The 282,507-nt window shown below is 48.9% G+C and overlaps 6 protein-coding genes, 7 long non-coding RNA genes, 2 other non-coding genes and 1 pseudogene across 32 annotated transcripts; 7 read left to right on the top strand and 9 right to left on the bottom strand.

Annotated features, from left to right (window-relative positions):
* Positions 1-21,503: 21,503 nt before the first annotated feature.
* LOC111770206 (uncharacterized) lies at positions 21,504-25,339 on the bottom strand. The gene is made up of 2 exons (XR_002803320.2): positions 23,856-25,339; positions 21,504-21,827 (listed from the first exon to the last, which is right to left on the bottom strand). It is a non-coding gene; the product is annotated as an uncharacterized lncRNA (long non-coding RNA).
* Positions 24,565-41,424, top strand: AQP7 (aquaporin 7). 13 transcript variants are annotated; one of them, XM_001498177.5, is made up of 8 exons: positions 24,565-25,638; positions 26,927-26,977; positions 31,010-31,127; positions 37,624-37,747; positions 38,146-38,283; positions 38,470-38,588; positions 38,798-39,015; positions 39,357-41,424. In XM_001498177.5, the coding sequence occupies exons 2-8, from the start codon at positions 26,952-26,954 to the stop codon at positions 39,637-39,639; spliced, it is 1,026 nt and encodes a 341-aa protein (XP_001498227.1). In that variant the 5' UTR covers positions 24,565-25,638; positions 26,927-26,951; the 3' UTR covers positions 39,640-41,424. The 13 variants fall into 13 exon arrangements, with proteins under 13 accessions (XP_001498227.1, XP_014590994.1, XP_070104855.1 ...); XM_014735508.3 differs by having other exon boundaries at positions 25,326-25,638; positions 38,849-39,015; XM_070248754.1 differs by having other exon boundaries at positions 25,333-25,638; positions 39,447-41,424.
* Positions 41,425-49,688: 8,264 nt separating this feature from the next.
* Positions 49,689-111,170, bottom strand: NFX1 (nuclear transcription factor, X-box binding 1). Of its 5 annotated transcripts, none has more exons than XR_011431595.1 (24): positions 110,976-111,164; positions 106,322-107,323; positions 97,610-97,768; positions 96,572-96,649; positions 93,157-93,262; positions 90,165-90,236; positions 88,475-88,614; positions 82,539-82,638; positions 82,243-82,460; positions 76,666-76,763; positions 74,659-74,689; positions 71,250-71,329; positions 70,193-70,301; positions 67,334-67,453; positions 65,418-65,497; positions 62,106-62,336; positions 61,179-61,252; positions 60,297-60,398; positions 59,717-59,758; positions 55,473-55,571; positions 54,898-54,964; positions 53,060-53,720; positions 52,766-52,870; positions 49,689-51,564 (listed from the first exon to the last, which is right to left on the bottom strand). XR_011431595.1 is itself a non-coding variant. In XM_001499262.6 (24 exons), exons 1-24 carry the CDS (start codon positions 110,998-111,000, stop codon positions 51,492-51,494), a joined length of 3,357 nt encoding a protein of 1,118 aa, XP_001499312.2. In that variant the 5' UTR covers positions 111,001-111,170; the 3' UTR covers positions 49,689-51,491. The 5 variants fall into 5 exon arrangements, 3 of the variants coding, with proteins under 3 accessions (XP_001499312.2, XP_070104852.1, XP_005605113.2); XM_001499262.6 differs by having other exon boundaries at positions 53,575-53,720; positions 110,976-111,170; XM_070248751.1 differs by lacking the exon at positions 110,976-111,164 and adding an exon at positions 110,728-110,884 and having other exon boundaries at positions 53,575-53,720.
* Positions 101,763-104,824, top strand: LOC138920435 (uncharacterized). Its single transcript, XR_011431598.1, has 2 exons — positions 101,763-102,139; positions 103,323-104,824. It is a non-coding gene; the product is annotated as an uncharacterized lncRNA (long non-coding RNA).
* Positions 111,171-119,273: 8,103 nt separating the features above from the next.
* On the bottom strand, positions 119,274-131,271 carry CHMP5 (charged multivesicular body protein 5). The gene is made up of 8 exons (XM_023627469.2): positions 130,937-131,271; positions 129,996-130,100; positions 128,559-128,605; positions 126,871-126,964; positions 126,667-126,738; positions 123,314-123,422; positions 121,720-121,832; positions 119,274-119,973 (listed from the first exon to the last, which is right to left on the bottom strand). The coding sequence occupies exons 1-8, from the start codon at positions 131,003-131,005 to the stop codon at positions 119,923-119,925; spliced, it is 660 nt and encodes a 219-aa protein (XP_023483237.1). The 5' UTR covers positions 131,006-131,271; the 3' UTR covers positions 119,274-119,922.
* A 95-nt stretch (positions 131,272-131,366) lies between these two features.
* On the top strand, positions 131,367-142,144 carry BAG1 (BAG cochaperone 1). Its single transcript, XM_070248762.1, has 7 exons — positions 131,367-131,793; positions 133,173-133,301; positions 135,092-135,174; positions 136,702-136,815; positions 138,511-138,618; positions 139,690-139,752; positions 140,292-142,144. Exons 1-7 carry the CDS (start codon positions 131,757-131,759, stop codon positions 140,379-140,381), a joined length of 624 nt encoding a protein of 207 aa, XP_070104863.1. The 5' UTR covers positions 131,367-131,756; the 3' UTR covers positions 140,382-142,144.
* Positions 140,633-140,777, top strand: MIR8950 (microRNA mir-8950). Its single transcript, NR_127947.1, is given in 1 exon segment — positions 140,633-140,777. It is a non-coding gene; the product is annotated as a microRNA mir-8950 (primary transcript).
* A 3,979-nt stretch (positions 142,145-146,123) lies between the features above and the next one.
* On the bottom strand, positions 146,124-152,256 carry SPINK4 (serine peptidase inhibitor Kazal type 4). Its single transcript, XM_070248617.1, has 4 exons — positions 152,196-152,256; positions 147,725-147,765; positions 147,065-147,150; positions 146,124-146,311 (listed from the first exon to the last, which is right to left on the bottom strand). The coding sequence occupies exons 1-4, from the start codon at positions 152,254-152,256 to the stop codon at positions 146,197-146,199; spliced, it is 303 nt and encodes a 100-aa protein (XP_070104718.1). The 3' UTR covers positions 146,124-146,196.
* On the top strand, positions 148,579-149,893 carry LOC138920436 (uncharacterized). The gene is made up of 2 exons (XR_011431599.1): positions 148,579-148,691; positions 149,104-149,893. It is a non-coding gene; the product is annotated as an uncharacterized lncRNA (long non-coding RNA).
* A 615-nt stretch (positions 152,257-152,871) lies between the features above and the next one.
* On the bottom strand, positions 152,872-161,448 carry LOC138920437 (uncharacterized). The gene is made up of 3 exons (XR_011431600.1): positions 160,768-161,448; positions 160,506-160,650; positions 152,872-153,569 (listed from the first exon to the last, which is right to left on the bottom strand). It is a non-coding gene; the product is annotated as an uncharacterized lncRNA (long non-coding RNA).
* A 3,742-nt stretch (positions 161,449-165,190) lies between these two features.
* On the bottom strand, positions 165,191-170,378 carry LOC111770205 (uncharacterized). The gene is made up of 2 exons (XR_002803319.2): positions 169,944-170,378; positions 165,191-168,405 (listed from the first exon to the last, which is right to left on the bottom strand). It is a non-coding gene; the product is annotated as an uncharacterized lncRNA (long non-coding RNA).
* A 7,152-nt stretch (positions 170,379-177,530) lies between these two features.
* Positions 177,531-177,633, top strand: LOC111770251 (U6 spliceosomal RNA). Its single transcript, XR_002803412.1, has one exon. It is a non-coding gene; the product is annotated as a U6 spliceosomal RNA (small nuclear RNA).
* An 818-nt stretch (positions 177,634-178,451) lies between these two features.
* LOC106782501 (large ribosomal subunit protein uL11-like) lies at positions 178,452-182,006 on the bottom strand (annotated as a pseudogene).
* Positions 182,007-204,171: 22,165 nt separating this feature from the next.
* Positions 204,172-207,735, bottom strand: LOC102150060 (uncharacterized). Of its 2 annotated transcripts, none has more exons than XR_289387.4 (3): positions 207,600-207,735; positions 204,872-204,981; positions 204,172-204,433 (listed from the first exon to the last, which is right to left on the bottom strand). It is a non-coding gene; the product is annotated as an uncharacterized lncRNA (long non-coding RNA). The 2 variants fall into 2 exon arrangements; XR_289386.4 differs by having other exon boundaries at positions 204,172-204,422; positions 207,600-207,724.
* A 941-nt stretch (positions 207,736-208,676) lies between these two features.
* LOC138920433 (uncharacterized) lies at positions 208,677-211,222 on the bottom strand. Its single transcript, XR_011431594.1, has 2 exons — positions 210,545-211,222; positions 208,677-210,420 (listed from the first exon to the last, which is right to left on the bottom strand). It is a non-coding gene; the product is annotated as an uncharacterized lncRNA (long non-coding RNA).
* Positions 211,223-211,605: 383 nt separating this feature from the next.
* B4GALT1 (beta-1,4-galactosyltransferase 1) lies at positions 211,606-259,585 on the top strand. Its single transcript, XM_023627468.2, has 6 exons — positions 211,606-212,260; positions 237,594-237,829; positions 251,909-252,096; positions 254,781-254,903; positions 256,319-256,423; positions 256,657-259,585. The coding sequence occupies exons 1-6, from the start codon at positions 211,849-211,851 to the stop codon at positions 256,787-256,789; spliced, it is 1,197 nt and encodes a 398-aa protein (XP_023483236.2). The 5' UTR covers positions 211,606-211,848; the 3' UTR covers positions 256,790-259,585.
* The last annotated feature ends 22,922 nt before the right edge of the window (positions 259,586-282,507 follow it).

The raw sequence follows: 282,507 nt of genomic DNA, 5'->3' as shown, positions 1-282,507 counted from the left end.
GCCACGGCTCCTTTCCCACCCAGGCTCTCCTCTAGGGAGCTCGAGCTCCTGAGAAAGGGAGAGGTGGGTGCCCCCCTTTTGTGGGGCTCCGGAGCTCTGGTAGGGGTTGAGAGTGGCAGTGGGGATGAATCAGGGGTTCAGAGGGGAGTATATGTGGGGTCAGGGGAGAGAGTCAATCCTGGGGAGGTTGAAGGCAGGAGCAACATCCCAATCTGCGTTTCCTACTCTTGTTTCACAGCCTTATCAGGAAGTCCTTCCTCAGGTCTCACTGCCATCCTGCTTCAGCTCCTCAAGAACGGGGCAGAAACCAGGACAATTCCTGTGACTCTGGGGGCCTTTTCCAGCTCTCACCAATGTACTGGGAGCTCCAGCAGCTTCGGGAGCAGGAAGAGGGTCTGTGTCCCGCCCCCCTGCCATCCCTGCATGTGGCCAAAGCACGGGAGGCCTGGGGGGCACTGATGGGGGGGTCTTAAGGGACAGCCAAGGTTGCCAGCAGGAGGAGGTTATGAGTGGGCTGAACACTGACTAAGCTGACCCCTCTCGGGGCCACTCCCTTGACGCCTGGTCACACCCTCGGGTCAGGGTGGGATATGATGTGTGGAGAAGCATGGGCGAGACCGTCCTGTCTCTGGCACACTCTGGGGATGAAGCCTTAAACCAGACTCAGTCACCTCGACCAGCTGCTCCCATCTCCTGCTCTGCGCAGTTGTTTTGGATACTCCCTCCGTCCTCTAGCCTCCACCTTTTTTCTGGAAGCCTCTGCAAGGAGTGACGGGCTCTTGCCAGGCTCCTCACTGCACTCAGAGCCAAGGAGGCCTGGAAGGGAGAGGCTGGGAGAGGAGGAGAGCACTGTAGGAGCCCGGATAATCATCTGGACATGGTCCACCACTCGTCTCCATGGAGATGCCCCCTATAGCCGAGGAGGCCTCTGGAATGTCCTGCCCACCACCCTCATCCTTTGCCTCTCCTCTCAGGGTCACTGCCAGGGCCTGGCCGGAAACAGGCCGAGGGAGGGGAGCAGGTGGCGTCGCCTGAGTGGGGAGGCTGGCTGCAGGCCCCCGTCTGACGGAGCTCTTTCCTGTCTTTAGCTGAGGGATCCCCTGTTCCACATCAGGGGTGGAGAGGGGAGAGGGACCCTGGCCTGCGGACGAAGTCTTGCCTTTATCGGACTGAGGGTCTATAGCTCGAGCCACCTTCAGCCCCTGGAGGTGCATGTGTGCCCACTCGCACATAAGGGTGTGTCTGCTGTCACTGGTAAAGGACGGAGGGGTGTGCATGCTCCCACAAGCATGCCTACACTCTCACTCACTCACTCAGTGACACACTCATTCACTCCATGCTCAACCCACCTATACTCACACATGCACACTCACTCTGACATTGACACACTCAGATACTCACACTCAGATAGACTCACGTGCACTCAGGAACTTCCACATTCACACTCTGGCGCACACACCTACAGTCCATGTCCTTACGCTCACACACTCTCACAGTCATGCACGCTTAAACATGTCTACACGTCTTAAGTGCACTCACACTTGAATACACACTCAGCACTCACAGTGGAATTCACTCCTGCTGGCGGGTCGCCAGAAGCCACCCATCTGTGCAATGAGTCCGTCAGGCTGGAAGTGTGTGTGGGGTGAGCGCAAAGAGAAGGATAAAGAAATGGGGGTCACAGGGGTCAGGACGCGGGGTTGGGAAGCCTTTAGGTTTTGAGGTCACAAGCCAGATTTTCAGAGCACAGAGTCAAGAAGCAGGAGGTTTAAAGAATGTCACCGTGAGTCCCAGTGTCTGGGCTGCCGACAAATATTTGCTGAATGAGGGAACGGCGGGATTGACTCAAACTCCCCAGTTCCAGCTGGCCGAACTGCCTGTCTGTCTCACAGAAGTTTCTAATCCCAGGGCCGTCTCCGCCTCTGCAGTCAAAGGGTGCACAACCTCACTGCCACTCTACAGAGCAGGGGGCTGAGTCTCAAATACAGGTGACTTGCACGAAGGCACGGGGAAGGCAGTGGCCAGTCCAGGCCTGGGTCCCCCGTCTCAGGGTACAGCTTCTAAGGCCAGGGACTCCCAACTGTAGAGAGAAGCCACAGTGGGCCCAGCTGCCTGGGGACAAACAGAAAGTGACTAAGCTCTGGGCTGTCCCAGGGATTTGAGTCCTAGCCAGGAAAAGGGGGAATGAGTGGGGGTCCCTTGAGGTAGGCAGCATGGAGGAGACCAGCAGAAAGTCTGCAGAAAGCCTCCTGGAAGCGTCTCGTGTAAAGTAGTGCGTCTGGTCTTGCTTGAGTTTAATTCATTTATTTGTTTATTATTTCATCAAATATTTATTGAGGATCTTTTTATGCCAGGTTGTGGTAGGTACCAGGGATATTATAATGAGCAAGATATATACAATATCAGGCATGAAGCATCTGGATGCAAAAAAGAGGAAATCTGACTCAAAGTGGCTTGGGCAGCAACAGTAATTCATTGGCTCACATAACTGAAAAATCAGAGGAAAACTTCAGGTGAGGCTTGATCCAGCACCCATGCCCTTTCTGTTTTTCCTCTCTTCCTTCCATGGTGTCAGCCTCATCCTAAGCTTGGATCCTCTTGTGGTTCCAAGACCCTGGGCAGTATCTCCAGGCTACATGCTTCTTGTTAATATCTAGTAGGGAAGAGGAAGCATCTTCATCACAGCAGGGCCAGCAAATGCCCAGAGGTGCACTTTGATTGGACCAGCTTGGTCACATGCCCAGCCCTGAGTATGAGGATGGCCTGACCCCATTGGATTAGCCTATGTCACACGTTCCACCTCTGGCCCAGAGAGAGATGTCAGCTCCATCTGAACAAAATAGATTCCCAAATGGAAAGAGGGCTATTAGGAAATGAGAAAGCAGAGCTTACCAAATGGCTCCTGCCATTTGTCAGATGGGAAGGGTTTTTTTATTTTTTATTTTTGATTGGCACCTGAGCTAACAACTCTTGCCAATCTTTTTTCTTTTTTCTTCTTTTTCTCCCCAAATCCCCCCAGTACATAGTTGTATATTTTAGTTGTGGGTCCTTCTAGTTGAGGCAAGTGGAATGATGCTTCAGCACGGCCTGACGAGTGCTGCCATGTCCGTGCCCAGGATCCGAAACAGCGAAACCCTGGGCCACCGAAGCGGAGCATGTGAACTTAACCACTCAGCCACGGGACTGGCCTCAGGATTTTTTTTTTAAGATAAGTTTATTTTGATTATTTCATTGCTTCCAACTATAAACTTAAAGTTTGGAACTTAAAGTCTAATTACTGGAGGAGACTACAAATGCAAGCAAGCAAAGGGAACTGGGAATTAGGACATTTTACCAGAACAAAATACCTCTACGAGACCGGCTACATAATTTGTAGGGCCCAGTGAAAAATGAAAATGCAGGCCTTTTATTCAAAAATTATTTAGAATTTCAAGATAGCAACAGTATTAAAGCAAGAGTGGGGCTCTTTTAAGGTTCTGATCACTTGCCTATAAAGCCAGCCCTGAATCTCTATATTGAAACCTGAGAGATGAGAAAGAACTAGCCAGGTGGGGTGCTCCAGGTAACAGCGTGTGCAAAGGCCTGGCGGCAGGAGATCAGGTGCCCTGGGAAAGCTGGAGGGAGTTCAGTGTGGATGCAGCTTAGGAAGGGCGGCGGGGATGGGGGACAGGTCAGGCAGAATCTGGGTCACGGAGGATCTGGGAAACTAAAGCCTCCTAGGGCTCTTGCTTAGTGGCCCCTGTAAGCTTGTCCATCATCAAGCTAGGGAGGCAGGGAGGGGTCAGCCGGGGCCAGAAGCTGCCTTAGATGGAGACCAGGTAGATACACAGTGTACAGATCAGGGTGGTGTGGCAAGAGGCCCAGGTGTCAAGAGCTCCAGGTTACTCTGAGACCCAGAACAAGTTTCAGCACAAGCCTGCCTCAGTTTCCCCCTCAGGACCACAGCGGTGTTGCATGAGATGATTTGATCCTTAACTTCCTCTTCTGGGGTTCCTATCAGTCTTAGATTCAGATGATAGAAGCAAGGAAGGAAAGAAAGGAGAGAGAGAAAGAGAGGGAGAGAGAAAGAAAGAAAGAAAAAAGAAAAAGGGCGAGCAATCCCCTTTCCATGGCAGGTCTTCATGTTGATCACAAACTGCTGAATGCTAGGGGAGATAGAGGGAGTTTCCTTTGAAACCCAACCTGCTCAAGCTGAATATCAGACATCCCTGCCCTTGCAGGTCATTCTGGCTTCTGCACAGTGGCCACTTCCCACTGGCACCTTTCTCCATCCTATTTTGCAGCCTAACCTCTGGCCACATCGCTGCTGCTCTTTCCCTCTTGTCTCCCCTCCTCACTTGCTCCCTCCTGATTGCTCACCATACTCTAAAGTTTTCTGTAAAGCGTTGAGCCTAGGGAAAGGTGGAAGGGTCCCTAGCATGGGTCCCGAGACATCCTTGATGGGACCCTCTCTCTTCAGGTTTAAAAGGCAGCTCTCCCCTCTATTACAAGGGAATAGCACTCTCTCCCCACGGCGCCTGCCATTTACGTGTCTGTCCCCCAGACGGAGCTTCCTGGAGACAGGAGACATGCGTCTGGAAGTAAAAGCCAGCTCCTAGGATGTTGCAAGGGGCTCAGTAAATATCTGTGGGATGAATGGATGGGATTATTCAGAGTCCCCTCACCCCCGTGAGGCCCACCTTCTTTTCTCTCTCCTGCCAGGGAATGGTTGTGACAAAGCATTAGACTGCCCAGAAATTGCTAATGAGGTCAGCCGTGGAAGAAGCTGGTGGAATAGACAAACCTAGGATGGTTGTGTTCAGCAAGGAGAGGGAGGTTAAGGGCTCTTGGTGGACCTCAGATTGGGGTGGACGTGGAGCCAGGAGGGAGGAGGCAGAGAGGACACTGAGGCTTCATGCCTGGGTCCCTTGTTGGGCCTGGGCACAGCCAGGAGAGGCAGCCAGCCAGCCCCCCTGGCACTGGCTCCACCTGGCGATCTTATCTGGGACCTGGCTGATGCATGGTAGTGAGTCATGGGACCTGCATCCTAGGAACATCAGTGTTGAAACAGGCCCAGGGGAGAGGGCAGGGTGGGTGTCTCTAGTTTGCCATCAGCACAGATATCATCACCACCCACGTTTCTTGTCACTCCTAGATCACCTTCATTATCACTGCTCATCTCTGACCTTGTCACTCACTTGTCACCCTCACCGTCATCCTGGCATCACAACAACTGCCCCTCTCTTAAACATGTGTCACTTGACCCAAGTCACATCACCACGTTACCTTCTCCAGCATTGTCACCATCCCTGTCCCAGCCCCAACCCTGTCACTAGCTAGTTCCATACCCATCTCCCCTGTCACCTTGACTGTCACCACGTACCCCAGTCCCTGTCGCCTCCGGACGTCATCTCCTTTCCCCATCCCCTCTGTGAGTTCACCAGCACTGCCCATCTCTGCCTCCTCCACGTCACTATGACCCACATCCTCATCCAGGGCCGGAAGTGGGCTCTCCCCTCTGGTGTAGACGTTCTCAACGTGTGCCCACCTCTGAGCCTTTGCCCCTGCCTTTCCAGCCTCTGGCATCCTCTGGGATTCTGAACTGGAATTCCTGACCTGGCATTGCCCTGGCCAGGGAGGCTTCTGTCATGCCTACGTTGGCTGGATCCTGAGGCCAGGCACTATTTCGCAGGGTATTGAAAGAGTACTGGGTGGAGGCCCTTGCCAGGAAGCCCTGAATCTTCTCTGCTTGTCCCTATGACGTCTGGCAGTTGCTTCCACCCAGCCTGGACCAATATCTCTATTAAATAAGTTCACTATTATTCCCTTTCTAGAATTCCCCGATGTCCCCTCAGACCACCTATCCTCTTATGACACACTCTCAGAGCCCCCCAGGACCTCAACACTTAACCCTCATGACCAACCACTCATTCGCGTGACCACGGGTTGAAGGCCATCTTGCCCACCAGACAGGATGCTCTGGGAGGGCAGTAACTGTGTCTGTCTCTGTCACAGCCAGGCCCTCAGAGCCCAGCATGGTGCCTGGCTTCTGGTAGGGGCTCAGTAAACGTCTGTTGAGTGAATCAATCCTACTTATTGAGCACTCAGTGCCAGGCACTGTGTCAGTGCCGTACACATATGAACTTGTTCATTCCCTGTCGTATTTTTGGTGTCCCTTCTTATTTTATCTACTTTTGAGCATTTCATGGGCTTTTTAACTGATGTGGCACAGCATTTCTGACAAAGTTCAAGCAGAGGAGCACATTTTCAATTACTCATCAAAAAATGAGGACACAGAAAGTCAGTTACTCACAGAACAAGGAAAAACACTTTCAGTAATTAGGGCAGGGAGAGTCGCAGCTCGTAACATCACCTCTTGAGTTCATCCTTCTGCTCTTCAAGGGAAGTAGAAGAAGCTGGGGGCCAAGCGTGAGAGGGGAGAGGGTACCGAAGAAGATCCCTTCTTCTAATCTCTAGAAAGCAAAAACTCGAGCTTTACCTCGCACTGTAAAACTGAGGGTTTTAAGAGGGATATAGATAAAGGATTAAAATAAACCTGGATATTTCTTTCTTTTTCTTTTTTTGGGGAAGATTAGCCCTGAGCTAACATCTGCCGTCACTCCTCCTGTTTTTGCTGAGGAAGACTGGCCCTGAGCTAACATCCATGCCCATCTTCCTCTATTTTATATGTGGGATGCCTAACACAGCATGGCTCGTCACACGGTGCCATGTCCGCACCTGGGATCCAAACCAGCGAACCCCGGGCCGCCGAGAAGTAGAATGTGTGAACTTAACTGCTGCGCCACCTGGCCGGCCCCTGGATATTTCTTATATTCTTTGTCCTAGTTATTTTATTTCTGGGAATTTATCCTTGAGGAAATAATTGGAGATGTAGACAAAGCCTTTGCCCAAAGATCTTCATTGCAATGTTGTTTACAACATTGAAACATTGAAATACAAATGTATGTTTACAACTGAAAAAAGATATGGAATTTAAAAGTTGGAAACAAGCTAAATAACAATGATACAGGGTAGATTAAATAAAGTATAGTTTGTCTCTTAGTTATGAAAATCATGGTTCTGAAGAGTTGATAATTATTCTATAGTCATGGCATTAGTGAAAAGGACATTATACAAATAGGCTTATACAGAATGATGCTCAATTATGTCAACAGAGTTCTCAGAAAGATTAAAGGATGAAGAGAAGTGAAAGGATTAATAGGCATTGTGTTGTTTATGAATTGTGAGCAATTTATTTTTATTTCTTGTAGTTTTCACATATTCTTTGACAGGCATTAAGGCTTTTATAATAAAAGCTACATATTTGTATAACAACAACAACAAAGCACAAATAATATTTTATGTGAAAGAGTCAGTGTTTTATAATCCTAGACTACTTTTTGATTTACTAGACTGTAAATTCTATGAGGCCAGGCTGCTTGTCTATCTCCCAGCACCAGGTCTGAATGAAAAGGGCTCAGTAAAGTGTGATGGAGTTAATTAAAGGAGCTTTTTTCTGCTGCATCTGTCACTAATTTTCACTTCAATTCTTTTCTTTTTTGCTGAGGAAGATTCGCTCTGAGCTAACATCTGTGCCAATCTTCCTCTAGTTTATGTGTAGGTTGCCACCAATCTTTGTCTACTTTACACATGGGTTGCTGCCACAGCATGGCTCGGTGAGAGGTGTATGTCCAGGACCAGGATCTGAACCTGGGAACCCCGGGCCGCTGAAGTGGAATGCTTCAAACTTAACCACTACACCGCTGGGGCAGCCCTCACTTCAATTCTTTAGAGTTGCCCCTCTTGATACAGAAAGAGTGTTTGGGGGGCCGCCTTGATCTGCAAAACCAAAAACCCCTGCACACGTGATGGCACATTTAAGGAGTGACGTGAGGGGCCGGCCAGGTCGCAGAGCAAAGTTCCCGCGTTCCGCTTCGGCAGCCTGGGGTTCACTAGTTCGGATCCTGGGTGTGGACACGGCACAGCTTGGCTAAACCATGCTGTGGCAGGCGTCCCACATATAAAATAGAGGAAGATGGGCACGGATGTTAGCTCAGGGCCTGTCTTCCTTAGCAAAAAGAGGAGGATTGGCAGCAGATGTTAGCTCAGGGCTAATCTTCCATGAAAAAAAGGAGTGACGTGAATTCGAAAAAGTCTTATCATTAATATGAAGATAAGGCCTGATTATGCACTTGGCCTCCTCCTTCTCCTCTGTGCTCATCTCAGAGAGGGTACCACCCCAGCCGGAAAACCGGGAGTCACCCACGCTTCCCACTCCTGCGCCTCCAGAGTCAGTCATCTCCCTGCATGCGCTCCAGCCCAACCCCTTCTCCCATCCCTCGCTGCTATGTCTGTTCCAGCCACCACCATCTTTTCCCTTCATTACGCAGCTGCCTCCCAACCAGTTTCTCCACTCCTCTCTTGCTCTTCCCACCCCGAACTCGTGCCTTCAGAGCTACAGCCACGCCGAGCTGTCTCGTGCGCTCATCTGCCCCTGCCACTCTCCGGTCAAGAACCCTTCCGGGGCTCCCCGTCACTGTTAGGAGCGCACACAAGAGAGCTCATGGTCTGGTCCGGGCTGACCTCCTGTCTTCACTGCCCTCCCACTCACCTCCAGCTGCACCGAATCTTGCTGTTGGCATTTCCCAGGCTCCCTCTGGGCATTCACAGGAGTTGTCTCTTCTCCAGGGGAAACTGTCCTTTCTGTCCCACACCCGTTTGCCTGGCTAACTCCTCACCTCTCAACTGTTAAGGTGGATGTCCCTTCCTCCAGGAAGACTTCCCTGATGCACATACCTCCAAGCTTCGTGCCTCTCTTTTGAACTCCCACAGGCCCCTGTGCTTATCATCTCGAATATCTCCATTGAAACTTCTGGTTTCCTCGCCAGCTTCCCTACTCACTTTGTGAGCACCCCAGCGCTGGCTCTCCATGGCACGTCAGCACCCAGCGCTTAGTAGGGCTTCCACGGCTGTGGAATGAATGGATGCATGAGTAATGAATAGATGAATATCCTTGTAGGAACTGATTAATACTTCCTAAGGTGCTCAGAAGTAGACATTCAGACAAAGACATCTTAAAAGGATCAATACATTCTCCAAAGGAGGTGAAATTGTCTTATGATCTAAGAAATGACGTGGCTTTGATAGGTAGGAGATTGGGGGTGAACACGTAGTTAGGAACAGTGGTGCACCACGTGGGGGCGTGGGAGTGGCCCACGCCATCTGGGAGAAGCCATCTATTACTGACACCGTCTAGAATTGATGCTGATAGTGATAACAAGAAGCAGACCGACTTTTCGTCAGTTTTATTGTTTCTAAGTTCTCTGCCCACAACGTGCCCCTATTGCCTCTCCCCAGGGAGGACTGCTCCCACTCCCACCCCCATTTAGTATGTCACCAGTAAGGAGCCCTGATTACTGGGTGAGCTGGTCTGCTCTCCTCTCCTCAGCACTGAGCTGGGAGTGATTTCAGAGGCGTCCAACCTCTCAAAACTCTGCAGGGCGAGGTTGTCGTCTGTCAGAGCTGGGACCTGCCTGGGACCCGCATGGGACTCCTCTGCACCCCCAGCTTCCTCAGGGGGACCCTCTGAGTCTCTGTGCTTGTGGCTGTCTGTGACAAGGGGGCCCTCCTGTGTGAGGATGGGAGCCCACGCAGAGGATCCAGCCCAGGATCTTGTGTGGTCCCTGCCACTAAGCCCTGAGGCCCTGGGCTATCTCTCAGGGCCACACTCAAGTCTCTCTAGGGGCCTCCCCTTGCCCACCCATAAAACTTGGGCATTTGGTGGCCTGTGCCCTGGGGTCCTTCATGGAACTTCCCAAGCTGGAGAAGGGATGTCTGTCATGGGCACAATGAGAAGTTGCCCCCTCAGGCTCCCTCTCCTCACTCCTCTCTCTGACCTGAGTGAGACATTCTACCACAGGGGACCGGCTGAGTTGGGTGTGTCAGCCAGTAGGACAGAAGGCGAGTCTGGACAGGTAGACGGTGGAGCCTGGGCCCCAGGATGGGGTGTGTGTATATGTGTCTTGGAGGGGGTAGATGAGGGTGGATCCCATGCAAAGGTCAAGGATGGGAGAGGTGGCTCCAGCAGGCTGGCTGTCCTTGCTTGGCGACAGCCTTCAGGAACTACAGAGCCAGACGCTGGGCTGGGCTAGATCCTGGCTCTGCCACGGGGCTGGGGAGGGGCTGGGGGATGGAGAACAGCCCCTTGGTGAGGTCACTTCTAGGGCAGGAGCCAAGGTCCCTTTCTGGGAAGAAAAGGCGGTGTCATGAAAGCAAGAGGGATTCAGGTTAGACAACAGGAGGAGCAGGCGTTGATGGATCAAGGAGGATGAGGTGCCTCTTTATTTGGGCTGCTTCCGAGGAGGGAGAGGAAAAGCCATACCACCCATCCCCTCCGTGGGAGAGAAGGCTGTCTTGTTTGAAGGGAGGGGGGACGGACAGGATGACCTGGGGGACAAAGTAGCCTGTAGCCCTCGGCCAGGCTTTGGGGATTTGGCAGCTGAAGATGAAGCCCTGGGACATCTAAGGCTTGGGACAGGCATCTGCCGGCCCTGGACCTCAGTTGTTCCTCTGTGAAATGGGGAGACTCTCCTTGATCCTTGCCTGCCAAAGACAGAGTGCCCCCTGACATGGTCACTGAAGACCAGGGAGTCTCCCTTATGAGTTTCTTCTGAGTCCTGGGAAGCTAAGAGACAACGTGGCAGAAATTTGGGCTGAGTGGGGTGGAGAGGGGAGGCCTGGGCCTGTGGTGGGTGGAGTGGTGCTGTCGGCTGCAAGTAGTCTGATCAGACACCCCACCTGCAGGCTCCCATGATAAATAGGGAACATTCTGACCCTTTTCTCCGAGCCCCACTTCCCCTAATCCTGCCTCTTGGCCCCAGGGTCCCTCCCTATGTCCTCACAATTTTCCACAAATATTTATCGGGTGACTTCCACCTGCCAGACATTTTCCTTCTTTTTGGGGGTCGAGGGGGAGAAGACGGTTCCTGAGCTAACATCTGTGCCAGTCTTCCTCTGTTTTATGTGGGATGCCACCACACCATGGCTTGACGAGCAGTGCTAGGTCCACACACACACAGGATCCAGACTGGCAAACCCTGGGCTGCTGAAGCAGAGCATGCGAACTTAACCAGTACACCACCAGGCTGGCCCCTCCAAATTATTTTTAAAACAAAGGTAATAAATAATTAAACTCATCACTTCCTAATTGTTATTACATTAAACTATTATCTGTGCTCTTGAGGTGACTGACATTTATTGAATCTTTAAGGTGGAGAAACAATATAATGGTGTGCTGTTGCTCATCTCTTCCCAACTCCTTGTTCGGCGACTTCCTGTTGGTGGTTTGAAATCAGCCACAGTGGCAGGATGTGCATGGCTAAAATTGACTAACACTACGAATCAGGGCTTAATTGATAATTTTTTTGCTTGAGGAAGATTTGCTGTGAACTAACTATCCATTGCCAACCTTCCTTTATTTTGTGTGTGGCTCACCAGCACAGCATGGCTGCCAACTAGTAGTGTAGGTCCACACCCGGGAACCAAACCTGGGCTGCCAAAGCAGAGCGCGGTGGACTTAGCCACCAGGCCACGGGGCTGGCCCCTGATCCTTTTGTTGATTGCACGGATCAGGGGTTGACAGACTAGAGCCGACAGGACAAATCCAGCCTGTGAGCTAAGAATGGTTTTCATATTTTTTAATAGTTTGGAAAAAAAATCATAAGAAGAATATTTTGTGACACATGGAAATTATATGAAATTCAAATTTCAGTGTCCACGAATAAAGTTGCCCTGGAACACAGCCACGTTCCTGTGTTTGCATATTGTCTGTGGCTGCTTTCCTGCTACCGTGGCCGAGCTGAGTAGCTGAACAGAGACTGTGTGCCCTGCAAAAGCCTAAAATATTCACTATTTGACCCTTTACAAAGCAGTTGAGTGAGCCCTGGTCTAGACTTAAGAAAGTGATGGAGAGGGCCAGCCTGGTGGCTCAGCGGTTGGGTTCGCACATTCCGTTTCGGTGGCCCAGGGTTCGAGGGTTCGGATCCCGGGTGCGGACATGGAACCACTCATCAAGCCATGCTATGGCAGGCGTCCCACATATAAAGTAGAGGAAGATGGGCACGGATGTTAGCTCAGGGCCAGTCTTCCTCAGCAAAAAGAGGAGGATTGGTGGTAGATGTTAGCTCAGGGCTAATCTTCTTCAAAAAAAAAAACCAAAGAAAGTGATGGAGAAAATGTTAATAATGCAGGTTAAACTTAAAAGTTCGTCACATCTGTGCTGTCACACTGTGAACGGCACAGAAGCTTGAGGAACAGTCTTCCAACATTGGAAAACTATCATCCAACTTGGCAAACGAGGTGGTTTAGATCGTTGGCAGATGACCGAAGTTTCACCATGTGCTTCACTCTTCTCCTTTTGTCTCACTCTTTATTGTAAATGAAAATATCAACCAACGTTTATGTCGAAACTACACTGGGGAGTCAGAGATGGGATGACTTTTTGCAGAATCTGACAGTAATCAACCATTTGTTCCCGGTCTGATTTTCTCAAATCCTGGATGAATTGTAACCACACCTTGGCTGCAGATGTCAGGGCTGGCAAAAACCAAAGAAAGCATTCTAGAGAGCAATTGGCGCTGCAGAATTCACAAGAAAGAGCACTGCATATTTTAGTATTATTTGTAAATTGTATGCTATTTTACAGTTTCATACCAATAAAATGTATAATAAACTTGTGTACATAATCGATGCACGTTTTTTTCCTGGAGAGCCAGTTGTTAGGCATTTACCGGCACATCCTGGAACAGAAAGGGTCCAGGGGAGTCCGGGTGTTCAAGGCAAAGTGAGAGGGGAGATGGTGAAGCTGGAGCCCTGGGACAGATATGAGTGGCCTTGTGAGCAGGGCTGGGGAGCCAGACACCATCCTGAGGGCTGTGGGGAGCCACAGAAGGATTTCGAGTACAGGAGAGGCCCCATCAGAGTTGTGTTTAGATCACGTTGACAACTGAGTGAAGACTAGATTGTTAGGGACAGATTATAAGGTGCTGAATTAGTGGAAGGAGGGAGGATAATAGTGGCAAACTCTTAGCACGTTACTATAGGCCGGGCTCTCTCCTAAGTACTTCCCATGCACTATTAACTCATTTAATATTCACAACGACTTCATGAGGTAGATACTATTATCTCCTTTTTTACAGATAAAGAAACTGAGGCACAGAGAGATTAAATAACTAGCAAGCAGCAGAGCTGGGATTTGAACCCAGGAGTCTGAACCCCAGAGAGGCCACACTCTTAACCACTACATGTTATATTTTCAGACTAGAAAGATGGCGAGACTTAGAGCGATGTTTCTTAATTTCGGGGCGTGCACCAAGTTGACGGTGTGTTACAGATATGCCTGGCAGATAGGAGGTTGAGGGTATTCTTCAGACCCAGCAGGACTCGATTCAGTGACACTGGGGCATGAAGAGCAGGGGAGGTGGGCTTCCCCATCTTCCTGCGTGGTGGACAATACTCTCACCTGGGCTACTGGGTCTGTAGACACCCCTCCATCCTCAGGGACAGACTCCTGAGCAGGAATCCATAGGTGGGAGAGGGCAACAGCGGACAGCGCCTGTCTGGGCCCGGGGTGGGGCCCTTGGCTCACCTGTGCGCAAGCTGGGAAGAGCGAGAGGTGTGACTCAACGGCCACAGGAAGGGCCCCCACAGACGGGGCATGGATAGAAGGCTCAGGGCTTGGACAGCGGAGAGGAGAGAGGATGGGTCCTGCCGCCATCCTGGCTTGTCCCCAGGGTATCTGTGTTTAACAGCAGGAGTTTGATGGTGGCCCTTGAGGCACCGTGACAGATATATATATCTCACATGTAGATATGAAAGGAGTAGAGGTACTTTTCTGGCACGTGTTCTGCCTGAGGGTGTGTGCAGGAAGTAATAAGGGTTGGGGGTGCTGGAGGCTGGTGGCAGGGCGCGCCCCACGCGGGGTGTTGGTCCCCTAAGGCCATGGCTGTCAGCTTGGGGCTTCCCATCCTGCTGGCTCAGCAAGTCCCATGGGTTGGCAGGTGACTCACCCCTCACCCTCGTATGGCCCTGGTCCCAGAAGGGTAGGGGGTGGGAGGACCTGTGTGTTCATCTGTATGGGGTACATGCTGTGTTACATGCCTGAGTCTGAGATGTGTGCCCATGTCCAACCATGCATACAGGCCGGGAGGTCCCTGGGCACACAGCCCATGTGGGCTGTGCAAAGATATGGGCCGGAGGTGTGGAGGGCGTATGCACTATGAGGTGGCGGTGGAGAGGGTAAATACACAGCTCTTCCCAGAGCACACATGCATGGGTGGAGGTGTCTCCCTGACAGCGGGATGCGGCTTTAGATCCTGGTGAGCCATCAGATGAGGAGGCCTGGGTGGGTGGCAGGTGAGGAGGGCTCCCTGATGACAGCTCATCCTACCCAAGGAGGGCTCGGCTGGCCCAGCTGGTGGAGCCGGGCACTCTAAGCTCACGGTGACGGCAGTGGCTTCCCTGAGCTTATCCCTTAAGTCCCTGGCTGCAGGCCAGGGTGGCTCTAGCATCCTAACCCTGAGAGGGCATGCACAGCCCCCAAGCCACACAGGTGGGCCAGGAGCAGCGAGTGGCAGGTGGGCACTGAGCCAGAGCTTCCTCTCCCCCCTCTGCAGCCGGGAAGGACATGAGGGTCTGAGCAGTGTCTGGGCTGCCGGGATATGAGGAGAACACGTCAGCCCCAGGTTGTGCATGCCCCTCGTTTGTGTGGTGCTGTGAGCACTGGCATGTGGCGCGAGTGTATGTCCATGTCTGGGTGTGCTGGCCCCTGCCCCAGTGTCCAGGGCCTGGTGCCACCTTCCTATCATGCTCCATGGTCTGAAAGATGCTTGAAGTGGGGCAAAGAGCCTGGGCTAGGAGCCAGGAAGCCTGGGTTCTCCTCCAAGCTGTCTCTTAGTGACTTTGGAGAGATCCTTTTCCCCTCTCTGGGGCTCAACCTCCCCACTGTAAACTGTGAAGGGTCAATAATCCCTGCCGGGCCGCCTCCCAAGACTGTGGGGAGACATATTCTCATGGAGGTGTCTGCAAAGTCAGGCAGGCTTGATCCTGGGCGCTTCACATAGGGCCTGGTGGTGCTCTCCCTGCAGCTCAGTTGAGGGACTTGGGGGCTGGAAAGCAGAGAACAATCTCCCGAGAATGTGCACTCTGCCCTACAAGGGCTGTTCAACCCTCCTCGGAAGGGAGGCGGTTAGAGTTCTGGGGCTGAACTTCAAAACAAATGAGCGGTACAGGCCGAGACCTGCCTGCAGGAAGCCGGGAAGCTCTGTCCACCAACCCTGCCCCCGTGCCCGCCCGCGGGGGCAAACAGCAGGGACCCCAGCCCAGCTTGGGCCCCGTCACAGCTCTCCCTCTCTCTCATCGCCCCTGCCCCCAGGGGTGCGCGCTGTCTTTCAGGCCCACACTTTCCAGGTTCAGAGTTTTCCTCCTGGGGCTGTAGGCTTAGCCAGAGCAAAAAGACAACGCTAAAGTCAACAAATCACGAAAGCAAGGAGCACAGGTGACCTGGAAAAGAAACCCTGGAAGCCACAATGCAGGCATGTGGGCTGGGCTGGATGGAGCCAGGTGCCTCGCTCAGAGCAGGACCCTGGGGCTAAGGCTGGCCCTGCCAGTTGCCTGAGGGGAGTCCTGGACTCGGTTGGTGCCTCCAGCGGACTCAGGTTAAAGGAGTCAGGCTAGACTGCCGGCAGGGAGCGCTGGTGCCCATCTCCTGATGCTGTGAAGGGTGCGCTTGGGGGGGGGGGGGGGCGGCGCTCGGACCCGCCCCCCGAAGCTGCAGGTTAAATTGCCCCAGCAGCTGAGGGAAGCGAGTGAGAGGCTAACCTGGGGCCAGGGTTGTGGGTGGGGGCAGGCGGGCGGGAGTAAACAGGCTGGAACAGGAGCAGGAGAGAGGAGCTCTGGCTCCCTGCCCCGCCCTGGCTGCTTGCTCCAGGGCGCAGGGTCTTGCAGCCACGAATTACCGCGAATGTCCCAAAAGCTTCCCATCCCACCTGCGGGGATGGTCGCCCTCTCTGACAACCTGTTTCTCTCCCACTTACGGCAGGGGGAGCTCGGTTCTCTCAAGATACATTTATGATGCACCTGCTGTGCACAATATGTCACGCAGGCCAGGGGATCCCCAGGAGGCTGCCTGCCCAAGGCCCTGCCACACCTGGATCCCCCACCCACTTGGGGAGCCTGCAGCTCGTTGATTGAGCTGGCCATTGCAGGGTGCCGAGGGCAGTCTGGTCCCCAGACCAGAGAGGGTGACCAGGGAGTCAAGTCTAGAGAACTGTGTGGCCTGGCTGCAGTGGGAAAAGCTGGGAGACCAGATGTCCCTGCTGGAGCAGCTTGAAATCTGGGTGGAAGACCTCGGGCTTAAGTCTTGCTATCTGTGGGATGAGCACAATAAACTCCATCCCCAGCCCTTGTAGTTTGGCTCTGGCATCAGGCAAGAGGCAGTCAGGGCAGAGAGGTGGGGTGCAGGGTCCCTTTCCTCAAACAGGCATCCTCTCCACCACACAGTGTTTACTCTCCACCGGGCATGTGCCACCCGCCGCACCAATTCCATCTATCCTCCCAACAACCCTGAGAGGTAAGGCTTAGGATCTCCATGGTCCAGACAAAGGCACCCAATTAAATAGCTTGCTCGAAGTCACCCAGCACCAGTTAAGAAGCTGAATGGGATTCAAGCTCGGGTCTGCCTGGCTGTAAGGCCGGAGCTATGAACCACAGCTCACCTCCTGGATGGGGGAGCACTCCCTGAATAGCCAAACCCCAAACCAGCCCCACACTCAGCCTGCCAGGAGGTCCCCAGGTTTTCCGCTGCTCCTTTCTGCCACCACCTCCTGTTTCATCCTTCTCATGCAGCCTCGCTGATCCTGACTCCCCTCATTGCTCTGATTAACTCAGAACCTGAGACGCCGCCATTATTAGACCTTGCTTTCCTGTGGGTTAAGAAACTGCTGCTCAGGGCCGGCCCGGTGAGGTGCGGGTAAGTTCGCACGTTCCGCTTCTCGGAGGCCCAGGGTTCACTGGTTCGGATCCTGGGTGCGGACATGGCACCGCTTGGCAAAAGCCATGCTGCGGTAGGCGTCCCACATATAAAGTAGAGGAAGATGGGCATGGATGTTAGCTCAGGGCCAGTCTTCCTCAGCAAAAAGAGGAGGATTGGCAATAGTTAGCTCAGGGTTACTCTTCAAAAAAAAAAAAAAAGAAACTGCTGCTCAGAGCTTCTCCTTTAAAATGCTTTAGTGTGGAAGGATTTTGAAATTGATTTAGGTAGCGATCAGAGGATGAAACCAGAAAGTGGATGGCAGATGGGGAACTTGACAAGGGAGGGATGAGGATGCCACCCTCTGAACCCACTGGTCAGCGTCACTAAGTGTGGGGCCACCAGACATTATGGGCCTCCGGACGGGATGAACCGGAAGCTCACAGCACCGTCCACAGAGGTTCCCCCTCTCGAGCAAACAGAACCTGAGTAAAATCACAACATTAGAACTGACTTCCTATATATTCTAAGAAATAAAGGGGATGGACGGCAACTTAAATGACACCACAGGGAAGCAAACCCAAGTCCAGAACATGGATGCCCTATAGAACCACATTTACTCAAGTCAGTGACATGAACAAGAGGCAGAAGGAGGACGTGCCCCTGTGTAAGACAGCATTTAACCCAATGTATCGTGTGACCTCGTTTGGATCCTGACTCAAACCAACCAACAAATTAAGACATTTGGATGCAATTGTGGGCACTTGACAGTTTCGTGGAACTGTTCATTTTGTTAGTCATGGTGTTGATTATGTAAGAAAATGTTCATATATTTTCGAGCTGAATACCGAAGAATGCAGGAGCGGCAAAATGACATAATGGCTGGAGTTTGTTTTAAAATACCTCATAAAAAATTAAAAAACACCAATGAAACTAAAGTGCCAAAAGTTTGATGATTTTGTTGGGTGATGATTATATGAGGGTTCATATTCTGCTTTTGTACATGCTTGAAAGTTTCATTTTAAAACTCTCTAAAGGGATATGTAGCCTGTCTCCAGGTATTGGGGTTGGGCATCTCCTGAGCTCATCTGACCGCTGGGAACTCATCTCTGCCCACTCCACTCGCACTGTCCCAGCTCCTCTGGCATCCACGTAGCTGGTGGGAAGCTTTGTTTGGGACTGAAGCATAATGTGTTGTCCCTAAGACGAAGGCGAGGCCCTCTGGGTTAGACTACCCTGGCACAGGCGGCACCACTTCCAACTCCATTCACTCTCTCTGTGGCCAGTCAAGTCTTCCTGCCCTCTGTCCTGGCAAACCTGGCCTAAGATGCCCAGTCTTGGGGATGAGGGACATCAACAGGAGGGCTGAGAGTCATGGGTGGAGGAGGGACCATGGCCCTGTTACAGTGGGGCAGGAAGATGAGAACTGAGCTCGTGCCCCCAGTCAGCAGCGTCTGGACCCATCCTCAGCCAGCCGAGCCGGCAAGGGGCACAGATGGTGAGATCAGCTCTGATGCCCTCCTGGGACAGGCAATGGAGGCACCCAGACCATCACCCAGAGCTGAGCAAGCTGTAGTCTGTCTTGGGTCTCTCCCGCAACCCTCACTGACTCTTCTAAATTCATTCACCCACATGTCCTCATTCCCTCCCTGTGATTCCATCGATCACAATGTCAACCACCTCCTCCGATCAGTGATTTGTTCGCATGTTCTCTCAACCGATGTCAGTCCAGTGCCCATGTTCTGGGGATCCCGAGTGGTAGGATGAGGGGCTTGTTTGGATAACCTTGGTGAGCAGGCAGACAAGAAACCTTGTCTCAAGGGTCGGAAGAGCTACCGACAGGTGCCATGGAAGCTAGGAGGAACTGGCACGCTCAGCCTGAGGTGGGAGGGAAGGCTCGGGGGCAGCTCAGCGTGCTGGGGACTGCCAGGCGGCAAGGCCTGCACCTTTCCTGTGCGTCAGCAAGGGAGGTTCAGGGGACTTCAAGCAGGGGGCAGACCCCACAACTTAGGGGTTAGGAATGTTGCAGTGGAGAATGAATGAGACAGGTTGCCGACTAGGAGACCCGAGATAAAACTCCTAGAGATGGGACAGATTTGGGGTCTGGAGAAAGGGCAGAAGTGGGGCCGGAGCAGCAGGGATGGGGGTATGAAGAGGACCTCAGGGGGCTGCCAAAGAGGGGCGCTCCAGAGATGTGGCAGTGCGGGGCGTTCCTCGAGGTGAGCCCCCGGAAAGTGGACAGATTTGGGGGAAGTGTAGACGAGGCTGGGTTGGGGCAGGTGTAGACGTGTCCATTACATGTATAAGAGACAGAACAAGAGAAGGACGGTGGGTCATCTGCTCTGGAGCAGTGGGTGAGGTGTGGGCTGGCGTGGGACTGGGGCATTTGTGTGGTGGGAGAGGACATGGGACATGCAGGGCTGACTTCTCCATTGGACACGGCAGGCACAGAGCCCTTAAGGGCCCACAAAAAATGTTTTGTTTTAAAATAAGAAAAAAATGAACTTGTAAGTTGAAGAAATTTTTTTAATATGCAACATTAAATGTATTCGTCTTTATACCAACACAGTCGTAAAATATGATTTTTATTTAATTTTTTTTTAATGGAGGAAGGGGCCCACAAAGGGCTATAAAAATCAGTATGTGGCCATAGGGTGGGGAGGAGGCTGCCCAGGGATGGAGCACGAGGGAGGCGAGAAGTCGCAAAGTCTGTGCCCGTGGGGAACAACCCACTGGGGCCGTCATCCTCCCTCCATGCTCCATCCTTGTCTCTCCCATACAGAGATGCACTCGTGTATCCTCAAGCTGGGCTAGGAGCCAGGACACCTGGGTTTGACTCACCCTAGGCCTTGGGCTGTGCTCAGAGCCAAAGAGACTGTCTCTGCCCGCCCAGCCCAGTCTGGCCCAGCCTGCACCCCAGCGACTGGTGCGGGCATGGGAGGACCCTCCGTCAACACTGGGAGAGGCCCGGGAACCAGGAAGACCCCAACCTGCTGGGGGTCTCTGTGTTGCACCAAGCCTTCCCGGCTGAGGCTCCATGCCCGCGGGTGCCTGGGCCGCGGTCCCGGCCTACACAGCACTCTGCACGGGCCCCTAGTACGATCGCTGTGTTCCTGGAAAGCTGGGAATCAAATGCCTCCTTCCTACAGGCTAGCCCGGTCCTTTCAAAGCTGCTTTCCTGCTGAAGGGGGACACCCTGGGAGCCCTTCCTCAGAGTCTCTACTCCCTGTTTGTCCTCAGTGGAACATCTGTGGGTGGAGAGGCCTCAGGATTTGGGCAAAGATGAGGGAAGCGGGAGGTGTGTCAGGAGCTGGGGCCTCTGGGCCTGCCTCCTTGCTCAGCTTGAGCAGGCGAGTGGAGAGAGAGTAGCCTGCCCTGGGGAGCTGAGACGGGCTCCCTGCCCACCCCCAGCCCCCGTTCTGGGCCCACAGTCCCTGACCGGATCAGATAGGGCACGTTCCTGCAGTGAGCTGCCGGCTGACTGGGACCGTGCTGACGCAGGCAGGAAAATATTAACCCAGAGGAATGGGCGCATGCTCATGTGCACATGACTCATGTGTGTGTGTGTCAGTGTGTATGTATGAGCACCCACAGAGAGGTTTTCACAAGCAGGGCCGGACACAGAGACGCACGTGCACACACACACCTGCCCATTCCCACATACACGTATTCATATACAAAGACATAAGTGCTTCTCACAAGTGCAAATTCCCTCAGTGTCATCTCTCAGCTTCTGTCAATGGGACTGCCCCTCCTCCAAGAAGCCTTCTCTGATAGCTCCCGCTCAAACTAGAAAGTGACAGGTCTGAGCTGTATGCCTGGTTTCTCGTGCCAAATTAGGCAGCCTGATGTGGGCTGTAGAATCGAGCAGGCCTGGGCTTGAATTCTGGTTCCTTGACTGACACGATGTTTGCCTTTGGGCAAGTGTTGTGCCTCCTGACTGTGTCTGCCCCAGTCTCTGTCCACTCTGCCTGGGGGCCCACAGAGGACTCTGAGGAAGGTGAGAGGCTGGGCTGGGGGCAGGGGGTCTGGTCATTGGAGAGTGACCGGTTAAAGACCATCCTGGAGCCTGCCTGTGACCCCACCCCTCCCCAGCCTGGCCGCCCAGCCCCCAGTTCTCTTAGCTGGGGGACTCTGGTCTCCTGGGGCCCAGGATGGAGACCTGACCTGGATGTGCTGGGTGATCTTGAGCAAGTTGCTGCCTTGCTCTGAATCTCAGCTTCCCTACCTGCAAAATGAGTTGGGAAGGGGACATCACCTGCGTGACGCTTGAGGGTCTTTTCTTTCTTGAGCAGTCTGAGAATCTTCATGGTTTCAGGCCATTTCAGAGAGGCCGGGGTTCCTCCAGGGACTGCCCTGCTCCACCCCCGTCTCTGCCCCTTCGCCACAGCCACTCCTCCCTTGTGCTCCTTTCTTACAGATTGACCCCACGGACTCCTGAGTTATACAAAGGATTCCAGGACTCAAAACGGTCTGAAAGACCCCAAGTGTGAAACAATTTGATTGAAAGCAGTTTATGTGATAAGTTAATCAAACAGTTGACATAAATTGGTTGGTTGAAATAAATAATTAGCTGAAATGATTAGTTATTTACACATTAACACTTTGGGGGGCATCTGGGGGAAAATTGAGAGAAGCTGTAACATCTTAGGGCATTTTTCTTTCTTCATCCTGATCTTTAAAAACTTCTATTTGTATTTTTACTCCTGAGCGGGTTTCAGCCAATTGTGTCTGTTCCATGCTGTTCGTAATGGAGAAGAGTCTGTTTAAAATCGGAGACAGTCTGGGGCTGTACAGCCGCATACAGGATGTAGAGGTGAACCTATTGGCATAGAAAGATGTTCTCAACAAATGTTTGGGTGAAAAAAGTACTTTATAAAACTTTAAATAAGTTTCATTCCACTTATTGTTGAGAAAGTCGGGAGGAGATGTATATGACTATACACAAAGAAATAAGATTAGAAAGAACCCTTCCAAATGTTAGCGGTAGTTGTCAAGGAGGGAAAATGGGTCTTTTAAGGTTTGCTTGTATTTTAGGTAATGAAAGAATAAAAGAAAAGGATCTGAGATTTATTTATTTATTTATTTATTTTTGAGGAAGATTAGCCCTGAGCTAACAACATCTGCCACCAATCCTTCTCTTTTTGCTGAGGAAGACTGGCCCTGAGCTGACATCCGTGCCCATCTTCCTCCACTTTATATGTGGGACGCCTACCACAGCATGGCTTGCCAAGCGGTGCCATGTCCACCGGGATCCGAACCGGTGAACCCCAGGCCACCGAAGTGGAACATGCAAACTTAACTGCTATGCCACTGGGTCGGCCCCAGGATCTGAGGTTTTTAATTTTTTTTCTATTAAAAAAAAATGTCCACTGCAATGATAGACAATTACATCTGCCTGCCTTGTTTGGCTATGTGTTCATGATATTTATATATTCGGTTAGGTTGCATGTTAATGTCCCCACTCACCAGTTCGCAGGTAAGATTTTTAGTGCTGCAAGTGAGAAACAGAGGCTGACGAGCGCTGGGTTATTTCCCATCTTTCTCTAGCAAAAATGGCATATTGCAGGCAAAATTAGAATAAGAAAACTGAACAATTTCTGAAAGAGGGTCTAAATGCCTAAAGATACATCAACGTTTGCAAAAATTGCTCTGTAGCACACTCATATTACCAATTCCTTTTCAACTGACTTATCATTTCAACCAAATTCGTTTTTGACTTAAGGGTCTGCTGCTGCCTTCACAAGGCATCTCCCGGGCCCTGTCTGGATGCCAAAAGCAGCTGAGTGGGAGACCTCATATCGTCCAAGGTCGTCTCGCGGATGAGGACGAGGAAACAGAGGCCCAGGGGCAAGACTGAGTCAAGGTCGTGCAGTGAATTTGATACTGAGCTAGCACTCAACCCAGGTCAGTGTGCAGAGCATCTGAGGGGGTCTTGGCTGCAGCTCAGAGCTGGAACACCCGGTTAAATTTGAGCTTCGGAGAACGATGGATAATTTTTTAGTATAAGTATGTCTAAAATATTGTGAATATTGTTTCTCTGAAATTCAAATTTAACTGAGAGTCTTGCATTTTATCTAGTAGCTCTACTCAGAGCCCACGCAGTGAAGACAGGACCCCAGGTGTCCCCTCTCTGCGCCCCCATCCCCATTGGCCCTGGAGAGGCCCCCAGGCTCTGTCTAGACCCAACTCTGACCCAAACACGCAACCTTGCGACCCTGCTAGCTGCCTCTCTTCTCTCCACAGCGGAACTGTCTGCCTCCTCGGCCTCCACTGCTTCAGTGCTGTGGCCACCCTCCCTCCCAGCTCTTCAAGGCTGGCCCCTCCTCCGCACCCAACTCTGCGGCCACAGCCCCTCCGAGCTCCCGATGGGCCCCTGCAGCCTAGTGTCTGGTTTCCATCTCCTCTCCACCTGCTCCTTCTCAGTCACCCTCTTGTGCCCCAGAATCCTGCCCCTACCCCTTGCCCCACTCCCTCGTGCCTCCTGGCAATCCCGTCGATGCCCATGGTGGATGCCCAGGTGCTAGTATCTTCTTCTCCAGCTGGACCCCTCTCCCGAGCCCAGGCCCCATTATGCCCCTGCCTGCAGGACGCTCTGGGGCCTCCGGGACCCCAGATTGCCTACTTTACTCTTCTCTTTGCTTAGAACGCTTTGAGGGCTCCTGAGGCCCTCGGGAGAAAGTCTGACTCCTCGTCTTGGCAGACAAAGGCCCTCATGGTCTGCCCCTGCCTGCTTCTCCAGCTCTCTACAAGCCACCCACAGATCCCAGAATAACTTAGATTTTCTCACCATCCCATTGGGATCAAATGGCTTCAAATCACCACCACCACCCCACCCTCTCCCACTCACCTTGGAGGACTCAGCTCCCATCTTATCTCTGCTGGATGATTCTTTTCTCCCTCCAGGCTGGCTTAGCTGCTGCCTGTATTCCCTCCACCTTACTGCATATTTCCTAAGTCACCTGCCTTTCAGCTGTCTCTTCCACGAGACAGAGGGCACTGTGTCTTCTCCACCTCTGGTTCCCCAGCACCCAGCGCAGTCAATGAGCTCAGGGCTTGGTCCCTGACCCCAACACGGATCCCAGTTCCCTCCCTCACGAGGCTGATCCCAGCCCAACCCAACTCTGCCCGCGCTCTGACCTCATACAAGACCTCACTCCACTCTCGACACTTACCTCCCCCTGACCCCAACAGCTCACCCAGGAAGGGAATAATGGCAGGGTCCCCCATGTCCAGAGGTGTACCTCCCCCTTTCTGAGGGAAGGGCGCAGCTTCCTGAGCCCTTCCAGTCTGCGGAGAGGAGAGAGGGGCAGAGCCGCAGCCCGGGGGGCTGCCGTGGGAGAGTTCCTTCCTTATGGAAGGCTTCTGATGGGGAAACCCTCTGCTGCAGCTGCCCCTGCCTCTCCTGCTGAGTGACCTCAGGACAATGGGGGTGGGCACTTGGGCAACTCAGGATCCAGACCTGGCCTGGTCTGTTGGCACCCTCTAGAGGACAGTTCTGTTACCAGAGCTGGCTTTGGGCAATCAAAGCTGATCCTGCCTCCCCACAACGAGGAGCCGCCCCTGCTCCCTGGACTCGAGGCCACCTTCCACCACTCCACCTGGTAGGCCTCCTTAGTCTGCAGACCAGCAACCCCTCACTCCCTTGTGTCTCAGCGCGAGGTCGCCTGCTCAAATCCCAAACTGCCCCATCTTTGGTGGCCCAGCCATGCCCTGACTCCAGAAGTCCTCTCAGAGGGCAGCTGGTGCCCCCACTTGCCCCTGACCTCAGCTCGGTCACTGAGCTCCCGAAGCCCTGGGCCAGAGTCCCCCCTCTGGTCCAGCTTTGGCTCCTTCACAGAGGCCTCGCTTGCCGTTCATTCCCAAGGAAGAACGTTTTCCTGAGGGCAGGGCCTTGGTGTCCCCTTCCTCAGCTCAGATGAGGTTCCCAGAGGACAAGGTCCAGGCTTCTTCTCTGGCACCCCCTCCAGACTAGGGACCCACAGAGGGCCAAGCTTGGCTCTCCACCTCCCCTCTCAGACTGGGGGGCCCTGCGCCCAGGGCCTGAGTCTCCGCTTCCTCCTTCAGCATGGGGGCTCCCTGAGGACTGACTCAGGGCCTGCTCCTTGACCCCTCCACCTGGCTGTTGCTCTCCAGAACTTTGTCACCTCCAGTCCCCATTCTGGGCAGTTCTACCCACTCCCTTGGGTCTGGGGCCCTGGGAGGGCTTCCTCTGGTTCTGGGCTGGACACCTGGCTTGGAGGAGAGGCCCTTCCTCTGGGACCATGAGGCCCAGGGCGCCCGCCCGGAGCTCCAGCACTGACCTCACAAGAGCTGCCTCAGAACCCGGTCTCCGTGGCGCCGCTGGCCGGAGCAGGGATGCTATTTTGGGCCATGTGTCTGGTCTTGGCTCAAATAGTCCAGGCCAAACCCCTGCCCCACTGACCTCTCTGCAGAGGAGCAGAGCAGAGTAGCGCGTGGACTGCCCCGAGGAGGCTGAGAGGAGGGCTCTAGACCAAGGACACAGGGGCAGTGGAGCCCCAGCTGGGAGTGTAGTTGGAGCCTGGGACAGTCATGGAGGAACAGGACCAAGATCGGCAGTAACTGAGAGGCCCCCGAGGCAGACGCTGGGAACCAGAAGGCACTTTAGCAGAGTGAGTCAGCTCCAGGCAGGGCCGGGACAGGGGACCTCCCCTGCGGCCCAGGCCTGGGAGTGCCACTCCCTGGGGACTGTATGGGGGGAGGAGGTGACCATGGGACTGTCTAGGGAAGGAGCCCCAGCTGGGAGTTGAAGGCCAGGATGTCTGTTCTGGTTTAGTCCCAAGTTGTGGGCATGTCACACTCTCTCTGGGCTTCAGTTTCCTTATCTGTAGATTGATGTTGGGAGGACCAGCACTGGAGCAGAAACTGGGAGGATGCGTTGGGTTGGGCTGTCAGCAGAGCGTGGCGGTGGGATGAGGAGAGAGTAGAGACCAGAGACACTGGACCAAGGCAGAGGGATGCAGAGCAGAGATGAACTGATGGCTGGCTTGCTGGAGTCCCCCCCTGAGGGGCTGGGGCTGGAGGGTTCCCACAGTCAGGGCTGGGGATGTGAATTATGCTGCAGCTAGAGGGACTCAGGCCAGAGAACAAGGGGGACTTACAGGACTGGGAAACTCAAGGGTTAGCTTCATACTGTCATTTGTGAGGAGAGTGGGAATATAAGGGGGAATTTTGAGGGAAGGTGAGAGGGTAGACTTTGTTCTGAGGTGTGGACTAAATGAATTTTTAGGACCTCATCCTCTGAGTGTGTGTGCGTGTGTGTGTGCGTGGATGCGCATGCAAGGAAGAGGCTCTGGAAAGTCATGGTTTAAGTCAGCAACAAGAGGGCTTGAGGTTGGGGGCCGGGCCGGCCCCGTGGCCGAGTGGTTAAGTTCGCGCGCTCTGCTGCAGGCGGCCCAGTGTTTCGTTGGTTTGAATCCTGGGCGCGGACACGGCACTGCTCGTCAAACCACGCTGAGGTGGCGTCCCACATGCCACAACTAGAAGGACCCACAACTAAAAATATACAACTATGTACTGGGGGGCTTTGGGAGAGAAAAAGGAAAAAAATAAAATCTTTAAAAAAAAAAAAAAAGAGGGCTTGAGGTTAGACTAAAGGCAGTAATACTTGCATATGTGAGGGTGAAACCACTGAGGTTGATTGGATTGCAGACTTGGGAAGGGAAGGAGGACCCCTGAAGGGCCTGGTGCAGGGGTTAGGGGTCCTGAGGCCAGCACGGGTACAGGGGGTGGGGCCCCAGGGCCTCTCTCCATTGGCTGAAGCATATCCACCCCTCCTCCCTCCCGGCCAGCTTGGCTGGATGGAGGGGTTGGAGCTGGCAGGAGCTGTCCCTGTCTGATGAGAATGTGGGGCCAAGTTCTGTGTCCCTCAGCCCTAGTGACCTCTCTCTGGCTCCACAGCATCTAAAAATCTCGAAGACAAAATATGAGTGAAGCAGACAGGAGGAGGCGGTAAGCACCCCAACCATCCTGCACCCCAGCCTCCTGCCCCCGCCCAGCAGCCCAGCACCCTCCCTGCCCCACTCTCAGCCTCTCCCTCATGGCAGCTGACTCCTGCAGACCCCCTCCTTCCCACCCCCACTAGCCCAGGAGCCCCAGGAGAAGGGCTCTCCCACCTGCCCCTGAGCCAAGGATGGGCTGGGCCCTGGCACGAGGGGAGGCTCCGAAAGACCTGGATGAGGGTCAAGGGGTTGGTGAGTGGGTTCCAACTGCTCCCACGTAGGCAGTGCTCAACTGAACAGAACTCACCCCCTCTCACCCGCTCAGGTCTCTTTGGGGTGAAATAAAAGCCAGCATCCTTGCAATGGCCAAGGCCCCATTGCCCCTCTCACCTCCCCTCCCCCCAACCCTGCTGTCCCGACTCGTCACCCTGACTGCCTTTCTTTTCCTTCAAACATGCTCAGTCCTTCGACCACTGCTCCCTCTGCCCGAAATGCTCTTCCCGCAGTTATCCACGAGGCCCACTCCTTCACCTCCTTCATGTCTGACCGCCCCATTTAAAAGCATAGCCCAGCCCCTCTTCTTGCTCCATCTGTCCTCATAGGACATATTACCTTGTAACACACAAACATGCCCGCTGATTATGTTTCGTTGCTGCCCATCAGCTCCACGTGAGCGGGGGCATTTGTCCGTCTGTGCGCTCTTAGAGAGAGAAGGAGCGGCTCCCTCAGTGCCGATGGCATCACCGTCTCCAGACCAGCACTCTCTCCTGGGCCCTAGACCCTGTTTCCAGAGACCCACTGGTGTCCCACAGGGAACTCAGTCCCAGCTGAAAGCAGCCACGTCCACTGCCCCGGCCCGCTGCTCCTCCGTGGTCTCAGCTCCGTCAAGGCTCCCCTTCTTGTCCGTCGCTCAAGCCAGAAGTCAAGACCTTGGCCTTGACGCCTCTGTCTCCCCCGTGCCTCACATCCAGTCACCAATCTCCTAAAACATCTAGGATGTGCCCATCCCACTGTCCTTTCTACCACCACCCGACCCCCCACGGCCACTTTGGGCCACCACGTGCCCGTTCTTCTGAAGTCTCTTCAGGCCTCACCTCCCACCCTGGGGCTTCTTGCCTCTGATGCTGTTGTCCTTATCCATGTCCCCACTAGATGGAGCCAGCCAAGGGTGGCGGCTGGGTTTTCACTTGTGTCCCTGGTGCCTGACTCCTAAGTAGATGCTCAACGAATGTTTGTTGAATGGATAAATGTCAGTGAGCAGGTTAAACGGTTGGCTTGAGGTTAGTTGGATAGTTTACAGTTGGTTGGTTGATTGGATAATTAAGTGAGCTGGTTAACAGGAGAGTGAGTTAGTTGGTTAAGTTGCTAGATTGATCAGCTGGCCAAAGGATAGGTTGGTGAGTTGTTAGCTATTTAGTTCCTTGGTTAGCAGACATTACTTAGGTAATTAGCTGGTTGGCTGTTGGTTCCTTGGTTTGTAGGCCAGTTTTCTTGGATGCTCTTTTCTCATTCTATATCCTCTCCTTGAGCTATCTCATCTGTGCCCATGGATCAAGTGACCCCTATGATTCGGTGACCTCCACATGTGATCTCTAAAGGAGCCCACACGACCAGCTGTCTCCTTACTGGTCACCTCCACCTAGGCGTCTGGTGGCTTCTCAAACTCGACACACCAGACGGTGACTCCTCACGCGCCTGCCTCCGGCTGCAGCTTCTCTCCTGGGCCTCACGTGTCATTCTGCTGTTCTGGCCAGAACCTGGGGCCACGACTGACCCTCCCTCTCCATTCTCCTCTCTAATCAAACACCACATCTGTCAGTCTGACTGTTTCTAGCCATCTCCATGGCACTTCCTGGCTCAGGCTGCCACCCGCCACCCCCCCCCCCCAAGCCTGTCTGTGGTAGAAGCTTCTGGATTGCTCACCTACTTCTGTCCTGTTTCCTCATCCTAGCCCCCATGGAGGAGACAGTGCCCCTGCTTCACTTCTCCATGTGGCCCCATGGCCATCAGGGTTGAGTTCAGACTCCCTAACGAGCGCCACGCAGCTTTCTGCCATGTGACACTGTGCCCCTCTCTGTCCACCTCATGCCACTCCCACTCCATCTGGCTAGTCCACCCTTGAAGAATTCCTCTGCACGGCACACACTGTCTTAGTTGCCAGCCTTTGCCCATGCCATTACGATGCCCAGATTTTTCCCTGCCTCCCCGATGCTCCTTCATCCAGCCAGCCTTTTATTCTCGAACTAAATTTCCCTTTCTTTCGGAGTGCCTACTACCCCCTCCTCTAGGTCATTTGCTTCCTCCCTGAAACCCCCTAGTGCCTACTCTTCACCTGTGGCACCCTCCTCACACTTTATAGTAGTTGCTTAATTAATTGTTTTTCTTCTGAAGAGCAGGGGTCACACCAATGTTACTCACCCCTGTGCCTGAAGGTCGTAGCACGGCAGGCGTTCAATAAATCTTCGGTTCGGTGGCTGGTTGGTGGTTCTTTGTTGCTCACTGTGTCCTGCCTGCTTGTGGTGAGGAGGCAGGGGCCAGAGTTCCAGACTTTCTTGGTGTCCTTGTCTTCCTGCTCTGTCCGCCTCTCCTCGGCTTCTGTGGCACCTTCCTGCGACTGTTCTTGGGTCCCTGCCTGCCTCAGGCTGCTCACAGGCTCTTCTTCCTGGCTGAGGAGGCCAGTCATATGGGCAAGGGACCCCTACATGATGCCGCCTGGGAGCTGGAGTTGGACGGGAGCCAGTGGATGGCCCAGGCAACTCTACACCCTTCTCCATGTACTCAGTTCTGGTTTGTTTCCCGGGGTTAGGACAGAGCGAGGACTGGGGTGGGTGAGGTATGAACATGGGGTCTCAGCCAGAAAGATGGGAGGTGTTTTACCCATGCCTGGTTTCCATTCCTCCCCACTGTGCCTGCTCTTGGCTGCTGGAGGCCAGGGGAATTTAGGAAGCCTGGGGGTGTCATGTTGCAATTCCTGGCAGGTGAGGTGGTTGAAGGGCTGGTGTCGGCTTCGGGCATTGGGCAGGGGAGGAGAGTGAGGGTCACTAGCCTGACCAAGCACTGAGGCCCCGCTTAGAGGTACCGTACCCCTCCTCCTCCTCTCTGGCGTCCAGACTCCACCCATCTCCTTCCCAAACTAAAGCCCCAGACACCCCCACAGACGATGGAGCCCGGAACTCAGTTTTCTATCTGTCCGTTCACCCAATAATACATTTGTTAAATACACAATCATCGCGCATCTGCCGCCTGCCGGGCACTGTAGGAAGTTCTGGGGGTCTCGTGGAGAGGGAGGCAGGTGGATACTCCTGTCTTCGTCCATTTGACAATATATATGCACACCTACTATGTGCATGGCACAGCGCTAGGTGCTGAGAATATACCAGGGAGTAAGATCTAGCCCCTCCTTCCCTCTCTCCCATTCATTCACTCATTCATTCATTCATTCAAGCACTCACAAACATCGTCTGTGTTGACCTGGTTGCAGAGCCTGGTGTGCTCTGTAGCCCGCTTCATCTTTGGCAGAACCCTGTGCATGTTTCAGGCCTCAGTGCTGTTTATAGAGCTGGGAGCAGACTTTGCCACACCCTGTGCTGTCTGCAGAGTCCCTCACTGTGGCCAGGTCCTGCCTAATGCCTTGTCTGTGTCCCCAGAGCTCTGGTCCCTGCAGACAGACAGGCAGAGAACTGAGATCCTCTTTCCTGCCTGCCCTCTCCCTCTGCTTCTCCTCTGATGCTCATTAGCACCATGGATGGTACTTATTGGCTCCCCAACTGCCCCCTCTGCAATATGGCCTTGTTGGTGCCCCTTTCCCACTGGTCCAGTCCCCCCCAGGAGGAGGAAGGGGTATGGCCTAGCTGTCTACCCCCAGTCTCTCTCCACGTCCCTGTGTCTCTGATCCCAGCTGCCCCAGCTGCCCTGGGCAAGAGGAGGTGTGTGTGGAGAAGCCACTGGGTTATCCATTAACTCCGCCATGAGTGGAAGGGCCGATGGGCAGCAAGTGCACTTGAGTGTCATTTCTGCCCACGGCCTTGGGCTGCTGCTCCAGGTCCACCCGCAAGTCCAAGACGATCTCGACACCCATGACAACAAGGATACACGCCATCCTGGAGAAGGAGATGGTGCGAGAGTTCCTGGCCGAGTTCCTGAGCACATATGTCATGATGGTGAGTGGGTGGGTGGCACAGAGTGGGTGGGCTCTGAAGAAGGGGCCTGAACCCCACGAAGGTGGGGCTCATTAAAGGCAATCCATGACCTCCTCCCCACCATGACCCCCTGGGTTACATTGTGCACTCCCGGGCTCTGAGCTGGGAGTCCGAGGGAGAAGCATGGGAAAGTAAGGAGACAGCGCCGTCTTTCTCACAAGTCTTTTTGGGAGAGAAAGGGCTCATAATACATGGGGGCAGAACAAAACCATGGGCAGGGGGGTGTCAGGCGGCATGGCTGGAAGTGGGGAGAAGGGAGACGAACAGTAGAGAGATTGGAGAGAAGGTTGAGCATTGGGCTTTGAGAGTTAATCCCAAGGGCAATGGGGACATTGATGGTTTTCAAGCAGGGGAAAGATGTGGTCAGATTCGGATTTGAGAAGGAAATTCTGGGTGCAGTGTGGAGCCTAAGCAGAATGGGCAGGGCTGGAGGGAGTGGGAGCAGTTAAGAGGCTGTTGCCATGACCTAGGATAGAGAGAAGGTGGTGACTGGCCCAGGGATGGAGAAGAAGGTGCTTGTTAGGGGGAGTTGTAGAAGATTGAATCAAGGAGACTTTGCAAGCAACAGACGTGGGGGAAGTGCCGAGGAGGCCATTCTGGAGCCCGGGGCCTGGCACAGGGCGAGAGGTGAGGTCAGTCTGGATGTGATGAGGTGAGGCGCCAGGGGAGAAATTTGGGGGGTGGGTTGGATATAGAGGTCTGGAGCTCAAGCGAGTGGTTGTAGTTGGAAGTAAAGAGTTGAAGTTGATCAGAATATGGATGGGGCTTATAAAAACTGTGCAGTGAGAGTGTATAAAAAGAGAGGAAAAACAAAGTTGAGGACAGAGCCCTGAAGAATGAAGAGGAGCACACAAAGGGGCCTGAGAAGGAGTGGCTGGAGAGGTGAGGGAGAAGGTGGAGGGAGACCACGGCTCAGAAGCGGGGGGTTCCAGAAGGAGGGCGTGGTCAGCAGTGGGTGCTGCAGACAGGCCAGAGAAGGGGGCACTGACAAGGGTCTGTCGGGTCAGCAACACGGAGGTCATGGGACCTCAGCAAGGGCTCTTTTAGTGGCTGATCGGACAGAAACCAGACGGCAAGCAGGATGGGTGGTTTCTGGGAATCTCCCTCCCTCTCCACCTGCTTCAGTCCTGCCCCTGAGCCCAGCCTGCCTTCGCCCTTAAGCTGTAGCCATGCACCCCCTGGAGGGCCCAGGTCCCTGAGAAGAAGGGGCAGCCTCTGGGCAGGGACGCAAAGGCAGTCAGGAGCACGCCAGAGGACGTGGGGGTGAGAAAGACAGTGTGTGTGAGAGTGTGAGTGTGTGTGAGTGTGGGTGTGTGTGCACTGAGCCACGGTGTAGAAGACGGTGGGGCCACGGAGCCCAGGGGACTGCGGACACCTGGGTTCCTTCCTGATGCTGCCACTGAGTCACCAGCTGGCCTTGGGCGGGTCTCTCGGTGGCTCAGAGGCTGACTTCACAGTTATGAAGTGCGTGCGTAGAGTCAGGCCTTCGTGGGGCCTTGGAGCTGGGTTCGAATTCCAGCTCTGCTGTCTTCTAGCTGTGTGATCTTTCACAAGTATCTTAACTGTTCTGAACTTTCGCTTCGTCGTGGGTAAAGGTGACACTAACATCGAACTGGCAGACTTGCGTGAAGAAGGCCAAGAGCCCAGCACACATGTAGGACACACGTGTTGGCTGCCTCGTGTCATTATGACAAGTGATCTCCCCTCTCTGCCTCCCCTTGTCCTGCATTACCCGCCCTCCTGCTTCAGCTGCTGAGCTGGGAGCCCAGAAGTTCGATCCTGTCCCGCCTTAATCCAGGGCAAAGTAATTCATTTATGACAAGACATTCCAGCCCCATGAAGGCTGTTAAACCTTGGAACCGTGGAGGCAGGAGGGGGCCTCCTCTGAGAACTCTCAGGGAAAGCAGGCACCGCCCACATAAAACGACGCCTGCCCATGTCTGTGTGTCTCTTGCTCTTATTGAGATAATTATTGAGCACCGACAGCATACCAGGCACTGTGATGCTAAGCCCCTTATGTGCAGCATCTCCCCCAATCCTCACGACAGCCCTGCCACGGAGGTTCTGTTATGATCCCCATTTCACAGATGGGAACACTGAGGTTGCATGAGACTAAGTCATTAGGCCAAGGTCACATCTTAAGTTAAGATTAGGTCCAGTCCAGTCCAATCTAACATTACAGTCTCCACCCTTAATCTCTCCATGCTGTCCCTTAGCTTACTACGGCAGGATTTCTAACCCCCTGGCTTGTTAGCTCTCCCCCAGCTGAGGGAAGCCCCTCACTCTCAGGTTTTGGGTAGTTCAAGAGCCCTCTCTGGGCCTCAGTTTCCCCATCTGAAGGGTGGGAGCAGAAACGCGTGCCGTGTGGATGTGCTGTGAGGACTGAACAGAAGTAACACTTGCGACAGCACTTTGTGAGGTTGGAGCTCCTACAGCACATTGTGGTGTTGTTATTCTTAGTTGTCCGCCTGTGCCAAGAAGCGGGGCCTTTTCAGCTCACAGGCAGCTCAGTGAGTCATCGGGGTGAAGCTTTTGCCAGAAAAGCTAGTGTGACCTTGGGCCCCATTTATTGCAGCCAGCATGAGGGAAGTGGACTGTTCCACTCGGTTCCACTCTGCAACCTCTGGGGGTGTCGTGCCTGGGGCTGGCCTTGGGGCTGCTGGAGAGACTGGGATGGGCTGGGCCACCCTCCATGCCTGCCCCAGTTCCTGTACCTCCTGACCCTCCCAAGCCTGTCAGCCTGTCCTGGCCTCACTCCCACCCCCAAGTCCCATCTGTTTCTGTCCTCTCCTGCCTCATCCTACCCTTGGCCCTAAGCCGGCCCGCCTCTGGGCTCCCTTGCACCTGTCCGGGGGCTCATGAGGGACCCAGCGGGTCCTGCTCAACGGCCTCTCCCCTCCCCTATCCAGGCTATTGCACTTTTTCTCAGACTTCCTTAAAGCTGCTTTGTACTAGGCCTGTCCTTTTTATCAGCAAATGGCTTGATCTCCAGCTTGACAGAGAAAACCATCAGGTGGGCTTCCTATGTCTGGCTGCTCACCCCTGTCCCTCTCACACCAGGCCTCCCCTACCTGTGCATCTACCTATCTCCCCCTTGGCTGGGGCGGGCCCCTCCTTCATGCAGGACCCTCCCCTCCTGCACCCGTCCCAGCGTCTAGACGCCTCAGGTCCTTTGCTCATCCTTTCTCTGCAGCCTCTCCCTCTCTCACCCTGAACATACTGAGGTCTCTCTACTCAAAACAGCATGACACAAGACAAGCATCTCTCCTTCACCTGTGAGCCCTTGCGTTCATCATGCACTCTCCCTTCCTCCTCAGGCAGCTTCTCAAAGAGATGTCTGTCTACACTGGTACCTTCAACTCTTCCTCACCACCTCCTCACCTCTCAGGCTCTGGGAGCTGGCTCCGGTCCCCAAGGCCTGATGATACGGTGCTCACCATGCTACTAGTGGCTGCTGGATTGTCACATCCAAAGGGATGTTTTCCAGGCCTTCATGCACTTGACCCAGAGGCGGCATGGGACCATGTGGACCACACTCTCCTTGGGAAACTGCTTCTCCCTGGAGTGCAGGGCACATTCTCTCTTTGCTCTTCTCTCGTTTGGACACCTCCTCCAGCTGGGGTTTCTTTTTCCTTTTTTGAGGAAGATTAGCCCTGAGCTATCTACTGCCAATCCTCCTCTTTTTGCTGAGGAAGACTGGCCCTGAGCTAACATCCATGCCCATCTTCCTCTACTTTACACGTGGGATGCCTGCCACAGCATGGCTTTTGCCAAGCGGTGCCATGTCCGTACCTGGGAACCGAACCAGCGAACCCTGGGCCTCCAAGAAGTGGAACGTGCAAACTTAACTGCTGCACCATGGGGCTGCCCCCAGCTGGGGTTTCTAACGCCCACCTGTGAGGGCTGATGGGCGGCTCCAGGCTCCGCCTCGGTTGCTCCCTCACCCTGCGCCCTCTCCCAGGAGCCTTCATCCTCCTTGATGGCTCCAGTTGCAGCCCTGAGGTCCACAGTATCCAGCTTCTCTTTTTCAAAAGCTCTAGAACAGAACTATCCAAGGGAAATTCAATTTGAGCCACATATGTAATTTAAAATTTTCTAGGAGCCACATTAAAAAGGTAAAAAATGACATTAACTTTAATAATTATTGTATTTAACCCATATATCCAAAATATTACCAGTTCAACACGTGATCAATATAAAGTTATTAATAAGAGATTCCACTGTCTCCTTTTCCTCCTAAGTCTTGGAATGTGGAGTGTCCTTTACAGTTACAGCACATCTCAATTTGGACTAGCCACATGTGGCTAGTGGCCATCCTGTTGGATGACACAGACTTGGACTCTGATTTCCAGCAGCCTAGACATCTAGAGGTCCCTCAGAGACAACAGGTTCAAGACACATTTCAAAGGAGCTGCCATCTGAGTGTGGCCTTAAAGTAGAGCATCATGTTTAAGGATCTAGCATCAGGTATTCCAGACAGAGGGAACAGCATATGCAAAAACAGAGGCACGAGAAAGCAAGACAGGCAGGGAGCAGCGTGCTTGTTCGGTTTGAGGCTGTCTGGCATAATGACTGCCTAGATTCAACTCCTGGCTTACTCTGTGTAAGCTGTGTACTTCGGACAAGCCAGTCAACTTCTCTAAGCCTTGGGTTGCCCATCTGTCAAGTGGGGAGAATAATGGTACTTAATACATCAGTGGTGTCAGGGTTGAAGGAGGTGATAGATAGAACTTAGCACATAGTAAGTGCTCAGTAAACAGTTATTATTTAGTAGTAATACTATTGCTGAACACAGAGAACACCGGAGCAGATATGAAACTGAGAGGCAGAAGGGGTGAAATTATAAAGGGTCTTAAATGGTGGCCTACTGAGTTTGGACTTTATCCTAGAAACGGAGGGGAGAGAGTGAACATTTGAACAAGGGGCAGACACGATTAGATTTTTGTGTTAGGAAGGTCACGGCTTCCTTCTGGCTGCAGGGAAGAGGCTGGGTAAGAGCTGGGGAGAATGCAGCTCAGCTGATTGGCTGTGGGGGGAAAGGGAGAGGAGGGTCTCGTCTGTGAGACCCACGTTTCCGGCTGGGCCAACTGGGATGGGGAACAGAGGATGAGTATCACATTTTCCAAGAGACGGCGAGCTTTCAACACAGAGCCTGAGATGCTTATGGGAAACCAAGACTTCTGGCTGGTATTTGGAAATAGGGATGGGGCTCCCAGGTGGAGGTTTTAGGAATTTTAGTGCATCAGGCATAACTGAAGCTGTAGACCCAGTGAGAAGACCCAGGAGAGTGACTGGGGTGAGATGTGAAAGGGGCCAGGGAGGATCCCTGGGGTCATCTGTTCAGGAGGCAGATGAAGGAAGAAGAATGTGGGAAGAAACTGTAGAGAGGGAGAGGCTGCGGAGCAAAGAGGAAAACCAGGAGCGAGAGGTGCCAGGAAGACCAACGAGGAGGGACCTTCCAGAAGCACAGGGTGGTTAAGAGAGTCAAAGTGAGCAAAGACCAGTACGACAATGTCCGAAGGGACCTTGGGAAGTCAGGAGGCCGGAGGCCTTGAGAGAGCTTCAGTGTCTGTGACACGTGGGAGCAGAAGCCTGACTGAGGAGGGAGAGGGAGGGAAGAGACATCAGGGCCAGCCAGTGGGTTCTTTCCCGGAGGCTGACTGACACAGGGAGGGGGCGTCTAGGAGTCCACAGCTGGACAGGACGGCTGTGCTGAGGCAGGGAGCTTTCCTTTTAAGAAGGAAGAGACCCAGTCTGTGGGAGCCAGTCAAGGGGAGGGTGGGAGATACAGGCAAGAGGAAGGCAGCGGAGTGGCTGGGTGTGGGAGCCAGAGCAGCAGGGGAAGGCTGCAGTCACGCAGGTGGGTATGGGGGTGGGGGTGGTGAGGCTGCAGGAAGGAGATGGAGTGAGGGCCCAGTTTCAGGCCTCTCATCTCCCTTTGAAGGGAGTCGGTGGGGGGTGTCACCTGAGGAGAGCAGCAGTTAGGGGTGAGCAAGAGCAAGAAGTCTAGGAATGACACCAAAGGGCAATAGGAATGGTGCTGAGGGCAAGAGAGAGAGAGAGAGACCCCCACCAGCTGCAGGGCTGCTGTGTGGGTTGAGGAACCTGGCAGAGTCCAGGAGTGACCTTTGGAGACCCCCTGCAGAAACTTCCTTCAGGCTGGGCTGCAGTGTGAGATGCTCCAAGGGGCTCAGTCCACCCCAGCCGCGCCCCGTCCCCTGAGCCTCAGGAGGGCTTGGGGTCCAGAAGAGCCCCTGACACCCCTCCAGCACCCCCAGCTCTCAGCGGCCGGGGCAGAGGTGCCTCGGTGGGGCCAGGTGGAGAGGTCCCGAGGAGGGAGGTCTCCAGAGGAAGAGCCCGCAGCAGAGGGGCTCCGAGGGAGGGCCACTCGGGAGGCCCAGGGTGGGGGCCAGGAGGCCTCAGATCCCTCCCTCCCGCCCCACTTCCCACCTTGTAGATGTTTGGCCTTGGCTCCGTGGCCCACATGGTTGTAGGAGATAAATTCGGGAGCTTCCTCGGTGTCAACTTGGGCTTTGGTTTCGGAGTCACCATGGGCGTGCACGTGGCAGGGAACATCTCCGGTGAGTGAGGGGGTCCCTGCAGGCTCCTCCCGCCTGCCTCCAGCTGCCGCCCTCCCCTCCCTGGCTGCCGGCACCTCGGCCATGCTGGCCACCTGGAGGGGGACACCCTGACCCATGCCCTCGGGCCGTCTCTGCCCCCAATCTTCCTGAGCCCCCTTGATGCACCGCTTTTACTAGCTGGGTCAACTTGGGCAGGCTGTTCCGCCTCTCTGTCCCCCACTCTCCTGAACGGTGAGATGGAGACGGGGATGCCTGCCGTGTGGGGTCCTTGCGAGGATTAAATGGGGCAGGGCCCTCCATCAGTGCCAGCGGCGTGATGACGGTGGCCGTCACTCTCCAGATGGTTGATCAGGGTTTCTTCCTGCTCCCACCCCGCTGCCGCCCCGCGCTCCCCGCAGGGGCCCACATGAATGCCGCCTTGACCTTCACCAACTGCGCGCTCGGCCGCATGTCCTGGAAGAAGTTCCCCGTGTACGTGCTGGGTCAGTTCATGGGTTCCTTCCTGGCTGCTGCCACCATCTACTGTCTCTTCTACCGTGAGTATCCTGGTCTCAGCCTCCTCCTCTGAAGGACTCGCTCTGACCTGAGGGTCTCGCCCTGTGAAAATGTCTGGGAGGGAAAAGCCTTGGAGGAGCCCCCACGCCCCCTCCTGCAACCTTATTTCTGAGACTCCAGTGGGGGATTTAGCTGGGGGCAAGTTCCTCCTCAATCTCTCTCCACAGAAGCCATCATGGACTACTCGGGTGGATATCTGACAGTGACCGGTCCCACAGCCACCGCTAACATTTTTGCCACCTACCTTCCTGATCACATGACATTGTGGAGGGGCTTCCTGGACGAGGTGAGCGGTCCAAGGTGGGTGGCTCTCCTCAAGCCCTTCCCCCTCAGGAAGGGGCCATCTGGCAGCCCCTCACGATAGAGAGGACAAGAACTCTGGATGGGGACCGTACTGCGACGCGTCTCTGCCAGCGGGTTTGGGCTGGGGGCACTGTTGAGGGCCTGTGGCTTAGCTTGGGGCCCGGGGTGGCTGCCACGGCGTCTGCTCCCCAGGTGTTAGTGACTGGGATGCTCCAGCTGTGTCTCTTTGCCATCACGGACAAGAGGAACAACCCAGCTCTGCAGGGGACACAGGCCCTGGTGATCGGCATCCTTGTTGTCGTCATTGGAGTGTCCCTGGGCATGAACACGGGATATGCCATCAACCCATCCCGGGACCTGCCTCCGCGCTTCTTCACCTTCCTGGCTGGCTGGGGCATACAGGTCTTCAGGTACTGCCCTGCCCAGCCCGTTCCTGCAGGTCTTCTGTGGTTCCCGGCATGTGGAGGGGTAGGGATGACGTGAGGACCAGCACAAGAGAGTCCTGCAGTGCCCCCAGGTGGCCTGAGAGGCAGGAGTGGATCCTGACCAGCACTGATGCGGACCCTGGACTGAACGTCAGTCCTGCCCCACGTCAGTCCCTGTCCCTGAATCAAGCTGAAGCTGACCACTCCTGGGCTAGGATGGGGGGTCACGCTCTACTCTCAGGCCTACTCCCTGTCTTGGCCCGAGGTGGCTGCAGGCACCGTCCTGGCATCTGCCCCCTCAGCAGGCCTCTGCCTCTTGCCTGCAGGGCCAAGGACTGGTGGTGGGTGCCAGTGGTGGCGCCGCCTCTGGGTGCCTACTTAGGTGGCATCATCTACTTGGTCTTCATTGGCTCCAGCAACCCATGGGAGGCCCAGATGTTGGAGAACCCCGGGGCGTATGAAGACCGCAGGATATCCGTGTTGCCCAAGACCTCATCTTACCCACCCAACTCCTCTTCCCTCACCCCTGTCTCTGTGTCCCCCACCAGCAGACCTTCAATCCGGCCTGTCCCACCCTTAGGTGACTCTGTCAACCTAGAGCAATTCTAAGTAAGATGATTTGTGACCCCTCCCCACCCCAATAAAGCAAGCCTTGTCCCACAGCGGCACCCCCGCTTCCTGGGGGCCTCCTGTGGTTGGGCTTCTCTCCTGGATGCTTCTGGGAGCTCCAGGGCTGTGCCCTGGCCCCGGGGCTGGAGCACCGAGCAGAGAGGCCTCCACCTCCTTCCAGCCCTGGGAGCTGGGGAGCCCCCTGGGGGAGGATGGGGACGGGCCCACCCACAGCCCAGTAGGAACAAGATGAGATTAAAGGATGCTGGACACAGAAGCATGGACTTTTGAGCACAGGATAGGGAGGGAGGTTCTGGGAAAAGGACAGCAGCTCGCTGGTGGGGGCTGAGCTCTGGGCATGCCTTGAAATGTCACAGAATAGGACTCTGGACTGTCCCTCGGTTCTGGCCAGTCCCTGGACCAGACAGGGCAAGGCCCAAGCATGTAGATCAGCGTTTCTCAACCTATTTTTCATTCCTGATCCCTCAGGAGCCTTTTAGATGTTTTTTTCTTGATCACATGATATTTTAATACCACTGATATAGTGTATATATATTTACGTACTGTACATATATCTGTGCTTTATACAAAAAAGAGTAAGATTTTTTCATCTCCCAAGAATCAATTTTCTCTCCCTTGGGGGCCAAATCACCCCCCACCCTTGCAAATGCCCAGTGTCGACTGAAGGCAGTGAGGGGCTGGACTCTTCTTCCTTCTCCCTGGTGCCAGAGTCTCCCACATTAAGGAATCTCAGAGTTAGAGAGGCTGCTGCAGAGAGGGGAGTCCTTCCCAAAGGTGCAGACAGAAAGGGGCTTCCCGGGGTTCAGGGGGACAGGCGCAGAGGTTGGTGGAGGTGGGGCAGCCAGGATCCACCAACCCCGGGCCAGGCTGGAAACATCCTGCATCACCCATGGCTCCTGTCACTGCGTGTGCGTTCAGCCTGTCAACAATCATTGGCACCTCCTGGGTGCAGGCCCTGTCTGGGCACTAGAGATGCCACATTGGATGAGGCTGGGTCTCTGCCTTCGAGGAGCACAGTCTAACGGGGACAGGTCACCATGAGGAGGGAGCTAAGCAAGGGAGAGAAGAGGGATGCATGGAGGCTGTGGGGCTCAGAGAGGGCTCACAGCCCAGCCTCGGGCCAAGGCCAGGGATGGCTTCCCAGAGGAGGAGGCAGCAAATGGGGGGATGGTGGGGTGTCCTTTCTGGGGCTGGTTGCCACACTTTACAGTTTGAGGGGACAGAGGGCAGAGGAGATGGGCTTTCCCTGGAGGTGGGGACATGCTGAGATTTAGAAAGCCCACCTGAGCGGCAGGTGCAGGATGCTGGAAAAGGCAAAGATTGGGGCCTGCAAGGGAGTGTGGGGAGAGGTAATAAGCCGGGAGGAGCAGTGGGGCGCGAACAGGTCAGTGCTGTGTGTGTGGAGAGGAGTGAGGATTCGCTGAACACGAGGGAGGTCACACTGCAGGACCTGGGCTCGGACTGGAGGAAGGAGCGGGTGAGGCTGTGCCAGGAGTCAGGGCTCATTTCCAGGGTCCAGCTCTGGCCTGAGCATTGGAGATGTCCACATTGAGAGCAGAGTCTGGGAGAGGAACTGGTTTGGAGAGGAAGATGATAAGTTATATTGTGGATGTGCTGATTCTGAGTAGTCTGTGGGACTCAGGGGGCAAGGGGTGTGTTGTCTTGGGTGTTACTCAACCTCTCTGGGCCTCGGTGTTCTCCCATTACCTACCATTTGTGTCTCTGCGAATATTCAATGAAATAAAACGTGTACAATGCTGAGAATGGTGCTTGACACTGAGTGAGCGCCCCACAACAATTCTGCCTTCTCTGTGCTCTGGAGCTCAGAAGAGAGATGAAGACAGAGACTGGGGAAGCCCTGGTCATGCGGTTCTTGCTGGGCCGTGGGACAGGGAAGGGAGGGTCAGTGAGCAGGGTCCTGGGGGCGCGGCAGGGGAGGAGCCTTAGGAGGTTTGGCTGAGCAGGGGGGCCAGGTGGGTGGTCATGTGGCGCTGGAGCCAACCTGAATGTCCATCAATGGGGACAGACTTACATGGCAGTACAGTCACACACAACAGAATGTGACACATCCCTGACGACTGAGGCATAGCAGCCCCCTGCAGCAACATGGACAAAGTCTGGAGGCATGAAAAGTGATGCAGTGGTCTGTACACACTGTGACACCAGCTATATCGCGCAAAAACAGCCCAAAAGTCCTCTATTCTTTGGGCATACATATGCCAAAAAAACTACTTTAAAAAAAAGGGATGGTTCCTGCAGGGAAATGGGGATGGCGACAGGGGGGTGCGTGGGAGGAGCATGCGGTAGGGCGAGCTGTTAACCATGTTCTCGTCCTGGAGTTGGGGGTAAACTTACGGGTTTGTTGTAGGATTGAGCTTTATAACATAGAACTGTGAAATACGTTGGCAGGCATCATACAGTCTAAAAGACGAAGAAGCAGCTACAGCGTGAGAACAGGTGGTGGGAAGAGAGAGGTAGGGGGCCTGACGAGGTGATGGGGCTCCAGGGAGGAAGGGCAGGGGCTTGAGCATGTCTGACGGCCCACGGTGGGAGGAGCCGGGCCAGGGGAACCGGGCCTGGGAGTGACCAGGAAGGGCCGACAGCTGGCAGTCCCAGCCAGAGGGCCCTCTGTGGCCCTAGAGAGGCTCTACCCCTCGCTCAGCCTCAGTGGCCCTGTGAACACCAGGAGGGTGGCCTCTCCCATTCCTAGTGATCTACTGCGGTGTGACCATAGGCCTCAGCCACAGGTGGAGAGGCACATGGGATCCCCAGGTTCCAGGTCCTGCCCTCCTCTGCCCCTCACTGACACTTCAGCCTTCTGGTATCCTCAAGTCCCTGGGAGGTGGCCTCAGAGGCAGGGCAGCCAGTGGGTCCGCCCAGAAGCCCTGCCTGCTGTCCACCGCTTGCCACAGAGCTGCACTAGGCCCAGGGCCATTGACATCCTGCAGATTCTGATCCCAGTGTCAGCCCAGATGAGTCTGGCCACAGAGCATCTCTATGCACAGAGCAGACCCCTTCCATTCTCTTGGCAGATGTTGGTCGAAAACCCACAATGTCCAGATACCATTCTAGTCCCAAGGAGACAGGTACAAAGAAGATAAACAAGGTCCCTGTGCTCACAGAGCTGACAAAACAGGGTGTGTTAGTGACACACGCCAAGGAGGAGAAGCAGGAAAGGGGGACAGGAAGTGAGCAGGGGTGTGAGGACTGGAGGCCTCACTGAGGAGGTGACTTTGAGTAAAGACCTGAAGGGGGTGAGGCAGTGAGCCGTGTGGACACTTGGGGAAAGTGTATGCCAGGCTGAGGGAACAGCCAGTGCAAAGGCCCAGAGGTGGGAGCAGCGGGGAGCCATTGCTGGCTTGGAGGGGAGAGTGGAAGAGGACGAGGTCAGAGAAGTAAGGTGGTAGGGTGAACTGAGGCCAGGTCCAGGGCAGAGGTGAGGCCAAGGCCTGCGGCAGAGGTGAAGGAGGTCCCTGGAGGAGAGAGGCAGGTCCGGCTGCAGAAGGAAGGAAGGATGGAAGTAGGCAGGATGGGGTGGGTGGGCAGGATTAACCGCTCCCTGGCTGGACCCAGGAGACACCTCCGTGCAGCTCTGGGAGCCAGGCTGGGATGTGAGCCATGGGAGGCCTTGCTCCTCTCCCATTCTCCCAGTCCCAGGTCCAGCAGGGACTGGCTGTGTGACCTGGACAGGACCCCTCCCCTCTCTGGGCCTGTTTCCCTATCTGTACAATGAGGATTGGATCTGTTGGTGCCTGGGGTACCCCCAGCTCTGACTTCTTCCAGCACTTCGAAGCCTCATGTCATGACCCCAGTCCCCCCGACTTCCCACCCGAGCTGAGGCTGTGGTTGGGACAATGGTGGGGCAGGAACGACTCCCAGCCCCAGGCCTGGCCCCTCCTGGGCTCTGCACTTCAGGTTTGGTCCTCAGCCTAGTGGTTCTGGCTTTGGGAAAGCCCCTTGCTCCCCATCCTGCCTGCTCTCCCACCCCCACTCAGGGCCTCAGAGGGCCAGGCACCCACAGACAGTGCCCCTGGCTGGCCTCACTGTCTCCTCCCTCAGAGCGGGTCCTGCAGACCAGGAAGAGGTGGGAGCAGCCATCACAGGCCAGGCTGGGGTGCTGATGCCCTGGGTGGCCCCTCAGAGCTGAGCAGCCCGACCTTGGCTCCCACTCGCCTCTGTGCTGAACCTGAAGTGGGAACAGGTGACCCCAGTCCCCTGCGTGCCGCAGGGCCCCTACTGTGCCATCCAAGAGCACAGGCGAGGCCAGCCCGCCTGGATCCAAATACCGGCTCTGCCACCTCCTAGCTGTATGACCTTAGGTAAGACAGGACAGTAAGAGCTGCCACCTCACCGGGCTGCCGGGTGACGACATGAGCTATGCCTGGCACGGGGGGGCGTGGGCTTGCTGTTATCACTCGACATTCTCTCATATGACCACGGCCAACTTACATCCAAGGAAACTGAGGCCTGGGGAGACTGGCGCAGAAGGGGGAGAGGGTAGGGATTCTTGTGCTTATTGATAGGATCTTGGCTAGTTTTTGTTTGATTTTTAAATTGTGAAATATATTCTGTCAACGTGTGTGTATAACATACACATACAGTTAAACTAACAATAAAACACTCAAAAAACAAAACGGCCCCCAAATAAACAAAAAACACTCAAGCGCCCCCCTCCCCACTGAGATTTGGCATGTTCTTAAACCTCTCTGGGCCTCAGTTTCTTCATCTGTAAGATGGGGACGAGGCTTGCAGTGGTGAGGGGCTTCAGGTCTCGGCTTGGCCATCAGCGTGGTGCTGTGGTGGAGCGAGGCCGGGGAGGGTTTGCCAGAGCTCACGGTCTCCCTTGCGTCTGTGATCAGGAGCCAAGGGGCAAGGGGCTGGAGGGGCTGTGCAGGGGCTCCTGGAGGGGATGCTCTGGGCCTAGTGGGGGCCTGGGTGAGTAGGGGCTGGAGGCTCAGAGGCCAGGTCAGGGGCTGAGAGAGAAGATACACAGCTCAGAGCCAGGCACACCCAAGCACACAGATAAGGCCATAAATGCAGGGCTGAGCATCCAGGGACCCAACCAAACTCCGATGGCTGATAAGGAGGATTCCTCAGATTGGAGTCACAGCAGGCCCCAGGAACAGCCCTGCCAGGCCAGCAAGAATGAGCTCCTGCCCTCCCCACCCCCACATTCCCCACCTTGGCTCTGGCCTCTGGCCCCAGTCAGGAGGCATCAGAGAGAAGATGAACTCCTAAGGGGGAGGCTGGCGAGGTGGTGGAGACACCAGGAGACAGTCTAGAGGTCAGGCGCACAGATCCGACGTGCTTGTGGCATATCCAGGGAGAAACGCAGGCCTGGGCTAGAGACGGAGCTTATAAGCCCAGGGTGGCATTTCAAGACTTGCGGAGGGATGAGGTGGCTCAGGGAGAGAGGATGGAGCCCTGGGGGGCACCCCTGTTTAAGAGATGCTAAAGAGGAGGTGGTGGCCAAGGCCCGTGATCTCCCCTGGCCCTGGGAACCCGAATACTTTGGGACCTTAACTGACTTGTGCCCTGGGCCCGGCCCTGTCCCTCAGGAGGTGCAGACAGGTCAGGGAAAGCAAGAGAAGCCCACTCTCCACCTCAGCCATAAGAAATGATGACATCCGGCCATTTATGACAACCTGGATGGACGTTGAGGGTATTACGTTAAGTGAAATAAGTCAGAGGGAGAAAGTCAACTACCGTATGATCTCACTCCTAAGTAGAAGATAAAAACAAAAACAAACAAACACATAGCAACAGAGATTGGACTGGTGGTTACCAGAGGGGAAGGGGGCAGGGAGGAGGGCGAAAGGGGTGATTAGCCCTTTGTGTGGTGTGAGTGTGTGTGGTGATGGATTGTAATTAGTCTTTGGGTGGTAAACATGATGCAATCTACACAGAATTCGAAACATATTATGATGTACACCTGAAAGTTCTATAATGTTAGAATCCAATGTTACTGCTATAAAAATTAAAATGAAAATTAAAAAGAAAAAAGCAGTCCACTCTCCCCTGGGCAACCTGGAGGAAACCCCAGAGACCCCACGCCACAGGACTTCCTGTAGCACTGCGTCCTGCGGCGCCAGCCCCAGGCTCCGCCCCTTCCTCAGCTCCCCGCCCTCCAGATGACGGTGGGCAGGGCACAGTCCTAGGACCTCTTCTCTCTCACCCTATTTCCCAACATGGTCTCACCAGCCTTTCAATACCGTCATGTGCCAACAGCTCCCCAAATTAGATCTCCAGCCCGATCCTGTTTCCAGACTTCAGACTCCCATGTACGGTCGCCTACTGGAGAGATTTCCATCCCCCAAGCCTGCTCCTCACACTCTTCCTGAGCTCAGTAATGGCACACTCAGTCTTCCCTTGCTCAGGCCAAAAAGTGAAGTCCCCCCGACTCTCGCCTCTCACCCCCCACATCCCAGCTGTCAGCAAATCCCACAGGCGCCATCTGCAAAATGGATCTAGAACCCAACCACTTCTCACCACCCCACCACCGTCACCCAGGTTGGAGCCGCTGTCGCCTCCCTCGGAGATGGTGTGGCCTCTTACGGCTCTCCCAGCCCCTCCCCTTGCTTGGACTCACCCTACAGTCTAGTCTCAACACGGCAGCTGGAGTGATCTTTCCAAGAGATGAGCCAGATCTGATCGTTCCCTCCTCTGCCCTAAGCCTTCCATGGTCTCAAGGCCCCGGCCACCCTCTCCCTTATTCCTTCCCCTGCAGCTGACACTTTGCTGTTCCTCCAGGGTGCACAGCACGCTGCCACCACCAGCCTTCGCAATGGCTGTTCCCTTGGCCTGGCACGGTCTTCCTCCAGACAGCTGCATGGCTTGTTTCTCCCACCCATGCCTATAATGTGTCTATCAACAAGCAGAGAGAAAACAGTATTAAAAAAAAGAAGAGAAAAGGTAGTAAATTTAAAAGATATTGGTTGTAAACCCTACTAAAAAGTTTCAATTAGCTTTCCTGAGCTCTCTCCTGGGTGTAAGCCCTGCCCCAGCCCATCTCCAGGCTCCTGGTTGGGGGTTCACACTTCCCCCTAGTGGCCTTTGGAGGAAAGAGCCCCATCTTCAGCGGCTTGCTGCTGTTCTCTATGTTGTGATGAACATAGTGCCAACTTCCCTCCCACTTGTCCTGATTTGCCGGCCACGTGGTCCCAGGGGCTCCATGACAAGCTCTCTGCCCGTGCAGCGGAGAACACAGGTGTTGGAGTCAGGCCTAGTAGGAATTTCAGATCCCCAGTTGTTCACTGGGTGATCTTGGGCAAGCAACCTAACTCTCCAACCTTCGGGGTTGAACGGGGTAATGATACATGTTTCCCGGGGCCTTGAGTAGAGGAGTGAGCACAGAGCCAGGCAACACTAAGTGCTCATAGCTGTCGTCTACCCTGAGGAGAGGTTCTTGGGGAAGTGTGGGAACAAGAGGACCCTGACTTGCTCGCCCATGGTCAGGCTTGGGTGGGTGGGTGGCACAGTTTAAGCGGGGTGACTGAAAGCCCCTGCCCTTGCTGGGCAGCTTCCCAACTGCTCTGTTTCTTCCCCCCAAATGAGCTCCTCCTGAGAGACAGACAGTCCTGGGACAGCAGGCTCCAGAGGCTGGACCGTGTGGAGATGCTGCATGACTTGGGGAGACTCTCCCAACCTCCCAGGCCCTCTCTGTTTGCCCACTTACCCTCCCAATGGCTCGGGGCGCCCACGGGCAGGAACTACTCCTGCCTGACAGATGGGGAAACCAGTGTTCAGACACCGCGAGCAAACTGCCCAGGGTCAGAGAGAGCTGAGGCAGCCACCCCGGCATGCTAGTTCAGCGGGGCTCTCTGCAGCCAGGTCTCCCAGGAGGCTGGGCCTTAGGAAGAGCGACCACATGAAGCCTGGGGCCGAGGGCAGCCTGCGCCACTGCGAAGGATTCCAAGGGAATTCTGTGTAGGGAAGACAGCTCCCTTTTCCTGAGGACTCAGCCCCTCCTGGCCTCGGGCGGTTCTAGGCTGGGAAACCCAAGGCCTGGATTCCAGTCCTGGCCTGGCACTCACTGTGTGACCCAATGGAGCCTTGCCCCTCCTGGGCTGGGCCCTTTTTTTTTTTGAGGAAGATCAGCCTTGAGCTAACATCTGCCCATCCTCCTCTTTTTGCTGAGGAAGACTGGCCCTGAGCTAACATCTGTGCCCATCTTCCTCTACTTTGTATGTGGGACGCCTACCACAGCATAGCTTGACAAGTGGTGCTATGTCCACACCCGGGATCTGAACTGATGAACCCCAGGCTGCTGAAGAGGAACGTGCAAACTTAACCACTGCACCACCGAGCCGGCCCCTTTGCCTGGGCCTTTGTAGCCTGAGAGGTTGGACTGGCTTAGAGAATGCCCTGAGGACTTGTGAGCTTTAAAAGGCCATGAGAGATGGTATGGGACATTCACGCCGAGGCCACGTGGGGAGTCTGGGAGGCAGAACTTTCCCGATGGGTATAGCAGGGTGTGTGGGGGGACTGACGAGGAAGGCAGGTCTGTGACAGTGAAGGAGCCTGGCCTGGCCTGGCCCTGCCTCCCCAGTTTTGGAAGAGGAGGCACAGTGGCAGGTTCTCCCTGGAGAACCAGGTCTCCAGGCTTTCAGGCACGAAGCGAGAGGCCGGCACCACATGGGAAGGACTCCCCCAAACCTAAATCTCAGGACCTGCTGTTTGAGATCTGTACCTCCCCCATGAGACCGACATTCCTTCTTCCCCAGCCCTGGTCCGCTCTCTGGCCTGGCTGGGACAGGATCCAGAGCTGCTCCACACAGACCCTGCCGTCAGCACGGCTGCTTTCATCTCCACAGTCCTGCACACAAGCCCCCTGCACGCCAGGCGGGCACCACCGGTGAAAGGAGCCAGCCCTCCAGACGAGCCAGAGGGGATTCCAGAGATAAGCACTTGGTCTCTGGAAGGCTCTGGCCTCATAAAGAAGCTCCTGCTGAAGAAGAGCGTGGGGCCAGAGGGGGAGGGAAAATACCACCTGATTCTCAGGGAGCAATAGCGTGGGGTCCTGGTGCCCACAGGCTCCCACCACGTGGGTGTGGACGGGTGGGAGCGTCTCTCCCTTTAGTCCAAGCTCATGGAAAGTCTTGTCTAAGGCCACTGCTCAGTGCAGAATCCGCCGAGCCCGAGCAGCAGCTTCCCCTTGCTGGGGGGCTGTGGTCCCTCCGGTGATGGAGGAGGGCTGGCCCCTGCCGACCCATGGCACCCTCTCCTACCTCCCGGGTCTCCTGAATCTCTCCCCTCTTCACAGCACCAGCTCCCATCACCTCATCCTCTCACTTGGATCACTCCTGCAACCCTTGGCCGGGCCTCTTGCCTCAAAGTTAGCCCCCCGTCCCTTCTACACACTCGGCCTGAGAGACTGCTCTAGAACAGCGGGGCAAACCAAGGGTCCATGGCCGAGGCCAGCCTGCTGCCTGTTTTTGTAAACCCACGAGCTAAGAATGGTTTCTATATTTTTAAGTATTTGGGAAAAAATAAAAATAGTTAGTGACGTACAAATTACAAGAAATTCTGGTTTCAGCATCTATAAAAGAAAGTGTTATCAGAACAGTCGTGCTCACTTGCTTACGCATTGCCCGTGGCTGCCTTCACACCACAACACAGAGCTGGGTAGCTGCGACAGGAACTCGAAGGCTCATGAAGCCTAAAACATGTCCTGGCCGGCCCTTTACAGAAAACACAACTCCTGCTCTGGATCGTAAACCAGAGGCGCCGCTCGCTGCTTAGGACCCTTCAGTGACTCTTTGTGGCTCTCCACAGCTGACCCCTGTCCACCTCCAGCCTCATCACTGGTCCCTCCAATTGTCTGCCCACTCTGGACAACTAACCCTTCCTCGAACCTGCCACGAACCACACCCCAGGGCTCGTCCCACACCATCTGCCGTCACTTGGCTGCCTCCCTCCTTCTCCAAATGGCGGTCTGCCACCTCAAGACTCAGCTCAGATGCTTCCTCCTGCTTCCCTCCCCCAACCACGGTGGCCAACTCCTACCACAACGTCACAGAAAACGCCTCTGACGGCTCCTCAGCTTTTAATAACAGACTAATGACCTACTTGGGCCAGACCAACCAATTCCATTACAAATATTTGCTCAGGTGTGCGTCCCTCCCTGGACTACGAACGATAAAAGAACAGGTCACTCTGCCGCGCACATGCTCGTGCGGGCTGGCGCGGGACAGGTGGGCGGGCACGCACCAGCAGAGGCGTGGGCAGCGCTCTAGCAATGTGGGGGAAGAAGACATTTACGTATTTTCCACGTCTCAAGTATCATTTTTATAAAGTTTCAGCACCCAGGATCAGGCCCCTCCACGTGCGTTCTCATTTAGTCCTCACCACGACTCTGGTGAGGAACGTGACACCTCCATTCCACCAGGCAGCAAGCTGGGTGGCAGAGCTGGGATCTGAGATCAGACATCCCACCTCCTGCTGCTCCTGAGATGCTCTCAGGGTACAGCTCACCCACTGAGCTCACCGCCTCAAAGACGTAACGGATGCTCATGGGCTGCCCGCTGTGTCTGGGGCCGCTGACCCTTGCTGAAAGGGCCCAGACAAAGGTGGTTTTGCATTCTGTCTCTTCCCTCCGGTTGCCTCTTCTCCCTGCTGTACCCGATGCCTTTCAAGGCAGATTGTCTAGGTCAGGACCAAACGGCTGCCCTGCTCTTCCTATGAATGTTAAGTGCTGGTTTTGTGACGTCACTTCTCAAGTCTCCTTCTGTTGCTCTGGGCTTGTGGCTTGTTCTGGAGCAGCGGCAGCTGCTGGCAGTCTGGCCCCCGTGCTGGAGATGCCAATGCAAAGAGGGCCAACTCATGTAACTGTCGCTGCACCTGCCTTGAAGGAGCCTGTGGGATGCTCCCAGCAGGCTGCTGAGATAAGCCATGACTGTCCACCTTTTTTGGGAACATTCAAACAGAAGTCCAGAGCTCAGAGACAGGGAGAGCCAACACGGCTGCTGCAGGCCTGGGAGAGAGCAACAGAGGAAGGGCAAGTCTACCTGAGACCCTCTCCAACACAGAGGAGTTAGGGCTACCCTGCTCAGCACACAGAGGCCACCGTGTGACCCTGTGTAGGAGGTGCAGCTGCCTTACGTCCTCCACCATCATGGTGGACAGCTCATGTCTGTGACCAGACAGGCTCAGTGATGTGGTATGAGGCAGCCCCCGGACTCTGGAAAACAGAACTCTGTAAAGCAACCTGGCCCCTCTCCTAGGTTAGAACTGATGGTACTGAGAACCACTAAAACAGTTCAGCTAGACAAACCTGTGAGAGGTTTTGGCCACAGACTCAGACGAGACAGCCGGGTCTAACACAACCTGGGTGCTTCGGGATATAGTGTGCCAATTCAGTGTTTGCTTTAAGGACTGAGAAGTTCGCTTGTGTCTTTCTAAAGACCGCGATGAATCTGGATGAAGGCGGCGAGGTGCACCAGGCGTTGCAGGCATTTTCAGGAGGAGGATGCATGACTGGGACAACTGGGCTCTAAGTGCCATTTTCAGGCTAAAATTCTGGTCTGTCCAGATCAAGCCCAAGGTTGCCCCAACCCTCCGAGCAATCAGTGATGACGTGAGAAGCCTCTGCAAAAACATGATGGCATCGCCAGTGACTGTCCAGTCAGACATCTGGCCACACGGAAATACTTTATACAGAGGGAACAGAGGAGCAGGGGACTCCGACACACTCAGGCTCTGGACGTATTTGTCTGAGACAGGAGGCAAGGCTGTCAGTCTCCCAGGCAGCTGGAACGAGCATGCCTTATCTGCCAGCAGGCGAGTCTGCCCCACACCTCATTACTCTTTCATGTGAGGGGATCCTGATCCTCTTAGTCCTGGACATCAAAGTAGTCAATTACTGGCTCCTTGGCTATTTTCTGTAAATTACTGCTCCCAGGATTCCTGCAAAGCAAACAAAGAATGATCAGTATTTTCTTGTTTGGGGGAACAGACGCAGGTCTCCAGAATGTTCAGGATCAGCCGCTTCACATGTTGTGAAGCTCTGATAAGACAGCGGGGCCCGCCTGTGCTGGGAGCCGCGGAATCTGGTGATGGGCACACAAGGGTTCACTATATTAATACTGTTCTCTTTCCTCTAAAAAGTTTCACAATAAAGGTTTGTACAAAAATAAAGCAAGCAAAGGAAAAAAAGACAGCACGGCATAAACAGGCCAAAGACGCCACGTGGTTAGGTACAGGTGGACTGGACGTGGCTGTGGAATTGCCCTTACGTTTCCAAAACACTGCCCACGTGGGTTCACAGCTGTGCTGACCAGATCCAGGCTGCCTGCTTCCCAGGGGTGGAGTGGGCCTGGTCCTGGGGAGCTACGTGGCCCCAGGTACTCCTGGCTGAGGCTGTGCCCAATGGGCAACACCCAGCTGTCTTGTCTAGTCCTAGGAGAAGACTGATTGCTGTGACCCTCATGGTGATCTTGTAAACTGTCCTACCCACCCTCCCAGAGGTTTTGTGTAGGACATACTGCTTGGGCTTCTGTGCAGAAGGCCAGAACAGGAGGAGGGACCCCTCTGGGTCCCAGAGCAACTTTCAGCAACACTGCCTCGGTCACGGTAGGGTGGCTGGTTCTCTCCCGGCAGGGAGAGGACGGGAAGGAGGGAAGGCGCTCCTGCCCTGCTTCTGTCTGGGAAAACACCTGGCAGACGTGCTGCCTGCCAACGCGGTTTCCTGTTCTCTTTAAATCATGAATACGTGTTTTTGTTGTAAAAATGAAGTCAAACTGCACAGAAGTAGACAGAACAAAACACCAAAGTCCCCCCTTTCACTGCCAAGTCCCCCCATCTCACTTCCATCTCCAGAGTCACTGCTGTGAACCACGTGATGTTCCTAAGTCATCTGGTGGGACAAACTGAATCCACTTCCCAGTGTCACCATCTACACTGCGGGACTTACGTCCAGTGACCTCTTCCTGGAGGGAAATGGGCATTACAAACACCACATCCCAGTCCAATCGTACATATTTGAACACAGGACCCCAAGGACAGGCCGGAGGAGGCCGCCAGCGGCTGGTGCAACCCAGGACAGTTCCACCCCTGCTGGCTTCTCTGAACAGACAGGGCCTTCTGGAAGCAGCTTAAGAATTCTTACTTGTCTGTCTGCTGTCTGTGGTGAGGAATCGGTGGTGGAGGCCGGGCCTGCACTTCCCTTTCAAGTACACCTGTCAGCGTGGTAGCAGGACAAATGGACTTCCCTCTGATAAAAGACAGAACACAAAGTATTGAAAAGCGAGAACAGTCTGTGGAGACTGGCAGACAGCAGGAAATCCAGTCCGTGACACTGGGATATCCCTGATACGACCAGTCTCCTCAGGCACCGTCACCCCCATGTCACCCTTGCCCCTTCCACCCACCTCTGCTGGGCCTGTGACCTGCTTCCTCTCACCTCAGCTTGAGCTTCCTTCATTGGGAAGTTCTTCTACCCCCTCAGGTTCTGAGAGTGACCCTAGGTCCTCCCTGTCCTCTCCTGTCTCACATCACTGCCTCAGTTTCCTCTGATGGCAAACAGTGTTTACAGGGCATGCCTTGAGTACAGTCCAGCATCCTTTCTGTTTCCTTCAGGCCAGGAGGTCAAAAGGGGAAAGGGGCAGATGTGATGGGCAGGCAGCCACCCCAGGCCCCTGGGGTCTGTTCCCTCTGCCTGACATGCTGCCCCCAGTGACAGCCGTGGGTCTGGGCAGACGTGAGGCTGGCATATTTCAGGGCTGCCTGCGCTGTGGCCTGGGGCCTGGCCTTTGCTCCCTGGGCCAGACTTTAGGTCACCTCAGAATGGTTGTCCCAGAAGCAGACCTTCCATCTATTGGTCCAGGAGAGGAAGAAAGGAAAGCAAATGCCGACAGACTCTGCTTCCCAGGTCCAGGGCCCCCAGCAGGTCCTCCTGCGAGGGCAGGATCAGCCCACCTGACTGCCGTGACCACGACGTTGCGCTTCGGCTCACTGTCGTAGCTCACGCTCTCCAGGCCATACACTTGGGCCAGGTCGTGGATGATTCGGCGGTGGTCTCTGTTCATGGGAGGGAAGGAGTGGCTCTTCTTACTATTCTTCCCCTGTGTTGAGGGAAAAGACGACCAATTGATAAAATCATCCTGAAAACAGAATATGCTTACAAAGGTCCTTCTAGCCTCACCAGAACAGCCGGGGTCAACCAAGTTGGGGCTGAGTCTTGGAGGCCCACAGCCACAGCATCTCACTGACCGCCAATCAAGCTGCGGGGTTTGGGAGGACGAGGGCTGACATACTTCCTTCACCCACTCTGGCCACACGGGAGCAGTTGGCCATGTTAGGGACAAGGGGTAAGTGAGCTGAGACTCACATGGGTGCTGTGACGGTTCCTCCTCAGGGCCCGTAGCCAGCGAGTGAGTGACACTCCCAAGAAATGACTAAATAGACCGAAGACTTACAAAATACGGAAATCTCACTTCCTATAAAAGTGCATTCTACACTAATAATCATGAGTGTGCAGATAGAGACACACAGCAGAGAAAAAGGTTTGCTCAGGTTTCCTAATTCGGAGAGGAACAATGATCCCATTTTGTCCTTCGAGTTAGTATCCTGCTGGGAAGTGGGAACAGAAAGGAGGAAGGGAGGAGGGGCAGGGGCTAAGAGAAATGCTGGGAAGGAAACTCGCCATCAGACATGGAGCTGAAGCGGCCGTCCCATCCTGACCCATGGCCCCCACGAATGAAGACGGAGCCACCGTGGGGCCGGCTACTCTGACCACAAGACTTTCTTGCTCAAAGCTACCTCCAGGACAGGGGAGTCACTCTCCTGAGACCCTTGAAGGGTCTTCACACCACACTGCTCTTCAGCTCTAGGCATCCAACTTCTTTTGTGGACCCAATGTGTCTTTACTGCCTTCAGGGAAATGAACCCGTGTGTCCTACCACATAACAGCCTGTCAGAGATCTGAGGGCCCAGCGTGTCTTCCCAAGCATCCCATACAGCCAGCAACTCTCACTGCGGGACCCCCTCATCCAGTTTCTTCACCTATTCCAGGCACTGAGCTCGGATCTTTTGACATTCTATTTGACTGCACATGTCTCTTCTGGACCAGGACAGGGCTTCCCTGGATGTTATAATGGCTGGGCTTTTGGGGAAGATAAGGATCCTCAAGGAAGTTGTGGCTTTTCCCCACAACTACTCTACACTGACAGTGTTTCTGGGACTCGAGTTTCTATCAAGCTGGCCTTAGAGACACATCCAGTTGTATGTTTTGACTTTAACCTTGTTCACGGCCTCCACAAGCGCTTCCATTTCCTTCTCAACGTCGCTGACAAACTTTAAGTCCTTCCTGAAACGAGAAATCACCACAGTTAATTCATCTGTTCCTGCTCTTCTGAGAATCCCTTCCACTCGCCCTCTCTGCCTGCAAAGTGCAGACAATGGACAACGTGGGCAGAAGAACTACAGAAGTCAGGAACTGCCAGACAACAGAAGGTCGACTGCAATCAAAGGGAAAGGGAAAGGGAAAACAAATACGAGAAAGGAGAGGACGGAAGGAGAAACAGCCACTGGAGGGCCAGGGGACAGAATAGGAGCTGTTTCTGCCCAAGTGAGGACCCACGGGGGGCCCAAACTTCTACCACAGGGAACACACAACACCTCATATTCAGTTCCTCAAGGGCACAGTTCTGAGAAACCAAGAGAAGGATTTTTATTAAACGTCATATAATCTCTTATAATAGATATATAACCTTCAACTGACTCAGTCACAGAGGAGTACATACTAGTGACTACATCCTAAAAGACCAAACACTCTTGTAGGCCACAATTAAGAAAGCAGGTAACAAGCAACATACCTGGCATCTTCTTTCAAACTGTCACTGAATTTTGACCCTGAAGAACGTACATTGAAAGGATCAGAATCTTCGCTGATATGAAACGCCTCTGCTAACCGTCTGAAAGGAAGAGAGAAGCATGTAAATAAAAGGAAAGGAGCGGGGCAAACTTCTTGTAGTAAGAGAGTTCCCGCCACATCCTCAGTTCTCTAGACGTTAATGATCTTATTTCAGGAAGCCTGATTATATCCTGGGACAAGATATGGTACTGTCTTCATGGAAGAAAATAAACACGATGCTCTATGTGGGTCTGAGTGCACCACAGGCTGACGCTGGGCCCTGGGTTATGTGGTGGAGAGGAGGCTGGGGGTTGAGAGCTCTGGGAACGGTCAACAGGGATGGCATTCTCTGAGGTTTCACCGAAACATCAGATACACAAAGTAGACACATAACTATTAAAATTAATATCACCTCACAGAAAGTCTGGAATACAAAGGAAAGAATTCCATTAACAACAGAAACACTGCATTTTAATACATTTCCTTTCAGATTTTTTTCCCTTTAAGTATTTGCAGTCGGTGTATGTAAAATTTTACATCTTTTTTCCCCACATCATTATATGATAGGCATTTCTCATACTACTATTTGGTTTTCATACTTACTCTTTTAATAGCTGCATAATCTTCTAATTATGTATATCCTACAATTTACTTAAACATTCCCCATTTAGATTTCTGTCACAGTTCCCCAGTTTCTCAACTTTAAAAGTCACACAATTAATATCTCTGAGCAAAAAGCTTTTAAGATTATTTCTTGGGAAAATGTTTCCAGGTGTGGGATTACCAAGTTAAATGGGATGGACACCAGACCCTTTGGTCACTGCAGTCTGAGTGGTCTCCACGACCCCTTGGCTGTGTTCTGACCTGTGGCATCTCATCGACACCCAGCTATGCCTTTTTTCTTTAAAGACAGGTAAAATTCAGCTTAGCTCTTAGTACAATTTCCACTTACACAGACAGGGGTCTCTTGCAAGTTTAATGCCCATAAGAATCTGGTTTAAGCTCAATTTTCTTTTTCTTTCTTTTTTTTTTTTAAGATTTTATTTTTTTCCTTTTTCTCCCCAAAGTCCCCCGGTTCATAGTTGTATATTCTTTGTTGTGGGTCCTTCTAGTTGTGGCATGTGGGACGCTGCCTCAGCGTGGTCTGATGAGCAGTGCCACGTCCGCGCCCAGGATTCGAACCAATGAAACACTGGGCCGCCTGCAGCTGAGCGCGCGAACTCAACCACTTGGCCACGGGGCCAGCCCCTAAGCTCAATTTTCAAAATTTCAAGAGAATTCCTAGGGGGAGATCTTCCAATTTTCTGATTCGTCAGCCACTCACTCAAATTTAAACACCAATAAAACACGTCTGTGGGCTGCAGTTGGCCTGCCAGCGCCTCATCTCTGCAACGGAGTATACATTTGCAACCTTAGGTGGTGGTTTCCTTTTTAACTTTGCTTTTCTTTTTTTTCTTAGGTCAGTGGGTATTTCAGAAGGAATCTCCATACAGTGCGGGTCATTACATCATCACTGTAAGATTGAGGAGAAATTCAAAAGGCTTTCAAAACAGAGAGCCAGCTCTAATCAATACGAATATTTCTGAGCACCTACTAATGTGCCAGGCTCGAGCGAGAGCTTTATATGCACCATCCTTAGTTTTAATCTATTAATCCTCACAATAACTCTGGGAGGCAGATACTATTATTGTCACCATTTCCACAGATTTTTAAGACAATTCAAGCTTAGAGCGAATGTGTGACTTGCCCAAGGTCACACAGCTAAGTGATCTGTGAGGCTGGGACTCAATCCAGGCAGGCTGAGTGGGGAGCCCTGGCTCTGACCTCTATGACGCTGCCTCTCGATCACACGGAGGTGCAGCTCCACCTCTGGAGGCCTTGTGCGATCTCGCTACAGCATTTCTGAACACTCAGGACTCCTGGTTCACATTCTGCAGCTGAGAACACTGAGATGAACGGTTCTTAAAGGGCGAGTTTCCAGCAGCAGTTATTACAAAGTTACCCTAAGGTCAAACCCAGGGAAATTCGGGCAGTGTCATTAGTCACCACATCACCTTCTACACATTCAGCTGCTGAAAGAGGTCCTGGTATCAAGTGTGCAAAGTCAAACTTGAAGGGACAACAGGACTATACTTAGTCTGCATTTGTCTGTTTCTGTTTGACTTTTTACCTTGAAACATTTTCAAAGAAAGACAAGTTAAAAGAATATTACAATGAATTCCTATATGCCCTTCACTTAAATTCTACAATCATTAACATTTTTACAGGGCTATACCTTTTAATCAGTCTTTGTTGGAACCAGAAAGCTTGCCAGTCATTGAATAAATGTCCCTTAATTTGATGAAGAGTATCCTCAAATAGCTCACAGGAAACATCATAGTTAGTGGTGAAATATTTAAAGCTTTCCGACAAGTCAGGAATATCACCACCTTCTATTCAACACTGTACTGGAGGCCCTAGCCAGTGCAATAAGGCAAGAAAAAGAAAAAAGTTAAGAATTGGAAAGAAAGAAAGCTACTATTATTAAAAGAGGACATGACTGTGTACATGCAAAATCCAAAAGAAGCTACAGATAAACTATCAGAAATAAGTGAATTTAGCAAGGTTGTGAATATAAGTCAACACACATGAATTGTATTTCTATATACCAGCAACAAGCAATTAAAAAATTAAATTTTAAAAGTGATACAAGAATAAAATATCATTTATAATAGCATCAAAAAACATCAAAGAACAAGGAGCAAGTCTACCAAAAGATGTACAAAATCAATGCACAGAAAAGGATAAAATATCATTGAGAGAAATCAAAGAAGACATGAGTAAATGGAAGGATGCACCTTGCTTAAGGATTAGAACACTCAATGTTACAAAGATGTCAAAAATCTCCCCACATTGATCCATAAATTAAATACCAGCTCAATCAAAATCCCAGTAGGTTTTCTGGGTAGATATTGATAAGCTAATTCTAAAACTTAGATGGAAATGCAAACAGCCAAGGACAGCCAAGACGATCCTGAAGAACCAGGTTTGAAGAGATACACTACCAGACATTAAGACTGGTTATACAGGTACAATAATTAAGACAGTGTGATACTAGTACAATAGGATACAGCTAGAAATAGACCCACACATAATATGAATAGTTGACTTAAGACAAAGGTGGTACTGCGGAGCACTGGGAAAAGGACATCTTGATAAACAGTACTGGTCAAATGAATATTCACATGGAAAAAAACTGAATCACGAACCCTCCTTATACCCTGCTCAAAAAAATCAGTCCAGGTCAACTGTAGATCTAAACGTAAAATAAAACAGCTCCCAGACAATAACACAGAAAACCATCATGACCTCAGGATAGACTAAATATTTCTTAAATACGGCAAAGAAAGTACTACTCACTAAGGAAAAGACTGATAAACTCAACTACGTTAGAATTAGAAACATCTGTTTATCAAAAAGACACCATTAAGAGTGAAAAGTGAAGGGGGCTGGCCCCGTGGCCGAGTGGTTAAGTTCACGCGCTCCACTGCAGGCGGCCCAGTGTTTCGTTGGTTCAAATCCTGGGCGCGGACATGGCACTGCTCATCAAACCACGCTGAGGCAGCGTCCCACATGCCACAACTAGAAGGACCACAATGAAGAATATACAACTATGTACCAGGGGGCTTTGGGGAGAAAAAGGAAAAATAAAATCTTAAAAAAAACCAAAACTAATCTAAAGTGCTAGAAGTCAGGAGAGAGAGAGATCTTTGTGGAGTACAAGAGAGGGTTCTGGTAATTTTCTGTTTCTTGACCTGGGTGCTGATTACACCACTGTATTTACTCTGTGATGACTCACTGATCTGTACACTTCTCATCTTCTATACGTATGTTATACTTCAACATAAAAGTTCATTAAAGAAAATTTTAAGCCTCTTATGCCCACTGGAATCAGGAAGTCTACAGGTCACTGAATAAGTACACTGTGGCAAGTGATGTTTACACCACGCCCAGAATCACACATGCTCACGTTTCAGAAATATGCTGAAATCACTTAAGTGGCTAATCCTTAAACCCTTCAATTCTTGACGATCGAATTTCTCTTGCTCTCCAATAGCAACAAAAGACTCAGAGCAGGTGTTGAGTGAATGCTTGAAGGGTGGCTCCCTCCCACGAATTTCACAGAGCCCAGAGACAAGTAGATAAACAGCAGCTGAAACTACTTACTTCTTCCTTTCCAAGGCTGAACACTCCTCATCGCACTCCAGCCTTGAGAAGCAAATGAAAAAAATAAGGTCAGGGCACAGGTTTCACAGCTCCTATCCAGTAATAACTTCTCAGATGGTCAACCTGGAAACAGAGCAGATGCTGGCCCAAGGATGGCTGGATGAGGTCCCTCTCAAGGACAGGGGGGCAGGCCTCTGGGCATGCAAGTTCAGAAGTCCTCAGAAGCGCCTCAGTGTCCCGTGGCTGCTCAGCCCCCAAAATGCTCCCAGCGCCCCTCTGACTGCCCCACCCCCTCTTGACACAGTCACCACCCTGGTTCTCTTTCTCACGAGGGCTGGGCTGGACACATCTAGGTCCCGGCTTTCTCTGGCCACTGTTTGGAGTGAGGCCTGGAAGTCTCCTTTGGTCTCAGCTATCACCTGAGCAGGAGTCGCTGGACTGGAGTGGGTGTGGTCTCAACATCAAATGTCTATTGAACACCTACTGGGTGTGCAAGGCTTTGCTGTGCGGGACTGAGATAAATAAATGGTTGCTGACCTCTGGAAATTAAGGAAGGCATGGCCACACATTTAAAATCTACCTGGCTTGGTGAATTTCCTTCTTCGTAATTAACTTGCCGATCTCCACTGAGTCTCCAAGCTGCATGTCTGTTATTTTAGAGGCCATGGAAATAGCAGCTATTCTGAAGTATAAAAAAGGAGGGGAAGAAAAGGCGATGCAGTTTCACAAGAACTTCCCCATCCTAGGCATGCAGAGGATTTCTTTCAGGTGAATCTACCACTCGACAATTTGTGCGACCTTGGAAGCCTGGCTATTATGAACTACTCATACATTTGTGTCTTATCTCAATTAGAGGCTAAGCGGCTCCAGAGGAAGTAATGAGGTAATTCACTCCTCAGTACCCCTTCTCAAGCATCCAGGCCAACGCATGGCCCTCGGTGGGTATCCAAACACAGCCACTCCAGCGTCTGCATACTCCTAAAACCCTACCTCCATGGTACATCTCTGCAGCTAACCAGAGATACACATGGCCATCCACCCCACACACCTCCACCTCTGCACTCAGATTCTGTGACCAAACAAGTCCAAAGATTTCAGGAGGCTGGAAAGACACCTCACAGGTATTCAGAAACCCCCACCCAGGGGAGGAGCACAGGAGTTGGTCCCAAAAGCATTGGCATGGTAAAGCAATTCACACAACTTCAGGACATCTTCCCTTCTGATCTCATGATGTAATAAGACCAAAAGGGAGAGAGGAAGGAGGAGGAAGAGAAATAAAAAGGTTACTTTAGAAATTAAAGTCAGGGAAGGAAAGGTACATACAGCAATACTTTGAACTAGAAAAACTAGATTCAAGAAAATTTATTTAAAAAACTTTCCAACCTTTACCAAAGTTGTAAGGATCCTACAGTAAACACACGAATCCTGGATCCACCAATTGCTAACATCAAGTAGCACTAACCTTTGATAAGTACTGGATGCTTCACAGCAAATCATCATCTCTTTCCTTCGTCCACATTCGCACTGCAGCTCTACCTGAAACGAGATGAATGGGGAGCGACTTTTAGCACAGGGAAACCATGTGAACAGGCAGGTTTCACTTCTAAAGCCTCTCTCAGATCAAACCACAGCAGAGAACAGGCAGTGAGTGGACACCCTCCAGGACAGAGGAAGCTAACCGCACACGCACACTGACAACGCTGTAGTTGACATCCTTGGAGGGAAGTGTCCAGTCTACAGTGCCCCTTTCTGTCCTCAATCCCGCCCCAAGGGGCAGGCCTAATGAAACTTCCACCACTGAACTGGAGATGGACACGTGACCCAGGACCAGCCAAGGCCTAATCAACTCCACCTCGCCCTCTGCTTCTACCTCCTCTGGGGGGCCTAGCTCAATCCCTTGGACCAGGTTAAGTCCCCACTCACATGCTCTCATAGCACCCTCTATGTGGGTGTACCCGCTCTTCACGACACTTACCACGGCCATAACTGATTAACTGAGTAATTAGTAAGTGAGTATCTGCCCCACTTAACTGAAGGGACCGTGTGCCTCCCGTTTGCTGGCGTAGCCCCAACACCTAGTGCAACACCTTGCACAAAACAGACACTATTATATTCGTTGAATAAATGGAGTGGGCAGAATCTCTCTTGAGAATCTGATCTACGGGAGACAGGGACCGTGGTCACCTTCTGCACTAAAAGGCCATGTCGAGCTGGGCAGACAGCAATCTGTACAATTTACTCCAGCTTTCTCTTGCTAACTTAACCTGCAGTTGCTGGCAACCAAGGACCCTGATTAGGATGTGTGCCCAGGGCCGCCGCAGGCAGTTCTGCACTCACTAGCGGCCCCAGAACCACAGCCAATGCCCCACCTGGAGCCAGGAATACGCACCTCAGCTTTACAAGCAGTCACGGGGCAGGGTAAGCTGGGGTGGCAGGGCGCCATACAGGGGTGGCCACAGTCAGCTCTGGGGGTGCTGCAGGGCTGTTTGCAGGCCTCATCCACAAGACACTCTCCTTTGTGACAGAGTCTCTGACACTTGTGCATCCCACACGGTAGTGTGGCACTGCAGGGTAATCCGCAAGAGATATCAACCAGGTGACAGGGGATGTTGCTTCGTAACTAGGAGAGACAGAAGTAGCCAGATTCACATCTCCGTGTGGGATTTAGGGTGAGTCTTAATTTCCTATTTAAAAACTTCTCAACTTTCATGGGGCTGGCGCAGTGGTGTAGTAGTTAAGTTCACACGTTCTGCTTTGGAGGCCTGGGATTCGCTAGTTTGGATCCTGGGTGCAGACCTACATACTGCTGCTCAAGCCATGCTGTGACTGGCTTCCCACATATAAAATACAGGAAGATGGGCACGGATGTTAGCTCAGGGCCAATCTTCCTCAGCAAAAAAGAGGAGGATTGATGGCAGATGTTAGCTCAGGGCTAATCTTCCTCAAAAAAAAAAAACAAAAAAAAACACTCCTCAGGGGCCAGCCCCATGGCCAAGTAGCTAAGTTCATGCACTCCACTCCGGCGGCCCAGGGTTTCACTGCTTCACATCCTGGGCACAGACATGGTACCGCTCATCAGGCTATGCTGAGGTGGCATCCCACATGCCACAACTGGAAGGACCCACAACTAAAAATACAGAGCTATGTACTTGGGGGCTTTGGGGAGAAAAAGGAAAAAAAAAAAAAACTTTAAAAAAAAGAAAGACAAAAAAAACCCCCTCAACTTTCAAAAAGTTCTTTTGTAAAAAGTTCTTTTTATCTGAAAAAAATTAGGCTGATTTTCAAAGTCTGAAAGGTTAGTTTGAAAAGAAAAACAAATCTGAACCTTATTTAATAACGCTTGTTCTGATCTAAAAGGATTTGTGTTAGCAGCCAAGTTTGACCTGAGACCTCAAACTTCCCAAGGTGGGGAAGGAGCATGTGAAACTCAATCACGAGGAGAATGTGAAAATGCGGTGGCCAGCTGGGAGGAGCAGCCGACTTTCTGCCTCCTTTGCAAACAGCTGGGGCACTGAGTCAACAGACAAACCCTGAGGGCGGAGGGCACCCTCAGCCCACGGTTTCAAGGCTGCTAGTGGGGCTGTTTTATGTAATTAAATACTCAACTCTCCTGGCAGGTCCCAACTCCGCACGGTCTCCACAGCTTTAGGCAGCTCTGTCATTTAAAAAATTAAGAAGCAATAGCCCATTGAACCCCAAACTCATTTTTTCCTTGAGAAATCACCTCCTTCCAGGATTTCTCACTTCAGGAAAAAAATGCTGGAATCTTATTCCTGTAGGACCAAAGGTTACTTATATACTCACATTTTCAAATTCTTTCAAGAACCCTCAAAATGAGGAATATACTTCGACGCTAGTGACACAGAACTTCTACTCTTGGAGAGGCCTCCAAAGTCTAGGATGTACATGCGTCTAATTGCTTTGGCATCAGTATTTTGGTAGAAAGCAGTTCCCAATCATTGAACACTTACTTACTCTACCACCAGGACGCTGGCGGTAATTTCTGCACAAGCAGTGCCCTCTGTTGCCCCCCCATCACTTGCCTATCTTCTCATCATCCTTTAGGATGTTACTTCCTCTGGAAACGCCTTCCCTCCCTGGGTAGGGGTCCCTTCTATCCCTCAGTCCTCTGCGCCTCCCACATTACTGCCTTTACAATCGCCTATTTATACGTCGGCCTCCTGCCTCACAGGGAAGGCTCCACAGGAGAGAGGCCACACTTGTCGCTTGTGAATCACCCAACCTAGCCGGTTACCAGCACATAGTAGGTATGCAAGAAATGTTTGTTGACTAAGTCTGAATAAGCCATCAACACAAAGATGACACACCCATGTCTCAGAATGGCTGCTCTCAGAGGAAGTGAGATTTATAGAGGAAGAGTAAGTAGTAAGGACTGTAACTTGAGAAGCACTCACAGGAAATAAGTGGAGAAAAATATGCCTGTCAAGATAAGAATGCTGAAAGCATGTTGCCACAGATGTCAAGAGTTTCAAGAAATGTTGGGCAACATGTTATGAAGCCAAAAGAACCGGTTACAAAACAGTATAATCTTTAGAGGACGGGAAGGTGTGTATCACACATGCCCAGCAGTCTACAGACCAGAATGTTGACAGCATTTTTTTCTGAGTAGCTGAACTGTATTTTAATTGTCTACAACAAATGTGCATATTTTATTTTATTTATTTATTTTTTTTTAAAGATTTTTATTATTTCCTTTTTCTCCCCAAAGCCCCCCGGTACATAGTTGTATATTCTTCGTTGTGGGTCCTAGTTGTGGCATGTGGGACGCTGCCTCAGCGTGGTCTGATGAGCAGTGCCATGTCTGCGCGCAGGATTCGAACCAATGAAACACTGGGCCGCCTGCAGCGGAGCACGCGAACTTAACCACTCGGCCACGGGGCCAGCCCAAATGTGCATATTTTAAAACAAAAAAGTTTTTAAGTGTTTCAAAGGGTCTACAGTCAACAGTCCAAATATAGCTCAGAGGCTAAGAATGAGGGTGAAAGTCTTCACGGAAGTGGCAATGCGGAGGCGTGGGTGAGCCCGGAGGAAAGCGTTTTGGCCCAGCAGTCAGGACAGGAAGCTGCATAGGGCACAGAGAGGGCAGCGGCAGTTGCTGGAGAGCCCACCTCTGTTCTTGGGATGCCCTCACTGTGACACCTCTGCCCAGGCCAGCAGCCTCTCCCCATGCTGGTTAACCCGGAAAAGTTTGCTCTGAACACAGCCCACGTTCTCAAGGCCAACTGGCTGAGCTTAACTTGACTGTAGCCAGATTAAAAATGATAGCAGAAGAGACTTAAAATGCTACCTATTGTATGTTTCCGTGTATGTGAAATTCTGGAAAAGGCAAAACCATTGGTACAGACAACATATCATTGGTTGCCGGGGTCTGGAGGTCGGGGGAGGAACTATAGAGGGGCACGGAGGAGTGGGTGTGGGGAATGAATGTTCTCCATCTTGACCGTGGTGGTGCGTACACTACTCTATCAATGCTTTTGCCAGAATTCGTAGACCTGTACACTGAAAAGAGTAAATTTTATTCTATGTAAACTATACCTTAATGGAAAAAAAAAGAAAAAAAGTGGCAATAGCAGACCTCTGCTTCTTGGCGTATACCTGCCTTGAGAAACAATGAGACCAACAACTCAAAGTAGCTCAGCCATGAGTCTCGGGCTGGAACTAGGAACCCCGAGAGACTTACCTCGTGTCTGCCCATGCACCACTTCTGAGTCAGGAAGGTACAAGGGGGGCACTTCTCCTCACTGTGACAGGAATGATACACTGAAGGGAGAGAAAGGCGAAACTGGGAACACGCTTAAATAAAGCCACACAAACTACCAAACATATTATAACGCATATGACATGGGACTTTTACATTTAGGAGCTGGGAATACTTTTTAAAATGATCACAAGAGAGTAAAAAGTAGCTGGTTTTATACCAAAGTACCGAAGGGTGAGCATGAGTGAGAAAGAGAAACCGTGTGAGCGGACAGACACGCCAACGCAGCAGAGAGAGCGAGGCAGCTTTCTGCTCTCCTCAGCCATCCTTCGGCCCTTCCTGACACAGCAGCCACTCACTTCTGCTCAGACGTCGTTGCTACTCATTCCACCTGACATGCTTCCCCTGAGTCCTTTCACTTTCCTTACTGCCTGTAAGAGGCAGCGCATCCAAACTCATCTCCTAGAACGAAGCCTTCCCTCTCTGGCCATAGCCTGCCCTGAGCTCTCCTCCACTCCCTGAGGTCTCAGTTCTCATGCAGATGCCTTGCCACCACGCTATGTGGCCCATCTTCATGTAACGGTTGGTGGTGTCATGTGCACTTAACTACCATCCTCTTTCTCTCAGAGACAACATAAAAACTTCAAGGTCATGAGCAATTTCTTCTTCCTCTGATCCTTCCTGTGTCTGACGCCATGCTGGATATACAACTAACATTCAAGAAAAGTTAAATGAATGCTGAACAAAAGCAGGCTAAAACAATACAGCTCACAAATGGCTATGTTCTTACTCTGGACATTAACCCCAGGATTGGACTTCATCTGTACCCTCTGCAGGTGAGCGTGAAGGAGGGAGGGGTGAGCACTGGCTTGGGCATTTACCTCATGCTGATGCAAACACCACAGAAGGGGCTTGCAAACTACGCTGGGAGGGCCATCCTAAGGTCCCCAGGAAAGGAGGGACTTTTCACTTCAAGAGGAATTTACTTAATTCTATTTTACCCTATTAACTTAAAAAATTGAGACATGATTGTCCATTTGTCAGTCTGAATCATATGGCCAGACTTACTGTAACTATCAAATCTGGTGACCTGAGTTATTTCAGGTTTGTCTCTGCAATCTGGTAAAATGAAATGATGGGCCCAGTATGACCCATGACCTCCTAGACTAGACTAGAAGAACATGGGTGCTGTCAGGTAGCTATTAGTCTGGTGTCTACAGCAATCTGTTAGAGAAACTGTCAACAACTTAAATGGCCAGCAACATGGGACTGACTGAAGAAGTTATGACCCGTCCATGTAACAGGACACTCCACTACCACTGCAAATCTATACTGTAGAAAAATACTCATTAATAAGGAGAGAGATTAAAATGACAATAATAAGAGGGAAAAAAATGCAAATATATATATTTGCCCGTGGAAAAGAGCCCTGAAAAATATACACCAAAATATAATTCCTAGAAGGTGACATGATTTAATTTCAATCTTCTAACTTTCTATTGTCTTTCTTTCTTTTCATATAATCAACATATATTGTTTCTACAATCACAACAAAAAACCCAACTTACTTTTAATTTTGCAAAAAGATGCTCAACTTTGAAATATGCACCAAAAGTGGAGGCCATAAGAAAGAAAAAAATTCCCTGAAAGACAAGACCAGCTGGGGATGCTCCCAACCTTTCAGGTGTGTCTGACATCCAGAGTAAAGCAATGGAGGGCACTGCGGTTCCCAGCTGTGGCCCAGATCACGGATCCACCTTCGCAGAGGCAGCTCCTGAGCACAGGCAGCAGGGGCGGCCATCACAGCATGACCTCAGAGTGGTGAAGACCATCACACAACATCCTAAATGAACAGTGTGAGCGGGCTGTGAGCGTGGAGGCAAGCAGATGGGACCCACCTGGATGGTCGCACTCATGGATTCTGGCGCAGGTCTGGGTACACTCGGGGGGTCTGGTACCACAGGGCACTGGAGGGTAGATCACTGATGCGCCACAGTGGCAGGTTAATTCATCAAAACCTGGTGGAGCAGCAGGCAGAACAAAACAACCCTTTGTGAGTTTGGGGTGTGCATGCACATATTTACACACACACGCACAGCTTTCTTTTGGCTTGTATTTCTAGGGGAGAATTTTAAGGGGATTTTTTTTTTTTAAAAAAAGTGTTTCCTCCAGGACTCTCGCCCACAGCTCTTCTCCAGTCAGCACTCTCCAGCAAACCCTTCAGAGGCTACACGATGCAGCAGAAAGAGCACTGCAAATAGTCAGGAGACTCAGGCGTCTAGTCCTGGACCTTCTCCTAACTTCTCAGTGGCTGTGGGCAGGTAATTTAATCCCTCTGAGCTTTCTTTCTTTGGGTCAAATGGGGATACCAAACTTTGACCTATTCACTCAACAAGCTTATTGTGAAGATGAGCTACATATGTCAAACAGCGAGGTAAAGGGTAAGGGGCCCTGCGCGTGTTTTTATGGAACTCTGTGTGATTTATCCCAAAGCACTGACTCAATCCCTTTTTGAAATGACGAAGGCCTCATATTCCAGAGAAAACACTTTGGGAAACCCTGATGTAGGTGAATCTTCTAACGTAGCAGTTCTCAAAGTGTGCTCTGTTGACCCCTAGTGGTCCCTAAGATCCTTTCAGGGAGTCCGTAAGGTCAAAATTATTTTCATAATACTACTAAGCTATTACTTGCTTTTTTTTTTTTTTTAAAGACTTAATTTTTTCCTTTTTCTCCCCAAAGCCGCCCAGTACATAGTTGTATATTCTTTGTTGTGGGTCCTTCTAGTTGTGGCATGTGGGACGCTGCCTCAGCGTGGTTTGATGAGCAGTGTCATCTCCGCGCCCAGGATTCGAACCAACGAAACACTGGGCCGCCTGCAGCGAAGCGCGCGAACTTAACTGCTCAGCCACGGGGCCAGCCCCTATTACTTGCTTTTTTTACCCACTGTGTTGACACTTGCACTGATAGTGTGAAGCAATGGTCGGTAACACTGCCAGGGCCTTAGTGAAAATCAAAGCAGTAGCACTAAACTCTAATCATTGTATTTTTCACTGCCAAGCACTCAGAGTAAATAAAAAAATGCCAATTTCACTGGAGAAAGTCCTTGATGAAGCAGCAGAAAAAATCCAGACCCTTGAATACATATGTTTTTAATATTCTGTGGAACAAAATGGAAAATCTGCATAGAGCACTTCTGCACATGAAGATACCCTAGTTGTTTTAAAGAATTGCGCTTCTTTGAGCTGTGAGCTGAATTAACCTCTTTTTTTAATAAAACACTGTTTTTACTTAAAAGAATGACTGACAAAGCCATGGTTATTCAGACTGGGGTATTTGGCAGACATTTTACCAAAAATTAACAAAGTGAGGGGGCCAGCCCGGTGGCACAGCAGTTAAATTCTCATGTTCTGCTTCAGCAGCCCAGGGTTTGCTGGTTCGGATCCCGGGTGTGGACATGGTATCACTTGGCAAGCCATGCTGTGGCAGGCATCCCACATATAAAGTAGAAGAAGATGGGCACAGATGTGAGCTCAGGGCCAGTCTTCCTCAGCAAAAAGAGGAGGATTGGCAGCAGATGTTAGCTCAGGGCTAATCTTCCTCAAAAAAATAAAAATAAAAAAATAACAAAGTGAGCCTGTCACTTCAAGAAAACTGCCTTTGCTGTCAATGATAAAATTCAAGCTATCAAGTGAAAATACAATTTTGGAAAATATGTATTAAGCACTATGAGCTTGACAACTTCCTAATACTTTTCCCAAGACTTTTCTGACGAGTTTGGTAGCTATAGTATTGAATATGATTTTTTAATATTATAACAGAAAATCTGTCAACATTTGAAAGATCTGCATAACCCAGCAAACAATTATTTTCCAAATGATCAATGCATGATGTTATAAAATCACGCATGGGTAAAAGATCCATTCAAAGTACAAGAAAAACCAATGAATTTTAATGTGATAGAGAAGAAAAACAAAAACAAAAGCACTGACTCAAGTCCTTTCTAAAACGAGGCTGACTTTTGATGTAATATCAACGAAGAATATCCACAATTATTTGAAAAAGTATTAAAAATATTCTTCCCTTTTCCAACTAGCTAACAGTGTGAGGTCATGCCTCGACTGCACCGCAACAGACTGATGCAGAAGCAGACACGGGACTCCAACTGCCTCCTGCTAAATCAGGCGGCTACTCTTCTCACTAATTTTTTTCCAAAATGTAGTGTTTTTTTTAAAAAAATGATGTTATTCATGTTAACATGCAATGGATATATTTCTGTTTTTAAAAAATGAACTAATAAATCAATATTTTAAAAATTTCTCTGTTGAAATTCCTAATATGGTAAATATAGATAGATATAACTCACATAAAAAGAGCTCTTTGGGATCCTTAATAATTTTTAAGAATGTAAATGAGTCCTAAGACCAAAAAGTTAGCAAACTGCTGCTTATAATATATAGAGAGAAGACTGCTGAGGACAGAACCTGGGGCACTAATATTTAAGAGGCGGGCAGCAAAAGAGGACTCCATTACTGAACCAGACCCATCTCGGGACTGCTGCCCACACCCCAAGTTCTGTGCATTCAGGGACAACAAAGGAGCACTAGCAAGAACTGTTTTGTAAGTCTCCTCACATCTGAAATACTAAGGCTTATTAGTTCAGTAATCCATATCAATCTAAGCACACCCATCTCTCAAAATATATTATGCCTGAAATTCTAGAAAATTCTTCTAACAAGGTATGCACTGGGGACACTCACTGGCTTGCCAGCACGTCTGGCAGTTCCCGCGATGACACGGTTCTTCACACCTATGAAGGCCACAACGGAGTTTCCTCCCACAAATCAAAGGACACTTGTGCTCCTTATCCTAGGAAGAGAGATTTATACTCGTTCAAAAAAGTATCTCCATTTTATATTTTCCGTAAATGACAAGATTAACAAAAACGAAGCTCTCCACATTTATGGATGAAATGATGTCTGGGATTAACTTCAAAATAATTGGGGAGGTGGGTAGGTGGGGATGTGGATGAAACAAGATTAGTCACGAGCTGATCACGACTGAAGCTGGAAGCTGGGCAAATGGGACTCACACTGGTCTCTCCGCTTTTGTATACATTTGAAATTTTCAATAATAAGAAGCCTTCAAACACTGGTTTATAAATAAATCTTGATATACAGTACAACTTCATCACTTCGACTTGTCAATATATAAATTTAAAAATAACAATTGCGTATTATATATATACATATACACATATAAGTGCGTGTGTATAGATGTACTACCTTGCTATTGGTACTGTGTTATCTACACACACACACACACACACACACACACACACACAAGGTAACACAGTACCAATTGCTAGTAAATGACTGCCAGTAAGTAAACACTTCCTTCATTTAGTTCCATAGGAGTGAATATTTCAGATAACTGAAACTGGATCCTTTAAAAAACACCACTCTCACTTTGCCTAATGACCTGCCCCAAGGAGAATATAAAATCTGAAGCATCAGGCCAGTCTGTGTGTGGAACAGCACACAGTCTCCTGCGGACGACTGAATGCTCATCAGTGGTCTTGGGCTCTGGGGCCTGTGGCCTTCTGTCTTTCTTCTTCCCCTTCCTCCATGTTGCCACTGGCTGACCTGGCTGAGGCCTAAAAAGGCCCCGCCTGTTTCTCTGGGCAGCACTCTGACTGTTGCTGGGGGCCTCCCAATGATTTCTAACTCTGGGCTGCATGCCAGATGGCTGAGGCTTCCAGAAAGCCAGCCCCTGGATGAACGCAGTCCGACTGTGTCTAATGATAACTCCACTTACCACACAGCATATCTCGTTACATTTATGCCGTCCACATAACCGTTTCTTGTTACACCGCTTGTCACACATAAATGTAGCATCTGCCATGGCCAATTCAAAAGAAAAAAAAAAAAGGCAAAGGATATGAACATTCGTTCAACAAACACAGGCTTAAGAAATACAAATTTAACAAGATAAATAAATTAGTTATGGTGAAAATGTATATTAAAATCATTTTTCACTTGTCAGATTGTCAAAAAATAGAAAGTAGGAAGAGTGATTAATACACGGTATGGGTGAAGGTGTGGAGAAAAAGGCACACTGATACTTAGTGGATGGGACTATAAACTTTTGGAGTACAGATGTATCTATCAAAAATTTAAGTGGTAATTCCATTTTAAGGATTCCTTCCTACAGATACACTTTCAAAAGTAGGTAGGACACGAAAAGCACAAGCAACAAAAGAAAACACATAAACTGGACTTCATCAAAATTAAAAGCTTTTGTGCATCAAAGGATACTATCAAGAAAGTGAAAACACAACCCACCTCGCAAGAAAATATTTGCAAATCATATATCTCATAGGAGTCGAGGATCCAAAATATATAAAGAACTCTTGCAACTCAACAACAAAATGACAAACAACTCAATTAAAAAATAGACAAAGGACTTGAACAGGCTCTGTTCCAAAGAAGACATACAGATAGCTAAGCACATGAAAAAATGTTCAACATCATTAGTCACTAGGGAAATGCAAATTAAAACCACAATAACATATCATTTCATACCCAATCAGGATGGCCATAATAATAATAATAACACAGAGAATAACAAGTGTTGGAGAATATATGGAGAAATCGGAACCCTTACATTGCTAGTGGGAATGTAAAATGGTGTAGCTACTACAGAAAATAGTATGGCAGTTCTTCAAAAAACTACACCCAGAATTGACATATGATCCATCAGTTCCATTCCTAGGTATATACCCTAAAGAATTTAAAACAAGTATTCAAACAAAAACTTGTGTACAAATGCTCATTGCAGCACAATTCACAATAGCCAATAGATGGAAAAAAAAAACTCCCAAATGTCCACCAACAGATAAGTGGATAAACAAACTGTGGCATATCCATACAGTGGCATATTATTCAGTCATAAAGAGGAATACAGTACTGGCTATGTGCTACAATGTGGATGAACCTTGCAAACACACTAAGTAAAAGAAGCCAGGCACAAAAGGTCACATACTGTACGATTCCATTTATATGAAATACTCAGTATAGGTAAATCCAGAGAGACAGGAAACAGATTAGCAGTTGCCAGAGGCTGGGGGCATGGGGTGAGCAGGGAGTGAAAACTTAATAAAGGATTTCCTTTTGAGACGATAAACATGTTTTAGAACTAGATAGAAGTGATGGTTGCACAACACTGTGAAGGTACTAAATGCCAATGAACCGGATAATTTAAAATGATTCATATGTTTTGTGAATTTTATCACAATAAAAAGTGGGCTAGGTGCTGAAGTATTTATGGGTGAAATGATGTTCGAGATTTGTTTTCAAAGTACTTTCTTGAAAAGTCAGAAAGGGAGGGATGGAAGAAACAAGACAGGCAAAATGTGGATAACTGCTGATGACAGGTGATAGGCACACAGGGAGCCATTAGGCTAGCCTCCCTACTTTCACATATGTTTGAAGTTTTTTATCATAAAGTTTTAAAAGGTGGGACAAGACGGTTACTGCATTATTTGCAATGGGAAAAACTGGAGACAATGTAACTGACCACCAAAAGGGCAACGGTGAACTACATTATAGTATATCCACATACAGAATACTCTGCAAGAATGAGAGCTATACACACTGACACAGAAACATGTCTTTGACATATTAGTGAGGAAAAAAACCCAAGTTGCAGACAGCATGTTTACTGTGAACCTAAGTTTAGGGGAGAAACAAAACTACACTGGAATGTGTATACATCTGTAGGAACACAGAAGAAGATTGGGACCCATGCCCAACAAACCAATGACAGTGGTTTCATGGGGGGGTGAAACCAGGAGGGGAACAGGGGGGAGGGTGTATTTTCACTTTTTACTTTATATTGTTTTACTAATTTTTTTTACTTTAAAAGTTTATTAATGTAAGGTTTTCAAATTATGTTTTTAATAGCACTAAAATTTTGACCATGGGCTTGAGGTAGAAATTTCTGGTTACCTCAAATATTCAGCTGTTTGAGGCAGTTATTCAGCCACTCTCCACCTTCTTCAGGCCACCAGATCCTTATTTTGTTCAGAAATTGGGCACCCGGGTGCTCCTCAGTTCTAGGGGCGAATGGTGAACAGCCCAGCCTGTCACGGTTATTCCATCCTCCTTGTTAGCGAAGGGTGTAGGCAGGAGCACGTGACACAAAACGTACTAAGGGCCTTTCGGACTGTTTTCCTTGCTCTTAAGAAGGAAGACAGTTAAGGACCTTCCTTTCCTTCCTCTAGCTGTTGTCTGAGGACTCAATGTGTGGAACCGCTGTAGCTAACTTATACCCAGGAGGGGAAAACCGAAGAAATCACAGAGAAGCTGACCTGGAGTCCTAGTATCACTGTTTGGCATCAACCAAACTTAGACTTGTTCTGCCTCCAGACTTCCTGTTATGACAGACAGTGAATCCCCCTGTGACTGAAGTCACTTTTCCCTGGGTTTCCAATCCCTGCAGCCAAAAGCATCCTAACCAATACAGTTTTCTTCCTGATCAGAGGAGAGCTTTTATTTTGTACACACTTATCTTCTATCACTTTTCCAAAAATGTTTTAAGGTGGTTTAAACAAAGGCTATGTGATGGTTAGCAAAACAAGGACAGAACCAGAATGGAGTGAGATATCAGGATCAAGGACAAAGGAAGAAACAATATTCTAGGCCTCAGGTTAAGAAGGCTGCTGGCCAGCCCCTGTTCCAGGTATCCGACAGGGTATCAAGCCTTAAGGGCAGCAAGCAGCAGTCAGTGCGTAAAAAGTTTGCTTCATTAGTTATTACTTACCTTCACCTCCCCCACCATTTTATCATGAAAATTTTCAAACATATAAAAAAGTCAAAACAAACGTTCGGTGAACACCTATATGCCCACTATCTAGATTCCACCCTTAGTTACTTTTTCACATACCTATCTATTCTTCTATCCACCCAACAACTGATCTTATTTTTTGACACATTTCAAAGTAAGCTGCATACATAATACACTTTCCCCATATTTTTCAGCATTTCACTAACAATTCAACTTACAGTTCTTTTTTTCTTTTGAGGTAAAAGTTACAAACAATGAAATGCACAAATCTTACGTGTACCTTCGCTGAATTCTGACAAACACAAAACCCAAACCTGTCAAAGATAGAGAACGTTACCTTCACCCCAGAAAGTTCCCTCACGCCCCTTCCCAGGCATACCTTCACTTTTGAGACTGGTACATGGGAGCTCCTACAGAAAGAAAAAGGAACAGTAACCACTTGAGGAATCAACGAAACAACACAACTACAGTGCAATGCTAACTGTGACGTGCACATCCCGATACCCTGCCCGTCTCGGGCACGCACTCACCAACTCACCTATCTGGAGCAGGGTTCGCCCGGTCCCTACACTCAAATGCTGGACTCCCAATAGGGCCCCAGGTTTACTGACTTTTCATGCAAATATAATTGTGACAACCTTTGTGGTCTGGGCTCCAAACTCCCAGCAGCTTAGGTATCATAAAATCTGAATAGAAAGAGGAGCTGCTAAAGGTATGCAGGGCAAAGAGAAATAACTGCCAGCCAAGAGTACTGACAGAAAAAGCCATTAAAAGCAGACGTAAGAATTGAAAATGTGCAACAATCTGGTACCATTCAACGCAGGGGCAAAGAGCTCTACATCCTGACAACACTGGTGAAGGGCAGCAAAGCGGAATACAGCAGCCCTTCTGCACTCGGAGTTTTATTATTGTGGTTTCAATTACGTATGCATGGCTCCAAAAGTCTAGCACACGTAACTCTGCTGAGGCGTGATCCTGAATGACACGCGTGGCAAGGCTGCTGTGTGGCAGCGAGTCAGGCACTCACAGGAGAGTGAACCCAGCTGGCTGCCCAGTATCTGCCTCTGAATTTGGCTTTGATGTTATTTACAGGTTGCCGTGTACTCAGCAATAAACAAACTGATAAAAAACACTCCTTCTCAATGAAAACGACTGTGAAAAAAAAAGGCAGCTATTGAGTTGATAACAGAAGTGAAGAGGTCTAGGAAATTGAAGCTTCATGGCTAGTAGGAGGTTTTAGATAAATTGACCTGGCTGGGTTCGATGATATGAAAAAGTTCCCCATATGCTCTCTAGAGATATAAAGCAAAGGTGACTCAGGAAAGCGCCTGAGTGAGTGCTCCAGTTAATGTAAACACTGGATTGTACGGAAGAAACAACACACTGGAGTGGTATCTACACTGTAGGGAAAGGCAGAGCCCCCATAAGTCCCCAATAAACCAATAAATATGAACTACCCAAAAAACTTACACAGTATTCTTTGTTAAGAGGTAGTAAGATAGAGCATATGATTCTCAAAGACTCCCACCAAAGTGATTAAAAGAAAACCACGTTTAAGAAATGTTTTATTTATCTAAAAGACTCACTTCCATGGGAAAGCCCACTCCATTACAAAAGATATCATGAAAAATATGGCTGAATAATGAGTTGATTATCAGCATTTCAGAGATTTTCACTTTGTCAAAAGGTTTAGTAGAACTCATATTGATGGAGAACTCCTCCAGCAATTTTATTTATTTTTAATTTTTTTTAGATTGGCACCTGAGCTAACAATTTTGCCAATCTTCTTTTTCCTTTTTCCTGCTTTTTTCTCCCCAAATCCCCCCAGTACATAATTGTATATTTTAGTTGTGGGTCCTTCTAGTTGTGGCATGTGGGATGCTGCCTCAGCGTGGCCTGACGAGCAGTGCCACATCTGCAGCCGGGATCTGATCCGGTGAAACCCTGGGCCGCTGGAGTGGAGCATGCGAACTTAGCCACTTGGCCACGGGGCAGGCCCCCTTCGTGGACTCTTCTAATTCAGCAACTGTCTAAACTCTTGCTGTGGGTGTCAGAAGTGTGTTCCCCCTAACTTCTTAGCTAACTCCTTGCAACAATGTTATTGCTCTTCTCTCCTGGCATCTAGCATTATCACATTTGTACTAGGTAGAGCTATTTGTATACCTGCCTTATCCCCATTATGGGCCTCTGAGCCTTGAGTGCAGGACCCCACCATACCTATCCCACAACTGGACCATAGCAGGTGTCAGTATACATTGGCTAGATTGAATGAATCATACCATAGTATGAGAGCAGTAAGACTGAGGTTATTTTGATTACTCCCCTCCCATAATCACCAATTTAAAAGGTATTGGTGGCAACAACTCTAGCATTGTTTGAAATTTACCTTTGTTCTGAAAGAGCATCTGCAGGAAATGACTGATGTGCGAGAGCATGGTCCACAGTCTCCTTCATGGCAGAGCTTTTCACAGGTATGAATGAAATCTTTAATAAAAATGAAAAAAGCCAGGAATGAATATCGCAACTCCTCATTTTCAGACTCCCAAATTCACTAGTCAGTCTTCCACCTCTGTCCCCCGCAAGCCCAGAATCAGAGTTAAGGAAGAAGGATGCCATCAACGCCTCCTCCCTCCTCTTCCCTGCATCCGGCAGGCTGGGCCTTTTCCGGCAAGGACAGGCCCCAACCTCAGTCACTGGAATATACTTGGCAGCGCATACGCTTTGCCTAAGTCAAAGAACAGATCTTCCGACTCTTTATTTAGGCCCCAAGTCTCCAGGCTAGTCTTGGATCTCCTTAAAATTGTAGCCATGGGTGATTTATTGAAGTGCTCTTGATTCTAAAAATCATCCAGGGATCATAAATAATCAGAAACCGTGATCCATAATCTCACTGACGCAAGCTCTGTGAATGCCTGTTGATAGGTGGCCTGCCATTCATTCTGCTAGACTAGGTTTAGGACAAGCCCTGTTTCAAGGACCCCTCAGGGATCATCCATAGTCCCTTTTGATGGCTGCTGTTTACATGATGCATTTTTTCCATCCTTTTACTTTCGGCCTAATTGCATCTTTGACTCTAAAGTCCGTTTCCTGAACACAGCTTATAGTTGGATCTTGTTTTTTTCATTCACTTTGACATCTGCTTTTTGTTTAATCGTTTAATCCATTCAGATTAACGTTATTACTGATACAGCTGGATTTACGCCTGCCATTTTACTTTCAGTTTTCTATATGTCTTTTTTGTTAATCTAATCCTCTTTTACAACTGTCTTTTTCATTAAGTGAATATTTTGTAGTGTAACATTTTTTCCTTTAATGGTATTTTTTGAGTTATTTTCTTAATGGGTGCTCTAGGGTTTACCATATACATCTTATCAGAATCTACTTCAGATCTCCACTAACCTCGTTCCAGTGAGATACGGAAGCCTGCCTCCTATGTAGCTCCATTCCCTCTTCTCCTCCTTTGTGCTATTATTACACATATTACATCTACAGTCTTGTGCCACATATGACATTCCAGTCAACGACGGACCGCATATGAGACTTGGTCCCATAAGATTAGTACCATAGAGCCTAGGTGTGTAGCAGGCTATACCATCTAGACGTGTGTAAGTGCACTCTATGATGTTCACACAACAATGAAATTGCCTAATGACGCATTTCTGAGAATGTATCCCCATTGTTAAGCGACGCACGACTGTATATATGTTACAAACTCAACAATACATGGTTATAATTATTGCTTTATGTACTGTTCTGTCTATTAAAGAAGCTGGAAAAAGAAAGGAGAGCATGCATGCACAGTTTGTTATGCTCACCTTCTTATTCACCATTTCTGGTTTTCATTTGTTCCTGTGGACCTGAGTTTCTATCTGGCATCACTTTCTAACTCCAATACCACTTTGATCTCATCCGCCTCCTCTGTGCTCCTGTTGTCAGCTATATTTCTATACATTATAGGCCTAACGATACAATTACATACACACTATTTTATACAATTGCTTCCCAAATCAGTGGAGAAAAGAATAAATATGTATTCATACTGTCTTTTTATAATTATGTAATTCTCTTTATAATTACATAATTACCTTTCCTCTTTAATTTTTCATGTGGATTTGAATTTACATCTGGGTTTACTTGCTTTCAGCTTGAAGAACTTCCTTTAGTATTTACTGTAAAGTAGACCTGCTAGTGGTGTTTTTATCTTCATTTTGGATATAAATTCCTGGTTGGCAGTTTTTTCCTTCAGCACTCTGAGTGGGTCATTTCACTGCCTTGTGGTTGTGATGTAGCGTCCCCCATTGTTTCTGATGGGAAGCGTGCTGCTAATCTGACAGGGGTTCCCTCGTATATGATGTGTCATTTTTCTCTTGCTGCTTTCCAGATTTTCTCCTCGTCCTTAGCTTTCAGCACTTTTCCTACGTGTCTAGGTGTGGGTCTCTTCACATTTATCCCATTGGAGTTTGTTGAACTTCCTGGATGTGCAGATTAACGTTTTTCAATAAATTTGAAAAGTCTTCAGCTATTATTTCTTCAGATATTTTTCTGTTCCTTTTTCATCTCTGGTATTCCCAGTGTACATATATATTTGTGTGTTTAAAGGTGTCCCACGTTTCTCTGAAGCACTGTTCATTTTTCTTCATTATATCTTCTCTCTGTTATTTGGATTATACAATCTCTGCCATTCTATCTTCACGTTCACCGATCCTGACTTCTGCCAGCTCAAATCTACTGTTGAGCCCCTTTAACGAAGTTTTCATTTTAATTATTGGACGTTTCAACTCCAGATTTTCCATTTTGGTCCTTTTTCACAATTTCCAGTTCTTTATTGATATGCTCTGTTTGATGAGACACTGTCTGTAAACCTTCCTGTACGTAAGTATGCTTACTTCTAGTGCTGTGAACATATTTATGATGGCTACCTTGAAGTCTTTGTTAAATCTGACATGAGTCATTCTCATAGAAAACAGAAACAGGACACAGAAAGGTTCTACTGCGTGTGTTTTTTCTTTTTCCCCTGCGTCTTCACATACCTCATAATTTTTTGTTGGAAACTGGACATTTTTGGTAATAAATTGTAGCAACTGTGGGTACTATTCCTTTCCCCACTGCTTGTTTTTGTTGTTGTTTGCTTATTTGGTTTGTGACTTGGCTGGGACACCTTGGTGAAGTCTATTTCCTCTATGACATGAAGCTGTTGGTGTCATTCTTCGGATGGCACAGCCTTGGGGGTGTGCACGGTCACCCCAGGATGAGAATGGTTTCAGCAGGGCTCTCTGTGACTGTCTCTTTCCCTGGCTTTTCTCTTAAGCTGTCTGCCTCATTTGGTATTACAATCAGCTCTAAGTCTCCACTAATTGCTAGCTGATTGCTCCACTGTTTTCAACAATGCCCAAGAGTATAAATGGCTCAGCAGGCTGATCCAATGACATGTGGGCAGGGGCAGGCTTTGGGGCAAGTCTGTGAGGTTTGTTCTGACCCCAGGAGGGCTCCTCTTAGCTATCTCTTTCCCTGGTCCTCTTTGGTGACCAGCTGGCCTATAGTTTAGCTTGTTGCCCTTAATTAAGAAGAACTATTGTTTTCTAACAGGCCCTGAGGCCTGAATTTCCCCACACTCTGTTTCAAAGTAAGTCAGTTCCTTTGGGGAGTACTTTGGTGGTCTCTTTTCTTATAGACTGACTCTCACTCTGGATAAAGTCTCAGCTACTACTCTGGGTGCCAGGTGGGACAGGAGCCCCTGGTTTTCTTTGGCTGGCTTCTCCCAGCGTGGTGCCTCGGCCCTCTAAGTGAGCTGGGGTGAGGTGATGGGGGCCCCAGTATTCTCGCCTGTTGTGACTAGGGTAGAGCCTCTGTTCTATGGATGGAGCTGTGTGGAGGAAGGGACCTCTTAGCTGCTCCTACCAGAAATGTGGCCCCTTCAACTTGGAGTTGGAGGGGATGAGAAATGCTGGGAGTCGGCTCCTCCCACTAAGATGCGGTAACCCCTGACTGGGAGCTGTCTTCTTGGGCACACCCATCCTGAGCCGCGCTTTTGTTAAGCAGCTGGAGGAGAGGGGGTAGGTCATGACTCAAATGATACAGACTCTTGCTGTTCTTACTGAGTTTTAGTAGATTTTTTCCAATAAATATTTCATTCGATGTATGCCCCTAGGACAATTCCAGAGACTTCAAATGGTTGCTTTTTTAGAGTTTTCCCCAGCTTTGCTTGTTTTGCTGGAAAGTGGGCCCACACGGCTCCTTACGGCAGCATCCTGAAAGCAGAACCCCACCCAGTCTCTGGCACTAAAGCTGGATGTGTAGGATGGAAATTTCCTACAGGGCGAGAGACTGAAAGCCTAAACAAGCTTTCTACAGATCAGCCAGGCCTGAATACACTTGAGAACCACCGGCTTGTCTTCGAGCTTCTCAATCCAACTCAGCCTGGTCGCCCTCGAATTCCTTGACCTGGTCTTGTCCCACCCCCGGGTCTGTTCACCCTGACAGTTACTATCCTTCTCTTGCTCAAGTCCCCTGGCATTACCCATTTCACATTTCCTCTTTCTCTCATTGCCAAGAAGGCATCCTGGCCTCAGGGTAGGATTTCTGGCCACTATATACAAAATTCTTACAAAACTGACCCATGTGCTTCTGAAAAGGGATGATCTTTACCATCCTTCCTGATTTAGCAGTCATTTGATCTCTATTTCGCAGGGCTTATCTGAAGATACATTTTCACAGTAGACACAGAGAACCAACAGACAATCTTCCTAATGCAGTTGGAACACGTATTAAAATACGATAAGAGAGCATTTCTCCTCTGTACATAAACTCAGATTGAAAAAAAAACAACTAGGTAGGGTGCTCCTACTGGTTCCTGCTGGTACTTGGAAGACACATGAAACCTCTCTTTTCGACAAAAACGGAAAGCAAACTTCAAGATTCTAGCTTTAGCACATTAGTTATAGGGGCACCTGTCTTACACAGACGCAGTTGCTCACTTTCATTGTCCCAAGCACGCAGCCTTTGAACCCTCACTCAGGACAGAAGCTGCCATGTCCCTGCAGAACCGTCCACGTGCGTTTCCCAAGGACCGTCTCAGGAAGCTCCCGTTAGAACCCAGACTACCACTTTACAGCTAATTCCAAAGAAATTTTTCTGGTTTCTATACCCAAGAAATCAGAGGCCGCAAGTCAGAAGAAAGGGAGAGTTACTAAAGGTAGGCACATAGGCATACTGAAAGCACTGACAATAAACCACAAAAAGCTTTGACAAGTAAATAACACAACTCAAACTGCACACTGGTATGGGGAAACCACCTGAGAAACCCCAGCAGATCCTGAGGGCATCACTGTATTCAGCATAATACAATCGCTGAGGGTCAGGAAAAGGAAGACTCTGGGTCAGTAAGGGGAAAGGAATTACCTTCAGTAACCTCTGTTTAAAGATGGGAATGTAAATTTTAGAAAAATGTCCATCCAAAATGATGCTCAGGAGGTGTGATCTTCAGCTAGATGAGAAACTTAGCTATAGAGGGGGTGTTTTTCTTGAGTGGTCCAAATGGCTGAAGTTTTATTGTACTTAGAATGTTAGCTCTTAAATATCTCACCACAGTTATTTTAAGATGCTCCTGTCACATGACAATGCTTTTAAACACCTGCTGAACCCTGGATTAGTAAAAGGCTATCTGGCGTTCACAGGAGTGTAGGCTACTAAGAGAAACTGTAACCCCCCACGGAGAAGTATCTCACCACGATTGTCCTGAGGGAGCAACAAAACAGCTAAATCAGAAAGAGAGATCATTTGGGCAACTGTGAGGTTTCACAAGTATATTTTGAGGAGGAAAGAAAAAGTGCCCACACAAATTTATCACAATATTTAGGAACTGCCCTGATGCTGTAACTGGAATTTAATACTATTTTGCATAAGTAGTCATCACTGCCAAATGTTTACACTCATCTTTCTAAAGGCAACTTCACGCCTACATTACCTAAGGAACCACAAGGCAGAGGCTTGCCGCACACTTTTCCACATGAAGGAACGGGGTCCATGCACGTCTTCCGACCACTGCTTCCAGGTTCTAGCAACTGGCTGAGAGGAGTCTGCCCGCAAGGGCAACAGCGCACCAGGTGGGGGAGCCGTGGGCACGGCGCGCAGGGCTGAGGGTGGCACACTTGAGAACACGCATGGCTCCCACATTTCAAGTCCCTGTTAAGAAAAAGACTGTTACATAATTGTTCCATAAAACACAGCTTTATTCTAACTGAGAAAAATGCAGGACCTTACTTGCCACATATCTTTAAACAGCCAAAGTCCCCAAATCCATCAGACTTTCCTACGTCTGTTCCACACAACACATCTCGGGAGGAGCTGCCGCAGTAGCAAACTTGAGGACACAATTTCAAAAACAAAAGATTAGTCATCTGTGTGGGCTCTGAAAATATTCCAAACAATCTATAACAAAACACAGAACAGTATCCCTCACTATCAATCAGACCTGATGCAGAAGTAAGTGTGGCTTATGCAGCAGCTCTAAGATCAGCCTGAGAACTTTATCACAGGAGGAAATAAAAAGGTCTTGTCAGACCCTGTCAGTATCTCATGGGGGCTCTGCAGGGCATCCTAAAATCAGCATTAAAGTGAAGCAGCCCCCTAAACTGAGAGACCATGAGCTGGTCCATAAGGCCATGGCCGAAAACCGTGGGTCATGAGGCTCCCTGGGTCCTCTGGAGACAGCACAGGCGATGGAAGCTAAGCTGGGGGTAGTTGCAGAGGAGTTGATGACTGGATTCCTCCATCCTCACTTCAACCCAAGAAGCACAGATTTAATACTTCATATATTGGGGTTCACATAAAATGCCTGGAAAAAGTCTATGCGGCTAAAAAGAAATCCAAAAATTGACACGATATAAAATCCTTAATAATTTGTATTCTACCACTGCTGAATGTGAAGTAACCGTGTTTGAGCACTCACATTGAGTAAAAAGTTTCAAATAACTTGAGACTTTATTTACGAGACAGAACCCAATCTAACAACTATAGATTTTCCTGTGGTTCAAGAAATAATCGGTTCCTTTATTTCTTGAGGTCAGCAATAAATATGTGTTCTGCTTAAGGAGTTATATTTCTGATGTATTAACATGTAACAAAGTCTGATAAGGATTAATTTTCATCAACTTACAAAATTTTTCTCGTGTCACTTTATATCAGTTTATAATGAAAATTTATCTCATTAAAATCAATCTACGTAAATATACCTGGCCCTACATAATAAAGAAGAGTAGAAAGTACATTGAAATTCCACAGACCTAATGACGCTTTCCTTTTTTCTCGTACAATTTGGATATCTACTTGCAAAGAAAGTCAACATCAGAATAAACCTAACATTATAAAAATGTATCAAATCTTAAAAGCACATATTTAGTAAGAAATAAAATAGAATGATTCTAACAAAACATTAGAAATAATGCTCATAAAATATTGTACTGCACAGACCAAAAACTTTCACTGAGACACGGGAAGGCGGAAAGCCTCATATCAATGAAGACATAAGCAAGACACTTGATTTTTAAAATAGACATTTCATCTTTCAGTAAGAACACGTACAATTTCATCCCCTGTTCTAAAACTCATTCATTCATTCAATAAAGACTTATTAGATGAATTAATGTAGATGCAGGAAACACAATCAATATTTGTGGAATGAATGAATTGGTAAATAAATCCTAGCAAATGGCAGCTTCTGCAAGCAGGCTTTTCTTTGCTAAGTTTCTGCTCAAACAGAACAGAGGCCTTTTTCAGAGGTATGAGCAGGCAGCTGTGAACAAAGAATCAAGGGTCAGAAAATTCTGACAATAAAAACAAAACGGAGCCCCTGATCAATCAGGAAATAATCTGAGTACAATACTAAAAAGCTCTGCTCTTCTTAGGCACAAGAGACAGAAATATGAGCTGGTGACAGAAGAGTTGGGTGGAGTCACAGCTGTTTGAAGAGTAAGGAACCAAAGACAGTGTGGAGGAAGGTCTTTGCTGCCAACCTTAATCTGTTCAGCATTTTTATCTCAACATATGAATGCAAACCTAGAAGGAATGCTTATTAAATCTCTAGACGGGCTGAAAGGGATCCAGGGAGAATTATAATTTGAGAAGATAAACTATACTCATGGCTAAAACACTTTGCTAGATATTTAATGTGGACAAATGAAAAGTCTTCAGCTAGGTCTGAAAAATCAACTACACAAAAACAGAATGGAAGAGCCTGGGATCCATACAAACACCCATGAAAAAGACTCGGATGACTTAGCTGAGTTAAAGCCCAACATGAATCCAGACCTAAAAATGGGGGCCGGCCCTGCTGAGGAAGACGGGCCCTGAGCTAACATCCGTGCCCATCTTCCTCTACTTTATATGTGGGGTGCCTACCACAGCATGGCTTGCCATGTGGTGCCATGTCTGCACCTGGGATCCGAACTGGAACCCTGGGCCACCAAGAAGCGGAACGTGTGAACTTAACTGCTGCACCACTGGGCCAGCCCCACCAATTTTCATTTATTTCTGCTCTAATTTTTACTATTTCTCTCCTTCTGCTGACTTTGGGCTTTGCTTGTTCTTCTGTTTCTAATTCTTAGATGTAGTTTAAGACTACTTATTTGAGATGTTTGTTTGTTAAGGTGTGCCTGTATTGCTATGAATTTCCCTCTTAGGACTGCTTTTGCTGCATCCCCTATGAGATGGTATGGTGTGTTTTCATTTTCATTTGTCTCCAGATATTTTCTGATTTCTCCTTTAATTTCTTCAATGATCCATTGGATGTTCAGTAGCACATTGTTTAGCATCCAGATATTTGTCACTTTCCTAGCTTTTTTTCTTGTAGTTGATTTCTACTTTCATAGCATTATGGTCAGAAAAGATGCTTGATGTGATTTCAGTCTTCTTAAATTGATTGAGGTTTGCCTTGTTTCCCAACACGTGGTCTATCCTTGGAGAATGTTCCATGTGCACTTGAGAAGAATGTGTATTCTTCTGTTTTTGGATGAAGTGTTCTATATATATCTATTAAGTCCATCTGGTCTAGTTTTTCAATTAATTCCACTATTTCCTTGTTGATATTCTGTCTGGGTGATCAATCCCTGGATGTAAGTGGGTGTTAGGGTCCCCTACTATTATTGTGTTGTTGTTAATATTTCACTTTAGGTTTGTTAATAGTTGCTTTATGTACTTTGGTCCTCCTGTGTTGGGTGCATATATATTTATAAGTGTTATGTCTTCTTGGTGGAAGGTCCCTTTTATCATCATATACCGCCCTTCTTTGTCTCTCATTGCCTTTTTTATCTTGAAGTCTACTTCGTCTGATGTAAGTACGGCAACACCTGCTTTCTTTTGTTTGCCATTAGCTTGAAATATTGTCTTCCATCCCTTCACTCTGAGCCTGCGATTGTCTTCAGAGTTGAGATGTGTTCCCTGAAGGGAGCATATTGTTGGGTCTTGTTTTTAAACTTATCCTGCCATTCTGTGTCTTTTGACTGGAGAATTCAATCCGTTTACATTTAGAGTGATTATTGATATATGAGGGCTTAACGCTGTCATTTTCTCACTTGTTTTCTGCTTGTTCTGTATTTCCCTTGTTTCTTATCCTGTGTATTTTGGGCAGCAAAAATACTTTGGTAGTTCTCTATTATGGTTTTCTCAGTTTTCTCTTTATTTGTCATTTGTGTCTCTGTTCTGATTATTTATTTAGTGGTTACCATGAGGTTTGTATAAAAAACTCATAGATTAGATAGTACATTTTCTGATAGCCTCTTTCTTCTTTAGTCTAAGCCAATTCCATGCCTATCCTCTTCCCCTTCTAAGTCATTGTTGTCACAACTTATTCCATCTTGTGTTGTGAGCTTGTGGTTAAAATGACAAGATTATAGATATTTTTGATGCTTTCCTTCCCTTTATCTTTATCGTTATAATTGTTTGCTAACCTCTTCTTATAGAGAGTTGCAATTTTCTGATTTTGTCTGCCTATTTATCTCCTTGTTCAAGGCTTTGTAAACCTGTTTTTTTTTTTCCAGGTATGAGGGCCTTCTTGATCATTTCTTGTAGTGGGTTCTTGCAGTGATGAACTCCCTCAGCTTTTGTTTATCTGGGAAAGTTTTCATTTCTCCATCATATCTGAAGGACTTTTTCACTAGATAGAGCATGCTTGCTGAAAGATTTTGTCTTTCAGAATTTTGAATATATCATTCCATTCTCTCCTAGCCTGTAAGGATTCTGTTGAAAAATCTGCTGAAAGCCTGGCAGAGCTTCCTTTGTAAGTTGCTTTCTTCTACCTCGCTGCCCTTAATATTTTTTCTTTGTCATTGACTTTTGCCAGTCTTACTACTATATGCCTTAGAGAAGATCTTTTTACATTGATGTAATTAGGAGTTCTATTAGCTTCTTTTACTTGTATTTCTAGATCCTTCCCCAGGTTTGGGAAGTTCTCAGCTATGATTTCTTTGAACAAGCTTTCTGTTCCATTCTTCCTCTCTTCTCCCTCTTGAATATTTATAATCCTTATGTTGCATTTCCTAATTGAGTCAGATATGTCTCAGAGGATCTCTTCATTTCTTTTTAGTCTTAGTTCTATCTTCTCCCTCGTCTGAAGTATTTCTATTGCTGTCTTCCAGATTGCTACTTCTGTCCTCCACCATATCAGCTGTTATTCAAGGATTCCAAATCTTTCTTTATCTCATTCATTGTGTTTTTCATCTCCAACATTTCTCACTGTTTTTTCTTTATAGTTTCAATCTCTTTTTTGAAGAATTCCCTCTGTTCATTAATTTTGTTCATGATTTCATTGAACTATCTGAATTTTCTTGTAACTCATTCAGTTTTTTTATGATAGCTATTTTGAACTCTGTCATTTAGATCGTAAATTTCTGTGCCTTCAGGATTGATTTCTGGGTGTTTGTCATTTTCCTTCTAGTCTGGACTATTACTGTATTTCTTTTTTGATGGGGTGGATTTGTGCCTTTGCATAGTGATAGTATCTGGTTGCAGATTCCACCTGCTGCCACTGAGGTGGTCAGGAGCTGTGTATTCTGAGCCTGCCGTGATCCTTGGTGTCTGTGCCTGTCCTTTGAAGTCTATGCTGCCAGGCCTGTTTGCGATTGCCTGCTTGCAACTGCTGCTTTACTAAGGTATGTGTGGGTGCTGTGGCCAACCACACAAGCTAGAACACCGGGCAAGGGGCAGGGTGTTTTCTGTTCCGCATGTGATCTCCCAGGAATTTTCTCTCTGCCCTCTTGGGGTGCTGGCTTGATGAAGACACCCCCGCAACAGCTTAGCCTCCTCTGTGTGGAGCCCTCCCAAGGGCTGTGAGGGAACGTGGAGAGCAAAGGCGTTCCCATGGAGAGCTGCCCCTCTCCTCTCTTTTCTCAGAGCTGCGACATCCCACGCTCTAGACTGCTGCCAGGGAGGGAGAGGAGATGCCCTTACCTCCTTCCACTTCCTCCCAGGGAATCTAGCGCCTCTACCTTCAGATGTCTGGCTGTGTGGGTCTCTCAGACATCTTTTGGGTTGTGTGAATGTCCTCTGTTGTATTATGAATGTCCTTTTCATTGTATCTTAGAGGGAAGAGTCTGAGGGAAAAGCTCACTCAGCCACGATGTTGACATCACTCAGTAGTTACTTTTTTTAAAAAACAATTTAACACTTTATTATTATCATTTTTTTTTGAGGAAGATTAGCCCTGAACTAATATCTGCTGCCAATCCTCCTCTTTTTGCTGAGGAAGACTGGCCCTGAGCTAACATCCATGCCTATCTTCCTCTACTTTATATGTGGGATGCCCGCAACAGCATGGCTGGACAAGCAGTGCGTAGGTCTATACCCGGGATCCGAAACGGCGAACCCTGGGCCACCAGAGCAGAATGTGCAAAGTTAACTGCTGAGCCACTGGGCTGGCCCCAGTAGTTACTTTTTAAAAATTTTCCAAGCAGTTAATTTTAAATAGCATTTTAAAATCTACTGTCCAAATTCTATAGGACAATGACCTATACTGGTATTATGTAACTAAAATAATGAAAACCATCTTAGCATTAATATACCTCCAGTTTTCTCCACCCAAGGTACCAGAGTTAACAGAGTCATCGTGACTGTAGGTTTGAGATGAATCCATGTCATTAAGACAACCATAAATAAGCTTTCAGAAAAGTATACAAGCATGGCTGGCTGGTGTGCTCACCACTCACCCTGCTTCAATATGATCCGGCAAGGCTGGCACGGACCCCCATGGCACAGCTCAGCACACTGGTGCTGACCACAGTTCAAAACATTCTCACATGGGTTAGAACAGTGGACGGAGACAGCCTGACCACAGCGAACTGTGTGCCTGTAAAGACAGTAGATGTAAAGACAGCATTAGTCTAACGTTGGACATTCTGTTCCTGTGTGACAGATAAACTAACACTGAAGCCCAAATCTTCCCCCAAAACCTACTAAACCTTTCTCTTGGGTGAAAAATGTTTCACCTATTTTTTCTGTTTCCTTCCTTCCTCCTTATTTCCTCAATTACTCTCCCCTCCTCCACTTATTCTTCTTTTTCCTCCTTTGCTTTTCTTATTTCCCATCCTGCCTTCTCTCTCCCCTATTTTCTGATCAGTGAGGAATTGAAGGCCATTCCTAAGTATCTGTTACAGGTGATTTCTTCTCTGTATCCCCATGAAGCAGCATGCAGGAGGGGAAGAGCCCTCAGCTCACCTCTATCTTAGAGACTCGGGTGGGAGGCTGGGGAGTTATAATGTATGTAGTTATAATGTACCTTCTCAGAATGGAAGTATAACGGTGTTCTCCTAGAACCTAGCACTCGGGCATTTTATGCAGCTGCAATACTTAAGAACATACTGCATGTGACTTTGATTCAGGATTGGAAATCATTCTGGCTTTAATCTAATAAACATCCTGATTTTGCTGCCTTATCAGCTAGAGAAGGATATGAGGCCAGTGCTTTTAGACAATTGTCTTCAGGTCTCTCTCCAGAGTAAAACTTTAGAGCTTGAAGTGTACTCTCCCACGAGGAGAGTTTTATTCTATCCCCAACTCCCACTTCAACTACATATTTTGTTTTCAAAGGCACTGTTATATAGATGGTCAGTTTCCAGTGCTCAGCATCACAGCTAACATCAACCCTTTGAGGAAGACACTGTTATTTCTACATTATGATAAGAAAAGGGAGGCTAAGCTAGACCAAGCAACTTGCCCAGGTTAATAACTAGTTACTGGCAGAGCCCAGATGTGACCTGGTCTTTCAGACCCAAAGCCCTTGAATGTGACTATCAGGCCGCACTGCTACCCTAGTACGTTCAGTAAACACTAAACAAATACATATCCCTGAAAATCTGCACAATCCCATCTCATCCTGTTGTTCAAAAACCACTTTACACTCTTACTGAGCCTCAGAGGCACCTGCAGCCATCAGTGATCCTCCCACTGATGATGCAGGAGAACTTGGACTGTAATGAAAAGAGGGTGGGCTCTAGGGTGACGTATTCCTTCACTCAACAATGTTCACTGAAAACCTCCTGGACTCCAGATACCGTGTTAGGCCCAGGTGAATGGTCCTTGGAGGCCTCCTGGACCTTAATAGGCCTGGATTCAATTCCTGTTCTTTCACCCTCCAGAGAGGTCAAGAAAAAAGTCCCTGTCACCTTGGCATTTCACCTGAAATGGGTAATATATCACTATGCATATAACTTCTTAATCACTCAGAAGATTGCAAAAGATCAAGGCAATACAGGAAACTACTATTTACACCTACCATTTATTAGTGGTAGTAAATAAGTACTATTTACTTCTACCTCCTAATCTTTTATTTTAGAAATCCACACACAAATCATCAATGTGGAAACTGAATTCTTCTTTAGGGTGCAATTCTAACTTTACCTGGTCCGTCCACATTCACACGTTTTAGTCATAAAGGCAGGGCAGGGTGGGCAAGGTCCAGGATGGCAGAGACTGAAAAAGAAATGCTTTGATGAATAAATCATACCCACGTATCTAAACCTGAACAAAGCTGCCCCAACTGGGTCCTACTGTGAATGTGACAACAAATAAACCTACTATGAAATGTTTTAGTATTTGTCTAAAGTTGATTAAACTACTTAAACAAAGATACCAACAACGTTTTTATATAGCAAGAGTTGACAGCATTATCCTCTTAGAACATTTAATGAGAAAAGTAAAGCCCAAGTCAAAATACTGGTTTTATTTGGGTCTGACAGTCAAAGATAACATTTCCAAATACGGTGTTGGCTCACTTAGTGCAGTGTGCAGGGATGAAAACAGCTTGCCACTTAGGTGAGTGACAGGATGGCCAATGGAATCTTTTAGAAGATCCGAACCTGAGCAAAGTAATAGAGCTCAAATTGACTAGGTCCATGAGAATATAGACATTTTCTCATCAGCTAGTGAGGTAACAACCAGGTGATGGGCCAACAATGGGAACAGTGAAAGGAAGGCTGACGTGACGGCAGGCGTGCTGTAAGTAACACAGGGAGAGAACAAAGGGGAAGGACACGTGGAAAGAGCCGGGCGTGGTGATGCAGTACAGGTCAGAATCAGACCTCTGAACAGAACGCTTTTTATAGGAGCTATGATATAAGGAGACCAAAGAACAAAATCATGAAACAGAATTATATATTCACATAAATACTGTCCTCTTCAAAGCAGACAGCTTGGTAAATTACACACCTGTTCAGAAATACTTAAAATATTTTGGGAACTTCTATGACAACTTTTTTTGGGGGAGGACACATTACAAGTTATGGCAAATCACAACTCTTTGGGAATTAAATACCAATCAGAGCCAAGTCTAATTAATCAAGTAGGTAATAAAATTTGGTATAAAAACCACATATGCTTATAAAGCGGTCTGTTTGGATTTTTTATGTGACTCCTAAATAGGTTCTGATAATTCTTAAATGAGCTTTAAACACTGAAAACAATCCAGGAACAAGTTCCTAGTCTTCTAAGGGCACCCATTTTGACAGGCAGAACCCACAGGAGATCTGTTTAAGCATGTTTCTTTAAAGATGAGTATCATTATTCAATTATTCCATTTCACATGCTATGCCTCAACCCTTTCAGCTGAAACTATTTTCATGGCTGCACAGTTAACTACTTTAGACTGCGAGATAAACTGCCAATCAGGTGTGGATGCCTCCAGGTTATTCCAAATATCCCCGAGGCCTGGACTTAATCGCAGGTTTTCATAAATCTTTAGAGCAGTGGTTTGCAACACTGGCTACATATTAGAATTACCTGAAAAGCTTTTAAAACTATAGATGCTCAGACACTCCTCCCCGCAACCCCCCGCACCCACCCCCAGCCCCAAACCCGAGATGCTGATTCAACCGCTCTGAGGCAGAGCCTGGGCACTGGTGTTTTACAGTGGTCCCTAAATGATCCTAACATGTAGCCAGTGATGAGACCAACTGCTCTAGAGAATCCTATAATCTAGGAGAACAACTCAAAAAAGAGGGACAGAGGCACCAACTGTGCCTTCGGAGCCCTGAGAGGCAGGAATGAGAGAAACCCAAAGCTTTCTTTTGAAAGGCAGGTGCTGACAGGTATGGAGTTCAGCAATCTCAGGGTCCTGACAGGAGTAAAAGGACAGCTCCCAAGTCAAGAAGAGGATTTCCAGAGCCAAGAAGGAGCACGTTTTAGGGCCTCTTTCCTTTTAGACATGGTGTTGACTGCCTGATCTGCATTGATTGATGTTCTCTGGTGGGCATGACAGGGGCCCTTTCTGCTCCAGGCTTTGGAAAGATAGTTCACATAGAGGGTTAATTTCTTATTACGGAATTAACTGAAAATGTCAACTAAGGGAAGGAACAGTTTAAAGAGATGAGTCCCCAGGTCTCAGGCAGGACCCAAAGAAGCGATCAAAGAACTGGGAGGGGCTGACTGACAGCAGATGGCAGGCCATGCTGCTCAGCCAGTCTGACCAGCTCTCCCCAGTAACTCCTCCCCACACCAACCCCATGACTTGATCACAGGCCTCAGGTCCAATGTCCACCCCTGCTCCACACAGCAGAAGCACCAAGATAGCACTCTGATGTCTGTTTTACTCTTAGATTTGGGTAATAAAAGCAAGAGTTACCATGTTTTGACCACTTACCATGTGCCAGGCTCTGTACTAAGCCTCTTAGGTGCATTAATTCATTTAATATTAAAAAAAACTCTATAAGAATTGCTGCTTATATCATTATTATCTTATAAGTGCAGAAACTGAGGCTCAGAGAAGTTAAGTAACTTGTCCAATGTCACATAACTGTTGAGTGACTCGAATCCAGGAATTAAACCTTTGTCTGAGGTCAAAGCCTGTAGAACTGTATTTGTAACTGATCAACTGTTTATTATTTTGCATTTTTTTATGATTTAGAAGCTGATTAGATACATTCTAAAGCTGGCTACTTATTATAGGGAAAGGAGTCACATCCTAGAAACACTGCTCAATAAGGCCCTACATAATTGCCTTTCCCCACACAGAAGTCTGTCCTATATACTCTCTTAGACCTGGATTTTGCTGGGGGGTATTTCGTCTGAGAAGCCAGCAGTGTAATATAGTGAGAGGACACTGGCTTTGGAAATCCCAGCTCCATCATGTCTTACCACTCTGACATTGGGCAAAATGCTTGGCCTTTCTGAGCCTCATCTGTAAAATGGAGATGAGACACATCTATACATCACTGGGCTGCTGCAAGGATTCAATGAGTTAACTTTTGCAGAGAACCTGGCACAGAGTAAGTGCTCAGTAAATGATACCACTTGCCCTTCACCCTGTCCTGTGACATGCTAATGAGATATGTGAACTCAGAGCCACAAGCAAAGCGTGTCCAACAGGAATCCCCAGGGGTCTAGCATTCCAACTTACAGGTTACAGGAATGTGGGCAGTCCTGGCCAGGCTGTTTCTTTCTACAAACTTCACCACAACTATGTGGAATTTCATTTCTGCTCCATTCAGGATTCTTTACCTTGCCTAAAACATCATATCAGAGAGTCAATGGTACAAACTTCAACTGCATCGTAGACCTTAATGAAATAATATAATATAGCTAGACAGCATGAAACATCAGCGTGGTTTTCATTAATTCAACAAACACATTATCCCACATCCTAAAATAAAAAGTTAAATGTAATGCTTCATCAAAAGTTTCACTGAGTACGGTAAACCTTAAATTCTGGATTACCTGGAAAAGAGAAATAAAAAGTCATTTTTACTTATGAAAATGCCACTTTGACTGATGGACACATTTAATTTAAGATTAAAAAAACCTATAAGATAAGTCTTCTGTAAATGGGCCATTGAAGTGATATGGGAACCAGAAAGAAGGAAGAAGGGAAGAGAGCGACGGAGGGAAAAGAGGCAGTAAGAGATGGACAGGACCTAAGTGCCCTGTATAGTAGGAATGCTATTCTAAGATACAAAGTGGGCATAAAAGGGCTATAATTTTACAATCAAGGTCACTCCGCAAATCTTTAGGAAGCATCTTCCACGAACTTAGCACAGAGGCAGGAAGAAGAAAACTGAGGCACAGGACTCCTTGCCCTTGAGGAGTTCCTCCCGACTTGGGCAGTTTACATCCTAAATGACAGCCTGTCCCCAGTCCTTGACCTCTGCTTTTCTCTCTAGCCCGTGTCCTTCAGAAATCTCATTCATGAGGTGAGGTTCAATACACCTAAAGGCCAGTGATTCCCAAATCCACATTTTCTGCACTCCCCTGAATCCTCAGTTTCAGTCCTACGTGTCCAACCGTCTGTGGAGCATCTGTGCTTGGGGTTTCACAGTCACCTCAAACTGCCCACATCTACAGCCAAAGTACGGTACCTGGTGTTCCCCTTCCATCTTTCAGCGGCTCCGCCTCTTCTCCCTGACTTTAAAGGATGGCTTTTCTCTTTCTGCAGGGCTCTGCATTACACTGTTTTTCGCTCCTTACCCTCCTATCCACTACCATCTCATTTACCGCTCCCAATTGCAAATATCATCCCTAAGACCTGCTCCCTGCTCCAACGTTCCTAAGTCCCAGGAGGACACATCTCTCGCTGGTCGTCTTACTCATCTTCCTACTCACATTTCTAAACTGAACTCACTGTCCCCACCAAACCCAGTCCTCTTGACTCGCCCTCTCTTCCCTGGGTGTCACCATTTGGGTTCCTCCCTTTCCCATTGCTGTTAATTCCTGTTTTCCTTTGAAATCTTGTACCCCTTCCTCTCTGTCCCATTCTAACACCCAATACAGACCTTTATTATTCTTTGTCTGGGTGGTTACAAGTCACCAAATTGCTTAGGCCCCAAAATACTCTACTCACTGCCACCAGACTAATCTTCATAAAGAATCACACTGATGCCCTCAGTGGCTTCCTACAGCTGCCAAATAAAGTCCCAAGGTCTAGGCCTGGCAACAAGAAGTCAGCCCTGCTTTTCCAGTCATTTCCCACTCCTCCACCTGCACAGATCCTGGGTTCCATAAGCAGATGACTCGCTTTTCTCCCAACAGATCCTCAGCCTTCTTGGTCTTAAACTTCTGCTTATGCTGTTCTCTTCAACAAATCTCTCCTCCTACAAAGATTTTACTCGTTGTCAAGCCCAGTTCACTTCTACCTCCTTTATGAAGGCTTCCCTTAATCATCCAGCCAGAAGCCATAACTCACCCCAAGTATCTCCCACAGCACTTGGCACTTCCAGTGGAACATCAAGTTAATTGTGCCTTAACTTTCAGAGTGCAAGCTCTGGAAAGTCATCCCCTCTGTTTCTTCATGGTGCCATGTACCTTACTTACTAAGTTCTCAATAAAATATATTAAATTAGTAGTCTCCTGGAATAGCAGAGTGGGGCAAAGTCATCAGATAGGTTAAGGTTGTTATTTGTATTCCTACACCATTTTACCTCACTCAGATCATCTTAAGCTTCACCCGACATTCTTCTGCCTTCTTAGGGTCTCATATCTAATTTGTCAGTGAAGATTTAGTAAGAATTTTAATTCTATTGTGGTGCTTTATGTTTAAAAATCCTTTAAAATACGGTAACCAAGCCTTGGTATTGGTCCTGTGTGTCCAATTCTCCTTTAACCTCTTTCAGTTTCATGTTGCCTTTCTAGCAGTACATTCAAGAATATTCATTCCTTCAGCTAATACTAATTTGGTATCCATTAAGGCTCATATTTTGGCAATAAAATATATAAGACCAGCAGATTCTGAATAAAAGTGTGGCCAAAGTGGGATAAGAAAGGGAAGCTTCCTTTGGAAGAGGACACCTGGGGTCAGGTCTTGAATACTACAGTGGATGAGGATTTACAGAAAAGAAAGGAACATCCTAGATAGTTGAATTTACCATGAGATTGAGTCTAAAGGTTAAAGAGTTGATGGTCAATGACTGACTCTTGGTGAAAGCTGCTAGTTAAGTAATAGGAAAGGAGAAATATGAGCAAATTAGTTAGAAAAATAAGGAGAGCATGCAGAAAGAAACAGGAACAGCTGGTCATTTCAAGAAGAAAATGGTCAAAAGTGTCAAGGGCTGTTATGTTGCCAAAAAGGTTAAGAACTTATAAATCAGCCCTGGATTCAGTCAGGAAGGGGTCAGTGATGACCTCTGAATACAGTGTCAGTCGGGTTATAAGGACAGAAGCAAAAATGCAACGGTTCAAGGAGGCAGATAGATGGTTAAGAAATAAAATCTGAAAAATCAACCATCAGATGGTGAAAGTTAGCCATTAAAAGACAGGCAGGAAAGGCAGGAAAAAAAGGATGTGCAGGAAATAGGCTAGCAGCAGGAATGAAGATCTGGATCACAGGAAGTTTTTTTCCTAACACATAGAGGAACCGAACTATTGAAAACAGGAAGAAATATTCCATAAAGAGGGAGGGCACAAGGATAGAGTTTGTAACGCTGGTTTATAGAAAACCTCTCTTTGGTAGAAAGACCAGCGACTGATATCTTGGATTAAAATAAAGTACACTTCAACACTACTCCTTAGTCAGGCTGCTCAGACCTAGAAAATCAAAGCTGTTACAGTCAGGGGTGAGAAGAAGCCATGTCCACACCCGCCTCTGCCAGGACACCAGCACCACAGCTCAGAAGCAGCATGAGCTTGGTGGGCGTGATGGGAAGGCCACCCCCAGAACAGCAATGCCAAGAGCCCAGGGGCCTGGCTGTGGATGGACCACACGCACACAGTGTCTTGCAGTTGAAGTCTATCAGTAACTTCTGCAACATGCCAGCACACCACCTCTCCTGGGCTGGGAACAACGCACAAAGCGGAAGAGACTCCAGTGTACGCAAAAAACTCACCACAGAAACACGTGTAGGTATTAGGAACATGTGCAGAAACGTTCTGACAGGCAGGGCACCTCCAACCACTCTGGCCGTCTGTCAAGAAAAATGAGAGGAGACCAAAATAATTTCCTTACAGAAGCACAGGTAACTTTTAAGAATTTAAATCTATAGGAAGCCATAATATTGAAACAGTGGTAATAATGCCCATGTTAAGGAAATCAGACAGTGAAGAAACAAATTCACAATACTGAATGCTTTGTTTAAATACTGCATTTGGGCTTATATTTATAAGGACTTCAGATATAGTGAATCAAGAGGGCATCCATTTTGTTCTACTTTATTTAATTGAGATATAATTGATATATAACACAGCTTAAGTTTAAGGTGTATAACGTGTTGACTTGATACATTTACATACTCCTATAGGATTACCACCATAGTGTTAGCTAATGCCTTCATCACTTCATAGAATTACCACTTCATTTTGTGGTGAGAATGTTCTGTTATTTCTAATATCAAGGTAAACATTATCTGAATCTTGGCTTAAAAAAAAATAGGATAAAATGTTTGAGTACACGTAGGAAAACCCAGATGTCTTAAACTAGAAGAGCCACAGTTCAGCGAGTGTATTATTAACAGCATTTGCATTATGCATAAACACTAATATACTTTGGGAAAAGCCCATAAAATACTATGGAGAAGACCTGCCAAAGGCAACATCCTAAGGGCAAACTAAACAATTGCTTTCTATAAATTTTCTAAAGCAAATTATACAAGAAATGTTTTCTATAGTTGCCACTTGGATAAAAACTACCATTTTCAGTAAAAGTGACAGATTTTGTTGTACCCTAAATATATTTTAATATTGTTGTGTTTAGCTGGTTTGAGATTTATAGTTTAATAATGGTCATCTGAAACATGTGATCAAGGCAACAGACTCTCCCTGCAGATGAAATATTCAAGAGGAATTAAATAGTATTTTTAAAGCTAAGTTTAAAAACTGCACATATCAAATGGGCGAGAACAACTACCCAGAAGAGAGAAACGACTGACCTGCCTGCGATGCCGGAGACCTTGCCCACTTCTTTATGCAGTTCAAATGGAACACATGATAGCAGCTCTGACAGCTCCACACCGGGGCCGCGACGCGAACCAGTTCGCAGCACACCATGCACTCATATTTTTCTGTAGTTAGCTGTTCAATAAGAGAACCTGAGCGAAAAATAAAACAGATAAACTCAAACAACAGAAAAACATTCCTTACTTTAGCCAACCAAGGCTCAGCAAGGCATTTGAGAGAAGAATTCAAACACAGAGGTTTTAAGGGATGTCTGATTCTGAGTAAGGTTCAGAGTTTGAGGCCAAGAAGGGGCAGGAATACGCTGAGGGAGAGGACTCGTGCAGTAGATGTTCAGGTGGGGTTTCCACAATTGAGGAAACATGCCCAAGAAACTGCTCAGAAACCGACCAGAGTAGCCAAATGCCCCTCCTAACACAGTCTGAGCATCCACAGGAGCAACGCACAGCAGCGCCTTACCTTGCCCTCTCCGAATCTGGGAGGCTCTGCATCCACCAGACTCACGGATTCGGGCTAGGGAAGGGCTTGTGAAGCTGCAGGGGCCTGCTGCAAGAAACCTCAGCCTGGACAGGTCCAACCGTCCATGGTGGTGAGATGGTTCTAGCAGTTGCCCTGAAAGTCTTTAGCTGATTCACTCATAAAGATATGCTTGGGGCCTACCACAGCCCCACAGAGGGCTTCCAGACCAATGGAGACACAGCCCCTGGCTCCAGAAGCTCAGCATTGTGTGAGAGACCAGCAAACAGCATCATAAGAATCCTCCCAGACGTGTCCCTGGATACCTTCACCTGCTTCCAGACTTTTCCTCAAACATGATCTTAGCAGTCTTTCTAGATCCCAAGTACAGCCAGGTGCTCTCAGAGCTGAGTATATATACACATTTTTTTTAAGTCATACTATTAGCATTTATTTAACAATATTATTTTATTTGTTTTCAGGTCCAAACAAGTTCTAAGAAAAAAATAACTAACCCTAAATACACTATGCCAAGTACTGTGCTAAAGCACTTCCTATGTATTATTTAATTCTCTGAATAAGGCATTAATAGAGGTACCATTTTATAATGAAGAAATGAGGTTCAAAGTGGTTAACTCACTTACCCAAAGTCACAGTCAGAAATTAAAAAGCCAAAATTCAAACTCATTGCTATCTGACTCGAAAGCTCACATTTTAATTATTCCATAATTCCAGCTCTCCCAAGCTAACTTTCTGTTTGTCTAATTTCATGTCAAAAGAAATACGGAATGTCTAATTTCATGTCAAAAGAAATACGGAACAGGGGGCCAGCCTGGAGGCATAGTGGTTAAGTTTGCATGCTCTGCTTCAGCGGCCGAGGGTTCACAGGTTTGGATCCAGGGTGCAGACCTGCCACTGCTCATCAAGCCATGCTGTGGCAGTATCCCACATAAAATAGAGGAGGACTGGCACAGACGTTAGCTCAGCGACAATCTTCCTCAAGCAAAAGAAGGAAGCCCGGCAACAGAAGTTAGCTCAGGGCCAATCTTCCTCACAAAAAAGAAAAGAAAAGGAAAAAAAAGAAATACAGAACACCCTGAGACTGTAAGCTCTGTGGGGCAGGGCCAGGCCTTGTCTGCCCTGCCCACTGCAGCATTCCCAGTGCCTGGCATAGACCAGGTGCTCAATAAAGATTTACTGAATGAGATCCATTAAATTCTCTTGGTTTAAAAAAAAAAGGGGGGCCGGCCCCGTGGCCCAGTGGTTAAGTTCGAGTTCTCTGCTTCAGCAGCCTGGGGTTTCGCCGGATTGAATCCTGGGCGCGGACATGGCACCACTCATCAGGCCACGCTGAGGCGGCATCCCACATGCCAAAACTAGAAGGACACACAACTAAAACACACAACTATGTACCGGGGGGCTTTGGGGAGAAAAAAAGAAAAATAAAATCTTTAAAAAAAAAAAAAGATTTACTGAATGAATGGATGGATGAAGGAATAAATGTCATCTAGTCTGTGCTATACCCTCCCTCCCTGGAAAGTTTCAGGTTCAGTAAAGTTTATGTGATAGCTCTTTCCCTCTGGGGAAAGCCTAGAATAAAGATACTTCGTGCGGCTGATTAAAGAAAATCCACCTGCTTTAGATAACAGATGAACACATCATACAACTGAATTCTATTACAAAAACCGAGGAACCAGACTTAGATTCCTTCCTAAAAATAGGGATGTCCTACCCTGCAGAGGTTAACATCTCTGAATAACAAAGTGAATTATATTTCCTACCAGTTAGCATGCGACATGTGGAAGATCCTGGAGGGGAAAGTTAGGTAAGAGAGAGCTCATTAGAGAGCAAGGTTAAGTTTGATCCATCTATATACGAGAGGCTGACTGCGACAGAGGAATAGTCTGTGAGAATTACACTTGGAGAGAATGTGATAGAAAATGCCTATTGATCATTCCAGAATAGAACTGAGTTAGGAGAGGACACAGAGAAGTAAGTGAATACAGAACACACTGAGAAAACTACAATCAACTCTTCTAATTTTAACCCTGAAGATTGTCTTTTTACTTTTCAGTTTCTCTTATCCATTAAGTTTATGGCTTGTTAATAAATAATTATTGTTTTATGTGTGAGATTTCTAAATCCAGTCACAGTGAAATTTGACCACTAGGATGCACATACACACAGTGATGTGACGACAGCTGCCAACTTTGAATAACCCACAAATCACTCGAAGGACAGAAGCTGGAACAGTCACGGAGAACAAGGAGGCCTAGAGGAGTGTGAGGTCAAGGAAGGTAATCCCAAAAAAGACTCCCTCTTTGTGTCAAACTCAGAGGAAAGTCCCGGAGAAGAAAGGCTGAAATGCATCTGCCCACTGGATGTGGCAAATAAGAAGCCATCCGCGCCCTTACCAGTAGCTTTCTGAGTCAGGTGGTGATGATGAGAGCAGACAGAGAAGTGAGTCAAAACAGGGGAAAGGCCAGGGGGCAAGTGATGCGGGCACGGGCATGCTGAGGAAGATGCCGTACCAGGCTCAGTGCCAGGAGACCATCTGTGTGACCAAACCCTGGACCCCCAAGATCAAAGCCAAGGCCAAGAAAAGGAAGGAAAAGGACTAGAGGCCAGGCCTGGGTGCCAAGGAGCCCCCGTCTTTATGTGGGGCAGGGCCCACAGCCTCCCTCCCTCCCACAGGCCCAGGATATCATTCCCAAGGCCTTCTGTCTACTCATTAGGTTATCAGTCACACCCTGCTTCTCCCCTTTCACCCCCCAACCCCACCCGCATACCCAAACTGGGAGGGACAAGGGATTCTGGGAAGCTCAGCCTCCCCACAAAGGGATATGATTCCCCGTACCCTCTTTTGTTCTTCCCACAATGATGCCATTACTAAGAAACAAATAAACTTTTTTCCCCCCATAAAATTTTCCTTTAAATATTAAAAAAAATAAGGAAAAGGAAACAGAGTGGATGACTCTTGATTAGACTGGAATGGAAGGAAAGGAAAGACTGGAAGTCCACGTCACAAGGGAAGTTTTTTTCTTGGAGGGTAGGACAGATTTGGGAAGATCTTTACTGAGGCTGAAAACTTGGACTAGTAGATATGAAAGGTCGACAGAAAGAAATAAAGGACATCTGAGAATGAAAGAAAAGGAAGGATGGGCGCAGATATCTATGAGTTTGTATAAAGGGAGCAAAAAGCTGAGAAAATTATGCCTGATATCTCCCCTTTCTCAGTGAACTGGGAGGCAAGGAGGTCTGCAGAGAGGGAGAAGAGTGTTAGGAAGGACTGAATAAGCGTGGCAAAGTTGGGAGTATCTTAGAGGAAAATGGGAAGGACTGAGGTTGGAGACACTACTCAAAACATTCACTGAGAATCAACGTGTGCCAGGCATTCGTTAGACACTAAAGATGTACAGCGAAAAAACAGACAAAAAGCCTTTGCCCTGACGAAGCTTATTATCTAGTGGGGGAAGGGAGACAATAAACAAATACATAATGAAAATATGTAGCATCAAACAGTGCTGTGGAGACAGAGATGGAGGAAAAAGCACCCGGACAAGAGGGTGGGGAACGCAGGCAGTGGGGAAGAATTATGGCTCTAAACAGGGAGATCAGGAAGGCTTCCCGGAGAAGGTGGATGGCTGCAGCACCAAATCTGTCCTGTGATGTGATTTCCTGGAGTCGAAAAGGTAGACTGCAGCACGGACCCAGGGCTGGGACTCTGCCAACGGCTTGGCGAAAGGATGATACTTCAAACGACCTACGATAAGACCCAGCCTAAAGAGGGAAGGAAGGCGGGCAGGAGGCTGGCAAAGCCGGTAGCGGGTGGAAGAGACCGAGAGAGCCAGGAGGACAGGTTATGGTCAGAAAGTGGAACCTAAGAGTTTAAGGCTTCAGAGATGGGGCATCCCCAGGGCTGCTTCCCTGGTAGTGGGTGTGGAGGCGGAATGAACGTGAAGGTCACTGCAGTTGACAAGATCAAAGAACCGGAGGATGGCACAATCCATATGATCACTAACGTCACCAGAAGAACAGCAGGACTGAAGGTAAACCAGTAGGACTGAAGGTAAACCAGTTCTCAAACTTGAGCATGCATTAGAATCACCTGGAGGCTTGTTAAAAGATAAGATTGCTGGGCCCCACTCCAAGAATTTGTTTAGTAAGTCTCCAAGAATTTGTTTAGTAAGTCTGAGGTGAGGAGCAGGAATATGCATTTCTAACAAGTTTCCAGGTGTCACTGACGGCTGCTGGTCTGGGACTACACTTCGAGAACCACTGGGGTAGAGGAAAGATACGGGCTCGATGCATTAATAAACGACGGCCGGGAGATTTGCAGGCTAACAGATGACAAAGATGAGGAGACATGGAAGGTGATGAGCATTAGCTTCAAAGGAGCAGGGATTTTGATACAAAGGTAGAAGGACAATGGTTTAAGAACGACACTGTGGAAGGAGTGTGCTCGTCCCATCTTCCAGAAATGGAGGTGAGGAGGATAAGGGAAAGAGCAGGCTGTGGGAGGCAGTGAGGAAAGTGGTGAACTGAGAGAAGGCCATAGGTCAATTAAGAGCAGGAGCAAAGCAGAAACAGCTTAAGGATAGACGGGACGTTACCACCACAGAACGAGGGGTCCAGAAAGTCTGGGAGAACAGGGCAGTGCTAGACGCTCTCAGTACAGAATGAGAGTAAGCAGAGGCCACTCTCAAACAGCCAGGGCGACATATTTGAGGCGATCCTCTCTTTCCATTCCAGTCAAGCTGTCATCTCTAGCACTCCACCAAAACTGCCCTTATCAAGACCAACAACCTTCACACTGCCAAATCCAATAGCAATATGTGCTTCTTATCTTTCTGGACTTATTGGTAGCATTTGGTCACTCCCTCCCCCTTGAATTCTTGTTTTTATTTGGCATTTAGAACATGTTTCTCTTCCTAGTTCAATTGCTACTCATTCTCCATTTCCTTTGCTGGATCCCTGTCTTCCAATCTTGATACCTTGAGGTATAGGAAGGCTCCATCCTCAAAACCTTCTTCTCTACGCTCCCACCTTAGGTGACCTCCTCTAGTCCACTAAACACCATCTCCATACAGACAACTCCCAAATTTAAGTCTCCAGGCCAGATCTCTTCCCTGAATTTGATATCCAACGCCCTACTTAACATGCCCATTTGGAAGTGTAAGAGGCAACTCAAATTTAACAAATTTAACCAAATTCTTTATCTTCCCTAAACAGGGAGTGGACAAAGGAAAACATATGCAAAAACACCTTTCCAACAAGGAAAGACTAAGAAACAGTCACCGATCAGAGACTAAGGAGATGTGATGACTAAATGCAACGTGGTACCCTGGAACAGAAAAAGGACGTTAGTGGAAAAACTGGTGAAATCCAAATAAAGTCTGCAGTTAGTACTATTGTACCAGTGTTAATTTCTCAGTTTTGACAAAGGACCAGGGTTAGTTATGAAAGATGTTAACATTAGAGGAAGCCAGGTGAAGGATATATGGGAATTCTCTGTACTATCTTTGCAACTTTTCTATAAATCTAAAATTATTCCAAACTAGAAAATTTTAAGAACAAACAACACCCTTTCCCCTCCCAGGCTTTACCACTTCAGTATATGACAATTCCATTCTTCCACACATACGGAGTGGTCTTCAGGCACAACACCCCGGCTTCCTCCCCAACTCCTCTCATTCTCTTGCATTCAACCTCCCGTCTATCTGCAAATCCTGTCCGTTTTACCTTCCCAATACATCCAAAGTCTAACTGAGTCTCACCTGTCCCAGCACTACCACCCAGTCCAGGTGTCCATCATCAACGACCTGAAGTACTCCAACAGCTTCCTAACTTGCCCCTTCCTTCCTTAGGGCCTCTTCTCCACGCAGCAGGCTGGGTGTTTTAGAATGCTAGTAAGATCATGCCATCCCTTTTCCCAAAACCTTCCAGCTGCTTCTCACCTTGCTCAGAACCAAATCTAAGGGCTCACATGATCTAGCCCCTGCAACCTCTCTGACCTCCTCTCCCACCGGCTTCTTCTTTGCTCACAAAGCCCCCCTCTGACCCCAATCTAAACTTGCTTCTCCTTCTGTCTGGAATGCTCTTCCCCAGAGAGCCACATGGTACACTTCTGCACTTCCTTCTAGTCTCTGTTCACACGTCTTCTCATCAGAGACCAACCTATCTAAACTAGCGCCCCTGTTATTCCCAGTACCTAGAACAGTGATTGGCACATAGTATTTACTCAATAAGTATGAATAAAGTGTTCTCAAGAACATGTGGGGAAGTGAGGCCAAGAGAGATTCGTTAGGCAGAACTCTAAGATGGCCTCCAAGATGCCCACCCCCTGGTAGGCACACCCTACATAATCTCCTCCCCTTGAGTATGGCTAGGCCCGATCTAATCAGGTGAGCTCTTTTAAAAGTCTCTAGAAATGAGAGAGAGAAGTCAGAGAGATCTGAAGAATCTGCAGCAGATGCTTTCCTGTAGGCCTTGAAGAAGCAAACCGCCACGCTGTGGAGACGGCCGTGTGGTGGGGAATTACAGGAGGCCTGGAGCAGCTGAGAGTGACCCCCAGCTGAGAGCCAGCAAGAAAATGAGGACCTCAGTCCTACACCATAAGGAACTAAATCCTACGAACAACCAGTGAGCATGAAAGAGGACCCCATGCCTCCGACGAGATTGCACCCCTGGCCACATTTCAGTCCTGTGAGACCCTGAGTGGAGAACTCAGCTAATCTGTACCCAGACTCCTGACACACAGAAACTGTGATATAATAAATTTGTGTTATCTTAAGCCACCACTATAATTGTGGTAATTTGTTATGAGACAATAGGAAACTATTAACCAGCCTTAAGAATTCAAAAACAACTCTGGAAAACACTGCCTGGGTTCACACTCAAGTTGAGGTCCCAAGAAAAAGGTGAAGCAAATGAGAACTAGAAGAACCATGGGCCAACGCAAAAACAGGCCCAGGCAGGTGGTGGCTTCATGATCACATTCACTGGAGGGAGACCAGAACGGTGAAGGTCCATGAGGAAGAGCTAGTGCATTGAAGCTGCTTAGCTGGATGAAATACATACTCAGGGCAAAACGAGAAGTGGCTTCAAATACTGCAAAAAGCTGATGTGCAATGATGGGGAGGGAAACTGTGAGGAGACAGACCGGTTGCGTGTTGCTCCAGAGGACAGAACTTGAACCAGGGGACAGAAAGTATTTATAGGAAAGAAGTTTCCAGTTCAATGTAGGGAAGAACTTTCTATCAGTCAGAGCTGAGTACCTACGATGTCCTACAAGCTGTGTTAGGCAATAGGGATACAAAAATGAAAAGAAACATATCGTCTCTGCTTTCAAGGAGCTTACAGATTAGCAGAGGGAGCTGACCCATAACAAATGACGGTTTCCATGGGTAGATGCTATAATAGAAGCACGTGTATGTAAGGGAAAGATATATCACAGGGCTGGAAAAGATCAGTGCTACCCACAAGAGGTGAGAAAAGGTTTCTTGGATATGCGGCTAAACTAGCTTTTGAAAAATGAGTAAGAATTTACCAGAAAGCTAAGTGGTAGACATTCTAGACAGAGGGAGCCACAGAAGCGACAGCATGGAAAGACAAAACGGTATAGAGTCCAGGGAATAAAATGTAGTGGGGTCCGAGGCAGCAGCACGTGAGGTTGTTGAGTAAGGCAGAAGCCAGAATCCGTGGGTGATGAGAAAAAGTGAGTGGAATTAAGCAGGGGAGTGACACAGTTCCGTATGTGTTTTAGAAAGATCGCTCTCTGATGCTGGTGCAAGAGATGAACTGAGAGAAACTGGAGACGTTAGGAACTCTTGCAGATGAGCAGACAAGAGATGATGTGGGCTGGTACCAGGAGGGGCAGTGGAGACATTACCATCCCCTACTTTCACAATTCAAAAAAAAACTGTAACCAAACATCTATACAACCCATATCTGCATTTTTACAAACACTTACTAAATTCCTCATTTGTTAAGAGAAAAATTCTGTCTTTGTATTAGCTTATGATACATAAAACTAAGTAAGCATTTACCGACTGCGGAGGGGAACAGGTGGTGGCAGGACCCAGGCAGTCGATGAACAAGGACAGAAAGAGACTGTTCGCTCTGAACTTTTTTATATTTTTGGGTTTCTAAGTTGTGTAAATATATTACCTACTCAAAAATTAAAATCAAAAAACCAAAGAAAAACATTTCCACCCATCTAGGAGATTTACCTGTGTGTGTTTCCATGTTCTTTAGGACGTGGTTCTGTTTGCCTCGGGGGAAAGATGCTACTTGAGGATCCTGCCTCCTCACGGTGCATTTCTCTGGACCAACCCTTCTGGACGACTTGACGACTGCCAAGTTCCCACTGTCACAGGCAGATTTTGGTGGTCTTTCATTAACATTATCCTTTGGAATGGGGGCCATGCTGTTTCTGGGTCCTGCATTTGTATGTCGCTGGCTATCCTGTTTTGGTGGATTCCTGCCTGGTCGTGGCCTGGCCCCTTCCACTTCCCAAGGAGGCCTTTTCTGTGGGTATCTTCTCTGCTCATTGCGTCTGGCCCCAGACCCGTCTAATACTCCTTTTCTAACAGATGCATCTGAAGAGTCAGGGTGGATGATCCCCAGGGGTTTGGCGTTCTCAGGTCCGGCATCCTCTGGTTTTGGAGTCATTCTGTTACCCCACTCACTTTTGAGTTTCCCCTTCACTTTTGGTCCTCTACCATGGCCGTACACAAAATGGGTTGCTTTTTTGGGTTTTGCTCCCCTGGGATCTGCGCCGACAATTTCCTTCTCGCTCTCAGAAGGGCTGTGCTCTCTGGGGTCTGTCCCACTCTCTGACCGGGCCACACTTTCTACGCCAGCCACATCTGAGGTCTGGTCAGTGAGACTTTGTGTTCTCTTGGCTCTGACATGCTGCTTTTCACTCTTCAATTTCTGCCAAGGTTGATTCTGAAGGCCATGGCTCTTGAATGATTTATTAGAAGCAGAGGTTTGGAAAGCAGTCTGTTGACTCTTAGGTTTGCTTCCTGAAGGGTGATAACTGTGCTGGTGAACAGCCAAGATGTCATCATAAGGGACCTGCCTGGAAAGCTGACAGGGAGGTGGTGAACTGTAATTTCTTCTACCAATCCTGTTAGAATCTAGTCTCCTTTGACTCCCACAATTTAGACCGGAATTTTTTCTCTCCTGAGGAATGAACTCAGCAGCATCCGTATTGAATTTAAAAGTACCTAGGACATAAGAAATAGACATGCCAGTAAAGAAAGAAATTAGTCACCCATGAAGCCCAGAAGACTCTCAGCCCTATCTAAAAGTCATTTTCCTAAGGACTTTGTATAAAGCAGACTCTTAGTAAGGCCTATGTTTCCATGAAAGTGACGGGTTCAAGGTGCTTGTGGACCTTGTTCAGGGGTGGGACATCAATCAGCAGGTTCTATGAGGTCTTTCAAAACTCTAAGGTAGCATTGTGTAATATCAAGTAAACAGGATTTGGAGACAGCCAAAATCAGTTTAAAATCTGGCCTTCCAACTTCTGGTATGAGCTAGCAACAGCCCTTGATTGCTTTTTAGCCTTAGTTTCCTCATCCACGACAGATAATACTATTCCAAAGGATTACTGTGAGATTTAAATAAGATTTCATCTAGTACTTAGCATAGTGAGTACATTAGTTCCCATCTCCTCCCCCAGGAATATATTTTAGTTTTTTCCACACATAACTCTATAATATGGTCCAGAATCACAGAGTCTCAAAAATTAATAAGCATATGCCCCTTCAATCCACTCATTTTTTCCCCCGCAGATGCTTCTTTGTATAGTCAACTCAGTCCCCGGAACACAAAGATGAAAGGATTTGCCTAAGAACACAAAACTAGTTAGTAGCAAAGTCAGAAGTAGGTGTAGCAAATAGAACATACTGTGAATCAGTAGGGTGTGGAAGACACGGGCTTAATTCCCTGTCTATCACTTATTGTGTCTTTATGCAAGTTACTGAGTCCCAGTTTCCTTATATATAATGGAGATGGTAACAATCCCTACATCCAAGAGCTGCCAGGAAGAGTACAGCAAGTTACTAACACATAGAAAGTGGTTAAAATGGTGCTCTATTACTGCTGTTAGGACTACAGACTATCTGAAACACGCAGACCCAACCACAGATGGGTGCAGTGCAGAGTGTGTGGGTTTCAGGTTTAATAATAAGCCCTAACATTTATTAGGTGCTGAACATGTGCCAGGCACTATTCTAAACACTTTGCACGTGTTAACTCATTTAATCCTTACATTCCTGATGAGAAAACTGAGACATGGAGAGAGTAAGTAGCTTGCCCAAAGCCACAGGGGTATTCCAAAGCAGATTCAGGATTCCACCCCAGGCAATGTGGCCCAAGAGAACACGCTCTTACACCATGCTGCACTGTCAGAGGTTGGGCAGTGGGTACCAGAGAAACATATACTTAAGAACTGAACAAGGACCAGCCCCGTAGTGTAGTGGTTAAGTTTGGCGTGCTCCACTTTGACAACCCAGGTTTGCAGGTTTGGATCCCAGGAGTGGATTTACATCACTCATCAGCCACACTGTGGTGGCAACTCACATACAAAATGGAGGAAGACTGGCCACAGATGTTAGCTCAGGATGAATCTTCCTCAAGCAAAAAGAGGAAGACTGGAAACAGATACTAGCTCAAGGTGAATCTTTCTCAGCAAACAAAAAAAAAGAACTGAACAAGATCATAAAGATCATAGGGTAACCTCTCACTCAATCCAGGATTTGTCCTGAAAGCTTTCACATAGGCAGAATTCTGGGGATGGGGTGGATGGCCTTACAAAATGGCAAGAGGATTACACAAATTCAAAAGATGGCAGAGAAGGTGTTCCAGAAACATAAGAGATAACTTAAGGGTGGGAATGGGCAGATTAAACCAAATGAGTGTTGTGTAGTCCTCTCCTGCTTGAAGAAGCAAGATTGGAGACAGGGCTAGGAAAAAGGTCAGTAAAGATGTTCAAAATGACCTGGTAAAGGATGAGAAGAGGGTGTTTCATGTTAAGCAGTAAGGAGTTGATGCATCTAGAGTCCAGATAGGCAGCACATATTCATATACAGTGTATGTTCCACTAGACATGAGGTAGGCTAAGCCCTCAGAAAGACCCTCAAGGGACATGAGGAAGGGAAAAAGAGCACACGAGGCAGGAAACTGGAGTTCAGACACCTTTTTTTCCCCACTATTTTAAGTAGCTGTAAGTTACTGAGTAAATAGGATGTCTTATAACCAAGGCTTGGCTATAGCACAAGTGGTACCCTGGATCCAAGGTAACACAGCAGTGCGGTAGGTGTCCAACAGGTGGGTGGAGCAGAGTAAGGGGAAATCCAACTGCAGATTATAAAATCCAGAGGCAAAGCTGGCATTGGAGAGTCTGCCCATAGGCAGAAAGACAATCCTGGACTGAGCTGTGTTTGAGGACAGGAGCAGGCAAGAGAACTAAACCTTGAGTAGGGATGGAGGTGTGGACTAGAGAGGATGCTGGAGTAAGAAAATGGAATAGGAACCAAGGCAAAAGCAAACTAAGGCACATGAGAGGGAGTGGGCAGGTCACGGGACTAGAGGACTTTGCCTCAGTAAATGGGGAGGAGGTTATAACCTGGGGAACACCACCAGAGGCCAAAACATGACTCACAACTAGCCCGACCCAACTGAAGGGTGTAGAAATGGGCCAGAAGTGAGCCTGAGGATGGGGAGCCCAATGGATCCCATTTAGTGGACCTAGGAAAAGAATGGGTGGGAGAATAACAAAACACCAGCCTCAAAAGGTTCCCACCCTCCAACATGACTTAATACCTAAATCAGGACCAGAGTACACCAATGTGGTGTGTTTTCCAACTTTTTGACCAAAAGTCTCAGTAATAAAAACATTTTACCTGCCACCCAGTACACAAATACTTATATACTCGTCTTGGCGCTCCAATAGCTGGTAGGTAGCAGAACTAAGACTCAAACCAATGACTGTTTACAAACCTCATGCTGCAAATTGCTGACCTGTTTCTCAGAAAGAGAGGGCCTTGAAGTCAAACCAATGTAGTGGGTCGTGACAAATATTTTTTCAAACGAAATAGAAAATAGAGTGTTTCGCAGATAGGAAAACCATGGCTTCCTGAAACTTTTGGTTCGCTTTTATATGTATGTATGTGTGCACTGAGATCGCTATATAAAATGTTCCTTTTCGGTCGCTGTCCATAAAGTTTGGAAAAACGATGTAAGGTGCACCCTGAAGGAAAAGGACATGAATGTTACATTAGCAGCCAAATGAGGCTGTCTCTACACACAGGCAACTCCGGGAGGGGAGCGAGCTAACAATCACGGACCAGGTACAGCCCAGAACGGGAGCCTTTGCGGGAATTAATTTATCTACTCCTAACTGACATGAGAAAACGAGAGCCAGTCACACTGCGACCTCATGGCAGGCTGAGGCTGGAAACCAAGCGCCCGCGCCGCCGCCCCGAGACGCACGCATACACGTCCAGCACAGCGCGCACGGCCGCCACGCGTCGGGAACCCGCCACCGTCCCGGGCGGCAACCGGGCCGACGCCCGCCTGTCCCACATCAGGGAGGCCGCTGCCCCAGGACGGCCGGGACACCCACATCGACTCTCTGGGCGCCAGGGCAAACCCGCTCTGCTTAGAAACCCAGCCGCCGGGCTTCACGACCCAGTCGAGGATGGGCGCGATCTCGGTACGCACGACGCGCGCGGCGTGGCCCTTCCGAGCCACTATCCCCAACCCTAGAGCGCGCCGCTCTCGCGATATGAATGGCTGGAGCCTTAGGACTCGTCACGGACCCCATTTCCGCTCTCTGAGGGGGGCCCAGTCCCGCGAGGGCCAGGGCAGTACCTGAGACAGGAGGCGCCTCCGCCATCCCGTGCCGCAACACCTTAAGCGAGCCCTGCAGCCGAGCGAACGCTGTCACCCGGTCACGTGCTCTGGACTTCCGGCGCGGCGACAATATTCGCAATTGCGCGCCCGGTAGACGGGCCACGGAGCTTGCGCGGCCTGAGTCAACAGAGCAGTGCGTGCGTGACGTCAGACAGGCGCGCCGGGCGCCGCGCTGAAGGAGGAGACTGGTGGCTGGAGGCGGCAAGGACCGCGAGGGAGGGGGGCGGGAAGGGACTTGCGTAATCATTGTTTTCCTTTTTGAGGGTCACTGTGCTTTCCTGCTACCTTGCCCTTTTGCCCTGCCACCCAACCAACTTCGCCTGGTCTTCTGACATCGTCACCCTCCTAGAGTAGTTCAGGCGTGGGATTAAAACAAACAAAAAACCCAAGTAGGTAGTCAAAAGTCAACCTGGGAAAAAACGTCTACAAAACAAACGATAAAGGGCTAATATACAAAGATCTCTTACAAATCAATTAGAAAACGATAAGCCGTATATTAGAAAAGGACAGGAATGGGCAGATGACTATAAAACAAACACAGATGGACACTGAACAGGAAGGGGGACTTTTGGAGGAGCTGATAAACTTTAAAGTACAAAATTTTAAACGAATGTGTGGAGTTTTTGTTTTGTTGTTTTTGTTGTTGCATTACTAAATAGAAGACACCATTTCAGTGTGAAGCATCTGCGTTTGTAAAGTAATTCACTGGTCCAGGCTTCCCCAAGAACAGGAAATAGGTTCATTCATTCACATATGTTTTAATGCATCTTCTGTCTTAGGCATTGCTTTAAGTGCTGGAGGTAAATGGTGAAAAAGACACAGATGATCCCTGCCCTCATGAAGTGCATTGTCTAATAGGGGAGAGAGAGAGTAATTTATATTTACAAATTAATAATTTGTAAAATAACTACAAATTGTGTTAGTGTTATGAAAGAAATAAGCAGGGTTACAGTGACAGAGACTTATTAGGATCTGCTCCAGAAAAGGTGGCTAGGCTTCTCTGAGTAGAATGAAAGATGAGAAGGAGCAAGCTATGTGAAGATTCACAGAGGGAATAGCATGTGCAATGGCTATGAGGAAGGAAAGAGCTTGAAGTGATCAACGTATTGAAATATTTGCTGGAGAATAGTGAGCAAGGAGAGTGGCACAGCATGAAATCGGAGAGGTAGGTAAGGCGATCACGCAGATCACGTGGTGATCTGGATCCACGTGATAATGGATTTTATTCCAAGATCAATGGAAAGTTATTGAAAGGTTCTAAGCAAAGAAGGGGGATCTGATTTACACCTAAAAATTTCTCTTGCTTTCGGGGGAAGACTGAATTGTTGGGAAGCAAGTATAGAAGTGGACAGACTGGTTACACTCTTGTATTACACTCATGCAGATGATAATGATGGCCTTGCACTAGAGTGACAGCAAAATATGATGGAGAGAAGAGACACCTCTAAGGTATATTTGAGTGTGGAAATTAATAAAAGAAATCTTAACTAAATTGGAGTTAGAAAGGCCTGTAGAGGGAGCTCTCATGCCCTGTCATACTTTGTCAACTATACCAACCAGGAAGAGAAAGACCTTGCATCTTGGACAGGAAGTAAAACTACTTTACTACTGAAGGAAGATTTCTCTCCCCACCCTGCAACAGCCCAGCCAATGAGAAATGCCACAGCTCAGCTAATGAGAAGCTGTTGCCGCCCTCACAACTGCTGCTTTTCCCCAATGGACTTTTCTTTAGAAAAGCCCCTCCCTACTCCACCCTTTTCTCTGTAAATGTAGCTCACTCCTTTGTTTTCTAGATTCACCTATGGTTTGCCATAGCACGCACACCCCAAATTCTTTTGGCTATTCCGGAATAAACTCATTTTGAGAATAAAATAACAGGCAAATTTGCTTTTTAAGTTGACTTGAGGGGCTGGCCTGGTGGCACACCGGTTAAGTTCACACGTTCCGCTTGGGTGGCCGGGGAGTCACAAGTTCAGATCCCAGGTGTGGACATATGCACTGCTTATCAAGCCATGCTGTGGCAGGCATCCCACATATAAAGTAGAGGAAGATGGACATGGATGTTAGCTCAGGGCCAGTCTTCCTCAGCAAAAAGAGGAGGATTGGCAGCAGATGTGAGCTCAGGGCTAATCTTCCTCAAAAAACAACAAAAAAAGTTGACATGAGATAAAACCATTATCCAGCTTCCAAACTTTTTCCAAACTGACAGGTATGATGTGCTATCTCATCGTTTCAATTTGCATTTCTCTGATTACTAATGAGTCTGAACACTTCCTAATGACCTTTTGAATTTCCTCTTTTTTAAATTGCTTATTCACATCCATTGCCCCATTTTTCTATTGGGGTTGGTCTATTTTTCTTGCTGATGGTTTCTTGTATATTGTAGGTATCAACTTTAGACATTTAGGTATCAGTTTTAGACATTTCAGTTGTCTTCTATTCCATTAAGACTATTAATTTTGTTCTTTATTGAACATAAATCCTTAATTTTGACAGATCAGTTCATCAAACCAACCAAACTTATTGTTACCTTTAGAAATTACTAGATGTATCAGTCTGGAACCGACCAAGAGAGAGGAACCATGCAGTAATTTGAACAGGGAACGTTTTATTTATTTAAAGACTTAGTGACTATAACAGGGCGTGGAGTAGTAGGAGATTGAGATTCTAAAAGAATACAGAATTAGTAATATAAGGAGCAGCCACTACCTCTAGGGCTGAGGTAAAGTGTCCAGTGAAGAGCACCCCAGAGCTGAGGTGCAGACCTTGTTAGAGAGGACATGCCTGTGGCTCCCTAGACGGCAGGGAAGCTGCTGTGGTGCTGCACTGGCAGAAATCGCCAGAAATCTAGCTTGTCAGGTGCTGGGGAAACTCATCCGTGGGGAGGTGTCTCACAAGAGGCTCTCTACTACAAACCCCTTGAGCGGGGGGTGCCCAGGGAAGTTTCTGGCTCCTGGCCACCATACACTGAAAAAGCCAGGTGCTGAAGAAGCCATGTGCGTTGCAGGAGCCAGACACTGGAGAAGCTGCCCACAGCACAGAAGCCTGCCTAATGGAAACACTGGAAACAGGAAACAAAACCCCTTGGTCCTGCAATATCTCTCCGGTGTCCTCTACTGACAAAGCTTAATACCTACCAGCTGGTAAAGGATCAATATTAAAAGGGCCCAAATCCATTTCACAGAGCTGACAAAAAGGATAAATCTGGAACTGAAAGGCAATAATTCATAACTGGCACACTAGGGAATCTACTCACTGTTTTCAAAACTTGTAAGTAAATGAAAATTAGTAGACATTTATCCTGCCTTTCCTATACAAACAGTACTTCCCACAAAATACCTAAACTTTGACAAGAAATTACAGCAATGTTCAGATAGAAATTTATCGCTGTAAATACTTACATTAAAAAAGAAGTTCAGGGGCTGGCCCTGTGGCCGAGTGGTGAAGTTTGTGCTCTTTGCTTTGGCGGCCCAGGGTTTTGCGGGTTCGGATACTGGGCGCGGACATGGCACCACTCGTCAGGCCACACTGAGGCGGCGTCCCACATGCCATAACTAGAAGGACCCACAACTAAAATATACAACTATGTACTGGATGGATTTGGGGAGAAAAAGCAGAAAGAAAAAAAAAAAGTTGTTCAGACAATGGAGTAGTATTCAGTGCTAAAAACATTAGCTCTCAAACCATGAAAAATACATGGAGGAAACCTAAATGCGTATTACTAAGTGAAAGAAGCCAATCTGAAAATGCTACATACTGTATGATTCTAACTATATGACATTCTGGAAAAGACAAAACTATGGAGACAATAAAAAGATCAGGGCCAGCCTGGTGGTGCAGTGGTTATGTTCGCACGTTCCGCTTCTCAGTGGCCCGGGGTTCACCAGTTCGTATCCCGGGTGCGGACATGGCGCCGCTTGGCAAACGCCATGCTGTGGTAGGCGTCCCACATATAAAGTAGAGGAAGATGGGCATGGATGTTAGCTCAGGGCCAATTTTCCTCAGCAAAAAGACGAGGATTGGTAGCAGAAGTTAGCTCAGGGCTAATCTTCCTCAAAAAAAAAAAAAAGAAAGAAAAAAAAATCAGTGGTTGCCAGCGCTTAGGGGGAGGGAGGATGAATAGGCAGAGCACAAAGGATTTTCAGGGTAGTGAAACTATTCTGTGTGATACCTGAATGATGCATACATTGTCAAAACACCAAAAGTAAACTCTAAGGTAAACTATGGGCTTTGGGTGACAACCAAGTGTCAATGTAGGTTTATGGATTGTGACAAATGTAACACTCTGGTGAGGGACGTCTATAGTAGGGGAGGCTGTGCGTAGGGGACAGGGTGTCATTAGGAACTCTCTGTACTCTCTGCTCAATTCTGTTGTGAACCTAAAACTGCTCTAAAAAGTAAAGTTTATTAATTAAAAAAATAGATCTCAAATCCCAACCTTCTACCTTAAGAAACTAGAAAAAGAAGAGCAAATGAAACCAAAACAAGAAGGAAAGAAATAATAAAGGTTAGAGAAGAATGAAATAAAAAATAGAAAAATAGAGAAAAATCAACAAAACTTGGTTCATTAAACAAAAACAACCAAACTGACCAATTTTTAGCTAGACTGACAAAGAAAAAAAAGAGGAAACTCAAATTACTAAAATTAGGAATAGGAGAGGGGACATTGCTACCAAACTTACAGAAATAAAAAGTATCATAAGGGAATACCACGAACAACTGTATGCCAACAGATTAGAAATACACAAACTACCAACACGGACTCAAGAATAAATAGAAAATCTGAATAGACCTAAAATGAGAGATTGAATTAGTGATAAAAGTTTCCCAGAAAGCCCAGGCCCAGATGGCTTCACTGGTGAACTCTACCAAATGTCCAAAGAACTGACATCAGTCCTTCACAAACTCTTCCAAAAAATAGAGGAGCCAAATTTCTCAACTCATTCTCTGGATGAAAACTCTGCCTTGGGGCAATCATTGCCTATCTCTTTATCGCAGAAGTTGATGACAACAGCCCAGACTGCTTACCCATGAAAACAGGTTCAGACTGATCCAGCCCCCTGGAGCAGCAGTTCTTAACGTCAGCCACGTGTAAGAACTGCTTGGGGAACTTTTAAAAATCCAAGTGCCCACATTGTATTCAGATCAGTTATATCAGAGTCTATGGGGGTAGGACCCAGGCAGCAATAATAATAATAATGATAATGATAATGATAAACAACCCTCTAGGTGATCTAACTGTAAGACAATTTCCTTTTAAGGAAAGCTAAGGGCTATGGATAATAGAGGTACAAATGCCAAACTGTGATTCTCTACTGGGTCATTCCAATCTCCCCCACCCTTGCTAAACTCCCAGGGCTGATAGGTCAGACCCTAAGGAGAACACCTGCACTCAATTCTGCTTCTAAGGGTTAACAGGTGAGATACTGACCAGGGACGCTCTCTGGGCACAGCTAGAGGAGTGATCATCAGAGGCTATGTGGTGCCCAGGGCTCTCTACCACAGGATTCATCCTCTCCACTTTCCTTAAATTCACTGGGATTGACACAGACCAGGGCCTGGCTTTTGGACCCTTCCAAGTACAGCAAGAATTAGCAGAATGACAAAGATGTTAAGGAAGCTCCACGGAGGGGAAGCTGTATGAGCAGAGGCAGAGAATCAGGACTGTGTAGTGGATAGGGGGGAACTGGAAGCAATCAAGAGGGCATAAAACTGAAAAGTGGGCCAGGGCATGGAGAGAGGCTGCAGAGAAATTTTTCAGGACTCTTACTGGCAAGTGACAGGAACCCAAATCCAATTAGTTTAAGCAGAAAGGGGGGTTTATTGGAAGAATTCTCAGATAGCTCACAGAATTAAAGGAAGAGGTGCAGAGACTTGGCGCACTCTGGGAATCTCGGATCAAACGGGTTCAGTGCCATGAGGATTCTTTCCTTCTGCCTCTCATCTTGGCTCCTCTCTGGCCTCAATATCGCAAGCTTTTCATATTGACAAAAAGTTAAAAAATTTTTTTTGCTTTGTTTCCATTTAGGAAATCTGAGGGATGAACTTCAATAGGCACAGCCTGGTCACAAGCCCCCCTCCCCGCTCATAGCTTGGAAAAGTAAGGGTAGGGCAACTCTAATTGGTATTTTTCCAATAATCTCATAGTTAGAATGGGGGAGATACTTCTCTCAAAGAAAGAGAATGCTGTTCTGAAAAGACCAAGCCATAAACCATTACAGAGGCAGGTCCCAAGTCACAGGTAACTTTTTACGTCCTGGTGGAGGTGTCAGGGAATCATGAAAGACTTTAAGTAAGGGAATGACATGACCAGGTTTTATTTTAGAAAGGTAAGCACAGTATGTGACGAATGGACTCAAGGAAGTCAAACTATGCAAGAAGAGAAAGCAAATAATTTATTCCAAAAGACTATGCGAGGATGTCTAGGCCAAGCAGAGTTGAGAGAGGAAAAGAGAGGAGGGGTCGGATTTGAGAAACACTTAGAGGTTAAAAGCAGAGTTTAATAATGAATTGAACGTGTAGGGTGAGGCAAAAAGTAGGCATCAAGGACAACTCAAGAGCTTTCGGTTTTGAATGATGGAGGATAAAGGTTCTATTAGCTGAGACAGGGAAAAAGGAGGAGGAGATTCAGGTCGGGGGGAAGGCAGTGGTTGTCTTGGCCATTTGAATGTCAAGTATTTGTTAGGCAAACAGCTGGATATAAACAGGATTCTGAAACTCAGGGGCAAGATCAGGGATCGAAGTATAGATTTACAAGTCAGCAATTAAAGCCATGAGAATAGCTGAGATCACTAAGCGTAAGTGAGCAGAGAAAGAAGTATGGTGGATAAAGGCTAGAATCCCGAGGAACACTAATATTACAGGGTTGGAGAGAGCAGGATTTCAGAAAGCAGTCTTGGAATAGTCAGAGGAACAGGGGAACCAGAGAGTATTGTCACAAAAGCCAAGGAAGTAGAGATTCTGGTGGAATGATTCCTCACTGGTGTCCGATGCACTAGAGGTCCAGCTCGAGGAGTGAACATCGCCCATTAAAATTGGCAATATATGAGTCACTGATAACATTGGCAAGGTAAGAAACAAGGCAGGAACCTTTGCTCACAGTGAACCCCAAGATAAGGAGCTTAATTTGGATGATGGATTTTAGGTAATGATGGGACATTTAATTGGGAATCCCCAGAATTAAAAATAAGAATAATAGGTCTCAGGGCCGCCCCGTGACTGAGTGGTTAAGTTCACGTGCTCCGCTTCGGTGGCCCAGGGTTTCCCCGGTTCGGATCCTGGGCACAGACATGGCACTGCTCATCAAGCCATGCTAAGGCGGTATCCCGCATGCCACAACTAGAAGGCCCCACAACTAAAAACATACAACTATGTAGCGGGGAGCTTTGGGGAGAAAAAGGAAAAATAAAATCTTTAAAAGAATAAGAAGTCCAGGCTAGTGACAGTTCCCTTGAGTCATTACGCATAAGTAATAGTTAAAGTGATGAGTGTGAGACATCTCAAGGAGAGAATGAAAGGTGAGAAGTAGTTCAAGATTGGAAGTATAATGGAAGAAATATTTCAAGGGCTGAGTGAGAACTTGTAGGGAAGCCAAGCAAGGTTTCAAGAAGGTAATGAGGACTAGTATGATGTTTGCTCCCACTGGAAGGCTTCTTGGGAGGGTGACGTCAGTTGGGGTGAGAGAGGGTTACACACTTGCCTCATTCCCACCTATAACTAGACAATTGTGATTGTTCTAGGTATCCCTTGGGCTGATATAGAGACTCTACAGAACTGGTGTTCAACAAATGTTTATTGATTTGCTGACACATGAAAGGCTGGTGCATGTGGCACTGAGGCACCCAGCGAGGCTGGAGGAAGGGATGCTGCTGGTGAGACACTGAGTAAGGAGGGGACGATCAGGCTGGAATATGGACTTGCTGCAGTACTCCAGGTGCCTCCCAAGCAAAGAATGAAGGCCCTGCTTTTTCACTGTTAATAATCCCTCACATGAGAAGAGCATGTTGCAGTTAACAAAGCACTCATGACAATTACCCCAATTATTCCTCACAAAAGCCTTGGGAGGTAAGCACGGTTTTACTAATAAGGCAATGGAAGTTTAGAGAAGCGAGTAGGCTACTCAGTAGTTATTAGATGGCAGACCCAGGGCCCGAGCCTGCATCGTTCCTTGCTCTTTCCTCTATACCACAATGCTACTCGTTAAATTTGATTTCTGTAGTGGTGGTTTTAGGCTGAAGTGATAGTAGTAAAATTGGATCCTTTTGAAAAATATTTATTGAGTATAAATAAATGTCCTATACATTAAATATCAAGAAATATTCATTATTGATTACAAGTCAGGCTGTAATACTGAGGGAATCACAGAATCAAAATATCCACTCATGATACAGTAGTGCTAATTCCATTCCAATACCAGACACTGTAATGATTCACTCACAAGACACAACAAAACTCAGCAAAAAAGGCCATCACTTTAACCGACCTATAATACCACAATAGAAAATGGTTTTGAATCATAATATGACAGTCCCAATAATCTCATCTTTGTCTTATTAATCTATCAGGTCAATTTGAGATTGTGGACTTACACTGTCATAGAATTTAAGGACTCCCATTTCCTTGGTTTTATTTTGAACTATTCTTATGGAATGAAGTCACACATACCCACTGATACTTTTAGGTAAGTTAGTCTTTCCTAAGAGAAAAGGTATACAAATTTAGTACAAGGAAAGTATCCCCCAAGCAATGAGTCTTTTAACGGAAAACAATAAAAGAGCAATGTAATTAACTTTTCCTTTGAAGAAAGGAAAGAAACCTTAATCTGTTATGGTAAATTTGGAAAGATAAATATTCCTAGTCCCAGAATACGTGTTTATTTTACATGATGTCCTTGAATGATGCAAGTCTATGAAGCGGGGATCTGTGGCAATCCAAATTCATCCACCAGGACTCCATCCTGTGAAAAGGAAGCAATGTTTAGTGCCACTATTTTTCAAATGATTAAAAAAAAAAAAAAAAGATTATAAATATTTAGTGGTCAAAACTTATCTCTAAGAGTTTAATCAATGAAAACCAAAAATCCCACTTGGAAGATGAGAATGAGATTTTTTTATGAAAGGCAAAAGGGGAAGTGATGAACCAGGAAAAGGACTGGAGGGGATCAAAAGGGGAGAGCCCTTGCAGGGCAAAGGAACAGTCAGAGAGAAAGAAAAACTCAGGTGTACACCTGGAAAGGGGAAAAGGGGCTGGGAGGGTCCAGGAGGAAAGGCTGAGGAGTTAGTCCTTGCCTCCAGATTCGCATTTTCACTCTGATCCGTAGAGTGAACAATTACCTTTCATAGCCTCCCAAATCTCTGAAGGAGCAGTGCCCTAGTTCGGGCAGCCACTTCCACATGATACTGTACTACAAACTTAGAGGTGCTGACACCACTATCAATTAAGAACCCACATCCCAACAGCACATTTAACTCAGGAATCTGTGACCTTCTAGAAGTGGAAATAACATAGATGTTTCAGGGAATTCAAAAGGTGAGCTACGGTAGTATTAATAAAAATTATTTCAGGTGTGCTGAGAAAAAGCAACCTATATCCCTTGAACTGTGAAGTGGCCAGAGATATGGGGGTGGGGTGGGGTGGGCAACAGAGAGAGGTAAGACCTCTCTAGGCTCCAGGCAGAAGAGAGTGGCACAGGAGGGGAAGACGTACATTCAGAGGAATCAGCTAAAAGGGACCTGAGAAATTACCTACTCCCCACATTCGCTCCCTACATTTTAAAGGTGGGAAAACTGATGAGGTTCAGAGAGAAGACATGAATTTCTAATTTGCTCAAAGTCATACAGTGAATAAAGGTAGAGCTGAGACTGGCTCTCGCTCAAGGTTTCTGTCAACCACATTGTGCATACTTGATGTGCATGCTGGGAGATAAGGCAAATAGCAGGGCTGTCAATGTCCAGTGGCAAGAGAAAAAATGACACAGGAACTAAGATGGAGTGAACAGGATTTCATTAGAAGTGAAATCTTCTCTTTTTATAATGACAACCAGATAGCCTTGGACAAGGCTTTAAGTTCACAAAGCTCTTTTACATACAAGACCTAATCTGAGCTACACAACAATTATGTGAGATAATTATCATTATCTCCACTTTACAGATGGAAGGAACAGAAAACTTCGAAACAGCTAAGTGATTTGCCAAGGTCTCACAGTTAGTTAGTGGCAGAGACTTAAACCCAAGTGTCCTGATTCTTTTACCTTGTTGAATTAGAATCTTTCTACATTAAGTTTTATACTTAAACTATTAATCCCTAGTTTAGAAAAATCCACCCCTAATGAACCACTGGGTCTGGAGAGTAGACCTTTCTTTTATACTCCTGCCTAGCACAGTTCATGCAAGTGTTGCTGACGCTTTCCCAGAAAATGTCTAAAACCTGTAAATGGAACTCAGTGCAAGCTCACAACAAGAGTAATTATGTATATTATACAAATTGTCATCACATAAGAACGTTCCTAGGCTTCCCTGGCACTATTTACACAGCCTGTCCATAATCCAACGCAGGAAAATTGAGTTTTTAAGAGTTCCCAAAACAATGATCGAGACAATCTTTCCTTGTACTAACTTAAGACTACGTTTTAAATTCCCAGACCGGTGATCAAACATAAAACCTTTACAATTTCACAGAAAATATAAACAGAAGAGGCTTCCACCTTATTCTTTGTGTCAGTGGGAACACCTTCTGGAATTGCAGGTGCAGATGCTGCTTCATCCAGGTAAGAACTGTCCTCATCGGCCAGAAGCTCATCGCCCAGGGCGTCCAACTCTGAGAGTGAAGAGTCAACATTTAAAAATACGTCACCAAGGAAACTGGCAGCTAATGTTAAGAAAGCCAAATTACTTATAAGAAGACGAAAATTTAAAAACAAAGGGAACGGGACTATTAATTTCTATTTTCAAAATAAAAGATTATCATTATAAGAAATTTTCTAGGGAATAGATGTGGTAAAATCTATGAAAAAGCAGAATAAAAATTCAAGAAACAAAACAACCATTCCCCACAGGCTTACAAGGCCCTAGTCTTCAGAAGACTCTAGTTATCAGTCAGTCAATCCAAACTAGAAAATCCTGATAATAACAAATGTAAAAAATCCTCTAAGTTATTGATGAACTTGAAAGAAGGTAGTGAAAGAAGGCAGAAGATTGCTGTATACCGAGTGACCATTACATGAAATCAGGGTTTAAACATAAGTCAACAGTAAAGTGAGTCGAAAGTGATCGGCGGAATGACAATAGCAAGCAGAGACTCATCAGGGGAAATTCTAGATGGGAAATAAGAAAATAAAGAAATGAATGGGGGGAAAAAAGGTTCTAGGCAAATACAGAACATGCAGAGAGAAAGTAGCAGCAGTAATGTGACAGGGATTATCAGGTGACAGAGAATTCAGAGTGAGGTGGTTCTGCCATCTACCCAGCTACTCATATGAGAAATTGACAGACATCCCTGACACCTCCTTCTCCCTCCACATCCAATTATTGTCTTGTCATTCACCCTCCAAAAATTTCTTCAAACTGTTCACTTCTCTCTGTTTCTGCTACCACAACCTTAGTCTCAGTCACCATCATCTCTTAAATGGACTGCAGCAATAGCTTCTAGATTCCTCTCTGAGGCCACTCAACAACCTCTCCCATTTGACCCTGCTAACCTCTTCTCATCTTTCAGGTTCCATGCCTGTCCCCCACTCCCAACTAGGTTAGAGTGCCCAGCTACGTGCTCCATGGCACCCCATACTTCTTCCCAACAGTTTGTGCTCCTGTAATTAATTACTTAAAACAAGTAGTTTCTTACCCCTGCTAGAGAAGTTTCATGAACGCAGGTATCGTATCTGTTTTCTTCAGTGCTGAATCCCCAGCACCTAACACAGTGCCTGGCATATAGTAGATGCACACCAAGTATCTGCCAACCCCTTGATCTTGATCTGTTTTGTTGTTCTGAGCGTGAGGACTCCAAGTAGCAAAACAGGGAGAACAAGATCGAAGGAAAAGGCAGGGAAGGCAGACCAGAGAGCAGGCACCAGGTCAGCAGAGGCCGCCCTGGACCTTCCTTCAGAGCCTCTTTGTCCCACAGTCGTTGGGGGAGTAAGCAAGCCTGACGTGGCTGCCTCACGAGCTCTTTGCCCAGAGACTGTAAAAACTAACTCTCCAGGAACCTCCACGGGAATTTTCTCTAGCATTTGGGGAAAGCTCCCAGGCAGCTGCTCCTTTCAGACTCTAAAGCTATTATGCATGGCTTTTCCCATAACTTACCTGCTTCTAGGTCATCTTCATCTAATTCTGGGGTGCCATAACTACGACTCAGTGCCTCTTGGATTTCATTTGCATCTTCCATCATATCCTCTAGCTGGTCTTGTAAATCCTATAGAAATACAAGACAGGATTTTGAATCATTTCTTACCATTTTTCTCTAACTACCTCCTGCCCCTACTCTCTCCTCTGAATCTTACAAATGAGCAGTTTTTAAAGAGATGATGTATATAAAATGCTGAGCACATAATCGGTTCCCCAATGCTGTTAGTTCCCCTCTTTTACCCCAGCCCTTGGCTAGCGACTGTTTTTAGTCAACAACTGAGCAGGTACTCCTCTAAAGGACGGGTTCAAGTAACTCCTCAATGTCCCTTCTAATTAGAAGTGTAAGAAAGAAAGCTTAAAGAATTGGTTAAAAATCACAAGCCTGAAGATTTCCCCTAACAATAACTGTGAATGCCACGAACCCACGTAATCCTCCTCCTATTTTCGGTGGTAAAAATGTAAACTCAAAAATAAAGAAAAGTAGAATTGGTGATCTTGCATTTAAATTTAAGGTGCTTCATGGAAATCCAAAGTCCTATTGCTACATGCCCATCAGCTCTCTGTTGTTACAGAAAGTTCAACTTGAAACATTAAATCAGGCAACATCTACATTATCAACATTTTCCTAGTTAATGGAGAAAAGGAGGTAATTGAGAGAAGCAAATTATTCTTCTTGAGTCAGCCAAAGACTGACTACACTTGCAGGGAAAGGAGGCAGGAGTGGAAACAATTGGTGGTACAAAAAGTTCTACTGGGCCCACCCTAGAGGGAGAAACAGAGTAGGCATCAGGATACGCTTGATATCTGAGACTAGGCTGGTGAAAAAACTGACGGAGGGCACAAATCATCTGTGAATGATCTGCTTGGACTTAACTGGGAGACTACCACAAGGCCAGAAAGAATGCAAAGCCAATCTGAAAAGTGGTATGGCATAGTGAAAGGCAGTTAGTACAACGGTTAGGAGAGAAGACTCTGGAGTCAGACATACCCAAGCTCAAATTTTGCTATTACTCAACGACAAGCCTTAACTAAGCCTTAACTTCCTCATCTGTAAAATGGGATTATTAATAGCCATACCTCATAGGGTTATTGTAAGGATTTATTGCCATAAGATTTTTCAAACACTAAGCATTTAATACCGTCTATCTTCTACTGTGTTAAGAATGTGCCGAACAATATGCTCTTCACACACCGAAAATTCTACATGGGGGAACAGACTAGTGTTGATAATGCAGAAGGTCCAAATTAGCAGCACCTATCCTTCAGAATTTCTACAGCAATGCAAAACATGTGAAAATTCCTTTCAGGCCCCCAAATCAGAGGTTTGTTTTTCCATATAAAGGGTAGAAAGTAAAAAGGAGAAAAATATTTTTTAAAAAAGGAAATACTTTGCTTTTCTGCATTTCCAACTGCCAAACTACCACACTGCACACATGTAACATTCTGCTATACAGAGAAGCACAGGCTGAAACAATAATTTATAGAGACTGAAAATAACATACACTACTCAAGTTAAGCTTATACTATGCTATTACATATCAAGATAAGTCTCCCCAAGTCATCTATGAATGGGATTCCCAGCAATAGACTGTGGGATAGACACAGGAAAAAAATCCTCACACAGAATTAGCAGGTTCCAGTCTGGAAAAACAAAGGCAGTATAAACAAACACAAGCACTAGACTTGACGTGCAGACACTGAAGAACAGAAAGGACAGAAACAGAGGAACGGGCACACACAGACGAAAATCTTACAATGAGAGCTATAAAACAATGAAAGTGTTTCACAACTAAAACATTTTAGGAAGAAAAATGAAATTCAAAATATATAGGCCAGCCAAAGACCCTCTCCCCAAAAGAGTGAGAGAGAAAGGGGTCTCCACCTGTCGTGGGGCAAATCTCTTAGGGGACAGGAAAAGGATAATGAGGCAGGGAGACAGACAGACAACCACAGGTGAAAGATGCAGAGACATACAAAAAACCAGAAAGATCAGAGTTTCTATTTTGTCTATTAAATAGCTCTCATTAAAACACAAGGAACCCTAAACGCAGAAAATAATATTTTATTATCATATAGTATTGTAAAAAGACAAGCACGCACAGAACATTTTTCTCAGTAAATCTCCTGGAAGACATCACTTAGCTCAACTCCTTGTAAGCAGAGACTGGTAGGAGGATTAGAGATGGCCTTGGGCAGTGTAAGGAGGGGTGCCCCCCCCAAAACCCAAGATGGCAGGAAGGCCTTCACTGTAGACTACAGACCGGTTCTACCTGAGAATACCTGATGGCATTTTTACCCCTGCAGAGGCAGTACCATGCCAGTACACAGTAAGTACTCAACCAACAAATACGGCTTGAATCAGAAAGAACTGCTTTATCTCCTTTAAAAGCCTCTCATCCATTTGAACAGCAACCACCACTTTCTGAGCACCAACCAGGGCCAGGCATTGTTCAGGGCGCTGGGGATGCAACAGTGAACAAATCGAGCCCCTGCCCTCATTGAAAGACACATTCTGCTCAGAGGGTAGAGGTAAGGAGCACTGTCACTCATCCAGAAAAGCCTCTCCTCTGGCCAGTCATCACGCACTCCCTCTGCCACCCCTGCTTCCATTGGGCTGTTCACCTGACAGAGGTGAGAGGAGCCAAGCTCTCAGGGCTCACCCCACCTCCGCCAAACCATGAGCTCAAAAGACAAGCCAATTTTAAGGACCTAATGACATTATTATTAAAAATCTAAAGAGAATTACCAGAAAACTCCTTGAGGACAGGTATTATACTTTATTAATCCTGTATCCACAATTAGGTAATCCATCCAACCTAATATAATGGCTGGACCTCAAAATATGTTTTTTTAATAGAGAGTTTTACATCAACTTATAATACTACCTCAACTCTATGCCAGGAGTTAAGCACTGTATGTTTATGTTCTCATTTAACACTCGTGACACTCCCGGGAAATGGGAGCAGTGTCACTATTTTACAGCTGAGGGAACAGAGGACGAAACATCAAGTGCATTAGAAGTAACAGGAAACTGGAAGCTTATTTATTGGGGTCTTATTATGTGCCCGGCATTTTGCATTCAGATACACCAGTTCATTTACTTCATCCTCACAATAACCGTACGTGTATTAGGATCCTTGTGTTAACAAAAAGGAAGATGAGACCTTTGTACCCCTTCCCAAAGTTACTCTACTAGTGAATGCCAGGCCCAACATCCATCCCTCTTCTGCGTTCTTCCCAGCACAAACACAGCCATCTGGATTCTCTCAGAAACTGGTGCATGTTCTTAAAGAAATCCATACACCTCTCACCTCGATCTGGTCAATCTTCACTTGTTTGTATGCTTTCTTCATTTCCTTTACTCCCAGTTTCATAGCATCAACCTAAAAAAAGGTAAGAGAAAACACAATGTCTTAAGAAGCCAAGTTGGTTAAACTGTCTCTTAAAAACCATGGGCAAAGAGCACAAGGTACAGAAATCAAACAAAATCATGGGAGAAGGTGCTCCGGGAGTACCGTGGTCTTGGTGTCCTTCAGTGACTGGATGGTGTAATTGGCTTGCTCCATGTTAAATGACTGTTGGGCGAGATTGTCCCGCTGCTGCTCATACCTTTGGAGAGTCAATTAACAACAGTAAATGTGAGCCAGACAGAAATCCTCAGGAGGAAAGTATCTCTGAGCAGGAGAATTTTCTTAAAAAAAAGTTTAAAAAAATACACAGAAAAATCGGCAAAAAACAATTTCATCACTCTAATACAAACGTCAGTTGATGTATCCCTCCAGTCTTTCTCCTTTATACGTATTTTAGCTACAATACTATTTTCCAGTTAACATTATAGCATTTGCTGTTTTCTGTTGCTACAAAGTCTTAGTAAATATGTCTTTATAATATTTTAGATAATTTCCTATGCTAACTTCCCAGAAGTGGAATTTTTGGGGCAAAGGGCAAGGCTATTTTTAAGGCTCCTCATACATATAGTCAAGTGTTTTTCCAGTAGACTGGACTCCTTGAGGACAGGTATTATACTTTATTAATCCTGTATCCACAATTAGGTAATCCATCCAACCTAATATAATGGCTGGACCTCAAAATATGTTTTTTTAATAGAGAGTTTTATATCAACTTATAATACTACCTCAAAGACATATGTCACTATAGTCTTTATATAATATTTGGAAACCATCTAACTATCCAACCAGAAGAAAAACGGTCAATTCATGGTGCAGGCAAATGGTGGTGGAATATTATAACCCCACTGAAAAGTATAAAGTTTCCAAAGAATATTTGAAAGGACAGAGAAATGCTCATGATATGACATTAAGTGGAAAAGGATAACCTATATACATGCCATTCGTTTTCTTCCAAATTTCTACAATGCACATGTATCCTTTTATTTTGAAAAAAGTTACTTAAAAACTGCAATGTTACCAATTAAAGAGCTAACAGTTTTACCACACTCTCACCACTCTAGGCATTAGAATTTCTTTTTCCGATTTTGTCTAATCTAAAAGGAGTAAGATGGTATCTGATGTGTTATAAAAAGTCATTTTATAAATAGAAATAGAGATATCAACCACCTTTCTGGTTCCTTATTAGCTGATTATGTCTGACCTCTACAACCCGGCAGAGGGTCTCACCAGCTGGACAGCCCACAGGAGTAAACACCAAAGACACAATCTGGCTTCTGCTCAAACAGTGGGATACAGCCACCTAAACAAACTAAGGACCCCTAAATCTTTTGGTGGGAGGGAACAAATATTTAAGATTCCCAATTTTAAAGACAAACAAACAAAAATAAAAAAGGCACACTCTAATTAGATAAATAACGGGAGGACCACACCCTATCAAGCTGGGCAATCCAATACAGAAGCTCTAGCCACTTATGGCTACTTTAGTTCTTAAAATCAAATAAAATTAAAACCAGTTCCTTAGTCACACTAGCCACATTTCAAGTATCAACAGCCACGTGTGGCCAATAGCTACTGTACTGGACAACACAGATAGAGAACATCTCCCATCACAGCACAAAGCTCTATTTAGACGGACAGTGCTGCAGCAGATGGCGCTGAGCATGAGGGGAGAAAAACCCAGGTATCAAGAATCAAGAATGCTTATAATGTGGTATGAAAACCTGAAGGAATGGAAGACCACCTCCCTTTTGGTTAAACCTGCTAGAGGAAAGGGGATTACACTTATAACTTACATCCGCTTTTGCTTTAAAACCCGCAAGGCTTTCTGCTTGACCATATTCTAGGGAGAAAAACAGATTTTAATGAAAAGAAGTGGAAAATACACATCCGGTAAAAGAAATCTCCCACATCCCCAAACTCACATACCTACTTAGTCTCTTCTCCAAAGTAGCAGACATAGTACTCCCCAACTGTCCACCTCCTGAGCACAGTCTTTACGCCTCAGCTCAGCAGACAGAGATGAGTGCACTTTACATCCACCCGCAGCCCCACCAGTGCCAATTCTGTATATCCAGTTGCTTCAGGGAGATTCCCACCTCGGACACCTGCTATCCACTCAAACCTAACACACCCAAATGCCTCAACCTGCTCTCATGTCAGAGATGACCAACAACGACCCCACCCATCTCTCACTTCTCTAGGTTGAGAACCTTTGCATCAACCTTACCTTTCCTCTCTCTGGTGTCTCTTCACACACAGCCACCTAGTTCCTGATTTTTAGAACTCACTTTCACACTGATGCCTTCACGCCAGTCTCACTACTACCACCATGATTTAGGATTTCACCTCCCCAATGACCTTTCTGCATTCCATGCCATCCAACTAAGATGGCTGGGAAAAGCTTCTTGTCGCTTCCCTTTCTACACTGTTCCACAAATCACTTTATTTGTCTCCTCCAATGAAGAAGGAAAAGCAGATATTGTTACTTCACAGTGATAACAATACCTAACATGTACTGAATGTTTCTACGTACTAGACACAGTGCTATGTAGTTCACACAAACAACTCATTTAATGCTCACACTATAAAGCAGATATGATCCCCATTTTACAGATGGGAAAACTGGGGTTCAGCAATGCTAAGTAACTTGCCCTAGCTCAAAAGGTCAATAAGTTATGGAGATGAGAAAAAACAAGGGACTTTTATATCCACAGTCCATGCACTTAAATACGGTACTCTATGTTTCTACCTAACAGAAGATGAAAACAAGAAATTGACTTTATCAAGGTCACAGCTAGTAGGTAGTAACAGTGTTATTAATAGAACACTGGTCTCCAGGCGCCTACTTCAGTACTTTTTCCCACATGCCAATCCTCAACTGGTCTATTATACCTACCTAACCTGACCAGCCTGGCAACTCACTCTTTCTGAGCATGGCCCAGCCCTCCTTTCTAGATTGCCACCTTCTCAGTATAATATGCTAATTCCCACACACATGCTTCCGGACATGTGATCAGCATCTTCTCTCCACCAGGTCAAACCCCAGCCTCCCTCCTGAATCTGGCTGCAAACTCTCCTCCCAGAAGGATGCACCCTCACCCAGGTTTTCGCCTTACCAGACTGTGAGCACCTCTCCTGTATCCCTCACTGGCCCCCACCACCAGGCCCTGCTTCCACAGGTGCTCAAGTTAGGCTGTCACAGCACCTTCTGCAGCTGCCGCCTACCTTACCTTGGCAGGACCCTCTCTCATCTTCTTGATTTGATCCTTATACTTCACTAGCTCCGCATCCAGTCGGGAAATCTTCTTGTCAATGGATTCTGCCCTGCTGTCCACCTTGAGGGGAAAATATCAAAACCAGGGGTAGTTATTGCAAGACACTAACACGAGAAGGGGCAGGAGAGGAAGGAATACAGAGGAAGAAGAGAAAAATAAAGAAGAGCATATGGTGAAGAGTGGAAAACAGTGGTTCCCAACAGGGAGGAAGATTCTCAGTCAGAAACACTGGGGGGCTTTTATAAGTTCTACTCCCCCCCCCCCATTCTGATATTCCAGGGTCCCCTTCAAGTCTGTTTGGGCAGAAGAATAATTTGAGAATCACTGGGCTAAGCTGAGATTTCCCTCGAACTGGAGATTAGTCAGGCTGGGGGCTTAACCAGGAGGTGTGTGAAACGGGCCAGTGTGCAGTGGACCCCGTTATGGCTGCAGATCTAATGCTATTCGCTTAGGTAGCAGGGATGGCTTACAATTAGGGGCCAGAGCTCTAAATTCTGTATTACTGAGATCCAGGATTGCGGTACAAACCTAGGATCTCAAGCTGAGGGTCGTGACGTGGGAGAGGGGTGAGGGATGAAAGAGGGTCAGGGGTCGGACCGGACGAGGTAGGAAGGGAGTGTGGGCCTATGGCTGGCCGGGGTGAGGGGACAAAAAAGCAAGTGGACGCCGCAGGGGGCATTGGGTTGGGTATAAGTAGGGCGAGGCAGTGATGGATTAGGGTCCCTGGTCTGTGGCGTCAGAGATGACTTGGGGCACAAGAACGAAGGTGGAGTGGAGAGACCCGAGGTGAGTGGGCCCGGACCGGGAACGAGGTGGAGCGGGCGCAGGGAGCCGGAGGTGGGCGGGGTCGGGGCGTCAGAGTCCCTGAGCCCAGTTATGCGCGGTCTAGTGCCCACCGTGCCAATGCAGTCAGTCAGGCTGGGCGGCGGAGCCTTGGGTTTCGCTTTCCCGAAGAATCGGTTCATCTTGGAGGGCCGCGAAGAACACCCAAACACGGGAGCAAAACCAGAAACGGAAGCACAATCACCTCCGCCTTGACTTCCGGCCCCATCCTGCGCAAGCGCAATGTGACTATTTCCCGATCCTTCTTCCGGGTTTGCGGCTCAGCCTTCCGGTCAGGGGAGCTCCCGCCGGTTGGAGGTGGGCAAGGAGAGACAGCCGGGGGCGTGGCCCGGCGCAGGGAATGGGCGTGGCTTCAGATGAGCAAGGCGGGGCCTCGGTGAGTGGGTGGGGCCGAGACGGCTTTAGCAGAATAGAGCGGGGCGAAAGCGGGCCTGCTCCGAGGGAAGGGGCCGGCTGGGCGGGCCGGCGGGAGGCGGTGCCGGGGCGGGGAAGGGCGGGGAAGTGGCCGGACGCGGGTGTCAGGCGCCGCGCTCAGCTCCCACCGCTGGGTTGCCAACAAGCGCGGGTCTGGCGGAGCGCGGTGGCGCGCGGAGATCGCGAGGCGACCGGGAGCGGCTGGACCCCCGGCGGCGCGCCCCTCGGTCGGGCCGGGAGCCGCGCCAGTCGGTGCCGCCGGCCGAGCGCGGTCCGCCTCCCTGTCGGTCATCGATCCGGAGCGCGGCCGGCGGGCATGCCGGATCCACCAGGGGCGCCGCCGCCGGCGCTCGCAGGCCGCGGGTGAAGAAGAAAGTGCAGCCTCGCTCGGCCCGGGGCGAAGAGGTGGCCCAGAGCGAAGAGGTGACCCCGAGCGAAGAGGAGGCCCGGAGCGAGGAAATGGCGACAGCCGGGCTCAGCGTGACCGTCACCCACAGTGAGCGCGGGCGGGCGGCCTGTGGGCTCAATTCCGGGCTGCGAAGGTCCGGCGGGGTTGGCGGGTTTGGCCACGTGTCCTCGTGTTTGTCCCGGCGTCCGAAGGTGTGGGGTCCTGCCTGTGTCCGCGGTGCCGGCTTCTGTGCGGGTCTTGGGGCAGCACACCTCTCCATGTGGCCGGTGTATTTTGTCTCAGGCCATTTGTTTGGTCTTCCATGTCCGAACCTGCCGTCGGGGTCCTGGTTGCATGGGTTACTGTGTGCCTGCGCAGTGATTGTGGGTCTTCGTGTCAGGCTTGTGTTTGGCCACGTAGTGTGTGACTGCTCTGTGTCTGGACACGTCCGTGTGTGTCGAGTCTGAACTCGTGTCCGCGGTTTGAGTGGTCCCTGCGTCCAGGCGTACACTCTGCGCTCCCTTTGGGGCTGCCTCCTGTTGGAGTTGACACAAAACTAAACAAAGCCAGTTCACCGGGGAGCTGAGTCCATGAGGTTTCCTCAGGACCAACTAAGGGAGACCCAGGGCCCCGGAATCTGATGACCAGGATTCTAGATCCTGCAGTTTTGGGTGACCTTGGGATGTCTCCTTTCCAGGCATCTGGTTTCCTCTCGTGAAGCAGAGTTGGTAACACCTGTTCCGCTGACTTCATGTGGCTATTGAGCGAGCTCAAGGCTTGGCATAATGCGCTGGACACAGGCTACCTCCTTACTGTCCGCATATCTGGAAAAGAATTGGCACCTCTGCTCCAAAAAGGAATTTTCTGCTGTTTAAGTTTATTCACTCATTTGTCTATTTCCTGAGCACCAACCTTGGATGTGCCCTGCTGTGCCCAGTGGGAGCTACTTGGAGGAAAACCAGACCCTTGCTCATTACTGCAAAGGAAACAAGACTAGGACAGTGCAGAGTATAGGGCAGTCACGCCACGGGAGGCAGATGGCTTGTGATGAAACGCCTTGACTTTCAAATCAGATAGATCTGAGGTCAAGTTCTGACTCCCCAGTTGGGTCTCCATAGGCAGGTCTTGACTGGACTGAACTCAGTTTGCTTATCTGCGAAATGGGTAATAATAGGTAGTACCTATTTTGAGGGATTGTTCTGAGATTTAGGTAAGATAATGCATGAAATTAGCCTAGTCAGCCCCTTATGGGTGTTAAGTGCTTAAAATGTTAGCTGACATCCCTAATATTGTTAGTTATTTTAATAGAGGAAACAAAAATCCTTGAGCAGGTCACCAGAGGAGAGCTGGGCGGCGTGGCGGGAGGACAGGTTGTTTGGAGTAGGTGGTGTATGAACTGGGCCTTGAAGGCTGGGTAAATAAATAGTCAGCCTATACTGGTTTATGTGAAAGAGTTTTCTTCATCGAACACTTTTCTCTCTCCCCAGGCAATGAGAAGCATGACCTACATGTTACCCCACAAGAGGGCTGTAGCGAACCAATTGTTCAAGACCTGGCCCAGGTTGTGGAAGAGGCCACAGGGGTCCCGCTGCCTTTTCAAAAACTCATATTTAAGGGTAGGCATTTCTCTTCTAGCTTTGGGCCATTATGGCTAAAGGGCCTGTTTAAAACCACTTAACTGGGACCAGCCCAGTGGCGCAGTGCTTAAGTTTGCATGTTCTGCCCCCCGGCGGCCCGGGGCTCGCCGATTCAGATCCCGGCTGTGGACATGGCACGGCTTGGCAAAAGCCATGCTGTGGTAGGCATCCCACGTATAATAATAGAGGAAGATGGGCGTGGAACTTAGCCCAGGGCCAGTCTCCCTCAGCAAAAAGAGGAAGATTGACAGTAGTTAGCTCATGGCTAATCTGCCTCAAGAAAAAAAAAAAAGGTCAAAACCACTTTAACCTTACCTAACGGTAACTCCCAGTTTTCAAACTGGGACAGTTTTCATTTGCTTGTTTATTCATTCATTCCTTCAACAACTGTTTATTGGGGGTCTACTATGTACTGGACACTTTCAAACATTTGGACAGGTGTGAGCGTGGAAGTCACGTGAGGGAGGCAGAAATCTTACCATTTCTGATGAGGCGTATGGGCAGTCTTGCCTTAGGTCCTCTTCCCATTGGATGTTCGTATGGCTCTCCTTACGACTGCTGCATAACTTGTGTTGAAATTACTGTTAAATAATTGTTTTCATGGTTGCTGAACATCTGATTTCTCTGTTAGAATAACAGACTGTATGAGGGCAGAGAGACTGCTGTGTGTCCCATGTTGGCATAGTGCTGGCACAAAAGGTGTTGAACAGACTTACCAGGGGCCTGGATGGGGCAGGCCCAGTGCGTGATGCTGGTTTCTGCTGGGACCCACCCTCTCTCTACCCCCTCATCCTTGTCTTCCCATTCCCGTGGGAAGCCATTATTTTGGTATCTTGTGGGGCCAGATTTATCCTGTTTGGTGCCAGTCATAAAGAATTTAGTGATGGGAAGCATTTTTATTTATACTTTATAGTGCAATTCCTTGTCTTTTTAAAAAATTTCACTTAAAAATTATAACAGCAGTAGAAATCCATGTTTCAGAATAGAGGAAAGCATAAAGAAGGAAATATTCTCCTGGGTAAAACCCCTCATAGCATTTCAGTATATTTCTGTCCAGCCTTTTTTGTTTTTCCTGGCATCCAGAAGTATGGGTTCCTGTTTGTGTGTTTTGTTTTGTTTTTTAGTTGATAAAACTAGGTATACAGTTTTTATAACATTTTTTCTTGTAACGCTGGGTCATCAACATTTACTGTGGCATTGAAGTTTCCTGAAAAAATGGGCTTTAATGCCTACAGTCTCTTGTACTGATGTATATTTAATCAGTCCCCTGTTCCTGAACTTTTGGCTCTTTCCAGTTTCTCACTATACTGAATAAGCTTGCCCTGAAAATTACTGTATAACAGTTATATATAGTCACATGTCCAGTTACTTGTTTAGGATAGATACCTGGTGTGGAATTACTGCTCAAGACATCTTCTAGGGGGCCGGCCCTGTGCCCGAGTGGTTAAGTTCGCGCGCTTTGCTCTAGCAGCGCAGGGTTTCGCCACTTCGGATCCTGGGAGCGGACATGGCACTGCTCGTCAGGCCACGCTGAGATGGCATCCCACATGCCACAACTAGAAGGTCCCACAAGTAAAATATGCAACTATGTACTGGGGGATTTGCGAAGAAGAAGCGGGGAAAAAAAAAAAAAGACGTCTTCTAAAAAGCTTATACCAGTTTCTCTTTTCATTAGTGAACACGCTTGTCTATTTCCTGTACCCTTGCTGAAATCTATTTTCATTATTGTGCAGTTCTTACAAGTTGGCATGACTTTCTTATCTTTTCAGGAAAATCTCTGAAAGAAATGGAGACGCCGTTGTCAGCACTTGGAATACAAAATGGTTGCCGGGTTATGTTAATTGGGAAAAAGGTAAATTGCTTTTTCTACCAGAATACCTCAGATCACTGAGTAAGGTCTTTTATACGTATTTCTGTTTAGAAGGTCAGATTGGAGACCCAGTTTCTGCACTGGTGAAGTAGCTGCCTGTAAACAGATGGAGTCTGTTTGTTGGATGGGGTTGCCAGTTTTGTTCTCAGATGCCCTGTCTCCTGTTCCTTAGGGCTTCTGCTCTGGGAATAAGGAGCGGTAGTGTTGCTTGCATAACGTGTCAGTGATGGAATCTTAGTCTGGTTAAAATGATGCCCGAGACAGCCCTTACTCACTTGGAGGGGAATTTGCAAGAGAGCATTTTGTTAAAATAAACCTGTAGATTTTAAAAATCAGTACTCTGTGCAAGTTTCAGGAGTCTCTCTCCATTTAACTCCCCCTTTTTACTAAAATCTCCCACAAGGGAAAACCCTCTTTGGCTGGAAAGAAAAGTTCAGACTAAAGAACTGAGGGAGAAAAAGAGCCAGTTGGTGACAGGTGAGGACAGTAGCCCCTGGGTGACGAGAGAGGGCCATGGCTGGTCCTGCATTGTGACACAGTGGAATTGTTGGTCATATGAAGTTCCCTTACTTGGAGCGAGGTGGCTGATTCAGAGTGGAGAGAGGGCCGAGATTAGCAAAGTGGAGGCGAAGAAAATCTAGTCCAGAGTTGGAACTGCCAGGAGACTGGCGCTCAAGATTTGGCCACAAAGAAAAATGTGAACATTCTGGGATAGTGTAAAAGTGGGAAGCTGCTGGCCCTGTCTACCAGTTGTTTAGGTGAGAGAAGGAGAAATATTCTCAATTTCTTGCTCAAGGATCAGGGATAATGGTGATGGGCAGTGAGCAGAACCCAAGAGTTGAGTTTGAAGAAGCTATAGGACTCCAGTTGGAGCTGTCCTGGGGTTTGTGGAGCCAAGTCTGATTTAAGCCTCAGCTCCACCTCTTTTGGGCTGTGTGACCTTAGGTTACTTTACAGTACCATCAATTTCATCATCTGAAACAGTACCTCCCTCCCTGGGTACTTAAAACAGTAATACAGGTCAAGCGCTTCAGATAGTGCCTGGCATAGAAGGAGTGATAAAAGTATTCATCATCAACACCGTCATATTCAGAGGGAGAGCTCAGTTGGTGGGTGACATTTAGGAATTCCATTTAAAGGAATAGTAGAATCCCACCTGTCTCGCCAGTCCGGCCTCCTCACAGGTGTCCACTGTAATGTGTTTACCCTCCAGGCTTCAGTCTGGGGTCTGTAGATGGTCAGCCCCAGGCTGAGGTCGAATCTGGAACTTGGATTGCTCCATTCTCTGAACCCGAGCTGTCAGGGCCCTCGCCAGAATGTCTCCCTAATACCTTCTCTCTAGCCTAGAGTCTTTGTAGATAGAAAACCTTAATGTATAACCTTCTGACTTGGTTTCGAAGAAGCAGGAGAGTTAAAACTATTTTTTCTCAGTCGTTTAGCTCAATTGTGGTCAGGTTTTTTTTTCCTGACAGAGGCTACTGTTCTTGGTGATTATTGACTTCATTTTAGAACAGTCCAGAGGAAGAGGTTGAACTAAAGAAGTTGAAAGATCTGGAGAGGTCTGTGGAGAAGATAGCTGACCAGCTGGAAGAGTTGAACAAGGAGCTTACCGGAATCCAGCAGGTAATCTCTCAGCGGCCTTTGACTTTCTCCCTTCTCTGAGAACTTTGCGGAGATAGGAATGAGCGGTGACGAGGGCAGCCTCTGTAGTCATACTCCTGGGTGCAGATCCTGGCTCTACCCTTTCTGTTACTGTGGGTAAGCTTGCTTTAGTCTAAGGTCCTCATCTGTAAAAAGGGGATGATGACAGCACCTCCCTCTGAGGGTTGTTGTGAGGATTAAATAATAGTTTGAGCCTGACACATACCAAGTGCTTTGTAAGCGTATCGTCATTGTTATTTTCAAAGCCCAGCCAGTGACCATTTGTGCTCCTAGGAGAGCACCTGCTGTGCTAGGATCACATATGTCTGAAATAGAATAGTTAGCTTCTCGCAGCCTAGTCTGTTACAGTGTGTGTGGCAAGGCAAAGAACATTTTGTAGATTCATAGAAGGTCCAAGTTGAGTATGATCTTAGTGAGGAGTCATCCTATTCAATTCCTCATATTAGAGATGGGGTACTGAAACCCAGGTAAGGATTAGGAACAGCCTCAAAACACGTATTTCTTTTTGACACTCTCATTTTATAAGATTAATGGATGTGTTCTCATTATAAAAGTAATACATGCTGATTGTACATAACTTTTAAATAAACATGTGGGCACTAATAGGGAAAATAAAAATTACCTGTAAGGCCCTGACTCAGAGATAACCATTGCTAAAGACTTGAATCTATTTTTTCATCTTAGAAATAGCTGATTTAATTCTATATACACTTTGTAACTTATTCTTTTATTGGATTAAAAAATAGAACATTTTCTTATGTCATTAAAAATGATCATAGTTTTTAAAACTTGCATAATATTTTATTATATATGAATGTATCCTAGTGACCTAACCAATTCTCTCTTCCTCACCTAACATTATTTTACCATTATGCATAATGCTTCTTTGACTCTCCTTGGACATAGATCATTTTTGACCATTTCTGATTGTTTTATGAGAATGAATTCTTTGAATTGGAATTGCTGGCTAATGTTTTCTCCATGTTGTCAGACCTGCATTTGTAGCTCTCAGCTTTGATACACGCCCTCAGAGATCCCTGCTGTCCACCTGTTGTCACCAGCTACCTGGTCATTAGGCCATGCAGTGTGAATATACAGCAAGACAATTTAATAAGAATAATGCAGGTGCTGCCATTTGTTAGCACATTTGTGTCGAGAATTATATTGAGGGTCCACATAGATTCCCCTTTGTCCTCATAGTAGCCCTCTGGGGTGTGGGTATCATAAGCGCCATTTTAAAGATGAGGACACTGGGGTGCAGATAGGTTCAGTCAGTTGCTCAAGAGCACAGGCCAGTCCATGGCAGTTGGAATACGAGCCCAGGCCTATCAGACTCTAAACCCTGTGCTCTTAATGCCTGCCTCTTGTGTGTGGGTAGACACTGGGGCCTGGGGCTTCACCAGAGCCAGGCCTCAGGAGGCATTTGCAGCTCCAGTAGGCCACATGAGAGAGAGTGGCCTGCAGCCTGTCACAGTGCTTGGGATGGCCCAGGCCAGCTTTTCTGTTTTTTCCAGAAGATGAAATTATGGTTCTGAGGTCTGGACCAGCCTCTTGGGGAAACGTGGACTGTGGTTGTGGCTGCTTTATCAGTGCTGTGGCTTGGAGCTTTCCATCGGCCTCAATGAACCCTTGCAGTAATGTATTATTCCTCCACAGGGTTTTCTGGCTAAGGATTTGCAAGCTGAAGCTCTCTGCAGACTTGATAGGAAAGTAAAAGCCACAATTGAGCAGTTTATGAAGATCTTGGAGGAGATTGACACACTGGTAAGTAAGGAGTCAGCAGAACTAGTTTCCTTAGACTGCATTTCGTCAGTTTCACTGTTTCACTAAGGCACTCTTCTTGCCTGAGAGTATTGAGTGCCTACTGCATGCCAGGGCCTCAGGGAATACACAGAAAGATACAACAGTTCCTGATTTCTAGGCCTCACACCACACCAAGATAGGGCTTGTGTCATTTTTATTTGTGCATGCTAGTAGCATCTAATCCTTGTGAAGCTGGGACCCACATGCTCCATGGTGTCATGGTCAGAGGGACACAGGGTTTCACTTTCCTGATGCTCAGACGACTGGTATTCCACTGAGCTCCTTACCTGTACGTAATTCAGTCAGACCCTGCTCTCGTGAGCCTGTTGGGAGTCACTGATGCCACGTTCCCTGTTACAGTTGATGGTAATGACATCTGTAGCCTGATGCCTCATTATTGAGGGCGAACCACTTGGCTTGGGATTCTAGGGGGATGAGGGGGTTTGTAAAGAAGAAGCAGAAGGTGTTTTCCTGCCACAGTGAGCTCATCATCTGGCCAGGACATGGTATCCATACATAGTAAACAGTGAAAGGACAAAGTCCGGGTTACAGATTGGTTTCTATGACCCAGACGCTGAGAACAGAGGGAGCGTTTGTAGATGTGAGAGCCATGGGAAGGGTCATGTATGGTCCAGACCCCGGGAAATGCTTCCTGAACATGCACGTCTCATTCACATTGGTGACCTGTGACCTGTTTAGTGTACTGTGGGTATTTCTTTTTTTTTTTGAGGAAGATCAGCCCTGAGCTAACATCTGCCAATCCTCCTCTTTTTGCTGAGGAAGACTGGCCCTGAGCTAACATCCGTGCCCATCTTCCTCTACTTTTTATGTGGGACGCCTGCCACAGCATGGCTTGCTAAGAGGTGCCGTGTCTGCACCCGGGATCCAAACCTGCGGACCCCAGGCCGCCAAAGCGGAACGTGCGCACTTAACCACTGTGCCACCAGGCCAGCCCCCACTGTGGATATTTCTGACGTGTTCTTATGTCATTTTCACTGAGGATTATTTATGTATCAATTTAATCTTCCACAGATTCTGCCAGAAAATTTCAAAGACAGTAGACTGAAAAGGAAGGGCCTAGTGAAGAGGGTTCAGGTGAGTGTGGCAGAGCATTACGAAGCGCCATGTGCTGAGAGGTGTGTGTGTGTGTCTGTTCAAAGTAGGGTAGAGTAGACGTGTGGTGTGTGCTGTGGGCATTTTTTGGTTATTTCTCAGCATGAACCCGGAGCATAAGAGCGCGTTTCGTATCGCTGTAATCATATCTGAATTTAAGCTAACTGGGAAGGAGGCTCTCTGGAGAGCAGACAGGGCTGACACGCTACACAGCTCCAGGAGGCACCGTTCGTGCGTGCAGTGCCCGCTGAAATTGTGCAGTCGCAGGGGCAAGGCTTCCTGTCCTCACCACCCTTTTGGGGGTTCTTGGCCTTAGAGCATTGTCACAAACCCTGGTCCTGTGCTTCCCTCTACCTCCCTCTCCTCACTTTGGAGCCCAGGCCACCTTCGTCCCTGCACAGCCTGTTTCACCCTAAGTCAGTCACCCAGGGGTTCCCCAGAATGGCCGAGCCAAGAGCCTTGTGTGGGCCGGGCCTGGCCAGCCCTGTATGGACCCTCACTGCCCTGCGTTTGTCTTGTAGGCATTCCTCGCTGAGTGTGACACGGTGGAGCAGAACATCTGCCAGGAGACGGAGCGGCTGCAGTCCACAAACTTGGCCCTGGCCGAGTGAGGTGAGGCGGCGAGAGCCTGTGCTGCCCTGAAGAACAGCGCCACCAGCTCTGCCCTGCCCGGAGCAGAAGTTACCTGACTTCTCCAGGGCTGCTGGGGACAACTGGCTGGTTGCCACTTTTCCTTCTCCTTCGCCTGCTCTCAATGAACGAGTATTGTCTTATAATCTTAAGTACAGCTCCTGTCTGTCTTCTCTCCTGTCTCTGTGGCCGTGCTCTCCCGCCTTGTCTGGAGAGCCTCGCCTCCCAAGTCTTCCCGGCTCTACTGACCTTTGGGTGCTTGCTTTGGGTAGTGAGAGCTCTCATTTGTCCTGGGGTAGTTGCAGGTTTATAGGCTACCCCAGTCTTCAGATACATGAGGCCTTTTTGCTCTGTGGTCCCATAGTCCTGTAGACGTGTTGCATCTGGTCAGGAGTGTTGGGAATGGCTCAGAGCAGGTGTTTGACGCACAGGTAGTCCAAGTATCCCTTGTTGTGACCTAATTTTGGGACTCGGTGGTCGGTTCACAGACCCCGTTCTCCTCTTCCAGTGACCCTGTCCAGCCACAGGCTGTGAGATCTCAGGGGCCATTCCTGGGGTGGGGCCTGTGGTTAATGCCTAGACTTCCTTGTCCCCAGGCAAATCACTAGAAAGTTAGAACCCAGTGTCATCTGAGTCTCTGCTTGCAACCAAGTCAGAACCATGGCTTCGGAGGGGCAGAGAGGGGAGCCAGGGTGAGGAAAGCCGGTGGGTGGGGAAGGGAACCATAAACCTCCCAGGAGTTCCTTCAGAGGCGTTTCTGTCAGCCGTACCTTCTTGAGAGCCTATTTCCTTCAAGGCTGTTCTGCATTTTGTGGCCTGCCTCCTACCCCCACTGTTATTTTTTTAAAAATCCAGAAAACAGTTTATATACACATCAGCAAGCAGAAGAGTGTTTAAACTTTTTTTTGGATAGATAAAGTGGTGTTTCTAGTCGTAGCTTATGTTTAACAAAGTTGAGAGTGGCCCTGTGTGCTAGAACTCACCCCATTTTTTTCCACAGTGCCAGGACATAAAGATGGGCAGTTTTTGCTCTTCATCTCTACTGCCGCCCAACTGACAGGGGGTAGCTCACTCTCATTTTCTCTCTCTCCCTCTCCCTCTATTTATCTCACATGTTGGTCTTTCCACTTCCTCTCTGGCTCTCTCCAATTCATTCTCCACCCAGCATGCTGAGTGATCATGAAGTGCAAATCTTATGGTGTCGGTCCCCTGCTTAGAAAGCTCCCGTGGTTCCTCATTCCTCTTAGGATCAAGGCCAGTGTCCTTGCCCTGCACTCCTCACATCTCCTCTCCAGCCGCTCTCCTGTTTGCTCTCTGCTGTCAGCCACTCTGGTCTTGGTTTGGGTCCTCAGATGCTCTGTACTCTCACCTGACCTGGGGTCTTTGCACACATGGTTCCTCTGCTTGGACAGCCCCCCACCTCCCTGTCCTGGATGACTCATATTCAGTCTTCAGAACTTAACTCAGATATCTCTTCCATGGAGAAGCCTCACCTGCCGTCTGTCTGAGAACGTATCAAGCCCCCAGGTGACGTCCTCTTACAGCTTGCCATGACTTTTCTTTTCTGTATGATAAACAGCATTTGTCATAGTCTGTGATGATTTATTTATGGGATTTTTTGATTACTATCTGCCTTTAACAGTAGACTGTACGTCCCTTGGTTAAGGAGCCTCTTTGTCTTAACAGCATATTTCGGCACGTTGTCTGGTTTATAGTAGGTGCTTAATAAATATTTGGAGGATGACTGAGTGTTGGATCCACATGTCGAGAGTGCAGTTCCCACGGCTGCACTTGGCCGCTGGAGCTACAGCAGCGCTGGAGTTCACAGCATCAACGCCCCGTCTTATTTAAGGGTTGAGAAAAGAGGCCCTAAGGCATGGGCTGCCCAGCACACGTGCAGGGTGCTGCCCGGGGCCTGTGCCCACAGCCCATCCACGCAGACCTGCCCGTCCAAGGGTGTTTCTGCCTGTGAGCAGGGAGAGGACACTCCTCAGCTGCCCACTTTCCTGGGACAGGATCAGTCCCACTGCAGGGGGACAGATGGGGCTCTGTGATCCCACAGTCATCCTTCAGCCTCGCAGAGCTGGAGGAATCTCCCACAGGCTGTTCAGTTAACGATTCCACTTATCCTTCAAGGCCCAACTTGATGGTTACCTCCTCCAGGAAACCCTCCTTCCTCTGGCAGTTAGGCTTCTTTGGTCGAAAGTATCAGAAACCTAATTCCAAAGAGATTGTCAAAACAGAAAACTTATTGGCAGCATGTCGAGTTATCCCAGGTGACTTGGGGAGGGTCAGGGGCAGCTGGGCTTCAGGCACACAAACATTACCCGGAATCACTCTCCATGTGGCTTTCTTTGCGTGTTGGTGTTGTTCGCTCAATCCTGCTTCTTCCAAAGTAGGAAATGTGGCTGCCGGCAGCCCCCACTTCATCCATCTTACAGCTTCACTACCGGGGAGGAGCTGCCTCTGTTTCCTTATTTTCAATTTGAAAAGTCCTGGGGAAGAACCTGGCCAATCAGCAATGGCCAGGGCAGCGGGGCACATGCCATAGATGCGTTCCAGGGTGGTTCCCAGAAGTGGGGCCACAGTTTCCACATTTGAAAATTGGGAATTAGGTGCCTGGCACGTTATTTAGGCTTGGTCTCTGTGGTTTTTCATCGTGTGAGCAGATGCCTAGGATGGAAGGTCACTGAGGGGATGGTTGGCTGAGCTGTGCTACTTGGGTGTAAGAGGGGCTTCCCGCTAAGGGCAGAGACTCAGATGTCATCAATACCCACTCTCCTCTTACAATGAGTGAACTCCTAGTTCTCAGCTTAGCACATGGCCAATGAGATAAAAACTATATTTCCCAGTCTTATTGCACCAGCATGGCTAAGAGACCACGTTTTAGTCAATGGGATGCAGACAGTGTATACATCTTATAGGAAGCATCATCAGAGCCAGTAGCGTGCCTTTCTTTTCCTCTCAACTGGAATGTAGACATAATGGCTGGAGTTGGAGCAGCTATCTTGGAACTTGAGGTGGAAACTGTGTGATGAGGATAGCAGAGTAACAATATGGAAGGAGCGTGGAGTTGGCATACTACATAGGTCTGTGTTTGAAAGAAATTAACTTTTATCTGTTTAAGCTACTGTTGTTTTGGTTTTTTGGTCTCTCACAGCCAAATTTAATCATACATCATTCCTATGCGGGTGGGAAACAGCAGTTTCTATTATCAGTAGCAGTAGAAGGGCTGTGGGTGACCTCACAGTCCCTGTCACCTGCGACTGTGTCAGCAACCATTCATGCCCGGAGTTCCCATTTCGATGGTCCGGGGAATGTTGGTTCCTGCCTTCCCTGCCCCCACTCTCCTTCCAGACCTTGGTGTGTGTGTTTTCCCACTGGGCGTTTCCTGCTCTGTTGCCCACCCTAGAGCAGGAATCTGGGTCCATGTGAAACTGCTTCCTCCTGGCCAGGCCCATCTCCGCACTCCTTTCTCCTGCCACCATTTCTAAGAGGCTCCTCCCGTAGGCTTTGGGCAAACAAGCGGGTATTTGACATATGCCACAGGCTGGGATCTCTCTCTATGGGGTTTCTGGATGCTGCGTGTTCCTGTGGGCTGTGGTATGTGTGCATGTGTGCTGTGTGTGCCTGAGGTCATGGCTAATGTCATATATTTTACAACCAGTCAGTGGATGTTGACGCAAAGAGCAGAGCAAGGTCTGGAGTCATCCACTGTGGGTGGCCGGGGTTCCGGGGGCACGCAAGGGCTCGGGGCAGCACCTGCCTTCAACTTACAGACCTAGTTCAAGGTTTTAACAAGCTGCCTGAATATCAGTCATGGTGGGGGGTGTATGTGTGTGTGTGTGAGAGAGAGAGAGAGAGGGAGAGAGAGACTCAGGGCACCAGTATAACCCAGGGAGGCCACGAGGGATGTGGGACCCTCACAAAGGCCGTCTGAGGCTGGGCGATGTACCCTGGCAGTGACGGAGGGTACTGATCTCACCTAGGTTCTTGGCCTCAGTGACAGGCTAGGTGGGGGCAGACAGGAGCGCTGGGCTGTGACCTGGGCTTGGGCTGGCCTCTCAGAGCCCTGACCTCAGGCAGACAGAAGATACCTGGGCTCTCTCAGGGGTGGAGGAGCATTGGAGTGATGGAGAGGGCATCAGGTTCAGAGCAGGGCGGACAGGGCAAGATCTCCACCCCTACAGCTGCCTCCTCGGAGTCCCAAAAGATAACTGGCTCACTGGGCTGGGTTGGCTGCATCTTTTATTTCACGTCACATCCTCTCCATTGCCACCACCGCTCTCCAGCCTGAAGCTTCCTGGCTTAAGGGGCTCCTGTGGGATTGGCATTTGCCATCCTTCCTGATCTGGATGTCCTCTTGGTTTTTATAGGGTCACAGGAGACAAGGATGAGGCCACTTCCTTAAGAATTGGAATGTCTCCGTCAGGGACACTGGCCCAGTCCCTCCAAACACGCTGCTGAGCCCTACCCACCCACCCAATGTGTGGTGCAGGGCAGCTCAGGGCGCCCTGGGCATATCCTTCTAGGGCTTCTCTCTCTTGCACTCCCCCCTGGGAGATTTCAGCTGTCTGGGCTTCCAACCGCCACTGCATGCTAGTGGCTACAAATCTGTCTGGCCTGGACCTCTGTCCTGAATTCTGGGCCTGTTCGTGCAGTTGTCCATTGCACTTCTCCACTGAGAGGTCCCAGAGGCCCAACTGTCCACAAGCAGCATTGTTGCACAAACCTACTCCATCCCCCTGCCCCCCGTGTGGGCACATGGCACCGCCAGCCGCCCAAGCTCACACATTAGGAATGTTGCTCTTGTCTCCCTGCACCCCCTACTCCTCACGTCCAGCCTCCCAGCCTGTCACTTCCACCCACCATGTAACCGTGAGTCTTTCATTGTCATGATCTTTTGCTAAGTTAGCACCCTGTCCTGCTGTCCTGCCCATCTGTCTAGAGGGCTACAGCTTCCAAAGGCTTTCTTCTCTTCCACGATTTCTCTGAGCTCTGGTCAGCTCAAGGGTCCTATTAATGAGGAAATGAGACCAAATGGGCAATCTGACGTACCAGGGTCTTATGTGGCCCTGCTCACCTCTCTAGACTCGTTTCTTGCCTCTCCCATTCTCCTTTAAACTTTATCCTCCAGCACATCCAGCTTCTTATATTTCCTCAAATAGAGACTTCCTTTCCCTTCTAGACCTTTCCAAACTCATTTCTTTACTTAGAATTACCTTCCCTTCTTCCTGCCTTTTCCTAGCTCATTTCTACTCCCTCAGGGCTGAGCTGAGATGTCACCTCCTCTGGGAAGTCTTCTCTGCCCTTGCCCTGCACCCCCAGTCCCCTGGGCAGCCCCGTCTGAGCCTTGAGCATCCTGTGCTGCAGTTGGCTGATGGTCAGCGTGGTTTCCCCCACAGACTGAGCACATGCCCGGGAGGCGTCATGCTGTCTAGCTCATTGTCCTGTGGTAGCCCCAGCATCCAGCACATAGTAGGTACTCAATACAGAATTGCTGGCAGGAGGAATAAATAGACAAGTGAGGTTGCCTAGTGAGTCAGGGGTAGAACCAGAAGAACCCAGGTCTCTGCCCCGCCCACAGCCCTGTCCCAGCCGTGGCTTTCTGCTGGGCCACATGCTGCCTTTGAATTACAGTTGTGTTTAGTCTGTTGGGGGCCCCTGTCATGGTGGAGGACTCTGCTCAGGCCGAGTGTGTGTGAAGGATGATGCAGGTCAAGTCTTGCTCCTTTCAGATGCGTGTGCACAGAGATGGGACCACCCAAGCAAGCCCAGGGGAAGCTGGGGGTGGACTTACATCCGGGTCAAGCAGAGCTGGCAGTCATTGTCATACGTGACCTGGTCAGTGCCGTAGACCAGGCTGGATGTCTGGGGACAGTCTAGAGACTCTGCCACGTGGTCACATGGGCTGTGGAGGAGGGAGGAAGGGAGGGCGCACAGGGATTCAGAGGCAGCGAGGGACCCAGGGGCTCTGCTTGAACCAGCAGGGCTCCAGGGAGGAGCCCAATTCAAGAAGGTGCCAGCGTGGCTCCAGTGAGCATGGAACCAACCACTAGGGGCCCCTTGGTGTGTTTGCTGGTATGTGTGTGTGTGGCTGTGGCTGTGGGAGTGTACAAAGTGTGCACCTGTGTCTGCTGAGCCCAGGTATGCGGGCATCCAGGTGTGTCCCTGTGTTTAAGTGTGTGGAATGAGTTTGTGCTCTGAAGCTCCTGGGGATGGGTGCACACACTCCTCAGAGGGTCTCACTAGAACCTCTGCGCTGGTTCCGCTGAGGACCCCAGGAGACAGCACCACCCATCATTCCCAGGAGACCATCCTCCCTGGGCTCCTGAACTCACCCTGCCCTGCATGACCTCCCGGGCTCTTGGTGTGAGAAGGCTGGAGAAGTGGGACAGGGCCTGGGCTTGACTGAGGCTCGGTCTGAAAGGGTTTCAGGCCAGCCTGAGGTCAGAGTCAGAACTTGGTCAGCCTTGGGAAGGGGTCGGGGTGGGAGGCAGGGCGGTGCAGTGGAGGCCCCGGGCCCTGGAGACCTGGGTGCCGCACTGATTGGCTGTGTAAACTTGGAAGAGCCATTTCCACTCTCCAAGCCTCAGTTTCCTCATCTGCGAGACCTGTGAATAATTGAGATAATGCATGTAAAGTGTCTGGCACTTGGGCTGGCGCAGAGTAAGTGGCGCTGGGCTCTGCCAGGCTGATGGCCAAGACGCCGATGCTGATGGCTGGAGGTGGCTCTGTGCCTCCTGTCCCCTAGGTGAAGAGTGGGATGAGGGTCTCAAGGAGGCCAGTGCCACTGCCTTGGGCCCCGGAGACAGCAGAGCCAGGGCCAAGGTGGAATTGGGGTTCAGGGACCCCTTGGTGTCTGTGCTCCAGAGTGCAGGGGTAGACGGCGGAGTGTGGTGGAGAGGCTGGCACACTCCACAAGGCCATCAGTGCACTGGGTCGCCTCCCGGGCCAGAACCCCGTGGCCTGCCCTCTGCACTGTGCGGAGCAGAGAGCGTGCCGTCCTGCCGGACCTGGGCCGGGGATCTCACTGCCGCAGCGGGGCCTTGGAGACCCGGTCGCGCAGATCTCTCCAGGGCCCTGAGGTCAAGTTTGCAACTTTGGCAAGGGGGCTGGGCCTGCTCGGCCTGGAAGGGCTACTCTGGGAACATATAGGCTCAGGAGGCCACCCCGGCCACTGTGGAGCCATCGGAGTCATCTGAGCAGGAGTGTAAAGAAGAAAAACGCTGGTTTCCCAGCATGGATGATGGAGAGGGCTCCCCTCTGCAGGCGAAAGGCCAGAACAGCAGCCCTGGGGCCAGAACTGCCATGGCCACCTTACCATTCTTGAGAAAATGGGCTTTCCTGCCGACGCTGGCACTTCTGAAAGGCAAAAAGGCAAGAATTGAGTGATGTCAGCTCCAGGCCCTGGTCCAGGGGCCTCAGGACCTGCAGGGGACCTATCCCAGCCACTACCCAACTCGGAATTCCTCAAGGAAAGTAGTGAGTCACCAGACAGTGAGGTTCCCAGAAAGCCGCTGTGACCTCGGGTTACATAAACAGAGAGAGAAAGTAAAGAATTAGGGAGGTGACAGTCCAGCCTGTTCCTCGTCAGATTCCACTGAGATTGTTATGTACCATATAACAATAAAATAGCAATTCAGCTACTGTGTGCCCGGCATTGAGAATCTGTGCTCTTAACTATTCACACCTCTCACTGCCATGTGACAGGGAGCAAAGGAGGCAGTAGTGGATGCTGTGGCCTGCCAGCCAGACCCCACCAATGGCTGAGGCACTCATTCCTCAGCTGCCAGGGATATTGCGTTCCTTCCCAGGAATTAGTCTCAGAGAAGGGGAGTGCCTTGCCCAAGGTCGCATCCCCCTCCCAGAAACAGCCCGTGTCCACCCCGGGTTGATGTGGGTACAACGGCCCAAACCCCTCGTCTGCCTTCACACAGTGCTGAAGGGCCACCCAGCGCCAAGCTCCCCGCTGGGTCATCGGAGGCCTCTGCTGCACTGCATCACAGTCAACTTCCCTCATCCTCCATGGGTGTCACCCCTGAGCACCCCGCATAGACCACGTGCAGATCCGACTCTGTTTCCTGGGGAAACGGGAAACTCACAGGGGAAGCACACAGCTTGTTGAGGGCAGCGCTGGGATGCACACAGCCTGGTTCTCTCCACTCACACCTGTGTGCCCCACAGCCCCTCCAGGTCTAGACGAACTGCTTCCAGGACACGAGCCAACTGTGACGTGACTGGCGAGCATGACGGGGAGGAGGGAACCGGAGCCACATCCAAGGCCACAGGTGGAGGGAAGGTGTCTGTAAAGTGGAGGAGGGTGGGTGGCTCCCCAAGTCTCTGAAGGGCTGTCCTGGGAACAAGGGAGAGGTGACTCTTCTCAGCGTCACAGGGCAGAGCCCATCCATGCGAGGAGGCTTCAGAAGGCAGGTTTGGGTTCCAGAACTTTCTCTCGGTGGGAACTATGTCTCAGTGAAGGAGGCTGTCTCCAGAAGTGGAGAGCTCTCCGTCACTGGGAGGCATGCAGAGCACTGTGGTTTTAGCTTTTCCTGGGGATGCTCTTGCTAGCAATTTCCAGGGTAGAGGGGGAGAGGGGAATAGAGAGTAAAAGACCTCTGATGTGCTGTCGCACTGTGGCATTGGGGCATCAAGTGCAGGTCTGGCCCATCACCACACTGCTCACAACCCTTTCTGTGCCAGAATTGCTGGAACTGGAAATTACCCAGATGTCCTTCAACAGGAGGATGGAGAGACTGTTGACACACACACACACAGAGGGATACAGCCCAGCAATAAAAAGGAATAGACAACTGACACATGCAACAGCATGGCTGAACCTCGAAAACCTGCTGAAACCTGCAAAAGAAGCCAGACGCAAAAGACTACCTGCCGTATGGAGGGACCACCTCGGGCCAAGGTCGTGGGCAGCCTGGGGGGCAATGCAACTTTCTTTTTTTTTTTTTTTTAAGATTTTATTTTTTTTCCTTTTTCTCTCCAAAGCCCCCCCGGTACATAGTTGTATATTGTTCGTTGTGGGTCCTTCTAGTTGTGGCTTGTGGGATGCTGCCTCAGCGTGGTTTGATGAGCGGTGCCATGTCCGCGCCCAGGATTTGAACCAACGAAACACCGGGCCGCCTGCAGCGGAGCACGCAAACTTAACCACTTAGCCACAGGGCCAGCCCCACAATGCAACTTTCTATGTGACATTCTAGAACAGGCCAAACTAACCTATGGTGGAAGAAAGAGCCGTGGTTGCCTCTGGAGGTGGAGTCAGGGAGGGAATTGACTGGCAGGAGGGAAATTTCTGGGGCAATAGAAATGTTCTGTGTCTTGATAGGGGTTTGGGTTACACAGGAATATGCATTGTCAAAACTCATTGAGCAAGATTCCTTGAGTGATATGATTTGTGCATTTCATGGTATGTAACTAATAAGGGACCAAAAAGCATTAAAAAAGTATAAAGCCCTTGCATGGCTTCCTGTCATGGTCACTAAGCTTGTTCATCTTATGTTTAGGGCACAGCATGGGCTGATGCCAAACTTCCTCTCTGGGCTCCCTTCCTGTGCACCCCTCCATGTGCCCACGCCCAGCTAGCCCTCTCTGCTTGCTCCTCCCAGAACAGGCTCTGCTCTGGTCCATGCTGTTCCTCTGCCTGAAATGTCCTTGTTCCCCTTCTCTTCCTATTGACTCACACCCTCGTCTCGAGGCTCAGATGCCACCTCCTCGCGAAACCTTCCCTGATGCCCCCAGTGTTTCCTGAGCAGGCCTGAATTCAGGCTTCTGTTTTAGTCCATTTGGGCTGCTATATCAAAAATACCGAAAACTTGGGGGCTTATAAACAACAAACACTTATTTCTCGTGGTTCTGGAGGCTGGGCTGTCCAACATCACGGCCCTAGAAGATTTGGTGTCTGTCAAGGGCCATCTTCCTGGTTCATAGCCCCTCTTTCTCCCTGTGTACTCACATGGGGGAAGGAGCGAGGGAGCTCCCTGGGGCCTCTTTTATAAGGACACTAATCCCATTCCTGAAGGCCCCACCCTCCTGACCTACTCACCTTCCAAAAGTCCCCTCCCAGTTCCATCACCTTGGGGGGTTAGGGTTTCAACACATGAATTTTGGGGCCCACAGACATTCAGAACATAGCAGCTTCTTTCATGCCGCCACATGCTATCCCACTCGCTGGGTCAGTCCTGCCTCCCATGGACCTAAAGGAGCTCCTTGGGGCTCCTTTGTCTCTGCTCCCATGTGGCAATGCCCTCCACACAGTGACTGTTCAAGGAACTGACCATAAGTGCATTATGGGAAGGAGGACTTCAGAACCTTCCTTCCTGGAGGATGCAGGAAGAAATTGCATTTGCCACCAGGCTGTCCTTGACCTTGGCCCAAGGTGCCCCCTCCTCACTCCGCCCAGGCAAGACTCTGAAATGGGCACAAGGACGCTCTTCAGGGCAGAGCTCCTCGGTGTTGCTCAGGAAAGAGATGCCAGGCTGGGAGGAAGCAGGCTGTGCTGGGTCAGAGCCCCCAGACCCATTCTCGTTGCTCCAGCCCCTAAATCTATGTCCCTGGCTGGGGAAATGGGTGTGGGACTAGCCATGAGGTCAATGGCCTTGGGGTCCTGCCAGGCCCTGCCCTATAACATCATGGCTTTGTCCAGGTGGGTCATAAGTAGTCTCCCTGCTTCCCTGTTTAGTCTATTCTCGACGTAGCAACCAGAGCAATCTTTTTAACACATAACTCTGCTTGGAACCCTCAGTGCCTCTCATTTGGCCTTCAAAGCCTTACCCAGTATCTTTCCAGTTGCCTCTATCATCTCTTCTCCCATCACTCTGCACCCTGCCTCTCACTCCCCTCCTCCTGCACTGGCCTCCTTGCGGTACCTCAAACACTCCAGGCATGCTCCTACCTCAGGGCCTTTGCACTGGCTGTTCCCTCTGCTTGGAACCCACTTCTCCCAGTTATCCACATGGCTCACTGCCACCTCCTTCAAGTTTTGCTCAAATATCAGACTCTGAGAGAGAATTCTCCTGATTTAACATTGCAACCCCCTTCCAATCTCCAACACCCTGCCAATATTTTCCCTTTAACCTTTATCACCTTTTGACATCCTGTTGAACACACACTGCACCAATCTTGTTTACTGTCTGTTCCCCTCCCTGCTCTGGCATTGGATTTAAGCTCCATCAGGACAGTTCTTTTACTCTGTTTTAGTCACTGGCCTATTTTAAGGGCCCAGAACAATGCCTGGTAGTGTCACTAAGTGTGAGGCTGTAGAGATGCCCAGGCCCCGAGGAGGCCCCGCTCCAGCTGTGTGTGTCCCGCCCGGGGCGGGGCTCCCGTGCTCACATGCTTGCTTGCTGTCAGTCCCGCACTGTGCCCAGCAGGCGGAGGGGGAGCTCAGAGGACGCAGGCCAGTCTCCCTTCAGCACCCACCGCCCTGCAGCCAGCAGACTTGCCCCTCTCCCCGCCAGAGGCCTGCTCCCTTCTGCCTGCCGCTGCTCTAGCCCAGTAGTTGCTCAGGGCAGCTTTGAGCTAGAACAACCTTCTACCTCACAGCTGGAGAAATGAGGCCCCACGGGGGGAGTGAACTTTTGCAATTCTGGGCCAAAGTCAGGATTTGAACCCAGGTTTCTTTCCTCCTAGCCAGGGGCTTTCCCCACCACAGTGGAGGCATGCAGAAAGAAGGAATATGCAGAAAACCGAGGCCTCACAGGGGGCTCCAGGCCCTGCCCCTGTCCCACCCAAGCTCACCTACCAACACCAAGCCACAGAGAATCCAGGCTCTGCCCACTCACGTCTGTCCACAACGAGGAGGGCAGCCAAGGTCAAGACGACCACCCACAGGCGGACGGCCATGCTGATCCTGGGCTGAGGTGGCCTGAGCTAGCGGGGGCCTGGGCCGGGGGAAGGATGGGGGGCCTGTTTATAGTGTTGATCCCCACCCTTATCTGGGGCCAGATGGACTGACCGGCAGCATCACCCAGAGTTAACCTCTGCACCCTGGCATCCAGAAAGGGCCTGCTCTTGGCAGAGATGCTGAGCTTGTGGTGCGTGGGACTGTGGGGCTGGCAGATTTCCGGCATGAGGAAAAGTTTGGACAGCTTGCAAAGCTAACACCAGTCTGAGGGCGTTCAAGAAGGAGAGGGAAATGGAAGTCGAAAGAGAAAAACAGAGAGACACTAAGTCAGAGAGCGAGAGAAAGAAAAGGAGAGGCAGGAAAAAAAGCAGCAACTTGAGGTAGCAGGAGGGAGGGAAAAGGGGCTGGAGTCACCGGTTCCTTTGCCAGTGCCTTGGCCAACCAACTGTGTGTACTCAGAAAAGCCACTTTCCTTAACCAGACCTCAGTTTACCCATGCACAAAATGGGATGATAATTCTGCCTCTGTCTCCCTCCTAGGGCTGCTGTGAGGATGAGGGTGGGGATAGCAGATGGGAAAACATTTTGCAGAGAGTGAAATGAGGTGTAAACATAAACAGAAATGATTCTTTTTATTTCTTTTTATTTCTTTTTTTGCACTATGAAGAGAGCACAACTGACAGAGGGGGAAAAAAGGCAAAATAAAACATAAGGAAGACACCCTCCTGTTTCAAGTGTATATGTTAATTTGCATTTCAAAGGGTTAAATACAGACAAGATTCTTTTCAAGAAAATTCAGTATCTGAAACTCTCCTATACTCCTACAACGTCTATGAATGAGCAATTTGGTTATCTGCTTTCAAAGACTTTCTGATTTATAAAAAGAATAAGAAAGTTTGATTTACATATGCATTTCTCTAGTTCATTGAGAGCAGTGATTTTCAGCTCCATCTGCAGATGAGATTTCCCTGGGGAGAATTTAAAACTGCAGATGCTGAGCCTCACTCTGAAATATTTGAATCAAAGTTTCAGTGTTTTTTAAAAAACCTTTTTATTTTGAAAGATGTCAAGACTACAGATAAGTCGTAAGAATAGTTAAATGAGTCAGTGGGAAGGGTTCTTGTTCAGGAATAGCCCCTTCGGGGGCCCCAAGCAGCCAGATAGACACCCGGACAGAAGGATAGATGCTCCAGATCTGCAGCCAAGCCCAATCTGAGGGCCCTGACTCAGCTGTGGCATCCTCCTGCCCCTCCTCAGGAACCTCCTGGGCCCGCAGATGCCTCTGAAGTGGGTGGCAGTTGCTCTTCCATTGCCTAGCGAGGCAGAGCAAATATTTAACAATGATTTCCCATGCTAAAGGAAGAACATCATCTCCTAAAGGGAGGGGAACCTTAAAGGTCATCTAAGTCCTGCCTCCCATCTTCCACTCAGGTCTTCCTACAGCAACCCCACCAGGAAGTCATTTCTCCTCCAGCGACGGGGAGCTCACTACCTACCAGTCTCATTTTTAGATGGCTTTAAACAGAGTCCTTCCTCACACAAGAGGTCGGTTCCCTGAGACTCCTTGAGGGGTCCCAGCTCTGTCTCTAGCCTCCTGCACCTGCATGAACCCAAGGTGAGCACCTCCATGAACCCTCCAGGGGTTCATGAGCACCTCCAGGCTAGCAGGTCCAGCCCCTCGCCTGCCCCCACCCTTGCATATGATGAAGCTCCTGGGCCTCTCTGCACTTCTCATTTGGCCCCCAGGTCTCTCTGCCAGTGTCCCAGGTTAGAGGGAGACGGGGACAGGGAGGAGCAAAGGAGTTTGTCACCCTCCTTGTTTTGGACGTTAGACCTCTATCAATGTGGCAGGAATGGCTGCTGATGGTTCTAGCTGCTTCAAGGGACCAGGAAGCTTGAATTCTGCATCTTTCAAAGTCCAGAGTAAAATCAAGAGCAGCCTGTGGGGTGCCGAGCCCACCTCCCATCCCCCTGCCCAAGGTCTTTCCTCGGACCCACCCCTCCTAGATTCACTCGTAGTAACAAGCTTCCTGATCGGTCCTCCTGTCAAAGTATAAGCCCGACTCCTATGTCCAACTGCTATGGGACAGCATCCCTGTGGATGTCCGTGTATCCAAATAAACCTCATTCATTAATTCAGAATTCATTCCTTCATTCGACAAGAGTTTAAGGAGCAGCGAGGTGCCAAGCTCCATACTGAGTGTTTGATACAGCAGGAAATGAGTCAGACATAGTTCCTGCCCTCAAGGAGCTTGTGGTTAAGTGAGTGACTAGTACTAAACGGGCAGCCAGCAGACCTGTGTCATCACCACTGGGATCAGCCCCATGAAAGAGACACACTCAGTGCTCTGGGAGGATCCAAGACCGACCTCTCCATCTGGGAAGTCTGGGGTTGGCCCAGTGGCTTAGTGGTTAAGTTCACATGCTCCACTTTGGAGGCCTGGGGTTCATGGGTTCAGATCCTAGGTGTGGGACCTACACACCTCTCATCAAGCCATGCTGTGGCAGCTTCCCACATACAAAATAGAGGAAGACTGGCACAGATGTTAGCTGAGGGACAATCTTCTTCACCAAAAAAAAAAAGTTCTAAATCCATCTGGGAAGTCAGAGGAGGCCAAGGGATGAGCGGGAGGGGCAGGCTGTAGCAGAGTGGAACAGTGTTGCAGGCAGAGGAAACAGAATGTGTTAGGACCCTGAGCAGGAAGAAGCTTGGCACATCCAGGGAACAGAGGCCAGAGCAGCTAAGGTGAGGTCAGTGAGCAGAGAGAGGCACGAGATGAGCCAGCAATGGCCGAGGGGGCCAGATCTCCGCCCCCCACCCACATCCCACCACCTTCCAGTGGTGGAGTCTGGAAGCCAATCTGGCAGCCTCCTGTGCCTTCCCACTGGGCGTATAGGTTCTGCTTCCTACTCAGCCCTTGAATCTGTCCGTCCTCCTCCTCCACACTCGCCGCCATGCCCTGGTCCTGGCACCGTCATCACTGACCTGGCTACCTTGATGGTCTCCTAACTCATGCACCTGGCTCCCCACCTGCCACTCCAAACCACTGTGCACAGCGGCCAGGCGAGCTTCCCAAAATGCAAACTGGGCAAGTCACCCTTGTCCAAAACGCTGTGATGGAGCCCACTGCCCAGTGACGAAGCCCAGGCGCCCTTCAGTGTCTGATTCCAACCTACCTTGTCAGCCTCACCTTTGCCCCCCCCCGGCCCCACGCTTCTTCATTCTACAGAACACTTTGCACAATTTATTCTCTCTGCCGGCAATGCTGGGTCTCCCATCTCCATCTGCAACACCCCCACCCCCCATCCCTTATACCAGCTCAAATAGCCCTCACTTCTGAAATCTTCCCCACTGCCCTTGGTCAACCCGGGCAAGGTCATTGCTGCCTGCCCCAAATGCCCCACCCTGACTGCTCGCACTTCCTCTGTCAGAGTCTGCTTCCTGTGCTCTGGGCGTGTTTGCTTGTCAGCCTTGCTGATAGAGCTCTCTGGGATGGGTGCCAATCCTGAGGCCAGCGCACAGAAAGTGCCCAAATAATGTTGAGTGACAGATCCAAGAGGGGGCAAAGGACAGTGGGTCCACGGACAGAGATGGTGGCAGCCCTGGGAAAGAGCTCAGAAGCAGAGGCATCTGCTGTCCACACTGATCCCTCCATGCTCCTGGGATGCCGTGAGGCCCTGAGAGAGCCCCCGACATGCACCAGACCCCAGGTGGCCTGGGTCAGAGTGTCCGGCATGTCTCTGGCAAAGGGGCAAGGCTGCCTCCCTCCAGCCTGAGCCACTTGCCCTCATCAGGCCCCTGCCCCAGCTTCCCTGGGATGCAGAGAGGACAGTGAGAGAGCTCTGGACTAGAGAGAGGTGATCTGGGTTTGTTCATTCCTTCAACAAATATTAATTAAGTGCCTACTATATTCCACTGACTGTTCTAGTCACCAGGGATTCAGCTGTGTATAAGATGGAGAAAGTCTCTGCCTTCTAGCAGCTGACAACAAAGAAATACAAAATAAACTCATGATATGTTCTGTAGGAGAGAAATTAAGTGGCATAAGGGGAGAAAATGATGAAAGGGAAGGAGGCTGCTCTTTTAGATGGCGACATGCGAGCAGGAAGGAGCCTGTCAAGTGGAGGAACTGTATGTGCAAAGGCCCTGGGGTAGGAAAAAGCTTGGCATGTATGCTCAGGCATATAAATATCAAGGAGTCCGTAATGGCTAGAGCGGCATGAATGAGGAAGGATGCGGCAGGAGGGAGAGGGCCAGCCCACACTCAGGTCCCAGCCCTACCACTAACTTGTTGGGTGAACTGGGGTGCACCCCTTCCTCTCTTTGGGCCTGCACATGTGCTCCCATCTGAGAAATGGGCCCGCTGATATGTACCACCCCCAGCCTGATTCCCAGGGCAGCTGTGAGGCTCTGAAGAGGAGAGGGTGAGGTGAGAGGGGTGCAGCCTCTGTGACACCATGGGAGTGCCTGAGTGGGGACCCCTGGAAGCAGAGCAGAGGCCAAGCTCTGAAAGCCCTGGGCACCTACACACGTGCTGGGATCAACGCCATACAGACAGAGTGGCCCTAAACCTGCGCTCGGGCAGGGAGCCAGTGAGCCCCGTCTCCCCGCCCAGGTCAGGGTGAACGCCTGGGGCTTGGCGCCAGCTAAGTGGGCACTCCCCAGCCTGGCGCAGCAGCCCTCATGCCGCCTGCGGAGACTTGGCCTGGTGCCCCGCTCTTCCAGGAACACAGCCCCTCCTTGATGACGGCAACATGATCCATTAGGTCTGAGTCACGCCCGCTGAGGAGTGAGTGTTTGGCTTAAGGTGGAGGAGCTGAGCCCAAGGAGGCTGTGGGCCTGTCAGATGGCAACACCAAAGCAGCTGCTTCCTCCTGGCCCTTCCCTGCCACCTTCCCTGGCCCCTCAGCCCACATCCTGCCCCACCCTTCCTCCAGCCTCCAGTGCCCCCACCTGCCCATCCACCTGCTATGAGTCGCCCAGGTGTGCGCATCCACACAGGGAGGCCTGGTCTGGGCATAGCCAGCTGCACGCCTGGCCTTGCCTGGGCTCCTCAGCCACCCGACTCCATGTCCCAAGTCTGGCCACTTGTCCAGAGCTGCAGGGCCCCTCACGATGTTAGTGGGGGGAAAGGACACCCCTCTACTCCTTTAAGGGGAGATTTCATCTACTTGTCTGGGATGTGATTCCAAGGGGCACTCAGCGATGGGAATGGGCTGAAGTCATCGCTCAGTGGGGCACCCACCCTGCCATTCAACTGACAAGTATTGAGCACCTGTCGTTGGGCACCAGTCACTGTGCCAGGTCCTGGGACCGCAGAGATGAGTGAGACCTGGATCTCTAGGCTCAAAGAGCTTGCCATTCACAAGTGGTGGGGAGCTGGAATACACATACGGACACTTGAGCAGGTCTTTATAACATGCCATGGTTAGGGCAGTGATAGAAATAGTGACAGAGATATTTCATGGACCCCTCTCTTCAAATGTCCAAAAGTCAGCTTTCCATCGCCTCTCCACCCAGAGATGCCATACCTACCAGTTCCCCCGTCTGGGTGGACAGCATCACCGTGATCCAGGTGCCCTACGCAGATGGGAGCATCACCCCAACCTTCTCCCTTACCTCTCCGTTCAGGGAATTAGGTCTGACTGATTTCACATCCTCCCCGTATCTCATATCCACCGCCCCCTCTACATTTCCTCTATCATTGCCCTCATTTGGCCTCCATGACCTCTTGCCTTCATTACTCATATTGTCTCCCTGTCTCCAGTCTCACCTCCTCCAATTCCTTCTCCATTCTGCTTCCTGAGAAATCTTTCTGAAATGCAACATGACCACATGGTCCTTTTTAATATTATTCAATTATTGTTATCAATTCAATTAAAATTATGCAGTCTCTATTGATTTGAGGATGAAAACCAAACCCCTTGGTGTGGCATACAGGCTCCTCCATGACTGAGCCTTTGCTGGCCTCTCTAACATTATCTCTGGCCACTTAACCCTTCACTGCATCAGGCAGAACCACCCACCAGGCTTTTATGCCTCTGAGCTTTTCTCATGCTGCACCCCCTGCCTGGAGCGCCCCTCCATCACCTCCCTTGGGTCGTTTCCTTGTCCCTCAGCTCCCCCAAGTTTGGGCCCCTCCTCTGCACAGACGTCTATGCCAGCAGCACCTGTATCGTTCCAGGGCCCCGTCTTGCTTATGTGACTATCTCATCCTTCCTTGGAGAGAGGATTGGGAGAACATCTGGTTCACCTCATATCCGCCAGGCCCTGCACACATGTGTTGACTATATGAATACATCCGAGACTGAATGCAACTTCAGGACAGCAAGGAACCTGACTCCAGGTGTCCAGTCAGCTGGACTTGAGGACTGCAGAGAGCTCTGAGCACCAGCCTGGGCTCCAGTTAGCCCAGTGGATCTAGCCACTGACCACCCGATGCTGTATCTATGTGGAACACAGGTGGCACTCTATTCCAAGGACCACATTTTTCTAGTTCCTGGTTCATCTGGCTGGATCCCCAAGAACTCAGCATCTCCTCCAAGACGTAGATGTGGTGCTTCATTCCAAAAGCCATCCCAAGCCCATCTACGGGGCTTGCAGACAGCAGCTTCAGTACTTGCCTTCTCTCTCTCAGTGCATGGAATCCTGGCTTGATCACCATCAATCAGGAGGAATTTTTAGGCCAGTCCTCCCCCTAGGAGTGACCTGGGGTCACAAGAGACCTCATGTGCTGGGGCCATGTGCCATCCAAGCATAGCTCTGAGCTCAAGTTCTCTGAGCGTGCATATGAAAGAGCTTAGAACAAAGGCTCATGAGACCCTCTTGCTCCCCTTTCAGAGCTCTGATGGTCTTTAGAAAGACATCCATAGGTTATTACAGCCAGGTGCAATGTGACACCACTCAGACCACTATTAATTCTGATAGGCTCCGTGGGTTGCAGGTAACAGAAACAGACTCTTGCCAATTAGAGCAGAATAGGAATTTTCCAGAAGAGGTGTGGGGTTGTCTTAGGTTGAGCTCACTCAGGAGCAGACCATGAGATATTAGATTCCAAGTAGTTTTCTGGGAGTTGATCTGGGGAAGCACTGGCCGGGGAGTGAGAGGAAGGGAAGCAGAGAAAAGAAGAGAACCAATTGTGTGCATTACTGAGGTCACCATTGTGGGAGACTGGGCCTCAGTCCTACCAGGGTGGCTGGGACATTGTGCAGAACACATCTCAGTTGTCTCCCTGAGGGGTGAGGGAACTGGGGTATATATCCACCAGCTCCCGCCGGTCACTGAATGAGGGCTGCTGGAGGGAGGCCTTCAACTCCCTGGCTCTACTGGCCTGCCCATCTCGTGTCTCTGGGCATCCAGAGAGAGCCCTCGGCCAAAGGATCGCAGGGGTGTGGATGGAAGCGCAGGTTTGCACAGGAATGATGAGTGCCAAGGAGATGGGCATGGGGCACTGACAGGGCCTGCCACCAGAGCTGCATGAAAAGTTAGATGGAAACCCAAAGAACAAGGTCCAAGAAAGAATCGGGCCCCAAAAGCCTGCTCGAGTCCACTTCCTGACCGGGGAAGGTGAGACATTTTGGTGGACAGTCCCACAGAGATTGCATCCAATGGGGGACAGTTATTCTCCAAAGCAAAGGTGGCATCCTGTTATCAGAAGAGGGAGAAATGTTGCTAGTCAGACAAAAGCCACAGATGTCGTGAAGCCTTCCCCATATGCTGATCTCTCACCTGTAGTGTAAATTCGATCGCAGGAGCCCAGGGCTTCATAAGACTGGACCAACAAAGAACCCATGGAGTCACCTGGATACAGGAGCGCTATGCGGAACAACGGCTCCCAGGCTCACGTGCATCATTTGGAGCGCTGAGTGCTGGCTCCTCTGGCCTGGGCAATGCCTTAGGGGTGAAGCGGGAGGCAGCGGTGCCGTCAGAGCCTGGAGTCTGGAGACCTTGCCTGTGGGACTTTGGGCAGGTCATTTCACCTCTGAGCCTCAGTTCCTCATCTGTGATCAGGGTCCCACAGGTGGCTGTGTGGAACGTGCACCTCTCCAGGGGGTGCTGTTCATGTCGTACTCCATGGGGGCTATAGTATGAACTGAGTTGGAGTGGTGGCAGGTAAGCTATCCTGCATCCTTAGTGGCAACCTCCACAGGCCAGCAAAATGCCCATAGGACCCTGGGGTGTCCAGGGGGCACCAGCGCTTTGTTCCCAATCTCCCACTCCCATGTTTCTCTTTGGGGGCCGCACTCACGTTCTCCAGAGGTTACGTTCAGTCTCAGATGTGTCCATACGTTCTTCCACCGTAGACGGTCTCACTCCACACGGTCAGACTGCAGCAAGCTTACAGCATCCCAACTGAGGGGCTCCTCTCCTCTCTCCACAGTCTCCTCCAGCGTCTGAAGCCAAGAGAAGACTCTGAGAGCACCTGACGAGTTGTGTCCTCGTCTCTTGGCTCAATCAATGTGGCCAGGGGGCTGGGCTTCTTTGGTTGGCCAGGCTGGGGTCACACGTACCTTGTTGTTGCCAAAGGAGCAAGATAAAGCCATTAGCGATGGTTTGGCCTGGCAAAAGACCTAAGAACCCAAAAGGTTGAAGTTCTCAGTGCGAGTCCTGGGAGTCCTGGAAATTCTTTCCTTTGTGCAACCCTCCCCTCTGTGTCTAATGTGCCCCCTGCCATGCCGCACACCCTCTGGAGGCAGCACAAGCACTTCCAGCCAGGAGTTGTCGGCAGCCCCTGGGCATGGGTCCAGACAGGTGAGGGAGGGTCTGGACCCCAGGCTAAAGGCACTGGGTAAATACTTGCTATGCTTCAGTGTTGACAGGTGAGGCCTCAGGCCTTGTCTGCCCCTCTCCGGTGCTTGTCTCCTGGACAGCTCTGTGAACCACCCAAAGACCCTGCTGCCCTCCCTCCGTGGGAGGTGTGGTCCAGGCTGGTCTGCCGCCCACCTCCTCCTTCCCAGCCTGGAGGAGGGGGTCCTCAGACCCTCACCACCGTGTCCTCCTCTTGATGCTGTCCAGCCACTGCTGTCCCTTCCTTTCTGGGTTCCGAGGCCCTAAAAGGATCTGGGACCCCTCTGAGGAGGGGAGAGGCTGAAGAGAGACACTGGCAAGAAGGAAAAAGCAGGGTCCTGGAGCAGGCCAGCATCCGTTTGATCAAGGCCCTGCCACTTACCAGCTGTGTGACCTTAATTCCTAAATCTCTCTCAAGGCTAGTGCCCTCTTTTATAAAAGGGTGATAACAGCCACTTGATGGGATTAAAGGATACTTTTGTTAAGTGCGTAACCAAGCTCTGGTACGCTGAGAGCACTTCCTTATGGCGGTGATGGTGGGTACCATGCTCTGAGGACCTGGTTTGGAGGGGAGGGGACCGCTAGGGCATCTGATCTCCCCTCAGGCTCACCTCACACAAGCCCCAAATCCCCGCCAACAGCGCCACCTCCTACCAAGCCTGAGAAGTGTCCCCAGGTGGCAGGAAGCTTTCCACTTTCTCCACGCCAGAGGTTTCCACCATCCTCAGGGGCCAAACCCTGGCACCACGAGATGCGTTCAAAGGTCCCCGGGTCTCCAGGTTTACCGCGGTTGTGTTCTCTGTTCCTCCCTCACCGCCCTGCTGAGCCGCCCAGATCTAGGAGCTTAGATATCTATTCAATCCTGCTCCGCCCCTGGCCTCCTCGGGCCAGGCCTGACATCATGGAGCAGACACTGCTAGTCTCCCAAGGGGCCTTCTTGTCCCTAGAAGAGCTGGAAAAGATGACTCTGAAGGCTTGTCACTCCCTGGCACTGGGGGCTGGTGTGGGAAAACCACACAGTTTGACCACTTATGTCAGAAGAACCCGTCATCAGATGTCAGGGCTTTATTACCAAATGCTCCAAGCACTGTGCTAGGAACTTTGCTTGTGTTCTATGATGCTCACAAAGGCCCTATAATTACCTCCATTTTACGGATGAGAAACTAAAGCTCAGGAAGATGAAACAGCGTGTCCTGGGTCTCAAGGCTTATAAGCAGCAGAGCTGGCGCTCAGTCTGTCTGACTTCAAATTTCATAATTTCACTAGATTTTCCCACCCGCTGAGATTCTGCTTCCAAACATACACATTCAGCAGCTCATCCTCGGCCCAGCAACTGAAACGGCAGGGGGAGGAGAAACACAGTTCGAAGTGAGTCTTCTGGAAAGTCTTTGTGGTCCAGCCTTGGTGAGGAGTCTCCAAAATAGCCAGGTGTGGACCACAGGTAGAGGGATGCTTCCTGTGGTACCCACCGTCGCCTCCATGAGGAAGTGCTCCCTGCACCCGGCTAAGGTCCAGAGGTCCCTGCAAACAGGGATGCTCCAGAGGGCGATCAATCCGGGGTCCAGGCGGAAGGTGGGGGCGCTGATGCACACGCTGTGCGGCACAGATAGGTTCAGCACGCATGACCCTCGTGACCCCATCTTCCCAGCTGTAGCACCTATGACCAGGCTAAGTTTAGACACAGAGGGCCCAAAAGACTGCTCCCCTCTCCCCTCAAAAGCTGCATCCTCCCCCTGACGTTTACACAGCACCTGTGTTGTGCCAGGCCCTGTTCTAAGCCGTTTCCATATATTAACACAGTTATTTTTTATGAAAACCCTATAAACTAAGTGTAACTCCATTTTACAGATGAGGCAATTGAGGTACTGAGGGATGAAATATCTAGATCCAGGTCACACAGCTGGGATTGGAGGTAGGTAGCCTGTCTCCGAGGGCAAGGAGCTACAGCAGCCTTTGGGCACGCCTGAGCAGAGGGAGAGCGAGAAGAGTTGCTTCTGGTGCTCTGTGCCTTGGTGGGTTGAGATCTAAAGCCTCAGGGTTGGCATTGCTCCCTCCCTGGTGAATTCCTCCTGCCTGGACCTGAAGGCACCCCTCCCTCTGTGTGAGTGTGGTCTGGCCGTGGACTCTCCTGTCCCTCTCTTCCTCACCAGGCGCTTCTCCTCCTCCTCATGTCCCCAGCCCTGTGGTCTTCTGCCGTCCCTTTCTGTCTCGGATGCTGTGCTTGTCAAGGGTCCAGGGCTGCTCCAAGAAGAGGGACTAAAGGGAGGGTCAGTGTGGTTTAGAGAAAGATCATTGACTTAGGAATAAGACAGAACTGGGTCTGGATCCTGACTTGGCCACTCACTAGCTATGGTGGGCAGAATAATGACACCCCCCGCCCAAAGAGATTCACTTCGTAATCCCCCAGACCTGTGAGTACGTTATCTTGCCCGGCAAAAGAGACTTTGCAGCTGTGATTAAGCTAGGATCTTGAGATGGGGAGATTATCTTGGATTGTCAGGGTGGGCCCAATATAATCACAAGCATTCTTGTAAAAGGGCAGCAGGAGAGTCAGAGAATGAGATGTGAAGATGGAAGCAGAGCTCAGAGTGATGTGGGGCCACGAGCCAGGGATTGCAGGAAGCCCCTAGAAGCCGGAAAAGGCAAGGAAAAGATTTGCCTCCAGAGATCCCAGGAGGAACAAAGCCCTGCTGATCCATTTTAGAGTCCTGACCTCCGACCCCGTGAGATGGTAAATTCATGTTGTTTAAGCCTCTAATTCATGGGCATTTGTTACAGCACCATGGGAAACGAATCCACAACTCTTACGACCTTGAGCAAGTTCCTCAAACCCAGAAGCTCACATTCCCTCATCTGTGAGATGGGAATATTAATACCTACCTTGCAGGGTTGTTGTGCTAGCAAAAGCATGTATTAAAAGCCTGGTTCATGACAAAACTTAACAAATGGTGCTGTTATGAAAAGGAGGAAAGAGAGGAGAAGAGAAGCAGAAAGAGGAAGAGGAGAGGAGAGAACCTGGGTGGCAGAGCCGCATTCTGGGCACCCAGGTGGCACATGGGTTACACGAAGACCTGCCCAGCTCCTCCCTGGACTATCATGGCTTTCATTCATTTTGACTCCAGGATACTCTTATCCCCTTTAGAAGGGTCAGGGAGCAACCTCTACTGATACATCCTTCTGAAAGCTTTGCCTCCTGAATGAGAAACTGAAAGGTTTCAGTCTGTTTGGGCTGCTGTACCAGAATACCATAGACTGCGTGGCTTGTGAATAACAGAAATGTATTTCTTACAGTTCTGGAGGCTGAAAGTCCAAGATCCAGAGGCCAGCAGATTCAGCGTCTGGTAGTTCACAGATGGCTGTCTTTTCACTGTGTCCTCACATGGTGGAAGGGGACGAGGGAGCTCTCTGGGGTCTCTTTTATAAAGGCACTAATCCCTCTCGACTCTGCCCTCTCGACTTAATCACCTCCCAGGCCCCCATCTCCTGATACCATCACACTGGAGATTAGGTTTCAACCTATGGATTCTGGAGGGACACAACCATTCATTCTAGAGCATGAGATACAGAACAGTTACAAGGACCTGCCCCAATTTATGTTTCTGGCACCCTCCGTGGCCCCACCCAACCAAGGGAAAACATCAGGTTTGTCTTTTGACCTCTCAATTTCCCAGGCGTGACCAACAACAGTCTATGCAGGAATGTGCAAATCTCACGCTGAATCCTCCCCTCGCAGAGGAATTGGGCTGTGGTCATTCACCATTGTGCCTCGCTGCGAGAAAGCCGCCACCTCCAGCTTCTGTACATTTGCGACATTTTGCTTTTAACATTCTAGTGAGTGAAAAATGATATCTCACGGCGGTTGTAATTCATGTTTCCCTAGAGACTACTGATGTTGGACACGTTTTCCTGTGCTTTTTGGCTATTTGCATATCGTCAAGTGTCTGTTCAAGTCTTTTTGCCCCTTTAAATAAATTGGGTTGTTCATCTTTTTATTGTTGACATAAAGTCATTATTGGTGAATGTGTAGAATGATACAATTGCTTTGGAGAATTGTTTTGGCAGTTCCTTAAAAAATTACATGTACGTCCACCCTATGACCCAGCAATTCCATCCAAGATGAGTCAAGACGTACGGCCACGCAAAGGCTTATACATGAATATTCATGGCAGCTTTATTTGAAATACCCACAAAGTTGAAACAACCTGAATGTCCGTCAACTGGTGAATAGAAAGACGAACTGTGAAACACTCACACCGCGGAATACTACTCAGCAATAAAAATGAATTACCTATTGATACATGTCACAACATGGATGAATCTCAAAAAACATTATGATTCCCGAAAGCGCGAAAGAGTACACATTGTATAATTTCATGTGTATGAAGTTCTGCAACAGGCGAAGCTTATATACAGTGCCAGAAACAGATCAGTGGTTACGTTTAGGGTAAGGAGTGGGAGGACTTCCCAGAAAGGGAAGGAAGGAACTTTCCGGGACGATGGAAATGTTCTATATATTGTTTATAGTGGTGATTGCACTAATGCTTACAAATGTCAAAATTCATCAAATTAAAATTTATGCATTTCATGGTATGTGAATTACATCTTATTTTTTAAAAAACCCTGAGTTGTGAACTGCTACCACCAGGTGGCAGTGGTGCCTAATGCCCAAGAGACTGTAAAGTTGGCACTGTGACCAAGATTTGTGAATCGTTATATTTGAGTGTTCCTGAAAACATGAGGCATTGTCTTGTGGGCATGTATTTTTAATTTCAATCAATACTATTGTGCAAGAGGGCTCTGTTCCTGACGTTTTTATCCCCTCTTCAGCACCGTGTGTTAAAGATCTGTTTACGTTGCTATGTATACACCATTGGTTGCTAGTTTACTGCTCCTTATTATGAAAGACTTTCCAATGATGGACACCTCATTGTATCCAGCTCCCCAACCATCACAAACAACTTTGTGATAAAACACCCTCTTACGTGTCTCCCCGTGGACCTGTATGAGAAGTTCTCTAATTATATAGCCTGCAATGGGATCCTTCCCACATCTGCTCTTATTTATTTATTTGTATTTTTTATCCCCTTCTACTTAATAAATATCCCCCAGATTATTTATGAAAAAACAGCTGAATCTGAGCATCCTAAACTTTTATTTAATTTTATTTTTTATATATGTATATGTTTTTCTGGTGAGGAAGATTGTCCCTGACCTAACATCTGTGCCCATCTTCCTCTATTTTGTGTGTGGGATGCTGGCATAGCATGGCTTGATGAACAGTGTGTGGGTCCACACCCAGGACCCGAACTTGCAAACCTCAGACCACTGAAGCGAAGCGTGTGTAACCATTATGCCACCGGGCTGGCTCCTAAACTTTTAAATTAAAGGAAATACTTGTTGTGAGTCCGTTTATTTTTTTTTGTCTCCTTGCAAAACGTGTAATGTTGTTTATGATGTCGTTTAAACATACAAAATAGTATTGCTGACTGAGATTTGGACCTCCAAATGCATAATCACGGATTTTCACCTACTGAATAAATTTTCCCCAAATGTTCATGGTAAAACGGCTGAATTTAAGCAACATCCTAAATGTTAACTTCAAGGTGATGTGTTAGAACAATGTTTAAGGCAAGATTCCTCAACAGTGGCACCACTGACACTTGAGACCTGATAATTCTTTGCTGTGGGGGCTGTCCTGTGCATTACAGGACGTTGAGCAGCATCCCTGGCCACCCCCCACTAGACACCAGTAGCACCCTCCTCCTTGTTGTGACAACCAAAAATGTCTCCAGATGCTGAGGAACATGGAATGGGAGGGGCAAAATCGCCTTGAGTTAGGAGCCACTGTTTAAGGTAAATGAACTCTGGGATTCACTTGGGGCCTTTTTCTAGACTCTTCCTTTCTTTTTGTCAGTTTATTTCAACTCTAATCCCAGCTACGCACTTGCAGTATGTGGTCCCTTTTAAAACTCCGATCCTCCCCTGCCTTCTGGCTGGAGCACAGCTCTTCCTGGGGATACTTACGGGCATCCTTAGTCTTTTAGCGGACTGAGCACCAAGCAGTGCTCCTGGTTCCCTTCTCTCTTGGTTTCCTGGCTTCTCCCTCTCAGCCACTGCAGTGGGTCAGAGGAGGAAGAAGGAGTCGGAATTTCTCCTTGTGTCCTCCTCCCCGAGGAATCCAGAAGAGCAGAGAGAGCCCCACAGTCTGATGACTCAGGTGGCAAGGGGAACAGAAAAGGAAGCCTCTATTTCTTTTTGGTTCTCACATCTTCTTCCCTTACCGGCTAGCTAGATCTCCTTCGTAACTTAATTTTTACCCACAATCCTTGGATGAATACCCAGAGTCATGACTGTCCCTGTATTCCTCAGCACACAAGCAATAAGATGCTTCTCAGGAAAGTTCTCTGTGGTCATATTAGTGAGGGCAACGCTGCCTACTGGATCCCTCTCCTAGACACTAGCAATGACCACGAGTCTATTATAGCCTCCAGAAGCTCTTCAGATGTCTATTTTTAATCCAGCATTTTCCAGATTAAGTGACTACAGAACCTTCTTACCTCCCCTCCATCTTTTAACAAATATCTATTAACACCCCCAGAACTGGTGTCCCAGGGAATACAGTTTGGGGAATGTTACCTATTAACAACCTACATCTTTTGTAAATTGCCTTCAAAAGCCATTAATGCGTTTGTTCCTTTATTCAAAAAAGCTGCTGAGCATCCCCCATGCCAGGTATTAGGGCTCCAAAGATGATTTGTCCAGCAGCCCCGGGGCGGCAGAGGTGCAGGCAAGTCCAGCTGTCAGCAGCTGTATCAAGGTTTGAGCGAGGTGTTGGGGAAACGAAGGGAGCAGTGATTAATTCTGACACTGGAGTTCTGATCCTCTTCACAGATTCGGCAGTATCCCACTAAGCCTAGAATACAGGACTGGGCCCCTTCCATCCCGTGGGATCAGGGGCTTCTTAGAAAGGCCCGGTCTCAGGCTCCACCTTAGAATGACCGAGTCGGAACCTGTGCTTTAACAAGGGCCCCAGATGATCTTTACGTCCCTCACTGTGTGAGAAGCGCTGCCTGGAAATGAGCACGCCTTCTGACGAGAATGTAAACAGAACCAAAATGCACTTCTGTGTGGTGTCTCGGCCAAAGGTGGAAAGAACAGGAAGGGAAGACCGGTCAGGGCAAGAAGTGTCGTCTGTTCTCTCCTAGCCCTCACTTCACAGTGGCTGATTCAAGAGGGAAGCCTGCAGGGATGTCATCAGGGAGCCAGGACGGTAAGGAGGCCGTCCCTGTGGGCCTGCTTGCCTAGATGTCTGCTGTGGCCGGGTAGGCTTCCGAAGCACAAGGCACGAGGCACGACGCACACTGGGAAAAAGAGAAGGAGCAGGTTCAGAGGGGAAAGGGATACACCATCTCCGCCGTGGGCCAGGCGATCGGCCAGCTCAGGGCCACAGAGCCCAGGGCGCAGGGCTCTATATAGAGAACTTGCGGCTTCTTTCTCTTGATCCTCAACACTGGTCAAGGGAGGAGGTGCAGGGAGGTTGATGGTAGCGTCAGGAGGCAAAGACGGGCAGGGCGAGTGTCCCTAGAGGCTGGTAGGAGGTCACGCCCTGGGCACTGGGGGGATGGAACTCTGCAGGCCGCAGAGACTGCAGGCAGAGACTGCAGGCAGCGCAGCCTTGGCCAGGGCCCGGGGGTGGGGAGTGCCCAGGGAAAGGCTCTTCCCACAGACTTGCCTTGTGACGGGTGGGGTGACTAGCCCAGGTGGGAGGTAACTAAGGGGAGGAAACCACATGGATAACCGTGATGAAGGGTAGCAGAATACGCCCACCGAACATATGACTGCAGGAGTTCAGGACACGCCACCCTGAAACACCCTGCTTTGGTATATTGAGCATTTTGAGCTGATGGCACTTGAAAAACAGCAAATGCCAGGAGAGCTTTCTCTGAACTCCCCTTATTTGCCTAAAGACAGATCCTCCTAAAGAAGCTCTCTGTCCCACATCCCCTCCCCAGAGGTACCATCACGCAGGGAAGACTGACTCTTATCAGAGGAGAGGAGACTAGAAGTCGACACCACACCCAGAAGACAAACTCCATCACAAACCATAACACCTCCCCTCCATTCTTCTAAGGGCCCATTCGTCTTCCCTAAAAATCACTTCCTTCTGCTAAGAGGCCTACATTCCCCTCCCCTCTCCATATCAAGATGGTATTTAGTCCTGAACTCTGAGCCACCTTGGGGAGTTACTCATTTTCCCCTGGGTGTCTCCCGTGCATACATGTGGCAGATACGTGCGTAAACTTCTGTTTGTTTTTCTGTAGTTAACTGTCTTCTATTACAGGGCTCTCAGCTAAGAACTCAGAAGGTAGAGAGAAAATCATTTTTCGTCTCCTACAACAGCAAAACGAAACAAAATATCGAAATACCAACACTGCCTTTCAGCACATTTCCCTGCCCTGACCCCAGGAGGAGGCCTTACGGGTGATGCATCAGGGGTGCGGGTACGTGCCCTCCAGACGGCCAGAACCCAATGCCTGATTCACCAGGATGAAGAATTCTTGCTATTTCACTTAAATATTCCAAAGGTAATTCAGGCAGGAATCAGGTAGACAGAGATGGGCTAAGGGAGATGCCATTTCATGTCCCTCCTCAGAGGAAAGGGCCCGAGCACAGGCCCAAAGGCAGGACCACACTCACCTCGGCAGGAACAAGGACATCAGCTTACATGTTCCCTCCGGTCCTGATTAAGCCGGCCTGATGGTGCTTTCCACTCTCCAAGGATACCATTCATACCCTGCGCGTGTCACTGGTGGTAGAGTCCCACACCTGTCCCCAAGGACACGGCTACTTCTGACTCTACTTATTTTCCAGAAGCCCCCTACAGTTGGCCCCAACTCACCCTGCCTGGAAGACAAGAACTCCCCAGATCTCCGCAGTAGGTACCCAGGGTGACGGGACTCACGATAGCGACCGCACTCCCACCGGCAGCCCTCAGCAGAAGGTCCCTGTGGCACCACCTCCTCCTCTCTTCTGAAGAAAGAGTTAACCCGACAGTTGTTTGCCAAGGTTCCCGCACTAACCAGGCCCAGGCGCCCAGGAAACGGAAGCCCTGGCTGGGACTTGCCGCTCAGTCTGGGTCGTTCCTGATAATGTGAGCAGATCATGCTGCACATGTTCTCTTAGAAAAAGCAGATAAAATTCTGGATACAAAAGCAATTCATGCTCATTGTAGAAAAATTGGAGTATTAAAAAAATATAAAGGAAAAAAATAAGTACCACCCCTAATTCCACCACCTAAACGCAACCTCTTTGTACATTTTGGTGACTTCCTTACAAGTTCTCTTTTTCTCTGCTCGTGTGTGTATGCTTTTAACATAACTGAGATCGCGATGACCGTAAGTTTCCTGCCTTCCTTTTTCACTTGGCAGCATGTTATAAGCTGTTGCTTATTAAGGTTTGCTGTAATCATCATTAATATTCCATCCCGTCATTCTGTCATTTAGTTAGCCACGTTCCCATAGTGCTTACAGGTTGATATTGCACTTCAACCAGGAATGTGCAGAAAACCAGTGGTTCCTATAATCTTTGTTTTTAGCTGAGCTAGTCTCTTGCACAACTTCCCACCTGCTTAATGGGAAAATGAGCAACGAGTCTAACTGAAGAATAACCTGAAGAGGCAATTTAAGGAGGCTGCCTTTAAGGCGTTTATCCTTCTCCACGATCCCATTTTGCGTGTCAGAAGCCCCCGTCTTTCTCCTTGTATCCCCTCTGTAACAAACGCTGACCCCTGCTCCCCTCCTTCCCATGGCTGCTGTACTGGCCAGGGCTCCGCGGAAAACAGACGGTTTGCCGAACATGGTGACTGAAGGGTTTAATGAAGGATTATTTACAAAGGTGCTGGCCGGGATGAGGTAACAGATGAGCAATGGCGGAGCACTCAGGGAGTAGCGATGTGGGAGGGCAGTAACTTCCCTCGTCCTGAAGGAGCAACAAACAAAGCTGTGGCTGTGGGAGAGAGACTGTCTGACAGGACTGTAGGTGGAGGAGGCGGCCACTGCCCACCTGAGGTCTGGCTGAGAGGGAGCGGGGGAATAATTGTGCTCACATCTCTCTCCTCCTGCTCTCTCCTCTCCTTCCAGTGTCCCATTACCGGAGCTGAGCTGGAAGGCGGAGCAACAAGAACTCTGCAGAGGTCAGCCTCCCGGTGCGTGGAGCAGGGTGGAGAATGGAGGAAGGCGGATCTGCAGTGGCAAATGGAGGATAACCAGCCCACGATTTGTGCTGAAGAGGAAAAGACAAAAGAAACAAGCACATTAGTAATTTTCAAAATGCTGTACTCGTCCCATTACATATCTATTACTATTATTAATATTTTTATTGAAGTATAATTGACATACATACATATCTCTATTGGACTTTTATATTGGACTCATTCTCACCTTTATAAATAGCAAAAGAGGACGTCTTTCAAACTCTAAATGTTCTGATGAAACTAATGTATATTAAGAGATTCTAATGAGAGGCAGCACAGCCTCTCCCAGAGATTGTATTAAAGTCTCTTTTGGTTGTAAGTTACAGAAACACACTAGAGCTAGCTTAAACTGAAAAAGAAAAATAAAAGAGGAGGAAAGTAGAATTATTAGGAGGCTGGGGCGTCTCCCAGGTGCAGTGGACTTCAGGAACAGACTGGCAGCCTCCATCACTTGTTCCTTCTCCCTGTGCCCCTATTTTGTTCTCCTCTCTGCTCTGTAGACCAGCTTCTTCTATATTTCCAGTCCACTCAGCAGAAAAGATGGCCGCCTGGTACTCCCAAGTTCACCACAGTGTAGTCACCAGAGAGGGACTGAACCTTATGTCTTAGTCCCTGTACCAGTCAGGGCCCAATCAGGAGATAGGAACCACACAGCAATTTGAATTGTGAAAGTTTAATGTAAAGAATTATTAACGATGGGAAATAAAATGAAATCAAAAATACTCCTGAGAACAAGATGGACTCTGTGTGGCTAACTGGGACCTCAAAACAAATGGAGCCAAGCAGCCATGACGAGAGCAGGATGTAGCCACGTACTCTGTTCTTGGGAAAACCACCGAATGCACTCTTAAGCTTTCACTCTGCCAAAGCCCCTAACAGCCACCTGGACCTAACCAACAAAACTGTGACCTGCACCAACTGATCAGGACTCAGTGGGCTTGTATCTCTTATTTGCATAAGCAGATCTGAGTGGGAACCTGCACGGAAACTTTTTCTGTAAAGGCATCCCCCTTTTCTTTGTTCTCCCCTGAGCCTACTTTCAGTTTGCTGCCGAAGGCCACATCTCCCCGGTTTGCAAACTGTATGAGGAAAAAATTTTCCTAACTTAATTCTTATACTGGATATTTTTGTTAACAACTATAACAGGGATTGGAGTAACAAGGGATCAGCCAGTAGGAAGTAAACAGAACTCTAGAAAGCACAACAATAGCGGCTCCAAGGCTCAGGGCTGAGCTAGACCATCCAAGATAGAGCCCCGGGCCGCCACCCCATGGCTGAGCTCCAGACCTTGTTGGAGAGGGCACGGCTGTGGTTCACTGGATGGAAGAGAAGTCCCTATGTTGCTGCACTGTCAGAACTCGCTAGAAATCCACCCTCTAGGGTGCTTAAGATGTGTTCACTGGAGTCACCCCTCTATAAAACCACCTGTAGTGGGAGTGCCAGGGGAGGCTGCTGGCCTTCGGATGATTCTGGCCACCATGCACTGGGGGAGATGGATGCTAAAGAAGCCATCTATCCTGGCTTGCATCAGCAGGACCCTGATGTTGAAGAAGTCGCTTGCATTGCAGGAGCTGGATACTGGAGGAGTTGTCCAAGCTGTAGAAGCCAGGTGCCACACGCTACAGGGGCCTGCTGAGCAGAGCACACCAGAATCAGAAAGGAAAATCCCTCCTACAACGACTCTCCAGTGCTCTCTATTAACAAAGCATAACTTTTGTCAGCCGGCACGGGAAACATTTTAGATGGCCCACTACATTTTACGGAGCAGATAATGAAGGTTGAATTTGGAGCTGAGAGGCAATCCATTGACAACTAGCACCATCCCAAGTCCATGTGCCCAGAGAAGGAACGATGATTGGTCCAGCTCGTGCCACCCCTGGATTGGTCAGTCACCTGTGCTCAGAATGGAACTGCGTTAATAAGAAAGTGGTGAGCATGGAAAAGCAAGTGCAAGAGAGCAAACTGGTCACCAGGTAGCCTCCGCTCTCCAAGGGAGAGACACAAGCATTTCAGTTGCTAGAGACGTTGTCTCTCCTCTAGATCAGAGACACTTCAGCACTGAGCAGCCTGCTGATTTTCCTTCCCTTCTACCCCAATACCAGCTGGAGGACAGATCTTGGGCAGTGGATGCTCATAGTCTGCTGTCTGGAAAGGGATGTCATGCAGTGTGAGCTACTACGTTGGCTGTGATGGCTACCCTAGCCTTGAGAGGAAATCCATCACCATGAGTCTGCTCTTATCTGTGCACTAAGAAAAGCCAGTTTCTGATACTGAGAAGCTAAGCATCAGGTTGGCCTCAAGGGACTCAATCAGGTGCTCTCCTGAAGGACCTGCACCCTAGACAACATCGCTGCTGGCACATTCCCCAAGGAAGAACCCTGCAGAACACGGAATTGGGCATGGATGAATAGTATTCTACAAATGTCTAACTAACAATCATTCTCTCGTTGCCGGACTTCCGGGCTGTGTCCAGTCTTTCGCTATTACATGTAATACACGGATGAACGTCTGTGTGATCAGGGTTCTTTTTGCTGTTTTGTTTGTCTTTGTATTTTAAGTGATTCCCTGAGGATAGATCATAAGAACTGGGAATAAACTGATGTCCTCTTTTTAGGGGGGAGAAAAACGTGAACATTTTAAAGACGCTTGAGGCCCACTGCCCCATGATTTCAGAAATGCGCCAATTTCAGTCCACTAGAGGCATCCTGACTTACACAGAGTATTATAGTTTAATATATATATAGTTTATACGTGTGTGCATACATTTGAAATCTCGCTTTTTTACGTTTCTCTAGTTACTATTAGGGTTAGATATCCATGCCCACGTTTGTTGACGTCTTGCCCTCTTTTGAGAGTTCTCTATTCAGCTTCTTCACTATTGAGAAGCATTTTATTTCCATCTCTGGGGAATTTTGTGTCCCAGATTCTTCATTCTGCTCTCTTTTGGATACAAAGGGGCTCTTCCCCCACCTCCAGATCCTTTGGGGATTCTCTTCTGAACTCAAGTTCCTTGGGCAGAAGAGGACTGGGCTGGGTGGTAAAGAGCTTTGATGAGACTGGAAACAAGGGTGTGGGAGTCAAGCATGAAAAGCTAGTCGAGCTTTCATCCCGGTGGAGAATCTTCAAAGGGAAGGTGCTGGTTTCTATATAGTTTATAGTTTTCTTTCCACTCTCCATATTTTTTTTTTTTTTTAAGATTGGCACCTGAGCTAACATCTATTGCCAATCTTCTTTTTCTTTTTTTTTCCTTCTTCTCCCCAAAGCCACCTGTAGGTAGTTGTATATTCTAGTTTCAGGTCCTTCTAGTTGTGCTATGTGGGAGGCCGCCTCAGCATGGCTTGATGAGCAGTGCTAGGTCTGTGCCCAGGATCCGAACCCATGAAATCCTGGGCTGCCAAATTAGAACATGCAAACTTAACCACTCAGCCACGGGGCCGGCCCCTCCACTCTCCATTTTTAAACATCCCAGAGGACCTCAACTCTGGGTGTTTTTATTCTCCTTATCTGACTCAAATTGAGTCTCTAAATAAACCGTGCTCCTCTGAGAAGCCTGAGACGTATCTTTGGAGGAAATGTGTCATTTAAAGTGCTTTTCTGAAGTCACGTGATGAATTGTCAGAGCTAGAATCTCTGCGCCACCCTCTGAGCTCTGTGCCTTCTTTAGCTCAGTGGTAGGGGAAAAACTTTCTCTTCTTCCTCCCCCAACTCCTTTCCTTTTTTTAGACTGACACAGAGAGCATGGCTTACCATGAGAAACTTACACACAGGTGGTTAGTAGGTGACAAGCATAAGACAATTGCGTGTCTAAATAAGCGTGGCATGCGTGGGAGTGCAGGAGGTGACAGCAATTCATTCATGCGAGCAGCGGAGCCTAGTGATGATAATCAAGGGAGCTTTGGGGAGGAGGGACTGCTGGTGGTCACCTTAAATGATGGACAGGGTTTGGAGATATAGTAAAGGAGTCAGCTAAGTTTCTATCAATTTCCATTCTTCTCTCACTGGTACCATCAAGAATCCTGGTTCTCCATGTTGCTGCCAGAGATAGTCACCTGTCCTTCCATCATCCATCTATCCATCCATCCATCCACCTATCTATGCATACATTCATCTGACATTTCATTCATTCATTCTTCCAACGATCCCTCCGTATTTCCATCCATTCTTACACTATCTACCAAGGCCCTCCTCTGTGCAGCATGCGGAAGGCACAAATATTAATAAGACAAGATTCTAGCTTTCAAGAGCACACAGACTAGTGGTTATCTGGAAAACTTAAAAAACAAAAAGGCAATAATACAGTGCAATAAGTGTACCCTATAGAAGTTTGTTTAAAATACACCTGTACAAGTGTCCCTTTTCCCCAAAAGGCCCCATCTGACCACCCAATCTAAAATAGGTTCTTGTTATTCTTTTTCATAATATTCTTTTCCTTTAGATCATTTATCACAATTTCTTATTATATACTGACTAGTATGTTTATTTGCTTAATATCTGTCTCCTCTAGTTGACTGGAGGCTCCATGGGGCTTTGTCCTATGTCTGCGTTGCTTGTCATTGATTGCTCAACCCCTGGCCTATTTCTGGCACGTGGCAGGCCTGCAGGAGACAGCCACTGAATGAATTAATAAATAAGCTCTGATCATACCCAGGAATGATTGTTTCTTGCACTAAACCAGTGGTATTCAAAGTGTGATCTTTGGACCAGCAGCATCAACAATTCCTGGGAACTTGCTGGAAGTGAAAATTCTTGGCCCCACCCCAGACCAGAATTTGCATCAGAAACTCTGGGAATGGAGCCCAGCAATTCTTGTTTGAACAAGCCTTCTGAGGGATTCTAACATACACTAAAGTTCAAAATTCTGTCCTAAATTGATCAATGGCCATTCTAGTCTGCCTTAAACACCTACAGGGCTGGCCTGGCGGTGTGGTGGTTTAAGTTCACGTGCTCCCCTTTCCTGGCCCAGGATTTGCAGGTCTGGAACCTCAGGCGCAGACCCCTTGTCAAGCCCTGCTATGGTGGCATGCCACATAAAATAGAGGAAGATTGGCACAGATGTTAGCTCAGCAACCATCTTCCTCAGGCAAAAAGAGTTAGCTCAGGGCCAGTCTTCCTCACCGAAAAAAAAACCACCTATAGAGTTTGGTACAGAGACAAGAGAAAGTACGTCTGAACTGGGTAATACTTCATGAGAAGGGATATTTTCAGGGACACCTGAAGCTAGATGAGCCAGGGAAGGCAATTCAAGTGGAGAACTGTATTCCCAAAGGCACATAGGCACTGATAAGCCTGGCTTTGGGGGGACATCCAAGTAATTCTGTGGGAGGGTCCTGGGGGAATGCAGAGAATGGTCTGAGATGAGGATGGGGATGTAGGCAGGGGTCTTGAATGCCTAGTTGCAAGCATGGGGGTGACAGGGCATCCCATCCCCCCTCCCTACAGCTGTCCCCACCGGCTGATCAGACTTCTGAGAGCTCGCTGCCTGCCTGCCTTCCTCCTTCCTCTTTCCCCTCCTCGTTCTTCTCACATCTCCTCCCTTCCCCTGGGGGTGAGAGAGCCCGGCTCCCAGGCCAACCTCCCCCTCCCCCGCCTGGGACCCGCTGACGTCAGCTGGTCGGGCGGGTCTGGTTTGTGGCTTTGGAGCCAGGCCTGGCCCAGCCTCCTCGGCTGTGGGGGAAAGCCCAGGATGCTGGTGTGCTCAGAGGGAGCCGCCTGGCTGCGGCTAGTCGGGGGCTCGTGGGGGCTTCCAGGGCTCAGAAGAGAGTCCATTCTGCTGGAGACCTGTTGCTCGGGGTGGGGGGAGGCGGCGATGTCAGGGCCCGGGTTTCTGGGGACCCGGCTTGCGTCACTCAGCACCCCCTCCCCTAGGAGACCTGGCTCCAGGCTGCGCCCTCTCTTCCCGACCACACCGGTGACTCACAGCACGACTGGTCTCCAGGGTCCTCAACTCATTTGTGCCTGGAATTGAGGGAGAGTGATGACAGCCTTAACCACAATAGGTGCTATTTACCAAGCACTTCATGCACTGGCACATTGAGTCACCTACGCCTTGGAGTTCTCAACTTTATGCAACCCAATACCCCTTTCTTATAATAAATATTTTTCAACACCACCTTTAGCATTCATAAATAATATAACCAACCTACATCACAGTTTCATAATATTAAACCATACAATGCCACGATATAAAGGGAGAAATTAAAAGAACTTTAAAATACAAGACCATATATTTCCCGCTTGCTTGGGCAGCACGTATACTAAAATTGGAATGATACAGAGAAGATTAGCAGAGCCCCCACACATGGACAACACACAAATTCATCAGGTGTTTTCATATTAAAGAAAAAAAGTCTATATTTCAGTGTGGAAATGCTTGGACAGATCCCCATCAGAAGATAGAATGGAGCAGTCATCTGCTCGCACCTAAGACAGCTTCCTGGTGAAGGCACAACAGCTACGTATACAGACGTGTTACGTTATTGGCACAAACACCACCAGTACTATTGCCATTCACTTATGAGTCTCTGCAGCCATGAACCCTCGGCTCAAGTTCCAAATAAATGAGAGTCCAATCTTCCCTTGATTGATGTTATGCACCCCTGCGTTGTGGTTGCCCCTCCAGATCCATTCCACCACCTTCTCCACCCTGCTCTTGGCCTGGGAGCCTGGAACCCACCAACCATACTCATGCCCTCGGGTTTCCTATTGGGTTTGGCCAATGAGACCCCCGGCAGGAGATGAAGTGAGGGAGGAAAGGGAGTTTGGGGTATTTATTTTTCCGCCTATCTCCCTGGCTCTTATCCCTCAACCTAAAATCATTGCTGCTTTCACGGTGGCTATAGTGGGGTGAGTGAGGGCCCCCCAAAATGTGTGTCCACATCCGAATTCCTGGAATCTGACCGGATTTGGAGAAAGGGTCTTTGCAGATGTAATTAAGCATCTTGAGATGAGATTATCCTAGATGATCTGGGTGGGCCCTAAATCCAGTGACAAGCATCTTCATTAGAGCTGGAAGAGACGACACAGAGAAGAGGAGATGGCCATGTAAAGGAGGCAGAGATTGGAGTGACGCAGCCGCAAGCCAAGGTGCACTGGGAGCCACCAGACGCTGAATGAGGCAGGGAAGTGTTCTCCCCTACGGCTTTTGGAGGGACTGTGGCCTTACCAACATCTTGATTTCGGACTTATGGCTCCAGAATTGTGAGAATAAATTTCTGTTGCTGTTTTTTTTTTTGGTTGTCAAGTGATCCTTCATTGAAGTATTTTCCTCTGAGGCTCTTAACTAGCTGGGCATTTCCACGGCACCACTGCTGATGTCATCTATGATGTCATGAGGGTGGTGACCATCAACGTGGCAGCCCACAGACGGGGCAGTCCCCAGGATCTCTTTAAAGGTTTCAGAGAGTTCTCTGGCCAATGACTGGTGCAGCATGTGTTGGGCAATGTTGACAATCTCATCAAAGATGACAATTCCACCGCACTTCATTTTTTTCTGCTTCTTACTGTCTCTCGGTGGCTCCTTGAGGGCTTTGATGATCAGGGCAGAGGTAGAAGGTACCACCTCAGTCTGAGCCTGTCGGTTCTAGATGGTCAGTTTCACTGTAATCCTCAGACCTTCCAATCACCTACTGCCTTGGCGATGTCATCATCAGCCTTTTTTGGAGACAGACCCAGGGGGCCAATCTAGGGGGCCAGGGCACACATGGCACCGACTTCCCCACGGTGCACCTCAGGTACACGACTTTGATCTCATTGGGGTTGAATTTAGGTGGCATGGTCGGGGCGATGCTGTCGGATGAACCCGGATTGGGGACGACTGAAGAAAGTTGCACCTTGGCCGCCTCTGAGCTGAAAGCCAAAAGCAAATTTCTGTTGTTTTAAGCCACAGAAGTAATGGTCATTTGCTATGGCAGCTCCAGGAAAGGGACACCGTCTGCAACACTCTGCCCACTCTGCAACACTCTCTCATTTCCTGGGCTGGTGATCTCGCCTCCCCTCACACCTTGGGTGTTATGGTAGGGACAGCTGTGCTGCTTCCAGCCCTGGGGGCTACCCTACCCTGGCTGTCTTCCCCACACCTGTCCATACCTTTATAATTAGTCATTTTGTGAATTGACTCTCCCTGAATTATCCTGACTTGAGTGTGTTGATTCCTGTGGCTCTGGTGTGTGTTGGGAGCCGACTCTTGTCCCAATGGATGTCCTTTGTTTGGTCTGTCCCAAATCTCTTTTCCAGGAATCAACCCTTCCACAGCAAAACCACAAGGATGCGGCGGGACCTGCCGTGTTTCTACAATACGACCCTGGCTCCTGTCACTCGATTGGTCCAGGGACAGGCACCTGACCCATATTTGGACAATAATTTTCTCCTTGGGAATTTTGAAGAGATAGAGATGAGAGAAAAAGAGCTGTCTTAACTCCTCTCCAGCTGATTGGTCCAATAACATACAACGCTTGGGTGCTCTTGGCAGCCATGTTTCCCTCACTGTGCAGAAGCCAAAAGCAGAAGAAGCTGGTCGGATGAGAGAGAAAGAAAGATGAGGAGACTCCCGGTGGCATCTGAATTTCTGGTTCCACTCCATTCCTGAGGCCAGGCTATAATCTAGTTCCTGGTCTCTGAGACATGTCCCTGTAGTGTTGTAATTAAGTTTCCCTTTCTTGCTTAAACTAGTTTAGGTAGATTTTTTGTTATTTACAACCCAAAGAGCTAAGGAATAGTATGAACTTTCTTACCAGATGCATTTGTTCATTCAAGAAATATTTTTGGAGCAACTGCTATGTTCCAGGTATGTGCAAGGTGCTGGAAATTCAATGATGATCAGGATAGACGTGGTATCTATCCTCAGGGACTTTGTACTAGATGGGTAAAAGGCCAGGGCAGGGCAGACATGGAACAAATGTTTGATATATACGAAGATAGAACAGATTTATGAGAACATAGAACAAGGTTATGAGAACTGACAAGCTGAAGACTGAAGGACTGGCCAGGAAGTGGTGGAAGGAGGTAGGAATTAGGCCGTGGAGGAGGGAGAGCATCCCAGGCAAGAGAAGAGTGTGCGCGATGATAACGCCATCGTGAAGCCAGCATCCTCTGGAGAGAAAGCAACACTTCAGGTGAGTCTGGCCAGCTGAGGGTCCTGGTGTCTCACCTCATCCCACTCCGGGCCCTCAGCTAATGCACTGGTGAGAAGACTCTTTCCCTTCTTCCAGAAGCAGCCCACCAGGGCCCGCTCCCTCCTGTATTGCTTGTTGAGGTATTGCATGGGGAGAAACACAAACCTCTTCCAAGAAGGCCTTGGCGCACTGAACATGATTCGTATATCCATTCTTTCCTTTCCTTCATGACCCTTTGGGCAGAGAATGCCAGCTTTCATCCTAATAGCCATATCCCCCAACTTCCTTACTCCTACGTCAGGAGCAGCAGTGTGCCTGGCTAATTAAACCACGTTTCCCTGTCTTCCCTGAAGATGGGCATGGCTAGCGAGAAGTCAGTGGAAGTGATTGGGTGGAGTTTTGAGAAAGCTATTTAAAGAGATTAACAAGCACCGTCTGCTCTTTCCCCTTATTCCTCCTTGTTCGTCCCTGGGACGTGAACTGGATAGGTGGAGCTCCAGCAGTAATTTTTCATCCATGAGGTGATCTTAAGGATTGAAGTCACATGCTAAGGATGGCAGAGCAGAAGACAGAAGGCGCCCAGCTTCTAGGATCTTGCAAAGTCCCCATATCAGCCTGGTCTGCCTGAAGACAGTTTACCATGTGAGAGGAAAACAAGCCCTTATTTTGTTTAGTCCACTGCTGTTTTGGCTCTCTTACTAGCGGCTGAACACGATTCCTCATTGGCATGACTCTAAAAGCCCTCTCCTAATACAGTCCTCTCCACCAAACAGCTCCGAGTCTTCATTCAATCATTTGGTCACTCACCCACTGATAACGATCCCGTATTCTAGAGTCAGATGAGAGTATGTATAAGGGTGTTGTAAATACCAACGCGTTAAACACGTATTAGACTGTGTTCTTCTTATTTTTATTAATATTATGATTTATTGTTATTCAAGTGTCACAATTAAGGAGCTTTTCGTATGTGCTATGCAATTTGCCAGAGGGAAACTCCTGTTAAGTGGTGTGAACTATTGAAACCCAGTGATATTTGATATTAAAAATAAAAGAAGCAAGAAGTGACCTAGTGCAAGGGTTTCCAAACTTTAGCATGCACAGAGAAAAACTTGGGGATCTTATGAAAATACAGGTTCAGTCTCAGAGGGTCCCGGGTGAGGCCTGAGAGTCTGCATTTCTCACAAGCTCCTAGGTGATGCTGCTTGCCCTGGACCCTTGAATAGCAGCGACCTAGGAGATCTTTCCAGGTGCTGGGGAAAGAAATGATGAGAGAGGAGAAAGGGAAGCTGAAAGCAGAGAGGAGAGAATTTCTGAAAATGGGAAACGAAGTTATTTAGCAGCTCTACCCTCAAGCAGGTTAGTAACTTAATTAATAAAAGCCAGGGCCTGTGTATACACTATTTATTTGATTCTTAAAACTTTATATAAGAAGAATTATCATCTTTATTCTACAGTTGAGAAAATAAGTGGAAGCTCAGAGAAGTTAAGGGACGTACCCAAAGTCACACAGCAGGTCAGCGGCAGGGTTAGGATTAGGACCTAGGCGTTTCAGAGGCCAGAGCTGTAGTTCTTTCGAGGCTCCCTGCTGAAATTCCAGGGGGAAGCTTCGTCGTTTTGCCGAATTATTCCTCCTCACCCCGGAAATGCTGGTCAGGAGAGGAGGACTAGGCTGCCCGGGGAACCAGGCCCACCTGTGTTGAATCTGTTTGGCTCCGCTCTCATCTGTCCAAAAGGCTTTCTGTGGCTGCGAGCTTTGTTTTCAGACACTGGGGCCCCAGGACTGGGAAGTGGGAGGGGTGCTGATGGGATGTTTACAAGTTCTATCGGACAGTTTCCACTTTGTAAACTCAGTCTCCTGTCTGCAGGTTGTGTGTTCCAGAGCAGCCTGGGCTGCTGGCCTCCTGGGAGGTGGGAGGCGTTCCTGCTCCGGCTCTGACCTGGGACCTGCACCCTCTCCCTGGATGCCTGAGGCCTTCCAGGGACCCCTAAAACCTGACAGTTTGGGCCAGCAATTGGCAAACTGGCAAGTGCCGGGTCCCAGTGAGGCCCCTGGTTTCCTCCCCAAATAGGAAGTAAATGGGCATTTTGTGTCCCCACTCAGGCAGAGCCTCTGGATGGCCTCCCCCCACCGGTGCTTCCCCGACTCCCAGGGCTCTGGCATAAATCGGAGCCATTTCCTTCTCCGGTTTCCCACCTGTGACTAGCCTTTGTCTAATTTCACCACTGTGGGGACCAGGGGAGGGTTCCTTGGACAATAAATCTTTCATCGGGAAGGTGGTTTTATCATTTGAAAGGATGATGTTAAAGAAAGAGAGGACATAAGTGACTAATGTGCTCAGGGGATGGTGAAAAGGAAGAGCTCAGGGTGACCAGAAAGGGGTCAGGCTGGGATGGCAGAGCAGGGCTGAGGAGGAGCGGGTGGAGAGAATCAGGGAGGCACATCAGGAATGCCAGTCCGACACCTGACTGCAGAAAAGGGGCAAAGAGCTTCCTGGTTAGAAGAGAAACCAGGACCCGTGGTGTGGCTCCCTCTCCTCTCCAGAGCACAGGCTGTGGTCTGCTTTGACGTCAGCTCCCGGATGCACCCAGGTTATTGGACACGTTGCTTTCAGATCTGGGCCAGCTGGGGAGGGAAGGGGCAGTGGGGGCAGCCCTCTCACTGAAGGATGCCCAGAGGTACCTGGTGTGGAACATCTGCAGGGTGAGCCAAGATCATCCTCCAGCCTTCATCCCTTCAGGGATGTTTCCCAACCCAGGCTCCCACTCCTGGCTCGTTTCTGAGACGGCATCGGCATTCCCAGGGCACTGATGGCCAAAGCCACCAGGGGGCTGCCACATGGAATGGTGTTGGTATCCCAGGTCACCCTCACTCTGGCTGATCGGGCCCTAGAAGCAGAGGAAATCCAAGAAAACCCTCGCTGGAGCCTATGGACTCTACTGTCTCCCAGCCACCACTATCTTTGGGACCATCCTGCTCCAAATGGTTGACAATACTTGCTGCCTCCACTTTCTGGATTCCCATTCTCCCAGAACTCTACAGTCTAGCTTCTGCCCCACCCCACCCCACTGAAACTGCTCCTACCAATGGTGTCAACAGCCTGACACCAAATCCAGGGGTCAATTCCCAGTTTTTACTTTTTCTCTGAGCCATCTGCCTGCTGATTATAATCCTTTCTTCTCAAAAATCTCAGTTCTAGGGGTTCTTAACCAGGGATCCATGAGTCCCTAGATAGTCTTCAGGAAGAAACAAAATGCAGTCCCTGAAACTGTTACACAAAGTGCTATGCAAATGTGCATTTTCCTAGGGAGGCTGGTCCAAGGGCATTCATTGGAGTCTCAAAGGGATCATTGATGTGCCCAAATGCTAAGAACCGGTGCCCTTGAAACCTGTACTGGCCAGGATTAGGTTCTTCTGGGAGTGGTCCGAGATAGCAGCGGCTGATTTGTCTTTCATGGGTACAGAGGTAAGTCATCAGAGCAGGAATGGCGGCTCTGACCTGCGAAGTCCTCAGGAACTCAGGCTCTTTCTGGTTCTGTCTGCCAACCCCAGAGAGTAGCCTTCAACTTCGTGGTCCAAAATGGCGGCATCTCATGCTCCACGCAGCCTGTTGGAGGGAAGGGCAAAGAAAAGTGTAAAGAACATTCTCCTGCTGTCTCCCAAAGATTCCTGGGAGCTGCTTTGTGACCTTCCCACTTTTATATTATTGGCCCAAACTTAGTCACATGGTCATAGCTATCTGCAGAGAGGCTGGGAAGTGCTTTATCCTGAGCAGTTGTGTCCCCAGCTAAAACTTCTATCGCCATAAACGAAGGGGAGGATGGATATTGGCGGACAGCTTCCATGACACCATCAATGATGGATACCATGGGCTGGTCCACACAGCATCCCTGTCCACTTCCTTCCACTATATTAAAGCTGGGAAGCCACACTTCCTAGACTCTCTTGCAGCTGGCATTTCAAATGTGATTTAGGAATTGCCAATTAAAGGAACTTACGTGAAACTTGAACTTAAGTGGGAAGAGGCGGCAGGTGAGGCATCAGTTTTGCTCATGAGGATCATGGCACAATGGTTTCACAGTCACCGGCTTCCTGTTCAGCAGCTTCCCACAGCAGTAGCGGTGGTGGTTTCTTTCCCAGTCATGATGGCAGAGGTGTGGTGATTCTGAGGGCTCACGGTTATCTTTGGAAGCTCCATTCTAAGTGTAGTCCAGCCCTTGCAGCAATGTTTTTCACCAGAGCTTCTCAAACCTTAATGTTTGTGTGAATGGCCTGGGGATCCAGCTAAAGGGTAGCTTCTGGTTCAGTAGATCTGGAGTGAGATCTCAGATGTGCATTTCCAACAAGCTCCTCGGTAAGGTCTGATAGTTAAGATGGAATTTCCAGGAGCTCAGTCCTAGGATGGCCTCTGCTCACCTATACCTGGTCGTAAATTCCTTTCCGCTTCGACTACCTGACGATGGTTTCTGATTCTCCTAATTCCATGGCTGTTTCTTCCTTGTACCTCTTAAGGGATCTTCTTCCTGTGCTTGTCCCTTAATATTGGTGTATCCCAGGACTCAGGCTTAGGCTCTTTCTACAAACTCTTCCTGGGTGAGCTCCTCCGTTCTCCAGGCTTCGATCACTACCTAAATGTTTCTCCATTCCCTGTCTCCCATCTGCACTCTCTCCTGAGCTCTGATTCCAGTACCCACACCTGACCACAGCGGAGCTCTACAGATAAGCAGGGCAGGAAAGAAAGCTTCTGTGGTCAAACAAGTTTGGCAAATGCTGGGTTAAACAAAATGAAAGGTATTTCCTTGCTGAGGTACTTTTAGCACTGTTAATATGTGAAGACGCACTGCAAATCTTACAAGAGAAGACATGGAATGCCCAGTATTTCTTCAACTTATTTGACGCTTGTCTTGGACACAGTCTATACGTTTTCTCAAATTCTCTCAGTGCTGCCTGAATTCTGAACCCCTGGCCTTTTGCTTTCCCTTAACTGCTGCGGCAGTGGCCAGCTGTGCAGTTTTGTGGCCAACCAGCTGCTCCTCCCTGCATCTTGCATCGCTTCCCGTCCCTCCCACCTCACTTCCGTTTTACATCCTTCTTGAGACTTTGGGTTTGCACTTCCATAAAAAGCATCAGCATATAGTCCTTGCCTCAGGCTCTGTTTCCTAGGGAATCTGGGCTAGTACCACCTTCAACAGACCTCCCCTCCTCCTTTTTTTCTTGAATATTGAAGCTCCTGGAACTTGGGTTTTTAGAAGAAGCTTTGGAAATGCTGTGTTGGTCATCTTTCCCTGTATATCTGTCTATAGGCACCTGAGATTCAGCATGTCCGAGACAGAATCGATCCATCATCCTTTATAACTGTTCCTTCTCTGGTCTTACCTGTCTTAGTGACTGGCACCACATTTGTACATCATGCAGGCTACTGGATGTCATTCTTGACTCCTTTTCCTCTTTCATCCTGTCTGTCACCTCTTCCTCCTTCCTCCTTTCTTATCTGACTAACAATTATTTATTCTTAAAGAGGCAGTGTAGGTACCATCTTCTTACCCCATCTCCCTGGTCTGTTGAGCTCTCATAGGCCCCTGAACTTGTCTCTCTTTTAGTACTTATCACACTTTATGATAATTGATTTTTTTTTTCTTTTTTTAAAAAATGAATCTCTCTCCCCCACCACCTTTGGCATCTTATTCAGCTCTTAATCTCCAGCACCTAGGATAGAGAACTAACTGATTGATTGATTGACTGATAGATGGCAGTGAATGAGGTAGGTGGCAGAGAGAAAACTCAAGTTTGTAAGTCTTCTGTCGGAGGAACAGTAATTTCCCCTCTACCCTGAGTTCTTACTGAGGTCTCTGTAATAAAAGACAGATTAACTAGAGAAAAAAAACAGAAGTTTATGAACATGTCTGCCACATGTATGCATGGGAGACACCCAGGGGAAAATGAGTAACTCCCTGCGGTGGCTCAGAATTCAGGACTAAATACCATCTTGATATGGAGAGGGGAGGGGAATGTAGGCCTCTTAGCAGAAGGAAGTGATTTTTAGGAAAGACGAATGGGCCCTTAGAAGAATGGAGGGGAGGTGTGATGTTTTGTGATGGAGTTTGTCTTCTGGGTGTGGTGTCCTCTCCTCTGATAAGAGTCAGTCTTCCCTGCGTGATGGTACCTCTGGGGAGGGGATGTGGGACGAGCGAGTCCCTTTAGGAGGATCTGCCTTTAGGCAAATAAGGGGAGTTTCTCAAGTGCCATCAGCTCAAAATGCTCAATACACAAAGTGGGGTGTTTCAGGGTTGCGTGTCCTGAACTCCTGCAGTAGTATTTTCTGGGGGCGTATTCTGTTACCCTTCAGCCTTCAACTGAAGAGGAAACGTTCGGAGATAGTGAGAAATACATGTTTGTTCTGCTTTGGGTTAAAGTGGCTGGAAACTACATTTTATAGTAGGCTCCAAAGCACCACTCAAAGGCTCTTGAGAAAGCATGAAGCAGGCCACTGCCACACACGCCAGCACGGCCACAGGCGCCCTGCTCCTGAGGAGGCACTCGCACTCAGGATCGGCACTTGCAGGAAGCTGAGAGTGACCGCCTCCTGAAATTTTGGGTCCTCAGTTCCTAACGCGTCTCATCGTAGCTCTGGTCCTGCCAGGACTTAAGCCGGGGGTCCCACCACTGACTCATGCTGAAGATCCAAAATTCACATCCCCTGTGAAATAAAGTTCCATTGAGGGGAGTGCGCTCCTCCGCAGGGTTGCTGCAACAATGTATCACAAACCAGGTGGCTTAAAAATTTATTCTTTCACAGTCCTGGAGGCTAGCGGTCTGAAACCAAGGTGTCAACAGTGCTGGTTCCTTCTGAGGACTCTGCGGGAGAGTCTGTCCCCTGGCCCTGTCTTAGTTCCCATGAGAGCTGGCAATCGCCGCATTCCTTGGCTTGTAGATGTGTCACTCCAGTCTCTGCCTCTGTCTTCACACGGCCTTCTCTGTCTGTCTGTCTTCACGTGACTGCCTTCTTACAAGGACACCAGTCAAATCAGATTAGGGGCCAACCCTACTTCCAGTGTGACCTCATCTTAACTAATTATAACTGCAGTGACCCTATTTCCAAATAAGGTCACAAATGAGGTAGTTGTCCTTAGCACTTCAACTTATTTTTTGGGGGGCGAGACACAATTCAACCCATAACAGGGTGAAAAACCGAATTTTAATTTACATCAATTTTGAGAGCTGTTTTGTTCTAATTATCCTTCTTTCTGTTTAGAGCAGGGGTCAGAAGCTGGGGACCTAGGGCCGAATTTGGCTCCTAGGCATGTCTGTTAGGTCAGGGTCTCCACCATTCCCTGCTGTCTTCACTGGCCACTTCACAGGTTTGAGTCACCTAAGTGGCCCTTGAAGGCACGTGCATAACTGACCCTTGGTTTAAAACGTGCTGTCTCAGAGAGTGTCGTCCCTGTTTTACCATCTTAGCCTCAGAACCACCCTGAGAGGCAGAACAAAGGCTGTTCCCATTTCACTGACCAGGAGACCGAGGCTCAGAAAGTGAAGGTGATCTGCCCGGATCACACAGTTAGTGGTAGCGCAGTTGGGTCTCCAGCTTGGGCCTCCAGCCTCTCAGCCCAGCTTACACCCCGAGCAGGTCCACATTTCCATGTCCCAGTGCTGCCAGGCTGCAGTGGGCTCTCGTGACCCTCCCTCCCTGTTTCCCCAGCTAGATCTTCAGAGTAGCAAATGCTACTAGCATCCTTGAGTCTTAGAGACTTTTTTTTTTTTTTTGACGAAGACTGGCCCTGAGCTAACATCTGTGCCCATCTTCCTCTATTTTATATGTGGGACGCCTGCCACAGCATGGCTTGATAAGTGGTACATAGATCTGCACCCGGGATTTGAACCAGCGAACCCTGGGCTGCCGAAGCAGAGGGAGTGAGTTTAACTGCTGCACCACCAGGCTGGCCCCATTAGAGACTTTCTTGAAGCAGACGCATTCCAGAGGTGAAAGCTTTGCAAGTGTTTCTCCCAGAGAGAAGAAAGCATAATAATGTGTGGAGTTAAGGACAGTCTGATTTGAGCTTGGGCAAATTTTCCTTCTCCAAGTGTGCAAGAAAAAGGAGTGAATGGACCAGATGTGGAACAACCTTCAGGAGAGACTAGGGGTTGAGCCCGTCCCACCAGACTCCCCCCCCGCCCCGCCCCCCCTTCCCTTCCCCCCCTTTGGAGAAGTCACCGTCATAGAGGGCAGGGGTTCTTAGACTTTCTTTTTGGTTGCTCTTTTGAGAACTGGATACTTTTTCTGGATCCTCTTCCTAGAAAGATGCACTTACAAATGTAAGGAGATGGAACAAAACTACTCAGTATCTATGCTTGGTATTCTGAAATTTCATCATAATTATTCTAGGCATGGGTCTTATTATTCATTATTATTGGTTTATTCTTGGTGCTCAGTGGGCCATCTCAATGTGAAAGCTATGCTTGTCTTCACTTCTAGGAAATACACCATTGTTTCTTTCTTTTCCCCCCTCCATTCCCTCTGCTCTCTTATTCTGGAATTCCTATTAAATAAGATGATGGAACTTCTGGATCCACCCTCCACATTTCCTAACTTTTCTTTGTACCCCTACCCTGTTCTGTTGAATCACATTTCAGAAGAATTTCTCTGCTTGATCTTTCAACTCTGTTATTCACTCTTCAGCCATATCTATTTTGTGATTCAGCCCATTGAATTTTTATTTGGAAAACCAAGTTCTTCAATTTCCAACATCTCCAGTAGATTCTTTTCAATAGGTGAAATATCCTTTCATATTTCTTGTGAAGATGGTAATTACACTTAATCTGAAGTCTTGTGCTTTAGTACTTATTAATTCTGTTTCTTGGATGTTAGTTTTTCCGATGGTGGATTTTTATGGCCCTGTTGCATAGTCGTGACTTTACTCAAATGTGTCATAATTCTAGACGTTTGTTCATCTTTTAATTGTGCATTCTTGTTCTTGTCTGTTCTGTTTACTGAGCCTACAAGTAGTAACTTTGTGGGTGGAGTGGAATGTGCTGGTTGGGTGTAGATGGGGGTGAATGCAAGGCAGAAGAGGGTACGGCAGTTCTCTTCCCCTCCTGGGCATTAGTTGTCGTCTTGGGCAAGGCCCTGCCTCCAGCCCAAGAGCCACCCTCGCTGGTTTGGTCTGAGGCAAATCCTCCTGCAGCTGATTGGTACAAACATGGAGAGAAGTTAGGGGATATCTTCATCAGATACTCCAAATGCAGTTTCCCAGTTAACCACCCAAGCCATCGGCCAGGGCCCTCTTCTTTTTATATGCATTAACTCTGAAATTGAAGTTCTCTCTGAACATCTTTACTGTTGTGCCAGTCATCTTCACATAATTTTTTTTTTAAGTGTCAGTCTTTTCGTTATTATCTGCCTTTGGTGTTAAACTTAGAATGGCCTTCCGTACTCCCCTCACTTCCAAAATTATCAATATTCATCTATTTTCTTCTTTTACTATTTTTGTGATTTCACATTTTACATCCAAATCTTTCAGCCATCTGGATTGTATTCTGATGCCAGCCATGTCTTGGAGCTCTAACCCAATTTTTTTCCTAATGGTGAGTCAGTTGTGCCCACCATGCTTTCCATGTGTGGGCTTTTAAAAAGGCGGCTCAACCCCCAGAGCTCCATAAAAGCCCAGGAGTTAAGAATAGAAAAGCGAGGACTCTCACTCAGTCAGATCCCAATCTCTGCTCCATTACCGCTCACTCGGGGACTTGCTCAGGTCTCCTGGGGGTGGAGGTGGGGAAGCTCCAGCCAATGATGCAAAGCTGGGCTGATGCCAGTGGGAGGCAGACTTGCAGATAACCCTCCAGAGGAGGTTAACCATTGCTGTGTCCTTGTCACTGGGCATGGCCTCATGGGAAACAGTTGTTCAGCCTTGCAAGAAACTCCAGGGGCCCCAAGCTCCTCTCCTTACCTGTACTTTCTTTCTTTCCTTAACCCCTAGGTCCTTTCCCCACAGGTCACTCCAAGTCCGGCTCATGCTGCTCCCCTGTGAAGCCTGCCCGGACACGCCTGGGAAAGCTTAGGTGCTGCTCCTCTGCGGCCCCAAGGCATTTTGCACGGATCTCTAGTGCAGTTTGTGCAATTGTTTGTTGACGTGTTCTGTCACGGATGAATAAATTAGTTAACAAGTAAACTAAGTTACCAGGCATGAAGGATGCGATCTGCCAGGCACAGGGGGAAAAAATCCCAAAGGATATGGAGTTGCCGTCACCCCCGGAGACATGTTCATCTGTGACATGTGTTGAGGCTCAGGTGTTCGTGGCACAGTGGTTGGCACCATAAAGCAGCTGTGACTTTGATTAGGCTGCCTAATAAAATAGCTAAGGAGTCTCTTCTTCTCTGACCAAGGTCAGGTCCTGGAGACGCCAGGAGACTCAGCTTTGTCTCTTTCCTCGGGGGGCTGATAACCTAGTGTGTAAGCGTGTAGATAGAGTCTCGGAAGAAACGTTAGGAAGGGAAGAATCAGGAACCAATAGACCTTCAAAGAGAACAGGGATGCAGCCGAGTTGGAGAATGCTCCCTCGTCCATCAAATATGTGCACCAGCCGCAAACCGGCATCTCCTGTGTGCAGAACACGTGTGCAGCTCCGAACTCTTAACACGCTTTATCTCATTTGATCCTCATGAAAGCCCAGTGGCATTATCAGTTCTACTTCGTAGATGAGGAAACTGACTTACAGAGAGCTGAAATGTTTTACTGCAGTCCCAGCGAGGAAGCCACAAGCAGAAGCCCAGGTAGGGAAGAGGTTAACCTCTGACAGGAGAGGGGCCTGATCTTTGGCCATCTGTACTCCCTCCTTCTGCTTGGCATATCTGGTACAGAGGAACAGAATTTTCACTTTTGTTCTCTGAGCCTCGGCTCTTACAGTTTGCTCTGCCTGCCCTGCCCTTCACAGCCCTTCTCTGCTGGTGGACTCTTAGTTTTCCTTTCAAGGCCAGCTCCTGTGTCCTGTCCCTGGGAGGATAGCTTCTCAGTCCTCCTCCCCTTCCTGTAGCCCCTAGACAGAGACCAGCCGAGCTCAGTTCCCACTTTGATGATCTATCTCCTCAAGGCCTGCCTTCCCCAGGCTGTGGCTCCCGTCTCCAGGGAGAGAAACAAATTCCTTTTTGGTCTCTCAGGGCCTAACACAGGGTCTGGCACACAGGCTTGTGAAATAATCGCAGGAAGAAAACCAACATTTTTCATGCACAGTCGATGTGTCAGTCTTGGAGTCTGGGACTGTTCAGAATGTGTCCCTCTGTATCCTCACCTGAAGACTGGGAGAGACACAGCCAACAACCCCAAGAATGCTCATTCCTTTGACTCATCTTTCGTACTAGTTCCTTGTGTATTATCATATTTTTTTCAAAAGATATTTTACACTTTGAGAATTAATTAAGAGAGAATTTCTTAAAACACACATAGCACATAATTTTTTTTTCTAAAGATTGGCACCTGAGCCAACAACTTGCCAATCTTTTTTTTTTCTTTTGCTCCCCAAATCCCCCCAGTAGATAGTTGTATACTTTTAGTTTTGGGTCCTTCTAGTTGTGGCATGTGGGATGCCGCTTCAGCATGGCCTGATGAATAGTGCCATGTCCAAGCCCAGGACCTGAACTGGTGAAACCCTGGGCCGCCAAAGCAGAGTGTGCGAACTTAACCACTCGGCCACAGGGCTGGCCCCAACATAACACATAATTTATCCTCTCAACCATTTTCAAGTGTAGAGTCCAGCAGTGTTTAGTATATTCACATTGTTGTGCGATATACAAGATGCACATTTTCATCTTGCAAAACTGAAACTCTAGACCCATTAAAAACAAGAACTCCCCATTCCCCATTCCTCCCAGTGCCAAGAAACGATGATTCCACTTTCTGTTTCTATTAATTTGACTATTCTAGATACCCTATGTAAGTGGAATCATGTACCAGTTGACCTTTTCTGACTGGCTTATTTCAGTTAGCATGTCTTCAAGGTTCATTCATTTGCAGCATGTGTCAGAATTTCCTTCCTTTTTAAGGCTGCATAATTTTCCATTCTGGTGTAGTTTTTTTGTTTTTGTTTGTTTGTTTAATTTTCAACCTTTCTATTGCTTTTCAGTTTCTGGTTTTGCTATTACCTCCTCGTTTTAGTGCATTGTGATTAGAGAATGTTATCTGTGCTCATTTTACTTTTTGAAATGCATTGAGACTTTTTTTGTTTGTCTCTTTTTTGTGACCTTACATGTAGTCATTTGTTAATGATCCATGGACAGTTTCAAAGAGTAGGTTCTAGGTTCTCAAGGTATGAGGTTTCATATCTTTTAATTCCATCTACCTTACAAATTTAACAAACCAAGTCCTCTACATCCTGACTTATTGTCTGGTTTATTGATCAGTCATGGGCTAAGAGAGGTGAATTAAATTTTTCTACTGTTACTGTATTTCTGTCCATTTCTCCATGTATTTCCTATTGTTTTGCTTTATGAATTCTGATGCTGTATTATTCTGTGCGTAAATATTTATGACAGATCTTCACTGTGGCTCTCAGCCATTATCATTGTAACAGTTTCTCCTGTGTTTTGTTTTCTGATTTTCTGTGAATCCAAGCGTGTCTGACATTAATACAATAACCTTTGTTTTCTTGTTGCTTGTATTTGCATGTATTGAATTTGTTTTTCTTGTCTATTTTTTCCTACTCTTTTGCTTTCAATCTCTCTGAGAAATGCTATTTTAGATGTCTGTCTTGCACATGGCACTAGCTGGCTTTCATTTTGTGACTCGATGAGCTGTGTCTAAAGGGTGAAATTACCAGGTCAAGGTTAAAGAAAGCTTTTACAGCTCTTGGCCCCCTTTTGTAGCTCTTGTGCTTTTTCACTAGTTGGACCACTTTATCCTGTCACCAGCCCTTTAGAAGAAACTATCGCCCCACCATTGCCAGCACGGCTATTACACTGCTGCTTGAATTTTTAATAGGTGAAAACGGGACCTCATTGTTCTTTCATTTGCTTTTCTTGGCTTCATCAAATTCTACTTTAAGTAGATAAAGATGGAAGAAAGAAGAGGTCAAAACAAAACATTCCTTTTGGGAAATCTCCAGTGAGATTAAGATGGGTGGTGGCATTTCTTATTCCAGGTTCCCATCACATTGGACCCATCCCTTCCCACAGGCTCCTCAGCTCAGCCCTTGGATCTTCCCAGGAGAAACTGCCTAGGTTCCTTCCTCACAACCCCAAAACTTTGTTTCCTATCCTTCTGTAGTGAATAGGCAATACAACATAATAGGAAGATAGAGGGTCTGGAGCTAGACTGAATGGATTTAAATCCTAGCTCCATCTCTGCCATTTACTAATTGTGTGACCTATCAGAGTTACTTTCCTTCTCTGTGCCTTGGTTGCCTGAGGTAGTAATTCCCAAGGGTGGTAATGATTACAATAGTAACACCTATTAGGGCTGTGGTGTGGAATAGTTAATTTATGCAAAGGGCTCATGCAGGATTATTATTGCTGGCTCTGCCTCTGGGAAACACTCCTTTTCCACTCCAGCTATGAGGTTTTGGTGGAAACTTTTTCCTTCTTACGAGACCCTGCTTCCTTAGCCACTGCCTTTAGTCTTAGACCAGAGGCAGGCTCCTGACACGAGCAAAGCCAATCAGAGTCCTTTCCTGGGATCTGAAATTGGGACACGAGAAAGGCAGCCTTTGGTGCCTCTCAGATTTGAGACCCAGGCTACTGGCAGTCATGCTTCCAGCCTGTGGAGAGAAGCAGACATTACAGATGGAAAGAGTCTGGCGTTGCTGAAATCCTTGGTTCTTGCTGTCCCCAAATGCACCTTATGAGCCTATAAAAATCCTGTTTTCTCTAAACTCACTTGCGTTGAGTTTCTTTCACTCACAACCAAAAAAGAGTTTTAATACACCTCCTAAGGCACTTTGGGACGGTACAGACGGTGAGGTCTCCCGTCTGTCCACCTCTCTCTGAAAAGCCAAAAGCTCTTGCAAACCCCTCCCTAAGACACACACACACACACACACACACACACAGGGTCAAGTCAATTCCCAGCGTCTTGGAGTGAGCTGTGGTTCTGGCCCTGCCCACGCCGCCTGCACACATCCCCTCTTTTCCCCACACACCAGAAGACAGCTGCGCCAATGCCCTGTCCTGGGGAACTGCACTTCTAAACAGGATGTCATCCCGGATCTCTGTGCCCTTCTCTGTACAACACTTGTCTTTTTTTCATTGCCCTATTCAGTAACTCCACAAATATATAATGAGCACCTGCCAAGAGCCATGTCAGGCCAGGGGCCCCAGAGAGGCAGCAGACGGTTCCTGCTGTCCAGGAACCCGCAGGCTGGTGGGGCCATCAGGCTGTCGAAAGACAACTCCAAGAGAGACAGGGGGATGAGTGTGGAACAGATGTCAGTGCCAAGTGCTGCAGGCACTCAGAGGAGGCTCCCTCGCTTGTTGCCTGGGACCGTGGTCTGGCCGGTCTACCCGCCTCCAGCTTATCCCCGCCCCAGCTCCCCCTGCCCACTGCTGCCCGGCTGACTTCCTGCACACAGCTCAGCTGTGCCACTGCCTCCTGCTTGCAGGATTGACCCCACATTCCTTAGCCTGGCGAGATCCTAATCCAGATATTGCCTCACCCTGCTTTCTCAGCCACACTGTCCGCTGTTCCCCATTCACGACCTCACCCACAAGTCTAACCAGCCCACTCACTTTTTACATGTGCCTGCAGCGTTTTCCCACCGCTGCACCTCTCCTCACCCTGTTCCTTCTGTCTCCCAGGGCTGCATGTCTCAACTGTACACGCCCTCCAAGGGGTGGGGTAGCAAATGTGTTTCATCCTTCATGCGTCTGCTCGGCTTGTCTGGCTGTGTTGCTGTGTCGAGAAGGATTCTGGGGACATCCCTGGGCTCAGTGAAAGAGTGAAGGGATCAGTTAGCAAAATCTGCCATGGACACCAAAGTGGGTGCACGTTGGGGGGACAGCACACTTAGGGGGCATCTGGACACTTTGTTCCAGGTCCAGGTCTATTGTCACCCCCCCAACCTCCTGAAGACTTCCTTATTCCTCCAAGTGAAATGAACCTCTCTTTTCTGAACTTTTATATCCTTCTCATTAGACCTCTGTGAGAGCATAGATGGCTTCTTCCTTTTTATGGGCACATCTGTTTTTTTCCGTTTGAAGGGACACATGGCATCCTGTGGAGTGTGGCACAAGACAGGGATTCAAAACGTGTTAACCAAATGGATAGAACGACGTGGAACGCCATTGCCATTTGGCAGGCTGGGTGCAGAGCTGCTGAAGAGCCTCCAGGGGCCCACCCTGAGGCGCTGGCTTTCCCTACAGGGGTCTGCACAGTGCAGACTCTGAGGATAGGGCTACTGTGGCCGCGTTCTTGCTCCTGAACTGATGTCCCGCATTGTTACCTCTGTCTGACCTGTCATTTGCCATCTTCTTGTGAGTCTGGGGCCACTGAAGTCTGAGCTCCCAGCCTCTCTCAGTCATCCCTTTACCCGTGAAGCGTTATCGATGCCTCCCCGGTGGCCAGCTCTGTGATCGCTGGCAGGACCACAGGGGTGATGCTTGCTTTCAAGCTGATCACCGACTTGGGGATGGCGGGGTAGGGGTCTGAGAAAAGTGTGAGACCTGAGGAATAGGAATCAAGGAGAAGTGATGTGGCCCCAAAGGAAGAGCGGGAGATGCTGAGGGAGAACAGCAGAAGCTTCTAGGGTGGGAAATGAGGGGTGAGGGTGGAGGTTCTTGACACACCCACACTCACCAAATTTCCTCTTCCTCTACACTCCTCAGCACCTCCTAACTGGGTCACCCAATTGCCACGACTGCAAGCTCTGTCCTCCCCAGTCCCAGGACCTGTATAGATGGAGTCAGGGAACACTTCAACAGCCTCTGTATATCCTACCCCCACACCCAGACCCCACCCCGGGCAGACACGCAAACCTCAAGAGCCCAGCAGCAGCACCCTTCCAGACTGGGGGCCTCATGCTACCCACTGGACTCCTTGAGTCTGCTTTGCTTCAGTTCCCACCTGGGGCTCTGGGCCAGGGGACCACCCCGGCTCCTGAGCTGCATGGGGCCCTGGTTTTCTTGTCCCCAGGTCTGGGTGACCACAGTGGGCATCTGTGGTGTCCCCAAATTATTATAGGGGCTCCAGAACTATTGGCAGATTTGCTAAGGCCGCTCTATTCCTCTGTCCCTCTGGGTCTCTGGTCCCTCCACAAGCACCTCCCCCGCTCCTACCCACCCCCCTCTCCCCGCCCCATGAACACGCTTGGGCTGCAGCCCCAGCTGCAGAGCTGCAGAGCCCTGCTGGCAGGAGCCGGCTGGCTCCAGAGAGCCGGCTGGAGGGGAATGCCGCGGATCACATTTCTCCAGCTCGCGCCAGATATTATTCAGACGTCGCTTTTCAGACGGACACAAATTGGTCATCCAACAAACACAGAAGGGCTAATCCCAGGACATTTATCAGAGTGGGGAAAGATGAGAGAAAGGATAGTCATGGGAGGCCTTTGAGAGCTGGCCCGGTGTGGCCGGCCTGCGGGGAGGTGGTGAGACTTCCAAGCCCTCCTGGGGTTGTCTCCTCAGAGGGCCTGAAACCCAGCACCGTGGCTCGGGGATTCGCTTTCAGAGTGACATGCGAAGCCTGCTCGAAGCCTGCGTTGCTGCTCACTCTCCCCGGGGTGCACAGTGAGGAAGCAATCCACACGGGCCAGGGTGCCTTTGTGGACAGACAGACCTCGCCTCAGGTGTCAACAGGTCAGGTGTCAATGGTCAGCCGCGGGGACTTCCTCCGCCTCCTGCCTCCTCTGCTGTGCACACACAAAATGCCCTCAAGGCATTCTGCGTTTGTTTGCAGAGTTCTCAGGAGACATCCCTCCTGGCCTGGAATCTCTCACTTCTGGCTGACAGGTGTGAGAGCATGGCTACTGAGAAAGCAGGGCGAGAGACCAGGCTGACCACTCAGCAGGGGACCAGAGGCACGGGGGTCCTCCGTCCACACCAGAGGGCTGGCCAAGCCATTGACGTCTTGGCCAGCCCCTTTCTGCTAGGCCCTTCTAATGGAACCGAGGAGCTTTCTCCTTCAGGGATTCAGCCCAGAAATGAAAGGAACCAGGCCCTGCTCTGAGGCCCAACCTTGGAGGCCGCGGAGAGGAGGACCAGGTGAAGCGTCCAGAGAAGCCTGGGCCTCCACTGCCCTACGCCAGGGTCTGCACCACACAGCAGGAAGGGGAAACCTGGGGGAGGGTGCCCGTTGGCGGGAGGAGGCAATGGCTGGGTCAGGGTAAGGACATGACAATACTCACTGTCTTTTCTATGATCAGGCTCTGTTCTGACTTTTCCCACAACACCACCATGAGCTGGCTGTGCTATTATTGGTACCACTTCTCTGGTGAGGCCCTGAGAGGTTAGATAACTCAGCCAAGCTCACCTAGTTAGTGAATGGGAGGTTTGCGAATCCAGGCTCTTCATGTGACTCCGTCATCCTTGCCTCAGGCCTGTGGAGAGAGGGGCTGGTGTCAGAAATTCCAGTTGTGTGGGAATCCTTGGAGGGTTTGGAGGTCTGCAGTCCCCAGACCTGGGGTGATGGCTGTGAGGCACAGCGCCAAGGGAGGACCTGGGGGCTCTATAATTAGGGTGACTAACTCTCCCAGTTTCCCTGGATCTGAGAGGGTTCCTGGGATGTGGGATGTGTAGGTTTAAAACTGGGACAGTCCTGGGCAAACAGGGATAAGTTGATCATCCTATCTGTCACAAAAGGGCTGGGCACGGATCACTGCCATGGGCTGCAGGACCCACCTGTGTGCCAAGCCCCTCCTCACACCTCCCAGGCTAGGGACTCACAGAGTGGCCTGTGATTGGGACGATGGGCAGAGCAGTAACCACCTGGCAGCAGCTCTTCCCAGACGCTTGGGCGGGGCAGGCTATACCATCAGGTGGCAATAGAGCAGGGACACTGTGGCCCTCAGAGCTTAGTGGGACAAAGGCACCCTCTGGCGTGGCCACTCCTAACACAGTCAGGAAGATTGAGGGGAATTCCCAGGTGAGGACAGCCAGGCAGCAGGAACCTGTTGGCCTCAAATGGAGCCCGAGGCAGGGCCGAACCCACTCTGACGGCGGGGAGGAAGTAAACTTTTGGTTTCTGAAGCTCCGTTCCTGCCAGGAACAGCCTCCCCTCTACCCACCTGCCCAGTGAACCTACACTGACCTGCCTTCCTAGGCCTTCTCCGTCTCTGACTCCCTCCACCCCAGCTGGCTGTGTGACTGCGTCTATTTGTCAGTCTCTTTGGTTGTGAAGATCTGACCTCTCTGGTGTAACACCCTGGAAGATTTCCATATAAGGAGACTGGGTTCTGAGGCACAGAATCCGTGGGCAGAAATGCTCCTAGGCCTTGGGAGGGACAGGAATGGGGCAAGAAGCCTCAGGACTGCAGGCAGCACTCTGCCTTCACTTCTAGGTCCGTTTCTCTTTGTGGTCTGTTGATTCTCCCACCTTCCTTTGCTTCTGTACGTATTGGCAGAAGGTGGAATGCTTACATAATTTCAGTTCCAGCCACACCCAAGGACTGACTGACTGTCCTGAATCTTGAATCCAAATTCTCAGGAGAGACCGTCTGATTGGCCCAGCTTGGGTCCGGTGTTCACCTCCGGTCCAAATAGCTGTGGCTGGTGGGTCGGGTCAAGCAGTACAAAAATGGCTACAGAGGACCCATCCCAGGAAGGCCAAGTTTTTAGAAAAAGGAGTCACGATGAGCTAGTTAGACCCTTTCACCCTCCATTATATGGATTTCTTGGAACTGCCAGGTAACCCGCCTTCTCTTCCCAGAGTTTCTAAAATTTCTTTTGTGGCTCCCTCAGTGCTTGGTTCAATGTTACTCTCCCTCTGGAATACTTTAAAAATCAATTTGGGTAACTGTGGTAAGCTATTCAAAAGCCAGTTTTTAAGCCCTGTGACCCATCTCCTCTTCCTTACGTAACACCCTGTTGCTTTTTTCCTTTGCCTTTCGGCTTAGGGCCTGGCAACTCAAAGTGAGATCCGCAGACCGGCAGCGTTGATACCACCCAGAGCTTGTCAGAACTGCAGAATTCCCTGCCTCCTCCCACCTGTTCAAGCTGCATCTGCAACACGACCTCCCCGGTGAATTACACTGAGGTTTGGCAAGCCCTGGAGGGGCTTCTTGTCTTCTCTCCCACTAGGCGGAACATCCTGAGGGCGGGGCCTCTGTTCTCAAATGTCACTTGTACGCTTTCTACGTGTAAAGTATTTGCTTCGTTTTGCAAGGGACAGAACTCCTCAAATGCAGCGACGAGAGGATTTAAAGCTCAGAATAGTGGTTGAAGAGGATAAATTAGTTATATGGCATCTGAGCTTTGTTTTAACATAATCCTGCAAGAGGCAGAGGGAAGGTGGGGGTATAGATGAAGCGAATGTAGGGGGACAGAAACATGAGGATTCATTATACTATTCTCTCTACTTTTGCATATTTTTGAAACTTTCCATAATAAAAATTAAAGGTAGGAATACGGTGGAAGACACTGTAAGAGATCACGTAGCTGCTCAAAATAAATTTGTTTCCTGGCCAAATGAAGTGAATCCAAGGCACTGAGAGGACTTCCAAGTGAGATTGCTCAATCCCTGTCTGAAACTTGGAGGACGGGTACAGTAGGAAGAAGTGTGGAACATTGGCCATGTGCAAATGATTTTCTAATTTTGCCAAAGGAAGGGTGGTAGCAGTTTCTTTTTGTTACTTCAAACTGAGTTAAGGAAAAAAAGAAGGGAGGAGGGATTTGCCGGTTCACATGACTGGTAAGTCCAGGAGGAGTCAGATACAGCCGCACCCCTGCCTCCAGGCTGGCTTCATTCTCAGGCAGGCTGTTGCCACGTGATAGCTGTAGGGGGTTGAATAGTGTACCCCCAAAATTCACGTCCACCCAAAACCTCAGAATGGACCTTATTTGGAACGAGGGTCTTTGCAGATGTAATTAACTCAAAATGAGGTCATACTGGATTAAGGTGGGCCCTATGTCTAGTGATTGGTGTCCTAATAAGAAGAGAAGAGGACACACGGACAGAAGAAGATATACAGAGAGGAGGCGGCCATGTGAAGGCGGAGGCCGATTGGAGCGATGCAGCTACAAGCCGAGGGATGCCAAGGCTGCTGGGAGCCTCCAGAAGATAGGAGAGGCAAGGAAAGGGTCTTCCCTAAAGCTTCCAGAAGGAGCATGGCCCTGCTGTCATCTTGATTCCGGACTTCTAGCTTCTAGAATTGCGGGAAAAGAAATTTCTGTTACTTTAAGCCGTGAAGCATGTTGCGATTTGTTATACAGGTCCTAGAAAGCTACAACATCCTCGGCAACTCCAGGCTGGCCACCCCAGAGGAAAGGAAGGGTTTTTTTTTTTTTCCCAACATTTGCAGCAGAAGTCCTGGGGGAAGAGAGGACCTTTGCTTCTTGGCCCCCTTGGGCCATGTGTTGATCCCTGAACCAATCACTGTGGCCAGAGGGAAACAGTGCTCCGATTGGCCAGATCTGAGTCATGTGTCCGTTGAGGAGCCAGTGGTGAGGTTAGCCTATCCCAACCATTGGGAAGAGTGGGCTCTCTTACCAGGAGGAATGAATACAGGACAGACAAAATTAACACCTGTGCTGTACCGGGGAAAAAGTTGATTCCGCCAACTATATTCTCCTTCAAGAATAGATTTTTTTTAAAGATATAAAGGAAGTGGAGATTGCTCAGAACAAGTCAGGGCAAGGACAATCAAATTTCCTTTTTTGACCGGTCTCTGAACTGACAGATCGCAGAGCTGCTCTTGATAGTCTGTTGGCAAACTGGGTCTTCAGCGAGGCCTTTAACAATCTCTGCTGTGATATTCTTGCGGATAAAGTGGGAAATATGGGTTGGATGATAGTATGATTGAGAGGTAAGGAAACCTGATAAATGACTGGAGTGCACCTTTGCCATTATATCCGTCCACTCAGCATGCAACCCCCATCTTATTTTGCAAGAATTTTTAAATAATAGTAATATAGTCCTGGAGGGCTCTAGTGCCCTGGCTCCCACCATGGAAGCAGAAAGGGTAAGATCCTCCTTTCTACTTCCTGGCAGCTAGGGCTCAGGCATGTGAACTGGGCTCAGCCACTCCCATCCAGGACTTTGAATCTTTAGAGGGTGATGCTAAGAGGCAGGGGTCATGGCAACAGCAGCAGCAGCTTGAACAGTCCTGACCTGGTGGTATGGAGTGCTCACTGGCAGTGGTGGCCACGGCAGAGCAGTGTGGTAATTGACTGTTTTGCAGTCAAAAATCCTGATTGGTACAATGACTGTATTTAAGGGATCCAAGTCAATGTGTAGCAGTGTTTCTGCTGTTCCAGGATTCTGTCTTCAGCCCTGTCTTTTAGTTTAACATGAAGATCAAAAAGTGAATGTTGGGGCCGGCCCCATGGCAGAGTGGTTAAGTTCATGTGCTCTGCTTCGGTGGCCCATGGTTTCGCCAGTTCAGATCCTGGGCGCGGACATGGCACTGCTCATCAAGCCATGGTGAGACGGCATCCCACATGCTACAACTAGAAGGACTCACGACTAAAAATATACAACTATGTACTGGCGGGCTTTGGGGAGAAAAAGGAAAAAATAAAATCTTAAAAAAAAAAAGTGAATGTTGTGGGGCTGGCCTGGTTGTATAGTGGTTAAGCTCATGTGCTCCGCTTCAGTGGACCAGGGTTTGCAGGTTCAGATCCTGGGTGTAGACCTACACACCGCTCATCAAGCCATGCTGTGGCAGGATCCCACATACAAAATAGAGGAAGATTGGCACAGATATTAGCTCAACAACAATCTTCCTCAAGCAAAAAAGGAGGAAAATTGGCAATGGATGTTAGCTCAGGGCCAGTCTCCCTCACCAAAATAATAATAATAATAATAATAATGATAATGATAATAAAAAGTTAAAAAAGTGAATGTTGCATTAGAAGGCATTGAAGAAAACATGACATTTGGGACTATGGAGGTGGTCAATGGTCCTGCTCTGTTCTGTTGCTCAGACCCCAGCTGGAATGCTGCATTCAGTCCTGGGCACTGCTCTTTTATGAAGGAAAGAGACAGACTGGAGCCTGGCCAGAGAAAAGTGAACCACACAGAGAAGGAACTCGACCATGAAGCATGAAGAACAGTAGAAATGATAGGTATTAGTCAGCCTAGAGAGGAGTGGTCTTCAGGCTGGGAGAAGGCACACGTCCGATCTTTTTAAATAACTGAAACCATCAAGTGAAAGAGGACTCAGTTTATTCTCGCTGGCTCCAAGGAACATAGCTAGCTGGCATCACTGCTACTGATGAGTTTCAGCTTCACAAAGAACATCTTAATTCTTGGGTCAGTGATAGCCACAACAGAGCAGGCTATAGGGAGCTCCCTATCACTGGAGGTGTGCATGCAAAACCGGATGAACTCTCAGACAGTATACTGTGTGTGGCAATCGTTCACTGGATGAAAGAGGTGGTGTCCTTCCAGGTTCCCTCCAATGCTGAAATCTGACCAAGTCCATAGGGCAGATTGGGAAGGGCAGGAAGCCAGAGGTGGGGAGACCAGAGGAATTGCAAATTGTGAGCTGTTCTGGAGCACAGTTCCCAGCAACCATCCTAGCTCCAGAAAAAAAAAAATAGAATGGAAGATTGCATTTTTCTCATTTCTTCACCACTCCCTCCATCCAATCCCCTTGCCATGTGACTTTGAAGTTCCTCCCGCTAGAGGCAGAATGCATTTTCCTGCCCTGCTGATGTTGGGTTGGTCAAGTGACTTGCTTTGCCTCACAGAATGTGAATAGAAGTGGCCACTCCAAGCACAGTCCCTAAAAGGCATTGGCTTTCTTTTCTCCCCCATCTTGTGGTTTTGCCATCACCATGTGAAAAACATGCCCGTGGGAGGCATCACAGAAGAACAGAGACACATGGAGTAGACTCACCTTGCCAACCTTGAGACCTACAGCCTTAAGCAGAGCTGCCGCAGCCAACCCACGGACACATGAGAGAGGAATAAATGCTTTATTGTTGTCTAGCTCTTGGATTAGGCGGTTATTTGCTATGTAGCATTATTTGGCAATAACTTACTAAGACAGAGGGCATATTCCAGCAGACTCAGATATAGTATCGAAGGCAGTTCCCAGGCTTCTGCATGTGAGGCAAAGAACTCATCTCAAGAGATTGTGAGCATATCATGTCCTGGGTGTAGATGTTGCTAGGAATGCATGGCCAAGGTCACCGTGTGGGGCCTAGACCCAGAGATAGAGGCACTTTGTGGGGATTGGGGTAAAGAGGTGAGAGGAGGAGTCTGATTTCACTTCAGGTCACAGGAAGAAGTTCAGCTGGGCACTTGGAGCAAAGTGTGGATGGGAGTAGCATCCTGACAAGCAGCTTATTTGTGTTGTGTTGGGTTAAAAATGGCTACCAATTCTTTACCACATCTCTCATCAATAGGTGAAGTCTATTTCCCCTCCTCTTAAATCTGAGCTGGCCCCGTGACTTGTTCTGACCGACAAAATGTGGCAGATGTGTCATTGTATAATGTCCAAGACTTAGCCTTGGATCTTCCACTCCCTCCTATGCATTTGGAATACTCCTTCTTAGAATCTGGCTGCCATGCTGTAAAGAAGCCCAAGCAGCCATGTGGAGAGGCCCACATGGAGGAGAACTGAGACCTTCGGGTACTGACCAATGGGCTCACCCCACTCACCACGATCTGAGCCAATTAATCACAATGAGTTAGAGATCGAGAAAGGAAGTTTAATGAGATTAGCCGGCTAATCAGAAGACCAGTGACTAATGTCTCAAAAACTCATCTTTGAGGATTTCAGAATCTTGAGGCTGTTATACAGGGAAAATGGGCAGTAAGGAGGGGTCCAGGGATGTTGGTCTCCAGGCATGACAGGCTCCAGGTATCACACTGTTCCATTCTTCTGCGAGCTACGATGGATGCCTTGTAGGTGTGTTTTCCACCTGTGGTCAGCCTGTTCCTGGAGAAAAACTCATAGAACATAGGTTTATTTATTTTTTTTAAAGATCAGCACCTAAGCTAACATCTGTTGCCAGTCTTTTTTTTCTTCATCTCCCCAAAGCCCTCCAGTACATAGTTGTGTATTCTAGTTGCAGGTCCTTTTAGTTGTGGCATGTGAGATGCCGCCCCAGCGTGGCCTGTTGAGCGGCATCATGTCTGCGCCCAGGATCCGAACCGGAGAAACCCTGGGCTGCCAAAGCGGATAGCACAAACCTAACCACTTGGCCATGGGGCCTGCCCCCAAAGTTTTAATTTATCAAGGTATCAGGGAGTACATACGTAAGCGGAGGCCATAAATCAGGAGAGCATGTGAATTTTTCAAAGTACATGCAGAGCAGCGAGTAGTCACACAGAGGAGAAGCTGGGGCCATTTAGCAAAACAAGATGGCCTCACTTTTACTGACTTACACTTCAGCTAACAGCTACAGCTGAATTCCCAGTCGGCAATCAGCACCAACTTTCAGCTATGTGCGGGAGGCCATTTGTACGTTCCAGACATTCTGTTAACTCAGGCAACACTATATGAAGCAGAAAACCACCTAGTTAATACACAGAATTTTAAGAAATACTAAATTGTTGTTATTTTAAGAAATTCATCTTTGGGTCGTTTTTTGAATAGTAGGAGTTGGCAAACTTTGTCTATAAAAGATTAGTTATTTTTTTTTAGGTTTTGCAGGCAATTTGTTCTCTGTTGCACTACTCAACTCTGCCACTGTAGCACAAAAGCAAACACAGACAATAGGAAGACATATGAACACGGCTGATTTCTAAAAATTTTTCTTTGCAAAAACAGGTGGAGGGCTGGATATGGCTTATGGAACCTGGTTTGCCAACTCCTGCAATAGGTAATTGAAACAGAAATTGGCACCTGGAAGTGGGGAGCTTCCAAAAGAAAAACCTAAAACATAGAGCATTCACTTTGGAACCCAGAAGCTTGCAGAGTCCCAAAGTGCTTCTAAGAATCTTAAGGATTTGTCCCACGGCAGCCACCCTGACTGACAGCCTAAAGAAGGGAGGGGCTTATCTGGAGATTTGGGGGTATGCTTTTTGTCTAATCGAGTGAAACTCAGTAAGATTCATGGGAAACTCACAAAGTTTTCTGCTTTTTCCTAAGAGAATTGTACTAGCATAAGTATCACTGACTTGGACTAAAATAGACACAGTTTAAAATGAAATGAAGACACTGGACACCCAGGGAAGCAGCCTGAACGTGTTACCCTGCTGCACAAGGGCTATTTCTTATGGAAAAGGAGGAATAACTCAAAGGATGGAGCCAAGAGCCCAGAGGGTAGAGGTAAGAGCCACCTGGAGCAGGGGGTCTTGGTGTCCTGTGCGCTACTGGATCTCAGATTTCCTAAGGACTAGTGACTGTTATGTACCTTTCGTTATCCTCTTTCCAAGTGGGAGTATCTATTGTGATTTTCCTGTCCCTGTCTTCCCGTTGTATGTTGGATATGGGGGAGGGGGTGTGGAGATAATTTACAGTTGCAAGTTTAGTACAAATATTTCTTTGGACTATTTGAGAGTAAGTTTCTGACATGATGCCATACTACGCCAAAATGTTATACGCATATTTCTAACATAACCACAAGCCAACCATCGAAATCAGGAAATTAACATCGATGCATTACTATCATCTTATCCTTAGTCCCCATTCACACTTCACTGGTCGTCCTCAAACTATCCTCTACGGCAGAAGAATCCACTTCAGAATCATGGTGTTGCACGTCATTTTTCTTTAGTCTCTTTCAATGGGGAACAGTTCCTCAGTCTTTCCTTGACTATCATAACCTTGACATTTTTTAAGATTTCAGGATGGTTATTTTGTAGAATGTTTCACAATTTGCATTTCTCTAACATTTCCCTTTGAAATTACAAGTATTTTGTGGGGTAGGTACCTTGAACTTATGTAAATATTTCGTTACTCATCAAACTTTCATGTCTCTTTTATCAGTATGAACTCATGGTTTCCTATTTTATTCAATTAGTTGTAAACTGCTCCTATCAATATTTATTTTAATGCTCAAATAGTTTCATATTTGGCCAATGGGAGCCCCTTCAAACTGATTTCTATGTTCATTTGACATATCCTTATCATTCTTCAAGCTCCTTCTTACTTTCTGGAACAAGATTTTCCAGGCTCATCTTGTAATATCCCTGGTCTATCCCTGAAATCAGCCTTTTCTCCAAGAATATCTAGTTCTTTCTATTGGAAAACAGTGTTTAGAAATCAAGATTTGGGTGCTAGCTGTGCTCATTGCTATTGGCAAGTTTCCGCTCCTAGGCCTGCTCCCAGATATTCACTCATATTTGTGTACAAACACACACATCTATATTTATTTCACTATCGATACATTGAAAGCCATGAATTCACACCGATTTCTCCAATTCCAATAAAGTTTCAAAGAGTTCATTTTAGTTTTCTCCTTTCTATATTTGTAACTCCCTTCTCTGACAGTCAGAAAGTTGGGTAACTCTCATCATCCATATATATAGTTACTTTTTATCAGTCTTTCTGTCTTTAACAATCTCCTTGTCTACCTTGGGCTTCAACATCCTGCACTGGGCTGCCCCACGTCACAGAAGCCCCTAATACCCTAATACCCCATTCGCATTTACTCTTTAGTCTGCTTGCATTTTGACACCCTGTGCTGGGCTGCCACCCTCCCCACCTCTCACTCCACGCCCCCCTCCTCATTTGTGTGGGCGTTGACACACTGTCTATGCCGTTTGGCCTCCCACCTTATTCTCCCTACCTAATGGCTTTTGGACTGAATTCCTCAAGAAGAGGAGGAGGGAGAAGGTACCTTGTTTTGTAGTTCATAGGTCCCTGAAGCTGAGGAACCATACCTGGACCTGATTTGGATGATTAGATTCTGGACCTAGAGCCTGAGCCTGAAGTCAAGTTTTAATGGGATGAGCCTTTGGGAGATCTTGGGAGATTAATGCATTTTACACGTGGGAAGAATCCAAATAATTTGTGGCCAGTGGGCAAACCATGGAAGACCTAAAAAGATGGCTGCCAATTCCTTACCCCTCCTCCTCTTGAATCCGGCCTGCCCTGTAACTTGTTTTAGCTAAAATTTCCACAGAAGTGACCTTAAGGCTGGGCCCTAAGAGATCTGCATCTTCTTACTTTGCTCTGGAAATGCTCCTGAGAGGTCCACGTGGAGAAGAACCAAGGCCCCTGACCCACGACCCATTCTGACCCAGCCCCCAGCCAGCACCAACTGCCAGCCATGTGAATGAGGCCATTTGGAACCTCCAGCTGTGCCAGAGCCCAACTGACTCTAGATGAAGCTGAACCTACACGACTGTGAGAAATTGTTAGTTTTAATACACTAAGTTTTCAGGCGGGGGTCGGTGGGGGGAGGTTATGCAGAAGTAGATAAATGAAATAACTGTCTACCCCATGCCAGGCACTGTTCTATGCCCTTCTGATCTACTAGGGTGAAGCAGAAATGTGAACTGGGAGGTACATACAAAAGTGCCGTCAGAGGGCAGAGGAAATGCCGCTAACCAGCTGAAGGCGGCCGGCAGGGAGAAGCAGAGAGCTGAGTGATTCAGGGCAGATAAACCCTGGATGGGCCAGTCAGCAGCCCGCCTTCCTTCTCCAGGTGTCTCCGATGGGATGGGACGAAGTTTTCACCTGACAGAACTGAGAGCGGAAAGAGCTGAAGGAAGTTTCTTTGGGTCTGTCTCTCTAACACCAGTTCATGTTTGCACAGCTGGATGATGTTATCAAGCAGGTTTCTGACCTGGACCTTTCTGAAGCGAGAAATTTACTGATTCTAGGTACCTCTGGATCGGGGGGCTGGTGAGCCTGGTGTTCAAGCTTCTGTGGACTCTGCATGTTCCCAAGGGATAGACAGTTTGCAAGTGTTGTTCCTTTTCCTAGCGTCCTGGCCACAAAGAGGGCCCCAGGATACACCTGGGACCCTAGCCTCCCCTCAGCCCTGTCTCCTGGCCATAATCTGAACATGTGGAAGACACATCAGCATTCCCCACCCCCTCCTTTTTCAGATGAGGGACTGTTCTGACCCTTCCTCACTCATTGGCCTGACATTTTCTTCTCAGCATAGGCGGTTGGCGTCAGCTTCACCCTCACCAGCTCCCTGGTGGAAAAACTTTTGACTTTTGTGTTCTAAAATAGCTTAGCGATAGTTCTTGCCTTCTCCCCTTCCCACATTAGCAAGACGATCATAAGCATTCATTTAACAGGTGTTTTAACAAATATTTTATTCAGTGCCAACTCTGTGCTAGGTTCAGTTCTAGGAGCTGAGGATTCAGTAGTGAACAAGAGAGAAAGTTCCTGCACTCACGGAACTAATTTTCTAATGAGGGAGACAGACAACGACAAATAAATGTATAAGTGTATAATGTTGAGTAGTGAAACCTGTCCTGAAAAAAATCAATCAGGTTAAACAGATGTGAGTGGGGGACAGTTCTGAGATCTCTCTCATAAAGTGACATTTGAGAGATCTGAACAAAATATGGGGGAAGAGTATTTCAGGCTAAGTGAACAGCAAGTACAAAGGCCCTGAGGCAGGAAGAAACAGGGCAAATTCAAGGAATAGCAATTAGGTTAGTGTGGCGAAAGCAGGGAAAGCATGGTAGAGGGTGATGGATGAGGATGGGGAAGAGAGATGGGAACCAGATTAGATAGGACGTCTACAGATGGGGATTTTGTTATGAGGATAAATGGCATGATCTGATTTGTGCTTACAAAGACCTCCCTAGAGGTGATCTGGAGAATAGACTGGGAGAGCGCATGGAGGAGGTGGAAGCAGGGAGAGCAATTAGGAGGCTACTGTATAACCCAGGGCACGACGATGGTGGCTTGGTCCAGGAGGTTACAGCAGAGTTAGGGGGTGGTTAATTCTGATGGTTTGAAGCTAGAGCTGACAAGACTTGCTGAGAGACTGGAAAAGGCATTTGAGAAGAAGAGTGGCACATGGAGGACACCTTTTGGGTTTTGGGCTCAGGGAACGGAACACTGGTACGATTCTCTGACACAGGTAAGCATGGGAGCGGAGTATGGGGAATAGGTTTTGGGGGCCAGGTGTGTTGAGTTTGATAGACAGTTGAACGTGAGTCTGGAGGTCTAGGCTGGAGATGGAAATTTTGCAGTCATCAACACATAGGTATTGGAAATCACCCCTGGGGGGCCAGCCCAGTGGCGCAGCGGTTAAGTGCGCATGTTCCACTTCAGTGGCCTGGGGTTCACTGGTTTGGATCCCGGGTGAGGACATGGCACCGCTTGGCAAGCCATGCTGTGGTAGGCGTCCCACATAGAAAGTAGAGGAAGATGGGCACGGATGTTAGCTCAGGGCCAGTCTTCCTCAGCAAAAACAGGAGGATTGGCAGTGGATGTTAGCTCAGGGCCAGTCTTCCTCAGCAAAAATAAAAATAAAAATAAATAAAAAATATTAAAAAAAAAAATCACTCCGAGGGAGTCAGTATGGACAGGAAAGAGCGCTGCAGACTACGGCTTGGGGCCTACAGCAACTGGCGCATAGAAGGAGCAGCCCACAGAGAAGACAGAAGCAGCCAGAGAAGTGAGGAAGATCAGGAAAGCCTGGTGTCCAGGAAGCCAAGCGAAGAAAGTAGATTCTGTATGATCACAACCAACTGTCAACTTCTGAGCCTCAGTTTCCTCATCTGTGAAATGGAGACAGTCACAACTGCCTACTTCACAGAGTTGTTAGGCTTGTGTCCTGCTGGCATATAGTAAACTCCCCGTCTATTGTTAGCATCCCCCCATAGCAGCGGTGGCTGCCAGAGCCCTCAGCTGCTCCATCCAGACAAACGGCAGCACCTCGGTGACTCTTCCTCAGGAGTGAGGTGTCCCTGCTCACTCAGGCAGCAGGTGGGTCTGAGGAGTGGCCTCTGGGCCAAATCTGAACCAAGAGACCTCAACGCCTAAGCCTCTCACCCACACAGCCTCCAGCCTTTACCTGTAAATCAGAAAGGGGAAAACTTGGTAAATAAAGGTTTTGGAGTCCGAATTCTGCCTCTGCCTCTCACCAGCTGTGGGGTCTTAGGCAAGCTTCTTCTCTTCGTAAGCCTTGAACTCTTTACCTGTGAGATGGGGACAACTCCCACTTTACAGGATTGTGTCCAGGCCGGTGCAGATGGCAAAAAGGCGCCTTCTCTCCTGCTTGCGGGCCCGCGAGTTAGCGAGGCTCCCTGCCACCCTCCCACTTAGGGTATGTAACCTCGCGAGGCAGGATGCACTAGGAGAGGCACCCCCCCAACACACCCAACACACCGCGCCCTCTGCGGTCCCCCAGCCTGGGCTAGAGGAGAGAAGCGGGGCCTCATGCACTTTCTTTTCCGCAGGGCGCCGGGGAAGGCCCATCTTTCGGCTGGGCCCCCGCAATGGCAGTGGGGCCTAGGGGTAGGAGGGACGGGGCACCGAACGTCCCAGAGAATCCTCCGCCGCTGTCCCACCCTCCACGGGCGTCGAAGCCCATTTCCTGGGCAACCTTTCTCCGCCCCTCCCCCCCGGCCACCAGGCTGGAACGCCGCGGCGGCCCCCAACCCTCAGGACAACCCGCCTGCTCTCCTCTCTGCCCTCTGCTCCGCCGCCGCGCTGCAGGCCCAGCCCGCACCCCAGCCCCGAGCATCCGAGGAAGTGGCGGCGCATCTCGAGGTCGGCTAGCAGGGGGGAGAGGGGGCGCGGCTTTCCAGCGACCGAAGTCCCACGCGAAGACCCAGGAGAGGGGCGGTGCGCCGCCGGGCGGTGGATCCGGAGGCGGAGCCTCCCCTGGAGACGGCCCCGCCCCTGCAGCCCCCAGGGCCGAGGCCCCGCCCCGCGCCCGGGGCCAGAAAAACTCCGCTCCGGCCCCGCCCCGCCGGCGGCCCTGCCCCTGCAGCCCCCTCCCGGCCCTGCAGCCCCACCCGAGGCCCCGCCCCTGCAGCCCCCTCCCACCCCTGCAGCCCCTCCCGAGGCCCCGCCCCTGCAGCCCCCTCCCACCCCTGCAGCCCCTCCCGAGGCCCCGCCCCTGCAGCCCCCTCCCACCCCTGCAGCCCCTCTCCCCGCCCCTCCGCCCGCGCACAGCGGCCCCGCCCCTCCGCCCGCGCCCAGCAGCCCCGCCCCGCGCCCCGGTCCAGAAAACCCCGCTCCGGCCCCGCCCCGCCGGCGGCCCCGCCCCGCCCCGCCCGCGCCTCGGGCGCTCTTCTCCCTGCTCGGTGGCTGGGCAGCCCGAGTCTCCGCGTCCTGCCGCCCGCCCGCCCGCCCGCCCGCCGGCCGACGCCGCGCTCCTGCCTGCGCTCCGGCCCCTCCCCCGAGCCCCGTGGTCCGGCAGCTCCTGGCCGGGGGCCCGCGGGCGGGCCGCCCTCCCCGCCGCTGCCCACCCCCCTCTTAAAGCGGCGGCGGGAAGATGAAGCTTCGGGAGTCGCTCCTGGGCGGCAGCGCCGCGATGCCGGGCGCGTCCCTGCAGCGGGCCTGCCGCCTGCTCGTGGCCGTCTGCGCGCTGCACCTTGGCGTCACCCTCGTCTACTACCTGGCCGGCCGCGACCTGAGCCGCCTGCCCCAGCTGGTGGGAGTCTCCACCTCGGTGCAGGGCGGCTCGAACGGCGCCGCCGCCATCGGGCAGCCCTCCAGGGAGCTCCGACCGCCGGGCGCCCCGCCACCGCTGCCTTGGGGCGCCTCCTTCCAGCCGCGCCCGGGTCGTGACTCCAGCCCGGACGCAGACTCCCGTCCCGGCCCCGCGCGCAACTTGACTTTGGCCGCGCTGTCTCCCGGCACAGCAGTGTCGCTGCCCGCTTGCCCCGAGGAGTCCCCGCTGCTCGGTAAGGACCCGGGTCGGCGCCAGTCCGAGGACTGCGACTCCCCTGGATTTCCCCGACAGGGTCCCCCGGACGTTCGCCCGTGCCCTGTTTCGCGACAGCCAGCCTCCCTAATTCCGGATCAGAGTCCCTAATCCCACACGGGTCCCGGAACGGGTGAGGGTGAGAGGTTGGGAGGTGAGTCCCCTTGGATTCCTGTTGGAAGCTGAGGCGGGGGCGAGTAGGGAAGCCGCAGGCCCCTCTGGCCTCAGAACCCGAGAAGGCCTTGGAGACTTCCTCGCTCTGGTCCAAACCTCAAGAAGTTTTGGAGTTTGAGTCGGCTGAAGGCTTGGAGCCGCTTCCACCCTGCTGACCCTGGTAGGGACCAGGAGGCACCTCCGAGTGACTCGCTGCGGTTTGGAGGACTGACTGATGGTGAGGCCTCCAGTGGGGAAGGGAGCTGAGCTCCCAGTTCACATCTCTTGTCTTCCCGTAGCGCCGCTCTCTCCTGAGTGTGGTTTGACTTTCTTCCGGAGCTTTTGGGCAAATGACATCTCCCTAAGCCTCTGGTTTCTCACCTCTTAAATGGGGATAATAAATGGTAACTGTTTCAGGCAGTTGTTTTGGAAGATTAAATGAAACATTGTAAACAAGGGTTTACATTAAGGAGGGTAAGCCCTCAGTAGATTGTCACTGTTGTGTTCAGTTCCTCCTCGGGGTAGATCCCTGCCCTGGGGCCCTCCTCCCCTGCTTCCTGCCCTGGTAGGTTCCCCAAACCTAAGTGAGCAGGGCCCTCCCAGGGGCGGGTGGTGTTTGTAGGAGTACAATGTGTGTACCCTGGGGGCTGGAGTGCTAAACTGGAACCAGTTAGCACCCAGTTGTCCCTTCCCTGGAGCAGCCTGGTTATCTTGCCCAGATGATGTGGACCGTGGCCTCCAGCCTCTCTTTAGGCATGGGCTGGGAGCTTGGGTGGGTGACTCTGCGTTCCTTACCTCAGGAGGCGGCTGAGCCCCTGCCTGCCCAGACCTTTCCTTGACCTGTAATCCACAGGCGGTCAGACTCTCGGCAGCCACAGGTTGCTCCCGAGGGTACCTGACAGGTGGCTGCTCCTTTTTAGTGCCAGGGTTTAGAGAATGTGGTTCCCAGTGAGGGGCCCTGGCGGGAGGGCAGGCATCCTGCCCGTGGGAACTCTGTCACTTTTCTGCAATGCCTGGCAGACCAGGCCTCCTACACGCTCTTGCTCAATTTCTCCAGTAACTCCTTCAATATTTTCAGACCAAGTTTGGGAGGAAGCTCTTGAAAGTGGTCAGGCAAGAATTGTGGTGTTAAGGGGGACTTTTAATTAAAGCAGAAAGTTGGAGTCCTTTGGACTGGATGGTCAGTCTGAGAAGCAGGCTCATCCTGTAAAATGAAGACAAATCTTTGTCCTGCTGCTGAGTCTTGTACGTCAGGCGTGTCGGAGAGTTTCTCAGAATCTCTTCCTCATGTGGGAAATGGGGTTGTCGATGCTTAACTCACAGGGTTATTTTTAGGACTGAATGAGATTGTGTATGTTAAGTACGTGTAGGCAAATAGGACTTGAAGTTCCATTTTCTCAGACTCCGGTGGAGATAGCTCTGAACAGCAGAGAGAAGAGGGAACAGAGAGTCCCCAGACCCCAGAGAGGCTAGGTTTTGTCCTTTTTGTTTTTAATTGTTGCCTGGACATTGTGCAGAAAGAAAGATAAATTATTTAGCAAATTAAAGTACCCCAAAGTTCATTTGGGGTATGGGATCTTCTCGATGAAGCGTGGGAGGCCCTGGTCACCCTCCCCTGCTTTGTTTTGTTGTCTAATGGTGGGAGCCCTTACTGGCATTTCAGAGGTGATTCTGAATTGGCAGCATGAAAGGACTTCCTGAGAGATAACGTTTGGGAGGGTGAGGAGAGAGGCCCTGGGGCTTCTCTAGCATGGCCGCCTTCATGTGACGTGGGTGCGGGAGACCATGACGGTTAGGCTGCCGCTGAGGGAGCCCCAGAAAGTGAGGGCTGAGCATTTTTCTGGAGCCCTTAGGTTTGAGTGGTTGCGTGCAGCTCTCGGAGCGGAGGCTCCTGGCCCGGAGGGGCCTTGGAGAAAGCTGAAAGTCACCCTGGGAGAGTGTGGGCTGGGGGATCGAGCCCATCTGTTCGGCTGGGCAGGTGTCAACCGAAGCCCTTGGAGGGTGGTTTTGAGGTTGCTGGGAGAAAGCATCTGCGGGGTTTAGAGCGGTGGCCTTTTCACTACTTGCAGTTCCTTTCTGCGACTCGGCTCTGCTTTCTGGTGTCCAGTGGTCTGGACCAGGTGCTGCGATTCCTCCCGGCTGGCAGGTGGTGACCAACGGGCATGCCTTTCCCCGAAGGAGCCGGGCACCGGGCTGGGCTGCCGGTGGGTCACTGTTTGAGCTGTCCCGGGTTCTCAGAGCCATGGGGTGGACTCCAGATAGACCTGAGCTTGAATCCTGCCTCTGTCTCCCCTATGTGTGTGCTGGAGGAGAGGTGGCAGGGTTTGGAGCCATAGTGGGCCCTGCCCCGGGCACCCCTTCAGGCTGGTGGGAGGCCTTTGGGAGTGTGGGCTGCAGGGGGAAGGTGGGCCTTGCCTGAGGCTTCCCACAAGTTCCGGGGAGTTCTCTGGGGGTTCAGGCCTGCAGCCGCCGTCCTCTTGGCCCTTGGGGTCCAGGCAGCCTCCGCTCGGGGAACATGGCGGTGAGGCTGTCTCCTGGCCGCCTGGGTGTCTGCCTGAGATGTAGTCAGCCTGGGAGGAGCAGCGGCCTTGCCGTGCGTTTCTTTTCTCGGAATGTTTATCTCTGCTCAGATTTGGCGGCAGCTCAGCGTGACTTGACTGGCGCTGGCACCGCCAGCCCAGAGAGGGGCTGGGTGGGGGGCAGGCAGTACCTGAGGTTGCACTGCTCAGGGTGGTCGGGGCTGACCTGGGGGCTCAACTGTGGCCCGGGACGGTTGGTGTAGTCCCCTCAAAGGTGCATGGGGGGGTGAGCACAGGACGACTTAGACCCCAGAGGCCCCTCTTGCTCAGTTGTGCTTTGAGAAGATCCTTTTTGTCTGTTCGAAAGAGGACCCTGGTCTGGAGGTGGGCACCAGAGAGTCGTGGGCACCTGGGCCAGCAAACAGCGGCCCTGGGAGAGCAGTGGTCTGTGAGCCGATTTCCCCAGCTTTTGGGGGGGGGGGGCGGGGGGGAGGGGGCTGTCAGCCGAGCCTCTGTCTCCCTTCGTGCCCTTGGGCAGAAAAAACACTAGCTGGGTCTCTGCTGGCCTCTTGCTCTCAGGTGTTTCTCCACCAGCACGTGGCCTCCGCCGCCTTCCCCCATGAGCACACATGTGGACATGCAGGCTGTCCTTGACAGAGCATGTTTTGAGGACATCTGTCCTGGCCTTGGCTTGGGAGTGGGCTCTCTCTCTTCTTTGGGGGTGAGTCTTGGAGCCTCATCCTGGGGGTTGGGGGAGGCACAGGGAGCCTTGCCTGTGTCCAGATCTTTAAGCTCTGGGAGTGTGGGTAACTAGTCCTTTAAACCAGTTTTGTCCTGTTGCTTTTCCTGGGGAAAATAGTGTACGGCTTCTTGTCTAACAGTCTGAGATTGAGAAATACCCTCCATGCCTCTCTGACTCGCTTTCTTCCACTCGGCCTGGTGGTGGCAGAAGTGATTCCTACTGCTCTGGTTCGTCCCAGACTCTCAGCCGGCGCGGGTGCCTCCACCTGATGAACCAAATGGAGCAAGAGCCACATGTGGGACTGGACTCAAACTGCACCATCCCGGCATGGGACTCTCCAGTTCCCAGGTCCCCATCCCTCATTGTGCTAGAGGCGAGAGGGGTCTTGCCTCGGGCCACACAGCCAGGGAGTGGCCCTCTGGGGCTGGAACCCAGGTATCCTGCTGCCCACTCAGTGCTCTTCCTGGAGGCTGTTGCCGAGTAGACATTTAGTACAGAGGCTCAGGGCCACCTGATGTGGCCTCGAGTTTGGGAAGATCCCTGCTAGGTGTGTCTGTGGGTCGGTCCGTAAGGTCTTGCGTGGTGGCAGCTTGCCTGGATGTCCTTGATGGCTAAGGTATCTGGTGACTTCGTTCCTCCAGTTCCGACTATGTGCCTGTCCTGTGCTGGGCCCCAGAGCTCCAGAGAGGGAGACGACCAGATACCTTCTCTTCAGGAACTCACGATTGAGGCAGAGGAGGCATACCTAGACCGCGCTGATGTCATTTAGGGAAACCAGAGCCTGTGCGTGTGTGTTTAGTCTCTCCGTCTCCTTCTCGCTCTCCATCCCTCTTTTTCTTCTTTTCTTGTTTCTTTCTCTTATTCAGAAACCCAGTGTTGATATCAAAGCTCTCTAGTTCTGGTCTGTATTCGACTGTGTGAAAATGTTCCTCTAATTCCTGAAACCTCGCATGAGCTCTGCTGGGTAATCGTTAACTTGCCGCTTTACGATGACTCTAATGAGACATCAGCAGCCATATGGCCGGGTGTTGCAGTCTCTGGGTAGCAGTGGGGTCGGGGTTCCCAGGCTGGGACGAGGCTAATTTATGGGTTGGGAATGACAGAACAGTTAATGTCGAGGCCGTCCCAGCCCTTCCCTGGATTCCACCCTGGGGACCTTCCAGATTTTGGGGGCTCTGCTGGGCTCTGCCCAGTCATCCTGTGATCGAGTCCAACCTGGTGATTTCTCCCGCCACCCAGCACCTCCTCCGCCTTGTTCCCTACTCAGTGTCCGCTCCCTCTTCTGATAAGAAGCAGAGACTGGGATTTTGCTTCAAGCCAGGTCCACCTGGAAATTCCAGTTAAGCAGCAATCCAGTTTTAGGACAAATAGTCCACCCTTTGGGCTTAAATCCTTTGAGGGCCTGGCCCTGTGGCCATTTTACATTTGGCTCTGGCATTGCCCAGGGTGGTCTCCGGGCAAGGAGGTCACTGTGGGGGCCAGCCAGCCAGACCCTGACTCCTGTGGGAACTAACAAGTCGTGGGTTTGGACTTGGTGATCTCCCCAGGGCCCCTCCTGTCCCTTCCTTGGCTAGGGTTCCTGGGAGCCAGGCTGTGGCTGTAATTGCAGAGGCCTCCATGGTGGGAGCCTCTGTGTTTACTTGGGCCCACGCAGGCCACCAGCTTGGGGAGAGATCTCGGACCCTGTTCTAAAGGTCGGAGACCGCCGGGTTGGAAGGTTGTGGTGGCTTGGGGGTAGGGGACAGAGTCTGGCTGGGAGCTGGTTCTGGGTGAACGTGGCCTAAAGGGATTTGTCCTTAGACAGCAGAGGGGCTGACTCACTCACTCAGTGTTTCAAGTTCCATTTTTCAGCCTGGCCTCGGCCCGCCCCTTCCCTGCACAAATGAAGGCCAGGGGCTGTATAATTGGCTGATGCTGAATTCTTCGGCAGTGATTTTAATGCCTGGTCTGGGTGTGTTACGTAGCTCCTTCTCTATCCCCCTGCCGTCCCTCTGAAGCCCCTTAGAAAGCCCAGGCAGAGAGGGGAGAAGGATTTGCCTCCCCGGGATGCTGGAGGCTGGGGCTGTGGGTCTCTGCTTTTGCCTGTTTTTTTGGGGAGTGGGTAATCTCTTCCTCCTTTTTATAAAAAGTAATGCAGGCTCGTTGAAAATAATCTGAAAAGTTAAAAAGAGGTGTAAAAGCACACCTGTAGTCTATCACCGTATGAAACGTGTCGGGCATCTTTCCTGCTCGTCTTTTTTCTTGTACGTGTTTAAGAAAGTAGCTGATCCTTTATAGATGGACAGAGGGATTGGCATAGATAGGTACGGGTGACCTGGTTGCCCAGCATTTGTCACTTAAGATTTTGTCACAAACTTAGTCCTACACCTTTAAAAACCACAAAGGCTGTATCGTTGTCAGCCGAATGTGCCGGAACTTTCTTTTATCATTCAACTGTTGTTGGACAAACACACACGCAGAGTTTTTGTTTTTCCTTAGAGGGCCACTGAGGCTCGTGCGTAAGGCTTTATGTACTTTTCGTAAGGCTTTATGTACTTTTTGGTTTGTTTCCATAGGAGAGTATTCTGAAAAGAAAAAGGAGTGAATGCGTTTTGAGAAGGGGGAGGTTTTCAAACCAGTCATCCTAAAGGGTAGGCCCGTTGAAAATTAGAGGTTTACTGTGTGCTGGCAGATGAGTATCATTTATTGCTAAATGAAGGATGTGTCTAGAATTCTGATTAAAAAGGAAAGTAGGCACAGGAAGCGCCTGGGGCAGGGGCAGAGGGCCAGGCGGTAGGACAGGCTCTTGGGATGAGGCTGAGCAGAAATCTGCTGGCAGCAGAAGCGGGAGGTGGCGGGGTGATGCCCCAGGAGTCAGCTTTCTCTGTGACTTCTCCATTTGTCTCCCTGGCAGTTAAGTCCCTGGGCTGGTCCTGCGTGGGCTGTGGCACTGAGGCCGTGGTCCCAGGGGAACCCCAGTTCGCTAACCCAGTGCTGCTGACACACTGAGATGTGACTGTTGCCACAGGAGGTGTGGGAACGAGCCAGCAAACCAGACTGAAACATGTAGCAGGCTCTCCCCCCTGCAGGGGTCCTCAAGTCTGGGGAGGGGCCATGAACTGAGACCCCATAGGTTTCCAGGAGTTCCTTTCAGGAGAACCCTCGGGGACCAGCAGAGCCTGACCCTCTGTTTTGGGGTTTGTCCGGGTGGGTTAGAGCAATGTAGCCTCAGGCCAGTATGCCAGGCTCTTCCCAAAGGGTCTATTTTGAAGTTATTCCAGTTTGAATGTCCTCACTGGGGCTAAATTCTCCTCTTCTGAGGGACACTTTGGGTTTGGGAATCTTCCAGGGGCCATTTGGCGCAAGCCCAAGGGTCAGGGGGAGGCTCTGTGAGGGAAGGGGCAGGGTTATGTCAGACCAGTGTGACCAGTGTGGTGTGAGGTCAGGCTCCTTCCTGCGCCACCACATGGCTCTGGGAGTCATGGAGGGGGGCCCTGGCAGGCGGTTCCATAATTGCCTGGCCCCATGACAGGGTGCGTTCTAAAAATGTCTTTAAAAATTTCTTCAAAAGTTTCTTCCTGTTTTGCATAATGTCCTTTTGCCTTTGACATCCTGAAACCACAGAGCTGTCGTTGGTGTTTCAGGACACTGCCAGCTTGAAAAAACAGGAAAGGACTCCATGTTCAGGGTGGACCTAGGAACCTGGTCTTTGCATTATAGGAGCTCGGGGGGCTTGACGGTGAGGTGTAGCCTTCAGAGGAGCACTTCAGGAAGCCTAGACAGGGTCCCTGCCTGGCTGAGAATGGGTAGACTTGAGTCTTCACCCCAAATTCAGGAGGGGCCCCAAGGAAGAGGATGAATGGAGACTCATTTGCTCATCCAGTGAACTTTTATTGGTAACTACACTGTACAAAGCACAGGAGATGCACATGGACAAGAGCCGGCCTCCGCTCTTGGGGAGCCCCTCAGCAGTGGACAGACCCTGGCAATATGGTGTCAGAGAGAGGAAGCGTGGGTGCTCCCAGGGCGCTGAGGAGGTGCACCGAGCCAGATGTGTGGTCTGGGCCAGGGCCAGAGGCAAAATGAAGGGCCTCGCTTCTGAACACCGATTTTAGCATCCCTGTCTCTCGGCATGTTTGAACAGTCTCCCTGCTTGGGAAGGGCAGGGGCCTGCTGTAATTTGTCTAGTTGCTGTCACATGGGGAGAATGCCATAGCCGAGATCCCAGCTGTTGCATACACTCCCCAGCAGGGCAGGAGAAGACAGGACGCGGAGGCAGGGTGAAGGGAAGATGATGAAAGAGGGAAGCTGGTGCTGGACAGTGGGAGGCTGAGGATAGCTAGACTGAGGGACCGAAGGAAGGAAGGTGAATGGGAGAGAGAGACAGAAAGAGGGGCTTCATGGTCTGCGGAGGGAGGGCCAAGCCTTGAAGGCCACTGGAGTGAGGATCCCAAGGTCTGGTTCTTCTCTAACCCATTATATCATTTTGGGCAAGTCCCGACTCTGCTGGTCCCTTCTCCTCTCTCTGACATTTGAGTGGGCTGGACCTGGCGGTCTTAACTCCCTTCCTTCTCTTCCTCCTGGAGTCTGCGTTGCTGTAGGGGGACATCCTGGTCATATCTGCAGCATGAAAGGTCTCTGAAATTCCCTACCCAATTCCCATGTCAGGGCTCTTGCGGTGAGGCTTCTGCTGAGGATATGTCGTCTTTGCCTAAGCAGGCATAAAGATTTCAGCAGGTGGATGACCTTTGAAACTGACTCAGCATGTTTCCGCCTGTCACGCTGGCTAGCTGATATGAGAAAGTTGTTATCCTCTCTGTGCCTCAGTGTTCTCCCCTGTAAAATGGAGATAATAATAGTTTCTATCTCATCAACGTTGTGAAATTTAGGTAGTAGCCCTGAAAAGGTCTAGAACAGACCCTGACACAGAAAAAGTTCTGAATATATGTCTATTATTGGTAGTACTAATAGTTATTATTTTTGAAGGTTTTGGCTTTTGCTATGTAGGATTTATTCCTTTTTTTCTTTTAGTTGAAAATACAATGTTACCACATTAAATGTTTTTTAAAAAATGTAATTCTCGTACCTACCATTGTAACAAAATGTGCACCTACCGCTGTAACAAAACTTGCCATTGCTTTCCAAACGCCCACATATTTTACTCTATTGCAATGAGAGTGTGAAACTGTTTTGCATTCTGCTATTTTTGTCCATCGTTGTCTTGGAACTGTCATGTGATTTATAATTATCCTAATTATCTTTTGTAGCTGCTGTCTAAAATTCTTACGGATAATCCCTTAGCATTCAACGTTCCAGTTTTCACCGCTGTAAATAATCTTGGACGTTTCTGCTGTATGTAGCTCTTCGCTTTGGTTGGATTATTTCCTTGGGATAAATTCCTGGAGAGGAATTTCTAGGCCAGAGAGTATGGTCATCTTGATGACACTGGTTCACATTGTCTCTTGGCTTTCCAGGAGGGTTGGAATACTCCACAGGCTCTAAATTGTAAATTCCTGCGCCAAGGATATTGGCTTTTAAAGAGTGTGGATTCCTAGGGAGAGTCAGATATATCTGGGATCTCACACTTAGACTCCCAGCCCTTGTGCATGCCCTGCATGTGTGTATGAGAGAGAGAGACAGTTCGCTATGTAGGACACTATGGCTGCTCAGGACCTGGACGCTCTGGACCTGGATGGGAAGCTTTTCCTATAAGCCATCGCCTTTGGGCATTTCCTGCTGAGGTTCTCGGTATCCACAAAGGAGCCTTATTGGTGGCTCTTTCAACACCTCAAACACCTTTGCCACAAGATAAGAACCTTTCCTTCTTCCTTTACTTGTGAAGCCAAACCTGTAGAATGAGGGCAGATTCTGGCTTTAAAAGCTTGGCTTAAAAATGGTGTTGATCTAAAACTTTGTGTGTTGGTTGCTGGAAACACTGCACGCAGCCATCCACAGAAACTGTGCTAGGTTTTGATGGGCTAGCCTGGGTACCTGACAATTTAACCCAAGTGGACGAACTCTGATCTGACAGCCCTGATTTGTGGGTTCCAGAAACGGGGCCCAAATGAAGAAATGCTTTTAAATTATATTGAGTGAAAATAAGTTGTTCAATAGTGCGAGGTCTACAAATGTGAATTGCCACTTCTGTCCCTATAGCCACCCCCTAGGCGCATGCCTCTTCTTTAGATAACCAGGCGCCTGCAGACTTGCGTAAATGGTAGAAGGACTTTAGAGCTAGTGATTCCAGTGACCCAGTTTACAAGGCCAGCAGTCAGGGTGCATTCTACTTGTGACAGCTGCTCCCTTCATCTTATAGCCCCTCCATGTGTCCTTTCTTCTGCATTCCACAGCAGTCAGCTGTGACTTAGAGTACTCTCTGGGTCTCTTTGGAATCAGACCAGAGCTGCTGTCCAGCATATCATTCCTGGGGGACCCGGGGCAAGACTTTCTTTTTGTGTGAGATGGAGAGATAATTCTTAGCTCAAACTGTTGATAAGAGGTTTAAATGAGAATGGGGTATGTGGTAATATCAGTACTCTGCCTTTTCATCAGTACCTAACCCATCCCCTTGGGCACAGAAGGTATACGTTCCACACAGGAGGCTGCAGAGTAAACTTTCCTCCAAATGCAGGTTTTTCACCCCCCATGGGGGCAGCCTTAAGAGGAGGAGGGAGAGGTGTGAGGCTGTAATGACAGCTTAGGGATATGGTGTAGCCTGGAGCCAGGGTTTGTTGGAGTCTGTGGCCTGGGTTATATGAAGAGACCTACCCCAGGCCACAGGGAGAAGGCCTCCATCTTGTGAATCCACAGCATGGGCACCTGGAGTGTGTGTTGCCCTGTGTCAGGTGTGCCAGGATTCTGTGGTGATCCACAGCCTTCTCTTCCCCATTGGCCATTGTTTGTCAGTGTCCTGAGGAGTGGCCATCGTAGACTACAGATAGCTGAGAGGTCAGGAGGAGGAGCTGGAAGGAGCATTGGATGTTTGGTGGAGTCTCAGGAGGTGAGAAGGGATGTGATAAAAAAAATGGGGGCTGGACGTAGGTGGGCTCAGCCTGGGGTGCCCAATGGCCTGTGCCCAGTGTGCTAGAAAAACTTAGGCACAGGCCTGTAGATAGCCCGTCATTACTCTACCCAGAGGCTGGTGTTAGGAGCCAGGATGCCAAGCCCTTCAGCCCAGCTCTGGTGCCAACCTACGGAGTGATGTCTGAGAAGTCACATCCTCTCACTGGGCCTCAGTTTACCCATCTGTAAGATGAGATGGGGCTTTGGCTTGCATGCTCTCTGGAGTCTCTTCCTGCCTGGCATCTGATGTAGGCAGGCGCTCCTGCTCAGTATGGCTAAAGGGCATCGCTGCAGGACAGTTGAATGCTGCCCCCGCTAGGGCCAGCCGTGTGGAGCTGCGGTGACTGTCAGTGGGCCCTGAGAGCCAGGCTTGAGTCTTACTGGACAAATCCACACCCACTACCCCTTCCAGCAATTCTAGTTTCTAGGCACAAAATCAAAAGTCAAGGGATGGGTGGGTAAGTTGGTCAGTTTGAAAACTCAATCGGTGGGAGCATTTGTGAATCTAGGGTCCTAGGGTCCAGCAACAGCCACGTCAGCCACTCCCACAACAGATAATGCTTGTTCAGCACTTACATGTACCGAGCATAGGGAAGGGACTTCACATGCGTGATTTTTTTATTAACTCTTACAGCAGCTCTTTTTCTTGCCTAATTGCCCTGGTTAGAACCTTTAGCACAATGTTGAATAGATGGAATAAGAGAGGATGTCCTTGTCTTGTTTCTGATCTTAGGGGGAAACATTTTCTTCTGCTATTAAGTGTGATGTTAGCTGTGGGTTTTTGTCAATGCTCTTTATCAGGTGAGGACGTTCCCTTCTGCTCCTAGTGTGTTGCGTGCTTTTATCATGAACAGGTGAAGTGTTTTGTCAAATGTATTTCTGTGTCTATTGAGATAATCATGTTGTTTTTGTCATTTATTGATATGGTGTATTATACATTGATTTTTCACGTATAAATCAATTTTGAATTCCTGGGATAAATCCTCCTTGGTCATGGTGTATAATCCTTTTTATATGCTGCTGGATTCAGCTTACTAGTATTTTGTTGAGGATTATTATTCATAAGAGATTGAGCTGTAGGTTTTTTCCCAGCTTTATTGAGGTATAATTGACAAGTTTACCTGTAGTTTTTTTCTCGTGATGTTTCTGTCTGATTAGGGAAGTGTTCTCCTCTTCAGTTTTAGGGAGACTTTGTGAAGGATTTGTATTAATTCGTCTTTAAATATCTGGTAGAATTCACTAGTGAGGCCCTAGGGGCCTGGACTTTTTGATTGCTAATTCAATGGTTTTATTTGTTGAGGTGTGTTCGGATTTTGTGTTTATTCTCGTGTCAGTGTTGGTAGTTTGTATCTCCCAGAACTTGTCCGCTTCACCGAAGTCATCAAATTTGCCGGCATACGGTTGTTCCCAGGATCCCCTTATAATCCTTTTTGTTTCTGTAATGTTGGTTGGGATATACCCTCCTTTGTTCTTGATGTTGGTAATTTGAGTCTTCTACCCTTTTTTTTTTCTTGGTCAGTCTAGCTGAAAGTCTGTCATCTTTGTTGATCTTTTCAAAGAACCAACTTTTGGTTCGTTGATTTTCTCTTCTCTATTTCATTAATTTCTGCTCTAATCTTTAGTATTTTCTTCCTTCTGCTTTTTCTAGGTTTAGTTTGCTCTTCTTTTTCCCCTGTCTTATGGTGGAAAGTTAGGTTGTTGATTGAGATCTAAAGATCGTAGACTATTAACGTTTTGCTGGATGCTGCGTAATTGCCCTCCAGTTTAGGCTGTCAGCAGTTGTATGAGAAGTGCCTGTTTCCTGCATCCATGCCCACAACGTTTTTATGTTTGCCAATATGATGGGCAAATGTGGGGGCTTGTTTTAATTTGTTTCTGTGATTACTGATGATGTTGAGCAAACTTTCATGTGTCTGTTGGCCATTTGTATTTCTTCTTACTTGTTCATGTTTTTACCCTCTTTTCTATTAGTTTTCAAAATATGTTTGTAGGAGCTTTTAATACTACGGATATTACTTCTTTATTATGTATTGTTTGCAAATATGGTCTCTCCATCTGTCACTTCTCTTTTAATTTTATCTCTGGTATCTCCACATGGAAGTTTGGCCTTTTTATGTATTTAAGTCTATCTTTCCCTTTGTGACGTCCGGTTCTGTTTACACTTAGGAAGGTCTTGATCATCCAAAGATTATAAATTTTTTCTTTTGTATTCTCTTCCAAACTGGTTCTTTAACATTTTTAATACTTGTCCCTGATGTAAAGGTGAACAGAATACTTGTTCAACCCTCGTGTGTTGCAAGAAGCCTGTATCATCCCCAAAGGACCCTTTGAGGTCCCAGACTCTTCCTCCAAATCTATCAGTGATGCTGGTGGATCAGAGTAGAAACGTGAAATTTTAGCCACTTGTGATCATAAGGCTGTAATAATCTGCAGGCTTTGAAGTTCTGGGGAGTCAGGAGAGAAGGCAGAGTAATATGTATTGAACATCTGTTAGTGCCAAGCGCTGTGATAAGTGTGTAAATGCGTTATCACATTTACCACCTGAAAAGAATGCGTTATTATCCTCACCCCTTAGAGGAGGAAATTGGAGCTGGCTGCATTTAAAGTGGCCCTGATACCAGAGAGGTATTGCCGTGAGTGCTCGGCTGGCTGACTGTCCAGGTGGCCTATAAGGCAGAAGGCTCTCCACAGTCCAAGATCTGGTTCTAGATGGAGAGAGGATGTACTTATTACCAGCGTTGCTGGTCCAGAAATTCAGTCAGGCCTCCAGAACTGATTAGAAGGGCAGCTGACTCAGTAACAAAACTCCCATGAGACTTGTTTACATGTTGGAATGCTAAATTGCTGCTTTACGGGGAAGATTAGAACTGTTGTCGAGTGGCTTAGAATTCTCTGGCTGTAGGCACCCCTACAGGGGAAGCCGCAGTGTAGTTAGGCGGCTCGAGAGTCAGAAGTCAGAGCAGGGAAGTGAGTAGTACTCTCATGTCGGATGGTGTCAGGCTATCATGGCTGATGGATCTGTCCCCACAGAGTTGCAGACCTCCCTCAGGGACCTTGGTCTGGTCCAGAGGTCAGGGCTCCTTTCTCCCCTGTACTGCCGTGGAAGGGCACGTCCAGCTCCATTCTCCACCACTCCCCTATTTATTTTCTTCTGTGCTTTCTTCCTTCTTTCCTTCCTGTCTGTCCAGCCATCAAATGTTATTTCCTGGCCCATAATCATCATAGACTCTCTTGCCTTATTTATTTCCTCTGTCCTGTCTTCGCTCACACTCCATTTCCCAGCCCCACCATGGGCAACCATTCTAATGTGCTTAATACGTGTCTGTTTTTGCTCTTGCCAAGTGGGAGCCGTTGCTTGATGTATGTGCATTTTTAAAGTAAAAAATATTTTTTTAGATTAACATACAGTAAAATTGGCCTTTGCGTGTGTATTTCTATGAATTTTAACAAATGTGTCTATTTGTATAACCACTTCCACAATCAGAATACGGAACAGTTCCAGACCAAAATAATTCCCCTTGTAGTCCCCTTCTCCTCCCACCCATGACCCTGGTCAACCACTGATCTGTTCTCCATATTGTTTTGTCTTTTTAACAGTGTCAAATAAGTGGATCGTAAAGTATATGTACATGTGTTTTTAACTTCGGTAAATGGTATTATTTTATAGCTCATTCTAATTTTTTTCTCCCAACTCTGTTTTTGTTTTCTTTTAATTTTTAAAATGTTTGACATAACTTCAAACTTATAGGAGAGTGGCTAGAATTATACAAAGTGATATCCTCTGGATTCCCCTAAATTCCCCAAATGTTAAAATTTTACTGTATTTGGTTTTTTTTTCTCTCTCTCTTTCCATATATGTGTGTGTGTGATATATTCTGAACCAGAGCCCTTTTACTCCTAAATATTCAATATGTATTTCCTAAAATTATTATAGGGGCTGGAGATCTGACTCCGTCATTCCTTCTATGTTTATTAGTTGGCATTTTCCTGTAAGGGAGGGCTTTCCCTTCTGCCCTATTAATTTGTATGTCAATGCAGACTTAGGGATTCTTACTTTATTCAATAGTTCATAATTCTTTCTTTAGCACTATTTATTTTTGATGCTCAGACTGTCCCACATTTGGCCAATGAGCTCCCCTTCCTGTGTCCTTTTTGACGTGGCCCATCATTCTTTGAGCACTTCCTTCTTTTTAGGCGCAGCAAGATGTTCCAGGCTCCTCTTCCTCTTTCCTTGACTCTGCCCTGGCATGGCCACTTCTCTCTTTAGTAGAGATTGGTATTTAGAAACCAAGAACTGGACTCCAGGTGCTCACTGTTGTTTATAAGTTGCTCTGTGTACATCCAGTGCCCATGGTGTTCGTCTATTTTCTCTCTCCCTTAACGATAGTCTCCCACGCTGTCTTCACAGCTACGCCGGGAGGACCAGCCTTCCCCGTGTCCTTTATGGACCTGTGTGTGTGTGCTTATGTTGATGGGGGAGTGCCAGATACTGCTCCCGAATGGCCGTGCCCATTCACCTTCATCAGCAGAGCGTGAGTGGCTCTGTACCTCCTCAAATCCTTGGCATTAGCCTGCTTCCTGCTTTTTGCCAAACAAATAAATGCACTGGGGTAGCTCTTGTTTGAACTTGCTTTTCTCTGATTACAGATGAGCTTGAGCATCTCTTCATATGCCTGATGGCCTTTGTGATTCTTCCTTGGTAAATTGCTTCTTCATAATAATGCTTCAGCTGTTTTTTCACTGGGATTCTTATATTTTTGTTGATGGTCTGCAGGATTTCACTATACGTCCTTGATACTAACTAATGCTGGTCTCGGCTACCTCGGATACCTTCTCTGAATCTGTCATCTGTCTGTTCACTTTGCCCGTGCTATCTTTTGTTTGAACTTCAGACTCTTTTTCCTTTGCTTTGTGCAGTCTCTCAGCAGTACTCTTTTCTTTCTGTGACTGTGTTTGTACCCTTTACTCCTCCCTATCTGAGGTGTGCTGGTATAGCTGAACTCGGCTGCTTCTCCTCAGCAGTCTTTCTCTAGGACTCCTTGGCCTGTAGTGAATTCTGTTAAGAATGACTTTGCCTCTTGGAGTGTAAGGCCCACAGGCAAGTGCTAGGCATATATTTAGTCAGCAAATATGTGTTGTAGGCCTACTGTGTGTTAGGCACTGTGCTAACACTGACAAGGTTCAGAGGTTATGAAATTTCTGTGGCTCTTCAGAGGTGGAGCAGGGATTTGAACCCTGACCTGTAACCCTTCCTACTGTACTGCTTCCCTTAGACATTGCGTTTGGTTCCTATAGAACTTTGTGTCAGATTTCTACATCTTTGCTAACAAATGGCATAAGAAGGTGCAGAGTAAAGGGTCCCCCCGCCCCAGCATCCTGAGGATGGGGAAGTAATCAGAGAGGACTGGAGGTAAATGTGGCTCCTGCCATCCTGGGCCTGGAGTTCTCAAGAGGCAGGCTCTGAGCTCCCTGCTGGTGACTGACTCCAGGCTGGCAGTGGAGGACACAGAGGAGGCAGGGAGGCTGCCCCAGCCTGCATGGGAAAGTCTTAAAATAGCATACCAGGCTGGGGCCAGCCCCGTGGCCGAATGGTTACGTTCGTGTGCTCTGCTTCACTTCAGCGGCCCAGGTTTTGCCAGTTTGGGTCCTGGGCGTGGACATGGCACTGCTCATTAAGCCATGCTGAGGTGGCGTCCCACATGCCACAACCAGAAGGACCTACAACTAGAATACACGACTATGTACTGGGGGGCTTTGGGGACAAGAAGAAAAAAAGAAGATTGGCAACAAATGTTAGTTCAGGGCCAATCTTTAAAAAAAATAAAGAAGAAAACCAGGCTTGTATTCTCTTTTCTGAGAAGCTCAAAGCCATCCCTTCCAGAAGTGTTCCAGTTCTAACAGGACGAGATGCAGCAAGATCTTCCGGGGGCTAACGCAGAATTTCCAGGCGAGTTGGCCTCCCAAGCTTTTCCTGGTGGTGCTAACTGTGGGCAAGGCGGTTTCCACAAATTCCAGCGGAGGGAGGGAAGGAAGCCAGTGTGGAGAAGAGCTGGGGAGGAGGAAATCCGCCTTTGGGCCAGGACCAAGCAAAGCAGAAATTCCTCCTGGGACGGTTTTCCCCCAGAGGACAAACACTGGGAAGCCTGTTTAGTGAGCTGTAAAAGCCTGTGGTCCCCGGCGTGGCGTCCTGACCCCAGGGCCTTGCATCTCTGCGGTTTCACTGCTAGTGGAAACCTTCTCCTCAGGTCAGCCTGGGACAGAAGTGTACTGTCTTGCCCCCAGTTCTGGGGTCTCCCAGAGGTCTCCCCCTGTTCTCTCCTTGCTTCTACTGCCCCACTAAATTTGGGAGCCGTGACCACATGTGGTTTAGAAGTACGCTTGAGAAGGGGGTTTAATCAGTGATGTCAAGTAAGACCCACTTGTATGCCACCTTGGATCAGTCGGTGGCTCCCTGGACCCCAAGGTTGAGAAGGATTCTGAGACAGACGCCCCAGGGACACAGCAGGGAGAGTAGAGGGGCCTGGGTGCTGCGATTTGCTGTCCCCTGTGTGGATGCATCCATGAACATCAGAACCCTAAAGGATTCATAAGGGGAAGATAAGGATGGCGTTTTTGCCAATCCAGGGGTGTCCTTGAGGAAGTCTGTCCATCTCCCTGGCCTTCAGTTTCCCTCGTGTGTAACCCTGCGGCTGAAACATGATTCTCAAGGTCCCTCCGGCCCTAATATGTAGGATTCTTCAGGGTTCTGGTTCGATGTGGATCCTGCCCCTTTGAGATGGTTGAATCTGACCTTGGCTCTGCTCCCTTAGGTTTAGGGCTTGGTACCCTTGGTGAGAGGATCCTGGACCAAGGACCACCCAAAGCTTTTCTGACGATCTCACAACCCATATCTGGCTTTGAGCTTTGGGGTTATTCTCTCCAAGAATAAGTGGTATTTGGTGAAGAGCCTGTTTGATGTGGCAGCGTGAGGTTTAGATGAGGAAATGCAACATTTTCATCAGGACGCTGGGCCGTCCATGGCCTCCAAGTCTCAAATTATAGGCCTAGAGCCTCGAGGAAACTTATTTTAAAATTGAGGGTGAAAATGTGTCTGTAAATCATGAATCAGGAGCTATGCTGGAAGCAAGAGGCATCTTTGGAGTCCAGAAAGGAGAGTGGTTTTGCCCTTGGTCACCTTGGCTGTAGGTGTGTCATTGGGACAACACGCTAGATTCTCGAGCATCAAAAACAAGATGGTTTCCTGCTCTGTCGGCTCAGCTTCTTAACTCATAGTTGAACAAGTGCTGGGTGGGTCAACCCACATTCGTGGATCCCGTCCTGCCAGAAGCCGTCCCAGGTACAGGAAGGAGTGGGCCACACCCCTGGCCCTCAAGGCGATGAGGGTCTCACAGAGGAAGCAGGTGGACAGACTGGCGCCCTCACCCTAAGGACCCGAGTGTAGGCTTGGAGAGGTGGTGACAGCGGTCGTGAAGGGTGCTGTGGGCATTGGCAGCAGCGACTGACTGGCCCGAGGGACTCTGGGGGAGCGTTGAAGTTCCAAGCTTGAACTTTGAAGGATTGTTACCTTACCTACTTCACAAAGTTTCGAGGTAACTCATGAGAATATGCCCCATAAAAAGGACCGATATAAATAAATTAAAACACGGAAAAGAGAAAATGTAACTTAAGAAGTTAAGACTGGGGAAGAGTTGAAAGTAGATATTCAGACCGTGGGGCCCTTCACAGTTATTACATCCGTCTCTTTGCGAAAGCCAAAAGTGAAACATGTTCTGCCACGTGATGGACGTCATCAGAGGGCAGAAATACACTGGAGTTCCTGAGAGTAAGTTGTTTTTCTTGGTACCTCACCCTTAAAGAGCTTCATGGGGGTGGGAAGGAGGTGGTGGTTAGTGAGTGGACCTGTAAACCAGTGTTTCTCAAAATACAGCCCAGGGACCCGCATCAAAGTCACCTAGAGCACTTGTGAAAATGCAGAGTCGTTGCCCCAGCCCCAGACTTACTGAATCAGAAGCTCTGATGAGTAGGGCCCAGGAATCTGCAGTTTGACCTGCTTCCCCAGGTGATTCTCCTTGCACTCCACAGTTTGAAAGTCTCTGCAGTAGATGGAAACCTCACTGGCACTTGAAAAGCCAGTGCCGTAGCTGGTGAGAGCGCCTGCCTGGCCTTTGGTTGATGGTTGAGTGGGATTTAACGAGGGAGAGAGCAGGGCACAAGAAAAGGCAGAGCCACTGAGGTGGATGGTTCACTGCTGGGCAGGTCATTTTCTGGTCATGTTTGGAAGACCTACAAAGTGTGGCAGTTCGGGCCCAGGGCAGAGCTGCTTCTGAGCACAGAGGTGGATAGAGGAGTGCTTGGCCCACTGTGCCTGGTTGGTCCAGCCTCCCTGTGGCCCCGGGACTCTGCTCTGCACACCTCCTCCGGCAGGCTCCTTTATTTTTTGAGCAAATACTTTGTTTTTCTCTAGGCCCCCAAATGCAGGGTTCTGAGACCACAAATGAGCTCTGCTTCCTGTTGAAAGAGCATTTCTCTCCCCGGGCTTTACTGGTGGCTTGGATGGTGAGTTGGCAGAAAGATCAGAGGGTGTTGAAATTGCGTTCTGTGTGAAGCGTGCCTGAGACATATCAAGTCAACCTTAGGAGTAGATTATTCCTGTTTTCTGGTCTCTGAGTTGTATGTTTTGAAAACTTTTTTCTGAAAGACACTTCCTTGTTGGGAAAGGGGTCGAAGGAGGGGTCACGTGTCTTGTCCTTGGGTTATGTTTTAAAACAGTTCTTGTTCGATTTTAAAGATATACCCAAAGGTATAAAGAAAAATACCGTGAACATCTGGTTTAAGAAGTAAGTCATTTCTGGTACCTTAGAAGCCGTCATGAGTTAGATCTTAAAACTCAATGAGAAATAGATAACCTGAGACTTGAGGAATCCCTTCTGGTGGCTCTCTGTCCCAGGGTCTTCCATCACGTTTCCTTGAGGTTTATTGAAATCCTCCGTGTTGCTTGCATCAGTGGCAGGGAAGCAGGGAGAAGAGCTGTGCACCGTCCACTCGGCTTAGATTTGCTCATGTGCTCTGTGCCTGGGGCAGCCGGCGGATACTCACGACTGAGTGAGGAGCTCCTGGAGAGGAGCTGAGGGGCCCCATTGAGGCAGCTGCTTCTCTGCAGAGCTTCCCTTGATGCTCTTCTCTGGCCTGGAGTTGACTCGGCTTCCTTTCTGCCGTTTCCGCCGTTCTCACCTCTGCACACTCACTGTCGTTTACTTTGCTGGCCTCCTTCCTCACCAAGCGCAGAGACCTCCTCTTACCCCGCTGTGCGCACCTGGCACCAGCTGGCACGTGGTGTCTGATAACTGGCTGCATGTTTGAATGGATGTGGTGCTGGGAGGACTTCAGGGAGGTGGAGGAAGAGGAAGAACCAACCTAGGGTGGTCCCAGAAGGCTTCCTGGGAGAGGTGATGTTTGAGCCGAGGCCAGGCAGCTGCTGGATTGGTGATTACGAAGTCCTTGGCCAACTGGAAAGAGCTTCTCCTCCCTGAAGGACTGGGGAGAAGGTTTGGGAAGAGCCCTGTGCGGTTGGTGGTGTTTTTCTAGTCTAAGGGGCCACAAGGGCACCGTGCGTTCATGGGACCCACTGCAAGCAGCTGTCATTCCCAAGCCTGGGGATTTTGTAGCGCCTGGCTCAGCTTCCAATGCATATCTGGCCTTTGGAAGATGGGTACAGAGGAAAATGGCCCAGCCACGTGAGCCTGTGGAACAACACTGTAGTTTAGGGGGAGATAGTTTGAGGACAGTCCGTGGCCCCCGGGCAGTGGATGGCAGGACTGATATCTGGGCAAGGAACACGTCCCAGCATCCCAACTGGTAGATCCACGAAGCTCTGGGCACCCCCTAGTCCCGCAGGTCTCAAATGTTTGAATTTCATTGCCCAGGAAAGTTTCAAAAGAAACTCAGGGGCCTGGCCCATGGCTGCCAAATAAGGATTTTCAAGGAATTGAACTTAAAAAATTAATCCAGAATCAATCTCCACCGTGATCATTTCATAAAAAAAGGACATTTTCACCTTTAAAGAGGAGGAAGCACTTAATCTTGGAAGAAGGACATTCTGATAGGTTGATTACATTCGGCTCAGTGAAGAACATTGTGCATTGTCTGCTTTTACCATCTTGTCCCAGGCTGGCGAGACCTTGTCACAGCCCAGCATCAGGCCCAGGGTCATGTCTTAAGCACTGGCCCTTTACTTGGGAAGCCGTGACTAGATGTTCCAGCCGGTTTTGCTGAGGCTGGAGGACGGAACCAGTGGTTCAGCCCTCAGGAAGGCGCAGCAGGGAGTCCGTGCTGGGTTGGCGCTAGATTAGCAGGGCCGCTATGCAGGGGAACGTGTGTGTTTGGGTTTGCCGTGCCGGGCAGTGGAGCAGTGGAATTTGTCTGAGTTGAGCTCACACATTGAAGTTATTGAGTGACTTACACGCAAGGCCGTGACCTGGACTCCCAGCCGAGAGGCCCACGTGGCGGGGCTTTAGCTGGGGGAGCCGAGGACAGGCTCACATCTGCTCCTCTGCTTACGTAACCCTGCTTCCCAGCTCCCAGAGCCAAGAAAACACACAAGGCCAGCCCAGCAGGGCCGAGGGCCTGTGGTAGCACACGCCATGCGCCGCACAGCAAGGGAGCCCTGGCTCAGCCTGAGGACTGTCATGAAGCCCTCAGCCCTCTGCTTCCTCCCCTTGCCTCTCCCTGAGGCCCCGGCTAGTGGCTCTGAGACCTGGTAGCAGGCTTGTGTGGTTCTGGGCACAGCTGGTCCCTGCCCTCCCGGAGTCCTAGCTCATTGGACTTTCTCACTGTGACAGAGCCAGGCGTGCAGCAGGGGATGGTCCCTTCACTGTGGCAGGAGATGTGCAGGGCATTCGGGAGGCTCCTGGCTAGCACTGGACCCAAGAAGGCATTTGACTCCGGGTCTGGAGCTGCCACTGATGGCCAAGTGCTGTCCAATCCCAGAGAGGTGACCCAGCTGCAGGTTTCTCAGCTGTGGAGGCTTCACAGAGAGAAGGTGTGGAAAGAATTGCCAGACTGGGCAAGGCGGGTAGGATTGGGGGTCAGGGTACTCTGGATGGGTTGGAGACGTGACGAGGGTTGTGAGAGGGGCGTAGAGGAGCAGGAGAGTGAGAACAGGCTGCTCAGTGATGAAGCTCTCCAGGGAGCACTGGAGGAGCACGTCTCTTGGCTAGCCTTGAAGCAGGTTCGAGGCTCAGCCAGGTTCACCTAGGTTCTGCCACATGCTCAGCAGGACCTCCTTGAAGTCTAGAACTGTCCTGTCCATCTCATCACCTCCTCTCCACCCCCTCGAGCTCCCTGGACCTGGCACACAGCTTGGCACACAGTAGGTGCCCAGAAAGTATTGATTGAAACAAATTGAAAGTGGCCTTGACACATACACAGGAAAAATTTGTATTAAACAAACACTTCAGAAAAGACTTGCCTTTGGCATTTGAGTAGGCTCCCATGGATTGTCATTTGCTGTTGACGCCTCCCGTGTGTGAGTGAGTGTGTGTGTGTGCTGGGGTTGGGGGAGGGGGCGGGGGAACAGAAGATGGACCACCCCAGTTATGAGCTCCTGTAATTGGGTGGACAGTGGTGTCAGTTGCTGAGGGACTCTAGAGGGAAAGCTGGTTTGGCCGTAGGTGGTGGTGGTGGAGGGGCTGAGTAACAGTTCACTGGCAGGTTGAGGTCCAGTCCCTGTAATTGACAAATGGGAAACCAGCATCCTCAGAGCCTACTTGCCCAGAGGTCATCAACAAGTCACTGGTGGAGGTGAACCAGGGCTCAGGCATCCTTTCTCCTGTTTAGACCACCTTTCTGGAACTCCTGAAGGGGCAAAACAAAGATGCTTTCCAGCCCGCAGGTGTCTCCTCCGGGCGGGGGGGCAGCTGGGCACACCGAGTGTGAATTCCTGTCTTCCGGGTTGGTTTCAGAAAGTGTGAGCAGGTTGGTAGGGGGACAGTCCAGATGCCTCTTGGGTTCCCGAAAATGGAGTTATGTTTAGCAGCATCTTCAGAACCAAGGGTAGGGTGGGGCTGGGGGGCTGCAGATGTTGTGGGGCCCTCTGAAGTGAGAAGAGCCCAAGGACAGACAGGTCTGTTGAGTTTTTCATGCCTGCACTGTGCAGCAGGGCCTCCTCGAAGCTTTTCCCAGGGTTGGGGAGTCGAACAGCCCAGGCCTGGTGGGCCCTGTGGGGACGGGCGACCTCCATGAAAGCCCTAGGGCTTGTGAGGATGGCTGGTCCGGCTCCCCGTTGTCCACCTTGCCCAATAAGAATCACGTGGGCTCCTGGTTACTCCCCAGGTCCTGCCTAAGATCTGCCCGGGCACACTCTCTGGGGGAGGGGCCTGAGATTCCATGTTTTTACAGTTGCCTCAGGAGATCCTGATGATAGATTGGGGAAAAGCTGCTTTAGGGTGACCCTTTACTTAGTCCTGGAGCACAGCACCTACTGACCTGAGGGCCCCTGGGAGGTTGGAGCTGGGTCAGCAGGCAGTCATGTCAGGGACTGATCTGTGAGGCCTTGTCCCTCCAGGGAGGGGCCAGAGCTTTTGGAGCCCTCGGGGTCCCACTTCTGTCCCAGGCTCTGTGCTAATGAGGAGAGCGGGTAAAGGACAAGCCAGATCGGGGCTTTGATTTTAAGATTCTGGCCTGGCTCCCAGGGCGGAAGTGCCTGATAGAGGAAAGAGGGAAGGGCATTTCCGGCAAACGGAAGCATGTGGACATGGGCCTGGTTTACAGGGGTGGGGGCAGATAGAACAGAGCCTAGTTGCCATGCTTGGAGGTTTGGCCTTACCTTGTCGAAGGCCGCACAGCCTTAGAGCCATCAGAGGTTTTTAGGAGGAAAGTAATGGGATCAGAGCTGTGTCTCAGAAGAAAATAAGCAAATGGGACCAGGTCCCATATGACGGACCTGGGTCAGCATCAGAGGGAGGGGGAAGGTGTGAGGAGTCCTGGTGGGATCAGAGAGGGGAGATGGGGAGGAGATGGCAACTCCGCCTGCTGACAGGTGTCATAGCTTCCTTTTCTCGGGCTGTCTCATTTCAGGAGGGCGGTGATCTCTGGGGACAGGGGTGCTTGCTGAGCCACATATAATCGATAAACAGGGCACAGAGGGCTGCACACTGGGCCTCAGTTCTCGCCCGCCTGTTTCAGGTGAACTTGCTCTGAGTTTGTGGTCAGCATTCTCACCTCTGTTCTCTGGGTTCCTTCCTTTCTTCTTCTTCTTCTTCTTTTTTTTTTTTTTTTTTTTTGAGGAAGATTAGCCCTGAGCTAACATCTGCCACCAATCCTCCTCTTTTTGCTGAGGAATATTGACTCTGAGCTAACATCTGTGCCCATGTTCCTCCACTTTGTATGTGTGACGCCTGCCACAGCATGGCGTGACAAGCAGTGCGTAGGTCCACACCCGGGATCCAAACCGGCGGACCCTGGGCTGCCAAGCAGAATGTGCAAATTTAACTGCTGCACCCTTGGGCTGGTCCCGTTCCTTTCTTTCTTCTCGTGGCTGGTTTGCTTCACAGGTGAAGCTGGCTACATTAGAGTAACAGTTCCCAAAGTGTGCTCCCTGATAAAATGGTTCTGTGGCCAAACAAATTTGGAAAATAGTGGGTTAAATAAAGTGAAGGGGGTTTCCTAACTGTACAGCTTCTCAGCCCCTTCCTGTACGTCATGATTTTCCAGAAGCAGGATTTAGTATGCAGAATTCCCACCCTGATTTGACCAGGGAACATGTTCTTCCATTGGGCATCTTGCTGGGATTACTGTCTCCTGGAACTCACTTTGAGAAAGTCTGGCCTACAAGGGACTACTGAGGACCTGGGTTCGAGTCTTGACGTGTCCACAATTCCCTGTGTGTCCCTGGGCCAGTCATCTTTCCCTGGCCCTCACCGTGTGTGCTGCAGGAGGGTGGTCCCCAGCCTTGGAGGAGTTGGCTTCTCTCAGCTCCACCTGCTTCTACTTAGGAGACAAGGACTTCCATATCCAAATCTGGATCTTGACCTTTGTCCTTCCCTTTGCACCGAACCTGCTGCTAATTCAGAATCCACTATCCAGGTCTCGCTGATTTTTCTTCTAAGCTAAGAGCTCTCTTGCTAACTTATTTCACTCATCTGGAGCCCTGTTCTTCCAGGCCAGAAACCTGGGAGTCATCCCTGATTTCTCCTCCCTTCTTCATCCCCTTTGTTAGTACTTGATCCCCTACTTTTATGAAGTGTTCTTCTTTGATGTTCTTTCCAGCTGTTTCTTCTCTAGGGTCTCCTTTCCTCCAGTCACTCCATCAAGTTTATTTCATCTGTGTATCAAGCCCCTTTCTGAGACATGGGTCCCCCAGGCCACTCCCTGCTGCCGTCTGATTTGAGGCTGATTTTTTCAACACTGACCTCCCCAACACACACACACCCCTCTCCCCCAACTAGGCTTGGACCAGGGAGTACCTGTCCAGGGCCACCCAGCTGGGAGGTGGCAGAACTAGGCCTTACCCTCAGGATTCTGAGAAAGTGCTTTCTCATCCATGCTCTCTGATCCTCACCCCTGCCTGTCAGGAAGTCTGAGCAAGAATTACCCCATTTCTACTTTACAGTTGAGAAACATAGAGGGGAGTGTGTCCTGGGCGGGTGAGTGCTTCCTGGGGTGCCCAGCACTCTGGGTTTGCCCGGCAATGAGGGGTTTCCTGGGATGGTCATGCTACTGCTGGCCATGGTGCCTAGTGCTGGATGTGAGTGCCTCTTCCACTGCCCCACAGCCCCCGGGAGGAGATGTCTCTTGTGGCTTCCGCCTGTGGCCTGGCAAGTTCTGTGGCAGGCTAACTTCTCCTTCCTCCACCTCTCTAGTTGGCCCCATGATGATCGAGTTTAACATGGCTGTGGACCTGAATCGTGTGGCGGAAGAGAACCCGGAGGTGAAGTTGGGTGGCCGCTACACCCCCAAGGACTGCATCTCTCCTCACAAGGTGGCCATCATTATTCCTTTCCGCAATCGGCAGGAACACCTCAAGTACTGGCTCTATTACTTGCACCCGATCCTTCAACGTCAGCAGTTGGACTATGGCATCTATGTTATCAACCAGGTGAGGTCTGGGAAGATGGAGAGAGAGAGGGCGTGTGTGTGTGTGTGCACGCAAATACATGAATAATGAGGGGTGAGGGAAAGGAAGTGATTTCCTCACCCTTTGGCATTTTACAACCCCACCACTACCACCCTCCTTATCTCACAGAGTTCACACGAGCTGAGTGCCATATGAGGTGCTCGCTTGTTGCTGTCAACTCTTTTAGGCAAAGGAAATTGCTGGGGGTTTTGATGCTTGTTTTGTTTTTTTGGAATTAGGCTTCCAACAAAATTGAGAGAAAAATGGCAACCCTAATTCTCCCCAAATAAAGCACCAGTTGTTTCCTGTCTTTGGGCAGCTGTGTATTTTCCTTTTAAGAGATTAAAAACACCCATTTAGCTGTCAGACTTTCAGGTAACTTCAAAATTATCCAGTCTTACTGCATCTTCTGGGGGCACCTGCGGGAGACTGCGTGCTTAGTTCAGACCTGAATGCCAGCCCCCAGCAAAATACCTGGGAGGTCTGACTCATCCACTGCTGAGCATCATGAGGACTGGGCCCGGTCTGAGAAAAGAGAGCTTCTCCCTGCGTGTCTGATCCACGTGTGTTTGGGGCTTAGCCCTGCTTAGGACACTGATGTTGAAGATGTGTCAGCTTTCGTCACTTCATCATGACCTGGAGAATCAGATTGATCTAAGAGCTAGTTTTGGGGAAATAACATTGGTTATTTCCAGTCTGCTTGAGAAGCATTATTATTTATCCAAAAATATAACTTTGGTATTTCCCATTTATCCCAAATACTTTAATTTGTATCTTTAGACTGTGATCTCCTAGGTGCAATGACACATCTAACTTACCTGTGTGCCAAATTTCATTGAAATTCATCTGAAGAGACTGTATGCCCATTTCTAAAAGGCCCAGTGTCCATTTCATTTCAAGACAAATTCTAGATCTGCTTGAGGTAGTGAGCTTGTTGGTAGTTGACAGCTTCTGTCAAAGTTGTGGGACTTTGTGTGCCTTCACTCGGACCAGAAGGGAAGCGGGAAACAGCAATGTGTCCACCAAGCGTTTCTGAGGACTGCTATGGCATGTTGCTACACCAGTTGCTGCAGGGAGATTCTAAATAAGTGTAAGATCCCAGTTCTACCTGTCCAGAAGCTTCCATCCCCACTTATGGCAAGTGGGACCCTTCCAGGAGACAATTTGTTAACAATTCCAAACAGCATGTGATTGGATGGTGGCTGCCAAATGCTTTGGAAGCTCAGAGGGAGGAGAGAGCAATGGCCTGGGGAACCAGGATGTGAGCTAGGCTCTAAAGGCAGGAGGGAGACATGGGCCTCTCAGCTGGGGCCAGTGAATGGGGACTTCAAGGCAGAAAGGAGCCAGCTGGAGGCAGATCGAGATGGCCATTGGGGTGGGAGAGCAGCAGAGCTTGTAGGGCCAGGTGAAGGAGCTGAGTCTGTTAGGCAGGAGAGAGCAGAACAGCCCTGTGATTACAAGGGAACTGAGGCTCAAGGTGGGAGAGCCGGTGAAGAGCAGACCTCTCGAGGCTCTTTGAGTCCCTTGGCCACGTGGCCAAGACCAAGGCCTGGACCAGGGCCCTGAGAAAACCTGCAAGCAAGACAGCGAGACAGTTGTGGCTCGTCTTAGAAGAATGTTGGAGAATGTGAGAGAGAACAGGTAGATGCCCTGCAGAATCCAGGCCACTTCAATCCAACAAGTATTTGTTTAAGAAAAGCCCTGTCCTCAAGGAACACTTGTTTGATGCCAATGAGCACATGTTGATCGTGGCAAGACTCGAGCCCGTTATTAAAGCAGTGGCAGTGAATGCCTGGAAGAGGAAGCCACCATCACCAGGAGCCAGCAGGGATTACAAAGAACAAGTCGTGCCAGCTGCATCTCTTTTCTCTCCTTGACAGTTATCACACCAGTGGATGAGTGATAGACTGTAGACCCAGTGTTGTCACATCTTACTCATCAAGGCAACTGACGGCCTCTGGCAAATCTGCCTGAGAAGAAGATAGACAGCTGTGGTCTGAATGGCATACAAATTAGATTAAAATACATACTTGGGTGAAGAGAGTTAGTGATGATGTCATGTTTTTGAATCTAGGTGACTGTGGTCAAGGGAGACTAGAGGAGAAGGTGCTAATGCATAGATACGTTGTATTTTAGGTCATTGGAAGGCTTCCTTGTTTAATTGTAAAGTCAAAACAAATGTTGGACCAGTGAAAGCCACCATCTTGAATTCCTATGACACGATTTATCTAGATAATTCCCAGGCTTCAAACAACACATTTCCAAATGTCCTATACCAGCTATGTGCTCCTCTCTGCCCCAGTCCAAGCTGGTGGAGAAACTAAACAAGCCAAGATAGACCATTGGCACCGCTGTGCTGGCTAACACTGGACACTGCCTGAGTTTGGGCTTCTCCAAAAATGTGCTTTCCAAGATGGAGATCTGAGGCCAGATGCATTGGAGGAATGCTGGGTTGAACCATGTGAAGTGGGTCCCACTCCTGCAGGGCTGTCAGTGTGCTATTGCGTGCACGTTACAGCCTCCAGAAGTACTCAGCACGCCGTGGGCTTTCTGGAGCTTGTCTGGCTAGAGAACTGTTTGCCATGAACCATCCTAAGTGATGAATGTTCTATGGAATCACACTTTGGGGAAAGCAGGCAGCACCCCCCAACCCTCCTGTTCTCCCTAGGATGCTGAGAACCCCTCATTCTTCCTCCTGCCCCACCTGAAACTTAGCATCGGAAATATTTTAGTTTTAGTTTTTCAAACGTATTTACATCTTTTTTTTCTCTAGTCTTGTCAGTTTCATTCCCTCCCCACCCAATCCACATTTTTTTGCCTCTTCATCTTTTCCTTCTCTTCCGAGGGTTAACTTTCCACCTCAGGAGAATCTTTCCCCTTTATCTCCCTCTCTGCTGGTTAACCTTGTTTCTTTTGCTCCAGCTCCACCCTGATTATTTCTTCGGGAAAGTATGGTCTGGCTTTCGGATAACCAAGTCAAAAAGAAACTTGAACTCTGCCCCACCTTTCTGGTAAAGGATAGTATCTGTTTGATAGCTATAAAGAACATGTAATAAAGTGATGACAGGAAACGTAAGAGGTGGAAGGAGAAACACTGGGAGTACGCCCATTTCCAATTTAGGAATGTCCCGTGTCCTCTGTTTCATTACTATGCTGTGAAGACAAAGAAAGGGAGTTCGTAGCATCTGGCTTTGACCTTTGTGTACTGTTCGTTGAGTAGCAGGCATCGTTAGAGCCTCTCAGCGTCACCCTGCTGTCATTTTGAGTCTTCCTTTGTCAGCCCACCCCATTTAAGATGAGAGAGAAAGATGCTTAAAATAGGAGGGGCCTCGAAGACATCTAGTCCAGGGGTTCTCAAACAGGGTTTTAAGAACCGAACCTCCTTCTGCCCCGTTAAAATGCTACACAAACCCCATCTACAGCGGGTCACAGTGGTGCTGTTCTACTTGAAGGGGGGCCTTGTCCCATCTCCACCCCCTGACTTCCCTCCTTCACTCTTGGCTGGAATTTGCCTGGACCCCTGAGGCCAGATAGTGCTAGAACGTCTCCTCTGCTTCACTGGTGAGGAAACTGAGGCTTAGTGAGGGGAAGGGACCGGGAGAGAGTCACATAAGTAACCGTAGGGCTGCAGCTCAGACTCCTCCCGCTGCATCAGCGGTAACTCTCCTCAAGGCCAGCCAGTCGCCTCTAAGAGTGTTTCCCAAAGCCAGTATCCAGGGCGGGGTTCTGGCTCTGCCACTTCCCAGCTTGGTGACCTTAGACTTGAGTTCCCCAGACTTTGATGGTTTCCTTGTGGGCAGGAGAGCAAGGTGTTAGTACTTACTGCATGGGGCTTTAAGCACCTGGCATGCGGAGAGCCCTCAGTAAACATCAGGTGTTACTGTTGATTTGAGCACCCCCCACCCCATTCCTCCTGCCTGTTTCCGCCGCCCACTGCTGTGGTGAGACACTCTTTATTGCTCTCCCTGCCTCCTGCTTCCCTCACTCGGTACCAGCGCCGAGACCCTCTCTCGCATGTGTGTGGCCTCTGTGGGGTCAGAGGAGAGTGGATAATGACACAGAACAGAACCGTCAGGTGACAGAATCTCAGGGGATGTAGGGACTTGTCAGGCTACGAGCTTCTTCAGAGTAGGGTCGTGTCTGAAGCCCCACACAGGGCTGAGCTCTCACGGGCTTTTGTGGCTTCTGCCCCTGCCCTTATTAAGCTGTTAGCCCGCTCCATTCACCAAAACAACTTAGGTCTCACGATAAGTGGGAGTGGGGAGGCTTCCCAGGTACGATGGAGAACAACAGCATTGCTGTGTGTCCTCGGAACTCCACCCTACTCCTGCCCCACCCCCCCGGTGTTTGAGAATCCCAATAGGGTTCCAGCACGTCCAGCGTCTTGGAGCCAAAGGTGCTTCTCTGAGGCACAGTTGTCCTACCCGAGGGCCAGCACTGGGACCCTGGTGCCAAGGTGGATATCATAGCAGGTTGGCAGGTGCACGCGGCACTTCCTCATACTTTAACCAGGAAAGGAAACTTAAAACCACCCAAGGTGAAGGGAAGGCAGGTTGCCGCCTGGCAGCATTAGCCCTAAATAAGAAATACAGGATGGTTGTGTGATTAACCGTCATAAAAGTTACCTAACGGGTGAGGAATGCAGGCCCAGTTGGCCAGGTGGGTTTGTAATAACCTTGGCAGCCCTTTGCCCCAGAGGAAGCACCCAGGACTGGTCTCTCCGATTCTGTTTGTGTGTCCTCTGACGCCTTTCTAATCCTGTCCATGTCATGCCCTCTCTTTACACCCTTTAGTATGTCCCCACCACCCACAGGCAAGGGTCTGAAGGGTCTGAGGCCCTGAGCTCAGCATCTAAGCCCCTCTGCAGTCCAGCCCTGCCCTACCTCCAGCCGCTTCCTCCTCAGGCCCCCTTCACACCCTTCATGCCACAGCCACACTGGAGTCTCTGTCTGCACCCAGACACACTCTCGGCCTCCTGCAGCCCCCTCTGCCCTGCTTGCGTCCTTCCGTCTCCTACTTTCTCACTTTCTGGCCACCATTTATGGCTTTCAACCTTTTTAGCTCCGTGAAGCCCTGCAGTGGAGCTGACTTCTCCCTCCTGGCTGCTGCCAAGGCCGCTTGGCGCCTTCCACTGAGGGATGATGAGCTGTGTGTGTGCTCACCCCAGCTGTGTCGCTCAGGTCTGACTCCCTGTGTCTCCCTGATCACACGGCTCTGTGCACAGGCCAGTGCTCCGTCAGGGTTTGGAGCCCCGAGCTGCACCCTGTGGCTTCTGCCCACTTACTTACACCCTCTCAGGAGCCCCTGCTTCTGGTTCTCTGGCAAGGTCTGTGTCTCTTGGAAATGAAGCCTCCTTTCCCATTGAGGCCAGGTCATGACCCTTGGGAACTGCACAGCCCCTCCCCAGGAACTCTCCCTAACGCCTCCTGCACCTTGCTGACCAGAGCAGGCTGCCTGGGGCACAGCCCTCGGGTGACCTCCCTTTTCAGGAAAAATGCAGAGAACCGACTTTAGCCCTGTGGTTGTGGATGGTCATAAAACTTCTTTATGGTCCTTTGGACCGAACCTCTTTCATGGTCCCACTTTGAATTTTGACACTAATCACTGCTCCATGAGGCAAATGGGTGTTCTCATTGTTCCTGCTGAGGGAAGGCTCGAAGGTAAGTAGCTTGCTCTGCTCGGTCCCCGTGATGGCTGGGTGACCGAGCTGGGAATTGCACAGAGATCACCTGAGGCCTAAGGAATGCCCCGCCTGGCCGTGTTTATTCCCTGAACACTCAATTCCCCTCACCAAGCAACAGCTCCACATCCACTGGGCGACGCCTCAGTCCCGCTGGGTCTGGACAGCGGGGCAGCAGCTTTTGAGGAGCAGCCTCAGCACCCACAGGAGGCTTGCCCTGTTGTCATGCCAATAGGTAACCCCCGGCCTGAAAGGCTTGTGGGGAGCAGAGCGGGGACCCAGCTGCTGCCTGAGGAGTCTTTTTCTGACTTTGGAATTTTTTCCCTCTTCCTTTTCCTCTGGGCACTGTTGGGAGGTGGTTGCAGGCTGCTCGTCTGGGGCCAGGTGTGGGTGGGTTTGGAGACAGCCCTTTGTACCCTCAGTGAGTGAGACCATCTGTCACCAAACCCTAGCAGCTTATCTCTGTCACTGGGCCTGGCATCTGGTCCCTAAAGGAGGCCAAGATGAACTGGGGTGAAGCAGACTCATGAGTCCACCCCATTGTGGAGGACAGCTGCCTGAGCCTGTGCCCCATGCTGGTTTGCTTTCTGTCTTGATCATCTCTGTTTCCCATCCCTCTCCCTGCCTTCCATTTCCTCCCCAGCTCTCAGCGCCCAAGTCAATGTTTGCAGGAATGGTGCACTGGAGGGGCGGCACCGATGCTGTCCTGCACAGCCCCTTCCTTTGGGCACCGGACCTTTTGGAGCCTGGGGCCCAGGAGGCCTGTGGGAGGGTGCCTGTCCCAGTACTGCTTGTGTGCTGCCCTAGCCATTGGTCATCACCTTTGCTGTGTGTTTTCCTCTCTGTCTGGGCCTCTCTGTTCCCCTGGGGAATGTGTCAAAGCACTTACAGGTACTCACAGGCTGGTAAATTGCCTCCCTGGACTTTGTTCTGGAAAATGCCATTTTCTCTGCTCACTGTTGACTTTGTACGGGGGAACGAGAGCTTACTTATGAGGAGTTCGTCTCTGCCCTGGAGCGAGGGTGATCAGAATGGGCCCTTTTCCTTTGCAGTCTCGACACTCTTCTCCCTTGCATCCATCCTTCTCTCTTCTTTCTGTTTCTTTTTTTCCTTCTCTTGGGGGCCTTTCGCCTTTACTTGTTGATTCTGTTTGTAGCAAAGCCAGCTGAAGGAGGAGCTCCTCTCTGTGATCTGCTTATTACTCTCCACCTACCTCCTCTTCTGTACCCTCCACCTCCTAGAGAGAGAGAGAGAGAGGAGTGCCGACCTTTCCACTGCCGTGACTGCTGCCGCTGCCGCCACTGCCGCTGCCACCCTGGTAATGTCCACACGCCCCACGTCACACCCAGATCCCAGGCCCTGCTGGCCAGGGGGAAGCTGTGTAAATAATCCTGCGAGTGTGCCGTCCTCGGGCCCTGGGGTCTCCCAGGCCAGGCCATGGTCTCTGTGGGCTCGCTCGGACGTGCCAGCCCATTGTGTAGAGGTCTAAGGGACTTTGCCTTAAAATTAAGCCTTGGTTGAGCTCATACTGTGTGCACATCCTTTCGTTTCCTGCTTTTTTCTTAAATTCTGTATCATCAGCATCTCCCTGTGTTATTTCATGGTCTTCATAACTATCACTCTCCATGCCTTCATAGTCGTTGAGCATGTCGTTCCACCGTAATTCACTTAACCACTCCTATCAGAAACCATTTAGATAATTTCCACTTTCTCACTTGTGTAAATAATACCGTGATGAACATCTTTGAGCTTGAAGCTTATTCTGTGTTTGCTTCTTTCATATTTAGGATCGTTTCCTTGGGCTAGATTTTCAGATGTAGGATTATGGGCTCAGAAATTGTTTAAACATTTCCATGGTTCCTAATATAAATGGCCAAATGGGTTTCTGAAAGAGAAGCCTTTATTTTCTAAAGTGATTCTCTGCAGAAAGTGAGGTCTCGGTGCCTTGGGCCTGGGGAGAGAGGCAGACATCCTGATGTGGCTCCTGTGGAACTGGGGTTCAACAACTTTCCTCTGTGCTCACCTTGCCCAGAATTCCTGTGGGGCCATTCTGTTAGCTCAGTTCTCCCTGAAGGCAACTTATGACTTCTGATGTGTGTTCTGGGCAGGCAGAGGCCAAGGATATGCTCCTTCTTGTAAGTATTACTTCAGTAAATAGAAGCACTCCCTCAGCTTGGTCCCTGACCCTGGTGGGCTTGTGTCCTTTGATCACAAGGTCAATAGCTCAAGTCTCACATCCAGGTTTTGTTGAAGGCCCTGTCCAAGCTCAGGGCAACCATATTATTATGGTTAAAAACCAGAGGCCCAGCTGCTGTGAAGTCATGGGTGAGTGGATATTAGCCCTCCACAAAGTCAGCATTTCTATCATTCCAGGCCCTTCCTGGTAATTCTCTGGGGATCAGCTCCCAGCCAGTCTGTCTACCACCCCAAGGTCCATGCTTAGGCCTGCAGGTCGGTCCTGCCACAGGACCGCCCAGTCAGAGCTCCCTCTGCTTTCCCACCACCTCCTCGGCCCAGGCCCTTCCTCTTGGTGTCTGAGTGGGCACAGAGAAGCACACTCAGGGTGTTGCCCCACATATTTCCGCCAGCTGCAGACCTGCCTCTGGATCTGCGGGGCTGAGAGCCCGGGGTAACTGCAGGCATGGGTGGGTGGTGGCTTTGTGATGGGCCAGAGCGTGTGTGCAGGAGCAATGTTGTCTCTTCCAGCACATAGAAATTCTGATTCTTCGAGTCTTGACTTGGGGTTGATGTTTCCAGCCCCATTGTTGCTGTGTCTTTTGATGGAGGAGGGCCAGGGCTGGTCCTTCCCTAAGCCATCATGGTTGGGGCACATGTCTGCTGGTGTTCATATGTGGTCCTGACCTCCAGGGAAGGCAGGTGTTCTGACAGATCTTCTAGAGATTGCTAAAACTTAGGCAGGGGGGGCCATGGCTTTCTGTAGATGGTCACCTGTCCTCTGTTGCCGTCAGGAGAAGGCTGCTCTTGCCTTAACCACACTCAGGATTTGCCTGGGGATTAGACCAGACTCTGGCTTCCTGAAAGCCCCACGGAGGTTGCTTGTGAGTGCAGTGCGTGTCCGGGGAGCAGGTGAGGCAGGAAACGGGAGGTGGAGCCCCTGCCTGAGCCCTGTGGGGAGATCTCCTCTACTTGCCCACCGTGGCTGCCCAGTCTCTGATGTCTCTCATGTGAACCATGCTACAGCTTCCCAACTGGGTTGCCTGCCTTCAGCTGGGGGGCAGGGCACAAATCCCTCCTTGACATGAAAAACATAATCCTTATTTAAAACCTTCCACAGGGGCTGGCCCCATGGTCTAGTGGTTAAGTTTGGTGCGCTCCGCTTCAGCAGCCCAGGTTTGGTTCCCAGGCGCAGGCCTACACTCGTCGGTGGCCATGCTGTGGTGGCAACCCACATACAAAAAGGAAGAAGATTGGCACAGATGTTAGCTCAGGGTGAATCTTCCTTAGCAAAAAACAGACAAAAACCTTCCAGAGCTCCCTATGGCCTAAATCAAAGACATAGCCTGACTATTTTAGCGGAAGTTCCAGCCTTGCTCTCCCACCATGACTCAGTCAACACCCACCTTTATGTCTGGCTCTGGCTTCCCCATTCTGTGTTTCTTGCAGGTCCTTGAATGTTCTCAATGCAATTGCCTGCTTAAATTAAAACTCCTTAGAAGCAGGGCCTGTGTCTTTTCTGTAACCCTACCGCCCAGCATGAAGTGGACACTCAATGATACGAATGAATGAAAGAGAGAGAGAGAAACAGGGCCCTCTGATCCTCTCCTGTCTCTTGGGCTGGCTTTTTTATTCCCTTCTTTCTTATTTTTGGTAAATGCTTTATTGAGATATAATCACGTACCATGCAATTCACCTATTTAACGTGTATAATTCAGTAGCTTTTTGCGTATTCAGAGTTGTGCATCTATCATCACAATTTTAGAACATTTTCGTTACACCAAAACAGAAACCCTGCACTTCTTAGCTACCAAACCCTCCATTCCCCCAGCTCTAGGCAACTACTAATCTACTTTCTGTCTCTATAGATTTGCCTATTCTGGACATGTCATATGAATGGAATCATACGATATGTGTTCCTTTGTGACTGGCTTCTTTCACTCAGCATGATATTTTCGGGGTTCATCCACATTATAGTGTATATCAGTGCTTCATTCCCTTTTACTGATGAATAACATTCCATTGTATGGACGTACCACATTTTCTTTATCCATTCATCAGTTCATGGACCTTTGGGTTATTTCCACTTTTTAGCCAGTATGAGTAATTCTGCTGTGGACACTGTGTAAGTTTTTGTGTGGACAGATGCTTTCATTTCTCTTGGGTGGACACCCAGGAGTGGGATTGCCAGGTCATGTGGTAACTCTTGTTTATCCATCTGAGGAACTGCCAGACTGTTTTCCAAGATGGCAGCACCAGTTTACATTCCCAGCAGCAGGGTATGAGGGTTCCATTTTCGGTAGACATGCTACCTGCTCTCTTATCTTTTGTATAAATGAGGGCTCCAGAGTTTTTGAGAGCCCTGGAGAGCCACCTGATGCTTAAGACATTTGTCTCTGCCACCCAGATCTGCCAGAAGGGCACCGAGTTTGCTGTGGGAAGTATCTGGGGGCAGCTTCTTTCTTCTTTTCTCTCCTCTAGGGAGCTTTGCCTTCATGTCTGTGCTATGCCTCCCACCTCAGGTCTCCTCATTTGACCCCAGGCCAGCATGCCTGACCAAGCCCAGGCTCCTGTCCTTTCTGGACTGGCCATCGTTGGCTCTGCTTGACTGACTGACGCACCCACTCTCAGAATTGTATGCACAATCATAAAGGGTTTACAGGCTTTTCTGTGAGCTTTGGTCAGTGGGATAGCTGCCTTGTCCACCTATGGGAATATCACGTCGTTTTTGGCCTGCCTTCTTTCTTCCTGTCCTTTCCCGCAAGAGGAGCCAAATGCTCTAGAAGGAAGGGAGAAGTCTGACTGTCATCTACCAACATAAGATGGAGCCAGCACTTGAAAAACTTGGCCTTTCACTGGCTCCCATTGCACAGCTCCTCTTCACCGAGGGGGACTCCCCAAGCATTTCACACATGTCTAAGGTCTCTCTCTCCTCTGCTGCTATTGAGACTCTAATCATGTGAGCCACAGGCTAACTCACTTAAAACTTAATCCTTTTTAGAAACTCCCCCACCATCAGAGAAGCAGGATTTGGGAGGAATCTTGAAGCTGTTTGGGGAGGACACTCACAAACACTAGGGAAGGAGAAGTCTCCAAGTTGGATCTCTGACCTTCAAGATGGGTGGGAAAACCTGCTCTTGTCACAGTTATGGTAGCTGACATTTGTTGCCAGGCAGTGTGCTAAGGCCTTTTCATGCATTGTCTCATTTAGTACAACTCAGCCTGTTGTCATCCCCATGACCAAATGAGGAAACTGAGGCCAGAGGTGTGATTTGCCCAAAGTCACATAGCTAATAAGTGAAGCAGCTGGCATTCCTGGGATAAAAATGCACGTGTCTGTCACAAATGCGTATGTGGCTTGGCCGGATGGTAGGTGCTTGATAAATATCCACGTGAGTGAATGAAATAGCAGATGCACTGGATGAATGTGCCCAAGGAGGAGGGGCAGGAATGAGGGCTGGGTATCTTCCCGCCCCCTGCACAGGAATGAGCACCTCCTGTTAGTGGTGGCAGCTGATGGACTTGCCAGGGCCTGTCTTTCTTATCAAGAAAGTTACCCAAGGTATTATGCCATTTCACCCAAAGAAGCCTAGAAGCGACTGTTCTGTAATCCCAGGGGAGAGAGGAAGACACATACTTTCCTTATCTACCGTTCTGGTGTCCTGGGGGACTGGTAGGTAATAACACCTGTGAAAGTGTGCCTTGCCCTCCCCCTCTCCCAGGGTCATGCAGGTGAGGCCGGGCTTGGAGGAAGTATGGGAGGAGTGATATATGGTTCAGGTTACTTTGGAAAACTGCCCGACTACTTGTAAGTGTGGGCTAGACACTGGAGCGCCTTATTGAGTTGAAGGAGCTGCTGTACCACACGTGGGAAAAGGGGAGAACGAGTGTGCTCCTTGGGTTTCTCCCCCAGGCTGCTCTTGTTCTTGGGGCTTGGCTCCAGAGGTGCCTGTTCATGGTTCCAAATATCCAGTTCCTGGGAGAAGAAGAATGCTTAGTGTGGTCTCAGTCAAGCATCTGCTTCCATCTGTTGCGGCCAGCAGGCCAGGTCCTGTGGTTCAGACGTGGCCACCAAGAGCCCTTTGCCCCTGTTACTGGGGAGTGTACCGAGAGAAGGGAGCATTGGGCAGCCGCCCGCAGGGATCCACTACACAGGTGTGAAAAGGCTTTGTTGGGACACTGCCCTTTCACTTGTTGCAAGAGTGTTCAGTGGGCTGAATTGTGTTTGAAAATGCTGAGAGCTAGCTCTTTTAGGGTCTTCACGGACCTGCAGGTGCTTTCCATCTACAGGTGCAGGCTTCTCTCCCCATCACAGGGAGGGAAGAAGGTGTGGGAGGAATGAAGCAAATCTGGGTTGGGGTGAAGGTTGTTACAAGATTGTTGTGATGATTAAATGACAAGCCAAACGTGTAAAACACTTATCTTGTGCCTGGTATCTCATATCCCCCAAATGAATATGTGGTAATAATGACAATTACAGCAACTTCATAGTTTTCATATGCAGTTTTTAAACTTGGAACTACTTTTTGCCTCACGACTTTCACAGAATTAGCTGAAGGCAGAATTCTAAGTGCCTCTTAACTGGTGGAACAGCTAAAGAACACAGTGTGTGCCCCTGGGTGTGGCCTTCTCCTTTGACCCTGCGTGGATGGAAAGCTTTGTCATGGACTGAAGAAAGGAGCTCTTGCATAAGAGTTTCCTTAATTTGGTTACTCTTCTCTTGGCTGTCTTCTCTGACTTCCTGGTACTTGTCTTTCTTCAGTGGTTTGTTTCCCTGAGTCACCCGCCCGAGGCTGGGCAGCTGTGGTGCTGTCTGTGCTCTGAACTCACACAGGCAGCCTTGTGGAGCCCAGTACCCAAGTCTTCTCCCAGCGGCCTGGAGAGAGGATGTGGGGTATCCCACTTTTGAGCTTGTGTAGTGGTTGCAGGGCCTTGTGGGATACTTTTTCCCCCAAGTAGAGGGCCCTGATCTTGTTGATCCCAAGAGGTACTGAGAAAGAACACTAAATGAGGATTCCAGAGTGTTGTGCTCTAGTCCCAGCTGTGTCACTTATGTGGCCTTAGTTTCTTCATGACATTGTTGGGAGGATTCTGGTTAGAATGAACGCACATGTGTGGAAGGGCTTGTGAACTGATAAGTGTAAGGGTGCTGTTACTGTCCTTACTAACCTGGGGCCAGGGGAGTTGGTAAGAGCAGAGACCCATGGTGGTGACCCTGAGGAGCTCCTTTGAATGGAGCTTCCCAAAAGAATTGCAGTCTGCCGTTGTATGTTGAAATGTATCCATCAGTCCACTCATCCATCCATCCATCCCACCATCCATCCAGCAGTTATTTATTGAGCTCTTATTATATGCCAGGCAGTGTTCTTGGTACTTGGTGAATAAAACATAAAAAATTCCAGCCTTTCTTGAGCTTAGATTCTAGTGAGGAGACTGAAAATAAACAAGATAAGTGAATAAAATATGAAGCACTTTTGCACCAACAAACTTGGTTCTTCGGGACCGAGTGGTTGGCATCCTGAAGCAGGTGTAGTCCTCTCTCTCTTACACCTTGTTTCTCTCATGATGTGTGTCACTCTGCTTCTCACCCGACATTGGGAGCACTGTGAGGGCGTAGGTTGACGGGTCCACCACATTGCTCTGGTGTCTAGTTTAGTGGCAGACACCTGAAAGGTACACAATGTGATGATCAAACCATGGTCAATCATACAAAGAGGGTAGAAGTGGAAAGTGCTATAGGCACCAGTTTCTTGGGTGTCTTTCCCGAAATTAGTCTACTTATAGTATGTAAATAAATGGCACATATGTGTAAATGCCTTTTTACCTAACAATACTATCTTGAAGATCATTTCCTTTTAAAGCTTCCTTATTTTTTTAAAGAGCCCTATTCTATTATATGAGCTCTATTGCATTATATAGGGATGCTGTGGTGTTGTTTGTATCCTTTAGCTGTGATGAACACTGCATGATGAACAACGTTGTTCATGTGCCATTCACACATTTGCAAGTCCTACAGGATAATTCCTAGAAGTGGGATTGCTGACTCAGGGCATACCATTTGGCATTGAATTTTAAAGTGAGGGCAGAAAAATGAGGCCCAAGAATGGACTAATGTCCACATGTAGTGGACAGGTCACCGGTCCCTGTGAGTATTCTGCTCAAAGGCCTTCTGGCGTCTGATATTGCTGCTTTTGTTTCTGCGCCAGGCTGGAGAAGCCATGTTCAATCGTGCTAAGCTCCTCAACGTGGGCTTCCAAGAGGCCTTGAAGGACTACGACTACAACTGCTTCGTGTTTAGCGACGTGGACCTCATTCCCATGAACGACCATAACGCCTACAGGTGTTTTTCGCAGCCTCGGCACATTTCTGTAGCAATGGATAAGTTTGGATTTAGGTAAGAGAGGTTCACCAGGATGTGCAGAAAACATGTTTGTCTCTTACATGACGACTGGGAAACGCTATTCCTCCTGCCTGGGAGTGCGTCCTTAGGCTCTGAAGGAGAATGCCCCCTCTGAGAACTGGGTGCTTTTTAAGCCCAAATTCAGTTATTATTTGAGGAAGAAAGTGGAGTCCAGAAACGCCTATACCTCTGCACATCCAGGCAAGAGAAGCTTTTAGGTTTGGGGTGGCTCTCATCTTCAGGCTCCAAATAGATGCTGGATTTCCTCACTTTCGTTTCTCTCCCCTTCCCCATCCAGTTTGGGAAGCAAATTGAAATCATTTTCCCCCAGTAGATTCTTGGGTTTGGATACCTTGGCAAGAGTTCCTTGGCACTTTAAGAAGGAACATGATTCTGTTTGTCAGCAGAGCACAAGCTTCTGCTTGAACATTAGGGCCTAAACTTTTCCACCAAAATGCCCCTAGTGAGGAGGCTAGCTGACGCCTCTCCCCAGGGACAGCAGAATAATCCAAAGCATATTGTCCTAGGTGGAAAATGGCCTTGTAGACCATTTTTTTAATCTTAAAAAAAAATAATGTTTGCGTTTTGTTCTATAGTTTATCCATTTGTATTAACATAAAATTGTTTTAAATCACCTGTCAGTGGACTAATCTGACCTTTCCCTTGGTGCTCTAAGTCACCCAAAGCACCAGGAAACTGTGTGCCAGGTACCCTGTGTCCTGGGCGCCCTGGTGTAGGCTGTCCCACAGTGTGGCGGTCTGGGGCTAGCCAGCAGTCCTTTGCTGTAGATACAACTACTTTCTTTCGGGCTCATTTTATTCTCATGATTTCTTTCTATCGTCCGTTGCTGGGAGTCTGAGGGCTGTGAGATGAATACAGGGATGCTATGAAGTCCTTCCCCAAGATCAGCTGTACTCGGGCCCTGAACTTGCTGTCTTAAACGGGAAATTTGACTGTACACGTCACTCTGCGCCTGCACCCACCTACTTCCCCTGCTCCCTGTTTGTGTCTCTTCCCTTTGGGGACAGGCTCATGCCCTGACCTCTCTTCATTCCTGCCTTGGAGTGTGATGGTGACCACCTAATTCTCTACCACAGCACCATGTCTGTTTTACCCAGAACCAGTTAGGCTTGGAGGACGGGGCAGGTAGGTAAGAGAAACCAGCAGAGACGGCAAAACCAGATCTTGTCCACTCGGCATGTTGTTGCCCTTGAATGGCTAAGAGTCCATTTCTCTAAGAACCTTACTATGAAAAAACCTTACTGGCCTGGCCACCTCTGGTCCAAACCCTCACATCACAAGTGCAGATTGTAGTGTGAGGTACGCCGAAGGGTGGATGACTTGGTGCCTAAATGGTGACACCTGATTACCGTTAGATTCCCTTTAGGTCATTGAAGTAAGGCCACTAGGGATCTTTGCTTAGGGATACCTGCCATCAGAATTCCTGAATGTATTGGAAAATAATAATTGCATCTTTGTTTCCTATGTTCTGTATGGTTTGGCTGACGTCCCCCTCGAAGTCTGAGTTAGAGTTTGCCCTAATTTGTGTGACGGGTTTTGTTCTCTTTGGGTTCCAGCAAGAGCCTGAGTGTGGTTTTTGGAGCTGTACTCAGCATGATCACAAAACCACAGCCTTTAGAGGACCCACAGGAAGGCCTTTGCCTGGCCTCTGGACACATCCTGATTCTTAACATTTCTCATCATGCTTCCTCTGCATCCCTCGGGAGTCCACGATTCATAACCACTGAAATGTCGAAACACAGAAGGTTTGGAAGGATGAGAGAGCCCAGATGCCCTACTGCTTGAAAATCAGTCAAAATAGATTCACCATCATACATTTTGCTAAGTCAGGATATGGTAGATATTGCCAAGAAAATTTTATTTTAGCAAATTTTCAGAAATGCTGTCTTGACTGTTGGGGTCAGTGTTCAAGCCAATATACCTCTGGAAGAATGAAAGCTAGGCTAGTAGATGGGATGGGGGAGGGGAGGGTGGGCACAGGGAGACTCTAAACAATCTGGGTTTCCAGGACCCCCGGAGAAGGGCTTCGTGTGCAGGAGCAGGGCACAGGACAAGCAGATTCCGGGGCGGTGCGGAAAGACTGGTGTATGCTCTTCTCACTGACTGATTTTCTAGATAACCGCAGAAGCAACACAGGGTTCTTAGAGAGGTGAAGATTCTACTTTTTGATGTCTGTGTCTTCTTTAAGATAATCTGAGTCTGATATAAAAACCAAACAAAGAAAACCTTCATAAATCTCCAATTAAAAAGTTCCAGAGAAGGGCCGGCCCCGTGGCCGAGTGGTTAAGTTCACTCGCTCCACTTCTGCGGCCCAGGGTTTCGCTAGTTCAGATCCTGGCATGGACACGGCACCCCTCATCAGGCCACGCTGAGGTGGCATCCCACATGCCACAACTAGAAGGACCCACAACTAAAATATACAACTATGTACTGGGGGCGGGGAGGCTTTGGGGAGAAGGAAAAGAAAAAAAAAGAAGATTGGCAACAGATGTTAGCTCAGGGGCCAATCTTTAAAACAAAAAAGAGGAAAAGTCTTTAAAAAAAAAAAGTTCCAGAGAATAAAAATCACTTTTAGAAGTGTTTATGTTTTGAGCAAGCTTTGTTTTGAAAAGTCACAACCTGCTAACCCCAGGTCCTGTGTGTGTGTCTTTCCCCAGCCTCCCTTATGTTCAGTATTTTGGAGGTGTCTCTGCTCTAAGTAAAGAACAGTTTCTCACCATCAATGGATTTCCTAATAACTACTGGGGCTGGGGAGGCGAAGACGACGACATTTTTAACAGGTAACGGTCTCAACTTTGATCTCCTTCTTCCCTGTCTCCCTTCCCTTCCAGTCTTCCGATCAGTGCTTGGTTATTCGTCAAGGATTGACCCTCGGGAGGGGTACGGCCCCCATTCCCCCGGATTCTTAGGTGTGCCCTGGTATAGGTCTGAAGATGGCTTTAGGACAATTAGCTTCTGTGATAAAACTTGGGTTCTATGAGTATGCAGATTGCTTATCCAGCATGAGCTTAGTGAGCATGTGCTGCGTGCAAAGCACTGTGCCAGGCAGGTCCAATGGGGGGACACTGAAGCCCTGGACAGGGGGTCCCGACAGATGCTCGCTTGCTTCCACAGCACCACAGCTGGCAAACACTGGGCCCGTGTGATGGTGTCCGGGGCTGGTGTGACATCACAGACCTGAATGGTCGGAAAGATTGTGGGGAGGGAGCACTGAGACAGATACCTGAAGGTGGAGGGACTAGAAGGATGCGTGGTTTGGGGAGCGGCTTTCTGGAAAGATAAAGGGCTTAACTCTTGCTCTGTACCTACTCACTATGCCAGCCACCAGATCAGCACTGGGGCTGCAGGGGAGTGAGGCCAGAAACTTTGAAGTCGCCCAGGACCAGCCAGTCCTGCCTCTTAAGTAACTATTGTATTCCTGCTGTCAAGGCTTTAGTTTTGGGCTTTTTCCTGCCCCCAAGACCTATGCAGAATCTTCCACCCTGCTCTGGCTGACTCTGGTCTTGTTCCCTGCTCTCCATTTTTACACTGCTTGTCAGAGAGACTTCCCGTTGGCCAAAAACCTTTGGGAAACACTGCGTATTTTATCCCTTTCAGACACCGGCACTGCTGGGTGGGATGCTAAAAGCTCTGAGAAGCCCCCCATGATGTAGCCTTTGCCCTTCTTTCCAGCCTCATCTCTAGCCACTTCCTACCTCAGACCCTCTTCATCATCCCCGGAAGCTTGTGTTGTCCCCTGAGGGCGCTGTGCGCACTCTCGCCTCCCTACCTTTGCCTGTGCTGTCCTGCTGCCTGAAATCCTCTGGCAGACATCCCTTCATCTTCACAGCTCGGCTCTGCCTGGTCTTGCTCAAGTGGAGTTAGTTGCTTCCCCTCTGTGCCCCACAACCCCAGCTTCCCCTCCTCACCTCCGTCCTGGCACTGATGACCCTACATTCTAAGCTTCCACACTGTACATTCTGTGAGGGCAGATGCCCCGAGAGCCTGACACGGAATCGTCACCAACACAGACTGCAGAACCATTGCTAAAAGGACACGGGGGCTGGAGTTGAAACCAGGGCCACTCCAGGCTGCGGTCTGGGCCGAGGGAGACCAATCGGCAGGATGGTGGATGGGCACAGTCTGGCAGCTGGGGCTCTGGGACCCAAGCTGGTGGCAGCTCTGTGATGCTGACTTGTCCCTTCACTCCTTGCAGGTTGGTTTTTAAAGGCATGTCTCTATCTCGCCCAAATGCTGTGATCGGGAAGTGCCGCATGATCCGACATTCGAGAGACAAGAAAAACGAGCCCAATCCTCAGAGGTGCGTCCTGCTCTCGTTCACATCCCTCTTCCGCATTGAGGAGGGGGTGGGCTGCAGGAACCAGGCTCTGGAGACCTCAATCTCCGGGCCTGAGCGGGGAGCGGGGAAGGGGTCAGTCCATGGGGCAGGGGAGAGTAGAAGGTAGGGGGGTGGGCAATGAAGTACAGACATTTAATGTTTTTTCTTAAGATTTTTGTTTTGACACCAACCCTTTGCCTTTTTGTGGCTTGTAGGTTTGACCGAATCGCACACACAAAGGAGACAATGTTCCTTGATGGTTTGAACACACTTTTCTACAACGTATTGGACGTACAGAGATACCCGTTGTATACCAAAGTCACAGTGGACATCGGCACACCGAGCTAGCATTGTGGTACACTAAAAGAGACCTGAAAATGGCCGGGGACCTCTACTACGTGTCTCTGTCAGTCTGCTGGGCTGGTCGCTCTCATTCTTCCCAGTCAGAGTGATAGGGCTTCCCAGCTCATCATTCAGATGCCTTTCCAGATGACCGGAACTAGCGGCATATTTGGCCCCCAACTTGGCTCGGCATGTGACTTCTTAGCTCTGCAAGGTGTTTGTCAGTGTAGGAAACATCAGCCTTTGGGGGGTTCTCAGTGTGTTCCCGGTGTCTCCCCAAAGAATCAGAGCTGTACACAGCCCCAAATTTGGTGACTGTGGGACTCCTTCCCAGCGGTAAACTGCTAATCTGTTGTGAAATAGGTAAGAATTTTGCTTTAAATTGTGGTATTCTTGTTACTTTATGAAAAATTGGAGAGTGCTGCTGAATTGGATTGTTGTGATGTTTTTTGGTCGTCACATTTTAACGGAAAAACACACGATGTCAACCATTCTCATTTCACCCCCTCCCCTACCTTCTTTCAGTGGTATGCGGCTATTACAATCACTGAGTCACTGTGTGTGTGTGTGTCTTTTCTCAGCAAAAGAATTTTAAAACTTGAGCCTTAGACCTTTGGTCCAGCTAATGTGGGAATTCCCGGGCAACTTTAGCCATCAGAGCATAAGCCTCGGGTGTTCTCACATTTAGTGGCCTTTCTCCAAATTGTCTGATTTCTGAATGTAAAGACTTTTTTAAAATAGCAGTTTGTAGTATTTTAAAGAAAGAACAAATCAGGTTCTAATTATGACCTAGCTTGATTTTCTGTTGATCCAGATTTACATAGCTATTTAGTCTTAAGTCATGGCAATTTATTGTTCTGAGCATGCTATGTAAACTTGAATTTCCTATGTATTTTTATTGTGGTGTTTTAAATGTGGGCAGGGGACTGAACACTTTTTAGGGGAAAAAATACTGTATGCTGTAACGGCCACTAACGGGCCTCTAATGTAGCTGGCAGGTTAGGTTTTGTGAAGAGCAAAGTCTCCTTTGGGCCCTTTGATGAGGGCAAGGCTTCTGGTCAGGCCGGCAGTACCCTGCCCTGTCGGACCTCTGGGGACACTGGGGCCCCAGCCTGCTGGCCAGAGCTCTCCCCCTCCCAACCCTCCCCAGGCGGGCAGGGCAGAGGGAACCGCCGCCTCCCGGACTGACGCTGGGACCTCCCTTCAGGGCCCTAGGCTGGGGGGTTGTAAGTGATAGCACTCAGGTTGTTTACTGGCCCTCAGCCTGGGGAGGCGGAGAGAGCCTCGTTCTGGCCCCTGGAGCCCTGGCCCCCGCTCGGCTCTGCTGGCCGCGCTGCCCGGCCCACCTTGCAGGACCTGCTCTCCCTCTTCTCCCCTTCCTCCCTCCCCATTTCAGTTCCTTGGCCTCTTGCCTGTTCCCTAAAACTTGCCTATGGCACTGAGGGTCAAATAGATTATTCATTTTCCAGCAGGAATGTGCCTTTTAATTAGAGATCTAGAAAGAAGTTCAGCTGAACCCCCTACACTCCCCGAGGACCACTCTGGTGCCTGAGGCCTCCCATTCCCCCTCAGGTTTGCAGCAGGTGCTTCCACTCCTGGGAGGCTGCCCAGGCGTGCCTTCCCCAAACCCACCTCTGCGGGGCGAGGTGTGGACTGCCTGGGGTGAGATGGGTGCACCAGTTCTTAGCCCTGGGCGCCCCTGCCGGCTTCAACCTGGGCTAAGATGGAAGATTCACCTGTCTGATCCCAGGGCTGACCTTTCAGCTGGTGGCAGCCCGGACCCCACCACTGCCCTCCTGGGAAGCAGGTGTCAGCGTGGAAGCTGAGCTACTGCCCAGCCCCAGTGTCACCTGTGCCTTTATCGCTCTGAGCATCTCAGATCCTAACTTGATTCTTTTTCCAGAAGCCTTGGTATTGGTTAAAAATTATTTTCCACTGCAGTAGCAGCTGGGCTATGCAAAGAGTATTCCCTCTGTCAGCGCCCCACTCCTTCATAGCGATGTTAATAAAACTAAGAAGGATCGCCCGGGGAGGGAGTTCTAGGAAATACAAAGAATGACGGCCTCTCTTTCTGTCCCCAGATCCTGACTTTTCCAAAGTGCCTTAAAAGAAAGCAGACGAATACCCTAGGTGGTAACTTCTTTGTTACTTACTTTATTCTTAAAACAAAATTCTGACTTTTTTTTGGTTTCCTGTCACGTTTCCTTCATGTTCCATTGGAATAGTTAAGTATGTGGTTCCTTCTCAGAACCAAGGGCAATCCTGCTTCACTGGTGTGCCATTTGCTGACCTTGTGGTGCTCTCAGGGGCCGCCTGGGCCCAGGGCGAGGCCTCGACGCCTGCCGGGCTCGTGAGATGCTCCAGGTCCTCTCCCCTCCCTGGGCGGTTCTGGGCTGAGGGTTCAGGGAGCGTTTCCTTTACCTGGAAGTTGTCACCATGAAGTTGTCACGTGCAGTGTCTTTCTCTCTTTCTCTCCGTCCCGTTGCTGGTGCCCCTGTAAAGAGGCTTTTGGGAACGAGTAGAGGGCAGAGGTGGCACAGGAGGGTAAAGGATGTCCTGGTGCTGGCTCAGCCTGGCAGGGGCTCTGCTGACCTCAGGGCCGGGCACAGCCAGGATGGCTGTTTTCCTGTCCCAGAGACCTGTTGTGCTGTGTTATTTTGATTTCCCATTTATTCAAATGTATGTATTTACAATTGTAAAGGGGGGGGATGTCTGACCTTAGTGTTCCAAACAGAACTGTATTTTTGCCTTTAAAATCCAGTGATATAACTGGAAGGTGAATAAATGACCTTATCTTTGTAACTGCACGTGGTTTCTCTTCTGATTTAGGGGGTTCGGGCTCCTCCAGAGCCGGGGGGCAGTGACGGGGCTGCCTGTGGGGAGGATCTGAGGAGAACAGAGGTCTGGCTCCGGGCCTGCCTCGCTCAGGGGGTGGCCTTGGGGGCACTGGGGGGGGGGGGGAGGAGGTGGCATCTCGCCTGGCTGTGTTCCACACGCCCCCCTGGGGTCAGCCATTTCCCATCTGGGCCTTATTTTCTTACCTGTCACATGGGAATAATAACACATTGAGCCTTTTTGAGGCTTGAAAGATGTGATGTCACCTGAAATTCACAGTGTTATAAACCAGTATGGCCTCAATAAAATGAAATTTTAAAAAAATTAAAAAATTAAATTAAAAAATTCATTAAGTTAAAAAAAGTGATATGTCACAGGTACTCACCACGTGGTAGCCAGCACCACTTCAAAGACCCTTCCACAGAGTTCTCTGGCCACACTCTGCTGTTTTCAACAAATGCCAGGATCATTCTGAGCGTTCTCAGAGGCATTTATACAAGGTGTTCATAGGGTAACTCAAACAGTATTATCCAAAATAAGGTTTCTTGTCAGCCCCAGGACATTTAACCCCCTGTTCCAAAGGGTCTTAGTTGTGACCTAAAGACTTGAGACAGTAGGTGCCCTGGGCGCCCCCACCTCAGTGCCCCGGGGGTCAGCACCAGCAGCCTCGTACGTGCTGGTTGGACTGAATTGGCATCTGGAAGAAGTGGGCCAGAGGAACCCAGGGGGCAGGAGAGGTCGCCCCTGCTGTCCGGGCTCCGGGGGCCACTGGCCCTGTTAGGATGGAGCTGCGAATGTGGGACCGGTGGGACCGGTGGGACTGGTGGGACCTGGTGGGAAACAGGAGCAGGAAGGGCAACCCCTGGTAGCGCCCCCCAGGGCCATCTGGCTGTCTCTGCCTATCCCTGTGACTGCTGGACGGCTCCCTAGTGGCCTCAGGCTTGAGGGAAGGGCAGAATGATGGGGAGCCCAAGGCCGGATTCTGAGAGCAAGTCATCAAACAGAAGAGTAAACTCAGGCTCAGAGAGGGAAATCGACTTGCCTAGAGTCACAGAGCAAGTAGGAAGGCAGAGAGAGCCAGAAGTAATGATCATTGTCTGTATGGCTTCTTCTTGGCCATCTTCTCCAAACCCCTTGCTGGTGACCTGGCACCCATCTTGCTCGAGCGCAGCTGTCCTTGGAGTGCCACAGTCCTCCAGCTTCCTGTTCATCACTCCCTGGGACAACCGTGCCCTGCAGGTTCCTCTGCCTCACAGCCTGGATGCAGGTCCAGGAGCCCAGAGGAAGGCAGCAGCCACATGTCCTGCCTGGGGACTCCGCCAGAGAGGGAAATGAGGCTTGGCTGGCACAAGCCGCTCAGCCAGACCAACCTCATTTCCTGACCGGGTAAGAACTTCAGTTCCAAGGAGAAATCGGCCCCTAGGAACGTCTGAAGTCCCACCTCCTGGAAGAAACAAGAGGCGGGGAGCCTGGGGGTGTGGGGAGACTTGGTGGCACCTAGCACTTGCCGATCTTCTCACCTCCTTGACCACTCCCCCACCCTCCCCACACACAGCTGCTCTGTCACCAGCAGCAGACACTCTCACCTGGGGAGGTCCCACCCACAGACCTCCACCCACACCCACCTCCCCGGGCACCATGGCCCGGCCTCCAAAGGACACCTGTGGGGCAGTGATTTGGCAGCCAGGTCACATTCTTCCATGGAAAAGAGGTACAAAGTGTGGGGGTCTGGAGCCCATCCAATCCACACTCACGACTTCTGGGCTCTGCCTGGCTCAGACTTGGTCTGGGTCCCGTGTGACACGGGAGAGACTAGAGACAGCAATTCTCAAAGAAATGCCCAACCCCAGGAGCCTGTCTTTGGCCCCCTTCCATCTACCTTCTTCCCTTCCTGGCCCCTTGGAGCCTACCAAGGGGGTTCGAGCCCCCTCCCTCCCCAAGGTAGCCATTCCAAACACCTGGGCTCAGGTGATGCAGGGGGGTGGGGGGGAATGATGGGGAAACACCACTGGTGAGGTCCTGGGCATCCCAGAAGAGGAGCGGTCACTTACCCTGAGGTTCACCCACCCAACTGCCACACAGTTAAGCCCCAGAGCTGTGCCCTCGAAGAGGAACCAGGAGGATCCCCAGTATACCCGGCACGGGCATGTGTCTACGTGGGTAATACATGCATGGCAGTGTGTGTGGTCATGTCAGCACGTGTGCCCACATGTATTTCAAAAAATTGAACAAACATTTGTAACACATATAATGCTTAGGATGAGCCAGGTATGTTCTCAGTGTTTTATAAGTAACTCATTTGACCTTCATAACAACCCTATGAAACAGGTACTGTTATCCCCATTACACAGATGGACAAATTGAGGCACAGAGCAGCTAAGTCAATTTGCTCAAGGTCACAGAACCAGGAAGGGGCAGCAGTAGGATTTGAACCCAGGCATTCTGGCGTCTCATAGGCTCATGTCAGGTGTGTTGCGCATGCTAGCCTGTACGCAGCTGTGCAGCCAGGCGCATCTTTGGGGAGGGAAGGGGGCTCCCCTTAACGCAGATCCTACAGCTCACAATGCTCTGTAAGGCAGCACTGCGTCCAAAGAACCAGAGTCTTCTGTTCACAGGTCAGATCTGAGCCCCAGGCCACTGTGTTTCTTTGGTTCGAATCCTGGGCACAGACATGGCACTGCTCATCGGACCACGCTGAGGCGGCATCCCACATGCCACAACTAGAAGGACCCACAACGAAATATACAACTATGTATCTGGGAGCTTTGCGGAGAAAAAGGAGAAAAATAAAATCTTTGAAAAAAAAAAAAAGAGGAGGACTGGCAGTAGTTAGCTCAAGGCTAATCTTCCTCAAAAAAAAAAAAGTTTAAATTCTGTATTATAAAAAAAAATTGTTAAAATGATCAATTTTATGTTACATATATGCTGTTGACTGATGATATCTCCCCCAAAATTCATATGTTGAAACCTAATTCCCAACGTGCTGGTATTGGGAGGTGGGCATTTTGGGAGGTGACTAGGTCATGAGGGTGGAGCCCTCAAGAATGGGATTAGTGCCCTTATAAAAGACCCCAGAGAGCTCCCTCATCCCGTCTGCCACGTGAGGCTATAGAGAGAAGGCACAGGCTGTGAACCAGGAAGCAGGCTCTCACCAGACACCGTATCTGCTTGTGCCTTGATCTTGGACATCCCAGCCTCCAGAACTGTGAGAAACACATTTCTGTTGTTGATAGCCATCCAGGCTATGGTATTTTTATTAGAGCAGCCCGAACAGACTAAGAATATTTTACTGCAGTTTAAAGGAAAGGAGGAGGCATCCTGTGGCCACGTCAACCTCGTCCCATTCTAGAGGTGGCCGAGTCTAGCGGCGAGTCCAGCAGCCACTGGAGATTTTGAGCGTGAGATGGGCTAGCCGTGTGGGGCGTGCCACCCGAGGATCATCGAGTCTTGGGCACTCGGCTTGGTTGCTGAATCCAGCTTCGCACACTGCCCCAGAGGACTGGCTTCTCAGTTGCTCCCTTTTCCCGAGACAAACATCCTTCCGTAAGGAAGCTAGATGTGGCAAAGCTGTGACGTGGGTACAGTTGTCCCTTGGCCAGGGGGGGCTTGGGTGGAGAATGCAAAGCCTGGACTCGGGCAGGATCTCATGGAGGTGCCTTCTCCCAGACTGCCCACTTGCTTCCCATTTACTGTTGGCAGAAACCAGGGGTTGAGCTCGAGGCTTTTGAAAGGAAGAAATGGCAAGCTGGGGCCAGATTACACCTGGGGATGAAAACAGTCACCTAGACAGGTTCTCTCTGGATGGGGAGGGAGGCCCCCAGGTGTGGGGAGGGAGGGCCCCAGGTGTCAGGAGGGAGAGCTGAGTTCTGGAGCTTGGAGGGCAGAAGAGATGGCCCTACGACTTGGCGTTGGTGAGGGAGCCTCCACCCCCATGTTGCTACGTTGGTACAACCCTTCTGGGAGTGGACTGAAGGGAAATAAATCTTATAAATGGAGCTATCCCTTGGCCCCACAATTCAGCTTCTAGGAATTTATCCAAAGAAAACAATCCAATGCACAAGGTGTATGTGTGGCAGCGTTTACCTGGGCACTGCTCGTGACTCTGAAAACATAGAAGCCACCATTAATGGGGGACTGTGCTAAGTAAACTCAGGTCCATCCAAACAATTAAGTGCTATGTGACCATTGAGAATGATGGAGTGGATCTATATTTATCGATTGGAAAGAAGTCTAAGGAGAAAAGCAAACTACAGAATGATATTTCCATATATGGCAGCGAAACATGAATAATTTAGTACAGAAGTTACTCTGTAATTGTTTGTGGGAGCAGATGCACAAGCGATAAAATGAAGGGATGGTCTTCCCTTCTCTGCACAGACTGTGCAGCCGGGCTCCTGTTCTAGGGTAACAACGTTCAGTGTTTCGGGGGCTCCCTGAGGGCCGAGGCCTTTAACAGTGCTGGCCCGGTTGAGAGAAGGAGTTGGGTTGTCCCCGATGGAGGTGGCATTCCCTGAAAGTGCTCAGACTTGGAAGGGAGATGGGGCTTCCTCCCACTGGCGGATGGTGGAAGCTGGACAGGAGCTCATCTCAGGCTGGGGAGCTTCTTGCAATTCTCTCAGACTTAGAAAAATAAAGTTAGGGCATTTCTTGCCACTCTGTCTTGAGTGCAACTGAACATTCATGCCTGTTGTACTCGGGTAATAAAAGTGTTAATGAACAGAAAGGTTGGGTGGAGGGGCTGTGCCATGGCTCCAGAGGGGCAGGACTGGCCTAAGGCACCTGATCAGGGCCCCGTGTGGAGCGTGAGCCCAGAAGGAAATGAAGGGGACCCCATTGCCCATGGATCTTTGGCCCCAGAATCCAGGAGCCCTATTGCTGAGGGAGGCGCTGACATCTGGATTTTGAGAGACCTGAACTTGGAGCTCATTTCCGGGCCAGATGTGAATGCCAGACAGTCAGCCTGTGCTCCTGGACCTGGTCCCTGCCTGGGAGGCATGTACCGGGGAGGCTAGGTACCAGGCTGTGACTAGCAAGAGTGCACGCCTCAATCACTGAATCCTATCTGGTGGGGTGCCAAGGGCTGGGCGCCAGCCCTGCTCCACCCTGCTCAGCTCCGGGGCCCGGCCAGCTGGAGCTTCCTCCATTCAGAGCCCTGGGACAGGGTGAGCCACCGGAGGTCATCCTGCCAGGGACTTGGGCCATCGGTGGGGCCTTCAGAATGTGCCTTTTGTGAAAGTGTCCTGTTGCTGTGGCTGCAGTGACTTTGGTCTTCTCTGATGACGGGAGACAGACTGGTTCCAAGGCCGCAGCTCTGTAGTTCCCAATCCACCAAAAGCAGGGCTGTAGTGAGGGAGGGAGGAGGGGGTGCAGGGGACTCGGCGAAGACCGTAATCCCTCATGCGGGCTCTCCCCGCTGAGCACACCCACACCGTCCCACCTGCTCTGTGTTGTTCGCCACAATAATCCCTATCATGAGAAACAGGCTCAGAGAGGTCATGTGACTTGCACAAGGTCGCACAGAGTTGGTGTCGCATCCAGGTCTCCTGAGTGTGGCCACTGGACATGATCCAGCCACTCATCCAGCCGCAGGGGCTCTCCCTCCACAAAAGTGTGAGAGCTGGAGGCTGAGTGGTGCCCTGCCCCAGCCAGGGAAGGCGTGGCGCCTGCTTCCAGCCTCAGCAGCATCAACAAGAGTGCAGCCTAGACCTGGGGCTGGACCCAGGAGCATGGTTTTTGTTTTGCGTGTTTGTTTTGTTTTGTTTTCCCTTAACAGCTGTAGAGGATTTGGAACCTGGCACACTTCGTGGCAGCAGCTCCCTATACTGGGGACCTCAGTAGAGCCTCCACCTGGGAGGCACGTGGGCGTGAACACTGAAATCCTCCACGAGGAGGCAGGAGGCCTGGGTCACGGGGAAGCACGAGGAAAGGGGACCTCTGAGTGCTGCGGACCCACGTGGACTTGAAGAAGAAGCGGGGCTGCATCGCTCTGGGCACAGACAGCACAGCTCCTTCGTCCCACCACTGGGTCCTGGCCCTGCCGTGGGTTGACACCTGGTGTCCCAGAGGGCTCAGCACAGCGCAGTCCCAGGCTGCAGGCACCCCTGGGAGAAGGCGGAGAGACAGGCGGCTCTGCTGAGGCCTGGACTCCTGCTCAGCCCCCCTTTCCCTTCTTGGCACCTCTTCTCCCCCAGCGTACAGCCTCTCCTCAAAGGAGGGCAGCTGCCACACCATTCCCACCCCTCCTGAACATTCCTGGCCAGTGGCATTTTCCTAATGAAGCCCGGGCCTGTGGTTTGGTTTGATGATTCATAATTCTGAGGCTGAATTGAGAGCTCTAAAAAGCAGGTCACTGGGTTTATCTTCCTCAGCCTCCAGACCTCAGTGGTTGAGATTTCATGCAGTTTGCTCTGGACAGAACCTGACCCAGCTACGATGAGACCGTGGAATGAAGAGAGAAGGCCTGCTGCTGAGGACAGAAGAAATCTCCACCAGGACCAATTTGTCGGGCAACCATCTCCATCACCGGCCCAGGCCCCACCTGCCAGCTCTGATGCTTGGCTTCTGACTCGGATGCTGGGCTCAGCATCTTTTTTCTTGGGCCCTGGTTTGGTGACTGGTGGGTTTGGCTGCTGAGTTTGGCCTGGCGGCTCCCCGCGGCCTGTTGGCACTCTCCCCATGTTGGGCCTGTCCTATCTTGCAGGTTCACTGCCCACAACCTCCAGAAGACTGTTCCAGGGCTTTTCTTCATGGGAAATAAGTTGTGCCAGGCCTTTCCGTGGCCCCCCCACTAACCCTGAGGCGAGGATGCATCCTAGCATGCTGCTGGGGTGACTTGCTTTAGGGGGATGCAGGCAGGAGAGGGAGCTGAGGGAACCCTGGCCGGGAGACCAGTGTTGACTCATCAGGTGACCACGGCCAGATCATCGCTGGTCCCATCCAGAAACTGGATGAGGAGGCTGTGAGGGCCCTTCAGGGCTGCCAGCTTGTGCTTCTAGGAAAACCCTCCGGGCGTTTTATTCCTCCAGCCCCCTCTGCCTGTTTGCTGAGGTGCTTACGACTAGACTCAAGGCCAGAAACAAAGGTCCTCTTTGTCAATCCAGGAAACCAGGGAGGGGAGGATTGAAGCAAGCGCAGCCCCTGGTAGTCCTGAGGCTCCCCCAGGGGCATGGCCCAGGGTCCAAAGGGAACGGGCCCTTTGCTGCAAGCCTTCCTGGAAGGCCCTAGTGCTTTTCCTTGTTCAGTCTGCCTCACCACCTGGACTGAAGCTGCAGGAACACGACGTTCAGCTCACCAAGTGAAACACAAAACTTGTCCCAGGGATCTCTGGTGGGCTAGCTCCTGCTTTCTCCCAGCCACGGCTGGAGACGGAAGCCAGGGGAGCATCAGAGCATCGGCCTCTCACTGCTCCCTGGGAATGGTCCAGGCTTGAGCATTTGTGCTGAGATGTCAGCCTCCTGCTCAATCTCCCTGCTGGTAACCACCTGAGGGCCACTCTTTTCAAGGGGACTTGGTGCTCAGGGGCTAGCCGCACTTTACAAGAGAAGAGAAGGACCCAGTGGGGCTTTAGGGCTACGGGACAAGGCCACTCTACTTACCTGGGAGGCAGTAATCACCTCAATGGCCACAGCTTCTCCCAGCACTTCCTGGTTCACAAACACTTCCATCACTGTGGTCCGTTTGCTCACAACAGCTTTGGGAGGTGACTAGGCTGGTGGCAGAGTGTAAAGGGTGTGGACTTTAGGGCCAGATAAATTTGGGCTCAAAGACCTGGCTTCACCGCATAGCCATTGTGGGACATTGGGCAAGTTACCTTTTTTCCAAATGGGTATCCCATGATCCCAGCACCATTTATTGAAAAGACTGTCCTTTCCCCACTGCTATACAGAGCCACCTTTGGCATGAAGCAAATGTCCATACCTGTGAGAGTCTGTTCCTGGACTCTATTCTGGCTCATCGCTCTATTTATCAATCCTTTTGCCAGACCATACTATCTTAATTATTGTACCTTTCAAATTAATCTTGTTCCTTTTTTTCCCTGAGTGTCTTGGCTACTCTTGGCTCTTGCATTTTCCACATGAATTTTATAGCCAGTTTGCCAAGTTCCACCGAAAAACAACCAACATCACCCCACTTAAGATTCTAATTGGAATGATCATGAGTCTATTGATCACAATAAGGACACTTGATATCTTTAAACATTGAGCTTTCAATCTATAAACATGATCTGATCCTCTTTTGGTTTAGATCTTTTAACATCTATCCTTAGGGGTCTAACACATCTTTATTTTTTTCCCTAGGTATTTGATATTTTTATACTGTTATAAAATAATAGCCTTTGAAATTTATTTTTCTGTTGTTGCTTGTACATGGAAACAATTGATTTTTCTGTATTGACTTTGTATTCTATCACCTTGCTAATTAATTCTAATAATTTTCTACACTCTTTTGGATTTTCTATGTATACTATCCTATCACCTGCAAATGTTTCTTCCTTTCCAACCCTACAGCTTTTATTTCTTGCCTTACTGTGCTAAGACCTCCATTACAATGTTGAATAAAAGTAGTGGAGGTAGACATTTTTGCTTATTCTAAATCTAGATATGTAAGGGAAAACCTTTACTATTTCACCTTTAAGGATATTTGATGTCATTTTTTGTGTGCTTTTTTTAAAAGATTTTATTTTTCCTTTTTCTCCCAAAGCCCCCTGGTACATAGTCGTGTATTTTTAGTTGTGAGTCCTTCTACTTGTGGTATGTGGGATGCCACCTCAGCATGGCTTGACGAGCAGTGCCATATCTGCGCCCAGGATTCGAACTGGCGAAACCCTGGGCCACCGAAGCAGAGTGCATGAACTTAACCACTCGGCCACAGGGCCAGCCCCTTGATGTAGTTTTATGTAGCTATTCTTTGTCAAACTGAGAAAATTCCCTTCTGTCCCTTGTTTGCTAAGAGGTGTTTTTTAAAATCATGAATGAATGTTGAATTTTATTAAATGCTTTTCTGACATCTATTAAAATGATCATGTGATTTTTCTCCCTTATTCTTTTAATGAGGTGAATTGTTTGGATTGGTTTTCAAATATTAAATCAACCTTGCATTCCTAGAATGGAACCAGTTTAGTTATTATGTATTAAGCTTTTTATGTACTGCAAGATTTGGTTGGCTAATCTGTTGTTTAGGATTTTTGTATTTATGTTCATGAGTGAGATTGGCAGGTAATTTTCCTTCTCATAACATCCTCATTAGGTTTTCATATCTCTGAAGTGGTTATTTTTCCTTTTTATTTTAATTTTATAAGTCTGCTCAAAAAAAAAGAATTTTGGTGTTGATCCTCTCTATCATATTTTATTTCCATTTCTTTAATTTCTTATCTAATTTTTAAGATTTCTTTCCTTCTACTTTATTTGGGTTTAATTTGCTTTTCTTCTAATGCTTTGAGAGTAAAATTTAGCTCTTGATATGTATTTAAATATATTTACATGAAGCTATAAATTTTCCTCGAAGCATATATTTAATTGCATTCTATAATTTTGTGTGTCATGTTTATTACTATCGAGTTTCTAGTTTGAATTTTTTTCTAATTTCAATCGTGATTTTTTTCTTTCATCCAATGGCAACATAGAAATATATTTTTGAAATGTGCTGTCATATGTGGGTTTTCAAATTATTGTGTTTTTTGTTGTTGTTATTGGCTTTCTGGCTCAATTGCATTGTAAGCAGGACACATCCTCAGTGTGATCTCGGTCCTTTGAAATTTGTTGAGACCTGCTTTGTGGCCTAGTGTGTGGTCAACTTTTGCAAGTGCTCTTATACGCGTGAAAGACAATGTAGTCAGAATTTGGGGGGGGGGGGGTGGTATGCCCATTTGATCAAATATGCTAATTGTATTGTTCAAATCTTTTATAACCGCAATGAATTTTTAAAAGAATCTCCTATACCCTTTACTTGTTAGAAATCTTCTACTATGTGCACTTTTCCTGTTATTTTTGTAGTTATATTGTTTCTTACCTTTTGTCTTTTGAAGCTATGTTTTTAGGAGCTTACAAATTTAGAATTGTTGTATCTTCTTGTCTTAAAGCTTTTGCCTTAAAGTCAGCTTTATCCAAGCATTAGATAGTGGTGATGGTTGCATAATCTTGTGAATAAACTAAAAAAAAAACCCCAAAAAATCATTGAGGGGCCAGCCCCATGGCCGAGTGGTTAAGTTCATGCACTCTACTTTGACGGCCTGGGGTTTCGCTGGTTCAGATCTTGGCCGCAGACATGGCACCGCTCATCAGGCCATGCTGAGATGGTGTCCTACATGCAACAACCAGAGGGACCTGCAACTAGAGTATACAACTCTGTACTGGGGGGCTTTGGAGAGAAGAAGAAGAACAAAAAAAGAAGAGAAAGATTGGCACCAGATGTCAGCTCAGGTGCCAATCTTTAAAAAAAAAAATCATTGAATTGTATGCTTTAAAGCATAAAGGTAAGAGAAAATCCGCTTTCTCTGCTATTAATATAGCTGCATCAGCTTTCTTTTGGTTAGTCTTCCCATTCTATATTTTTCTATCCTTTTAATTTTTCTGTATCCTTGTTTTACCTGTGCCTCTTGTAAACAGCATATAGTTGTTTGTTTTTTAAATCCAGTCTAACAATCTTTGCATTTTAACTGGAGAATTTTTTCCATTTACATTTAAAGTAATTATTGATATATTTCAGTCTAAATCTATCATTTTGAGTGCTTTCTAGCTCATATGCTCTATATTCCTTTTTCTCTCCTTTCTTGCCTTATTTTTGAGCTGATTATATATTTTTAACTTTTCTGCTTTTATCATTTGCTTAGAAACTATGCATCTTTTACTATTCTTTGAGTGGTCATTGCAGGGGTTACCATATCCATCCTTGATTTATTGAAGCCTAATAGGAATTTACTGTCTTCCAGGACAATGCAAGAACCTGGAACACTCTCACCCCATTTACTCCTTCTTCACTTCTGTGTTATTGTTGTCATGCATTGTCATTTCATGTATATTTGAAACCTCATGAGAGATTGTTATTATCGTTGTTTTACACGGTCAGTATCAGCTTGAGTTTACGTATTTACTGTTTTCATTGCTCTTCATTCTTTTCTGTATTTCCAAGCTTCCATCTGGAATCATTTTCCTTTTGCCTGAACATTGTCTGTGTGGCTCAATTGGCGACACATTTTCTCATTTTTCGTTTGTCTGAAAATGTCTTTATTTCACCTTCATTCATTTTTGATAAAATGTTTGGAATGGAAAATTTCAAACAAACGCAAAAGTAGAGAGACTAGTATAATGAACCTCTGTACTCATCATTTAACTTCAAAAATTATCAGCACCTATCCAACTTGTTTCACTCCACCCATCCTCACCCAGTCTCAGATTATTTCAAAGCAAATACCTGACATCAAAATATTTCATCTTTAAATATTTGTGTCTATCATTAAAAGATAAATGCTCTTTTTAAAACAAATACAATAATTAAAAATAAAAATTCCTTAATATCAAGTATTGTCAGTGTTCAAATTTGTCCAATTGTTTCAATATATTTCTATTTATAATTTTTTGAACAGAATCCTATCGTTCTTCTTGAAGGATATGGAATTTTCGCTGGATATAGAATTGAATTTAGCAGTTATTTTCTTTCAATGCTTTTAAAATATAATTCCATTCTCTACTGGTTTCCATTGTTTCTTATGAGAAGTCATGTATTAGTTTAATTGTTGCTTTTTTTTTTTTTGGAGGAAGATTAGCCCTTAGCTAACTACTGCCAGTCCTCCTCTTTTTGCTGAGGAAGCCTGGCTCTGAGCTAACATCCGTGCCCATCTTCCTCTAGTTTATACGTGGGACGCCTACCACAGCATGGCTGCCAAGCAGTGCCATGTCCGCACCCGGGATCCGAACCAGCAAACCCGGGGCCGCCGAGAAGCGGAACGTGTGAACTTAACCGCTGCGCCACCTGGCCGGCCCCTGTTGCTTTTTTTTTTTAAAGGTAATTTCTTTTTTTTCCTCTGGATGTTTTTAAGATTTTCTCTTTGTCACTGGTTTTGAGCAGTTTTGCTGTGACCTGACTAGCTGTGGATTTCTTTTTATTTTCCCCAGTTGGATTTTCAGAACTTCTTGAATATCTGGCTTAATGTCTTTCTTCCGTTTTGGAAAGTTTTCAGCCATTAATGCTTCAAGTTTTGCTTCTATCCTGTTCTCTGTATCTTCTCTCTTTCTGGAATTTGATTACTCATGTGTTATATCTTTTCATCACACCCTTTATGAATTGTTCCTCTCTTCCGTATTTTCCATACTTTTGTCTCTCTGTACTTATTTCTGGTTATTACAATTCATGAATTCTCTCTTTAGCTTGTCAGATGATCTGGTAAACCTATCCATGATTTCCTATTAGTGATTATTGTATTTTCAGTTCATGAATTTCCATTTAGTTTTCTTTATTGTTCCCAGTCCTCTGTTGAATCTCTGTGTCTTATAATTCCAGTATTTGGAGCTCCTGTGGAGTTGTTTCTATTGTCTAAACTTTTGCTGGCTTTCTTTTCAGCTCTATTGTCTGTACATGGGCCATAATATTTGCAAAACACAGTGCAAAAAAACTGTTTATAGCAATCATTTGAGGCCTAATTTGTTTTCCTCCAGAAAGGATTTAAGTATGCTTCTGCCAGGCTCTTGGGAGTCACAGGCATTCCAGAATTACTTTACTCCAGTTTCAAGGATTGAGATGATTTGAAGCTGATCCCTATGAGGGCCTATTTATTTCTAATTCATTCTTACTTCTAAGGTTCAACCTTTTAGTACCTTAACGCAAGGAAGGTTCATCATGGCCATTCTTAAACTCCAATCCTTGTCCTTCTAGTCAAAAAAGCCATCTAACTCTTGGTCATCCATTCTGGCACTGACAAAAAACCCTCAGAGAAAAAGTGGTCCCAAACAGCAATGTATTCTCTCTTCTATGCCTTCTAGCTGATTTGTTTTGTATTTTCCAGTTGTCTTCAGTAGGAAGGCTGGGCCACATTGCAAGAAGTGAAACTCTACTTAACCTTCTGAACTTCAGTTTTCTCAAAATGAAGACTCAGATGTGCTCGCTGGATTTGCTGGCATGGAAGTCATCAGTGACCTTGACGTGAGCAGGCTTTGCAGAATGGTAGAGACAAAAGTCAGATTGGAATAGGTTAGGAGTGAATGGGGTGAGGGGGTAGAATTAGCATTTTGGGGCAACTCTTTCTAGAAATTTGGTTATGAAGGAAAGCAGAGAAAGGAGGTGGGAGGTGAAGAGGGATAATGTGGGTCAAAGAAGAATTTTAAGAGTGAGATATACCGGAACATGTTTGTTTGCTGATGGGAATGCTTATGATGATGTATATGTTTACCATCCTCATGACAAGTATATTTCATATTCCTATGGCAGGTAATTAACAAGTTTGCTTTCTAGGTCTGCCTCATAATGGTGTTTTAATCAGCATGAGTCAAAGCCCATGGGCCCTGCCAATCCTGAGGTCCAGCTCCAGCCAGCCTTTCTTATCACATCCATAGTCGTTTCCATTTCTTCCTCTACTCTCTCCTGTATCATCCCTGGCCCTCGACCAAGCTCCCGTCCCCTTTCACCTGATCTGATGCTCCCAAGCGGGGTTCCTACCACTAGGCCACCAGTTTCCAGCCCTCTCTACAGGAAGCTGCCAGAGCCATTCATATTTATTATGTGCTAGGCACTATTCTAGGTGTTGGGAGCCCAAAGTGCAAATTTAAACATATCACTCTCCCATGGAGTAATACCTCTTGGCTCCCCATTTTCCTCAGCTGAACCCTTAATTCCTACCTGCCTTCCCAGCCTCATCGCCCTCACCCTTGTTCCCGTTCTCCAGCGGGCCGCTGTAGGGTAAGCTTGGCCTGTCTGGGAAAGAGAGGCTTGGGTTGGGCAAAGTGGGGACTCTGGGTGTTAGTGCTTGTCTGCCCAGCCTGGGCTACCTGTCCCAGGGCTACCCTGTGCCTGGGGAGGCTCTGTGCCCCTTGGCTGGGAGCCCCTGGGGCAGTATGTGAGCGAGAACTCCAGTTCCAGGGAGACAAAGGCAGAAGCAGACATCCTGGGCTGGTGAGCCAGGGCCGGGCTGTGCCAGGGCCTTTGTTTCTGACTTGGGAGAGGTTTCAGGTTTCTGGGTTTTTTTTCTAAGAACTGAGGATGTGCCACGTGGGCACCACCGTAGCCAGAATCAACAAGAAAAACAATACCCGGGGGAAAAACCTACTCCCTTAAGTCACAGGATTGTGTGTGTGTGGGGGGTGTGTGTGTCAGAGTTTCCGTGTCTGTCACCTGATTGTATGTCTCTATGTATTTCATATTTGTGTATGTGCGTATCCCTGTGTCCCTGTGCGTGTCCCTGTGTGTGCTGTCTGCTGGGAGGGAGGAGAGGGGAGGTCTGTACTGTGTCCTGTATCCATGAATTACTGTATGGCTGCCTGTGCAGTGTGCCTGTGTATGTCTGCGTGTATGTCTGTATCCTGTTTCTGTGTCTCATATGTTTTGCATGTGCTTCCATGACTACATGTTTAAAGGTATTTAGCTCCCAATTTCTATGACTTCTTCACCCCACTTCAGCCACTTCCTCTTGTGGTCATGTCCAGACTCTTTTCATCAGACAGAAGGGCCCCACCTCAGGAGTCTCAGAATCCAGTGTTTCAGGCTGACAAGCCCTCCTCTCTCTCTTCTCTCACACTCTCTCACCACACTTTCTTCCACCTCACCGGGGCCTCCAGCATTTCATGGCTCCCCATCCCCTTCAGCCTGGACCTCCAGGTGTATCATTGCAACAGCCTCTCCTCCGCACCTTCAGCGTCCTAACCTTCTCCCGCTTTTACCCCACCCAGCGAAACCTCAACAACGTAGTTGAGTCTTGCTGGAGAAAAATCAAAGACAGCTGGGTGGATGAGTCTGCCGCAAACTCGTCACCCATAACCGCAGCTGGGAATTCCTCTACCTGATGCAAACGCTCCTTCCCTCTCCTGTTTACAGCTGTTCCTTTGTCCAACGACACCCTTCCCACCCCAAGTGCTTTGGTTGACCTCAACGCAAAGACCTTGCCTTCTACCAACTCACAGAAACAGCCTTCCACGTTAATGGGTGTGGACTTCCTCCATTTCCACCCGCCCCAAACGCGTCTGCAGCTGCCCCTACTCTCATCTCCGTCTCCTGAATGTTGGGGTCCTTCCTCACATCCAAGGCTAGATCCATCCAAAAGAATCCATCTCTGTCCTCTTTTGTCAGTACCCTTTTAATTAAAAATGACAGAATCCCAACCCAAACCAACTTAAGGAGACAAAAAGGGATCCTTCACCAGCTCACACAACTAGGATGCCCAAAGTTGATACTTTCTAGGAACAGCGAGATCCAGGAGCTCAGGTCATACCACATGGATAATGTCACGATTCCGTGTCTCAGTTTCCTCTTCTGTAAAATGGAATATTAATCGTCCCTACCATGTAAAGTTTCTGTGAGGAAGAAAAGCTATCAGAACCCCAGACAGCACTCGTGGTGGCCCTCATCTCTCTTTTTCTAGCTGGGTTCATTCTTTTCTCTGCAGCCTGACTTTCTTTGCTTCCCAGTAATGTAAGAGAAAGTGTCCACCCACAGCTCCCCAGCATATCAGGCTAGTTAGAACTAGAATATTTTGATCCCAATTCTTAATACTTGGGAGAGAGAATCCTACCGACTTAGTTGGGGTCAGTGTCCACCACCGGGCCTTTCAGGTACGGTTGGAGAGAAATACCTGGTAAAATGTGGCTGTAGCAGGCACACCCCTGAGGGTAGTTGGAGCACCACAGGGAGACAGGAGAACTGTGAGCTGCCCAGACATCCCAAAAGGCGTCCATTGCAAGTGGAGAGGGGACTCGCAGTCTGCTCCATGAGTAGGAATAATACGGGGTTGAAGCTGGAACCTTCCCCCTGATGTAGATAAAGAAAGGCCAAGCATTCCAGGTGCCAAATTTAGTCCTTATTCTGCTCCTTAGAGTCCCTGGAGGCTGAAGGAAAGTACTCTGGGCAAGGAGACCAGAGATGCTGTTTAAGAAGTGGGAACTCCCTGTGGGGTGAGTACAAGAAGCTGCTGGGGCTCATCTTGGTCTGGCCCTATGGATTCCGTTTGCACAGATCCCAGATCAAAGATGTGCTAAGGGAAGCCTCTGGAAACTGCAAGTGCTAACAAGTCATGGTGTGGGGAACCGGGCTCTCCAACCTTGGCCTTCCATCCGAGCCCAGGCTTCTGGGAAGAACCCTTTGGGTGTAAACAAAGGAGGTGCTGGCCACAGACCCCATTGTGGCTTTGGCTGAATTGGCCAGCAGGAACACAGACAGGGATTCCAGGGGTCAAGATGAAGCAGAGGATTATGGGGCACCAGCCATCCACCACCTGGTGGCACATGACTGGGGTACAAACCCATCTGTTAGAGTAGCATGGCCCCAAAGAGAGGAGGAGTCCCTCCCTCCAAAAATGACCAGTTTTAGACTTCATTTTGACTTTCAGTATTAATTTTCTTATTGTTTTAAGAAACATAAATAAGGGCCCAGCCCTGTGGCCAAGTGGTTAAAGTTCTGCATGCTCCACTTCAGTTCACTGGATCAGATCCCAGGCATGGATCTACGCCACTCATCAGCCATGCTGTGGAGGTGTCCCACATAAAAAAAATAGAGGACAGTTGGCACAGATGTTAGCACAGGGTGAATCTTCCTCAGCAAAAAAAGAAAGAAAGAATGAAAGAAACATAAATAAGAGAAGGGCTTTTACTTCTTTTTTTTAAAGATTGGCCCTGAGCTAACATCTATTGCCAATCCCTGTTTTCTTCTTCTTCTTCTTTTCCCCTGAGCCCCCCAGTACATAGCTGTATATTCTAATTGTGGGTCCTTCTAGTTGTATTATGTGGGACACCACCTCAACATGGCTTGATGAGCGGTGCTAGGTCCATGCCCAGGATCAGAACCCGTGAAACCCTGGGCCACTGAAGCAGAGTGTGTCAAACTTACCACAAGGTCACAGGGCCGGTCCCTTTTACTTCTTAATATATAATAATAATAATAATAATAATAATAGCAAACTCTTATTCAGTGCTTACCATATGTTAAGTATTGCTATAAGTGTTTTACATGTATTAACTCATTTAATCCTCATAACTTTTTTAAATTTTTTATTTTTTGAGGAAGATGAGCCCTGAACTAACATCTGCTGCCAATCCTCCTCTTTTTGCTGAGGAAGACTGGCCCTGAGCTAACATCCGTGCCCATCTTCCTTTACTTTTTTATATGTGGGACGTCTACCACAGCATGGCTTGCCAAGTGGTCCCATGTCTGCAGCTGGGATCTGAACCGGCGAACCCCGGGCCGCCAAAGTGGAACATGTGCACTTAACTGCTGCGCCACCAGGCTGGCCCCTCATCCTCATAACTTTTGAAGTTGGTACTATCATTATCCTTATTTTACAGATGAGGAGACAAGGCACAGAGAAATCAAGTAACTTGCCTAAAGTCACACAGCTGATAAGTGGCAGGGCTGGGATTCAACTCAGGCAGCCTGTGCTTTGTTTTTTTTTAGGAAGATTAGCCCTGAGCTAACTACTGCCAATCCTCCTCTTTTTGCTGAGGAAGACTGGCCCTGAGCTAACATCCATGCTCATCTTCCTCTACTTTATACGTGGGATGCCTGCCACAGCATGGCTTTTGCCAAGCAGTGCCATGTCTGCACCCGGGATCCGAACCAGTGAATCCTGGGCTGCCGAGAAGCCGAATGTGCAAATTTAACCGCTGCACCACTGGGCTGGCCCCAGTCTGTGCTCTTAACCACTCTCAGTACTGCTGCTCTCACTCCAATGGTGTGCATTGCTCGTGCTCTTTTGGAAGCAAGAAACACCCTCCCACAAGCTTCTTCAAGGAAAGGAGGGGCTATTAAAGGATAGAAGTGGGCTAAAAGAAAGAGACGGAAGCTTGGAAATCTAAAAATAGGCCCCATGGTGCAGGATTTAGGAGTCGGGAAATGGAGGTTCTCCAGGGCTCAAGGGTCACTCCAGCATCCTCAGCAGCAAGGTGGAGTTCAAGACTCCCCCCTCCAGGGTCCCTTCGTTAACACCACTCAGCATAATCCGGGTGTCTGCTCCAGGCTTGCCTCATCCACACACTGGCTTTCCTTCCCTCGGCTCAGGATCTTTCTGCTCTCTCAGCTAAAGCTGCCTCACACTTCTGTCTTACCCATCTCATGGCTCCCCCACCTTAGAACCTTTCAGCCACTCCTACCGTTAAGTGCCTGGTTTCTCCACATGTTCAAGGTCATAATTCTGAGACAGAGAGAGAAACTGACTGGCTCAACTCATCTTTGTGAGCCAGTGCAGGTCGTAGGATGCTGGTCAGCCTATGGGTTTTCCACTCTTGGGTCTGGAGTGTACCTCTAGCCCAGTCACTTTGGACGGGGATGGGGACTGGAGTCACACGGCATGAAATGTGGTCACCTACGGTTGCCCTTTAAGGTGGTGCTGTGGGTGAGGCTGTTTCCTGAGAAGATGCCTCCATGATAGGCACGTGTAGCTCTGGTCCTGTGCAAGAGTCATGTCGTCAGGCTACAGCTCTTCTCTGTGCCCGAAGTAGTCCCATTTCCTTGCCCTCTTGGGAAGGCATCTTTCCTCCCTGCCTCCCCCCAGTCCTCTAAGCCTGGACTTGGCTGGTCCACCAAAAAAAAAAAAAAAATCAGCATCTGTAGCCACTGATTCGGACTTCGGTCAAAGAAGGAAGGGAGGAGACAGGAGTCAGCGTAAATGAGTTTTTACAAGCTTGGGACTAACTGTGAGATCTGGGTGGGGCCCTTGAGTTCCTCCTCTCCATCTTCTTGTCTGTGTGGTGGGACTCTTCAGTGCCTCCTACCAGCCTCACAGACAAGACCATACGGACAGGGTTGGCTGTGTACCCAACAGTCATTCTCACTAGTTCCATCCCCTCTTCCTTGCTGGATGATCTGTGACGGGGTTTGGATGCTCAGCAAAGTGGTCCCTTCTCAGCCCTGGGGGCACATGTGCATCTTCAGGCCAACCATGGTAATTCCATTCTTCTAGCTGGTGACGGCTTCGACTTGAAAATGGTCATACGATCTTGCCTTGGCTAATGTGTCAGCTGAAGTGGGAGGGATTTCTTGGAAAGCTTTTGCCCTTGATCAAAATTAATCAATGTGAGAAACTTTCAAAAGGAAAGTTGACTCTGGGACCAGGGCTTTTTCACAATCTCTGAAGGGAACAGGCTTTGTTCTTTGGGAGCTACAGGGAAGCATATTTTATCCCAAGTTGGGACAGGTGGCTTTCATTCAAGTAGGTGTACAGAAAAGCTGGAGGTCCTTCATCAGGGATGATGCAGGGATTCCTGCCCTGGAGTGGGAAGTGGGAATTAAAAAGGAAGAGGTTGAGTTGAGACCTCTAAGTCATGTCCCGCCGTGAGCAGGTAGAATTGTGTGATAACGTTTCTCTAGACTTAGCCTGTTTATCGTGTTAGAGGAAATTGATCTAGTTTAATAGGAAGGGCCAACCTTTCGCCCCATTTTGGCACTCAGACATTGACCCAGCCTTCTACTTCCTTTGCCTATTGTACCAAAGATCTCTCTCCCTGACCCTTCTCCTCTTTAAAAGACACCTGGAGGCCTGGTTTACGGCGGCGGCTTTTCTGTGGTTGGCCTGCCCTCTGCTGGATTAAGGAGATTGATTGCGGAGACGTGGACTTCGGGGAAGGGCCAGCTTTCCGGAAAGGGGACGTGATCAGGAGACCGGATTTCCCCTGAGGTCACTCTAGGCCGTTTGTTTGCCAGAAACATCCAGGAGGCTGTGACCCAGCCTCTGAGTTGGGGGTGGGGAGCTTCCTGATGAAAACAGCTGCCTGGCTAGAGGTCAGAAGTTGGCTGTGCTGTGTGCCTGCCTGTTTGAGTTTCTCTATCCATACACCAATAGACAGATGAGAGAGACCAATTTCCTAGACAAACTGATCTTCAGCAATTGTCAAATTTTATCAGCTGGCTAATAAGAGATCAGCAAGATGACAGAGAGTATGCTTTGGGTATGGAAGGGATATGGAAATTGATGGGTTATATAGTTGGGATACAAAACACTTATATAAGCAGTAAGTTTATGGGGGGAAAAGACCTCCCTAACTAGGTAAAGATTGCAGTTTCATTACATACAGTAACAAAAACGTCATAGTCAAGTCCCTTATTACAGAGAGACATGGATGAGGAGGGATTGCGATGCCAGGGGCATCGGCTGTCAATCAGAGATTAAAAATTCAATACCTCGGGGCCAGTCCGTGGCTCAGCGGATAAGTTCACACGTTCCGCTTTGGCAGCCCGGGCTTTGCTGGTTCGGATCCCGAGTAAGGACATGGCATTGCTTGGCAAGCCATGCTGTGGTAGGCATCCCACATATAAAGTAGAGGAAGATGGGCATGGATGTTAGCTCAGGGCCAGTCTTCCTCAGCAAAAAGAGGAAGATTGGCAGCAGATGTTAGCTCAGGGCTAATCTTCCTCCAAAAAACAAAAAAAATTCAATACCGCTGAGAAGCAAAGGATGAGGATGCATCTGTGGCTGCTAACTGTAATCATAACGTTTCATTTCTTAAGAATGGTGTCTGATGATCTGATTGTCATGGATGCATAAACCACAGACATAGCAGCAAATAACAAGTTCTGCCTTGAAACAGGCCACTTGGCTCTAGAGATTTTCTCATGCAGAAGCAATGCAGATAGGACACAGTTTACACCCACCCCAGCCCCGACCCTCGCCTCACACGTCTTTGTTTCTTTAGTTTAGAGGCAATTTTTTTCCTCTGAAATTAGAATGACCAGAGGTTGAATTTTTTCACATCAATTAATTTTTCAGATAACTGATATTTGCACCTTTAAGTACTGTAACTTTTCCTCTTGAAATTTTTAAAAAAGGTTTTATTTTTATATGCTTATGAAAAAAATTTAAATGATGCAGAAAACTGAAGAGAATAAAATGTTAGTCCAAATCCTCTCACACAGATGATGTTACGTGACTGTCACCCAAGGAGCCTTTCCATACACAAACAACAGCAGACTAGATCGATGGATGGATAGAACAGGCTTATGACACTTTTTCTGAAAATCTTGAGGCTAGACATGTTTTGGAATTTGGAATTCTTTAGATTTTGGTGAGATAATAAGGTATATATGCTGTATATCTTATAATATCTCCCAGTAGGATCTAGGCAGTACTCCATAATTAAATATATTAACATCTCTGCATATGAATATTCACACTAAGAGATGTTTGAAAGACTGCAAATAGCCTCCCTTAAATTCAGGACAGATTTTGCTGCTAAAAGGCTTATAAAATACCTTTAATTTCCACAGCTTTTTAGATTTCAGAATTGCAGGTAAGGAATTGTGGACCTGTGCCTTCATAAAATAGAAGAATATAATACACACTGTTTTTTAGAGAAAAAGTAATCAATTTAATTGTACCTGTAATTGATTGAATAAAAAGAAACTGAAGTGAAACCAAAGGAATTGCTGCACTTCACATAAATATTTCTTTATCCCAAGGTATTTTTTTTAATTTTTAATTATTTTTTTGCTGAAGAAGATCTGCCTTGAACTAACATCTGTGACAAACTTCCCCATGGCCAAGTGGTTAAGTTCCTGCACTCTGCTTCAGTGGCCCAGGGTTTTGCCAGTTCGGATGCTGGGTGTGGACGTGGCACCACTCATCGAGCCATGGTGAGGTGGCGTCCCACATAGCAAAACCAGAGGCACTCACAACTAGAACATACAACTATGTACTGGGGGGCTTTGGGGAGAAGAAGAAGGAAAAAAAAAATAAATAAAATGTCTTGCTAGGGTTAAAAAAAGAAAGAAGTTAATAAGAGATTGGAGTCATTATGTTGGAATCATTTCTGATGGAGCTCTTCCCCACACGTTCTCTGTACTGTTAGGCTCAAGGCTCCCCAAATATTTTGTAACATTCTCTTTGGTATCCTGAGAATCATAAGTAATATAATCTATTCACACAGAAAATGAAAAAAAATGTAATACCTCACATATAGGAAAAATAAAAAGAAATTAATTTTATAAAATATAGTAATATGTATTTCAATATTTAAATCCTTGGGCATTATTACTAAAGACATCATGACGCAATGAGATGCTTGCATCTATGTATAATGGACAAGTTTTTATTTATTTTATTTTTATTGAGTTCATAACAGTTTACATTGTTGTGAAATTTCAGTTGTACATATTTCTTGTCTGTCACCACACAAGTGCTCCTCCTCACCCCCTGGGTCCACCCCCATGCCCCTGAACAAGTTTTTATTTAATAGGAGTCACAACTACCATATGATCCAGCTATTCCACTGCTGAGAATTTGTCCAAAGAACACGAAAACACGAATGCATAAAGATATGTGCACCCCTGTGTTCATTGCAGCATTATTCACAATAACCAAGACTCGGAGGCAACCTAGGTGCCCACCAAGGGATGAATGGATAAAGAAGATGTGGCATGTATACACAATGGAATACTACTCAGCCATAAAAAGATGGACTCTTGCCATTTGTGACAATAGTGATGGACCTTGAGGGTATTATGCTAAGTGAAGTAAGTCAAAGGGAGAAAGTCAAATACCATGTGATCTCACTCATAAATAGAAAACAAAGACAACAACAAAGAAACATATAGAGACAGAGATTGGATTGGTGGTTACCAGAGGGAAAGCAGGGAGGGAAGAGGGCAAAAGGGGTGCTTAAGCGCATGTGTGTGGTGATGGATGGTAATTAGTCTTTGGGTGGTGAACATGATGTAATCTACACAGAAATCAAAGTATAATGATGTACACCTGAAATTTATATAAT

Source organism: Equus caballus, chromosome 23, assembly GCF_041296265.1.
Source record: "Equus caballus isolate H_3958 breed thoroughbred chromosome 23, TB-T2T, whole genome shotgun sequence".
Lineage (NCBI taxonomy): Eukaryota > Metazoa > Chordata > Mammalia > Perissodactyla > Equidae > Equus > Equus caballus.
The sequence above is the reverse complement of the archived record's forward strand: the minus strand, read 5'-3'. Positions and strand labels throughout refer to the sequence as shown.

Bases quoted from the DNA above. Each gene is read 5' to 3' on its own strand.
- AQP7 (XM_001498177.5), top strand. From the start codon at position 26,952: ATGAGTGAAGCAGACAGGAGGAGGCG. The intron at 26,978-31,009 runs GTAAGCACCCCA...CTGCTGCTCCAG, and splicing joins GAAGCAGACAGGAGGAGGCG to GTCCACCCGCAAGTCCAAGA. The intron at 39,016-39,356 runs GTACTGCCCTGC...TCTTGCCTGCAG, and splicing joins TGGGGCATACAGGTCTTCAG to GGCCAAGGACTGGTGGTGGG.
- NFX1 (XM_001499262.6), bottom strand. From the start codon at position 111,000: ATGGCGGAGGCGCCTCCTGTCTCAG. The intron at 88,615-90,164 runs GTAAAGTTAGAA...CTGTCTTTACAG, and splicing joins TGTGAATGTGGACGGACCAG to GCACACAGTTCGCTGTGGTC. The intron at 53,721-54,897 runs GTTAAAGTCAAA...CCCTCAACACAG, and splicing joins TTGTGGAGGCCGTGAACAAG to GGGAAGAATAGTAAGAAGAG.
- CHMP5 (XM_023627469.2), bottom strand. From the start codon at position 131,005: ATGAACCGATTCTTCGGGAAAGCGAAACCCAAGGCTCCGCCGCCCAGC. The intron at 130,101-130,936 runs GTGGGCACTAGA...TTTCCCCTCAAG, and splicing joins TGACTGACTGCATTGGCACG to GTGGACAGCAGGGCAGAATC. The intron at 128,606-129,995 runs GTAAGGTAGGCG...TTTTCTCCCTAG, and splicing joins TGAGAGAGGGTCCTGCCAAG to AATATGGTCAAGCAGAAAGC.
- BAG1 (XM_070248762.1), top strand. From the start codon at position 131,757: ATGGCGACAGCCGGGCTCAGCGTGACCGTCACCCACA. The intron at 136,816-138,510 runs GTAATCTCTCAG...ATTCCTCCACAG, and splicing joins AGCTTACCGGAATCCAGCAG to GGTTTTCTGGCTAAGGATTT. The intron at 139,753-140,291 runs GTGAGTGTGGCA...TTTGTCTTGTAG, and splicing joins GCCTAGTGAAGAGGGTTCAG to GCATTCCTCGCTGAGTGTGA.
- SPINK4 (XM_070248617.1), bottom strand. From the start codon at position 152,256: ATGGCCGTCCGCCTGTGGGTGGTCGTCTTGACCTTGGCTGCCCTCCTC. The intron at 147,766-152,195 runs GTGAGTGGGCAG...TTTGCCTTTCAG, and splicing joins CCTCCTCGTTGTGGACAGAC to AAGTGCCAGCGTCGGCAGGA. The intron at 146,312-147,064 runs GCCAGCCCAAGT...CCTCCTCCACAG, and splicing joins CCCAGCGCCACTTACTCTGC to CCCATGTGACCACGTGGCAG.
- B4GALT1 (XM_023627468.2), top strand. From the start codon at position 211,849: ATGAAGCTTCGGGAGTCGCTCCTGGGCGGCAGCGCCGCGATGCCGGGC. The intron at 212,261-237,593 runs GTAAGGACCCGG...CCACCTCTCTAG, and splicing joins CGAGGAGTCCCCGCTGCTCG to TTGGCCCCATGATGATCGAG. The intron at 256,424-256,656 runs GTGCGTCCTGCT...TGTGGCTTGTAG, and splicing joins AACGAGCCCAATCCTCAGAG to GTTTGACCGAATCGCACACA.